General features: G+C 41.9%; 3 protein-coding genes, 1 long non-coding RNA gene and 1 pseudogene across 25 annotated transcripts; 4 read left to right on the forward strand and 1 right to left on the reverse strand.

The window, feature by feature from the left end:
• The first annotated feature begins 9102 nt into the window (after positions 1 to 9102).
• Ubash3b (ubiquitin associated and SH3 domain containing B) lies at positions 9103 to 167298 on the forward strand. 6 transcript variants are annotated; one of them, XM_087212574.1, is made up of 14 exons: positions 9103 to 9530; positions 132628 to 132681; positions 133625 to 133811; positions 135887 to 136085; positions 138692 to 138861; positions 144083 to 144291; positions 148607 to 148739; positions 150300 to 150420; positions 151639 to 151761; positions 153124 to 153216; positions 154550 to 154694; positions 159465 to 159571; positions 161041 to 161150; positions 162782 to 167298. In XM_087212574.1, exons 1-14 carry the CDS (start codon positions 9403 to 9405, stop codon positions 162785 to 162787), a joined length of 1785 nt encoding a protein of 594 aa, XP_087068700.1. In that variant the 5' UTR covers positions 9103 to 9402; the 3' UTR covers positions 162788 to 167298. The 6 variants fall into 6 exon arrangements, with proteins under 6 accessions (XP_087068700.1, XP_004870966.1, XP_087068699.1 ...); XM_004870909.3 differs by having other exon boundaries at positions 9105 to 9530; positions 162751 to 167298; XM_087212573.1 differs by having other exon boundaries at positions 9330 to 9530; positions 132628 to 132685; positions 162751 to 167298.
• On the forward strand, positions 9538 to 63500 carry LOC147827804 (mitochondrial import inner membrane translocase subunit TIM14 pseudogene; annotated as a pseudogene). Its single transcript, XR_015451777.1, has one exon. The product of XR_015451777.1 is annotated as a mitochondrial import inner membrane translocase subunit TIM14 pseudogene (transcript).
• Positions 167299 to 182824: 15526 nt separating the features above from the next.
• Positions 182825 to 218158, reverse strand: LOC106008317 (uncharacterized). Of its 3 annotated transcripts, none has more exons than XR_001182730.3 (4): positions 217996 to 218158; positions 206220 to 206296; positions 188000 to 188109; positions 182825 to 186400 (listed from the first exon to the last, which is right to left on the reverse strand). It is a non-coding gene; the product is annotated as an uncharacterized LOC106008317 (long non-coding RNA). The 3 variants fall into 3 exon arrangements; XR_015451778.1 differs by having other exon boundaries at positions 206220 to 211389; positions 217996 to 218133; XR_002391249.2 differs by lacking the exon at positions 206220 to 206296.
• Positions 196364 to 288342, forward strand: Crtam (cytotoxic and regulatory T cell molecule). 2 transcript variants are annotated; one of them, XM_087212585.1, is made up of 7 exons: positions 196461 to 196684; positions 200033 to 200113; positions 202203 to 202349; positions 204475 to 204561; positions 206116 to 218292; positions 219761 to 220052; positions 288157 to 288342. In XM_087212585.1, the coding sequence occupies exons 1-5, from the start codon at positions 196549 to 196551 to the stop codon at positions 206238 to 206240; spliced, it is 576 nt and encodes a 191-aa protein (XP_087068711.1). In that variant the 5' UTR covers positions 196461 to 196548; the 3' UTR covers positions 206241 to 218292; positions 219761 to 220052; positions 288157 to 288342. The 2 variants fall into 2 exon arrangements, with proteins under 2 accessions (XP_087068710.1, XP_087068711.1); XM_087212584.1 differs by lacking the exons at positions 219761 to 220052; positions 288157 to 288342 and having other exon boundaries at positions 196364 to 196514; positions 196604 to 196684; positions 206116 to 207139.
• Positions 218192 to 288342, forward strand: Jhy (junctional cadherin complex regulator). 13 transcript variants are annotated; one of them, XM_087212577.1, is made up of 10 exons: positions 218192 to 218292; positions 220747 to 221167; positions 234858 to 235377; positions 260775 to 260888; positions 265633 to 266279; positions 273672 to 273957; positions 282470 to 282550; positions 283325 to 283453; positions 285501 to 285708; positions 288157 to 288342. In XM_087212577.1, the coding sequence occupies exons 2-9, from the start codon at positions 220833 to 220835 to the stop codon at positions 285696 to 285698; spliced, it is 2310 nt and encodes a 769-aa protein (XP_087068703.1). In that variant the 5' UTR covers positions 218192 to 218292; positions 220747 to 220832; the 3' UTR covers positions 285699 to 285708; positions 288157 to 288342. The 13 variants fall into 13 exon arrangements, 12 of the variants coding, with proteins under 12 accessions (XP_087068703.1, XP_004870960.2, XP_087068708.1 ...); XR_002391247.2 differs by lacking the exon at positions 218192 to 218292 and adding an exon at positions 219867 to 220052 and having other exon boundaries at positions 285501 to 287296; XM_013067859.3 differs by lacking the exon at positions 218192 to 218292 and adding an exon at positions 219867 to 220052.
• Positions 288343 to 288358: the final 16 nt, after the last annotated feature.

The raw sequence follows: 288358 nt of genomic DNA on the forward strand, positions 1-288358 counted from the left end.
ATGGAACTAGCCTAGGTGCCCATCAATGGATGAATGAAGCTGAGTGGGGCAGCACGCACCTGTAATCCCAGCACTTGGGAGGCTCAGGCAGGGGGATTGCTATGAGTTCAAGGCCAGCCTGCATTATATAGTGAAATGGCGTCTCCAAAGTAAATAAATAAATAAATAAAGTAGAAGGGAGAATATTAGTAGAGAAGAGGATAGGAAGAAGGGGGAGGAAGGAGTATAAGGGTGGGTAGTGGAGGACATGAAATGACTTTAGAATGTATTAATACTTTAAAAGTTTTCCCTTAAAATATGTGATGGTAGGGGAGATGTGGGGGAATAATGACAAGGAGGACTTGACAAGGGGAATTGTAGGACTGCATAATTCTGTAATCATAAAACTCCCCTAGCCCCAACTGTGATTGAATATGAGTAAATAGATAAAGATGCTTCTTAGTTCTGGGACACTAGATAAGATCTGTATCAGCCATAATTATCCAACTCTTTGTTCCCGGCACCACTGTCTATAGAACAATCTACAAAGCATCTGCTGACTATCAGTACATGTCAGGCTAATTAACATACAAATGTAAGACCACTAAACCTTTGTAAATTTCGCCTGTTAACTCCCCTGCAAGCCCCTATGAAAAGAGCCTCGGACTCTGGACTACACCTCTCTAAGCTACTCTGCTTTGGGAGTACCGTCTGGCCAGACTAAGGTCTGTTTCACTTTCCAATTTGTCCGGTGTGTTCCTTCCTGGGTGTTCTTCCCTGCAGTCAGCTCCTTGGAGCATTTGGCAAGGCCTTGGTCTTACATTCTGGAGGCACCACTGGGAACCCCGGGTGTGCTCCACTCCAGCTCCTTGGAGCATTTGGTAAGGCCTTTGACCTTCCATTCTGGAGGCACCGCTGGGATCCCTGGGTGTGCTGCACTATAGTCAGCTCCTCGGAGCGTTTGGTAAGGACAGCCGTCTTACATTTGGAGGCCCCAGCGAGATCCCTAGGTAAGGAACCCTGGTTCAGCTGAGACTCTGTGGCGGGATCCAGCAGGAGACTCTCAGGCACAGACCTCAGAAAACCTCCGGAGGTAAGTTTTTGGCTGGTTGCAACCGTTTGTTGTCAGGAGTGAGGTGGCTGACGGGCCGGTAAGCCTCCCCTGGCCCCAGGTTTCTGACGAGGAACAAGGGAAGATTTAGTTTTGTTTTTGTTGTGGCGCCTGTTCATCTTGTCGTTTATACGTTAGTGTCCTATCCGTTGTATGTTTAATTTTGAATTTCTTTCCAAACCATCAAAGACAGAGATGGGAGGATCCTGCTCCAAGACTACCCCGTTGGACTGTTTCCTCACTAATTTTAAATTGGCTTTTTCCCCTGAGCAGGAGGACAAATATGGGGTTAAATTTTCTCATGGAAAACTTCGCTCCCTGTGTCAATTGGAATGGCTGGCCTTCGGAGTTGGATGGCCAGCCGAGGGCTCCTTTGAGCTGAGCCTCTGCTGGGCGGTATGGAAAAGGGTAACTGGGTACCCTAGCCATCCTGATCAGTTTCCATATATAAATATCTGGGTTCAGGCTTGTCAAGAGCCTCCAGCTTGGTTGCAGCGTTGTTCCTTGTGAACAAACTCTCACATTTTGGTTATGGCCCCAAGGGAACCCCGAGAGGTCAAAGCTCGGGCTCCCAAGCTGGTGCTCTCACAAGATCCTGATCCCTTAGACCCCTTTGTAAGACCTCCACCCTGTGTGGAGCCATCCTCCTCCTCTGATAAAACCAGCCCCAGATCTCGAAACCCTTTCTACCCTCCTCTTCCTGAAGAAGAAAAATCTCCAGATTCTGTAACCTTCCCCCCCCCACACGCGAACAGGGGCCCCTTATGGTCCCAGCGGGGCTCCCACTGAAGGGACTAGTTCAGTTCCTCTTCTGCCTCTTAGGGAAATAGAACAGGGTCATTATGTCTATATCCCTTTCTCTACCAGTGATTTGTATAATTGGAAACATCAAAATCCCCCTTTTTCAGAAAAACCCCAGGCTTTGATCTCCCTCCTAGAATCTTTTCTTTATACCCATGAACCAACCTGGGATGATTGTCAACAACTGCTCCAAGCCCTTTTTAACTCTGAGGAAAGAGAAAGGATCCGAGGGCAAGCCATAAAGTTGGTGTTAGGAGGAACAGAGGGCCCACTCGATGAACAACAGCGGGCCCGTATTGAGGCTCAACTTCGGTCCACCCGTCCCCCGTGGCAAACTAATTCCTCAGGCGGGAGAGAGGCTCTCCACAACTACCATCAGCATCTCCTAGCCGGCTTGAGGGGAGCCGCTTGAAAGCCTACCAATTTGAGCAAGGTAAGCAAGGTCCTTCAAGGACCTGAGGAATCCCCTTCTGCCTTTCTGGAGCGTCTGTTGGAAACATACCGTACGTATACTCCAATTGACCCAGATGCCCCTGCAAATCGACAGGCGATTAATTTGGCTTTTGTTACTCAGTCAGCCCCAGATATTAGGAAAAAATTACAACAGATGGAGGGGTTTGAGGGAGAAAACAGGGAAAAGTTGATGAGTGTGGCAATGAAGGTGTTTAACAACAGAGATCCTTATGAGGATAAAATGGCTATATTCTTGAAAAGGGAAAGAGAAGGTTGGCAGAATTGAGAGTATCTGCAATTCTCCAGATTCCAAAGCCAGGCTCAAAGAAATAGGTGGGAGAGTTCCTAGGGGCGGTTGGCTATTGCAGGATTTGGATTCCTGGCTTTGCTGAGATTGCCAAACCCCTGCTTGAGGCCACTGTGGGAGGAAATACACCCCTCAATGGACTGAGGCTCACCAGCAGGCATTTCAATTGCTTAAGACTGCACTTGCATCGGCACCAGCCCTGGCATTGCCAGACTTAAACAAGCCCTTTACCCTGTATGTGGCAGAGAAGAATGGGGTAGCTAAGGGAGTGATTACTCAGCTTTTGGGCCATGGAAGCAGCCTGTGGCATACCTCTCAAAGAAGCTCAACCCAGTGGCCTGAGGGTGGCCTACTTGTTTGAGGACAGTAGCAGCAGCAGCTGTTTTAACCCGAGAGGCTGACAAATTGACCTTTGGACAGGATTTGACTTTGAAAAATAAGACTGAGATATTGGCATTGCTACAAGCAATCTGGTTGCCTCGAGAGGTCGCCATCATCCATTGCCGCATGCACCAGAAGGGGCTTAGCCCCGAGATGATTGGTAATAATGCTGCTGACCAGGCAGCAAAACAAGCTGCCCAAAAATCAGTGGGGAAGCAAATGATTCTGCTTCCCACACCGGTACTCCCAGAAAAACCTGAATACACAGATAAAGAAGTAGCAGAAATGAACAGAAGATGCTGGACTCGAGGAAAACATGGATTGTGGACAACTAAGGATGGAAAGGTGGTGCTCCCAGCCGCTGTAGCAGATACGTTGCTGCGAGAACTACATGAGTCCACCCACCTCGTTGAGAAAAGGATGATGGCTGACCTGCAACCTCATTTCCTCAGTGAGGGATTAGCCCAAAAGGCCCAGGACATGGTGAGACGATGCCCCACCTGCCTCAAGGTAAATGCAAATCTGGTAACCGGGCCCCCTGGGGTCCGACACAGAGGACTAACTCCAGGAGGACATTGGGAATTGGACTTTACTGAAATGAAGCCTGGCATGTATGGGTACAAATACCTGCTAGTTTTTGTGGATACATTTTCAGGATGGGTAGAAGCATTCCCCACTAAGAGGGAGACAGCTGAAGTAACAGTTAAAAAGCTCCTGACAGAAATAGTTCCCCATTTTGGTTTGCCCTTAGCTCTGGGGTCCAACAATGGTCCAGCCTTTATGGCTAAGATATCTAAATTAATTAGCAATATTCTTGGAATAAAGTGGAATCTACACTGTGCCTATAGGCCTCAAAGTTCAGGACAGGTAGAAAGAACAAATCGAACTTTAAAGGAGATTCTGACTAAATTATGCTTGGAGACTGAACTAGGTTGGGTAGAGCTTCTCCCTTTTGCCCTCCTCCGAATGAGGTGCACTCCCAAGCCTCCCCTCAATTTGTCTCCCTTCCAGATTGTTTATGGGTGATCTCCCCTAATCATTCCATTAATAGATGTAGAATTAAAGAAAAGTTTTCCCACCTTCAACTCCTTAAATCCTTAAAAGCAGTTCATCAGATTCAGTCAGAGCTACATGAGACATTATGAAAGAAAATGACTAGTCCAAATGAAAAACCTCTACAACCTTTACCCTATAGGCCGGGAGATTTGGTTTTTATTCCCAGGTTTGATTCCAAGACCCTGAAACCTCATTGGAAGGGACCAGTTCCTGTTGTCCTGTCAACTCCCTTGGCAGTGAAGGTGGCTGGACATTCTCCCTGGATACATCGCAACCATCTGAAAGCAGGACCCCCCGCGGACGTCAAAAAGGACAAATGGAAGGTTATCAGCCAACCAGGTGACCAAAAGCTAAGATTGGAGCGGGTTGGAGATGTTTCGCCTTCATGATAATATTGTCTGGGACACTGGCAGTATTGTCCCCAAGAGGACTAGATCACACACACAAAAACATGTATGGATTCAATTGGCAAACTCGCTTAATTTGTCTGAATTCTATCTAAATGTTGATGTAAATTTCCATCATGTACTGGGGGCGTGCCCCATGTTGTAAACCTAAAAATGCTGTCAAATTATATACACCCAAGGTAATTATGTCAAATAATACCCAATGTCTGAGGATAAAACGGTCGGAAGGGATGTCCTGCCATATAAAACAATTGGAAGACTTGGCTCAAAGGGTACATAATGAAGATGGCTGGGACTTGAGCCAATGGCTAACTAAATGGTTGCCCAACCTACCTACAATGGTTAAAACAACTTTTTCTGGTCATTACAGTTGTGTGTATATGCTTAGTATTGTCATGCTGTTGTATACAATGGATGCCTAAGATTACTTAAGTTGTAAAATCAGTGGGGAAAGTAGGACTGCATAACTCTGTAATCATAAAACTCCCCTAGCCCCAACTGTGATTGAATGTGAGTAAATAGATAAAGATGCTTCTTAGTTCCAGGACACTAGATAAGATCTGTATCAGCCATAATTATCCGACTCTTTGTTCCCGACACCACTATCTATAGAACAATCTACAAAGCATCTGCTGACTATCAGTACATGTCAGGCTAATTAACATACAAATGTAAGACCATTACACCTTTGTAAATTTCGCCTGTTAATTCCCCTGCAAGCCCCTATAAAAAGAGCCTCGACTCTGGACTACACCTCTCTAAGCTACTCTGCTTTGGGAGTGCCGTCTGGCCAGACTAAGGTCTGTTTCACTTTCCAACTTGTCCGGTGTGTTCCTTCCCGGGTGTTCTTCCCTGCAGTCAGCTCCTTGGAGCATTTGGCAAGGCCTTGGTCTTACATTCTGGAGGCACCACTGGGATCCCCGGGTGTGCTCCACTCCAGCTCCTTGGAGCATTTGGTAAGGCCTTTGACCTTCCATTCTGGAGGCACCGCTGGGATCCCTGGGTGTGCTTCACTATAGTCAGCTCCTCGGAGCGTTTGGTAAGGACAGCGGTCTTACAGAATAATTCAAGTATTTTTTGAGGCAGGGTCTTGCTAATTCACTAAGTTGACTAGGTGGGGCTTGAACCTGTGATTGTTGGGCCTCAGCTTCCCAGAGTACTGAGATTATAGTTGTGCACTACCAAATGGGACAGTTCTGTGCTATTCAAAAATTAAAAAAAATTTTCCCCAAATCCCTTTCTCTCTCACACACACACACAGACACACACACACACAAACTTATATAGAAGTGACAACATATAAAGCTGACTGAGTACACTTGCTCTGAAAGAGGAAGAGGGGATGTCACACTTTACTCACCAGTTTAGAGGTGGATAACGCCATCCCTAGGGGCTCCTGACTTCCAAAGTTCTGGGGATCACCAGCCTGAGTGAGCCCCACATTTTCCTGGTGAAGGGACCAAGGACCAGAGCTGCAGCCTGAACTTCAAACTCTCTGGCCATGAAGAATCTGCTTGAAGTCCAGGACCTGAAGTCATTCCCAGAGGCTCAAAACCTACCCTTTCACTTGGCAAGGCAACAATCCAGCCCTCAGAACCGGAAATACTCTGCTACTTGACTTCCTGTTCTTACTGTCATCACTTGATCTTTTCTCCAGGACCTGGAGAGGGAGAAGGAAAAGACACAGAGGCCCTTCAGAAATGACAAGGCAGTTAGCTGAGCAGTCCTGAGCATCCCTGGGGCGTGGCAGAAGTGCCATATACCCAAGAAGCGTCTGGGGCCAGTGGTGGGGATCTAAATAGTGCTCACATGAACAAGAGCACGGTGTGGTCCAGGGCATAGGGAATGGCAGTTTGCCTCCCAGTCAGTGCTGATGTGGCAGCTCCTGCCTCCTCCCTCCCCACTGCTGCAAGATTCATTGCTAGATGAAGACTCCTTCTTCTCACTTTGTAATAGAACAATATGGATGTTTATAAGGCTTCTCTTGGCTTTTCAGATGCAATACAATTTAAGTACAATGCATCTTAATTACCAGCCCCCTAACCTTGTGCAGAACAAATGGCAAGCATGCCAAATAAGACAAGTAGTGGCACCAAGCAGAAGAAGGGTGAGGTGCAGTGAGGATTTCTGTTAAAGTGTCCCAGACCAAACCGTTTGCATCTAAGGTGCCTGGCTTTCCCTAGTGCTTTTCCCAGGGTACCTAAAACTATTTTTATATTCCTCACTAACTCTATCTCAAGTTTGCCTAGAGGCAGGGAGAAGAAAGACAATTAATTCTTTCCTTAGAAATGTAGCTCCCGCAATTCCAAGTCAAGGAGCATCATCGCAGGAGACCAAAAGGCAATCGCCATCAATTATCTTCCTTTTTTCTGGCCATACTAGAGATCAAATCCACAGGGGCTCTGCCACTGAACTGTGTCCCCATTTTCTTTTCTTTTGAAACAGGGTCTTGCTAAGTCACTAAGTTGCCCAAGTCCAGACTTGAAGCTTAGATCCTCCTCCATCAGCCTCCCCAAGTCCTGGGACTACAGGCATGCAATGTGTCCAGCTACCTTAAGCTATCTTAAAGGTCTACTGACCTTCCTGTCATCATAACAATGACATTAAGTGTTTGGCCAAATGTTAAAAGCTCAAATCTCAGCTCTGCCATTTACTAGTCATGTGATCTTAGACAAGAAAATTGATCTCCGATTCAATAGCTTTGTTTATAAAGTGGCTGATAATAAAATAGCAGTGCCTGCTGCATAACCTGGTTAGGAACTAGATGTGTAAGAAGAGCACCAGCGTTTGTTAAGTTCTCAGCACAGTGGTGTTACTATATGTGTAGCACTTCCACACACATTATTCTCTGTTGGCCAGGATCTCAATCATTTGGCCTTCATCCCAGATGTTTGGAAACAATTTGAATTGTGGGTAATGTCCAGCATGAGTTACTGAACACATCCCAAGGAGGCTAGTTTACCAGATACAGTTTTCTCAGCTCTGTCTTGTCTTAGTGCTCCATGCCAAGGGAACACATTCTGTGGAGTGTCCTCCGCTCTGTAAGAAGTATGAATGGTCCCACCCAGGAAGTATGATCCATCCCCATCCTTCACACTACTCCAGGTGGAAGTATGCTCAGTAGTGCTGAGGCTCCAGCTGTCTTATCTCCCCACTTCCAAAGGCCACTGGATATTTTGTAGGAAACCAACTGGGTTTATGTGGGGAGCTCAGGAAATTAAGCTGTATCATTTCCTGTGGCCAAACTCTAGATGCCTTATAAAGTAACATAAAAAAGCTACTCATGAGGGGCTATCTGTTCTGGAGAAGCCCATCTGTGTCGTGCTCCATATGAATGAGGCCAGGAGGCTGGGGATTTAGCTCAGTGATTTCGCAGCCTACTGCACAAGCTCAAGGACCTGAGTTCAATCCCCGGTACCAAAAAAACAAATAAAACAAAAAAAACCCAAAAACGAATGAGCCCAGGGGGTCATGGGGGAGAAGTAACTGGTCTCAAGGCACTGCTGTGGGGAAATGCTCTAGCTACACCTGTCCCAGCTCTGTGATCCTCCTGAGTGTCTTCTCATCTATAAAACTGAGATAATAAAGGCACACACCTCATAGGGCATTGTAAACTTCTGATGAGTTAATTTCACACATTTGCTTAACACAATGGTTGGCACAAGGCCAGTAAACATTAGGTCGTATTATTATTATCCCCCAAAAAAAGATCTGCTAGAGTTTTCTCTGTGCCTCTTTCATTACACCCAGTAGGCTCTTCCCTGCCTGAGGACAATGATGTGGCCAGATGGAAGATCTGTACTTGCTCAGCATGGTTCAAGGGATGGGCCATGGAGCATAGCAGTTATGACTTCCACCTTCTTGGAGGTGGTAGTTGTTTTGTTCAACCTGTGATGTAACTGCTCACTTATGATTGCTGTGGAGGGTGATCCAGTCTTTCTTTGAACCCACTTATTTATTTGAATTCCTTTATTTGTTTCCTAATGAAGATCAGCCCATTCCATTTAGAACCCTTATAATTAGAAAGGAGTTCTTTCTCTGTCCTTTCTCCTTTTCGCTACTAGCTTTTCTTTCCTTTCCTCCTTCCTTCCACCTCAGTTCTCTCCTCTCTCAGATCCTGCCAGTTCCAAGAATCTGAAGTCCCACTGTTTTCCAGAAGTCCCTGTCCAATTGAGGATCACAGTTACGGAGGAAAGTGGTTGGTCTTCGGTAAAAACCCTCGAACAACTCTGGCTTTTGCCAGATCTCTTGGAAGCAAAACCTCTTACCGGAGCCTTCTGCATCGCCTTCTGATCCATTAATGTCATCCATCAGTGCTTCGGATTTCCATTGTTAACCCCGTCAAGAATCAAAGGTGACTTGAAATAGGTTGATCTGGAGTCTTAAGGCCCGCCTAGGCCGATACGCATGCCAAGGAGAGGGCCGGGGCGATGGAAGTGACTCAGGAACCCAAGCACACAGGAGGCCTCCCAGCCCCCAGCCCCAGGCTCGAACCCGGCCTCAGCCGCCTGGGACAGAGCTGTGTCTTTAAGAAAGGGGCGGGGCCCGGGGACAGTCGAAGCAGGGCCAGCCCACAAGGCTCCTTTTCCTTTTTGATCCATTCAAAAATTACTCATTGCAAATTCCGGGACTGCTAGGAGAGGCGGAGGAAGGGCGGGAGGAGAGAGGACGCGGCGGGCGCGGCGCAGGGGGCTCCCGGGCCCGGCTGGTGGCGGCTGGTGGAGGCGGATCGCGCGGAAGCCGCCGGAGGGCGCCGGCTAGGGTGGCCTCACCAGGAAGCGCGGAGTCTGGACCCGGGAGGCTCGGAGCGCCCGCCGCCCCCGCCGAGCCCCGCTCTGCGCTGCGCCCCGGACCCCGGGCGATGGCCGGGCGCTGAGCCGCGGCTCAGAGGCGCCCAGCCCCTCGGCATGGCCGCGCGCGAGGAGCTGTACAGCAAAGTCACCCCGCGGAGGAGCCGCCAGCAGCGCCCCGGCACCATCAAGCATGGCTCGGCGCTGGACGTGCTGCTCTCCATGGGGTTCCCCCGGGCCCGCGCGTGAGTGACCCCCGGCTTCGCCCCGGCTCGCCTCCCGCGCCCCGCTGCCCGCGCCCTCCCGAGGGGCGCGCTCGCCGGCGGCCCCCACTCCTCTCCGGGCGCGGGCGCTGGGCCGGCGCTCGGTTTGGGATCCTTTGCTAAAATAGGGGGCAGGGGCCCGGGTTCGAGTCCCGTCTGGGAGCCCCGGGCCCTGCGGGTGGAGCTAAGCGATCCTAACCGCCGAGCCCGGGGAGGCGGGGCCCTCGGAGCCCTCTACCCGGGACTCCGGCTGGCTTGGGGTCCGCGGGCGGCTGGGAGAGGGCGAGGAACTGCAGGGCTGGAGGCCGGCGCCCCCTGGGCAGCGGCTTCCCGCTCCGGATGTCGCTCTCGGGCTCGGGCTCCCTCCGGGGTAGGAGGCGGGGGCGCGGGGGTGCCGCTGCGCGCTCTTTGATGGGGAGGATGGAACCGGAGAAGCGATTCCTCCGGCGTCCCGGCTTCTTCTCAGTGGTGACGGCAGCGCACAAATCTGTGGGTGCCTGAAAGTAAGGAGAGGGAGCTGTCGCCCTTCCTCCTCCTTACCCCGGGGGGTGGACTAGGTTAGGGCAGAGAGCGCAGGTGGCTCCCGGGCAGCCTGCTGGGAAGAGGCCTGGTGGCCCACGCCAGGCGGCGGCCGGAGTCTTCGGAGGGGCTAAGCGCCCTGCCAAGGGGAAAGCCAGGGCCAGGTGGCCGGGCCTTGGCCTCTGCTTAACCCCTGGCGTGTGTACCCAGGGACACAGGCCTGGAATTCTGGAGGTTGCCACTCCTTTAAGTAACATCGTCACCTGGACAGGAAAGCTGGGCAAACTTTTATCAGAAAGAGCCAAGTAAATGAAACTTCTTTCTTTTCTCCTCTTTTCAGGTGATAACTCTTAAGTCTTCCTTCTCCTGACTGGGTAAATCTTGCCCATTCTTTATTTCCCAAGTCGAGTAACCTCTTCATCAGAGCAGGCTTTTGTGTTTGTCATTCTGCCCAATCTGCTGGGCCCGGTTGGACCCGGATTGGCCACATTTAGGGAAAGGCCACAAGGTAGGCCAATGGGTTCTGCTTCCCGTTGACTTCCAAGCACAGGAGCTCCGGTTCTGGACGCCGGAATCCCGGGAGATGAGTGGCTTCCACAGGGGTGTGTCACCAAGGTGACAGCTGGCTGTGGAAATGGTGCACTTAGCCTCATCCCAGGGATCTGCCTCCCGAAGAGCGGCCAGCGTTAAGGACTGAGTCGCCAAAGTAAGGGAAGACATCCTACACTGAGCTCCTTAGACCTTCACATTTGTTGTCAGTGGACTTTATGGGAAGATCTTTTTCCTGCACAGAGTCCCGAGGCCTGGTCCCGGGTCCTGGCAGGTTAGCACAGTGGTCTCATTTTAGCTTGCTCAGCTCTTGTGTCTTATAATAGGCAGTCTTTTATTCCTGGCAACTTAATGAAGAAGGTACTGTTGCCTATTGTGTGAATTGGGAAACTCTGGCTTAGAGAGATTATTTAACTTGCTTAAGGTCACAGTAGTGAGCAGTGAAACTGGGATTGAAGCAGGGCCAGCCCTCCCATCTAAGGCCAGGATGTAAGGATTGAATGTGAGTAAATGCTCAGAGCAGATCCCAGTGCAAATGGGCCATCAGGAAGTGTCAGCTACTGTGTGAGTCTCCCCACGGCTGCTGTAACAAAGGATTACAGATGGGGAGTTGCTTAAATCAACAGAAGTTTATTCTCACACTTCTAGAGATCAGAAGTCTAAAATCAGTGTCTTTGGGCTGAAATGCAGATGCAGCCAGGTCTTGCTCCCTCTGGAGGATCTCGGGAGAATCCCTTTCATACTTCTAGTTTCTGGGGACTTTGCCTTGGCCACCCCATGACAGTCTCTGCCCTTAGGGTCATGTTATCTCCTCTTAGTCCCTGCCATATCTTCTTCGGCATGGCTCATAGAAGGACACTTGTATCTATCTATTTATTTATTTATTTTTGTTTTTTGAGACAGGGTCTTACTGTGTGGTTCAGGCTGCCATGAACTCACTTTGTAGTCCAGGCTGGCCTCGAACTCACCGCTATTCTCCTGCCTCAGCCTCCCAAGTGCTGGGATTACAGGTGTGCATCACCACACCAGGCTCTAGTACTTTATTTTAAAGCTTATACTTAAAATATAAAAATTGTGCATGCTTATTAATGGTTTGATATGTTTATATACTGTACAATGTTTAAATTAGGCTATATATATATATATATATCTCCCTAAAAACTTATTATTTCTTCTTTTTCTTTTTAGTGTTGGGATTGAATTTAGAGCTTTCACATTGAGCTACTTCCCCAGCATTTTTTTTTTTTTTTTTTTGAGGCAGGGTCTTGCTAAGTTGCCCAGGCTAGGCTTGAACTCAAGGCAATCCTCTTGCCTCAGCCTCCTGAGTGCTGGAATTACAAGTGTGGACCACCATACTTGGCTCACTTATCATTTCTTTATGGAGAATATTTCATAATCCTAACTTTTGGAAATATACAGTACATTATTGTTATCTGTAGCCACACTACTGTGAACTTTTTACTGTGAACACTAGAAATTTTTGCTCCTCACTATAACTCAGTACCCAATGATCAATCTTCCCTCGCCCTCTCTTCCCTATTCTCTGTAGGGAGGCTTGGATAACCACCATTCTACTCCCAACTTCTATGAGATAAAATTTTAGATTCTACAAGTGAGAGAGATCATGTGAAACTTTTCTTTTTGTACCTGGATTATTCCATTTAACACAGTGATCTCTGTTTCTATCTAGGTTGTCAAAAATGGCAGGATTTCATTTTTTTTTTTTTTTTTATGCCCAGGGACTATTCCATTGTGATAGTGAGTGAGCAATTCCAGCCACTCAGAAGGCTGAGGCAGGAGGATTCAAGTTCAAGACCAGCCAGGGCAATTTAGCCAGATCTTGTCTCAAAATAAATAAAAAGGGCTGGGGACTAGCTCAGTGGTAGAGCATTTGCCCAGAATATGTGAGGTCTTGGGTTCAATCCTCAGCACAGTAAAAAGAGAAAAAAAGAATATGTATGCTGTGATTGCACTCTTTTTGGTGTGTGTGTGGTGCTAGAGATTGAACCCAGGGGTACTCTACCACAGAGCTACAGCCCCAGCCCCTTTTTAAATTCTTATTTCGAGTCCCAGGTGAAACTTGAACTTGCGATCCTCCTCCCTCAGCCACCCTCAGTGGTGGGATTATAGGCATGGACACTGTGCCTGCCTACAAAGTCCCGTCGTTGTCTTATAGGGTAACAGTCACACGTTGTAGAGATTAAGATGTGGATATCTTTTAAGGAGTCATCATTTAGCTCATCATAGCTACTATTATTATTCCTAATGCTGACTCTTTACTGAAGAGATAACAGAGAAGGCCTGGGGAGAGGGAGTAAAGCTTTCTGTTTTTTTATTTGTGTGTGTGTGTGTGTATGTGTGTGGCTGTCTGTCTGTCTGTCCTGTGGGGATTGAACCCAGAACCTTCACACTGAGCCACATCCCCAGTCCCTTTTTATTTTTTGAAAAAGCCTCTTAAGTTGCTCAGGCTGGCTTCAATCTTGGGCTCCTACTGCCTCAGCCTCCTGCGTGGCTGACATTACTACTACGGACCGTGGTGCCTGGCTGGGTTTTCTGCTGTTTCGTAAATTCTGCCTGAAGGAGTGTGGATCTCTTGACGGTCACCTGATCCTGCTCAATTCCCTGTGAGGGCTTGAAGCTTCTCTACCTTAACACAGGAGGCTGCTGTGGTTGCCCTTCCCCTTCATAATTTAGCTTGGATCAGGAAGAAGAGAGACCATCTGAGGTTCTAGAGAGCAGACTTTCACTCTGTTTTGGGGTTTTTTCTTGAGACAAGGTCTATTATATACAGTAGTTCAGACTGGCCTTGAGCTTACTGTGTACCTCAGCCTGGGTGTGAACTTGCAAAGATCCTCCTGCCTCAGTCTCCCGAGTCCTGGGATTAAAGGTGTTGTGGAGACTTGAGAAGAAAGACCGCAAGGGCACCAGGCTGTGCTAATGAGAAACTTCTTCTGTAGCCTGGTTGGAGGAACAAGATGAGAACCCACAGCTGGAAAGAGCAGTGTCATCTCTGGGGTCTGGGAAGACGTGGCTGTGACCCTTTGGTAGGAATGAGCCTGCTGCCCCAAGCAGGAGCTTCGAGAGAATGGTGCAGCAGGAGGGACAGCCCATGTTCCCCCGGGGATGTAGCCGGGTCTGATGTGAAGCAGCAGCAAGAAAGGACACTTTGGTCGGCCTGGCTGGGCTGCAAGAGTACAGGCAGGCTGCACGGCCGGGTCCCCTTCTACCCTGTGCAGTGCGGCGCGGTGCGGTGCTGTGCCCTTGGGAAGTCACTCAGGCTGCATGCTGACTGAAGGCATGCGTGTGAAGCACTGGGCAGAGCTGAGAGCTGAGGACGGGCCGGGCACCAGCAGGGTGACCTTCAGGCTGCCCTCCCCCACTCATTATTCCCCTGGAACTGGACGGGGCTTTCTCCGTGGGAACTTCCGTCCCTCTTAGGGCCGCAGAGCACCCGCACATGGGGAAGGGTGGAGAAGCTGCGGTTTCTCGGGGTGCTTGTGTGTAGGGGTGAGGTAAGGGGGTGGTAGGGATGGAAATTTTCAAGGGGCCGAAATGGCCTGTCCTTTCCTTTTCTTTCTATGTTCCTTAGCACTTCCTTTTTCTGAAAGTTCTAAAAATAAAAGTCTAGCTTCCTCAAGGCAAGTGAGGCGGTGGGAAGGAGGAGGAAGAGCGTGGGGCGAAGGCCTGAGGAAGAGGAGGCTTTGGGCCAGGACCGGGCTGTGTGCCGGCACCCAGGAAGGTGGGGTGGGCAGGACTGACTCCTTCTCAGAGCAGCAGTGTCCCCCCTGTGGCTTCTGTGGCCTCGCCTCTGTAAATTGGGGCCAACCATGGGCCTTGAAGTAAGCTGCTGAATCACTGAACCTCGGAGTCTTTGCTGATACAACCCTGACCTGCGTTTTATTTTTATTTTTTGAAGCCGCTTGGGGCTAGAACTTCCTTTGTTGGCAGCAAATGGCTTGCATATGTTTCCTAATGGCAGAGAGATAATAATAATAGTAATAATCTTGGGGGTTGGGGGTGTAGCTCAGTGCTTGCCTAGCAGATGGGAGGCCCCGGCTTCCACCCCCAGGCCCTCACTGTAAAAATAAATACAAATGAAATAATCTTGGGAAGAGACCTGGGAGGGGTCAGATATCCAAAGTTCCAGTTCAGCTGCTGACTGTCATTTGAAGCCTTTATGCCTCCCAGTTGAGGCCTCTTCCTCTTTTCCTTGATCAGCCTCTGTGCTGGGCGGTACCTGTCCTGTTAACTCAGGAGGCTTTGCCAGGGGAGGGGAAAGATGTGGAGACATTAGAACTAGATTTTGGACACGGGGTATTGGGGGCTGCTGGGTTGGACTGGAAGAAAAGCAAGGAGCTGAGAGGTGCTGAGAGATCTGGGAGGATCTAAGTGTACTGCTGAGAATATTTGAACAATGTCTAGTTAAAGAGGAAGACAGGGCCAGAAGGAAAGAGCTGGAATGAGCATCTTGGACTTGGCTTTGGACAGGAAGCAGTGTGAGCTGTGCCCTACTGCCCCAAGATAAAGGTAGCTCAATGCTGGTGCAGAAGGAGCTGAGAAGCAACCTGCAGAGCCCATGAATTAAAGTTTCTCATTTCTTTGGCTTTTTGCATCTTACCTGTGGGTTGCCATTGGATCCTCTGAAAGCCTTGGCCAACCCAGCATCTCTTGACAGGTTGCTGGCTCTTGCCTGGTGGCCGTGACTACTTTCCCAGGAGCCTTGGATAGAAAGAGAAGACAAACACAGGGGCTTCTTGGAGCTGAAGCGCTATTGTCAGTGGGCTGACAAGGAAGTCTGATGTACCTACTGTAACTGTGCACCCCTGCAGCACTCCCACACATTTGGGGATTATTCTGTGATTTAACCTTTGCTCTCATCTGGGCTAACTATCCCTCCTGTTCAACACAACAGTCCTGTGAGGTTAAGCGCACAATGCACACATTGTTTTAAAGATGAGGAGACCTGAAGCTCAGAGGAGTTCAGGGACTTCCACACCATCACAGAGTTGGTACTTGGGGGCCCTGTTGTTGTAAATGCAAGTGCAGGCAAATTTCTCGGCTACACAGGGGTCCTGGTTTATAAACAAAGACCCTGACATGCTGAAGTTTATTGAGGTATAACTTATGTACAATGAACCAGACCTACTAAAAGACTGCTGTATTTAGAGATGGTTGTCCTGGTGCCTACCTATAATCCCAGCACTCTGGGAGGCTGAGGCAGGAGGGTTGCAAGTTCAAGCCCAAGCTGACTGCCTTAGCAAGAACCTGTCTCAAAATAAAAAAAGAACTGGAGATGTAGTTCAGTGTGAAGGCCCTAGGTTCATTCTCCAGTATTGGGGGAAAAAAATGATGTATTTGAACAAATAAATGTACCCACATGATCACCACAGTAAGACACAGCACATCTGTAGCCCCTAAACGTTTTTTTCAAATGTACCTTCAGTCAGTCCCCTCTCTTAACACCAGCCCTGGGAACCTCCTATCTGCTCTTTGTCATTATAGATAAGTATGCATTTTCTAGACTAGCGTATAAGTGGAATCATATGATACATACTCTTGCACCTGGCTGCCTTCCTTAACATAATATTTTTGTTCCATGCTCTGCATGTATCAGTAGCTTGTCTGTTTTGATTGACCTTGAGATATCTGAATGTGCTTTGCTGGTAGCATAATTATAACCCCTTGCACACGGCTTCTATGACAATTCCCCATTATGCCCTGATTTCTAATAATACCTTATGTTTTTAGACTACTCTAGAGATGACAAAGCAGATTCACATACATAATCACGATCAAGTTTTAGTGATAATTTGATGAAGAAATAGGCTCCAAGATTGGCATAGAGATTAGACATCCTGTGTACCTGCTTGCTTAGTACTGGGGATTGAAGCCAGGGGCTTTGCATTGAGCTATATCCCCAGCCCTCGTTAAGGTGCCCAGGTTGGGCTTGAACTTTCAAACTTCCTGCCTCAGCCTCCCGAACTGCTGGGAGATCAGACATGTGCCACCATGCCAACCGAATATTCTGCCTTAATGCCTCAGTCCCCTGGTTTTTATCTCCACCTTGCCCTCGTCCTCAGCCTTCTCTAGCTCCAGTTGCCTATGGATCATAATTCTCGAGCTAGAAGCTTTCCCTTTCAGAGAGGCAGCAAGCCTAGAGAGTTCTGTGTCTTCTGCCAGGCCTGCTTCAGCTGACGAGGCCCTGTCAGTATGGTCTCCAACTATGCCAACAGGTGTCTGTGCAGGAGGGGGCTGTCCTTACATGGAGTGACCCTCTTAAGCCCCTGTCCCTCCTGTCCTGATCCACAGAAGTATGAACTTGTGGAAGCTGTTCAGGCAGCCTGGTTTTGAGTCCTAACTCTGCCCCTTACCTGCTGGGTGAGCTGGGGCAAATTGCTGAACATAACAAGCTAGTTTTCCTGCCTATTGTATTGTATTGTATTGTATTGTATTGTATTGTATTGTATTTGAGACAAGGTTGCTATATTGCCCAGGCTGGTCATGAATGCTACTCAAGGGATCCTCATGGTTCAGCCTCCTATGTAACTGGACTCTGTCTTTAAAATCCTGACAGTAACAAAGTCTATCTCAAAGCACGGTTGTGAAGATTAAGGGGCCAGTTGATGCAAACAGTTGGAATGCTCAAAGTTCTACTGCCACTCAAGTGGTGAGGTTATTCTGCACAGCTCCTTGGTTGCCCTCTGTGGGGCAGATGCCAACAGATGCTTTTTCCCTCAGTGCTGTGCTCCACTCCCATGTGCCTCTTTCTCTCCAAAGGCCCTTGAGCAGGTGCCAGGCCCAAGCAAAAGCAGACCCAGAATTGCCCGAGCTGCTGACTATAATAAATAGCCAGGCTTAGGGATTCAAAGGGTACCATATGGCTGTCATCTGACTACTCTCAATGGAATCAGACGAAGGCCTGGGGAATTGAGAAAGACAGACAGAGAGACAGATAGAGAGACAGAGACAGAGGCACAGTCAAGAAAAGATCCTCTCTGCCCTGTGCCGGGCACAGCCCCAAGCAAAATGAAGACTCAGTGCCAGGAGGACGGTGCCTATGGTCCTCATCAGGCCTGAAAGCCCTGGCTTCTTGGCTGGAATATTCTCCCAGGGACACTGGGGATTTGCCCAAAGGCTTCTGGAAGAATCTCTGGTTGAGCAAATAGACTCAACAATGGCCAGAGTTCTCTGGACCCTCTCGGGCTCATGGTCCATAAGGGCGATCCCCTTTCTCCTTCCACCTCAGTCACCTCCTCTTTTCCTTGTGGCCCTAGAGTCGGGGTCTTTGCCATCTGCTGTTTATGAGGAGGAGGTGGAAGGTGTGGTGTCCCGGATGAACACTCGTGTCTGAGCTTTGACCGTGGGCTCGTCGTCCTGCTACATTCCGAGCAGACCCCAGAGGAAGAAACAATGTCAAGTGTCACCAGGCCACACTCTGAGGTCAACCGCTTGCTCCAGCTGGCTGCAGCTCTTCCCTGTGGCCTCTGAGCAGCAGGCGTATGTTTTCTGAGCTTTACAGAAAATGTCCAGAGGCTCCGGATTCCGCCACACTTATATGGGTGTGCATGATAAATGCAAGCGAGGTTTTCCTTTCTTTCAGACACTGGTGTTGTGCTCTCACTCTTCGGGCTATTTGGACTCACATCTTCTACCTTCCTAGGTCTCAGTGATTCCAACTATAAAGTGGGTTGAAGTCAACACAGTCTAAGATCCTTTGCAGTCACCATGGTGACTCCAGGTTGACCTGGCAAGTGGTTTTGAACAGTGGGAGAATATCGTCACTGCTTCATGTTTGCTTTTCTGTCCCAGACCATTGTGCTTTTATGCCTCTATTTTGCTTTCCATGGTGCTTTATTGTTAAACTCTTTTTCCTTTAAAGAAAACTCTCCAGGACTGTTGATACTCTAGAGAGTAAATAAATGGGAAGAAAAAGATATGAGGCAGTTACAACGGTGGGGCGTCTTCAAACTAGTATGCATTAGAATCATTTGCAAAGTGGTACATAATGGGTTTTCTTTCAAAACATAGCCAAAGTGCTGGTTAAATAGGAAAGAAGGTTTGAACCTTGAGCCCAGCACGTGGAATAAATAAGTTTGCTCCTGGACACCTTTTTGATTAAAGGGACATCTTCCCTTCCGCAGAGTCACCCGCCATTTGTGTAACACTTCCGGTCATGTTCTCGGGGGGAGCATAAACCCCCGTGTACATAAAGCAACCAACCATGGCAGTGAACTGCCGAAGCCCAGGGCTCTTCCCCCCAGAGTGGGAAGCTGAGGAAACACCACAGGGACAGGGAAGCTCGCAGCAGCCCGTAAAATGCCAAGGGGATGCCTGTGGCACAGATGGCAGAGGCTGCCCAGGGTTCTGATTTCTTTCAGGTTTTGTTGAAGGATCCTTCTCCGTGAACCAGGTAGCAGAGTTGTTTAGAATCCTACTTTGGTGTTGACTGTGCCCCATTCACAAATATTTACACACTGGCTCCGTAAATGTTTATTCTTTTGGTCTGGGAGGGAAGCTCTGTGAGAGTAGGCAAGGTATCTGTCTCCGGGACTACTTGTGTGCCGTCACATACACAACCACTCTGCTCCTAGAGTGCTGGCCAGGGGCACCAGTCTCAGTGCCTAACCAGCTTCTCCTGGCAGTGCCCGGAGTCCCATCCTTTCTCTTATTGACCCTTGAGATTTTACCCATCTTGGAGAACTAGTTCTGCCTTAACACGTGTGGTTTCTCTTCCTTTCTCTTTGCTTTCCCTTCCTCTCTTTTTTACTTTTCTCTCTTCTACCTCAAGCCTTATTAAACCTCCCATGTGAAGCAAGCCAGGAAGAAAGATTATCCCTGCCTTACCTCTGATGATTCTCAGTGAGCTGCCCAGAGCCCTTAGGCACCTTATTCCAGAGAGCTTCGATGAGTAATGCCATTCTTCTTTTTTAAGTGTATGGACACCACACTGCAAATTCCCAGGCAACTATTATGTGTTGATATAAAGGAAATGGGAGTACAAAACCAATTAGATATAGTCTCTGCCCTTGGGGAACTACAAATCTAGTTTGGAAGACAAAATATTATGATCAAGGGCATAGATACAATTCAAGAGATAGAAGATGATCTTTGTGAGGAGTGTAAACTAACTAGACAAAGAGCAGCAAATTAAATTTGCAGTGCACATGTGACCAGAGCAGTGCTTTTCTTGAGTTTGAGAGGGAGGTGTTTGGAAATGCCAGCTCAAATGACTTAGTACAGGCTGAGCATCCTTAATCTGAAATTCAGATTTTGGAGGACTCCTGTACTTGGAAGGTTTGTGGTTACTGTGGTGGCCATGGCCTCTGGACTGGGATGATCCACATTCCCAGTGGAGGCTAAAACATGGCCAGTATGGTCATAGAAGTTGGACTGCCCACTGCTACTGGAAGATCTGCAGTCTGTTGTTATGTTTTACAAGCCATGAAGCATATGGAGCCTCAAGAATAAGTTTCTCAAAGTCTACCCAAATCTGCCTTTGGTGGTAGCTATTACACAGGCAAACTTAAACCCAAAGTGACAAAATAGGAAGTAGCATCAATGCTAGGTGTAAGCCCTACTGCCAATAAAAGAAACATAAGAGATGCTCATTGATAAATTATGTTCTTAAATGATCCAGACAAAGAAGGATCTCCTTACATAGCCAGAATCAGTGAAGCTAAAGATATACTACTGGAAGGTCAAGCTAAAAAATGAAGTAGATGTGTCATAAATGTTAAGCTCATATTAGCTTATGTATGTGAGTACCAGCTTTTTATAATAAAATGTCCCAGAGCTACAACTTTTAAATAATGAAAAAGAAAATTCAAAATGTTCCAACTTTGAGCACTGGCATAGTGCTACAAGTGGAAAATTCCACACCTGACTTCCTGTGACAGGTAGCAGTCAAAATTTAGGCCCACTAAAAACATGGTATAATGTTATCTGCAAGCTATCACATATAAGGCATATACAAAACAGATAAATCTTGTGTTTCATTTTAGGTTGTCTCCCCAAATAAATTCATTATATATATGCAAATATTCCAAAATCCAAAAAAAATACTTCTAGTGCAAAGCATTTCTGGACTTAGGATACTTGGTCTAACCTACAAGTATAAGATACTGCTTGGAAAAGATCACTAAAGGTAGAATCCCAGAACTGTGTAGCTAGAATTGGTAGTAGAATTTAGCTAGTGTTTTTCTCCGAGTACTAGGTGTCGAACCCAGGGCATTCTACCACTGAGGTACATCCCCAGCTCCTTTTGTCTTTTTTATTTTGAGACAGGATCTCACTAAGTTTCCCCAGGTGAGCTTGAACCTGCCTCAGTCTCCCATATAGTTGGGGTCACAGGTGTGGGCCACCTGAGGCTTCCTGTTTTTTAAATGTAAGTAAAATGAGAACAGCAAATAAAATAACAGTCTTTCAAGATCCAACAGCTAGTCTGTGACAGAACCAAAGTGAGGGCCCAATGTGGACCATGATTTCTTTATTTCCATGTCACATTACCTCCCTGAGTTCAGGATCCAAGAAATAGATTTGTATCGAGGTTTGGCTCTGTTTTCTGGAGCCCAGGGCTGATTTATTTTCTATCTAGCCCTTCTCTATTTTTTCTGTCTTTTCTTTTTCTTCCTTCCTATTCTTAGTCACTCATCCACCAAGGTAAGAACCAAGTTATAGTCAGCCGTGGGAGAAAGAAAATTGACTTTCAAGATGAAAGCCCAGGTTCAAATCCTGGCTCTCTCACTTTCTGAAGATGTGGTCTGAGCAAGTTGTTTCTATAGGCTGGATGAATCAAAATGAGGCAATGGATATATGACTTAAAAAATCACAGAAAACCAAGCACATGTAAACGGAAACTACTATCAGCAGTGGGCCCTGGTACTTTGGGGCACTCCTAGGGGCCCATGAGCTGTTGGTTTTGTGTGGTGCTCAGTGGCCCACAACAAGCTCTGCAGGGCCACTTGAGAAGTCTGTTGCACTAAACTTTCTGGATGCTTAAAATTTTACTTCATCTCTTTTGGGAAGTAGGGACATGAATCATAAGGAGTTAGCAAGTGGCTTTTGTGAAAATATGAGGGGTTTTGTGAAATGCAGCAAAAATGGCCAAAGGCATGTGTAAGTCATCTATTGGTGATATAACAAACTGTTCAAATTCAGTGGCATAAAACAATTCAAACTCAGTTTGGGAGTCAGAAATCCAAAATGGGGTATGATAGGCTAAAGTCCAGGCATTGGCAGAGCTGTGTTGTCTGCAGGCGCTAGCAGAGATTGTTTCCTTGGGTTTTCCCATGTCTGGAGTCTGCCTGCATTCTTTGGCTAGTGGCCCCATCCTCCACCTTCCAAGCACATCACTCTGACCTTGCCTCTGTGATTACATCTCCTCTCTGTCTGATGCCTGCTTCACTTTTTCCCTTATTAGAACCCTTTTGACTGTATCTCCCCAGCTCAAGAGCCTGCACTTAACCACATCTGCAAAATCCCTTCTGTCACACAGGACAGTGTACTCAGGTTTGGGGATGAGCAGCACATGGACAGCCTCGGCAGGCCATTATTCTGCCAACTGCAGCAGATGTGTGTAAACACTTGGTCTGTGTTTCTCCCCAGTCTGTGACACTTCTTAAAACGAGAGTCCTACTTAAGAAGAGAGTGGCTTTGCCACCTGCTGCGCAAGGGCAAGGACCCGAGTTCGATCCCCGGTACCAAAAAAAAAAAAAAGAAGAGATTGGCATCATTTACCTTTCTTAGCACTAACTCCTTTGTTTTCTCCTGGCCCCAATCATTCACAACTCAAATACCCAACCTGTGCATTAACCTTCACTGAGAGTCTACTATGTGCTAGACAATATGTTAAATACTTGACTTGTATATTTTTTTGTTTATTCTTCATAACAATCCCACGAGATATTAACAATTACTAATCCCATTTTACAGATGTGAAAACTGAAGCACAAGAGATTTTTAACTTTTACATCACACAGCAAGCAAGTAGTGGAGCCAGCTTGCAAACCTCAGGCTGTCTTACTCCAGAATCAGAGTTCTGAACCTGTACCCACAGCATTGACATGTCGCTAGGGTTCAGTGAAGTTTGATGATAACAGAAGGAAGGAAAGTTGAGGTCCAAAGAAATGATGAGATATTCCTAGATTACACAAAACTGGGATTAAGAGGGCAACCTGATTTGCCCCTTGGACTGAGTGATGTGGTTGGCTGAGTGGCAGCAATGCTATCGCCCATTGTGGAAGCATGTTAGTATGTGACAGTGTGTCTCAGGGCGAGTGTGTGCCTCTGCGTGCACTACCCATCTCAACCCCCACCTGTGGGAAGACAGGCATGGGGTTGTACTCCGAAGTCATAAATCACTAGGTCCCTGGTTCTTACCCTAGCTTCTACCCACTGCTTCAGGAGAACCACCCCGGTGGAATCCGGAAGCTCCTATTCCTATGGCCTCAATGAGGGGCTCCATTAGCCGAGTGCATAGTTTATCTGGAACTCGAGTTTGTGGTCAGAATGATGTGTGGTCAAATTCCTTCTCCCCTTTAGGCAACACAAAACCTTTCTAAGCCTCAGTCTTCCTGTCTTTTAAATAAAGGTAGTGATATCTGCTTCGAGGAATTGTTACAAGGATTACACAACATAATGCCCATAAAAACAGCCTATGTGTAAGCACATAATAAATGGCAGAAGGTCATGATCTTTGGAATCAGCGTTCAGCGAGTGAAGAAGGGGCTCTGACTGTAAGTTAATAACCAACCCTTACATGTCTTTGGCAAGATTGTCTTTCTAAGTTCCTTGCCAACCTCTTTAAGACCTGGGGCCTGAGGATAATTAAACAGCACTCAGTTCATCTGATCATCATTCTGGGCAGGGGCCGGGAGATGAGAGGAGCTGGTTGAGGAATGTGGAATGGCTCGATTTCTCAGTGCACAATTGAAGCTACCACAGTCCTGCCCTATGCCTGGTTCCCTAAGTGCACAGAGCTGTTGCTCCCTCTGTATCAAGAAGAAGCTATGACAATGGCAAAAGGCCCTGTGGGAGCCAGCTTGTAGGTAGGTCTTAAAAATCAGCTGATCCATCAAGATGAGCTTCCTGGAGCCCTGAAGCAGCTTTGATGCATCACCATCAAAGAGAATGTGTGACATTCTTACCTCGCTCCAAAAGTAAGATCACAGGCTGAGAGACAGGTGTCCCCCTGCATTCTGACTGCTTCAGGCACCAAGCTCTTCGGCATCACTTCATCCATCAAGCCTCTGTGGGAGGCGGTGAGTGTGGCTTTTTCTGGCCAGCAGCTGCCAGCTCTGCTGTGAGTGGTGGAGCAGGAGATGGGCGTGTGCAGGAGGAGGGCTGGACAGCAGTAAAACTCCTTTCACAAGATGGCCTGTGTCAGCCCTGAGGGGTAAGGGCTTCTGAGTGGCTGACTGTCGGGGTGGGGGGTGGAGGGGGTGGGGGGCGGTTGTTGAGTAAACAGAGAAGGTTGCTTTTTTTGCTAGGCAGCTGGCTTTGAGGATATGGAGGATGAAATCTCTGTGTGAAGTTTGCCTTGTTTTTTGTTTGACTTTTATGAATTTTTCCTTTCCATCTTTTCCAGTCTGGGCAACTAGCCTCTGCTTTGGGGAGTTGTCCTGGGAAACAGTAACATGGGGCTGTATATGTCTAGCTGGGAAAGATAATGAAGATGTTGAGTCAGGGGAGAAGGAGGGTCCAAAAAATTTGCCAAGCAATGGCTGTGCCAGGTACCCAGGAATTTGCTAAGTTCTGGAGTTACAGGGAGGAGTCATACCCTGAGACTGACCACAAGCAGGTCCCAACCTTTGGGGAAGACAAAGTCAGGCACAATGAGGGGAGATCCAGAGGGATGGAGCGGGTCTCCCCTTTAATATCTGAATGGCTGTCATGAGAGAACGGGACACTTATTTTGTTAACTTCAGTGGGTGGATATAACTGCTGGGGGAAGAATCAGATTTCAGTTCATGAGGAAAAGCAACTTGGAGACCTGTGGCCCAACAACACCAGCTCTGCTGCCTCCTGTGTTCTCACTCTGGTTGTGAGTATGGCTGAGATTTGGAGCAGCCTCCCCAGAAAGAACCCAAGCTGTACTTTGGAGTCAGGAGGATGGCAAAGTCTCTGGGGAGTGGCCTGGGCCAGCCTAGGATCTGAGACCTGCAAGGAGACACAGCGTCTGATGGTGTCCACAGCGACTGATGGTGTCCTCTAAAGATATGTTTCTGGGTAGCTGCTTCTTTTTTTTTTTTTTGGTACCAGGGATGGAACTCGAATCCTTGTGCTTGTGAGGCAGGCGGCAGAACTACTGAGCTAAATCCCCCACCCTGGGTAGCTGCTTCTTTTATGTGCATGAATCCCAGTCCCAGGGCTGGTTAGGACTGGATAATCCATACACAAGGGCTGGAGCGATGTGTAGTGATGAGCCCACGGGAGCCAGTGAGGACTTCAGGAGAGGCCAGTTCTGAGCATTCACTCTCTGGACATGTCCTCACCACTGTGTCCAGACGCTGGGCACTGGGCCCAGGGAGTAAGTGAGACCAGCATTTAGGGGTGGGGTGTGGGGATGGGTAGAGAGAGAGGCTCATAGAGACAGCAGTGGAAAAGATGGCAAGCAAGTCCAGAGTAACCAAGCCAGGGCACAACAGCCACCCTAAGGAGGAAGAAAAAGAACTGTCAAGCTGGAGAAAAGGGGAATGCAGGCTCTTGAGGCTCCAAGGATGGCTTTGAATTTGTAATAAGTCAGAAGTGACATTTCCACCAATAAGAGCAATAGCTCTAGGCCAGTCTTTAGCTCTGTAAGGTAGAAATCCAGAAGGGTGACAGTCTTTCTTTTGTCACTGCAATTTCTGAGAATGTGGAAAACATATATACTGCACCAGTTTTTTGTTTTGTTTTGTTTTGCTTTGTTTTGTTTTCTGTTAAAGAGCCTGAGGCTGTGTCCTTGTTTGGTCCTCTTGGCTCTGGAATTGTTTTTCTATAGAGGGACTTTTCATCTTTCAAAAGGAAAGATTGCATTAAAGAAGGCTGCATCTGTGTCTTCAGCCATCTCAGCTTACTGCTGCCCTCCTAACTCCCAAGCGAGCAGAGTAGAGGATCATTTGAGAGCTGCATACCAAGGGTTCAGCATGCCTCTGTCCTCTTTCCACTAATTTCCCGCTAGTAGGGTTTTGTTATTCATTGCACATTTATTGGGTGTGTATTGTACACGGATTAAAAGAAACAAATACAAATAAAGAATGGCCTTTTGCTGCACTGGCACTCTCAACCTGTAAGGAAAAAGCAGAAAAAAAAGGAAAGAAAGAAAATTAAATAATTAAAAAATATATATATAGAGAGAGAGAGAGAGAGAGAAGTAAACAGAAAAGTATATTGTACTTGCAGGTGCCCAGACCGGAACGTAGTAGATAGTGCTCTAGAATCTCACAGCAGCCAGTGAACTGGAACTCCCCCAAGAGTCTTTGGTTCCTCCACAGAGCTGAAAGTGAATTTTGTATTAGGTCCCCAAAGGTGTCAGAGGTAAATGCTATTCGATCCATCTTTTTTGTGTCTGATGCTGGGCATTGAACCCAGAGCCTTCTGCATGCTAAGCACCCCAGCCACATCCCCAGCCCCACTGAAACATCTTTTATGCACAGTCACTACCCTTAGCACCTTACAAACTGCCCCACTAGCCTTCACACTGCAAACCTAGGCAATGAGTGTTAATAAATCTATTTACAAATGAAGAAAAGGAGGCTTCAAAAGGTTATTACACAGGCGTCATGAATTGGGCCCGGCGCTGGCTCCTTATCTGAGTTTTCCTGACTCCAAAGGCCTTTTCATCAGACCTAGGATGAGGGCACCTTGGTTTCTGCTTTGCTGGTTTATTTTTGTTCCTTAATCACAGCTTTAAACTCACACACTGAGCTCTAGCGCCCCAACTGCCAAATAAACGTTCCTGGTAATGCAGCCAGCTGCTGTTTCCTGTGTTTAGAAACCACACTGCAGGGAAGTGTTTTAAGAGTTGTACTGAGTGTTGTGTCTGCCCCTCTGCGAGAATGTGTGGATGCTGCTTCAGAGAAAGAGGAAGTTAACGTGAATGCTCAGTGTTTGGTGGCGGTTCCCATTTGCTGGGGATCTGTAGAGGTGCTGGTACATCGAGGGCTGAGATCAGAGTCTTTCCTCTGTTTGTTCTGAGACCACGTGGTCTGTGAAATTGATGGACTATGAGGTCAGAGTTCTAGCACCAGGTCAAGCACTGATCCACCCTTGACTAGGGCTGAGACAGTTTATGTCTGTCTTGCCCATCTGTGCCATTTACTTCTCTAAAGGTGCAAGGCGCTCCTCTGGCCAGGCAAGCGCAGTGTAGGTCCTTGAGCCCCTGAAATAAAACAGGGTGCCTCCTGGCCCACCATATCCTTGGGATGAGGAAAGGGGCAGACATTTAAGTGGTGGTCATGTACCGGGAGTTACATGCTGACAGAGGGGCATTTTCCTCCACTTTTCAAAAGACCACCTTGGGACAGCAGGGAATTTGGAATTTCTTAAAGAAGTAGAGACCGGCAACGAGAGCTTACATTTGTTGTGGACCTGTTATGAGTTATTTTACACTTCTCAATCCTGAGAAAAGTAGTAAGTAGTATTTCCATTTTACAAATGAGAAAAGCAGGTCATTGGATTTGGAAGTGACTCAGTGTGCTTGGATTTGGCTAACTTTAAAGCCCGTTGCTTTTCCCCCAACCCCAGCAGGCCTTTGAAGATTTAATTTTAGTGTTAAAATAGCAACATGCTAAATTCCTCTGCTATTGAACTGTCTTCTTTTTCTGAGGCTCCCTCCTGGTTTCTGGGGTTTCTGGGGATGGCTGCCATCAGGGATCCATCACAGCCTGCTGCCCCTTGCCTTTCCAGTTCCTTCTCCCTCTTCCCCATGCACCCTACACCTTTGGTGTAGCTTGCTACTTTTGACTTTTCCGGACCCTTCATTTTCAGCACCTCAAATTGTTAGTGAATCAATAAATATCTTCTTTGTGGTTGCATTTGTCTTTCTTAGGTGAGATCTTATCCATCCTTTTCAAATAATTTCTCTTTTGAGAAAATTTCTCAGGTTTCACTATTCATGTCTCACATCTGTACCTGCCTCTCTCTGCTCCCAGCTCCAGGAAGAAAGTTTGTGCTTGCACCCATGAGGCTGAGCACTGCCCAGCCCATTGTATGCCCCTTGGCAGAAGCACTTCTCCATCACATCATCACAGTTGGGTCACATCAGTTTCCTGCAACTCCTGAGAGCAATGTCTTAGAGTTTTTTATTTCCCTAGCATTTTGCATGGTGCCTAGTCCATAGTAAGCACTGACTACTCATTTACCCCTCTATTAACATTTTATTAATGTTTATTACTCATGCGCTGTATACCAGGGTGAGCCAAACCCAGCTTGCCTTTGTGTTCGTGAGTTTAAGAAAAGTTTTGTTCTTTTCTTTTCTTTTTACAGTGTTAGGGTTTGAACGCAGGGTATTATTCATGCTAGCCAAGAGCTCACCCACTGAGCTACACCCCCAACCCTTACCAAAATTTCATTGGAGGAAATTGAAACAAATTCACTCACCTGTGAAAGAAGGCTACTATCTTGGTCAGCTTGGACTGTTAAAACAAAATGCCACAGACCGAGGGCTTAACCAACAGACATTTTCTAACTGTTCTGTAGCCTGCCACCTTCTCACTGTGTGCTTAGGTGGAGGGGTGCAGGGCCAAGCTCTGGCCTCTTAATACTGCCATGAGGACCCCACCCTCATAACACTATAAACATAATTACGGCGCAGAGGCCCTCTCTGCAAATACCACTGCATGGAGGAGTAGGGCTTTTTAGTCTTTGAATTTTATTTTTTTTGAAACAAGATCTCACTATGTAGTTCAGGCTGGTCTTGAACTCACTGTGTAGCCCAGACTAGCCTTGAATTCGTGGCAATCCTTCTGCCTCAGCCTCCAGAGAGCTGGGATTGCAGGCATGAGCCACCACGCCCAGCTTAGTCCTTGAATTTTAAAGGGACCCAATTCAGTTCACTCCGTAGCAGCCACGGGTGACCATCTAGAGAATACTTAAGTGCACTTAGTGGTAGGAATTTGAAGTCAGGAGGGGAAGAAGTGCGGTGGTGGGAAGAAGGCCGTATTGAGCAAGGGCGTATATTTCAGGGCTGGCCGCAGCTTCCTCCACACGCGCAGCCCCAGCCTGCCCCGGCCCTCGCTAGCTGGGGGACCGCGAAGCAGACGCTTGCTCTTCTTCCCACGGTGGCTGCACTCAGCCTGCGTTTGTCTGGCTGACCTACATTCCTCTGGACCCAGGTGACCAATAAGGAAATGGAAACCACAGAAGCAAGAGGAAAATGGCACAGCTGGGGGAGTGGCTGTGGCAAAGGTGGAATCTGATTCCCAGGTCTCCTCACTGTCCACTTCTCAACGCCGGCGTGGGCACGTGACTCACAGGCTGGGTGATGGCTCAGCAGCAGCTCCGCCTCCGCTTACAGGACTTGCTGTCTGAAGGCCGACAGGTGCTTTCCAGAGGGGTCTAACCCCTCGGCTTGGGAGTGACCTCCCACCAGTAGCCGACGGTGGAGGGCGCTGCTGTTCCCAAACTGAGCGTCAGAGTATATAGGCTGAATTGTCGTATGTTTGAAGAGTAGTGTAAGGGATTCCTCCATCAGGCCGGGCAGAGTATCCATTTCTGAACGTGGCTGGGCCTGGGGAAAAGAAACCACACACCAAGACTCAAAGTGTGGTTTCTGCTCTTGGAGTTTTGTTTGATTTGCTGAGCAGTGCTGGACAATTCATTTGTTCCATTACGAAGAACATACATTATCCCCCCATGGTATCTTAAGAACTGCACTTGGTGAATGGGCGGGTGGGAATAAAGGCACCTCTGCATCTTACCCATACAATTCAGGTGGTCAAGAGGGCCTAAGAGACCTCAGGAGAGGCTGCTTAACCCACTTTAGGACTCCAGGAAGGCTCCTTTCACAGGAGGTGCCTTGTGAGCTGGGCTTGGAAGAACAGAAGTTGGAGAGTTGAACGTAGTGGATGGGTGGCCAGAAGAGGGGAGTCGGAGCAGGGAGTCAGTGTAGAAAGGCGCAGTGGGTGAGAAATCTGCACACGGGGTGTGCTTTGGGGTTTGTGCAGAGATTCATGGTGGGGAGTGAAGAGGGGAGACTGGTGCCTGTACACTGTACTCAGGAGGCATATTTATCTTGAAGGCTGTTTAAAGGTACCAAAGGATACTGAGCAAGTTCACGGTATAACCAGATCTACATGAGAGCGCCTAGACCTGCCACTAAGGCGTGGTCCTCACATCAGCAGCTTTGGTACCTCCAGGGAGCTTATTAGAAATGCAGAGTCTCACTGCACCCCAAATCTACTACATTAGAATCTGCATTTTAATAAGCTCCCTAGGTGATTGCTGTGTACAGTGAACCCTTTGTGTCTGAAGGCTCCTCATCCATGGATTCAACCAACTGTGGACCAAAAATACTTGCGGGGGGAGCTTTTTTCTTGTCATTATTCTCTACAGTACAGCAGCTACTGACACCCATTTGCATTGTATTAGGTATATAAGTGCTATAGAGATGATTTGAAGTATCTGGGAAGATGTGCATATTTTATATGAGACATGCACCTGTGGATTTTGATATCTTCAGGGCGTCCTGGAAACCATCTCTTCCAAATATGAAGGGACAACTGTACCTTAAAGTTTGAGACACCTTGGCCAAAAGCAAAAGTCAGCAAACTTTGCAAAGAATAAAGAGTAAATATTTTAGGCTCTGTGGAGCAGGTGGTCTCCGTGATGGGCAGTCAGCTCTGCTGCTATAAGTGAAAAGAAGAGGATAGGTAGTGAGCATGGCTGTGCTCCAGTGGAAGGTCATTTACAGACACTGAAGTTGGTTTGTGATTTTCTTGTTGTTTTGAGACAAGGTCTTCCTACATAACCCAGGCTAGTGAACTCAAGGTGATCCTCCCGCCTCAGCCTCCTGAGTGCTGGGATTGCAGGTGTGTACCAACAAGCCTGGGAGAAAGTTGATTTCATATACATTTCATGTATCACAAACTTTTAGGGTTCTTTTGATTTCTAAAAACCATTTAAAAGTGTGAAAACCATTCTTAGCTCCTAGGTCATTCAAAAGTGGGTGGTGGGGTGTTGGGCATGGGCTACCCTTGACCTACAGGTTCCAGATCCTCAGCTTCCACATAATACCTCTTGACCTATGTGCTTCAGAGAGTTATTGTAAAAATCACATGAGCTGGGAAGGACATTTGGGCAAGTTCATAGTTTTCAGATGAGGAAATGGAAGAACAGAATGGGAACATGAATTGCTTGAGGTAATAGAACTGTTCCAGTTAAGACTCAGAACAGGCCTGCACAGTTCCAAGCAAGTTCTGTTCTGTCCCGTTTATATCTGATTTAAAAGGAGCACTACAGCCTTACCCATCTCCTCCTGCAAAAAGAATGCTTAAAAGGTGAATTAACTTTATTTCTGATTCATTACAAATGGTTAGTTAAGGTTTTTTTTTTTTTAATGTCAAAGCTGTTTTATCAGTGTTGTAAAAAAAAAAAAAAAAAGAGTTATAAAAAATTTGGGCCAGGGATATAGCTCAGTGGTTTCGCCACCCGCTGAGCAAGCGCAAGGACCCAAGTTTGATCGCCGGTACCAAAAAAAAAAAAAAAGAATTATCAGTGCTGTGATCAGCTCGTTCTGAGAAAATATATCATGCAGCGCAGGACCTGAAATAAGATATTAAAGGTCTTTTACTTAGAAAAGTAAAAGGTAATGTATTATTCCCATAGAAAATAGTCTGGCTAGAAGCTATTTAATTTATATCTATCTATCTATTTATTTATTTATTTTTGAACCTGAGGAAATATTAAAAATTAAAAATAGTAGTAAACCTGAAGGTACAGATATGGCTCAGCAGCAAAGTGACTTCCTGACACTCAATGGCCCTGGATTTGATACTCAGTCAAAGTAATCAATGAATTATTTATTAATTTAAAAGTATAAGAAAATGAATCAAGTGTTCCACTTATTTTTTATCCAAAATTATAGAATGCCTGAGTGATTCTTCTTATAGCAAAATCGAAGACATTATTTTTAAAAATTCACCAAAAATTCCACACCCTCCATGAATATAGATTCCCCCACTACTAGCTCTTCTTTCTCTGTTCCAGCTCTGAAAGGAGGTCTTCGTGCTCACTGATAAACGGCCTTGTGGACACCCCTGGCCCCTGGGAACCCACTGTTTGGGTGTCTTGTCCCTTGTTTTCCATGAAGCACTGGGATGACATGTACCTGCTGATGCTAGAGGCACAGGTTCTTATGTATCCTGTGTGCAAGTGTGCAGACACACACACCCTCTCACTCACCTGCTTTCCCTTCTTACTTACTTGACTTCTGTAGGGTTTGAAAAAAAAATTGATTCTATTTGGAGCCTAGGAGGTGCCAGTGAGGTTAGGAGCGCCTTAGCCAGGGGGTGCAAAGGGACCGGCCATCAATTGGTGTCACAACAACCCATCCATTAGGGCATCTGCCATCCAGGATGCTCTGCCTCTCTTGTGCTGAATGTGGCAGCGGCAGGACTGGCTCATCGCTGCCACCTGGGGTGGCCCAGCTGTCAGAGGGAGATTGGCCCATCTCCTCCTCTCCATTCTCCCTGGTTGTCAAAAGAGCCACCACTTGTGAGTCATGGGCCCATACCAAGCCTCTCAGGAAGCTCAAGGCTTAGTAGGGAGAATAGTGGAGTGCAAATTCTCCTCCTGACTAGGACCTGCTGAGTCACTTTGAAGCCTTGAACAAATTGCTTTTCCTTAAATAATTAATTATAACAGTTTTCATTTATTTAGTAGTTGACTGGATGGATGGTTCAGGGAATCAAGTCTCTGTCCCTAGCACCATGCTGCTTCTCCTCTTCCTTTAAGGGTCCTCATCCTGTCCTCAAAGCAATTCTGTGATAGTGATGGTAGTTTCCATTTTATAGATGACAATACTGAGGGACAGAGTTCTCTTGTCCTAATTGAGGGGAAAGGAGTGAATCCAGACTTCCAACTCCAAATCCCATATTCTTTCCAGTCCACATTTCCTGAGCTTTATTTTTTCATATGAAAGCTTGGGAAATACTTTTCTCCATTTCCTTTGGTTCCCAGAGCTTAAGTTGTACATGTCTTTCAAACTCTCAATTTCATTAAGCAGGACCCAGGGATCTGCTCTCCTCTGGCAGATCTAGAGGAACAACCCAGCCCTGGGCTGCCTGTAGCCTCCTTGCCCCTCCAAGGGGGACCTGCATCGAGCTCAGCCCTGTCATGGTCAGCCTGCTCTGTGAAATTCACCAAAGTCACCCTGCAGTGATTAGAAATTTAATAAATTACTGCTAGGTATGATGGTGCATGCCTGTAATACCAGCTGCTCAGGAGGCTGAGGCAGGAGGATCATGAATTCCAGAGCAGTCTGGGCAACTTAGTAAGACCCTATCTCAAAATAAAATCTAAAAAGGGATAGAGATGTAGTTTAGTGTGAGGCCCTGGGCTCAATCCCTAGTATTAAAAAAAAAGATTTAATAAACTACTAATTTTATTTATTGATTTATTTTTAGTTCTTTTATTGGTACATTTTAGGTATACAATTCATTTACATTTATCATTGGGTGTTTGTACCTGTACATGATGTATCTTGGTTCTTTTTTTTTCCTCCCATTACTTGTGCACCCTTCACCCCTTCCACCCTTCCCTATTTACATAGATTTCGTTTCCATTTTTTTTTTCTTTTCTCATAGTTTTTCCTTTCCCTCTTTTCCTTTCCCCTTGCCCTCCCTTCACTCCTTCATCTTTGGACCTTTTTTCCTATTTCAAATTATCAACTATTCATTTTAATAATTTTAACCCTTGTTTACACTATCAGTTTCTCACACTAATGAAACTATTCGTATTTACACATGTGTGTCCTATTTATTTCACTTAAGAGTATGGCCTCGATATGCATCCATTTAGCTATAAATGACTCTAGTTTTTCATTCTTTATGGCTGAGTAGTACTCCGTTTTATAAAAAAAAAACCCACATTTTCTTTATCCAATCTCCAGTTGATGGGCACTTGGGCTGCTTCCAAGCTTTAGCTATTACAAACTGTGCCACTATGAACATGGGTGCACATATATCACTGTGGTATGATTCTTTTAATTCTTTTGGGAAGATACCCAGCAGGGGAATAGCTGGGTCAAATGGGACCTCTAGTCCTAGTTCTTTGAGGTATCTCCGTACTGACTTCCACAGTGGTTGCACCAGTCTGCACTCCCACCAGCAATGGAGAAGGGTACCTTTCTCCTCACACCCCCACCAGCATTTGTTATTGGTTGATTTCTTGATAGCAACCATTCTTTCTGGAGTGAGGTGGGATCTCAGTGTTGTTTTCATCTGCATCTCTAGAATGACGAGTGATGTTGAACTTTTTTTCATATATTTGTTTGCAGCTTTTACTTCCTTGTCTGAGAAATGTCTGTTCATTTCAGATGCCTATTTTTGAATTGAGTCTTTGAATTTGGGGGCCTGATTTTTTTCAGTTCTTTATATATTCTAGATAGTAGTCCTTTGTCTGAGGTACAGCTGCTAAAATTTTTTCCCCATATTGTAGGTTGTCTGTTAGCTCTGTTGGTGGTTTCTTTTGCAGTGCAGAAGCTTTTTAATACGATGAGATCCCAGTTGTTGATTCTCTCTGCTAGTTCCCATGCTGCTGAGGTTTTGTTCATGAAGTCTTTTCCTATGCCAATGTCTTCAAGAGTTCTACCTAACTTATCTTCCAGCAAGTTTAGTGTTTCTGTCAATATTTATATCTTTAATCCACTTTGATCTTAGTTTAGTGCATGGTGATAGGTATGGGTCTAGTTTCAATATTTGGCAGGTTGAAATCCAGTTTTTCTAACATCATTTATTAAATAGGCTATCTTTCCTCCAATGATGGTGGTTGGTTCCTTTGTCAAAGATGAGGTGGCTGAGCATGTCTGGAGTTGTTTCTGCATCTTCTAATCTATTCCACTGATCCTCAGGTCTGTTCCTTTGCCAGTACCATGCTGATTTTATCACAGTAGCTTTGTAGTATAGTTTCAAGTTGGGGATTGTGATACCCCCGGCCATGTCTCTGTTGCTTAGGATTGCTTTAGCTATTCTACGTCTCTTCTGGTTCCAAATGAATTTTTATATTGTTTTCTCTAGTTCTGTGAAGTATATTGTTGGAATTTCAATTGGCATTGCATTGAATCTGTATAGCAGTTTTAGAAGTATAGCCATTTTCACTATATTGGTTCTTCCTACCCAGGAGCAAGGGATGTCTTTCCATTTTCTTGTATCCTCTTTGATCTCTTTTTTCAGAGTGCTGTAGTTTTCAATGTAGAGGTCTTTTGCTTCCTTTGTTAGACTGATTCCTAGATATTTCATTTTTTGGCATGCTATTGTAAAAGGAATTGTTACCCTAATTTCTCTCTCAGTGATTCTGTTATTTGTGTACAAGAAGGCTGTTGTTTTTTGAGTGTTGATCTTGTATCCAGCTACTGTACTGAATCTGTCAATTAAGTCTAGAAGTCTTTTGGTAGAGTTTTTTGGATCTTCTATGTAAGGTATCATATCGTCAGCAAATAATGACAGTTTAACTTCTTCTTTTCCTATCTTTATTCCTTTTATTTCTTTCTCTTTTCTAATTACTGTGGCTAATGTTTCCAGAACTACATTGAACAGGAGTGGTGATAGTGGGCATCCTTGTCTTGTTCCTGATTTTAGCATGAAAGTTTTCAGTTTTTGACCATTTAGTATGATGTAGGCTGTTGGGTTTTCATAGATAGCCTTAATCAGATTAAGATAAAGACCTTCTATTCCAATTTTTTGTAGAGTATTTATTATGAATGGGTGCTGGATTTTGTTGAATGCTTTTTCTGCATCTATTGAGATGATCATATGGTTTTTGTCCTTGACTCTGGTAATATGGTGTATTACACTTATTGATTTACGAATGTTGAACCATCCTTGCATCCCTGGGATAAATCTGATTTGATCAGGGTGTATGATCTTCTTGATGACTCTCTGTATTCTGTTTGCCAGTATCTTGTTGACGATTTTTGCATCTATGTTCATTAGGGAGATTAGCCTGTATAAACTACTGATTTTTAAAAATGTATTGGAAAATTTCAAACTTCTCCAATGGTAGTAAGAATAGTTGATTCATGCTGATCTTATTTCCTCTTTACTACCTTCTTCCTATTTAAAACCTTCCTCCAGATTATTTTGAATTAAATCCTACATATCATTGCATGTATAGACATTCTAGTGTGTTTGTCTAAAAAATTAGAACTCATTTAAAAATACAACCTCAATGTCATAATCATACCTGAAAAATAATTACTCATTGGTGTCAAATATCTAGTCCATGTTCACATATCCTCAGTTGCCTTATAATTTCTAAATATTTGTGTGTATGTGAACTTCATTTTAAATGTTTATATTTGAGATGGATGATTGTGTCTCTTAGTGTAATTATCCTTCCCCTCAACCTTCTCTGATATTTTATTTATAACTTTATTGTTGATAACCAAGTCTTATTTCTATAAATATCTCATAATCTGGCATGTGCTGATTGCAGCCCCAGAGGCATGAAACATCAATTTTCTATAATTTTTATAAGTTAGTAGTTAGGTCAAGAGGAAACTAACAGCTTGCAGTGTAGATTTCATTTTGATCAAAACATCACCTAGCCAGGAACTCTCAGTAAGACATCGGACATAGCATACATCCTTGTAGGAAAAAAATAGGAAATTCACCAAAAAGCAGGCTGAGAGTGTATTTTAGAGTCTGTGTTCACATTTGACCTGTGTAGTAAATTGGCTATCAATACAAGAGAAGACAATGAGAATACAATACAATATCAATACAATGAGAAATGACCTAGTAAATAAGCATTTATTGAGCCCCTACTATGTATTATCATGATACTTGGTGTCGGGGATTCAAAAGCAAATAAGGCTTAGTTCTTGCCTAGGGATGCTTAGCCTCCAGTGAGGGATAAACCAATAAGTCAGGGATGGAGATGTATTGTAACAGTGCTGTGTGCACTGATTTACAGATGTTAAGGCTAATGAGAAGGCAGTGCACTCACTTTGACTGGGTCAGGTGAGGTTTCTTGGAGGAAGAGACTTTTTATGAAGGATAAGGTATGAACAGTTTTAGAACTAATTCTAAGTACAGCTTCCTACCTTTGGAAAAGTGGAGAGGAACTCAAAGTGGTGTAGCCTTATATTCATTTTTTAAGACGTAATTTGGGTTTTTGTTTTGGGGATTGAACTTGGGTCCTTGCGCTTGTGAGGCAGGAGGTGGAACCACTGGGCTAAGTCCCCAGCCCGAGTTTTGTTTTTGAGACAGGGTCTCACTATGTAGCCCAAGGTGGCCTTGAAGTTGCTATGTAGCCCAGGCTGCCTTTGAACTTGTGATCCTCCTGTCTGAGCCAAAGATTTTCAGTAAGATTCCAAGCAGAAGCTAGAAATCTCCACATAACTGGAAAGTCATTTGTCTAGAACTTTCATTCCTTTACTTTTCTGGCTCATCATCTGCCCCAGGTCTGAAACTACATTTCTTGGTTAAGGGGGAAGCTTACATCTTTCTTTTGCGAATTCTGGATCTTCTCATTGGACCGGCACCAAGTTCGTAGCTAACATTCTTCCAGACTCAGAATTTAAAAATAGAGGCGAAAGTGCACTGTGCCCACTGTGGAAGGACAACATACTCTGTTTTAATTCTTATTTGTTTATTTGCTTATTCTCTGTCCTCCATCCCCACCCTAAAGGTGCAGCCTCTCAAGAACAAGGACCTTGAGCATCTCCTCCATCACTCACATTTTGCTGCCCAAAGGAGAATGCCACAGAGCAAGTACTGTGTAGTTAATCAACATCTCATCTTTTTTTTTTTTTTTTTTTGGTACCGGGGATCGAACTCGGATCCTTGAGCTTATGAGGCAGGCACTGGAACCACTGAGCTAAATCCCTGGCCCTCAACATCTCATCTTTGTCCACTCCCTCTCCTTCTTAGGGTTTCCTTCTGAAAGTTTCCACATGAAAGTGTGTATGCCAGGGTGCTAGGATTTGGATGTGCCTCGTGTTTGGAACCTTTGGGCACCCAAGTGTTCATGCATTGGAAGTTTGGCCCCCAGGGTGGCATTGTTAAGAGGTAATAGGACCTTTAAGAGGTGGTGTCTCATGGGAGATCCTTAGGTCACTAGAGTTGTGCCTTGCAAGGGATTAAGGTTATTCTCATTGGACCTGAGTTCTGGAGAGAGTTGTCATAAGTACAAGTTCAGTCCCCAAACTGCTCTTTGGCTTCCTGTCTAGTGATGTGGCTTTTCATACCTGCACATGCTCCTGCCACACTGGTACCAGCTGCTGTGAGGTGATGTAAGTAAGAGGATGTGCAGCTGGTGCTCCTGCTGTTCAGGCTGACATCTCCAAATGATAAGCTAGTAAGTAAAGCACCTTTTTTTTTTTTTTTGAGACAGGGTCTCACTGTATAGCTTAGGCTTGACTTGACCTCATAATCTTCAGGCCTCAGCCACCTGAGTGCTGGGATTATAGTTGTGCACAACCATGCCCAGTGCCCTCTTTTCTAAGTAGCTTGCATCAGGTATTTTATTATAGCAATGAGAAACTGACTAATGCATCCATTTTATAGGCAGAAGTGGACTTATCACAATTATAATCAGACAGATCCCCATGGTAGTAACAGTACCCCACATGTTTCAGCACATTACAGTTGGCAAAGCCTTTCTTTCCTTATGGTCTTAGTTGACTTTGCATCAGCCTGTTAGAGTGAAACCTGACAGTGTTATCACTGTTTATCGAGCAGGAAAGCAAAGCTCACAGTGGTTGAATGAATTGCACGTGGTAAAGCTGAGGCAGGCAAAGCAGGCACTGAGACCACCAGGTCTACTTAGCACCAAGCTCTAGACCTTCCTCCTTTCTCTGTGCATGCACAATTAAGACAAAAAAGAAGGATGGTTTCATTCCAGCTCACTCCGAGAGCTCTCTGAGGAATTCCACCCCCAGCCATGTCCGTAAGTGATTTGGCCTCTCTTGGGGAATACAGTGTTTGGTGCTGCCTAAGTGCTCAGCAGAAAATCTGCCAGACAAAACCCAAGTGGGTCCTAGAGAGGCAGACTTATTCTCTGGTAAGCTGAGTCACGGCAGGGAAGATACGGACGCCATGAAGGAAAAACTTATATGTGTGGCTGAATATGGAAACAGCAGACTCGCGTCCAGTTCTTCAGTGAGGATGCCTGACACTGGGTCTCGGAGTTAGTTCTCCAACAATGCCAGGATGCTGTTGGCTGTGAAGGACGGATTTATAGGAAAGGTTGAAGTGGTGCTGAGATGGTCTCAAGTGTTAAGGAAACACCCATAAAGCTTGGGGCTGGATCTGTGCAGGGTGAGCAAGGCTGTTGGCCACAGTGCAGGGAAAGAACAGGCCCTGAGGAAAGCCCTGTGGCCCCTGCCTAGAGCTGGGTGGTAGGAATGTGAGTCTTGACTCCATCCAGCCACCAATGCCTGATTTAAGTAACAGTCCTGCCTTAGCTTCTTTTTCCCTATGTCTCCCCTTCCCCACCCCCACTCTCATGTGCCACCTGTTCTCAGACAAATCAAACAATCTCTCAGAGCCCTGCTGTTTTCTATGTAAAAGGAGGCCATTTCTATTCTTTTTAAATACCTGCAGGGAGGTGAGATGAAACAAATATAAATCATTGAAGGTTTATCATAAGCCACAATGAGGATAGATGGTTTGATACCATCACCTTTGATACCTAGAAATGTCTAATCAATACAATAAGTTCATTTTCAGATATGCAAAGGATGGGAATTTGTCACCTTTTGGGGGTCTCGCTTGATTCATATTCAGCAACAATGACTGATGCATGCCTTGCCCCTTGATCCCAACCAGCCCCTTGAGATGGTTCCTCACAGAGCTGGGCTTCCAGTGGGAGCTTTCATGCTCTTCTTCTGCAGAGGGAAAAGTTTTAGAGCAAGGAGGTTAGAGAAGAGGTGTGTTGTGTTGAAGGGATTTAATGGTTTGGATCTTTAATGTTCCCCAGTGGCCCATAGGCTAAAGGCTTGGTTGCCACTCTGTGATGCTGTTGGAGGTGGTAGAACCTTTAGGAGGTGGGCCTGGTGAAAGGAAGTTAAGTCACTGGGAGCATGGCCTTGAGGAGTGTTATTGGGACCCTGGGAGCTCTCTCTTTCTGTCTATCCTCTCTCCCCTCACCACCATGAGGTGAATAGGCCTCCTCTGCCATGCCCTCCTCCTGCTATGATGTACTGTGCCACACAAGTCCAAAGGAAGTGGGCCAAGTTACCATGGACTGAAACCTCTTAAACTATGAGCCACAATAAACCTTTCCTCCTTTCAGTTGATTTGCTTGGGTATGCTGTCACAGCCATGGAAAGCTGACACACAGAGGGTGGGTGAGAAGGAGCTATCCTATTATATTAGGTGTTTATGTGTGATTTTTTTCCCTTTTTAGCTGCTTCCTTATACTCATTTTACAGATGAGAATGTTAAGAATTTGCCCAGCATGACTCAGTTAGTAGATGGGACCAGTGTTCTACCCCAGAGGTGCTTGTGGCCCATCCGCATTCTTCCCCTGGACTCAGCATCTTACCACTTTAGCTCCTTCCCAGTGCTCCAGTGTCTCCAAACTGACAGAATTTGCCAAGTCATAAAGCCAACTCTAGCTCTCTTTTTCTCATTTAATTGCCTCATGTAAACAACTAATAATAATGATGTATATTCATGAATCTTATTTAATAGGTGGTATGTTAGCTTTCTATCACTATAACAAAATACCTGAGATAATAGACTTACAAGGAAAGAAAGGTTGTTTGGCTCATGGTTTCAGACAAATCAGTGCATGGTCCATTGGGCCTCTTCCTTTGGGCCTGTAGCAGCACAGTACACCATGTTGGGGGCCATGTAGTAGAGTAAGATGCTCACCTCATGGTGGCTGGGAAACTGAGAAGCAGGAAACGACCACAGTCCTAATATCCCCTTTAAAGGCATGCCCCCAGTGACCTAACTTCCTCCCACTAGTTCCCTGTGCCCAACACCTTGCAATACTACCCCATTTGTCACCAAGCCTTTAGCCTTTGGGGGACATTTCAGCTTCACAGTATAGCAGGTGGTCCCATTTTGGGTGCTGTACCTGGCTTCTGTAGGTCATAGAGGTCTGGGCCATGGGCATGACAGGGCCTGCCCTCACACATCTACTCATCTGGTTTTGAGAAATTCCACCCCCATCACTCATTGGCTGCTTGCTTCAGGAATAAGGGGAGCAGCTGAGGAACCTATGGTCTTGCCTGAGAAGTCAGCCATGTAGATCCCAAATTCATTAGAGCTCACCCTCTAGGATCCAGACACCAGGAGGGCCAAGGTGAGCTCTCTGTTATTTCTGATGGGCCTTTAAGTAGCTCCACAATTTAAAAGTAATATATATTTATTCTTAAAACTTTGGAAAAAATAGAAAAACACAAAGAAAAGTCAACAAATACATTGTATATAATTTCATATAAATTAAACAGAATTGGGGTTATTTTGTAGCAATTTGTTAACATGTTTTCTGTACCATGTTATTCCCCTGACATGATTTCTTATGCACTCCTACCCTGGCATTATATAATAACATTTAATCAGTGCCTTATTTTTGGAAATGTGGATCATTTTATTGAAATAAATACACTTACACATAAATTCCCATTTCCAGAACAGCACAATGGGATTAAAAGCCTTAGTATTCTTCTTTTATAAAATGGAGATATAGCCTAGGGATTTAGCTCAGTGGATCCGGTGCCTGGCTCGCAAGTGCAAGTTCCCGAGTTCGATCCCCAGTACCAAAAAAACCACACACAAAAAAATGGAGATATAATACCCATTCCAAAGGCCTATGATGAGGATTTTATAATTCATATAAAGTACTTAGCACATTGCTTTGCATACAATCAGCTCTACATGAACAATAGATACTTCTATTAGCTTCTTTTACATCTGATTTCTTTTTCTTTTCTTGGTACTGCAGATTGAATCCAGGTCTTTGCATAAGTGAAATCTTCTGCCAATGAACTATGTCCCTGGCCCCATATGTCTGTCTGTCTATCATTTATTGGCAAGGTCTTACTAAGTTGCCCAGGCTGGCCTCAAACTTGAAATCCTACCTCAGCATCCTCCTCAGCTGAGATTCTAAGCATGTGCCACCATGCTTGGCTTGTCTGATTATTTTCTCATGTGAAATACTGAGAAGTAGAATTACATTCTTATGGCTTGTGAAGGGTGTTTGGTTTAACTGTGTTAGTTGAATTGAAGGGCAGGTGAAACAGGAAGCTGCGGTGCTGTATCAGCTCGACCATTGCTTATGCCAGCTAGATAAGGCAGCTGCAGACTCAGGATGCAGGCTCTGCTGTTGTCCTGAGCATCCCCAGCTGAGACCTGGGCTCCAAGTGTGCTGCATCCCAGGTCCAGCAGCTGCTGAGGTTTACATATATATATTCTGAGAGCCAGGGAGAGACCTAAGCCTGCTCCTCCCTCTGAAACTCATGCCTGTCCCCTCAAGTCATCTCTATGCCTCCATGGTAACCATGATGGCTGAGGGTGGTGTGCTGGGTTCCACATAGTCATAGCTGCCACTGGGAGAGGATTCACCTTGGGTGTGATACTGGGCAGAGTCATCTTGCTCTCTGCTATGTGCCACTACAATGGTAGGGTTCCAGAGTGAAAGGCAGCTTGGCAATCACTGGGCATTGACCTGATCCCTCCCTTCCGTGGAAGGCTGAAGCTGAGCACATTTAAACAATTTACCCAAAACCGTGAAATAATTAAGTGGCAAAGCCAGAACCAAACCCCAGGTCTTCCAGTTTCCTCCCACTGCAGGATTTTTCCCCCTGGACCAGGCTCATTTCCAGCAGAGGAAAGGTCACAGTTAACTTGTTGTCCAGATACATTTGCCTCTCTTTCTTCAAAACAAGGTGTTTCTCCTGAGAGGTTCATCACTGGAAAAATGAAACCACATGGCTGTGTGTCCCTGGGCCTCTTCCGGGCTTTTTCTGCAGAGCATTCTGGAAACACCATCAGGAAGCAAGATGTAGGGCCTGGGGTGTGGTTCAGGGATAGAGGGCTTGCTTAGCATGCACAAGGTCCCAGGTTCAAGCCGCAGCCTCAGCAAAACACAAGAAAGAAAGAAAGGAAACAGGAAGGAAACTTTACAAGGTGGCTCTTATGTTTTTTTTCTCCTTCCAAATTTCATACTAGTGTTTAAAGCTGGTTTTTGTACAATAAAGTTGCTCTTCTAGACAGAAACTTTGCAGTCAAGGAAGCTGCGTTTCTCTTCCTTGGGTGCAGACTGGAGGAAACTGGCCTTTGTTTTCGTGCATGCTTTCAACACAGCACTTCAAGTGAAGAAAGAGCAGCTATGACCCCTTTCCCCTTGCAGGTAACGCAGCCACAAGAACTATGCCAGTTTTCCTTCTCCCTCGGGTGCTGCTGGACGCTTGCATAGCTCCTTAGTCAATTTAAGTCTTAGGATCTTTATGAAAAAGTGCTTTTACTCTGCTTTTAAAGACACCAGTTCTGCTGTTGCTGTAACCACACACCATTTCAGGAGAATCCTCAAATGTCAAATTGTGGGTATTTTACAAATGAAACCGAGAGATTCCTGAAATCCATAAAAAGCCTTCTGCTGGGTGAGTGCAGAGCTCAGAATTTTGCCAGGTGCCACATGGCTTAAGCAAGAGCCCATGATGGCCATCAGTAGCAGGGTCCCATGCTTTGGGCAGGGTTTGCTTGGAGATTTAATTGTGCTCTCAGAGGGTTCAGTTAAACCAGGTATGCTGGTGTAATCAGAAGACTGAGGTGGGAGGATTAAAGGTTCAAGCCCAGGCTGGGGAAATTTAATGACTTAGAGACCTTACCTCAAAGAAAAAAATCAAAAGGGCAGGGATTCGGTGTAAAGGCCCTGGGTTCAAACCTCAGTCACACACACACACACACACACACACACACACACACACACACACACACTACAATCAGTGCTCCTCATCTATCCAAAATTTGGTTTCTGATCCTGAAGGAGGGCAGTGGGTCAGACAGCAAAAGGTCGCAGAACAGGCCAGGGGGTGGTTAAGTGCCCAGGAGGTTTTCCAAGCCTGATCCATGTCTTGCAGTGTAACCTTGGCCTTATGCCTGAATCTCCCTAAGCCCAGCTTGCCTCACCTGCACACTGGCATCAATAATAGCACCTTTCTTACAAAGGTTGGGACAATTAAGTGAGAAAATCTTCATACAGTACCCAGCAAATAGGAAACATTCTATGAATGTTAGCAATCAATTTAATATTTTTATATTTTTACTGACCTCAATTCTACGGGTTTTTGGAGTTGATAAACTAAGAAAGATGAAAAGAAAAATATTTTCTTACTAAATATTCATTCCTTTCTTTTAGGCAATATTTATTGGTTATTCACCATGTGGCAGGCATTCTCTAGACTTTGGGGACACAAAAAGATATGTTCAGAGTGTACTGAATCATAGCAACATAGATAACAAGGACTGTGCTGATGTGGGGTGAGCCTTACAATAAAAATGATATATGGGAGGGCTGGGGATTTAGCTCAGTGGCTTCACCGCCTGCTGTGCAAGCCCAAGGACCTGAGTTTGATCCCCAGTACCAAAAAAAAAAATTTTTTTTAAATGATATATGGGGGTATAATGAGAATGGGGGGAAGAATCACACTTGGCTTGGGGAATGAACCTGAGAGACTTCTCACTGGGAACATATGGGAGTTTGCGCAACGTCAAGGACATTTCTGTAAAGGTACAGTGTGCACAAACACCAAGAAAAGGGAAATGCAGCGCAAGTAGGGAGAAGCCAGAGATGCTTTCATTTAACACACATCCCTGGAGTGTGAGCTAATGCCAGATACTGATGCAGTGATGAGAAAAACATTTCCTACCCTCAAGCTTAGGGCCTGGTAGGAAGACAAAGGACAAGTAGAGTCACGGTTGTAATATGATGAGGATTACAGTCAAGGTACTAGTGTACTAGGCACACTGGAAAAGATCATTATTCCCAACCCAAAGCAACAAGGAGAAACCAGCAAAGGTAGAAGACACAACCTGAGACTTGGAGAATTAATAACCATTTACAGGAAGGTGACTGAGAGAAAGGAAAATTTCATAGAGCGCACAAAAGCATGGAGGGATGAATGAGCAGGGGTAACATAGAGGGGGAAAACAAGCCTGTAAGTGTGGCTCACATGAATAATGATCAGGCTGAGCTACGCATCCATCATTCATGATGTCCTAGGATCTGGGGAAGCAGTGTTGGCCTAATCAGAGGGTGGAGTAGGGAGTAAATGGGATGTTGGTGGAAAACAGGTCTGACTTGGGTGATATACAGACATGATGTTAGGAAAATAGTGACTCCCACAGTGAACAATTAATCCTTTTCCAATTCTGGTTACAAAATAGGAAGAGTCTCACTTCAGAGCTAGTGCATCTGTACTTTTTTTTTTTTTTTCATCTCTTTATCAGAAGGCGGTTGGCTTTAGGCTCAGAACACTGGCAGGCATGAGGATATAACTAGGTTTTGTGTTTTTTTTTTAACCATTGCTTGATTTCCAGAGTTTAGTTGTTTTGTTTTCATAGATATAGAACTTAGTGCTTAGCCTGTACTTAATTTGGGGCAGCCTAAGGCATGCCATTCACTACTGATTTTTAAAATACAAAACCTTGCGTTTATTTCTTCCATCCACTCTTCCTTCCATCCATTCCTGTTGTCACTCAGTTCCAAGGTGCTTGGAAGGAGTTAGAAGCTCTGGCATTATCTGATTCGACCGTGTAAATGTTGAGTTTCTAGTACTGGAGCTAGTAGGCTGCTGAACATAAGCACCCCAGACCTCTGCAAACACAAAGTCCTCCCAACTTTATTTTGATACTGGTTCAGTGACTCCTGGGGATGCTCTAGATCCTATGTGGTCACTCCGTTATTCTTAAAGAGATGACAACCAGAGTCAGTGAGCACTGGCAAGTGTCAGATACTATCACCATCTCAGTATCTCTTGAGAGATTGCATGGTTTCTTTCCCACTTTTCATTTATTACTTTTATTCACTATTCACCCGCATTTATGCATGTCATGTTTTATGATCCTTAGTGCATTGGATAAGCTGTATGGACTCTCATTTACACTGTACCTCCCACCCTGGAGGTCCGATGGTGCTCAGAAAAGACAAAGATTAGAACTATGTGCAGGATTTCTGCATCAGCCCACTGGTTCCTGCATCTCAGCCATACCAAAAGAAATTTTAAGTATTTATTTAGAGATGAATGTCATGGTATAGAGCTACTGAGACTTTACTATAGAGACAAAGTGAGTCTAAGGTTCCATCCAACTAAATAATTTTTAATTTCTTAATTCTAAATGGGCAGAATTTTAATCTTTTTTTTTTCTACCAGTGATCAAACTAAGGTCCTTGCACTTTCAAAGCAGGTGCGGCGCCACTGAGCTAAATCCCAAGCTCCAGATTTTAATCTTAATGGTGATTTTTACAGGGCACAGAGTCACTAAAGATACACAAGTACTTTAACTAGAGCCCAGAGTGAGGAATTTCCTTGTGTGTCCAAACTGCTGTCCAACCTTCATGGACCATGGTTAGTACCATAGCCACATCGGAGCAGCCTTGCAGGTGACTGTGCGGCTTCAGGCTTTCCATCTGTGCAGAAAGCAGCCTAGCTTTAGGGCGGCCAGCACTGTCAACAGACATTTCTCCTTATCTTGTTTTCTCATCAGTAGCAACATGCTGTCTGTTCAGGGTATGCGTGGGTGGGGGTTCCTTGTGCCCTGCCCTATGCTAGCTGTTAAAACAGGAGGGTGGCTTATTGTTTTTCAAGTAAAGATCAGGCCACCAGGAGTTGGAACCTCCAGTGGGTCACTGGACTAATTTGTTCATACCAAAGGAAAACAAGCTCTGCTCTTTTAGGGATACAGTAACAACCCACATAATAGCCATTTGGTTTTGAAGATTAGGGTTTGGGGAATGTTCGAATTTTTTGATTGACTGAGAAAGAGCTTTAGGATAGCTCTCAAAACATTTACATCACATTTTCAAACCCAAGTAGTTGGACTTTTCAAATCAAATACCAAGAATAGTAGCCTCCTCTCCCAGTGCAGAGAAGGAGGCTTCTGGGCTGCCATACCACCGCTCCCGGTGAAGAGGAGATGAGGTGTGTGCGCCAGCTCAGTGGCACCACCCCTGCCTCGAAAGCACAGGTTCTGAGTTCCATCACTGGTACAAAAAAAATAAACAATGAAATACTAGGACTCAATCAAACCCTGGAACAAATGAACTTAACAGATATTTACAGAGTGTTCCACCCCACAAAATCAGAATACACATTCTTTTCAGCTGCACATAGGTCATTCTCGACAATAGACCACATACTTGCTTGTAGAACACATTTAAGTAAGTGCAAAGGAATTGAAGTTATCACCTGCATATTATCAGACCATAGTGTGATGAAATTGGAGATCAGTAGCAAAAGAAACCACAAAAATTTCATAAACACATGGAAATTGAACAACACATTTCTGAATAACCAATTGGTCACAGAGGAAATTCAAAAAGAAATCAGACAATTCCTACAATTAAATGACAATGACAATACAACATATTGGAATCTATGGGACATAATGAAAGCAGTTTTACAAAGGAAATTCATAGCAGTGAATACTCATATTAGGAAAACCGTGAGCCCAATTAAACAACCTGATGCTGAACCTCAAGCTTCTACAAAAAGAAGAGCAAGACAAACCCAAACCTAATACAAGGGAGGAAATTATAAAGTGCAGAGCAGAAATCAATGCAATGGATACTAAGAGAACAATATAAAAAAATCAATGAAGCCAAGAATTGGTTCTTCAAAAGAATAAACAAAACTGACAAACCCATAGCCAACCTTATCAGGAAAAGGAAAGAAAAGGCCCAAATCCATGCAATTAGGAATGAAAAGGATGAAATTACAACAGACCCAGCAGAAGTCCAGAGGATCATCAGTACATACTTTGAGAACCTATATGCCAATAAGGTGGAAAACACAGAAGAAATGGACAGATTCCTGGGTACGTATGAATTACCGAAGTTGAACAAAGAAGACCTAAAAATTCTAAACAACCCAATATCAATCAATGACATTGAAAACATAATTAAAAACTTAACCAACCAAGGAAAGCTGGGTCCTGATGGCTTCACCACTGAATTCTACAAGACATTTAGAGAGAAAGTATTGCCACTACTGTTTAAACTATTCAACGAAATTGAAAGGGAAGCAATACTCCCCAATTCATTCCTGGAAGCAAGCATCAACTTGTTCCCCAAAGCAGAGAAAGACCCAACCAAAAAAGAGAACTATAGGCCAATTGCACTAATGAACATAGATGCAAAAATCCTTAATAAGATACTGGCAAATAGAATGCAGAAGATTATCAAGAAGATCATGTACCCTGACCAAGTAGAATTCATCCCAGGGATGCAGGGATGGTTCAACATACTCAAATCAATGAAAGTAATACACTATATCAATAGAGCCAAGGACAAAAACCATATGATTATCTCCATAGATGCCGAAAAAGCATTTGACAAAATCCAACATGCATTTATGATAAAAACCCTACAGAAAATTGGAATAGATGGTCTCTATCTCAATCTGATAAAAGTCATCTATGAAAAACCAACAGCCAGTATCACACTAAATGGTCAAAAACTGAAATCCTTCACACTGAAATCAGGAACAAGTCAAGGATGTCCACTATCACCACTCCTGTTCAATGTAGTTTTGGAAACATTAGCTACGGTAATTAGACAAGAGAAAGAAATAAAAGATAAAGATAGGAAATGAAGAAGTCAAATTGTCATTATTTGCAGATGACATGATGCTCTATATAGAAGACCCCAAGAACTCCACCCAAAGTCTTCTAGACTTAATAACCAAATTCAGTCAAGCAGCTGGTTACAAGGTCAACACACAAAAATCAATAGCTTTCCTCTATACAAACAACAGACTCACTCAGAGAGAAATAAGCCAAACAATTTCTTTCACAATAACATCCAAAAAACTGAAATAACCTAGGAATCAACCTAACAAAATAAATCAAAGACCTCTTCTCTGAAATCTATAGCACTCTGAAAAGAGACATTGAAGATGATGTCAGAAAATGGAAAGACATCCCCTGCTCCTGGGTAGGAAGGATTAATATAGTGAAAATGGCCATACTTCCAAAACTGCTATATCAATTAGATGCAATCCCAATTGAAATTTCAGCAGCGTACTTCATGGACCTTGAGAAAACAATTCTAAAGCTCATTTGGAACAAAAAGAGACCTAGAATAGCAGTAGAATAGCAAAAGCAATTCTAGGCAATAGACATGGCAGAGGGTATCACAATCCCCAACCTGCAACTATACTACAAAGCTACTGTGATAAAAACAGCATGGTACTGGCAAAGAAACAGACCTCAGGACCAGTGGAACAGATTAGAAGATGCAGAAACAACACCAGACACACTCAGCCATCTCATCTTCGATAAAGGAGCACAACACTCTCACTGGAGGAAAGATAGCCTCTTTAATAAATGGTGCTGGAAAAATTGGGTTTCAACTTGCCAAAGATTAAAACTAGACCTATATCTCTCACCATCCACTAAACTAAAATCAAAATGGATTAAAGATCTAAATATTAAAATAGAAACACTGAACTGCCTGGAACAGAGGTTAGGTAGAACTCTTGAAGACATTGGTGTAGGAAAAGATTTTATGAACAAAACCTCAGTTGTCCATGAACTTGTACAATCAACAAGTGGGATTTCTTCTTATTAAAAAGCTGCACAGCAAGAGAAACCACCAACAGACTGAAGAGACAATCTACAATGTGGGAAAAAATTTTCACCTGCTGTTCCTCAGAGAAAGGTCTACTATCTCGAATCTATAAAGAAGTTAAAAAAATCAGACCTCCCAAATTTAAAGACCCAATCCAAAAATGGGCATCTGAAATGAACAGACATTTCTCAGACAAAGAAGTAGAAATAGCACATAAACATATGAAAAAATGTTCAACATCACTGGTCATTCGAGAGATCCAAATGAAAACAATGCTGAGATTCCACCTCACCCCAGAAAGAATGGCTGCTATCAAGAAATCAACCAATAGCCAATGCTGGCAGGGCTGTGGGGAAAGAGGAATCCTGCTCCACTGTTGATGGGAGTATAGACTGGTACAACCAGTGTGGAAATCAGTATGGAGATGCCTCAAAGAACTAGGACTGGAAGTCCCATTTGACCCAGCTATTCCTCTGCTGGGGATCTTCCCCAAAGAATTAAAAGAATCATACCACAGTGATATATGTGCACCCGTGTTCATAGCAGCGCAGTTTGTAATAGCTAAAACTTGGAAACAGCCCAAATGCCCATCAACTGGAGACTGGATCCAGAAAATGTTGGGGGTTTTAAATAAAATGGAGTACTGCTTAGCCATGAAAAATGAGAAATTAGAGATATTTATAGCTAAATGGATGCACATTGAAGCGATACCCAAGTGAAATAAATAGGACACACTTTGCTAAATACCGAATAGTTTTTCTAGTGTGAGAAACTAAAAGTGTAAATAAGGATTAAAAAATACAATAGATAATGTGAAATATAAAGAAAAGGGGCAAAGGGGAAGTGGGAGGGGTAGGGGAATGGAAAGAAAGGAATGTAATGGAATTAATATGAGAAAATTAAAAAATGGAAAGAAAGTCTTTGTAAATAGGGATGGAATGGTTGAAGGGAGGTCAGGCAAAGGGGGAAAAAATAAGAACATTGAGAGATTATGTAAAGGTGAAAATTTCCAATGGTGAATGTCATTATATTGTATACCTAAAATTATCAATAAAATTAAATTTTTAAAAAAAGAGTAGTAGCCTGAAATAGACTACTCATTCTAATTGCATTTTCCAATCCACAAAGTACTTTTACACAGGATTATTCCCATGCAATAGACAAGAAAACTAAAGCTCAGGAGTACTAAGAAGATTGTGACCAAAATCATTTGTTTTATGGCTAGGGACTAAGGAGGGTGGAATTTAAACTCAGGCCCACTCCCTCCTGCTTCTGGCTCCTCCACCATCTTCCTTCACCCTCGTTTCCGTCTTCTTGTCCAAAATGAGTTGTTCATTTGCCACTACCAGATATAGCACTTCCAAGTCTTGATAGTTAATGCTCAAGCAGGGCAGTGTAGCCATGAAAAACATTTTGCAACTAAGTCATTGTGTTGCTCCACAGATTCATAGACTTACAGCAACTTAGAGATAGAATGAAGGAAAAAGATAAGATTTAGTGAGTAAGCAGCTACCGTGCTGGGAGCTTCATGATATTTATATACTCATCACTTAACCCTCACACTGCCTCTGGAGACACATTTTCAAATCCCCTGCCAGATGAGGTCACCGGAGCTTGGAGACACAAGGCAGCATCCCTGAGGTTGCATATTGAGCAAGTGGTGGAGCCTAAATCTTGAGCCTGGCTTTGTCTGATTCCAGACCTAGCCCAGTCCAACCCCCACATTTTACCGATGAGCAGACCAGAAAGGCAGGATGGCTGCTGCTTCCTACATCAGGTCAAGGTCAGGGCTGGGTCTCATCAGTGTAATCAGTGCTCTTGGTAGTGTACCTGGCGGACCTCATCTCTCAGAGTTAGGCAAGAGAGAGTGGTTTATGAGACTGGAGAATAATAGGCGAGCACAATGCTAAAGTAGAGAAAAATGCTGAATGTGGTGGTGCATGCCTGTAATGCCAGCACTGTGGGTGGCTGAGGCAGGGAGATCTCAAGTTTGATCCCAGCCTGGGAAACTTAGTGACTTAGTGAGACCCTGTCTCAAAAAATAAATCATCATCATCATCATCATCAGAGGACTGAAGATGTAGCTCAGTACAAAGGCCCTGGATTTAATCCACAATACTACCCCCTCCCCCAAAAAGTAGAAAAGAATATAGATGCATCGCCCAGGGGCAACTTCGCTCACAATTTGGGAGAGCTGGGGTAAACAGCCTCAGGTCCAGAGCTGAGTGGAGTAGTTTAACACAGCGAGCTTTGTTTCCTCTTTGGTTTGGGCCCTGACCCAAGTTACAGATGGCAAGTACATTTTTTAAACAGCTCTTCGGTTTAGGATTTTGTTAAAGCTTTGTAGTTTAGTGGCTAAATTTAACATTCCTTTTCTAAACATCATTATATCTTAAACTTTTTCATCTTCTTTTTTCAACTTGAAATTCATGTAGTCATCTTACACTCAGAAGATACTTCTGATCTTGATGTTAACAGTTGGGAATATAATTTCGAGTGGAAGTGTACTGCTGAGAGGTAAGAGGACAGGTCACCTGAGCAAACAGTAAATTGCCCCAGAGAATGAATGATCTGTGGTATGGGCAAACCCAGGAAATCTGTATATGATCAGAACTCCAGGAGATCTTGGGCCACATTTACCCAGAATCATCATGTTTCATAAAAAGAACATTAGTGCCATGGGTTATGGCTTCTGTTTTATATTAAAAATTCTCAGCACCCAACATTTTAATCCCATCAAGCCCAAGGGCTGGTGCTGATTTGCATGTGTGATTCTGCTCCATCTGCTTTGACTTTTATGGCTTTGTCCAAGAGCATTCACAGATCTGGTTGTTTCTTGGGAGGGTCTGGGGATGTTACTGATTGATTTTTGGATATCAAAGAAAAAGACAATGGGAAATGTTCTAATTGGGTTTCTTTATTTTGTAGAGCCTGAAGTCCCACAGGGTAATTAACATGAAGTGCAAATAGTTAAATGTTCCAATCTATGAGGCAATGCAAGAAATTACAGTAGAATGGAAATAATAAAATAAACTTTTATTAATGAGAACAAGGCACTTGCAATGGCAAGTTCTGCTAGTCAGCCTTTGCAAGCCTTTTTTCCTGTAGTACTCACAGTTTCCGACATCTGTGGGCTTCTCAGAATGAGCCTGTTGTTCCTTCTAACATTCACCTTGAAGTCCTGAGCTCCAGCATGATGCAGAGGTCTGGTCAAGGTCACAGGGTCCTTACTTGCATGGAGACACCCATTACCATAAATAATGTCACTCACCAGCCCACTGCTGAAGGGACTGAAGGCATTCAGGGTAAAAGAGATGGGGGCCTGAGAACAGGACCAGTCTTCATTTTGCCTCTCCCTCACGATGTTCCTGCCTTGATCTGAAAACTGACAGCTTTTTTTCAGGTCGAACCTTCTTGTTCCTCCAAACTCCTAGGGCACCTCCAAACTTCTAGCCTCCTCTTTTTTGAGCTTTTGTATTGCCATATTTTAATCATGGTTCCAATGGAAACTACTATTTCCATGGAAGCAAATGTGTCCTTTACATTTCTGTGTCTATAAGTCCTAATAATATAGCATATGCTCTATAAAGAAAAATGATTATCAGCCACCCGTGAGGAAGAGTGTCATTTGTTCCTTGAAGAATAGAACTGTTTTAGTAACAAATTAAAGAAATTATGTGCAAGGAAACATTTCACCCCAAATACTAATGACATCAGCATGGAAAGCAATGTAAGAGTCTAAAATAAAGGGGTTTTTTTTGGTACCAGAGACCAAGCTCAGGACCTTGCTCTTGTGAGGCAGTCATGATGCCACTGAGCTACATCCCTGGCCTGTAAAGATCTTTTAAAAGTGCTGAAAGAAGACAAAGAATGTTATCACATAAAGTAGAATATAGGACTGTCCCCAGAACGCACAAAGACCCCCTGCCTTCATCATTCAAGGTCACATTGGAGACTTCTGAGGACCCCAGAGATTACAGAAACCAAAAATATATTGTGTTTGGGGCAATAGAGAACACATTAAGGAGGAAGAAATACCAGAATATAACTGAGGGAAGAAATGAATATTGGCCTCACTTTTTGGACTGTACTAAGGCAATTAAGTGAAGGAGTGGAATTGCTATAAAATTTACTACAATCTTGAGTTTACATTCATTGATCATTCATTTGTTCATATATTCACTTATTTTCTAAACAAATTGTATGCTTCCTGAGACAGGTACTGTGTCTGCTTCATTTCTGGAATGTTCTCTTCCCTTATTCTCCCAAACTTTGCCTATAGCAGACGCTGAGTAGATGCTTATTGGATTAGGTTGGTTGCAGGTAGGCTATCTACATCTTTGAAATTCCTTTTCTAAGCAATAGCAGCCAAATGATGCTTACTCCCTAGAAAAATATGGAAAAATCTGCCTGACCGAAAGTCAGATTGGGTTTAGGAACATAGGCAATGTTGTTTTTGATTTCAAAAACAAGTTTATATCGTGTCCAAACAGACATTTTTAGACACAGAGAATAAATAGTTTAACAAACTCAGGGATTTAACAAAAGGTTCTTGGCATAAATATAAAAGAGTGTTTTATGGTTCTTTTGAGCCCCTTGTCTTGTGAAGACAAATAGCCCACCTCCTATGACACAGGAAATGGCTGAGGTTCCAAAAGAAAGAAAATGGTGACCTGATAATGGTTTAGTGGTTGGCAGAAAAGCACATTTTTCTAGGGTAGAAAAGAGATTAATGATGACCCTGGAAATGTACTCTGGGGGCTTCACATCCTTGGAATGTGCCTCACAGGCTTTGGAACAGTTGTCCCTTCTTAGTGGACATGAGGACCTCTTGTCTCAGAGGCCACTATCCTCTCACTTGAACCTGGAAGCCAACCCAAAGTGTTCAAAGTGCCTGTGGCTGCAGATTTCATAGAGACCAAAGCAAAATTTTGCCAGTAGCAGCAAGTGCTTTGTCAGCTGTGTAAGAACTTAATGAAACCAAAGCTGATTGACCTTCATTAATGGGCTGAGTCCTTGGCTTGAAGCCCACCAGCTGAGTGGTCTAACTTGATGTCATATGGAGCATCTGAATCACAACCTCGCAGTGTCTGCCTTTGAGAAGGTGCCTGGAAGAGTACATTCCTCCACTCTGAAAACACTTTTTGCTCTTTAGGTTGATTGAAGATGTCCATGTGAAAGGTCACACAAGCCACTCAGGTATGAGAATCTTTTCCAGGGCCACTAGGCACAGGGGCTTGAAGGGCGAGAATTGTAGCACATCATGAGAGAATCACCACATCTAGGCTGTGAGACATTCAGTGTGGCAGCAGGTGGAAATAAGCAACAATCTTATGTCTTATTTTAGGTGTTAGAAAAGATAAGAGAAGGCCACCTCAAAAAAGTAAAACCAAAACTCTGTATGGTTAAAGAAGGATTTGTTTTAGGGCTTCTTTTACCCATGGAAAGGAGCAGGTACCAGCCTGGCCAAAATTATATTTGGGGCAGATCCCCTCCAGCCAGTTGTCCCTACACAGAGACAGGCTGCCCTCCTGCCTGCTGCCCAGACTCATGAATCCCAAAGGGAAGTGGCCTTGACAGTCCAAGAGCCCTTAGGACACTGACTGAGGACCAGTGCTCTCCCTTTCCTTTGCATAGTATGGAACGTCTCAAATTGTTGGAGAAGGCCTGCTTTGTAATAAGACCAATGAGAGAGACTCTTTGCCAAAGAGCTACCATAGCAAATGTGGCTGTGACTCCTAGGCTTCTTTACTAGGGACCTTGTAACCCACCTACCCCATGGGGCATTCCCCCATCATTGCCACCTCATATCATTAATAGAGCCTTGGGAGTAGGTGAATGGAGAAAGAAAATGATTACAAATGAATTCTTTTCCGAATGCCCCATCTTTACCACCCAACTTTATCCCAGGATTTTGTCTTGCCTTTGTTCTCCCTAACTCAATCCTCAGAGACTGATTTTCTTCCTTGGTGAGAAAAGCATTTGGCCAACTTTGTAGCCTTTAGTCCCAGATGTGGCAAGTCACACTGAAGCACTGGAACACACATCTGCTGGCTGACTGTGTCTAGAGCTCAGGGCATTCCTAAGGGATCAAGATATTCTTCATGAAATGAAATCCTTCTTTGTTTGCCCAAGCTTTAGTTCTTAATGCCACCCCTAGGTCTTAGGACTTTAGAAAATGTAGGTTGTTTGGAAGACTCCATCTCCTAGAAATCAGGTTTGAAAACCCTCCCCTCAGCCATACACTTTCCATGGCTTCTAGAATCTGAGTGAGTACTGAGAAGTCAGGGGTCTTATTTGTACATCTGTCTGGCTGTGGGAAAGTTCCTCTCATAAAGTTCTGGTGAAGTAGCTTTATTGCTAATGACTTGTGTTGTTAGGGTAGAGAGTGTACATTCTGCATTTTGCTTAGGTAGCTTGGATACAGGAGTTCCCTAGAGAGATACTGATGCTTGTAGCTGAGTATGCAGTGGGGAACGGGCTTGAGGACACCTTTTTGAATAGTGAGTTTCAGGCTTCTGAAGCCCCTGACATAGGAATCTAAAAGGAAGTGGAAAACTTTCAGAGGAATTATGTAGACGGTAGTTATAGAAAATCTTGCTTATAGAAAATCTTGCTTATAGGGAGCATCAAGAAGTTACTTATATGTACACAAAAATAATTTGCAGCTTGGTTCATAAACTTAAAAGGGAATAGAAGGTGGAGAATTTCAGGTGCAGATCTCTGTAGTTTATCTCATCTATATACCAAGCAGACAACCCCACCATTCTAAGTGAAAGAAAATGATTTGCTCTACCTAAATCCACCTGTACTGATGGGCTATAGGACTGAAGATGTAGTTCAGTAGTAGCTCAGTGCAATGGCCCTGAGTTCAATTCCCAGTCCAAAAAAAGAAGTATACTGGACCCAAATTCCAGATCCTCTTCCTTGGGCAAAAGTGCCTTTTATTCTGAGATTGTACCCTTCCAACCTTTTTGGTATCAAAACGTCTTTTTTTAATGGACTGATGGTGATAATCGGTACTGGAGATTTCAAATTCTTGCTAGAGAAATTTAAAAATTAACAAATCCATATGATCCACTCCCACCGTACTACCTCCTGTTTTCAAAGTGCATCAGTCCATAAAATCCAAGTAACTGGGGCCAACTGGTCCACCCACTCCTGTAAGCCATCAGACAGATGGTACTCTTCTGCTTCCTATCCCAAGAGAAGTATCTACAACCCTACTCAGCAGCCTTTTCCAAAGAAAATTGTAAACCTTTTTCTAGACTGTACATTCTCTGCTTGATGTCTTTCTTCCCTATTTCTTAGTTAAGTTTTCTGGATACCCTTTGCAAGAGAACTGATTTGCCTCTTCCCTCCTGGACTGCCTGAGTACTTTATCCATTCTTTCTTCTCACTCTCTCTTTTTTTTCTTTCTTTCTTTCTCCCTCTTTCTCTTTCTCCCTTTCTCCCTTTCTTTCTTCCTTCCTTCCTTCCCTCCTTCCCACCTTTCTTTTTCTTTCTTCCTTCCTTCCTTCCTTCCTTCCTTTCCTTTCCTTTCCTTCCTTCCTTTTTTCTTTTTCTTTCTTTCTTTCTTTCTTTCTTTCTTTCTTTCTTTCTTTCTTCTTTTCCATACTTTCTTATAGCATTCACTGTGATAAAAGAAACTTACTTGAATGAACTTCTTACTCAGTAAGCTGTGAGGTCCTGACAATTGATCTTTTCTTTTTTCTTTCTTTTGGTTATTTTGAGCATAGTGCCTGTCACATACATATAATATTTGTTGAATAAATAAGTATCTGAAATCTCAGAATGCAGTTAATGCCTATTGTCACCTTTGATTTCCTCCGTAGCAATAACCAGCTAACCTCAGAGTAACTGAGATGCATGGGTACGATGGTGCATGGGTATGATGATGGAGTTCCTCTTGCCTTCTATGGGCATCTCTTCCTTGGCCATGTTCCACTACACTAGTAAAGAAGCCCTGTGTCATTGTCTGAAAACCAGGCTCTGATTCTGACACCGTCTTAAAGATACTTACTCTGGAGAATCAGCTTTCTATCTAAAAGAAAGTGATTGAGAGTGAGAATCGCAAAAGCTCTCACCATCTTCAACATTCTGTGATGGAAGGAGGGGAGCGAGGGGACCTCAGAGGTGAGATACTGACTAGTCTCCAGGGAGTCTCAATCCTTTTGAACTTTATTTTTGTTTGGTAACTTGGGGTTGGGGAAGGGGCTGAGGATTGGACCCAGGGCCTCCCTCATGCTAAGCGTGCACTCTTCCACTGAGCTATACTCCCCATTTATTCATTCATTTTTCCAACAGAGATTATTGCCAAATAGTATCATTCATTTGGGGCAACTCTAAGTTTGATGTTAGTGTTTATGTGTTGTCTGTATCTTCTAGTAGCCATGTGATGGCAAGTTTCCATTCTTAGCTTTAGATTTTCTCATGAGCCGAATGTTTATAACAATCCTTCTGCTGTAGTTATTGAGGAAATGAGAAGAGAAGATGTATGTAATACATCAAGCCTGATGCCTGGCATATAAGTGTTCAGCATGTGGCCATTTCCCATCATCTGTCTTTATGCCAGGAACATTCTCATGACTATTCAAGACTCAGCCAACTTAAACATGATAAACTCATTCATGCTGTGACTCAAAACTCTTTTCCTTCCCTTTCTCAGCCCCATTTTTACGTCTACTTAGTAAAAAGAGGCTGAGGGAGAGAGAAGAATACCAATACCCATTGCTCAGGAAGAATTTGGCAATGTTGGTCAGCCTTCCATCACTGTAACAAAATACCTGAGAAGATCAACTTGGAAGGAAGAAAGATTTATTTTGGCTCATAAGCGCATTTAGTCCATGGTCACTTGGCTTCATTGCTTCTGGGTCCATGGTGAAAAGCAGGAAGTAGGTGGTGAAGGAAAGTGGTTTACTTCAATGCAGACAGGAAGGAGAGAAAGTGAGGCCAAGGACAAGATACAATTCCCAAGGACACGCCCCAGAAGACACGCTCCCTTCAACCAGTCCCAACCCCCTAAATTTTCATCACCTCCCAATGGCCAGTCAAATTATGATGGCATCAGTGAATTAATCCACTGATGAAGTCAGAGCCCCATGATTCAATCACTTCTGCAAAAGCCCCCATCTCTAAACACTGATGCTTTGGGGACCAAGTCTTCCACACGTGAGCCTTTGAGGAACAGTCCAGAACCAAACCATAATAGTGATGATGGGATTTCAGGAGATTTGGGAGATGGGCAGAGATGTTAGCACTTTTAGATCAGCCCCCTAGAAGCCAGCCAAGTGTATTGTGTAATAAGTGGGCTTTGACTACTAAATCAGAAGGGGCAGGAAAATGTGTGGGTGTTAGGGTGATTAGAAATTCAGTCTGTGTGTGTCCTGCTGTTTTGTCTCCCTTATTAAAAAGGATGAAACCAGCTGCTGGTTAACTCTTTTCAGGTGCAGGCTCACCATCAGCAGAAATGTCTCAAGTATCAAGTATTCCTGTATCCTATGTGGGATTATCCAGTCCAATACTTTTGCAAATGGGGAATTTCAGTCCCCATCTAGCTCTTTCTGCTAGAGATGAAAAAGAGATTATCACTAAATCTCAGAAATCAGAGCTCTGTGGTGATTTTGTTGATCTATTCATTGGTTCATTCATTCCATTACAGGGAATTGAAATAGCTGGATTTAATATAATGGATAATAAGTGACATGGCTTTGGCTTCCGGGTCCCCACAACAGGAGGAAGATAAAGCTAACAAAGGCAAAGTTTGAAGTTGTAAGGAAAAGCATTTGGGAGGAGGGGGTAGAGCAAGTGCCAGAGCACGCTGATAGTTAGGGAGATGGTGGAGCAATCATTATTTGCCTGCTTATCATATGCCAGACACTGTGCTGTCCTTTGAATATATTATCTCACTCTGCTGCAACCATACTCTAAAGCAGGTCCAGTCTCCCACTTTTCTAGAAAAGGACTAAGAGACATTAAGGACTGTACCTGAGGTTCCCCCCTCTGAAAACTAGTGGAGTCAGAAGCCAGGTCCCCATCAATCTGGTCACAATATTCCCAACCTCTGCCACCAGAAACGTGATCTTAAGCTGCAGTTAAATGGTGGGTGATCCTGACAAGGCCAAAAATGGGAAAAGTGCCAAAGCAGAAGTGATAGTGGAAGTCAAGCTGCTTGGAAGGGGCCACCTGGGGAGTACTGGGAGGATAGAATCAGTAGGCTATGGGAACACAGGAAACCTGTGTTGTACATCACTTCCTTGGTGCTTTTTCACTTATTACATGAGGAGAAAACCCCTGGGTGTATAGGCTTTGGTCTAGAGTGGGTAGTGAGGTGTGGTGAGAGCTCATGGGGATAGCAAGGGATACGATCTGGATTTTCAGGGACAGTTTTTATTTGAAAATCATGCATTTCATTGACACCCCACAGGCATAGAATTTCCTTCACTCTTGTTTCAGAAGATAGGGTCACCAGTAAAGTCATGGGCTCGGGAAGGATGGGAGCCCTGTTGCCTGAGGATTGTTGGAAGCAAGTTGCATGGAAGAAAGCATCTGTGCTCTCTCTCTCTCTCTCTCTCTCTCTCTTTGTACCAGGGATCAAACGCGAGCTTTCAGGCAGGTGTCAGAACCACTGGGATAAATCCCCAGCCCTCCTGTGCTCTCTTGACTCTGCCTGTTTCCAGCAGGATCCCCTCGGATAGTCCTCCAAAGGTAGCCCCTTTAAGCCTTCTAGCAAGGACATGTCTCGGCTTTGTAGTCCCAAAGTCTCTGCAGAGGATAGTTTTGGAGGAACCACACCCTCTATCTAAGCCCTAAAATTCTTAATCATTTTGGACATAAAGAAAAGAAAGCAGAGACAATTAGATCCCATTTAAAAATGTATCTTCTTCCTTCCTTTTATTTTTCTTCTGTCTCTAGTGAAGTGGATGTCACCATAATTCATCAATGACAAGACACTCACCCCTAAGTCCTAGGAAGCTTGGAACACTGGTCACAGTACAGCTGAATGCAGGCCAGGATGTGGAGTTGGCTAGCAGAAGGCCCAGCACTGGCAAACCCTAAGTGCCACGGAAGGGCAGATTCTGGGAACATTTATGCCTATGTCTCTTGAGTGTGCAGTCTGGGCACTTCATTTTGTCCATCCCATTACCTCCAGCCAAGTTCTCTACTTGATACCCAGTGATACCCACCCTGGACAAGAGAATGTGCCAGGGTGTACAGAACACCCAGGTATGGGAACACGCAGCTTCTTGGTTGGAAGCCAAGTTGCAAGCTATCATGCCAGTTTTTAAATTTTTTTTTTCTTCATTGCTGTTCATAGTGAAGTAATTCAGGCTTATGGAAGGGTAAAATATCTCTGAAAATAAGAGAGTGTTCCTTCCTTTTCAATTGAATCTGTTCTCAGCAGGAGCAAGTGCCAAAGTCAGCAGTGGAATCCAGCTGTGTACATTTTGAAGGAGTTGAGAGATAAATGTACGTGCATTATGCAGATGCAGATTGTACAGACACCAGATGGCTGACTTGTCCCCCGGAAGTGGAGGCCAATGGGAAGTTCTAGGATTCAGAGGTGGGAGGTCTGTTAACTTTCCTAAGGAGCCATAGGGGCAGATAGGTGTCCAGGGTAAGCTTAGATACCTTCTCCAGAGGGAAAGGGAATCACCTATGAGGGGCTTTCTCAGCAGCCTAAAAGGACCCTGAGGCTCTCGTGCTTTGTCCTTCCTGCCCCTAGGGACCCAGCTCTTTTTCTTTCATATTCTGCAGCCATGTTGAGCACCAGGAGGGCTACCAAGGCTTGGAGTTTTCTATCCTGGCCAGAAAATGCCCAGACAACCCTGGCTAGCAGCGCTGGAGAAAGGGGGAAGACTCAGTAACCTTCACAGTTGACTTCCTTCTCACTATGTTCAAGAACAAAGACAAAAAAATCTTGAAATATACCAAACTCCACTGGCTTAAATGCATCTTCTTAAAAGCAGTTACACTTCCTGGAGCAGTAAGGATTTACTCCGGGGTGAAGGAGCAGTGGCGCTTCTGAGCCGAGCCCCAGAAAGTGGCCTAGATACTCATCTTGCCACTCTGAAGGGGCCTGCCTCTAAGCATTCAGAGCCAGAACCTGGAGACAGCTACAACACTTGCCGGCCTCTAACTGTCCTTCTCATGCCCCAAGACTAGACAAAGCACTTAGTACTAGTTCCTCATTTTCAGGCAGGCGAGTTGAGGTTCCGAATGGGGACCAGACTTTGCTATGGCCCACAGATCCTCAGAGCAATGCCACACGGGAAACCCTTAGTACAGGAAGCAAAAAGTCAGGTGACTGGCTGCCACCCCTTGGAGGAGGGAAGGCACAAAGCTGTGTCAGGTGGCAATGGGTTTGTCTGTGAAAGCCCTTGGAAGGGACACCATAAGGCAGTGGAAGGAATGTCATAGATTAGCCCCTGAGCACTGTATGTTATGTGCCCAAAGAAATTAGCTTTTTGTTAGTAGCATTTTTCTGAGGGCCAGTCCAAAATTCTTAGTTTTTCAGAAAATCATAGTATTTTTAAAAATTTTAAACCTTAGACCTTATCCCAGTCACTCTCAAGTATCAGAATCATCTAGGAAGTTTTAAAAAATAAAGAGGCTCAGGGTGCAGCACTGAAGGTTCTAATCCAGTACTTCCTGGGGGAACCTGGGAATATGTCTTCCTGACCTTCACTAGTAATTCAAGTACATGGACAGCATGGTAACTGTGATGGGTCCAACCTTCCCTCAGATGCTATGTCCCATGTTGGAAACCACTTCTGGCTGAGCTAAGGAGAGAAAAATTTTAGGTAGCTCACGGAATTGACTAGAGCCTGAAGGGCCAGGCTTTGAAACAAACAGAAATGAAGGACATTGCAGACAACACTGACCACCACCTCTGCACCTTTGGTCACGTTTTTAAGATTCCAGGTCTTTAATGGGAACAGTTGATTGGCTCAGTCCAGGTCGTACGCCTAGGCAGTATCTGCCAGGAAGTGGGAAGAGAACATCTGCCCTATCAGCTGCCTCAGTGGTCACTCCTCTAACCCATATTGGGATTCTAGAACATTCTCATATTCTCCCAATCCTGGAGAGTCAAAGCAATAGTTGCTCTCTACAGTGTTGCCGCCAAGTGTTCATCAAGACTGTGCTCGAACTCCTCCATTGTTGGGTAGCTCACCGCCTTACAAGGCAGTCTGTTGTCTCTTTTTGGGCATACTGTACTCGATTATGAGGGAGTTCTTCACATGAAACCTAAATCTGCCTTCCATTGCTACTAGTTGGCCCTTAAAGCTCCAACATTTTTCAAAATCCCAAATAAATGTATTTGTGGGACATTTAAGAAAATCTTCTGATCCTTCTATTTTGTCTTTACTTTGAAATCTGAACCAATTGAGGAGAAGAGATCCCTTCTTCTGGGAATTTGGCAGAGGCAAAATGATAAAAGGGAGAGAGCCCAAATTGTGGTTCTAAATCCTGGCTGTGCTGCTAATTAGTTGTGACTTTCGACAAATTGCTTAATAACTTGTGACCGTCAGTGAAAGTAGAAGAAATGCACACAGAGATGGGAACTAAGGCTCAACACTTCACAAATGTACTTCCTCCTTCCATCTTTGCTCACCGTGAAGCAATGTCAGCTGAAGACAAGAAGGCAGGGGAGGATGCTGGCTAAGGACAGGGGTTTCAGCAAACCTGGGTCCCACATGCTGTCAGCATATCCCCTTATAACTTTTGCACCATAGCAACACCTGCACCGAGAGCCATTCTGAAGATTAGATGAGATACACATTCAAGCCTTGCACAGTGCTTGGCATATAAGTAATGCTCAAACAAGGTTATTCTTGTTTCTAACATCTGGGGCCAGACTATGCATGGCTGCCATCAAGGGAGGTGGCTGCCTTCCTGAGAGCAACTGTAGCACTGCCATTGGTGTCCATCAAGAGTAAGGCCGCTCATGTGCCGCTTTGCTGCTCATCTGCATACATCACCCAGAAAGCTCCTGACTCCTAGGACCTCAGAGGTCCGTATGGCTTCAGCAGCACACTCGTCATTCAGGACCAGTGCTGAAGCTGCGAAACAGAAAATGCTGACGAAACTAATCACGAAGTCCTTAGTAATGACTGAGTCCCTTCTCCACTCTCTTCTCTACACACCCATCTGTTTCTCCCTTCCCCCTCCAAGCACACACATAGACACACATTCCTCTTTTTCCCCTCTCAAAATGGAATAATTACAAAACCCAAATCCAAACATCCAGCAGAAGTTTATACTGGAGTCTCAGCACACAACATATGGCTTCCTAGCCACTGTCAGATTCTGCAAACCATAGAGAGAGTCTGCAGCCTCTCCCTCGGCCCCAGGCCCTGGGACCATTTGTTGACAGAGGACGCATTCCTCCCAAAAACTAGAAAGTCATGGAGATCAACCCCTTGAATCTCACTCAGAATTACATTTTCCTCTCTTGAAAGTGCTCCAGAAATAGGGAGGAGTCAAGTGCTTCCTTCCTTCTCCTCCGCATTCCAAGACTCGCCTTTTCAGCAGCGGAGGCTATGGAGAGGGAATGTGGAGGTAGAGCTTTCTGTTTATACCACATTGTTCCACTGCAGGGGCAGAAAAGCTTCGTGGTGCTGGTGGTGGTAGCAGCCGAGACTGGGGAGAACCTGACAGGAAGGAGAATTGTGGGATTTGTACAAGGCCTTTGACATCCTCCTCAGTGTCTTGGGACATCAGGATGCCCTTCCATCTTCTGAGACCAGTTGGCCTCTAGAAACCTTGCTCAGAGCTTTCAGTCTAGACTGCTTTACAAGGAGGTTTGAGTTAGTCTTGGACTCTCTCCATCCTGGACAGATACACACTGCCCACTTAGAAAAAACTGCTGTCTGAGGGGTCCAGTCAAGTCTTCCAAATCTTGAGCGTCAGAAAGCTTTGTTGGAAAACAGCAAAGAAATTCTCCCCTTCTCTCCAGGGGAAGACCTTGAGCATGGCTACCCTGGCCTTGTTAATCTATAGATCATGGAGGATCTCATCAATTATGGCCTCATATCCCCTTCTCCTTCCCACCCAAGAATCGACATAGATCAGAGCCTCAATTTCCCCAGTACAGCTGAGTTCAAAGCAGAGCAAGATGAATAGGACTGGGCCAGCAGCTGTGGGCCAGGGCTACTCTTAGAAGCACCCCCTTCTCATGGGGTTCCTCAGGGCTGCCACTGGGCCGAGGCTTGGCTGCCTTCATGTAGCAGAGACCCTGATCTCTAGCCTCCAGGAAAGTCCACAAGTGAGCCAGGCATGATAGTGCACACCTATAATCCCATCACTCTGGAGGCTGAGGCAGGAGGATCATGAGTTCAAGCCCAACCCAAGCAATTTAGCAACTTGGCAAGACCCTGTCTCAAAATTAAAAACTAAAATAGGCTGAGGATGTGTCCCAATATGAAGGCTCCAAGTTTAGTCCCTAGGACCACAGGAAAGAAAAAAGGAAAGTCCACAAGTATCTGGAGTCTCATCTAAGAAAACAAGGCCCAGGCACAGTGAGATTCTCTCTTCCTCTTCCCATTAAGGCCTGTCCCAGGAACTGCCATGTCCTGGACCGACGGATACTGAGAGTGCCAGGTCCCCCTCTCTGGCCCTAGGGAAGTGATCCTACCCTCAGTTCCATCAGTACATGTGGAGATTTCCTGGTAGTAGAGGGGGTTGTCTTTGCCGTGACCAGGCCCTCCTACCCTGTGGTCTTCACCACATGCATTAGGCAGGGCTGCGGCCACAGATCAATAGAAGGAGAAATGCTACAAGCAGCAGTTGCACATTTTTACGTGTCAGTCACCCTGGGGGGGAGGGTGGAGAGACAGCGGCTATAATTAGCTTCTTGGGTACCCTCTGTTCACCAAGGGGGAAACACCCTTGGAGAGTGTGTAGTTTCCACTGCTGTACCCCATGATGTCACCACAGGTGTTTTCTGGCTGACCAAAGCTTCTTATGTTCTTCAGGAACTGCGGTGACTGTTGGTGGCAGTTCTGCAACTCTGAGAAGTCACAGGGGGCCTGGCCAACCTCAGAAATGACTTCCTGTTCCCTTCCCCTTCTCTCCCCCACTGCCCAACCCCGATGACATGGAGCAGTGCTTGCATGGTGAGAATGGACTTGGCTGGGAGCAAATTTCTCCCCCAAGTTTTAAACACACACAAGAAAGGAGGCGTGTATGTATTTGATCTAAAGTTTAAAATGATTCAGATCAGGGCTGGGGATTTAGCTCAGTTGTTTCGCCACCTGCTGCGCAAGCTCAAGGACCCCAGTTCGATCCCTGGTACAAAAAAAAAAAAATGATTCAGATCAAGTTTTTCTTGTTCCCAGACTACCTAACATAAAGCTCTAGAGCTGCATATTCCCAGCAGATCACCGAGACAGTATGTGGCACCAGCATTTAGTGCCAGGATGGTTTGCAGTAAGCCTAGGTGTCCACAGGCCTGAGTTTGAATCCCATCTCTGCCACTTGCAGGTTTATCACCTTGGACAAGTCACTAACCTTTGAGTACCAGCCTTCTGATCTGTAAACTTGGATAGTTAACCTGCCCCACTGAGGGTCTGCCGCAGCCCTTGAGGTACTTTTTACATCAATAGCAACAATACAGAATAAAGTTTTGTGGGTTTGTTTTGCTAGTGCTGGAGATTGAACCCAGAGCCTTGTGCATGCTAGTTAAGTGTTTCACCACTGAGCCACCCCTAAAGTCCCCAAAAAGATAGTTTCTATGCCAATAAAAGAATAGTCAGAGATAAAAAGCTAACTCAGAGCACATGTGTGTTTTGTGGAGGGAGGATAATGTAGAATCAGCCCCTTTCTACCCCAATCAGACGAATCCTCTTGGTAATTTGGGCAATAGAAATAAAAAATAACACTAACCGTGTGCCACACACTGTTGTAGAATCTAAGAATGATTCTAATCAATATAACACAGATTGGTGGGTATTTTTCCAACTGCCCATTTTACAGATATATTAACTAACCCTGAAGGTAAAAGTAACCTACCTAAAATGGTACAGCTAATAATTGACAGAGCCAGAAATTTAATGACCCATATTCAAGGCCTGTGCTAAATTGACCTGGGATACTTTCTGGCTTATATGAAAATTTGGGAGTTTATGCAATTAGTGATGGAAAAGAAATAGTTTAAGAAATTTAAAATGACCTGAAACTCTAAAGTCGTACATTTTCTCTTACTGCTCTTTCCTTGATTTTCCTCTTCCTCCTCCTGAAAATAGGTCTCTGAGAGGGAAAACCTCACAGGATGCATCAGGGCCACATCAGAATCAGGCATCTATCCCATCATATGAGTCAGGGTTCCTTCAATCTAACAGTCATGCCATTTGACAGATCATTGCAGCTATTTCTCCCCTTGCAAAACCTAAAGCATTAAATTCTTTAACAATAAAACTTCGCAAAGAGTTGTCTAGAATGGCTGTTTCTACTTCTTATCCCCTTCTCTCTGGAACTTTTTCTAGTCAGGCTTCTCTCACAATTCTCACCAAAACAGCTCTTGTTGAGGTACCAGTGGCCCCAACACTGCCCTACCAAGTGGTCAACTCCATTTTCCATCATCATTAGCAATGGATTTAGATGATCAAACTTGCCTCCGGTGGCTTCGAGGAGTCTCCTCTCTTGGTCTTCCATTTCTCATCTCCTCCCCTCTAAATCTTGGAGGCCCCAGGCTTAAGCCATGGACCCCTTCTCTCTTCTGTCTGAGCTCACTCCCATGGTGGTCTCATTTATACTCTTGGCTTTAAATAGCATCCACATGTCAACAACTCCTGCACTGACATCCCAGCATGATCTTCTCTCTTTTCCTGTATTCAACATCTCCCTTTGGGAAGAAAGGAAAGGAAAAAGTATGAGAAAGAAAAAAAAAAGGAAACAAAGTCTATGTAAATAGAGAACGGTGGGGGGGGTGAAGGGCACATAGGTAATCGGGAAAAAAATAAGAACTAAGATACATCATGTTCAGGTACAAACACCCAATGATAAATGTAAATGGATTGTATGCCTAAAATGTACCAATTAATATATAAATTTGTTTTAACAAACCATCTCCCTTTGGATGTTGCACAGGCATCTCAAACATAGCTTCTCCCACAGGTTTTTGTGGGGTTTTTTTTTTTATTAAATTCTTTTATTGGTACATTGTAGGTATACAACACAATTACATTTCTCATTGGGAATTGTACCTTTACATAATGCATCTTGGTTCCTATTTTTCCCCATTCCTAGCCCTCCCTTCACCCCCTCTACCCTTCCCTATTTACAAAGACTTTATTTCCATTTCTCATCATTTTTCCTTTCCCTTCCCCTGCCCCTCCCACTACCCCTACCCCTTTGGACCTTTTCTTCCTATGTTGCATTATCATTCTAATAATTGGTACATTTTAGGTATACAATATAATGACATTCATCATTGGAAATTTGCACCTTTACATAGTCTCTCCTGGTTCTTATTTTTCACCCTTGCTCAGCCCTCCCTTCAACCCCACCAGCCCTCCCTATTTACAAAGATTTTGTTCCTATTTTTCCATTTTCTCATATTAATCCCATTCCCTTCTATCCTTTCCCTTAGCCCTCCCACTTCCTTCCCCTTTGCCCCTTTTCTTCCTATTTCACATGACCTATTATACATTTAGTCCTTATTTACACTTTCAGTTTCTCACACCAGAGAAACTATTTGGTATTTACACATGTGTGTCCTATTTATTTCACTTAAGAGTATTGCCTCAATGTGCATCCACTTAGCTATAAGTGTCTCTAATTTCTCATTTTTTATGGCTGAGTAGTACTCCATTTTATAAAAAAAACCACATTTTCTTTATCCAGTCTCCAGTTGGTGGGCATTTGGGCTGTTTCCAAGTTTTAGCTATCACAAACTGTGCTGCTATGAACATGGGCACACATATATCACTGTGGTATGATTCTTTTAATTCTTTGGGGAAGATCTCCAGCAGTGGAATAGCAGGGTCAAATGGGACTTCTAGTCCTAGTTCTTTGAGGTATTTCCATACTGATTTCCACAGTGCTTGCACCAGTCTACACTCCCACCAGCAGTGGAGCAGGGTTCCTCTTTCCCGACAGCCCCACCAGCATTTATTATTGGTTGATTTCATGATAGCAGCCATTCTTTCTGGAGTGAAGTGGAGTCTTAGCGTCGTTTTCATTTGCATCTCTCGAATGACCAGCGATGTTGAACATTCATTTTTTCATGTATTTATTTGCTATTTCTACTTCTTTGTCTGAGAAATGTCTGTTTGTTTCAGATGCCCATTTTCAGATTGGGTCTTTAAATTTGGGAGATCTGATCTTTTTAAGTTCTTTATGATTTGAGATAGTAGACCTTTGTCTGAGGAAGAGCAGGTGAAGATTTCTTCCCACATTGTGGGTTGTCTCTTCATACTGCTGGTGGTTTCTCTTGCTGTGCAGAAGCCTTTTAATAAGAAGAGATCCCACTTGTTGATTGTTTGTGCTAGTTCGTGGGCAGCTGAGGTTTTGTTCATAAAATCTTTTCTTACACTGATGTCTTCAATGGTTCTACCTAACCTCTGTTCCAACTGGTTCAGAGTTTCTATTTTAATATTTAGATCTTTGATCCAGTTTGATTTTAGTTTATTGCATGGTGAGAGATATAGGTCTAGTTTTAATCTTTGGCAAGTTGAAGCCCAATTTTTCCAGCACCATTTATTAAAGAGGCTATCTTTCCTCCAGTGAGAGTGTTTGGCTCCTTTATCGAAGATGAGATGGCTGAGTGTGTCTGGTGTTGTTTCTGCATCTTCTAATCTGTTCCACTGGTCCTGAGGTCTGTTTCTTTGCCAGTACCATGCTGTTTTTATCACAGTAGCTTTGTAGTAGAGTTGCAGGTTGGGGATTGTGATACCCCCTGCCATGTCTCTGTTACCTAGAATTGCTTTTGCTATTCTGGGACACTTTCTTGTTCCAAATGAATTTTTGGATTGTTTTCTCAAGGTCCATGAAGTATGCTGCTGGGATCTCAATTAGAATTGCATTAAATCTATATAGCAGTTTTGGAAGTATGGCCATTTTCACTATATTAATCCTTCCTACCCAGGAGCAGGGGATGTCTGTCCATTTTCTGATATTGTCTTCAATCTCTCTTTTCAGAGTGCCATAGTTTTCAGAGAAGAGGTCTTTGATTTCTTTTGTTAGGATGATTCCTAGGTATTTCAGTTTTTTGGATGCTATTGTGAAAGGAATTATTTGCCCTATTTCTCTCTCATGAGTCTGTCATTTGTGTAGAGGAAAGCTATTGATTTTTGTGTGTTGACCTTGTAACCAGCTGCTTGACTGAATTTGGTTATTAAGTCTAGAAGACTTTTGGTGGAGTTCTTGGGGTCTTCTATATAGAGTATCATGTCATCTGCAAATAATGACAATTTGACTTCTTCATTTCCTATCTTTATTCCTTTTATTTCTTTCTCTTGTCTAATTGCCATGGCTAATGTTTCCAGAACTACATTGAACAAGAGTGGTGATAGTGGACATCCTTGTCTTGTTCCTGATTTGAGTGTGAAGGATTTCAGTTTTTGACCATTTAGTATGATATTGGCTGTTGGTTTTTCATAGATGGCTTCTATCAGTTTGAGGTAGAGACCATCTATTGCAATTTTTTGTAGGGTTTTTATCATAAATGCATGTTGGATTTTGTCAAATGCTTTTTCTGCATCTATGGAGATAATCATATGGTTTTTGTCCTTGGCTCTATTGATATAGTGTATTACATTGAGTGATTTTCATGTATTGAACCATCCCTGCATCCCTGGGATGAGTCCCAGTTGATCAGGGTGTATGATCTTCTTGATGATCTTCTACATTCTGTTTGCCAGTATCTTATTAAGGATTTTTTCATCTATGTTCATTAGTGAGATTGGCCTATAGTTCTCTTTTTCAGTTGGGTCTTTCTCTGCTTTGAGGATCAAGGTGATGCTTGCTTCCAGGAATGAATTGGGGAGTATTACTTCCCTTTAAATTTCATTAAAGAGTTTAAACAGTAGTGGCAGCAGCTCCTCTCTAAATGTCTTGTAGAATTCAGCAGTGAAGCCATCAGGGTCCAGGCTTTTCTTTGTTGATAAGTTTTTAATTACATTTTCAATTTCATTGGTTGATATTGGGTTGTTCAGAATTTTTAGGTCTTCTTTGTTAAACTTAGGTAATTCATATGTATCTAGGAATCTGTCCATTTCTTCTGTGTTGTCCATCTTTTGGGCGTATAGGTGCTGGAAGTAGGTATTGATGATCCTCTGGATTTCTGCTGGGTCTGTTGTAATTTGACCCTTTTCATTCCTAATTGCATGGATTTGGTCCTTTTCTTTCCTTTTTCTGACAAGGTTGGCTAAGGGTTTGTCAATTTTGTTGATTCTTTTGAAGAACCAACTCTTGGCTTCATTGATTCTTTTGTATCATTCTCTTAGTCTCCATTGCATTGATTTCTCCTTTGATCTTTATAATTTCCTCCCTTGTATGAGCTCTGAGGTTGTCCTGTTCTTCTTTTCCTAGAAGCTTGAGGTTCAGCATCAGGTTGTTTAATTGGGCTCATTCTGTTTTCCTAATATGTGTATTCACTGCTATGAATTTCCCTCATAAGCCTGCTTTCATTGTGTCCCTTAGATTCCAATATGTCGTATTGTTATTGTCATCTATTTGAAGGAACTGTCGATTTCTTTTTTAATTTCCTCTGTGACCCATTGGTTATTCAGAAACGTGCTGTTCAATTTCCATGTGTTTATGAAATTTTTTGAGTTTCTTTTGCTATGGATCTCCAATTTCATCACACTATGGTCTGATCATATACAGGGGATAACTTCAATTCCTTTGCACTTACTTAAACATGCTCTATGTGTGGTCTATGTGGTCTATTTTGGAGAATGACCTATGTGTAGCTGAGAAGAATGTGTATTCTGATTTTGTGGGGTGGAAGACTCTGTAAACATCTGTTAAGTTCATTTGTTCAAGAGTTCGATTGAGTTCTAGTATTTCATTACTTATTTTTAGTCTAGTTGATCTATCTATTTGTGACAGTGGGGTGTTGAAGTCCCCCACCACAATTGTATTAGTGCATATATGACTTTTCATGTCTGTTAGTATTTGTTTTATATAGTTGGGTGCACTAGTGTTTGGTGCATAGATATTTATGATTGTCATCTCTTCCTCTTGGATTCTTCCCTTTGCAAGGATGTAGTGTCCTTCTTCATCTCTCTTCATCAGTGTTGGTTTGAAATCTACTTGATCTGCAAAGAGGAAAGCTACTTTTTTTCAGGTTCCTGTTGCATGCAGTATTGTTTTCCACCCTTTAACTTTCAGTCTATGAGTTTCCTTTTGAATTAAGTGTGTTTCTTGTATGCAGCATATTGTTGGATTTTGCTTCTTGACCCATTCTGCCAGTCTATTTCTTTTGACTGGTGAATTGAGACCATTAACATTGATGGTTATAACTGAAATGTATTGACTTGTCATTGCCATGACTTTTTCTTTTTGTTGGGTTCTCCCCCTTTCCATTTAATTTCTTGTCATGCCACATGGGTTCATTCTGCTTTGCTTCCTGGGGTTGTGATCCTCAATGTCTGTTCCTAGAATATTGTGTAAAATTCTTTGGAGTGCTGGTTTGTTATTCCTGAAGTTCCCAAGGTGCTCTTTGTTATGAAAGTATCTTATTTCTCCATCCATTTTGAAAGATAGTTTTTCAGGGTACATCAATCTGGGTTGGAGGCTGTTTTCTTTTAGGGCTTGGAATATGTCACTCCAAGCTCTTCTTGCCTTGATGGTGTGTGTTGAGAAGTCTGCTGTGATTCTGATGGGCTTTCCTTTGTATCTGATTTGTTTCTTTTCTCTAACTGCTTGGAGAACTTTGTTCTTCTGTTGAGTTTCTGGAATCTTAACAATTACATGCCTATGTGTAGATTTTTTTTAGCAAGGCTATTTGGAGTCCTATATGCCTCACTTATCTGTATGTGAAGCTCTTTTCCCCTGCTTTGGAAATTTTCTGCCATTCTTTCTGTGAAGACATTTTTTATGTCATCTGCACTCTCCTGTTTCTTCATTGAGCCCAATCAGTCTTATGGTATTCTTCTTTGCATCATCTAGCAGCTGCTGGATTGATTTCTCATGTTCCCTTATAATTTGGAAGCAATTTTTCTTTTCCTGGTCACTAATTGCAATCTTATCTTCTATATCTGAAATTCTGTCCTCACATTGGCTCATTCTGCTGTGTAGACTTTCAATGGAGTTTTTCATGTCCTGGAAATCTATTTGCATCCATTTTATGGATTCCATTTGTTTCCTATGTTGGGATTCCATCCTGTTCCTGAGCTCCTCTCTAGATTTATTAATCATGTCTTTCACTAGGGGCACAATTTCTCTTGTTATCTGAGAAATTATTTCTGATTTCATTTTTTCCAGATCCCCTTTTGTTGCCAGTTCAGTGGGTCCAGGTGGTTGAGTATCAGAGTGTTCCATCTCATTTCCCTTTGGGGTTGCTGTAGGTGATCTGGAAGTCTGGTTTTGAGACTTATTTACATGTTTTCTCATTTCGACTGGTGGCAGGGGGCGGGTGCTGTTGGCGCCTGCACGGATTACTTCCTGTGAGCTGGGAGAGGTGGGACAGGGGCTGAGAAGCCCTTTCCTTTGGTCTGGGAGCAGCAAGAGGGATGGTGGCCAGGAAGCCCCTTCCTCTGGTCCAGGAATGGTGGGATGGCGTCTCACAAACCCCTTCCTCTGAGCCAGGAGTGGTGGGACAGAAGGTGGACCAAAAGCCCTTTCCTCTGGGCTGGGAACAGCGGGAGAGATGTTGACCGGGAAGCCCCTTCCTCTGGACCAGGAGCAGTGGGATGGCGGCTCAGAAGCCCCTACCTCTGTGCCGGGAGCAGCAGGACTCAGTACGGTGGTCTGGTGTCCTCTGCGTCTTTGTAGTGTGTAACCAGGTGGCTGTATGGGAGGGGGGGTGTCCAGTGGATTGTTGCCTGGGCGTGGGCTGATTTGGTGTGTTCTGCCCGACTGGGGACCTCGGTAGGGCATGTGCAGACCTGCCTGTCTGCAGCGGGGTGATTCGGCGTGTTCCGCATGACTGGTCACCTCAGTAGGGCATGTGCAGACCTGCCTGTCTGCAGCGGGCTGATTTAGCATGTTCCTTTGTGGGGTTTTTTTAGTACTGAGGCTCAAACTCTGGACCTTGAGCTTGGAGGCAGGCGGTGGCACCACTGATCCAAATCCCCACCCTGCCTCCCAGTTTTGTCATCTCCAAGTAGAATAAGCCCTTTCTTCCAGATGTTCAAGTCTAACACTGGGGTCATCCTCAGCCCCTCACTTTCCCTCCTGTCGTCACAACAGCCAGTCTGTCATTCTCGCTCCTTTCACGCTGCTCTAAGTCGTTAGTGGTGCCTCAGTACATTCACTCTTGTAGTGTTTACATTGTCACAATGGCTGCCTGGTGTCCTTGCCTGTCCTCATCAAAATAGCCAGTGATCCTTTGAAAACCTGAGGCAAGTGGAACCCTTGCAGTGTTCAGAAAGCTCCAGCGTTTTCCCCACTACAAAGTGAAATCCGAAGGCTTTGCGTCCCTAGTTTGTGACTGCCTCTCTGTGGATCTCATTTCCTGCCACTCTTTTCTTTTGCAGCTGAAGCCACACAGCCTCTGCCTTGTCTCCTTGAATACCCTAAACATGCCACAGCCTCAGTCATTTGGTGCCTGTTGGTCCCTCTGCCAGGAATGGATATCCATGTAGATGCTCACTTGGCTGCTCCCTCCAGATTCATGCATTAGCTTATCTTGCTGTGTAAAATAGGAATCTTCCCATTTTCCCTGGCTTTATATTTTCCAAAACGTTTATTGTAAGATGCATTAATTTATTGTCCACCATCTCCCGTCAAGTACAAACTACAAGAAGCAAAGAGTTTCATGTGTTTTTTATCCCTCTGTAATCCCCAACACTGGAACATATCTGACACATGGTAGGTGTTCAATTAATATTTGTTAAAAAGATGAACAAGGGCCGGGGATTTAGCTCAGTGGCTCCAGCGCCTGCTGCACAAGAGCAAGGTCCTGAGTTCAATCCCTGGTACCAAAAAAAAACCCAAATCAAAAAGATGAACGACTCTAGATCAGTTTGGACTACAGCTTCCAAATGGCCAGCCAAGCTCTTGGTGGAATTTTTCTAACAGAATAAGTGAATCCTCCTCACTCTATTAAAGTTAGAAGTGGGAATGTGGTGGTTGGCATAAATTTCTTTTCCATATGATAACTTTTGCCACGTCAGGATTTCAGCACTAGCTCAAAGCCTGCCTATGGATATCTGGTAGGCTGAACTTGTCTGAAATTTCAGTGATTCCCAAGATTCCCTGAAGGATGCTTGTTGGAACACCATCCCTTTAAAAGTCTTTAATCCAGACTGCCTGTTCTGCCGACATTCTCAGATGCATTAAAGTTATTTCCAGTGGTGAGTGGGTGGAAGGTGGGAGCTACATTTGTTACTTAGTGGATTCAAAAAGTCTTCCAGGATCTTTCCTTTTCACCGCTGTTTGCTCACTTTTAACACTTCTTTTCCCAATCGCCTAACATAACCTCTTAGACTCAGTAGCTCATCAGCAGTTCTCTAAGTGCATTCAGCAGCTGCTGGGTGAAGCGTAGACACAAGCTCCTTTCTGTTTGGAGGATGTCTCTTAGGTTTCTTTCCTTTGGGGTGTCAAAGAATGATATCCATAGAGAATACTGTTTATTGGATGAACAACTGCACAGACTTTTCATTCTTGGAGAATGCTCTTTTCTTCGGTACAATGCATTAGTCATCAGACTTTTGAAGAGTGAAAAATGTTGCATTGTACTTGTGTGGCCTTTCCCAGTGCCCCGCAAACCTTCACATCTGTTATTGCCTTTTATGCTCTGAACACTTCCTGGAGTAGACAAGTTGTGTCCACATGTTACAGATGAAAACAGAGGGGCAATGAAGGTAGTAACTAGCTGAAGCCTGTCATCAGATGGTGGCCCCATGAGATCTAGAGCTCAGAACACCTGCTCTCACTCCCTGGCCTTGCAGGACTTTCACCCCAGTGTTCTGCTTCCCCTAATGATTTGTGGTTGTCCCCTGCACCCCAGAATTTCAAGGACTGGTCTCAAATGCTTGGTGATTGTCTTTTGTTGAGGAGTCCATTCCTAACTTGACATCCTTGCTTCGACCAGGATCAGAGGCAGACGGGAAATGTTAGTATGTCTCTGTGTTTTGAGATAGTTCTTTCTCTATAGTGCGCAGTGGCAGAAGGAACCATTTGTACACTCAAGGTGAACTGTCCTCCCCGACTTCATGGGCATGCAAGCTCCAAATTGGTAAGGAATTGGGCAGCTTTTCTCATCATCTGTAGTCACATCCCCCACAGATTCTCCATTTGTAACTAGGCAGTGGTAGCACCCAGGCCTAGTATTTTTTTCACCGCAGAATTATAATTATGGCATCTTTTATATCACTTTAGAATTGTGGCTATACCACTAGTCATGGTGGCATATGCCTATATTTCTAGCATTTGGGAGGCTGAATCAGGAGGACAGCAAGTTCAACGCCAGCCTGGGCTACATAACAAGACTCCATCTCAAAAAATAAAAATAAAAAAAAAGAAATTGTGGTTGTGCTTCAGGAGTGCCCAGGAAATTTCTACAAATACAAATCCCTGGATGCATCCTCTGGAGAGTCTAATTCAGTCAGCTTAAGGAGGATGCAGAAATCTATAATTGAAAAAGAAATTTTTTTTTGTCAATTGTGACAATTAACCAGGATTGGAAACCACTTTTTCAATTACAAGCCCTTTTGTACATAAAATTTTATTTGTTCCTCACAGCACATGAGGAAGCTATTAACTTGCTTTGCCGATGTGACTCACATACGGTAAATAACTTAGTCTCTAAGTAAGGGAACAGCAGAGCCAAGTCTCCAGCTTACAGCCTTTGTCTAACCCTGGTTCCTGTCCATGGCGGTTCCCCTAGAGACTCCTCCCATCTCTCAAGCTCTTGGGGGTGTTGGTCCTTTCTCATATCCAGATTCCTCACCAGCAGAAGGCCAAGTGCAAACTCTTCTTTCCTGAGAGATTCTCTGAGCAGGTGTGGAGAAGGCAGTGTCGAGGCAGACTCCAGGGAAGCATTTCAAACTGCCCATCAGTCATCTGGACCATCAGGCAACAATGAGAGACAGGCATGGCCTCACCCCAGAGGAGGTGTGGCACATCATTGGTGGGCCTGGGCAGGGACTGCAGACCAGCCTTTGTGCCGGAGCAGATGATTCAGCCCAGTTCCAAGAAAGCACTCTGAAGAGGGTAGAGCAGAAACCACTAGCCCCTGGCATGTAGAGTCAGTGGTAAATCTTCCCTCTTTCCACATGCATTGTGTTTTGGGACTGGATCATCAGAAGAAACCTCAGCATCTCATGTTTCACTGTAACAGGAAGGATGCAGGGTGGCCTTGGGGGTGGCTCTGGGAAGCGATGAGCAGATTTTCTGGGGCTTCTGGATGAGCTGATCTCAATGTGACTGTTTTGTTCTACCTGGTCCTGTGCCATGGAGAGCTTCAGGGCTTGGATGGCTTATGGAGACTGGGGGTAGGGTGGAGTGAGGGTCCTTAGCCCAGAATACGAGGGTGGCTGCTATTTGGGGTTTTAGGCATTGGTACTTGGAGGACCTTTGTCCTAGTGGTGGGAGTTTGATTTTTAGTTATTTCATTTATTTGTAGATATTATTACATTACAACATAGTGTTTAAAAGCCTGGACTCTAGAGGCAGACAGCCTGGATTCAAAGACTAGCTCTGCTACTTAATAGCTTTGGAATTTATGACCCTGTGCCTGAGCTGTAAGGTGCACCTACTTCCTTCCTAGTGGTTTGGCAAGGATTCGATGAATGGTGGGTGGAGTGCAGAGAACTGGACAGATGAAAGGTGCTACATGAGTGCTCATGGTCTCTAGCGCTCAGCAGGCATCAAGTGCTGGCTCCACCACTGTAACGCACAGGCAGCAAGCAAGACCTCACAGTTATCTGGAGCACACTGGGAAACAAGTCATCGCTGGCAAAGCTGCAGCATGCCAGTGGGAACCGCTGTAACCGAGGAGCACTGAGAGTGACAGAGCACAGACAGTAGGCTGGCCATGTGGCACTGAGGGCCAGGGCCAGCCTGAGCTGGCTCCATGAAGGAGGTCGCAACATTTGATCTCAGTAGTCAGTAGGAAAGCATCAGATGGAGGGAAAGGCATTCTAGGGAGAGGCCACAGCGAGTACAGGACCACACAGGCATGGCCACTCTGTCTTGTATAGGACATGATGTACAGTGGAGAGTGTGATGCAGGAAAAGGAGTTGAGAGGTGGGGTGGAGAAGGTAGTGTCATCATAAGAATTGTCACTGCCCAGGGACTTGGACTTAAACTGGAAGTGGATACCCAAGACTTGTTTGTTTGCAGAACTGGGGGTTGAATTCAGGGCTTTTGCATTGAAATACATCTTCAATTCTTTTTTAAATTTTTTATTTTGAGAGTGCCTCACTAAGTGGTCCAGGTTGTACTCAAACTCGCAATCCTCCTGCCTCAGGTTCCCACAGTTCTAGGATTATAAATGTGGCTCAGGTTTAATAAAAATCACTCTGGTTGCTGTCAGAAAAAGAAAAGGAATAAAAATAAAAGAGAATAAGGTAACAATTGAAGCTGATAACTAGAGTCTGTCACCCTTGTTAACTGCAAATACAGGTCATCAGCCAATTCAGAGAGAACTGAATGCCAATTGTGGCAGGAGGTGAGAGTTCAGAGGTTGATGCCAGGCTTGCCTGTGGCATTCAGGGTGATTGTGAGAGTTCCCTGGAGTGCCCAGACCCTCAGTTCTGGAGGTGCGAGGGTAATTAAATGTTGCCTCTCCACATCTCCTCTGTAGGGAGCGTAGGAGCCGCTGTACTCCATTTTTCAAATGTAGCCTTCTTAGAAGAAAAAGTGGGGATCAGAAGGATAGTTTTGCATTTGGTTTGATGATTTAATAGGTTACACTCTTATGAAAAAGTCCTTCACTGATAGACAGAAGTTCCCTCCTACCCCTATGCTCATCCACTCTGCTGTCCCCAACTCTGCCAGGAGAAACCACTCTTATTAGCTTCTTGTGTATCCTTCCAGCATTCCTCTTTGCAAATATATTCTTAACTATGGCCCCTTATATAAGCGTACGGATTTTTGGAATATGTATCAAGCATGTTAACAAGCTCTTTGAAAAATGAAAATTACACTCATAAAGGATTTCTAACTATGTAGTCCAGTTATTACTTGTAGAATGAAATAAAGGAAAGCAGAACCTTTACCATGACTTTGTCTCCCTTTTCTGTAAAAGAGGGACAATATTCTGTCTTCCTTGACTTCCACATGGAAAGCATGGGTAATTACACTTCCATACACTGCTCTGCACTTTCTGGCAGAAGGGATTTTTAGAGTGGTGCCGATTTGATGATTTCCTAGCCAAATACTTCCCGCTTGTTCACTGGTCCTAGGACTTATTTTTAAAAGAAGAATTTAGGCTGCTAATTGTTAACAAGTTGTTGGGTTGTTTTCCTCCCCTCCAGCTCTTCCTCTCCAGCCTTCTGAGCTTTAATTGGCTGCTTGGGTCCCTGCCAGGGCCATGTGTGTCTCATTCTAAACTGCATTCTGCTGGAGACTCCTGCTGCACACATGTGCCTGCTAGTATTGCTTCCCCTGATATCTGGTATTTATTTATTTATTTATTTATTTATTTATTTATTTATTTATTCCGCCACATGTACTGAGACACACGAAAGCTTCAGACTCTGGTTCATAGCAGTAAGCCAGCACTGGCTGTAATTAGCTAGCATTGCAGACTCCTTCTGATTATAGAGACATCGTGTCTTTGCTTGCTGTGGAGAATTTCCTGCATTCTCCAAGGGTCGCTGGAGAGGCTCAGAGGAAGGAAGGAAGTTGTGCACCCAATGGGGGAGGAATAGACTAGATGATCTCCAAGATTCCTTCAGTTCTACAATCACACTTTGGTAACATCTTCAGGGACTGCCTATCCCAAGGGAGGGATTGCACACCATAACTCATTATGTACCACAGGTACCCAGTAAGCTATTATGCACCGGAAGCTCTATGAGACTTCCAGGATGTGTGAGTGGAAGGAAAAGACAGTGCTGCTATTGTCTGAAAACTGCAGGACCTGGTTAATATTTTGGGAGGGATTTGGGTTCTGTTTTACTGAAAGGCTTCCTGTAAGTCTTCTCTTGAGGCAGTGTGTTTATCTTTGTTTTTAGGTAGTACAAAAGGCCATTCTCAGATGCACGGTTGGCAATGAAGAGCTTTATTCTGGGCCAGGATTCAAAGCCTGGCCGGCTTTTGTGAACGCAAACCCTTACCACACCCAAGGACCCAAAGAGACTTTGACTGGTCATTCCACCCTCTCCATACCTCCTTGTAGTTTCAGCGTGTGTTGGGCAGATCTATGCAGTTATCCTAGGAGGATGCATGCTCCATGTTCAGAAGAATCACCAGGTTAAACCAAGGAACATGTAGCAGTCTGCATCTTTCCCATAAACTTTCTCCAGAGAACATAAACCTGGAAAGGACTCTGGGAGCTCGTTAGGAGACACTCACATCCTCCCTACCTTTGCAAGGACCATTTTTTACAATGTTACTCTTGAGCAGTTGGGGAGATCAGGAATCAGGTTTGGCTGGTGACCAGAATTCACAGTGAAGAGCAGGAAGCCCATAGATTGGGACCAGCAGCCCCATGTCTTAGCTGTTGAGACCCATAACCATTTCTCTGGCTTTAGAGAACTTTCCATCTGCACTGAACAGCTCTCTATTTAAAGGTTAGCCTCTCCTGGGAGATTTTTCTGACCTCAGGACTAGCCCTGTGTCTGACTCATCATAGATTCTCTGGTTGTTGGATTTTCTGGTTGTTGTTTATCAAGCAATATTTATTGAGTACCTACTATGTGCTTCATACTATGGAAATAAAATAAAAGACAGCTTCTCCACATAAATAATTTATTATGTAGGAGAGGTATCTGTGGACTCTCAATGTCTTGCCTGATGGCAGAAAGCTATTTGATGGCTTTTGAGCTTAGGGTCATACATTGGCAGAGCTGGAAGATTTTAGGGATCACTGAGTCCCTCACTCTCACTGCAGAAATGAAGCAAGTCTCGTGAGAAACTTAAGGTCACTCTATCAGAAGAAGACAGAGAGTGTTCAGCCTGCAGTTCCTGCTCACAGCTCTTTGTGTCACCCCATGCTGCTCCTGTTTGGCCTTTAAGTAAAAGATCAAATTGTGAAAGGTAGAGTCAGTACCAGAAAGGCCAGGCGCCACTTTCATGGCAGGTCTACTGGGGCTCAGTGACCTAAATCCTTAGAGGACTGGGAAGCTCTGGAGCATGGTTCTCAGACTTGCAGTGCAGAGTGATCGACTCCCAGCAGCAGGGGCCCATCAGCTGGCACCTCCCTCTGGGACTTCATTTGCAAGAGTCAGAGCTTCCAGAAGCTGAAGCTTCATCACTTCTAACCCATGGCTCTGCTCGCATTTAGAATGAGGTGCATGGGATTGCCGAGCCACATGTGAGGCCTTTCCATCCTGCTCAGATCAGGCCAGCCTTTGTTTGACCCTCATTCAGACGCAGTGGTAAAAATTCTTGTTAAAAAGAAGTCAAGCAGGGAAAAGTGAATGTGGGCTCAATATTCGATGATACTAAGGCATGATGTTAGATAATATCATGGAAGTGATTATGTTAGAAAATAGATCCTAGTACTGGAAGTCCCATTTGACCCAGCTATTCCACTGCTGGGGATCTTCCCCAAAGAATTAAAAGAATCATACCACAGTGATATATGTGCACCCATGTTCATAGCAGCACAGTTTGCAACAGCTAAAACTTGGAAACAGCCCAAATGCCCATCAACTGGAGACTGGATAAAGAAAATGTTGTTTTTTTATAAAATGGAGTACTACTCAGCCATAAAAAATGAGAAATTAGAGACATTTATAGCTAAGTGGATGCACATTGAGGCCATACTCTTAAGTGAAATAAATAGGACACACATGTGTAAATACCAAATAGTTTCTCTGGTGTGAGAAACTGAAAGTGTAAATAAGGACTAAATGTATAATAGGTCATGTGAAATAGGAAGAAAGGGGCAAAGGGGAAGGAAGTGGGAGGGCTAGGGGAAAGGATAGAAGGGAATGGGATTAATATGAGAAAATGGAAAAATAGGAACAAAATCTTTGTAAATAGGGAGGGCTGGAGGGGTTGAAGGGAGGGCTGGGCAGGGGTGAAAAATAAGAACCAAGAGAGACTATGTAAAGGTGCAAATTTCCAATGATGAATGTCATTATATTGTATACCTAAAATGTACCATGATTAGAATGAATAATCGATAATGCAACATAGGAAGAAAAGGTCCAAAGGGGAAGGGGTAGTGGGAGGGGCAGGGGGAAGGAAAGAAGGGAAAGGAAAAATGATGAGAAATGGAAAAAATGGAAATAAAGTCTTTGTAAATAGGGAAGGGTGGAGGGCATGAAGGGAGGGCTAGGAATGGGGAAAAAATAAGAACCAAGATGCATTATGTAACGGTACAATTCCCAATGAGAAATGTAATTGTGTTGTATACCTACAATGTACCAATAAGAGAATTTAAAAAAAAAAAAAAGACCCTATCAGCTGGAGATGCATACTGTTGTCTAGGTTGTTTTAACACAGTGTAGAGGGGAAAAAAAATCATTGTAAGTGTTTTGAGATTGCTGAGATTTGCTTAAAATATTCCTGGAAAAAGTTGAAGACTATGTGAGCAATTCCATAAAATATTAATTATAATTATTGAAGCTGGGTGATGGGCACAAGGGAATTATTGTTCTGTACTCTCTATTTGTATATTTGGAAAATTCCAGAAGAAAGGGTTGAAAAGATGAGGTCTAGGTGCCTCCCCCTGCCCTCCACAGCTGCCAGAAACCCAGACAGGGTGGAGACTGGGCTGCCCGGCTGACAGGAGGACAGTGCTGCTGCTGCCCCACTGCGACAGGGTGGAGCTCAGTCATTGGAGAGTACATGTGGAAAGTGTGAAGGCTGCACCTGAGCGTGCTTGCTCCAGGACCTGTATGATGTCTCTCAGAACCCCATATCCCTTCCCTGCTGGGTCTGTGGTAGCTGCCTCCTCTGCAGCCAGATGAACTCATTGCCATCGTTAGTGTTCTCCATTCACATCGCTAGCATAGCTGTTTGCAGGCCAGTCTCTCCAGACTCACCCCAACACGCCCATCCTAAGCCAAGCCCCCTTGTGCAGCTGGTACCCAACTACTGCCCGCACCATGCACCATGGCACATCAGAGCCCATCTCTCATTGTGATACAAATATCACAGTGTACCCTCTATCCGTGTGTGTGTCACTGTGGCCTCCTCCCTCACAGTGAAGCCATCGCTGCATCTACCCCCAGCTGTTCTGCAGGAGACCCCAGTCACCCATGGCCTCTGCAATGGAGGAGGTTTACAGTGACTAGTTACTAGTTCATTTCACTCCTTTATTCCCATACTCCTCTATGAGGTTTTGGTACCCAGCCCTGCCCTTAGGCTAGTGCATTCCTTTTTGGTCTTTCTATGGTCCTGCCCTTTAGTACATAGTGTAGAGTCCGAGTTAACTTTGTTTTTCAGGCAGGGTCTTGCTATGTTGCCCAGGCTCAACTTTGAACTCCTGGGCTCAGGCAATCCTTCTGCTTCAGCCTCCCAAGTAGCTGGGACTACAAACATGTGCCTCCTGCCTGGCTTAGTGAAAAGTCCTTAGAGTCAAGGACATATGTTTATCTGAAGCCTGTCTCTACCTACTACTGCTCCCAACATGAAACATACACACACACACACACACACACACACACACACACACACACACACACACACACATCGTGCCCTGGACATTAGGAACCCAAACAACTAGGAATCTGCTTCCTGGGTCTCCCTTGCTCCCTCCTCCCTCAACAATAACCTCACCCCTGAAAATGACCAAGGAGCAGCTGTTTGTGGGAGTATAGAGAGAATTGTGACATGTTCCTGGAGTGTCCATACACACACATGTGAGGCCCCTCCTGGTACCCAAAGGAACCTGGGAAACACATAAAGCATCTAGGCAGACCACAGGCGGATCAGAAACTGCAAGCTGCTGGTTCTCTCCTCTGCTACCTCTGGCACTGAATGCCAAAGAGGCTGAGCATTCTTGCCAAGCCATTATGAGGGTGGGAGCCTAAGACATATTTCATTCACTGGGTAGTTTACTTGGTTATTGCTTTTAAGCACTTAGATATAAGGCAGTGGTGAATTTATGGCATGTGTGCCACAGCGGGCTGTTCGTATCATTGGAAGCTCTAAGAGGTTTGAAATCAATGATATAGGGTATGTGGGCCTCCCTGAACACTCTTGCTCAGGCCCTGTACATTTTAGAGATTCTGTTTGCGACTTGAGACTTAGGAATTTTGCTCTCAGCTGGACTTCATCTCTCCTTAAGGAAGGCTTGTGTTCTCCCATGGTATTTCCTGGAACTTGTAAAATACAACTTGTAAAGTCCTGTCGTAACACCACTTGTTTCCTATGTTTATAGAGGAGGTGAAATCATGATTTGTCTTTCCATCTTCCCAGTGAGCCCAATTACATAAGTTAACAAAACTAGCCTTATGTGAGGGACACTTGTGTGTACCAATAACTTTACTGTGACAGGCTTCCTCTGAAACTTTCTGTGCTCATCTGAAAGTGCTAACAGAGGTCTGGACTCTATTCAACAGATATTAGCTGTGAGAGGCAAAAAGTTGAACTGTTTTTTAAATTGTTTTCATAAAGTTGCTCTTCTTGTTCAAATAGGGGCAGAATCCCACCTTTGCACTTGTGCCCTTGGTTATGTGACTGGCCTTTGTCTCTTTAAAGACCCAAAGCTCTCATGATAAATAGAAAATGCAAAAGGACTAGGGATATGGGGAGTGAAGACAAAGGGGGGCAGGTGAACACATAGGTGGCTGCATGCTCAACAATATGTTCCCCCTTTGTTCTCAGAGACTGACCTTACAACTTCCCACTTGCTCCAACTCACACCCCAATTAAATTTTAATTCAAAGTATCACAAATGCTAAGTGCTTTCCTCAAGCTCCATTATTTCTGGAGCTCTCCCTGGTGGCTAGTTTAATAAATGCTTCGGGGAAGGATGTCTGGCAGCAACTGGATGAGGGTATTGACTTTGCAAAGAGGAGCCTTAACATCAACAAGTATGTCAGTGATAAGTCACTGGAAACAAATCCCAGCCATCCAGTTAGCTTGTTTATGTGGTTTGGGTACCTTGCACCCAAGCTCGGCCTCAGTCCAAGTTTTATATTGGCAAATCTTGCCACTCAACATGTTTGTTTGGCTTCTACTACTTAATGGATGTTGACAGACAAAAATCTTACTTCCCACAATCCTCCTCCAATCAGAACTGCACTCATTCATCCATTCATTCCACAAACATGGATTGAGTAGTCCTGGAGTCCTTGCCTTCCAGACACCCATGGAAGTGTCAATAGATTATTATAGTAATGACAAGACTATGTGGTAACAAAGGCATGAATAGGACTATGAATTCAGAATTAGTATCTTGCCGCCTAGAGGAAATGGATAAGCTATCTTAGAAAAGGCGACATGTGACATGGATCTCAAATGAATCACAGGGGAAAGGACAGCTGAATTGGGTAGTTGAGATGTAATCTCTCTCTCAAGATTTGTACTTCAAAAGCTTCAGATTTACATGAGCATGGTAAGAGGGCTGGTGGCCTAGCAGTGACTGGGGCCTTGTCAACAGATATAGGGAAGAGAGAAAATTGGGACGAGCTTGTTAGGGCTGGGCAGGAGGAAGGCAATTTTCCTGGGCAGATGGGGGTTATAAAGGGAAAGAAAAAGGCTCCATGGTTGTCCCACTGTGCTCTGACCTTTTTTGTCTTGGCAGTGATCATAGATTTACTAGTCATTGATGGCTTCCAGTGTGCCACTAGGGTAGGAATAGTTTGTCCAGAAAGGCCGGTAGGGACAGTTGTTAGCACACTGCTCATCTGGCTCAGCTCAGTATCCTTGAGATCAACATCCTGCTTCACATTCAAAGCCCCCTGCAACCACAGCTTTGATTCACATCTTGAAATAACTCATTACTGGACGAGTATTTTAAGATGCAGTTTTCATCAAGAAGCTTCCATTAAAGCAATTCCAGTAGAGGGAATAATCATTCCCTCCTCTCATCAGACATGCTTGTCTTATAGAATTAGGATGGGTTCCATTCTCACTTTTTTTAGCCCTGTCATAAATTTTAAAAAAGAAAAAACTCTGAGATAAATGATCTTACATATGTGTCAAAAAGTTATCCTCTGCATTTTCAGATCTGTCTCTTCTGGATCAGCATTGCTCTTTATGGCTTCCCTTATCACAGTTTTCTTTTTCTAACTTCCTGTTTCCTAGCAAACTTTATATAAACTCATTTTGTCTTAAGCCATTCAGGCTTGAACTTTTACCTTGTTTAGGAGGCCATAATAAGTACCTTCTTATTCACTGTGCACACAAAGGTCACAGATATTTCAAATGTTTTGACAACTGTCAATTATTTGCACTTAAGAGGTTGGGCAGAGCAGGAAAACTTCACACATTACCAGCAAAGTGGCACTAGACTAATCACATGGATAATAGACAGTAGCATATAGTCTTCATTTGTTTATTTGCCCTTGGAATGTACTTTAAAAATCTTATTTTTAGTGCACTAAACTGCTTTATTTGTAATTATGTTTCATAGATATATGCACAACAAAAGTTATAGTGGATAACTCAGCAACATGTGGATAACAGAAAATCAGTGCAGTATAACTCTTCTCTAAGGAGAACAACTTGTCACAAGGAGACAGGGTGAATGTGCAGTCTTCTAGTTAAGGAAGGAAACTAAAAGCTACACAAAGAACCTGACCCACCAACATGACTATATAGACTTAGACTTCATTGCTTTAGTTAGTCAACATTTATTGAGCCTCTAATATATGATAAATGCCGAGATTCAAAAAAGCAAAAGACATTGCCCTGTCTTCTCTGAAACTGATAAAAAAAATGAACTTGAAAATGCCCAAACAGACCTGAGAGTCCCTGGTAGGAGCAAGTAATTCTGTGTTTCCCAGAGAAGTATTTTATATGGATGCAGAAAAGGACAGACAAGAAAGGAAGTAATTGAGGAAGAGAAAGCTCAAGGTTGTGGCAGTGTAGGGGACTTAGGGTGAAATAAGGGGGTTGAGCCTCCAAAGATGGGTTTGGGCACCATCATGGAGCACATTGGATACTATGTAAAAAGGATTTCAGCCTGTAGGTAGCACGGAGTTCTTAAAGATTCAGTAGAGGCAATGTGGTAAAAACTAATTTCAAGAATAATAACTGATAGCCATGTGAATAGTAAGAGGGGAGGAAAGACAGGAACCGGAGCCGAGTTAGCAGATGAAAGATGAAGATATTTTGGTGCAAGACAGTGGAGGTGCCTGTGGAGCAAAGGAGGTGTGGTTTAATTCTCCATTTAGAATGCTTAGTACCTTACAGAGGGATGGCATGAGGCTGATGGGGAAGTCGAGAATGCTACCTAAGTTCTGGTCATTTCAACACCGTGGCCATGTTCGAAGTGCCCAGATAAAAACATCTACTACTAATTCTCAGTGTTTCTATCTATCCTCATAAGAAATGGGTGATGCATTCCTAAGGATTTTTCAGAACCCGACCTCATTCTACAATCCAGTGGTTTTTGGTCTAAGGTTTTGTCTTGTACAAGACTTGGGCTCTTTCCTCTTTAATTCAATAAGCACCATTGGTATCATGCTAGAAGAGAAGGCATGTAAAATGAATACCTGATCTTTTAAGCTTATGGAGGGGAAAGACAGATAAACATTATATACCCAGGCAGAATGAAAATACAGGGGCCAAGGACTGTGGAGAGAAGGCTGGAGAGAATCCAGGAAGGTTTCAGAGTGAAGATGGTACTTGAGTGAGGCTGTTTGTTTTTATTCAGCATCTGTTCCATGCCCCTGCCTCATTCTATACTTGGCACTGAAAATAACAGTCATGTATATACACACAATGAAGATGAAGATAAATGTTAAATAAATAATTAATTATAAGCATAATGGATGCTGGGAAAGAGACATGTGAGTATCCTAAGACAGCCTAAATGGGAAATTAGTGTGAAGACTCAGAATGCAATCGAGAAGATTTAAGCTGAGATGGGAAAGATGGGTAGAGAAATTGGCAAGAGTGTTCCTGAAGAGAGAACTGCATGTTCACTTGCTCAGTGTAAGGAAATGTGGTATGTTCAAAAAAACAGAAAGAAATCTAATGTGGCTGGAGGATACAGAGAAAGGGGAGTAGCTACGGAAATGCATGGAAGAGCCAGAAAACAGAAGATACAGGCATTTTAGTCATGTTGTCATTTAGGAGCTGTAGCCTGAGGGAAATAGGGAGCTCCTGCTGTGTTTGAAGCAGAAGAGGGTGTGATCTTTCCATAGCTGGAGAATACTTTGGAAAGCGCAAAACTGGAAGCTAGGGATCTGTTAGAAAGCATTAGGACCATCAGTGAGAGGTGACAGTGGATTAGCATAGAGAAAACAGAAATTGAAGGTGCAGCATGGACAGGGCTTGGTAGATAATCAGATGAAAAAGGCAAGAAAGGATGGACCTCAGGTTTCCACCTTGAGAAACTGGATGGATGGCATGCCATTGACCAGGAGAATCGGGAGAGAGGAAGCTTTGGAGGGGAAAAAATGAGTTTAGGTTTTTGCACCACGAGATATAGTGCAAACAAAATATTTAGGTGGAGATGTCCAGTAAGGAGCAGGTGATGAAAACCTAATGGCTGAGAGACATAAAACTCAGTAGGACCTAAATATAAAGACATTATCAGGGCATGGCTAAGGTCTCCTACAGAGAATATAATGTGAAGAGAAAGATGGGACAGATGCCTGGGAATGCCAGCAATGAAAGGGCCTGTGGAGAAGGTGGCATGTACAAAGGGAAAGTGAGAAGGAATGGCTAGAGTGGAAGAAAATCCTAAAGATACAAGGTCAGGGCAGAGTGGAGAGCAAAGGACCATCCTTACTGAGAAGTGCTGTTGAGCGGTTAGGAGAGCATTTAATGACATTCTCTACCCTTCAGATAGAGGGAATGATCTGAATTCTCACTGCTATTTTACTCAGTGACCTTAGGCTATTATTTTATGCTGAGCCATGTCTATAAGGTGGAATGATTTGGAATGATCAGCATTTAAACACTTGGTAAATATTAGCCAGTATTATTCAGTGACTATTAGGGGTTTTAGGGGAAGCTGTGTCAGTGAAGTGTCAAATTAGAGTGATTTAGCCAGAGGGAAAGTAAGAGCAAAGATTTGGGAGAGCATTTAAATGCAAAGGAGTAATTCTCAGGGAGGAAGAGAGAGCAGCAGAACAGTGACTTCGATGGGAATAAAGCAAAATATCACCAAAGGGCAGACATGAGTCCAGAGCCTGAGGTGTAGGATTATGCAGAATGCCAAGTGCACTGGTTTAGAAGAGGCAGGAAGACCTAAGGTGGGAGCTGAGTGTGGAAAGAATGCTACATTAAGTTGTGTGTGGTACAGGAGGCGCGAGTATACACTCTGGGAGGCTGAGGTGGGAGGATCACAAGTTCAAGCCCAGCTTGGGCAATTTAGCGACTAAGCAAAATCTTGCCTGAACACAAAAAATACAAAAAGGACTGGGATGTAGCTCAGTGCAAAGGCCCTGGGTTCAATCCCCAATAACACACACACAGCCATTTGGCCTTCCTGAGGTCTCTTACCTATCAAGACTCAGTCTCCCCATCATAAAATGGGAGCAATAATATTTTATCCCTGAGGTTACATTTTACATCGAGTACCCCGGATGGTGCACAGGACTTTGATCAGTACCCTTTTCATTCCCCCTCCTCACTACTCTCCTTTGATCTTCAAGTGGTGTAAATTGGTTTCCTAACTTTCCTATACTAAAGGAACACAACAATCTTTCAAAAAGTTTCCTTTCTTAAATTTTCATCTCTGCTCACTCCTTGATTTGGCAAATGGACATGATTTATCCTCTTTGTGCCGAATTGACTTAATGCAAAAGGTTTTTGTATTTGGGGCTGGCGGGTCCCCTCCCTTATGAAAGTATCACATTCTCATTGAACTTTTAATGCATTACCTGCAAGATAGATAATACATCTTTCCTGGAGAGGTGGCATAATCCTAAAGCCGTTCTCCTAATTTCTTCTCTCCTCTTGACTGCCATGATAGCTGATTGGATTAAATTCATTTCCACCCCAGAAACCACAGATTTCTGGGAGAGCTGTAGCATGAGTTGTATTCTGTAAAGCCATATGTTCCATACATCTTGACATTTCCACAGATGCCACTTGATTCCATTTTGTTTTATTCATTCAATAAATATTTATTGAGTGTCTGCTTGGTGCCTGGCATTTTTGGTGCAAATAGGAATGGTATTCATTTCTGTACTCTAAATGCTCCCACATTTTGTGACAAGGCAAGCTCTTAAAGACATAATTTTAGTAAATGGAAGCTGGATTAGATAGGCACTACCACTCGGCTTTAAAGTGGGTTGGGAGGCCAGAAGAAAATTCGGCAAATCTTTCACTTGAACTGAATCTCAAATAATGAATTGGATTTTCCCACATGCAGAAAAAGGGATGGGCTTTCCAGACGCACTTCCTGGTGAGACAACACATACTTGACAGAATGGCTGGCTCTACAGGGTGAGTTGTTCATGGACACAAGATCAGGACTCGGGCAGCTGTTTACTGAGAGCACCATGGTGTTTTCTTGGGATACCCCATGTATACCACAACCTGCAGATGCTCACGTCCTTTATATAAAGTGGTAGTGTTTGCAAAGAACCTACACGCATCCTTCCATATAGTAAAAATCATCTCTTGGTCATGTATCATACCCAATACAATGTAAAAACTATATAAGTAGTTGTGATACTCTAGGGGATACTGAGAAGACAAAAGTCTGTGGGTATTTTGTACAGATGCATTTTTTCCCAATGTTTTTCACCTACATGCAGCTGAAAGGAAGGTGCAGAGCTCATGGATACAGAGTGCCGGCTATGTGCTCCGTGTGCAATGCTAAGTGCTTTGTGTCCTACTTCACTTTGTTTCCAAAACAACCATATGAATTAGGCCAATTATTGTTCTCATCTTACACTGAATATAAGTGATGCTTAGAGAGGTGGAATATACAGTGACAAGGTCCGTTTTGACTATGTGACGTCCTTTGCTCCACAGCTTGTGCTTCTGAGCCACCCTAACACAGCAAATGTGCACTTCAGGTGACACAGAACAGAGAGGGAGGGGCAAGTTACAGCAGGTAAATTGAGGTCAGCTTCAAGTATGGAAGATGAGATGGGATTGGTGTAAACAATATCTTTGTATGTTTGTTTCTTATAAATTTTTCTTTCGGGGGGCTGTTTGTTTTTGTTTTTTCATTTTGAGGCAGGGTCTCACTATTTAGTTGAGACTGGCCTTGAACTCACTATGTAACCAGGTTGGCATCAAACACTGGTGATCCTCCTGCCTCAGCCTCATGAATGATGGGATTACAGGTGTGTGCCACCCTGCCCAGGCATATTTTTTTATAAAAAATTTAATTGGACATTTTTATTTTTTGCAGAAGTCCTACATTAGTGGGAGATAGTAATTGTATAAATGAGGGACAGTGGTTAGTAATCTAACATTTAAAAATATAATTCTTAGAAAATTTGATTCTTACTTCAAAGTGCATCCTTACATATAAATGGATTTTCAATCATCAAAATAAACCCAATAATGTAAAAATAAAGTTATTCGCTCTTTTCACATTAAAAAATGATGAACTTTATTTTCCTTTAAAAAAAATCAGGACTTAAATTCCTGGAAGGGTGACTGAGGCTGCTGGGTGTGGTAGAAGGCACTAACACACACTCCAATAGGCGCTGAGTTGGGTGACAGATACTTGGGAGCTTTTAGCGGCCCGCGGCAGGGGCTGAGGGGCTAGGAGTCCTTGGGAAGCTGCTGGTGTGGGCCCTGCTGACCCCCCAGATTGGTGGTGGGGGCTGGTGAGGAGGCCACGCCCGATGCCTGAGCCCTGCATCCTGCTGGCCTCGGGAGGAGAGGCAGTGAGGGACCCAGCAGTGGCAAGAGTCCCAGCTCAACCTGGTTACCTCACGCTTGACGTTCTCAGAGCAAGACCTGGACCCCTAAGGCTTCCGCCCCAGCACCCTCTGTTCCAGCTACACTTCCCCGCGGGAGGCCCAGGCGCCCTTCCCCGAGCCATTGCTTGCTCAAAGAGTAGGTGCATTTACAGTGCAGGCGCAGCCCTGATCGCGTCTCATGATCTGTGGTATCTTACCAATTTGATTTGATCCTGTATGTAAAGTTTTTTAACATTGCCTTAAAAAAAAAGTGAGGACTTCAGGACGGTTTTAACCTCCAGCTGGTTTAAGGATTGAAGTTGTGATGTGATTCAGACTTAGGCAGGAATTAACACAGAATAAAATATAGTCAGTTTGCATAGCACCGTTTCATGTTCTGTTTTCTCTCCAAGAGCAAATTGTAAAATTTTTCAATTTGATTCTAGTACAAACATATCCATGAAGTATTTTGGTAAAAACAAACCCAAACCAAAAAATATACAGCTGCACAACAGCACTCTTGTGTTGGGTGTGTACTAGTAAATGGACTTTGGGTGAAGGTCAGAATTCAGCTCTGGGCACATCTAGGGGTCCCATCTGCTTCATTTCACTGTAAACTCCAAGTCAGTTCATGTGGTGGTTTTCTAACTTCCCACTCTATGGGACCTGTGGAAGTCAATGAATACTCTGAATTTAAAATCTTCAAGTGGCCATGGGTTATGAAGCTGGGGATTCTTACTGGAAAAGCACAAACTCATAAGCAAGGAGTCCAGCCACTCCTCCCCTCCTCTTCTCTCCTGTAAGGCCCCATAACCTTGAATTCTTTCTTTGAATTTGGGTGGCCAGCCTGCCTCTGGGCTTCTTTTGGGGTCAGCAGCTCTGTTTCTCCCCTCCCTTCTCCCACCCACTGCCCTGCTTCCTGGATCCTTTTGCTGACAGATGGAAGCAGCCTTGAGCAGTTCCTTGGTGTTTTGCCCAATTTAAGCAGTCCTGCTCTCCTGAGATGACTCTGTTCCCTTCACTGCATCTCTCCAGGAAGCCAGGTCACCTCTACCTCACTCAAGGGGGGATTTAGTCTCGCTAGTGAAGCAGCATCCTGAGAATACTTGTCCTGGCTCCCAGCAAAAACTGCATTGACCACCAGTCATCCAGAAAACAGGCAGGGTGGATCCCAAGGTCGTCCTAGGCATCTGCTTCCTGCTGCAGACTCTTCCATGAAGAGGCTCCACAAATCTCTGATTTGGGGAGCGTTCCGTCTGTAGAAGAGACTTTTAAGGAAAGGGTGGGACTTGGAGAAAGGAGAAGCAAAACAAGACAAGGAGAAGAACAAGAATGTCCATAAGTGGAGGAGTCTCTAGTTTGGGTCCTGAAGATCTCCAGGAAAGGAAATTCCAGGGTTTCCCCTGAGGCCAGCCCATCCCTTTTCCTGTGACCTCTGCTGTCCCACTTTAGTCTTAGCTGCTCAACATGTGAGCCCTGGAAGGAAGAGGACTGTGAAGAGGTCATGTTGGGCAGTGGAAGTGTTTGCCTAGCAGAAAGTCTAGTCTGGTCTCATTTTTCTGTCCCCTCTTGTCTCCTTCCAGCCACACCCATGGCTTCATTAGATCTTCTTCTCTAGTCCTAGGACACCACCCCTCTACCCTCCCGAGACCCCTAGGACAGGAGAACAGCACTGCTTCCTAGTGTGAAGGCCAAGGTCCTTTGTGAGAGCATTGCTCGGGGAAAAGTTTTGGGTTTTTTGTTTTTGTTTTTGTGTTTGTTTGTTTGTTTCTGCAGCACTGGGGATTGAACCTGGGGCCTTCACACTGAGCTACACCTCCAGCCCTTTGAGTTGGTATCTTGCTAAGTCACTGAGTTTTCCCAGGCTATAAACTTGTGATCCTCTTGCCTCAGCCTCTTCTAGAGTGCTGGAATACACTACCATATGTGGCTTGGTCAGGGGTTTTCAATCAGAGAGAGAGACTTCCAGAACTGTCAGTCACCCCTAAAAATGTCATCATACCATGGATTCCTCAGTCACTGTCTGTAAGTTATAGAAATTAGTCCCCAGCAACCTTGGGCAGTGAAAGTACATAGAGAAGTTAAACCTCCCCCTCTCTAGCCAGGTCAGGTCTACTTTGTCTGGGTGCCTGTGCGTGTGTGTGCAGCAGTGTCCTGTGTGCACTGTGGGGTAAAGCTGGGCCTTCACCGGCTGTGCTGGTTCTGGCCTGCGGGCAGCACTGTTCTTTCTCTCTTCAGTCCTCTGTCCTTCCTGTCCTGCTGCATCGGCCTTGCTCTGGCTATGCTGACGTAGGTATCTGGCCATCTTAGGCACGTCCTGTGTTTAGAACCAGGCTAGGACACACGTTGTGGCAGTCTTGGAAGTGGAGCATTGGGTTACAGAGACAGTCTGTCTCTGGAACCCTTGAACAGGTAACTTACTCTCTCCACTCTTAGCTTCCTCATCTGTAAAATGGGTACCAGTAGCCTCACAGACAATCATGTCTCAAGAATCAAAGGAGAGGCTGATGATGAAGAAACGTTGCAAAACACAGAGATTTAACTATTAGAAAGCAGATTCCTGGTTTCCTTTGTTTTGGAGAGGGGGAGGGGCAGAGTAGGAAACAGACCCTTCCCCTGGCTGACTGGGGGGTGCTGAGGGCTTAAGCCGAGCAGCCCCCTCCAGTTAGTCCAGGAGGGCTCTTGGAGGAGCAGTTTCTAAAGGAGAGGGCTCTACAGGGCAGGTGGGAAGGCATAAGGTGTCCCCTTCTTCCTCATGGAAAAATCCCTGGCTCATCTGGGTGGCTGCAAAGGATAGGCTCTCTAGAGCCTCCCTGACCAGGCTTGATCCTCCATGGGACCTGGGCCAAATCAGGGCTGCATGGAGCCCAGCTTTTCAGCCTCCAAAGGAGACACAGTACAGTGCCAGGGAGGTGTCCCTTAGAGTCTGGCCTGTGCACCTGGCCCTTCTTAGCAGCTCTTACCTCCCCAACACCTCCCCTCTTCTCCTCTCCCCTCCCAGGCTTCCTGTTTTGAAACCACCAATAGATGGAAAATGTGAGTGCTGCTGCTTTAACAGCCCAGGCTGGGAGTGTGAGAGCTGGTGAGCTTGTGGCTTGTGAGTGACTATGTGCACGCACAGATGTGCATGTGCACGTGAGGGTTTGTAAGTGTGATAGCATGTGTATACAGATGTGCATGAGCCTGTGTTGTGTTTGTATATTGTGTGTGCACACGTGGGTGAGTGTGTGCCTGTGTGTGACTGAGTGTTGCTGTATGAGTACATAGGCTTGTGTTGTGTGCATTTAAGCATGTGCATTGGTGTTGGCTATGTGTGTAATTGTGTGTGACTGCATGAGCCTGTGTTATATATCTGAGCCTGCATGTCCAGCTGTGTGTGGTCACATATTGTGACTGTGGTCATGTGTATCTGCATAATTATGTGTGTCATTGTGTAACTGTGTGTGGCTGGGTGTGAGCGTGAGTGTGCTGCACAGCCTGGGAAGGGCAGTGGAGGCCAAGGGCTTGTTCCTGCAAGGACAGCCAGGCTGGCTGGGGAGGGGTCAGAGGAGCTTTGCCCTCCCAGGGCCCTGCAGCCTCGTGGCACACACGCAGGAGGAACTGGAGAAAGGAGTGTCTGTGAGCTGGGAGAGGCTGCTGCAGCCCTTCCTGTCAGCCCTCAGAGGTTCAGCTCTCAGCTTGGATGAAAGTCTTTCACTTCCAAGCTTTAAAAGAGAGGTAATTTCTTACAACTCCAAAAACAGCTTCCTGGGGAACTGGACGACAGAACAGAGCAGGCACTGAGCTCCCGTTTGCAGGGCCGGCTGTGCGGCTGGTGCATTTCTCTCCTCGAGTACCTAGCACAGCTCACAGGCAGCAGGGTCCAATGAGCTGATTCAGCAGCTGTCTGTGAGATCTCACTGTGTACCAGGGACTGTGAAAGCTGTTGGGATTTGACAAGGATCATAAAAGAGCCTTTGATCCCAGATAGTCTGCAGTATTCGGTGGGAGACAATCATAGTCACACACAGTCAGTAAAAATGCATCAGGTGCTGTTACTGTTAGATGAAAGAATGGATTTCTTTTAAAAATCTGTAGATTTTTAGGTGAGACTGGCTTTTTCTGGTGATCAATAGAGAGAAGGCCTTTATCAAAATATCTTTTTTTCTTTTGTAGAGGTAATATAACTGGCTCACAGGTTTGCAAACAAAAATTTCCCCTTATTGAGAAAATCTTATAGGGAGCCTTTTCTACACTCATCCCTTCTGTCCCTTGCTTTGCTCCCTTTCAAACCTTCACTTCCTCCACACATTGCACCTGCTGTTCCTTCTCCAATCCAGGCTGGGTGACAAAATTCCACTCATCCATCAAGGCCCAGCTCAAATCCTGCCTCTCGTCTTGGTGATGCACATGCACCCTCAAAAGGCCTGGAAGCATAGGGATCACAGCCTCAGCACAACTGGCACATGGTCTCAGTGGACCTCCTTGGAGACAAAGACTAAGTCAGGACTATTGTGCTAAATTTCTCAGAGCCTGGCACAAAGCCTCAGTCTTCTTTGATTCTCAGCAATAGTGGGATGGATGGATGGATGGATGGATGGATGGATGGATGGGTGGATGGATGGATGGATGGTTAGTGGAATGCCCCTTTGCTCACCTTTATGGAATAAAGGATACACATTAAAGAGTAATAGCCCAGGGTGAGAGGCACAGACTAAGGCCCAGGGGCCATGTAAGGGATGAAGTTTTAACAACGATGAATTGTGACTGCATTCGCCTCTATAAATGATCTGGAAAAGGGAACTTCAGCATCTGTGGGTGGCACAATGCTTTTTTGGTGATGAAGTTCAATACCAGCAGGGTAGGCGGGGGAGGATTTCCTAAGACACAAATGGGCAGACAAGCGGAAGGCAGCTTCTCTGAGGTGTAAGATGGTGCCTGGGGGTGATTCACATTGGCAGGAAAGAGCAAGGACCTGGGAGCCAGTGCACTGAGCACTCACTGAATGCTGGGCTTCCTGTGCAGGACTCGCTCCCCTTGAATGTCTGAGTGTCTGATGGAGAAGAATGCTTCCAACTGAGTAGGGGGAAATGAATGTTGAAGGAAATGATTGGAGAAATGGTGGGCAAGAACTTATAGAAGAATATTGTGAAGGGCCATAAGACCTCAGAAGGCGGGGATGGCAGGAGAGGGTCTGTTCATATTGCACTGGTTTCATGCATCTCTGGGGGATCTATAGTGTGCTCAGTTCTGAAGGCACAACATTAAACAGACTTAGAGCCTTTTCTCCAAGGACTTTCCAGTCCACTGGGGGATAAGCAAAATGGGGGAGGGACTAGGAGAGATCTGTGATTTTAAAAGAAAGTTCTGGAAGTTTTCTGACAAGAAGGCAAAGTCTTGGCTTAGCCTTAAAGTCATCCTTTAATTTCGTAAGACAGAAAAGGGAGTGTGGATAATCCTAGCAGAAAGAGCAAAGTAAGCCCAGCAAAGTGTGTTTGGGCAACTCCAGGGGCTTTGGTGGCTGAAGCAGATGACATGTTGGGAGTTACATCGGGTGAGGCAGCCAGGAATTTGGGAGCCTCTGGAGGACTTTAAGCAAGACAGTGGCATGATCCAGATTAATATTTTAGGAAGATTGCTTTGGTCTTGGTGAAGGATAGTATTAATGTAAAATAATTATGCTTTAAAGGAAATAAGAAAATAGCTTATTCAGAGGCAAATGTGAGAACCAATGGCCTGCAAACATGGGTCCAAGTTACCCTGCATGACATGTTCCAACATGGAATAGGTCACATGAATAGGTCACATGAAATTTGTAGTCACCAAAGGAAAGAAAGTCATGAGTCAAGGCATTATCAAATTCATTAGTGGATGAATCAGGTAATCAAGCTATAGAAAAGCAGGGAAATGTATAGGTTTTAGATGGTTGTTTTATTTGTAGAATTGGGGCTTGCCCCCAGGGCCTGTGAACTGAGCTACATCTCCAATCCTTTTATTAATTTTATTTATAGACAAGGTCTCACTAAGTTTCCCAGTTGGACATGAACTTTCTATCCTCCTTCCTCAGCCTCTCAGTGCTGGGCCAACAAGAGTGTGCCACCCACACCTGGCTCCAAGAGTTTTATCCATGAGTCATGAGGATATTAGGTCGGATACCAAGGTTGATAGTAAATGGCTATTATAAGGAGCTAAAGATAGCCCAAGATGCCTTTGGCTTTTGATCTGCAACATTCCATCTCTCCCTAGTCGTGATGTTCTGGGCAGCCAAGTTCAAACAGCCTGCAGGTTCTTGAATATAGAACTGGCTTCTTGGGGAGAACTTCAGCTCACAATAAACTGGGAATGGGAGAATGAAAGGGAGGGTAAAACCAGCAGCTGAGAGAACCCAAATTCATCCAACCCAGAGTATATGCACTGGGAATAAGATGAATGAATAAATGGGACCTGACGACATCAGCCGGTACGGGTTGGGAACCGTCCTCTCACTGTAATACTGGGCACCCTGAGTGAACCACAGTGAGCTCAGTACTGATGATCAGCACTAGACAGTATGAGAGAAGAATGCCCCAGCACTCTAGGTCCTGAGCTGAGCACCCTCCCACCCCTGCTGGGACCACTATGAGAATACAGTGAGATAACCTGGTTTTTAAAGTTCTTCACAAACAACAGGGTGAGCACCTGCAGTGATGCTGGTGGTTTAGGCTCCTGCACATTGACAGATAAAAGCCAAGGCTGGAGAAGCTCCAGAGATGGGCACTGGGGTCATGATAGGGTTGGAAAGTTTTCTCTATAGAGACACAATGAAAATACTAGAGAGGCTCCATCTGGACAGAACAAAGGGATGTTGCTTAAGTGGAGAGGAACAGGTCAGACTACATGTATTCAACTCCTACATGTGCAACTTAAGATCCATGTATTGCCCTGGGCAAACTATTTATTCTCTTCACCCCTCAGTTTCCTTGTTTGTATAATAGGGATGATGATAATGAGCTGGTTGTGGTGAGGATTCGCTGGTGTAAAGGTGATCTAATTGTTGCCAGGATTAAATGATACAATATAGGTAAAGAGCACAAAACACTTAATGACCTGTGAGATCATTCACTTGAAAGAGAGTCTGCACACTTACTTCCCTGATCTGCAAACCTGGAACTACTTTGTGCTTGGAGAAATATATGGTGGCAAATAAAAAGTAGGACAGCCTCACACAGTGATTTGAATCTGATGAAATCTACCTTTCCAGCCAGGTGGTGGCTCAAGCTTGCAATCCCAGCTACTTTCAAGGCTGAGGCAGGAAAACTGCAAGTTCAAGGCCAGTATGGGAAATTTAGTGAGACCCTGTTTCAAAAAACAAATACAGGATTCGATCCCTGATACAAAAAAAAAAAAAAAAATACAGGTAGGGGCCAGGAATTTAGCTCAGTGGTGTGCACCTGCCTTGCAAGCAAAAGGTCCTGAGTTCAATCCCCGGTAACAAAAACAAAAAATAAATACAGGTAGATAAATAAAAAGAACTAGGAGTGTAGTCAGTGCTAGAGCACTTGCCTCACCGCTAGAGAGAGGCTCTGGGTTCGATTCACATCATGGAAAAAGTAAATCATTCCCAAAAGGCTAATGTGGGCAATTCTAGGCTCTCATCCTGCAAACAAGCAGGAGGCTGGAGTTGAGTAGCAGCTGCCACTTTGTTTCGTTGTTTTAATTTTCTATTGTGGAAATAATCAAACACTCACAAAAGTAGAGAGGAGAGAATAATGAGACCCCATGTATCATTTTCAGGCTTCCATAATGATCAACACGTGGCCAATCTTGCTTCCAGCCAGCTGCCCCCTTTTGTTGGGGAATTCATTAATCCAGCTCCCTTGAGCAGCAGCCTGGTTCTCTTCCTCGTTTGCTCTTAGTGAAAACTGAGAATGGCCTGCTATATATCATTTAATCTTAGTTTAGCTTTCTTTTCACAGGGCTAAATAATTTAAGTCTATTCAACTTATTATCCCTAAGCATTTCTTGACATTTTTATCTTCTTGAGTCTTCTCTGAATACTTCCTTTTCCTCTCCACCCACAGATTTTGATCCCAGAACAAAACAAGAACCTTGTAAAATGTCAATCCAAGGATCGCAGTGACATGAGGCTAAATGCAAGGTCCAGACCCCACCCAGCTAAATGCTCTTAGCAGCCCTGAATCATGTGCTGGTCCCTGGGTCCCTTTCACACACCAGGGTGTAATAGGGGTTTGCCACTTAGCAAGTCTCTCAACTATCAGCGAGGGACGTGTAGGGAGGAGGGAAGGAGAGTCCTCAATTTTGGCTGTGTTTACATGGAGAATGTCTTCATACCTAAGACAGCTGGAGATGGCTGTGTGCTCTCCCAGTCCCAGAGTGGCCCCTGCACTTTCCTGCCATGGACTCTGCATGGCAGTGTGTTTATTATCACTGCAAGAGGAAGAGCCTTCTGCTGACATTGAAAGTGCTCAGGTGCCCTTGTGGCTTTCGATGTCGCCAGAGCCCCTCCCCTGAGATACAGCTGAATCATGTAGCGAAGGTCTTTAGCTGCTGTCTAATTTGTGAGGCTGGCAGCCTGGAATGCAGTTATTGCAGATGATACTAATCTCCAAGCTGAATTCCTGAATGGAATTGCTTCTATGGATGCCATAATTACATGTGGCAGATAATTATTATGCATTTGCTGTGTGGAAAGCACTTCACATATTGGGAATGCTTGCTGAATGCCAGGGAAATAATCACAATAGTTTGCATTTGCACTATGCTTTGCATCTTAAATCTAGAATATTAATGGGGAAGTTTTGTTTTTCTGCTTGCTACTGGGATTGAATCGAGGAAGCACTGAGCCACATCCACAGTCTACTCTTTTTTTTTTTTTTTTTTAATTTTGAGGCAGAGTCTACTAAATTACCCCAGCTGGGCTTGAATTTTGCAATCTTTCTTCCCTAGGCTCCTGGGTAGCTCACTTACAGGTATGCATCACTATGCCCAGCTAAATTTTGTTGAGTACGCATGTTTACCAGGTGCAAAACTTCTAAGCAGCACTATGTATTGTTCCACCCTCTCCTGTCAGATGAGAAACTGAGGATTAGCTGTGGTTAGTGAATTGTCCAAGAACAGCATAACTAATGAATAGTGGAACAGTACTGAGGCTAGGTCCATGGATTTGACTATTCTGCTATCTTCTAACTCTGATAGACATGTGAATTAACCATTATTTTCCTACTTCTACAGATGAGATGCCCACAGAAGTTTCCTCTAAATACCACTTAGTAAATAGCAGAGCCAAGGCTCAAAGTCAGCTCCTCTGGCCCCATAATCAATGTGTTTATTAGAGCAACCCCATCCTGCAGTGAGAGGCTACCTGGACTAAAGCAGGCTCGTCAGCACTGGAGGTCCCTTGCTGAGATTCGGCACAATTGCAGCATGCCAGCCTTCTTTCTTTCTGCATATTTCTCAGGCTAGTTGGGAGAGCAAGGTGCTTTCTACACTCACAGGTACGACGTACCTTCAGCTATACCCACAGAATGTTCTTTTGCTTTTGATCTAAATGTCCTTTTAGCCAGTGCTGTGTGTGCTGCAGGAACTTGGTTAATCATAATACCATCCATAAGGCAAAGGGCCAAACCCACCCATCTTTATCCTTTTTTGTTGTTGTTGTTGTTTTTCTTTTGAGATACATCTCACTATGTAGCCCAGGCTGGCCTTGAACTCCTGATCATCCTGCCTCAGTACCACAGAGTGCTGCAATTACAGGCATGCACCTCCACACTCAGCTTCCATCCGTGTTTTTAGAGAAAGAGAAAAAGGATTCTTCCACAAGTACTCTTATGAAATGATTCTGGAGAAAATGAGGCTCTGTACTTTGCTGAATCCACCCATGGTTGCCATCTCGGTTCTGAATTTGCAGAGTATTGGCTCTCAGCAGAGTCCTGAGATTCACCCAGTGGGCTTCAGGAGGGCTACACTAATTGCTTGCATTTTTCAGAGATTGGTCCAGATTCATTCTTTGCTGTCTTAGGGGAGCTGAGGATGACTCACTTGAACAGCTAGCACCTGTGCCCCACCAATAATATTCAGTGCTCACCCGCTTGTCATCCCCTTAGGAAGATGGGAGAAATAGACAGCTGTGTGAACTATGGTTTCATATCTTAGGGAGAAAAGGACAGAAGTCCTTTTATCAGCAGTGTCACTGATAATGATACATAAGCACAGACAGTGTGATGACCGAGGTACAGTTGAGTGCACATCAGTATTTTAGTGCCCAGCAAGGGTAATACGCACCTGCAGGTAAACAGAAGAGCTGTACAAGGATCCAGGTTTGAGTTACGTAAGAGACAGCGCTTCTTGCCTCTCATTAACTGGGGAACTGCCTCATCTGTCTCAGTGCTTGGCCAAGAGCAAAGGGCTTTTAGATTACACCTGGGAGCATTCATCTCTGCATAATCCTATGAATTAAGTATTATGTCACTCCCTAGATGAGGCAGGTGGGTCCCCAAAAAGTGGAATACCAGTTCCCTTGCAGGGAGGAGCAGCTTCCCTCTGCAGTCCTCCTGGAAGCTGCTTGGGGTGGGGTCACTTTCCACAGCCCTGGGGGCTAAGAAGCAGTGAGATGTGCCCAGCTACTTCTCTGCCCTCTGAGCCTCTAGCCTCTGTCTACACCAGCTCGTTCCGGTCTGAGGCCAGTTTCATCTGGTCTGGGAGATGCTGGCAGCTTGCTGTCTGTTGGCCTGCAGGCCACCAACAAAGCCCATCTCCTGGCTCCAGTGCGCCCTATAATTAGGTGTTTGATTGGGTGATCTGTTTACACTTGGCCAGAGCTGTTGTGCTGGCTGAGGTCTCACATGGGCAGTGCTGCTGGGCTCCAGTGCTGCCCTCTGTGGGAAGATGGTGTTCACTGGCAAGAGGGTGGAGTCTGGGCTGTACACCCAAGCCTTCTGCAGTGGATTAGAAGCCTGGGCATATCTTCCCAAATGCTCTTAGCTAATAACCTTACTCCCTGTTTCTCTGGAATGCCATTTTAAATAAAATATCACACTCACCACTGCTCTACCTCATCTTAGACCCATCAGCCTTCTCCAGCGAGCAAAGCCTTTAGATGAGGTCACCTTTATCGGTCCCATTTAAAGGGTCAATCCACAAACCAATCACCCTACTCCATCCTTAGCTTCCCCTAAGGTACTGTCTTAGTTTGTTTTCTTTTGCTGTAACAGAAAACTGGAGACTAGATAATTTATAAAGAAGAGAGATTTGTTTAATTCATAGTTCTGGAGGGTGGGACTCCCAAGAGGATGGTACAAGCATCTGCTCAGGATCTGCTCGCTATCTGGTGAGGGGCTTGTGGTGCATCATGACATGGTGGAGGGTATCACATGGTGAGACAGAGCAAGCCTGCTAGCTCCAGGGTCTCTTCTTCTTGTAAAGTCACTAATGCTATCATGGGAGCTTTATTCTCATGACCTTCTCTAGTCATGATTATCTCCCAAAGACCCTGCCTCCAAACACCATTAACATAAGGATTTGGGGATTGAATTTCCAACATGTGGACTTTTGCAGAGCATAGTCAAACCATAGCAAGCACCAAGCACTGCCTAAGAACAAGTCCTCTCTTTGAGTGTTGTCCAACATTGTTTAGGAGACAAGACACATGAAACAATCAGAGAACAAACCTAGATGGGAAAACATGTTCTAACATTCAAAGAAAAATGGGCCCGAGAATGCAAGGGTTGTTGGGGACTGGAGGTACAGACAGTAAACTCAAGGATGCAATTTGGAGAGGTGGGAGAAGGAGAGTACTGTGGAGCACATCTGTAACAGGAATAAGGTTTCTTACCTTAGGAGGACCTAGTCGATCATCATGAAAGAGGAGTTTCCTAATCAAATGGGGCATATGATAGTGTTAGATATCAAAAGGAGGTTGGTTATTATCTCAGAGGCAGGAAGGAGGCATTCACTCTTTGAAGCATAAAGGGATGGGTATTAAGGTCTTGTGGCAGAATTGTTTCCTTGGAGGTGTGCATGATGGACTGGAGTAAGATGCTGAGGCAGAGAGGGTGGTTGGAAGAAGTAGCAAAGTATTCTCAAAGATTATGGCAGTGGGACTCAAGAGCAACTTGAAGGCAAGGTCAATAATGCCAATAACCAGCCATCTATAGTTTCCAAAGTGATTTCTGTTATGCTATCTCATGATTCATACAAACACCTCCCTGAGTGGATAGTAGTATTTCCATTCTACAGCTGAAAAAACTAAGACTCAAAGAGACATAATTGATTCATTCCTGCTTCCCCTTCAGAATGGAGCCTGGTCTAGAACCTGATTCTGGGTCTTCTCTTACCCAATTCTGTATCCCTTCCTATACATTCGACTGACTCTTCTTTTATTACTTTATTTCCACATCTTCTCTATCACTCAGCCTAGGGAAGAACCAATGGATGCTCAAAACTTTTGAGAATGAATACTAGGAAAAAAACCCGAGTTTCTTAGGAGAAATCTGCTGTGTAGTTTTGAGTTCTCGTGTGTGTGTGTGTGTGTGTGTGCGCGTGTGTGTGTGTGTGTGTGTGTGTGTGTGTATTATGCGAGAAACCAGAGCCTTCACACTAAGCTACATCCTCGGCTGCCCCACCCCTTTTTTGAGACAGGATCTTGCTAAACCATTTAGTTGCACAAGCTAGGTTCCAAATTTATGATCCTCCTGCTTCAACCCCTCAGAGCCTTGAGTTACAGGCATCGACCACTATCTCTGACTAATTTTGAATTCTTAATATATCTGTTTTGATACTACAGTATTCTCTCTCCTGTCTGAGCTGCCTAGCTATGAATTCAATAAATGGTTTCAACAAATCAAGTACCAATTATATGCCATCCATTTCCTTCACTCCTTGGTGAATCCAACCTCCCTGCCCTTGTGAAACTCACATTCTAGTACACCACTGTCTGTGATGGTGGGAAAGTCCCATATCCATGCTGTCTAGCATGGCAGTTTCCATCACCTGAAATGTGGCCAGTGTGATAAGAAAATGAATTTTTAGTTTTATTTAACTTGTGGCCTGCGATTAATGTATTGTCTGGCACAGCTCTCATGGAATGGCTCTACAGATAATAGTGATGGGAACTCCAAAGGTCACTTTGCATTGCTAAACAGACAAACCATAGCTGGAAGTAAGTCTTTTCCTGGGAATAATCGAGGTGGCTTTTCAACATATCACTGTCCCTCCAGAAGTGAAGATAGGCTTTTTGGCCTTCTCTCTTCTCTTCCAGGAAATTGTCTTCTTGATGAGCTAAAACTGGCACCTTATTTTCTTGAAGAATCATTCTCCTTTGGGTGTTTACTACTGAACACAAAACAATGCAGTTGATCCTTCATATCCAAGGATCCTGTAGCCAAGGACTCAACCAATCACAGATAAAAAATATTCAGAAAAAAAAACCTATCTGTACTGATTATGTGCAGACTTCTTTTCTTGCATTACTCCTGAAACAACACAGCATAACAACTATTTACACAGAATATATGATGTAGTAGGTATCACCTAGAGGTGATCTAAAGAATGTGTAGAGGTTATATACAAATATTATGTCCTTTTCTATAAGGAACTTGAGCATCTTCAGAATTTAGTATCCTTTGGGGGTTCCTGAAACTGATCCTCCGAGGTTATTGAGGGATGACAATTGAGGTTACCCAACCTATGCTGCATCTGAGAGAGCAGCTGGTAGGGTCAGGAGGTACATGACTGACTTGGAGAGAGAGTATACGGTCCCTTCCAGCTTAAAAGAGGCAGGCTGAGGTATGAGGCTGCTACCTGTAGAGAGAGGCCTGAGTTTGAGGTGGCTGTTTTACCTAGCATTGGTATGGTAAGTATGACTCCTGGTTTGGTATCCACCATCACTTCCACTGAGAATTCTCCATAATCCACTCCCTGCAGGCTGGTTTTCATGATCAGCCCACAGCTAGCCCACACTTCTGTTTTATCCACTCCCAAGATTAAGGAAACAGCCCAACTTCCTTTCTGGTGGGTGGAATGACAGGAGAACTCACAGCACACAGAAACTCATAGGCCACCAGGACTAGAAGGGGCCCTTGAGGTTCACATAAGCCGTTTTTCATTTTCCTCAACCTCTGGAATGTTGGGGCTTGCCCAGAGTCACACAGTTAGTAACAGAGCAAAGTAGAGAAAGATGCTGGGTGTAGTGGCAACCCTGTTATCCCAGCACTCTGGAAGGCTTATGCAAGAGGATCACAAGTTCAAGCCCAGCTTAGGTAACTTAGCAAGACTCTGTCTCAGAATAAAAAAATAAAAAATGACTGGGTGGATAGCTCTGTGGAAAAGCCCTTGGTTCAATCCCCAATGCCTTCCTGCAAAAAAAGATGTGAAAATCCTGGATCCTAGGGTAAGCTCTGCGCTGATCTTGAAGACATTATTTTTCTTCTCTGGGTCTCAATTTCCCCCTCTGTGAGATGGAGAGGCAATTTACATGAGTCTCCCTCTTCTGCATTTATGTGGGCCCACAGCCCTCAAGCATATTTAATGAAAGGGTTTTTTTTAAAACAGGAAGAGAATGCCCACCGCACACTGCTGTGAAATCTGTTTGCTGTATTAACATAGGCCTGCATGGCTCCTCTTCCCTCTCTTAGCTTCTCCGCTTCCTGCCTTGTCTATAAACAAGAGTCATAACCCAGACAGCAGGTGGCCTTTTGGCTTATAGCCTTCTGTGGAAAGGACTTGAACATCTTAAGGTTTTGTTTTGTTTTTCTTTGTTTTGTGGGGATGGAACCCGGGGCCCCACACATGCTAAGGGTCCCTCTACCGAGGAGCCACATACCCAGTCCTGAACATCTGACCTGGATATTATTATACTTTTTTATACTGTTGTTGAGGTTGTTTTTGTTTTGTGTGGCCTGTCATTTGAGAGAAGGTCTCTCCATGTAGTTCAGGCTGGCCTTGGACTCACTATGTAGCCCAAGCTGGCCTCAAATTCAGTGATCCTCCTGCCTCCCAAGTGCTGGGATTACAGGTGTGTGCCACAATGCCAGGCTGTACCTTTTTTTTTTTTTTGGTACCAGGGATCAAACTCGGGACCTTGTGCTTGCAAGGCAGGCACCAGAACCACTGAGCTAAATCCCCGACCAAGGCTGTATATTTTTAAAAAAGGAAACTGGTGATCAATTGGGGGAGGGGCCACTGAGCCCAGAGAGTGTGGTATTATTAGAGTGCCATACCAGAAAAGCCTCCAGTCTGAATGAAATGGTTCTGCAGAGAAAGCCCTGCTCTCTTCTCCTGAATCATAGCAAACTGGTGCTCAGCCTTGCACTGTGTATCTCCCTCCCTCCCCACCAGGGCAGCTTCATCAGGCAAGGAGGAAAAGCAGCAGGGAAGGATCTCATTAGGATCTTCCTCTGAACTGGGGACAGAAGTCTACTCAGGCTCAGGCGCCTGCTCTTGTTAAGACTGGATTTGTATTTAGAGGAAAAAAGAGAGAAAACAAAATGCAAATCAGTTCTGTAAATTTCATGGCCAAAGGTTATCAGAGTCTGCTTTGCTTCCGGTACTCAGTGGTTAGTTGGATCATCTTGTTTCCTGGGGCTTGGAGCTCAGGACTGTAGTCCTATATCCCTGCCTTCTTCAGGGAGGGCACTGGACTCAGGTGTTCCTGGGGAGTTCATGGACTGGTTAAGGAAAAGGACCAATTAATTAGGACAGGAGTCAAGCTCGATGGAGGCAGAAGCAGCGCCACGTGCTGGCCTAGCAGAAATCAAGGCTGACCACATTCAGGAGCCAAATTTGAATGTAGCAATAAGAATGAACTGTGTGGAAAATTCTCAAGAGCTTCTGGCCTTGAAACCTACACAGAGCCACCTAGAGCTGAGTCTGGTCCTCTTAGTACTTCAGAAATGTGTGGCACTCTGACTCCATAATTACAGCCAATGGCTCGACTGCATTCTTCACCATGCACATTTGAAAGATGAAGCTCCAGTCTGCCTCTTCTCTATACCTGCTTGCTTGTCTTTGAAATGGCCTCAGAGCTCTGCCAGAATTGAATAAGATATTGTTGGGCGAACAGATGTGCCTAGCACAGGGCCACACATGCACGGTCCTTCCTTCCCTTCCTTTTCTTGGTCTCCCGGGGATGGCAGAGATGAAAAGGGCTTCACACAGATCCCAGGGCCCTTCCCACCTTCCTGCCCTAGTAGCCTGTGAGTTTCTGTCTGCTGGGGATTTTCTTTCTTCCCGCTGGGGCAGGAACCTGGGCTCTTTCCTTACCCTGATCCTCATCCCCTTGGCACCCCATTGATTTCCAGTGTCTTGTTTCTAAAGAACCCACCACTTTTGTCTACTTGGAGACTATTGTCCCTTCACATCCCAGACAGTTCTAGCTGACAGTAAAGGCTACAGTAGGGACTGGGGAGCCAGCAATGCTGAGGAAGTCTGTGGAGGAAGTTGGACCCCAGGCGAAAGGGATAAGCTCAGAAGAAGGAGCCATCCATCCCCTTTCTCTCACCACACTGTAGAGCGAAAGCAAGCCAAGGGTTTTTCTTTGCTGCTGCCTACAAAGAGGGGCCCAAGGGCCCTCAGCAAATTAGCACTTGCCCAGAATTTCAGGTTACAACTAAGATGGAGCTGGTGGCACATGCCTATAATCCCCATACTCTATGAGGCTGAAGCAGGAAGATGCAAGTTTGAGCCAGCTTGAGAACTTTACTGACTTACTGAGACTTTGCCTCAAAATAAAAAATAAAAATAGCTGGGTTGTAGCTCAGTGCAAAAGCCCTGGGTTCAGTCCCTAATATTGAGGGTGAAAAATGAGGTTACACTAGAGGAAAAGGAAATTTAGCACCACAGACTAAGCAGAAAAGGCAGAGACACCACATTGTAATGTGCAAAGCACACTGCCAGAGACCCCTACAGTTAGGTTCTAGTACTGACCTGCCCAGTGTACGACACAGGCCTAACAAAAGACACACTGAGAGGCAGAACTAAGAGAGAGAAAGCAGGGTGCCAGGATGACCAAGGCTGGTGCAACCGGCAAAGGCCCTGGCCAGACCCAAGCACTGACACTTATTGGCAGTCAATTGGGTTCAAGGCAAGCTACGTGCAGTTTCTATGCAAATTAATGTAAACAAGGCTCATAAAGGACAAGACAAAACGTTCTCAAATTAGGAACAGAATAGACAAAATATATGGTTGTAATTAGAACATTGTCCTTCTAGTCAGGAGGTTTTAGTTATGGGAATAGAATTTGGGTGAGAGTTACTCTGACCTTGGTACGTAGGCTTCAGCCAGACTCAGTTCTATAAACAAGCCAATTGTGGGGTTAACTCTTCACAGCCTGCTTTGGGCATAATCAATATTACAGTCCTCTGCAGGGCACTGTGAGGGAGTTGGGAGACCTGGCTTCCTGTCCTTGTCAAATCTTAGTTCCTCATCTGTAACATGAGAGGACTGAACTGAGGGATCTTAGTCTCCTGGCCTGAAATTCTGTGAGGATATTATCCTAAATATCATATCTTAACACATATGCTATTATCAGATTTTAGGTATCTTTGCATATGTACACACACAGAACACACTCTTGCACACGTAATCACTTTCAGGGGTGTTCATGCTATACTGGGATGTTGTTCATGTCTTGGACTGAATGCCCCCCTCCATATGTTGAAGTCCTGACCTCTAATGTGGTGGGATCAGATGGTGGAGCCTTTGGGAAATGATGAAGTGATAGGAGTAGAGTTCTCATGAATGGGATTGGTGCCTCACATAAGAGACTTGAGAGAGTTCGCTCACTCTCCACCATGCAAGAACATAAGGACAAGTCATCAGTCTGCAACCTAGAAGAGGGCCTCACCAGACCCTGCCATGCTGGCCCCTCATGTAGGACTTCCAGCCTCTTAAACTGTGAAAAATATATTTCCACTGTCCATACGCCATCTCACTATGGTACGTCATCATAGCAGCCTGAACTAAGGCAGTACATATCTGTTAAGTCTAGGTGACACTGGCTATGTCACATTTAGACAAACGGGCTGTGTTTTCTTTGTCCATACTATAAAATCAAAAACTGCCTTCTCAGCTCTGTTTCCTGCCCAAAGGATTGAAGGAGGAGGGTTCATGAGCTGGAAGAGCTCTAAGCCCTTGGAGCCCAATGGGAAGATAAGACCTTATTACAAAACTCAGGCTCTCCTCTGCTTGAAGCTTCCTTGGGCCCCAGTCAGCAAGGAGCATCAGTGTGTTGATTGCATAGGGAGCTCAAGATGCCTGAGTCCCTGCACTCTGGGAGCTGAGGCCCAGAGGGACATGACAAGGGGGTCTGCAGCTGGGCCAACAGACAAATGACTGCTTGGAGAGTTTGGGCTTTCTCTCACTTCCTGGCAAGTTTGATAAGGGCCCATTTATAAATATCAAATATTCCCATTGAAAAGGAAGTAGTACATCATTTTGGGAAATTGACCCTGATCTCTCTTAGCAGGTTAGCAGGGCTAGAAGAGTGGGTAAAATTTCCGGATTTTAGCTGCAGAAGAAATCTCCAAAGCATCCACTAAAAACTAGTTGCCAGTGGCTTCCATCCAGGAGAATCCTTAGAGTCAGGAAAGATGCAGAAGGTAGTTAGTGGTGGGGGGTAGGGGCACCCCTATAACAGGCTCTGAGCAAGTTCTTCCTTGCCACTTCCACATAAAGATGATAATAGGTATCATAAGCCTCAGTTTACCTATGCAGGGACTAAGCCTAGAAAGGGAATGTCTGTCTCACTGTGGAGTCCAAGTCCTAGGCACTCTCCAGTAACCAGGCTCTAACTCTTGGCCTAAAATGACCTATATCAAGCTTAGTTGATTAATCAGTCTATTACACTGCCAGAGATTGAACCCAGCACCTCACACATTAGACACTGAGCTACATCTCCAGCCCTACGTGAATTTTAACTGGTGGTGAGAATGGTATGAGATGCTTTCGTGATAAACAAATCAAAGTAGTAGCTTCCATTGGTTCTGGGATGGAGACCTGTCAGCCACATTAAATGCCTAATTCCCCTTAGTGTGGAGTTCGGTCACACCAGCTCACGCCAAGCAAGGATCAATCACCATTCCTTCCTGGCCTATTTTCCCTGCCTGAAATACTGTATTTATTTTCTATTATGCTGTGCTAGAAACTTAGTGGCTCAAAACACATGGATTTGATACTTCACAGTCTCTTCTGGCCAGGAATTGGGGCATGGTTTGTCTGTGATGTCTGTTCAGAGTCTCACATGATTCCCATCCCAGTATTACCTGGACTGTTCTCCCCTGGAAACTTCACTAGTACCTACTTCTAAGCCATCAGGTGTTGGCAGAGTTCATTTCCTTCTAGGTATATGATTGAAGGCCCTGCTTCTAGCTGGATGTTGGCTGGAAGTCACAGTCAGATCCTAGAAGTCAGCAAGAGCCTGCCACAGCTCTCCGTAGACAGTTCACAGCATGCAACTCCTTCAAGGCCAGCAGGTGAGTCACTTAGAGTCTGACATTCAAATCCTAATACAATCACAGCAGTGACCTTCCACCACCTTTACCATGTTCTGCTGGGCAAAAGTAAGTGATGGTCTCACCTACACTCAAGAAGATGGGATTATACAAAGGAGTGAATACCAGAAGGCAGAATTACCAGGGTGTTACCTCATCACACTTGAATACACATATTTTTATTTTTTATTAAGTTTATTGGTACATTTTAGATATACATAACGATCACATTCATCATAGGGAATTTGTTCCTGTACATGATATATCTTCTTTTTTTTTCCCACTCCCCTACCCTCCCTTCCACCCCTCTTCCTCTCCATATTTACAAAAGCTTTGTTTCCATTTTTTCCTTATTTTCTCATTTTCTTTTCCTTTCCCTTCCCTCCTTCCTGCCACTACCTTCCTAGTTCTACCCATTTGAACATTTTCTACCTATTTCACAATAAATATTATACATTTTGTCTTCATTTACACTTTCAGTTTCTCACACCAGAGAAACAATGTGGCATTTACACATGTGTGTCTGATTTATTTCACTTAAGAGTTCATACTCAAGGTGCATCCTTTTAGCTATAAATGTCTCAAGTTTATCTTTATGGCAGAGTAGTAATCCATTATATAAAAAAACCACATCTTCTTTATCCACTTGTCTGTTGATGGCATTTGGGCTGTTTCCAAGACTTAGCTATTACAAACTGTGCTGCTATAAACATAGGAGTGCATATATAACTGTGGTATGATGCTTTTAATTCTTTTGGGAAGATACCAAGAAAGGCAATAGCTGGGTCAATTAGAACTACTAGTTTTAGTTTTTTGAAGAATCTTCGCACTGATTTCCACAGTGGTTGTACCAGTCTACACTCCCACAGCAGTGGAGAAGGAGGTACATATACTTTTAACATCTTTATGAAGGTCACTTTTTTTATTTTTTTGGTATCAGGGATCAAACTCAGGACCTTGCACTTGCTAGGCAGCTGCTGTGCCACTGAGCCAAATCCCCAGCCTGTGAAGGTCATATTTTAAAAACTGTATCACCTACTATGTGGTGTATACTATGCCAGCTATTAGTTACAAAGAAAATAAGAAATGGTCTCTGTTTCAAGTACTTCACAGTCCATTGCTGAGGAGAGATCATTTGAATATAATTTGGAAGTTTCTGGGCTGCAGCCAAGTACATCATGATATGGCTGCCCAGACCAGGCAGGGGCAGCTTCTTGGAGGGAAGGAGACCCAAATGGAGTGTTTGAGGATAAAGAACCAGGCCGGGCTGGTAGCTGAGTGACCTCTGTTTGCCACAGGGCCTTCAGAAGCGGCCTCAGCAGTGTGGAGAGGACTAGATTCATGGGGTGTGAGGCAGGACAGGCTTTGAAAAGGATCCTGCCAGGATCCCCAAGCTCCTAGGGCAGAGAAGCTGAGCTGGTCCCGGCACCGGGAAGGAAGCTCCTCTGCTGCCATCCCAAGCTCCTAGGGCAGAGAAGGTGAACCGCACGGGCACCAGAAGCACCCCCCCCCACCGTGGAAATGAGAAGACACATAAACAAGCCTCAAAAACCGACTTCTGGATCACCTACAGCAACCCCAAAGGGAAACGAGATGGAACAATCTGATACTCAACCACCTGGACTCTCTCAACTGGCAACAAAAGAGGATCTGGGAAAAATGAAATCAGAAATAATTACCCAGTAACAGCAAAGATTTTGCTCATGGTGTAAGACATGATTAATAAATCTAGAGAGGACACAGATTAAAAAAATGGAGGATTTGAGGAACATGATGGAATCCCAACATAGGAAACAAATGGAATCCATAAAACAGATGCAAACAGATTTCCAAGAGATTAAAAACTCCATTGAAAGTCTGCACAGCAGAATGAACCAGTGTGAGGATAGAATTTCACATATAGAAGATAAGATTGCAGTTAGTGACCAGGAAAAGAAAAATTGCTTTAAAATTGTAAAGGAACATGAGAAATGAATCCAGCAGCTGCTAGATGATGCAAAGAAGAATAACATAACACTGATTGGAGTCAATGAAGAAAGAGGAAAGAGTGCAGATGACATTAAAAAACTAGTCACAGAAGTGATGGCAGAAAACTTCCCAAGGAGGGGAAAAGAACTTGATATACAGATAAGTGAGGCATATAGGACTCCAAATAGCCTTGATCAAAAAAAATCTACACATAGGCATATAATAGTTAGGATTCCAGAAATCCAACAGAAGAACAAAATTCTACAAGCAGTGAGAGAAAAGAAACAAATCACATACAAAGGAAAGCCCATCAGAATCACAGCAGACTTCTCAGTGCAAACCCTCAAGGCAAGAAGAGCTTGGAGTGATGTGTTTCAAGCCCTAAAGGAAAACAGCCTCCAACCCAGATTGATGTACCCTGCAAAACTATCTTTCAAAATTGATGGAGAAATAAGATACTTTGATGATAAAGAGCACCTCAGGAACTTCATGAATATCAAACCGGCACTCAAAAAAATTTTAGACAATACCTAGGAAAAGACAATGAGGATCACAACCCCAGGAAACCCAGCAGAATGAATCCATTGGGCATGACAAATTAAATACAAAGGAGGAGAATCCAACAAAAAGTCATGACAAGGCTTTGAAAACTTTTAACTTCATCTCCCTAATGAGTATATAATTCAATCTTGTTATTGTACTGATTCATATTTTTCTGATTCTAGAGTTGCACACCTTTCCTTGTGCTATACTGGCTATTTATGATCTTATGTCTACTTTTTAATTGGGTTGTCTATTAATGAGCTCTAAGAATTCTTCATATATTCTGGTCATAGATTATATGCATTGTAAATATGGTCTGTTTAAGGACTACTTTTCATTCATTCAGTCACCTTCCAAATCCCCAACTATGAGTGCACGAGGCTTTGAGGAGCCATTTAGATAGAAATCATAACAGCTAGCCTGGGTTTTGGGCTCCATGGATACCTTGCAACATAGGTGGCCAACCAAGTGGGATTTGACTATGCAGGAGTTTTTGCCAGGACAATATTTTCTCTTGTAGATGGCAGCACTGAGGTGGAAGTGGATGGCTTCCCTGCAGTGATATCTCCCTTCTCCACTCTCCTTTGAGGCCTGCCCCAAACTCTCATAATAATTACTCATCCTCCTAATAGAAAACTCTCAGCTTAATTCTCCAAATCGAACTCACTTTTGCTTGCTCAAATAATTCCCTGTTGAAATTCAGTCATTCAGTGGAGAGAGGCAGAGGGGAGTAGGTGCTGAAAACTAGGCCTTTAATCCAGATCCTTTACTGATTAACAGCATTGTCTTAGACAATGTTCTTAATCTTTTTACATATAGTCTGTATCATGTGTAAAATGTAAGCTGTGTTACCCACCCCATGAGACTGATTTAAGTATTAGATGACACCTATAAATTGCACAGCACGTAATAGGTACTTCATTAACTTTAGTTCCTCCTCTTTCCTATATCAGTTGAAGTGGTTTGTGATGACCTCCTGTAAGGTTGGGAGCCAATTTTCCCTGCCTATAATAATTCATAGTCATTAACACAGTGTCTGGCAACAGAGCCTGACTCAATGCGTGCTTGTTAAAGGAATGTTTCATTGAATTAATTAACGGATGACTAGTCGAGCATTTGGATTGACAAAGCAGAGCCATCACGTTTTGTAGAAAGACCCTATGGAAGATCAACACTCCACATTATCATGATCTAGTAACAGAGCAGCCATTGCTGGTATTGACATTCATCTGCCACCACCACCTCTAATTTCAGGAGGACACATCGCCTGGCGGTTGGGAACACACTGGAGTGCATGTGCTGTTTTTCTGAGCTGTGCAACCAGCCAAGTTACACAATCTCCCTAAGCCTCACTTTCCCTCCAATTCAGTGAGGCATGGGTCCCATAGATTGAAGAGCGAATGAATGAGATTGTATCTATTTGCAACATTGAGTAGAGAGCCCAGCCCTAGTAAACTTTATAAATGTTAGCTGTAGAAGACTTACGAGAAGACTTTAGGAGGACAGGAATGGCTCTGTCTGGTCTCTGGGCTTTTTCCTGACCCGCCAACACTGTGAGTCAGAGCCTCTTCTGCAGGTCTCCACTGAAACCATTTCAGGAGGACTAAAAATTATCTGTGTTTAAGTATTTTTAGCTGATTCTAGTGGCTTAGAGAGTGAGGAGGTGGGAATGGGAGGAGAAAAGAAATTAGTCTCTGTTGTCATCTCCAACCTGAAATGACTCCTCACTTCTTCTGTTTCTCCTGAATCTTTTAGAGGGGTGAGGTGAGGTAGGGGCTGTTCCTTCTCTGTTTTCAATCCCATTTGCCAGGTGTGGCAGTGGAGGTTAACCTCACCCGACCCGCTCTGTGCCTTATCCGCCTGACACATAGCCGCACCTCAGGCCTCTGGAGCAGAGGGAGCAGGACTCTCGTACCCCTTCACTCCACACCAGTGAGTTCCGCTGAATAAGTCCATTCACCTCTCTACTGCTCCTTTTTTCTCTTCTGTGAAATTAAAATAACCATGATGCTCTCTGCCTCACAGCTGTTAAGTAGATCCACAAGAGCAATTACATAATTACACAATTACATTACTATGGTGCTGGTGACAGGTGTTCACAAGGGACTACCCTTTTCCTGCCTGAGGGCAGCTGCTGCCTCCTCAGTCTTCTGATTCTTCCCCCTTTCCACCTTTTATGCACCCCAGAGCTCCTTCCTATGGGGCTGCCAACCTTGAACCAAGTCTGGGGGTTCACCACTGCTGTGTTAACCTCCCACTATCCACAGGACCCCTCAGGGACATGATCTATTTTATTTGATGGGCACCTTTGGCCGTAGGTGGCTGTCCACTGCGGGGTGGCAGCCATTCTGCACAGCAGAAACTGTCCTTCCGGGGGACCTGTTTTCCATGGTGTTTAATAGAATCTATCATCTGGAAACAGAATCTTTTGGACTGATAAGGAGTCAGACAGAGGACTTCAATGTGAAACTGAACCAAGGATCTAGTTAGAGGACTAATCCATATTCTACTCTCAAGGATCTTTGGGAGGAAAAGTACAGGAAGGCTTGCACAGATGGTAAGGTTTGGGAGAGAATATAGAGATAAAATATGAATTATGGCCATATTTAGTGAGTGCCTACTGTAGCCAGACCATGCTGAGTGTTAACATCCATGACCTCATTCTAGGATCTCTGTGCCTCTCCCTGGCTTGCTGGTGTCCTTGGGCAAGAGAGGCAGATTCCCTCCCAGTTTAATCGGTCATAATACTACCTCTACATGTGCAGTGGGTTGAATTTTGAAACCCATAGCCTGTTCCCTTGGGAGATATTCAGGTGGGCAGTGATGTTTCTGTCCTGCAGAATGGGGAAGAAAGCCCCCACAGGGAGTGCTAGTGACAGAACCTGAGGTCTTACAGGAAAAAGGCAGCCCTAGACCTGCAGTGCCATCACGGGGCACACACTCATGCTCTCCAATGGCAGCCTGGGTGACTGAGGGGGTGCTTTCCCTTTTGTCCCTCCCTTGCTCTCAGCTTCTCAGTGACTCCCCCACTTTCTTCCTGACTGATTCTGACCCCCTTGCCTGGTTCCTGACCATCTGTATCATCTGTCTTCCTCCCCAGTAGACTTGCTCTGCAATGGTCGTCTATCACCAGCTGGTTTCCACTGGACACCTTTGCTTGTGTTGTTGCCTTATCTGGAAATGTTTCTCCCCAAACCCTAAGTGCTCCCCAACACCGTTCCAGATGGCTGTAGATGGCTTTAGCAGAGGAAGGATCTTGCTGTTCCAGTGCCCAATCTCAAACTATTTCCATTAGCATGGAACTTAAATTTATTCTGGAACTGTAAAGACTGATTGAGTAAGGTGTGTGTGCAAATGTTATTTTTTGTTAAGTGCCTAATACATGCTAGACATTTGGGCTGGCTCTTCAAGCACATTCTCTGATACTAATCATACCCTGCAGTGTCAGTATAGTTATCCCTATTTAAGAGATTGGGAAAATGAGTCTTAGGATAATTAACTTGTCCACAGCTAGACACAGCTAGAAAGAGTTTGGCTCCCAAGAACGTGCCTTTTTCACACAGCAAACACTCCCACTCACGCCTTCTATGCAAAAGCTCATTGATCTTGTGGGGAGGGAAGGCATTGTCTAGGTCCTAGAGCGACTTAGAGCAGAGGCAGAGAGAAATGTGTTTTATTGTGTCACCACCCATGGTCTAATGGCTGGTTTCCCAATTACAAACTGCTGCCTCCCTGCAGCAGAGGCCAGAGCTCCGGCCCCTTTTTAGCAAGAACCAAACAAGGACTCTCAGATGGGCTGCTGGGCCCTGCCACATAAAAACATCAGGGAACCTAAACAGCATTTTCCCTTCTAACCACCCCTGAGGAGGGCTGCTTAATAGGTCCTTTATGATTGGAAAAAAAGAGCCTTGTTGATGAAGGGAGGGCCACAGGTCAGAGGGTCACAGGTTGGAGTCCTTCCCTCGCTTAGAAGGTCTGCTTAAGCCCCCAAATAGCTCAGTACTTTTTTTTTCCTCCTCTGACTGTCTTCATAAAGAGAGTTTTCCTTCCTGTTGGCCGGCCTAGGGGGTAGTGGCCCCATCAGGCTGCTATCCCATTGATTGTTAGATGTACCACTCACAAACAGGCCGAGGCAGCTGAAAGCAGAGGCCATTAACCCTAGCTAAATGAAAGGGTTCACCACCAGGAGACTGATTCTGAAACAAGGTCTTTAGGATCAATATATCCTTCTCCATTAGGTTCATTTCCTCTGAAGGAAATGGGTGAAGCCATTATGGTTGATGGTTATTGACAGGCCTCCCCACTGCCCTCCCAAACCCTCACAGGGAGAAGGCTGAGGGGTGGGGTGGGGGCCACGACTTTGCAGGTACAGCTTTTAAACTGAACCTCCCAGACGTCTGCTAAGGCTGTTCTCCTAGGCTTGCTGACAAAAGTAGCCAGAATTCATTGTGTGGCACTGCTAGAATAAATTATAGCATTATATAGGAAAGAGTGACCAACTCTACTGAGTACAGACAAGGGTGGCCTGAATTTAAATACAATTGGAAGGAGTCTGGACACATGGAGGACCTTTCTGGTGACCAAGAACCATTTTTGTGTCTCTTTCTCTTAACATCTGTAAGAAGAGGAAAGAGCCTTAGGCTGCCATTAGGAGGAATGGTGGGACAGTCTGAAGACCCTTTGCAGCCAAGGAACCACTGATTATCACTTAGGGTTGCTTCTTTTTTTTATTCATTAAGTTTATTGGTACATTTTAGGTATACATTATGATTCCATTCATCATTGGGAATTTGAACCTGTACATGATATATCTTGATTCTTGTTTCTTCCCATTCCCCTTCCCTCCTTTCCACCCCTCCATCTTCCCTATTTACGAAAAGCTTTGTTTCCATTTTTCCTTCTTTTCTCGTTTTCTTCTTTCCTTTCTTTTCTTTTCCCCACCCGCCCTAGTTCCCTTTCCCCTTTGAACCTTTTCTTCCTATTTCACAATATTATACATTTTGGTCCTCATTTACACTTTCAGTTTCTCACACCAGAGAAACAATTTGGTATTTACACTTGTGCCCTATTTATTTCACTTAAGAGTACAGTTTCAAGGTGCATCCATTTAGCTATAAATGTCTCTAGTTTATCATTCTTTATGGCTGAGTAGTAATCTATTTTACTTATCAACAAAGAAAAGCCCAGGCCCTGATGGATTCACTGCTGAATTCTACAAGACATTTAGAGAAGAGCTAATCCCATTACTTTTCCAACTCTTTATGAAATTGAAAGGGAAGTAATACTCCCAAATTCATTCCTGGAAGCAAGCATTACCTTGATTCCAAAAGCAGAGAAAGACTCAACCAAAAAAGAGAACTACAGGCCAATCTCCCTAATGAACATAGACACAAAAATCCTCAATAAGATGCTGGCAAACAGAATGCAGAAGAGCATCAAGAAGTTCATATATCCTGATCAAGTGGGATTCATCCCAGGGATGCAGGGTTGGTTCAATATGTGTAAATCAATAAATGTAATACACTATACTAACAGAGTCAAGGACAAAAACCATATGATCATCTCAATAGATGCAGAAAAAGCATTTGACACAATCTAACACCCATTCATGATAAAAATCCTACAGGAAATTGGAATAGATGGTCTTTATCTCAACCTGATAAAAACCATCTATGAAAAACCAACAGCCAACATCATACCAAATGATCAAAAACTGAAGTCTTTCATGCTAAAATCAGGAACAAGATAAGAATGTCCACTATTACCACTCCTGTTCAATATAGTTCTGCAAACATTAGCCACTGCAATTAGACAAGAAAGAAATAAAAGGAATAAAGACAGGAAATGCAGAAGTTAAATTGTCATTATTTCCAGATAACATGATGCTCTATATAGAAGACCCCCAAAGCTCCACCAAAAGTCTTCTAGACTTAACCAAATTCAGGGCTGGGGATTTAGCTCAGTGGTTTTGCCGCCTGCTGCACAAACACAAGGACCTGAGTTCGATCCCCAGTATAAAAAAAACCAAAAACACCAATTCAGTAGAATAGATAGATACAAGGTCAACACTCAGAAATCAGTAGCCTTGGTCTGGGGATGTAGCTCAGTGGCACTGCACCTGCCTGGCTAGCATAAGGTCCTGAGTTCAATTCCTGGTACCAAAAAAAAAAATCAATAGCCTTCTTATACACAAACAACAGATTCATTGAGAAAGGAACCGGGGAAACAACTCCTTTTATAATATCATCCCAAAAAATGAAATACCTAGGAATCAATCTAATGGAGGAAGTAAAAGACCTCTACTCTGAAAACTACAGTGCTGAAAAAAGAGATCAAAGAGGATATCAGAAAATGGAAAGACATCCCTTGTTCTTAATTAGGAAGAACCAATATAGTGAAAATGACCATACTTCCAAAACTGCTATATACATTCAATGCAATTTTGATTGAAATTCCAACAGTGTGTTTCACAGAAGTAGAGAAAACAATCCAAAAATTCACTTGGAACCAGAAGAGATCTAGAATAGAAAGAGCAATTCTAGGCCAGGGATTTAGCTCAGTGGTTCTGGTGCCTGCCTCACAAGTGCAAGGTCCCAAGGAAGGAAGGAAAGAAGGAAGGAAGGAAGGAAGGAAGAAAGAAAGAAAGAGAAAGAAAGAAAGAGCGAGCAATTCTAGGCAACAAAGACAAGGCAGGGGGTATCACAGTCTGCAACTTGAAACTATACTACAAAGCCACTGTGATGAAAACAGCATGGTACTGGCAAAGAAACAGACCCGGGGATCAATGGAACAGATAGAAGATGCAGAAACAACACCAGACACACTCAACTACCTCATCTTTGACAGAGGAGCCAAACACCCTCACTGGGTTGCTTCTTTTTTTGAAACAGGGTCTTGCTGTGTAGTTCAGGCTGGCCTTCAACTCATTATGTAGGCTAGGCTGGCCTCAAACTCATGGAGATCCTCCTGCCCCAGCCTCCAGAGTGCTGGGATGACAGGTATGCACCACCATGCCAGGCCTAGGATTGCTTCTGAGGAACTCAAAACACTTTATCCAGGTCACATCTTTCTCAGCTTCTCCACAGGATTGTTCATCACCTCTTTGATGATGAATAAACTAAAGCACAGATTTAAAAATGACAATCTTTGAATTCTGGTCTCCTGCAGGGACCTGCTAGGGGAACTGTACTTGACTAGTCCTTGCTTTTACTTCAGCAGGAAGCCTTGGCTAACTTACCACTGCTGCCTCTCCTTGGTTTGTGTGGCTCTTAGCTCATCCTCAATTCTCCACAATCACTTGGCCTCTGACCATCAATTAAAGGTGGGAATGAATTTGTATGGATCTTATTGGCCACTGATAGCTGAGAGAGTGACAATATCAGAAACTGAAGTCTCCATGAATAGGCAGGGAAAGAGGAGAGGGCTTGCAGATATGAAGTTGGGACTTATCTGTAACCATTTCCCATCTCTGGTGGCTCGAGTGTCTGCAATCATGTTGGATCTGTATTTTATACTCATCTGCCCATCCTCATATCCAGTACCATCCCTGGAAGCAACCTGAACCATGAGGAGAGAAAAAAGAAACATGCTGATCAGTTTGGGGTAGAACTGAAACTTCATCAAAGGGAAAGGTAAAATCTAAGAGGAATGGGATGGAGCAAAAGCCTAAGAAGCAAGTCAGGTCTGATGCATAGAAGAAAAAGTTGAAGGAACCTCTTTTTAGATTATCAAAGCCTTTTTCATGTCTAGACCTGCTCCTTCAGGGAATCAGTTTGGATGATGAGTGGGAAGGCCTGAGCTAATGTAGTTGAGGCAAATTCAGGCCACAGGCTCAAAAACAGACCAACACCGATGTTCTCCAGCCCCCACTCCCCTGTTGCCAAGAGTCCCCAGTCCAACACGAAAGGCAGCCCAGGACTCTGGAGCAGGTTCCATGACCAGGCCCATCAAGAGGCCTGGGCTTCCAGGGAAGGGAGAACTGAGAGTCTCTTCCAGACAATAGAATAAAAGAACATCAGCTGAGATACTTCCCTGGGCTTTACTTGGTGTTTTCACGGCAGTGGGTGGCCACTGCTTGGACTTGAGACTCAAGGATACCAGCCCATCCAAGTCCCCTTAGGAGGTGAAGGGAGGAAAAGGGATGGCTGGGCTGCTTGCTCAAGCCCTTATTCCAAGAGGAGCATCCCTAATCCTAAAATCTAAAGTCTGAAATACTCCAAAAGCAGAAACTTTTTTTTTTTTTGCAATGCTGGGAACTGAACCTAAGAAATTACACATGCTAGTCAAGCACTCTACCACTACATCCCTACTAGCTCTTTTAATTTTTTAATTTTGAGACAAGGTCTCCAAATTTCCCAGGCTGGCTTCACACTTGGAATCCTCCTACCTCAGCCTCTCCAGTAGTTGGGATCACAGATGTGCTCCACCATGGCTGGCAGAAACTTTTTAAGCTACAACATGACACTCAAAATTTTCAGGTTTTGGAACATTCTAGATTACAGATTTTCAGATTAGGGATGTGCAACCTACTGCCGAAACCAAGTCTATGTACTTGCCACTTCAAAAGGCCCCTATGAATGGAGGACAAATTGTTGAGACGCGGGAGAAGATGGGTTTGGTAAGCCAACAAGACCCAGAAGACAGACTAAGAAGTGGACTGACATCCTGAAAGCTTTGTAACTCCATACAGGTGTTAAGCATCTCTTATCTTGGGGAGGAAATGATTGATGAAACCTGGTAGCTGGTAGTCTGTAGATTTGTGTCAGTCTTGAAGAGAGAGACAATCAGAAAATCAACCTTGTGCTGCTAGTTTAAATGATTACCAAGTGCTGCATGCTCAGGGAAGCATAGGCTTTTTCTAGCAAAAGGTAACTAAGCACAGAAACAAACAACGAATGTCTATGCAACAGGGGTGATGACTTTTTCGTGGGGGGATGTGTGAGTTCTGCCTAGAAGAGAAAGTGTAGCAGACTAGAGGAGTTTGATAATTAACTGACTACTTGAACAGTTGTTGTCTGATATGGACCCTTTATTCCTAGCCCTCTGAGTCACTATTTTTCATATGTAAATTGGATAAGTTACTTGGAAGGGCTTATGCTTAGGAGCTTCCATGTTTAAGCCCTGGAACTTATAGCCAGACTGCTTCTGGGCTGGCATTAACCTCACTCCTATCCCATTACCAAATTTGACATCATCTACTCTGTTTAAAATTGTGGCAGTATGGCTTTGTCTGGGGCAAGTGGACTCCTGCATTGAGCACCCAGTGTGGCTGGTGCATTTTGGGGAAGTGACATCCTTTCCCTAAGCTGTGAGGGTTTCCTGCCTCCCGTGGTTACAAGGAGAAGGGAAAGTAGAGGGCACAGAGCTGCTGTAGGTAAGCAGGGCCCTTCTCAGCAAAGCTGGTGGACACAGGAGACTGTATCCTCACGAGTCCAAAGCCATCATGAAGTACTGGTCCTATTGTGTTGGGGATAGAACCAACTGTCAACTAGAAGAGGAAGCATGGTGACATAGATAAGATACGATGCTGGTACATTTTTAATTGCCTCTGGCATGCATTTGTATGGGTTTCTTTTACCTACCTTTAGATTTGATCATATTTTTGGTCTTTCCACCCTCAACTGGTGCCCCAGCTCCTTTCCCACAATGATCCTGACAGTTGTCTATGGTCAGAAAAAACTAAGTCTAGAGGAGCCCAGATTTCTAGCCACCTTTGACAGTACTCATTTTAAACAAATTAGGAAGTCTCCTTTCCCCTATTACTTTATTACTTGACAGATGCTATAAGCATTGTTCAAAACCCCAGCATCCTTATGCAGTCTCTGAAAGTCAAGGGAAAGCTATTGTTTAACTAAGGGGGAAACTGAAGCAAATTGACCTTCTTCAAACCACACAGCTCAGAAGGACTAAGAGTGGGATTTCAATGCTTCAGAACTCATCTGAAAGCCCCAAGGAGGAGAAAGACGAAGATGTGACCTGTGGAAGAGGAGGCCTGCCTGTGCCGTGGAGGCAGGGAAGGGGGTATGGGAACCTAACTCGAATCAGGCTTGCAATTCTAGGGGCCTCTGGTCCTCTATGCATCCCTTGAGAGCAAGGATGACTTAGGTAGACTTTAGGTGCTGAATGGGTGGCGGAGACTTGCATTACTGGTCGTGTGACCTTGAACCTCAGTTTTCACAGCTGGGCAAAGCGACAGGCTAGAAGCCTTATGAGTAGTTTTGTGTTACCTGGGACAATTTCATGCATCCCTTCAGGGAGCAATTCATCCTTCCACAAATCCTGAGCTGCCTGCAGCCCATTGGCACAGGCTTTCATAGAGAAGATTCAGGAAACAGCAGATCAGACTTCATGGCTCCAGAGGGTGGACTTGAGGTAGAACAGAGTCCTCCAGCCCACAGCCAGGGAGTTCCCAGTCACGAGGCCCCTGTGTGGGAAGCCTGTGATACAAAGCCTAAATATTGGGATTAAGATGTTGAGTCCAGTGGTTTTGGGCACTGAATTTAAAAAGCAACATTAAGCATCTGACCCACCCAAGATCAACAGCTACTCAATCCAATAGTCCCCTCTTATCCACAATCTCCTTTTCCTTGGTTGCAGTTACCCGAGGCCAATTGTGGTCCAAAATATTTAATGGAAAATTCTGAAAATAAATAATTTGTAGGTTTCAAATAGCTTTTATCACAGTACATTATAATTATTCTGTTTTATTGTTATTTGTTATTAATCTCTTTCTGTGTCTAATTTGTAAATTAAGCTTTATCATAGGTGTAGGCAAGTATGTGTAGCAAAAAATATGGTATATATAGGCTTTGGTGCTCTCTGCAGTTTTAGGCATCCTCTGGGGGTCTTGGAACATCTTCCCCATGGATCAGGGAGATGACTGTGTCCTCCTTTCACTGATTCATGGATATGAGCCAAGCTTCTGACACCCACGCCTGGTGTGGGGCAGCCCCAGAGACTGACAGGCAGTTGGTCTGTCAGGACAGAAAAGCTCCTGACATCCTTGGGCTTTGTGGTTTGTCATGAAGTCTGTTCAGTGCCTGGTACATAAAGGCCTTCCACTGTTACTGACTTCCCTGTCCTTATTTTTCTTTGCCCAGAGAAACAAATCCATGGAGGGTCACTGCTTGTCCTTGTTGGCCTCAGGCATGGCATTGAACTGCCGCATCCTATGAAGATTTTAGTGCTGAGCAGGCCATTCTTCGGCGAGCACAGTAAAAGCCTCTAATATTTCTACCCAAGACTGCTTTACAAAAAGTGTTGTTTTTAAATATACCCTAAAAGAATCTCTCAATTTTCCTACATGGCACCAGTGGCCTCTTTGTATGGTTGGATTCTCTGGCCAGGAAAATTAGGAGTTGGGTTCTGCTCAAGCCCACTCATCACCTAGTCCTGTGCAACTGCTAAATTGATTTTAGTGGAAGAGAATGAGTCATCTGACTGAGTAGGCCATTTTCAAATTAAATTAAAAATGTTAGGTGTGAAAAATTTAAAAACTGATGCCCTGGAGGTGGAGAAGATTTTCAAAACTCCTAAGATAGTATTAAATGTTTCCAAAATTTGAGATGGTCCTGGTGATAGGAAGGAATGATATAATTTAACTTTGGTGCCTACAGAGTCATAGTAAACACTTTAAGGTTTACACGCCTGGCCTTGTATCTTCTCTTTTTCATCCCATGGTCACTGAGAACCAATGCATAGGGCAGGGGGCATGGGTGAGGCCATGAGCTTCTGTCCACTGGTCATCCAGAGCCGAGGACAATCCGACTCCAAATACAGGGTCAGCACCTCTGACACAAAAGTCCAAAATCCAAACTTTTTGAGCACAATGATGCCTCTCATTTTCAAACATTTCAGATTTCAGATCTCTTCTGATTAGGGATGCTTAACTAGTAAAGTCTCCACAAATATTCTAAAATTTGAAAAACAGCAAAATCTAAAACAATATCTGGGCCCAAGAATTTTGAATGAGGGAAGTTCCACTTGAAACTGGAAGCCAGGTGCAGTGATGCACACCTGTAATCCCAGCTACTCAGGAGGCTGAGGCAGGAGGATTATGAGTTTGAGGACAGCCTAGGCAACTTAGCTAGGGCTAAAGGGCTGTGAATGAAGCTTAGTGGTAGAACACCACTGAGTTCAATGCTAGTACTAAAAAGAAAATAATTTTCTACATAAGTGAATTAAGGTTTTACAGTTGGGAATATATTTGCAGTCTCCACTGGTATACATGATGCTATTGTTTTTTACTGCAAGCTTCAGATACTTGTGGTCTGTCAAGCAGCAATAACACAACGGGAGGGCTCTTCTCTGAGGCCTGAGGTAGAACTTGGGGTCTGCGCTAACATCCCCAGTCAGGGCATCTTGAGTAGTTTTGTTGTTTGTTTTTTGATACAGGGTCTCACTATGTAGTTCATATGAGACTATCCTTGAACTTGCGGTGATCCTCCTGCCTCAGCCTCGCAAGTGCTGGAATCACAGGTGTGTGTCATCACATCCAGCATCTTGAGTATTTATTAACCTCACTGTTGAATAAACTGGGAGTGGAACATACTCCTGGGACTGGAAATTAGAAACTCAGTGGTGGCCTAAAACAAATGTATAGATTGCATAGAAAGAGACAAGGAATCCTGGTCAAGCTCAGAGGCCTAGGAACAGGTATCCAACAAGATGTGTCTGTTCATGACATTTGGTCAGCCATTAGCCTGCAGTAATAACTGAACTCATTGCACACTACACCCCCTGCCCAAACCCATTTCTGCTCCAGCCCTCTCTTTCAGGGATGTCTCCACCAGCCACGTAAAAACATTCAAGCTGCAACACCAAGTCAGCCACCAAGCTCTGCTCTGCCAGCGATACAAACATCATTCCCGACATCCCTGCCATTGCTGCTTTTGTGGTGCCCTGCTGATGTGTTGTGGAGGTTCCATGTGGCCTCCCAGCTGACAGCTGTGCCTCCTTGAGGCGTATCCCTCAGGGCACACCTGGCCCTGCCTCCCTGTCACACAACCTGCACTGCTTTCTGCCCACACAAGTCAGTGGTCAGGCCTGAGCTCTCAATCAGCATGAGATCTTTGTGCACTGAGCCCTGCCTACCTTTCCAGACTCATCTTTACCCTCCTCCAGCTTTACAGTTTGTGTGCTAGCGTCACCAAACTCCGTTTTTCCTGCACACACAGTGCTGTCCCTTTCCCTCGGTCATTCACTCATGGCACTTGGCTACTTCTGGTGCCCTTCTCTCTAGCTGCCTCTAACACAGTTCTCACCCACCCATCCACACATGCTGGGAATTGAATCTAGGGCCCTCACACTGAGCTATAGCCACCAGCCCTTTAAAAAAATATTTTTTTTAAAGAGTCTTGCTAAGTCCGATACTATCTAGAATAAATCAGATCCCCCCAAATTCAAAGACCCAATTCAAAAATGGGCATCTGAAATGAACAGACATTTCTCAGACAAAGAAGTAAAAGCAGCAAACAAATATATGAGAAAATTTTCAACATCACTGGTCATTCGAGAGATGCAGATGAAAATAACACTGAGATTCCACCTCACCCCAGAAAGAATGGCTGCTATCATGAAATCAACCAATAACAAATGCTGGCGGGGGTTCGGGGAGAAAGGAAGCCTTCTCCATTGCTGGTGGGAGTGTAGACTGGTGCAACCACTGTGGAAATCAGTATGGAGATACCTCAAAGAACTAGGACTAGAAGTCCCATTTGACCCAGGTATTTCCCTGCTGGGGATCTTCCCCAAAGAATTTAAAGAATCATACCACAGTGATATAAGTGCACCCATGTTCATAGCAGCACAGTTTGTAATAGCTAAGGATTGGAACCAACTGTCCATCAACTGGAAACTGGATAAAGAAGATGTGGGTTTTTTATAAAATGAAGTACTACTCAGCCATAAAGAACAACAAACTAGAGACATTTATAGCTAAATGGATGCATATTGAGGCCATACTCTTAAGTGAAATAAATAGGACACACATGTGTAAATACTGAATATTTTCTCTAGAGTGGGAAACTGATAGTGTAAATCAGGGTTAAAATGATTAAAATGAATAATTGATAATTTGAAATAGGAAAAAATGGTCCAAAGACGAAGGGGTGAAGGGAAGGGAAGGGGAAAGGAAATGAGGGAAAGGAAAAACTATGAGAAAAGAAAAAAAAATGGAAATGATGTCTGTGTAAATAGGGAAGGGTGGAGGGGGTGAAGGGTGCACAGGTAATGGGGAAAAAAATAAGAACCAAGATGTATCATGTACAGGTACAAGCACCCAATGATAAATGTAAACGAATTGTATACCTAAAATGTACCAATAAGAGAACTTAAGAAAAAAAAAAAAAAATCTTGCCAAGTCCTTAAGTGGCCAAGGCTGGGCTTGAACTTGGAATCCTCCTGCCTTGGCTTCCCAGTGTGCTGGGAGTACAGGTGTGCACCACCATGCCTGGCTTCTTACTCAGTTTTAAGACCCAGATCAAACATAACTTCCTCTAGGACTGATTCCAAAACTTTCTCAGGTGACAGCACCTTTAATGTCTCAATAATTTTTACATAAAGCTTGTGGGCCAACATATAGTAGCTCTGTTTACTTGGTAGTTATATCCAAAAACCTTAATAAGTGTTTATGTCTTAACAACTTAGGAGCCATTTGAAAAATAATACACATACACTGAAAGAAAAATATTATTTTTACTCCATTCTTAAATAACCATTACTACTTACTAACAAGACAAGTATGTCTGTTTGGCCCAGCACCACTGCTCAAATCATTGCCACTATCATTTCCTGTTCCACATTGATTCTTCTTGGGGACTTGTTTTTTATTACAGCAGTTGCCAAAACCCTAGCTTTAAACATATAGGACATCAAGAGAAATTGCAGCACAAATAATGAAAGTGTAACTACCTCAAAGTAGATACATGCTGTCCAATGGAAGATTAGTATTGCTATGTTTCCCTCAAAAATTTTAAAATATCCCTTGGCACCTCTTTGAGTTTGGCATGATGTTCTGGCCTAGTGTAGCTTGGAGTACAATTTGAGAGCCTCAGGCCTAGGAACTCTGCACTGAAGAGTTGTGTACCCTCTTCTGAGCTGCCTTACTTAGGACACCACACTTCTCTGTCCTGGCCCTTCCCTTACTGCATGGTAAGAAACTGTTGTGAGCATCTTTCTTTCTCTGCATGACCCTCTAGGAGCAAGGCCCATGCTTCCTCCTTTTGTACACCAGTTATGGCCCAGACCCAAGAACCTGGCCTGTGTCCCCTGGAGAGGAACTGGATAGACTAAGGGGGCAGTGTCAGAGCCACAGGGACCCCAGATAATCATGCAGCCCTAGGGAATCACCTTGTCTGACATCAACCAGGAGAATCCAGGCAGGCTCACGTCTGCTGTTCTGAGAGGGAGTGAGAATCCTGCCAGAGCTGGCAATGGTTCCACCCTGAACTAGCTAAGGGAACCTGAAGCTACTGTCCCTAGAGGGTGGCCACCAGTCTGAAAGCAACATTTCAGAGTCTTGGTTTAGTTTTTGGTTGTCATTTAGTTTCTTGGTAAGAGTTCCTTAAAAATAAAAGGGAAAGAAGAGAATGAAAGGATGGAAAAAAGGAAGGCAGAGGGAGAGAAGGAAAGAAGGGGAGAGAGAGGGAAAAAGGGAGAGTGGAGGGAAGGGATGGGAGGAACTGATGATGCTTGTCTCAGGCAAACTAGCAGGAATGGGGTGTGTCCTTTCCCAACCTTCAAAGGCATGAAAGCATCTTTGATGCCGGGGCCAGCCCAAGCTCAAGTGCAAACTTCACCAGGACTGAGGGCAGGTGTCAGAGGAATCCCAGCAGAGCATAGCAGGGCCCTCAGTGGTATGCTGGCTCCTCCCCTTGTGGCTCATTTCTACAGCTGTTCCCCTGGTTTTTTGATTTGCCATCATTTTGTCTTGTTTGTGCTGTTCTTCCCCATCCTTGGTTGGCAGGAGTTCGCGTCACTTTTTTTAATACAGTGCTGCAAACAAACTCAAGACTTATTTGGCAAAATTAGGACTGGGATCAGAGGTCAAGTTTATGTCTGCATGTGACTGAACTTTAATAATCCATGTGTCTTACCGATTCTAGCCAAGAGAGTCCTTCATCACCTTAAGTCCTTGCTGTAATCCGATGGCAAGGCCACTGGCAATTCAGCTTGGAGGTGGTCCTCCATCTGCTCAAGGTCTTAGGTGGCCTCTGAAATAAGCCCTCTGCCAACTTCTGAATCACCCAGAGAGTAGCAGATGTTGGGGCTGGGCCTGGGCTTCAAAGTTCACCGCACTCACTCCCACTTGGCCTTGGCTTTGGCCGCCGGGGGGGTGGGGTGGGCTGTGGGGGTGGCACCCTATGGCAATAGTCTTTCTTCTGGGGAGTGGAGAGCAGCCTCCTTCTCCTGCCTCCCCTGTTCAGTATGTTCTGTGGGCAGAGCTCTGGGAACTCACTCAACCACGGCCAGCTTGGCGGTGGGTAAAGAGGCTGCGGGCCCACCTGTCACGGCAACTGTAAGGAGAAAGGGATTTTACTTCTCTTACCACCTCCTGCCTAGGGAATTTCACTCTTCTGTTTCAGATTGATAACTACTTTCTAGAAACGTAAAAAAAACTTCAAACCACATTACTTCCAGAAAGTTCTTTCTGATAGCTAACTTGAGCCCTTCGTGCCGTAAACAATACTTATGTGGGCCAACCCTCTCTAGAGAGAGTGCGTGGAATACAATAACCTTCCACAAAATTAAAGGTCTCTTAGACTTGCCTTCTTTAGAAAGAAAGAATTTGGATTTCCTTACCTTTTATCACAGCCTTCATCACACCCAACCCTTTAATTATCTCCCTCAGTTTTTTTCCTTGAACCCTCTCCAAAATGTATCTTTTGAGTTACAGAAACTATAACTTAATTAAATCTTTCATTTCCAGAGGATTCTCCCAACTCCTCAGGAGAAATAAATTAAATTTCACTTAGATGTATTTCATTGGGGGAAGGGCATCGGAGAAAGAAATGAGATGCTTTATATAAATAACATGCTGGCCTTACCACAAATGAGTTTTTCCCTTTCCCAATTGTTTTTGAAACAATGGTTCCTTTTCTGGTGAATAACCTCTCACAGATCATGGTTGCTGAGCTTTTGTGGGTACATAGTTTCTCCCCTGACAAAAGCAAGGTGGCTGTCCTCTGTCAGGTAAGCAGGAAGGGAGCAGACAGGCTGTAACTCAGGGGCACCTTGCAGGGTGTGGAATGAGTGAGAGGTCTGTGCTTCTAGCCTTTCCTGAGCCAACTTCCACTCCGAGGGGACCTGAGGGATGTATCTCGCTTCCCCTTAACTTCATCTGACTGTAAAGAGGTTGTGTTTCACAGTGCTGTTCTCATTAGCTGTGCAGACTTCTTTACCCTGACCCTTGGGTATCTGTGCTTAGATTTTCACAGGGGAGACAAAGGTGTTTGACCTGACTTTCTGCTGGGGAGCAGAGGAGGCAGAGTCGGGCTTCCATGCAGCTATCACCTGAGCCAGGCTAAGGTTTCCCTTGTGTATGAAGAAGTGGGGTTACACGTCACCTCTGAGATCCCTTCCCTTCTGACTCTGAGTTTTTCACAGCACCAGTCTCTCTGATTGTTTCACAGAAAAGTAACAAGAGGAAAAAAGGGTTGGTTCTGCAGGAAAAGGAGGCTTGGATGGAGTGTAGTTTAATTTGGATTCCTTCCTTTCTCCTTATCAAAGACCCTGAATCAGTGTAGCATCAAGGAGAGAGAATGATTGCTTACTGATAGCCTAGAAAGTGTCAGGCACTGTCCAGGGCTCCTATGTACACCAGCTTATTTCATCTTTACATCTCACTGTGGAGTGGATGGCCTGAGGTCTACACAGCTACCACACAACTCCACCACCCCATTGGGACTCACTTGAAATGCCCCTTCTGCAGCCTCCCTGACCTGAACCCAGGCTAGATCTCCCTGCCCTGTGTCATCATGGCTTCCTATGCCCTTCCAATACTGATTTGCAACCAGTGTGATTAAATAATTAGCTGTAGGATGGATGTTTTCATGAGCCTGTGCAACTGAAATCTGCGTGAGGTCCATGCAAGACCGTGTAGGTCTTGTTCTTTATTGTAATCATAGGACCTGGTACAGTGCTGACAAAACAGCTGAGATCCTACATAATTACGAAGTGTCAGCATGAGTGTATGCACGAATGAAAGGATGGGTGAATAAAAAAACTGGATAAGAACCCAGAACACTGGCTCTTGGAGGCATGTCTAGAGTTTTAGAAGAGCTCTAGTTGTAAGCGTGTGTAAAGGGCCTGGCTGCTGTCACCATCCTGTGGATGCTCACCCATTGTTAGGACAGCTTCAAGATGTTTCTCTAGAAGTGGGGATGAGAGCACTGCTTGGCCATCCTCTTGTACCCACTGTGACTTGTCCTCAGACAGATCTATGAAGTGGCTGGGGATGATGTACCCATCCTGCCAAGGGGCCAAAAACAAGAATCCACTCTTCAGGGGATCTGGGTCAGTAAAAAAGAGTGGATGAGAAGGGAGGAGGAGGAACCAAGACGTGATCATTTTTAGGGAAGCAAAAATAAAATTCTAATGTGGAAAGTGCTGAAAATAGACTGCATGGGCTGCCAGGCTGCATGCAAATCCAATGCTAATTTCTCAGAAATTAATGGCAAGCCCTAACTTCCACATGCCTCGATATGACCCTTGGGGAGGACCTGCTGCAGGTCTCTCTCCACTCCATGGATGAAAGAGCCAAACATGGCCTCTGATGTCTCCTCCTGTGCACCCAACTCTTGCTGCTGCAGTAGAAAAACCTGAGAAGAGGCTAAAAATACTAACAATAGATATTTGATTTCTTCCAGACAAAAGGCCTTGGCATCCACTGGAGGGAGAAGCGTTCAGGCAGCATGTGACTGGTTGGTATGAAATAAATAAATTGAGAAAATAGCATATAATCAACTCTGAGTGCTTGCGGATGAGTGGGGCTGTACAGTCTTTCTCTAATGGACCCTTCCTGGGCGGAGATGAGCTGAAGGCCAGGTGACAATGCCATTTATCAAGTCAGTCGCCTCTCTGCCCTGGCCCCAGGGTATGCTTGTCCTCGGCACTGTTTAGAGACATTCAAGACCTTTCCAGAATACTTGCCCCCCCTCATCCCTTAAAGATTCACTTTAAGCCAGGTATGGTGGCAAAAACCTGCAAATTCAGCACTCTGGGAGGCTGAGTAGAAGGATTGCGAATTCAAGCCCAGCCGAAACAATTTAGCAAGACTCCGTCTCAAAATCTAAAAAAAGAAAAGAAAAAAAGGCTGGGATATAGTTTGGTACAAAGGCTCTGGGTTCGATTCCCAGAGCCTCCACCACTATCCCCCCCCCCCCCCCCCCCGCAATTCACTTTAGGTGCATGGATGCCGGGCAAATCCATTTAGAAAAAGATCCCACATTCCTTCCGGGTGCCTGTGCCCAGGGGGACTCCACAGCATCCCGGGAGCTTCCTTTTCTTTGGGGGTGCTTGGACCTCAGAGACTAAACTGAGGGGCGGGATGCGTTGGAACTGTGCTTCCAGATGGGGAAAGCTTTGGAGTTAATCCGAGATGCTTCCTGGAAGTAGCTACAGGGTTTTTAAAACGAGCTGTGGGATGAGGCTGCAACGGGAGACAGGAAAACAGAAGTGGGTACATGTGAGAGCTGGTTGTGAGGTGCGAGCTGCGAAGGGTAGTATTTCACAGCGCAAAGGAACCCCTTCCCCGCGTGGTGCCCGGGGTGGGGAACCCGGGGAGGGCGGGCCTGTCTCTTTCTGCTCTTTCTTCCCTTCCGTTATTCTCCAGCGGGGCCTCGCAGGCTCTCTTCTGTCTTCCAGGTTGTTCTCCCACGTGGGGGACCCCTTCCTGGATGACCCCCTGCCCCGGGAGTACGTGCTCTACCTCCGCCCCACTGGCCCCTTAGCGCAGAAGCTTTCGGACTTCTGGCAGCAGTCGAAGCAGATCTGCGGGAAGAACAAGGCTCACAACATCTTCCCCCACATCACCCTCTGCCAGTTCTTCATGGTGAGTTGGTGGCCCCTGCCCCCCGCAGCCTGGCTCCCAGCGGCCCCGCTGGCCCCCTCAGACCTGGAGGAAGCGTGAGGGCGCTGGGAAGTGGGTGGATGGTCAGGGATCGGCGTGGTCTCACCCCAGCTCCTCTTGCTCTGTATCTGAGGAGGCCGGGAGCTCCCTGTTCTGGTGCGGCTTTGTGATGACTGCTCCTCTGGCTGGGACATGCCTGACCCTCTGTGGGGATCGCACTGGTCTGAAGCTGGAAGGGTCGAGGAGGTGGCTTCACACTTGTCCACTGTCTCCCCTCTTCGCTCTTGCAAGGGAAGAGAAGAAAGAGACAGCAGGGAATGAGGTGGCAGTCTACAGAGAGGAGCAGCTATTTCAGCCTCTTGACTCTGTCCGGAGCTTTCACTAGATCTTCCTGGAGAAAGTAAAGCTTATCTTTCACACGCCACTATTCTAGTCCATAATCATAGCTATCAGAAGGTTGATTTAAGCTAGGCATGCTGGTGCACACCTGTGATCCCAGAACTCCGTGAGTCTGAGGCAGGAGGATCCCAGGCTCAAGCTCAGCCTGGGCAATTGAGTGATTGACTAAGACCCTCCCTGCTTCAAAATAAAAAATAAAAAAGAGTTGGGAGTGTAGTTCAGTGGGAAGGTCCTGGGCTCAATCCCAGTACCAGGGAAGGAAGGAAGGAAGGAAGGAAGGAAGGAAGGAAGGAAGGAAGGAAAAATTATTTAGCAACCAAATTACATCTGCTTCCTGTAATACATTAAATAAATGTATCTATATAGCTTCCCATGACAGTGAGGATAATTGACTTAGTCACATATCTTTAAGACAAGTGGAATAGTAACATTTCAAGACTTTTTTTTTTTTGGTGGTACCAGGAATTGAACCCAAGGCCTTTGCACAGAGCTACATCCTCAGTCCTTTTTTTATTTTTTATTTTGAGACAAGATCTTGCTGCATTGCCCATGCTGGCCTAAACTTGCAGTCCTCATGCCTCAGTCTAGGATTACAGGTGTGCATCACCAGCCAGATAAATTTTTTAAAAATATATTTTGCTTTGTTTTTTTCCCAGATTCTCATTCTCTCTCTCTCTCTCTCTAAAAAAAAAAAAACCAAGTTCCTAAAACCTTCTCTTTCGCCATTCACTTTGAAAATTAGAGTGATTATCACTTCCTCTTAGTCATGCAGGCTTTCTCAAAAACATTGAGTTTTTGAGACACTCATTTTCCTTCAATGCACTGAGGGTGGGAGGATGATGTCACAGCTCTCAGCCTCATTCTTCCCAGCCATCAGGGGGTGGATGTACAGCCGACTCTGATTGTCTAAAAGGAAGCAGAAAGGTACACATTATGCCAAACAGCAGAAAACAACAACAGTTTATCCTGTACTCATCATGTTCTTCTTCTTTCCTTTTCTTTTGGTTTCTGTTTTTGAGCAAAGAAAATTGCTTTATTTTTTTAAAATTACATATATTTATGATAGTTTGATATGTGTACATAGTGGAATGGCTAAATCAAGCTAATTAATATATATCCATTGCCTTGTGTACTCATTGATGTGTGATGAGAACATTTAAAATCTGCTCTTTTAATCTTTTTTTTTTTCAGTGCTGGGTATCAAACCCAAGGCCTTGTGCATGCTAGGCTAGTGCTCTACTACTGAGCTACTAGAATCTACTCTCAGCAGTGTTCAAGTATACATTACATTGTTACTAACTGTAGTGATCATGCTGTATAGCCGCTCTCTTGAATTTATTTCTTCTCTCTCACTGAAATTTGGAACCCAACCCCAACTCTAATTCTTGCTATCTGCTAAACCTGTCCTGCATTTTGGTGGGGCTCAGCAAGGAGAAAAGGGAAGAGGTAATGCCTTCCCTGTTCAGTTTGCCGGATGGAGAATCTGTGCCTGGATAGTTGGGGGCCAGCCATTCGTCTCCAGCCTCCCAGCAGGAGTAATGGTTTAGGAAATCACTGTTACCAGCCACCAGTCCCTGGGGAAAGCACGTCCAGTGCTAAGGGGCAACAGACTCCAGGTAGCCTGGTCTCTGAGTGACATCTGCTCGTCCCCCCACCAGTGCGAGGACAGCAAGGTGGACGCCCTAGGGGAGGCCCTGCAGACCACCGTCAGCCGCTGGAAGTGCAAGTTCTCAGCGCCCCTGCCCCTGGAGCTCTACACCTCCTCCAACTTCATCGGCCTCTTCGTGAAGGAGGACAGTGCAGAGGTCCTCAAGAAGTTCGCTGCAGACTTCGCTGCCGAGGCTGCGTCTAAAACCGGTAAGCACACAGAGCCCAGCCCAGGCCCTGAGAACCAGACTGGGGAAGGATGTGGATAAGAAAGGGTAGGTGGTGGCTGGGAACAAAGGTAAGAATGGCCAAAGTCCAAATATCCTCTTGGGGTCTCCACCCCAGGGACCCCACCGCCTCCACTGGGCTCCACTTCTTAAAGGCTCTGCCACCTCCCAGTTTCACAGCCGCGGGGACCAAGCCTTCACTTAATACATGGCCTCTGTGGGAACATTTCACCTCCAAGCCATGATGGTTATAGAGGAGCAGGCTGGAGGCGGAAGATAGAGGGCACTGCAGGAGCAGCGCATAGGGCAAGAAATCCGCATGTCCCTTTGATGCCTTGCTGTGCTTCTGACTTCCTGGAGAGACTGCCTACTCCCTAAGACCCCAGCTGGGATGCTCAGTGACTGTTCAGCACTGAACTATAGGTAAACCCTTTGCAGCACCCTGGTTCAGAATTCAGGAGACCACCTTGCTTCCTCCTTGCCCTCCATCCCGCACACAGAAGCGTTTATCTGCGTCTCGATGTTTACTCTGTTCTACTTCATGATAAATCATAAGAAAACCCACTGAGCTAAGACCCTCTAACTTGCTGGAGCTTGCTAGAGAGGCCCCTAATCCACAATCTTCTGTCCAAAAGTGAAATCCCATTGAGAGGTCTCCAGCTCTGCCCATGACAGCTCTTAGTTCAAGCCAACTGAGATGTCCAGTGGCAGGGGTCGCTCACACGGATGCTTGGGGTGTGAGTAGACAAGAGGGAGACGTTTCCAGTGCTCCACTGTGGGGCCGCAGCACAGACAGACAATCCAGGATCAGGGGCCTCTGTTGCTCCCTACCAGTCAGCTGGTAGTTTTTGGACACCAATTATGTGTTTATCAAAAAGGATGCTACAAAGAAGAGAATAAGAAGTAGGTGATGCACACCTGCAATCCCAGCACTCAGGGAGGCTGAGGGAAGTTCAGTCCCAGGCTGGAGAACTTAATGACTTTGGGAGACTGTGTCTCAAATCAAAAAATAAAATAGGGCTGGAGATGTAGCTCAGTGTAGAGGCCTTGGATTCAATCCCCAGTACTTGGGGGAAAAAAAAAAAGAAAAAAGAAAAGGATTTCTCCTGGCCAGAGCAGTTAGGAAGCCAGACTCAGGCACCGTGGTAGGAGCGCCAAGAAGAGTGAGGCTGGTGCAGGTGGCATCTTCAGGGTAGAGAGGAAGCTGGATCAGGATGATGGACGTTGGGCCCCTCCAGGGGAGCAGGTGGCAGGAGAGGGTGTGACGGGAGTGGGGAGGGTTCAAGCTGCACTGTCAGGCCGAGTGTTGGATGCAAAGCTGGAGGAGATACCGATCTTGCCAACTCCGCATTTTGAGGGGTCCAGGGAGGGAGGGAGCTGAGCAAAGCCATGCAGTTTGCTCCAGAGTCTGTTGACCTTCATCTGTGTCCCAGCTGCCATTGTTATCACTGCTGATTCAGTACCAATCCAGACCCTTGTGCTCTGTGTTCCTCTTTACCAGAAAAACCTCAAATAGGGCTCGGGATCCAGGACGAGTCAGATCAGAGATCACTGCAGGATACTAATGCATCTCTGCTCTCAGAAGGAGCTCTTAAAACTCTTTCTGGGAGCTCTGTATTAAAGCGTTTTGCTCACTTCCTTTGCTTTCCGTGGAAGCCCCCCTAATCTACACCCTTTTCCTTAGGGCATCCCTTTCTCCCAGGGACCAGCCTTGGAATTCTGGCATCAGTGCAGCCTGATATTTCACACAAGCTGAATATTTCAGAGAAACAGCATAACAGAGAGCCAAATTATTTCCTGTTCTTAGACCTCAAGGAAATGGCTTTTTTCCCTCTTCCACAGTAGCTATTGTCAGAACCACTAAATCCCCATAAGAACCAAAACCAATGTGGTAGCCACAAAACCCAACTCCTTCACAAATCAGAAAAGCAGGCCCCAGCTAGGTCTGTGGGAGATTTTTAGAGTGCATATGGAATGAGAGGCGGTTAGGCCCTCAATTTCCATGTGGAAATGGGGGAGAGCCAGTCCCTCTCCAAGAATCTGCTGTCACTCTCCAAGAATGCCTGGGAGTTGGGATCGCTGCCTGTGTGACACCCCCTGGTGGTAATTTAGGGAACTGCGTGGCCAGGCGGGGTGTAGCTGGAACAGGTCATGTCTTTGTCCTGGAACTTATGCCTTGGTATCCTAGTTATTGGCACATTGCACTTCCTTCTGCCAGTAGATTGTTATTCTCTATCTCAGGTAGTTTAAGGAGACTCACTCATGTGCATTCATTGATTTGACAACTACTGAAATCCTATGTGACATCTGAGTGCAAGTATGGTGTGGACAAAAAGGATTTCCCCTGGCCAGAGCAGTTAGGAAGCCAGACTCAGGCACTGTGGTAGGAGTGCCAAGAAGAGTGAGGCTGGTGAGGCTGGTGCTGTGAAAGAGAGAAACAGCTTTTGTCTAACCAAGGATCTCCCTCCTTTGTTATTTAAGGAGCAGAAATTATCAGGGAACTTTTGTGTGCTGGTGCTGGTTCTTAAGTCTCCACCATTGCTATGATTGCCACATTCTAAACACTAAATTTTTTCTCCCTTTTTCCAGAAGTACACGTGGAACCTCATAAGAAGCAGCTGCATGTTACTCTGGCTTATCACTTTCAAGCCAGCCACCTACCCACCCTGGAGAAACTAGCCCAGAACATTGATGTCAAACTAGGCTGTGACTGGGTGGCCACCATATTCTCTCGGGATATCCGATTTGCTAACCATGAGGTAATATCTTACTGCAATTCCGATGCTGTCAGGTGCAGGCAAGGATTTGATCAGAACCAGAAGTGCTTGCTTCTGGGCACTGCAGTGAGATGGGCACCAAAGGGGAGCAACAAAGCAAGCACCTGCCCAGAATTTTGTCCAAGCTCTGCCAACTCCCTGGGAACCTTTGAGCATGCATCCCTTTCTCTGGACCCCAAGTGGTTCGTTTAGGTAACATCCCCATGGTTCTGTCTGCCCTGCCAACCTTGGAGGGATGTAGAAATAAAATGAAGAACAGATAGAAAATATGGAAAGAATGAAACATTATATTAAGTATTGGTATTGATAGCAGGCATCATTCTAACCTTAGGTGAGTCAAGGAATACATAAATACAAAAAAATATAAAGACATAATGAAGACCTTTCGCTGATGTCTATCCCATGCAAGGTACCATGGAACATACTTGAATTTTTAAATGTGGTCCTGCCCTCAAGGAGAAGGTCAGACCAATAAGACATGAAAAGAAAACTCAGACCAGTCGTTTTGAGAGTGTGTGCATCCCACTGAGAAGCGTGGGTAGGAAGGCTGAATCCTGTCGCAGGCAGACAGATGGGGAAGATTCTAGCATCTTTCTTTTGAGGGAATCCACATTGCTTTGCAGTCAAGCATGAAAGAGTGATTGATACTGGAAGAATGATATTGTCCTTTTTGTCCTTAAAAACAACCTGAAACACAGAGGCTAAATTGCTGGTCCAAAGATAAAGAGCAAGTAAGGACCAGAGGTAAAGCCTGAGCCTCTCCTCTATTCACAGTTTCCCTTTCTGTGCTTTTAGCTACACAAGATAATCACAGTCTGAAGATAATAAACAAAAAATTCCAGAAATAAACTCCTAAGTTTTAAATAACTTCTAATATAGCATTTTGTTACAATTGCTCTATTTCATGATTAATTACTGTTGTTGAACTTTTACTGTTCATAAATTACAGTTCACTACTATCTGGGATTTCAGGCACCCCCAGCAGGTCTTGGAATGAGTCCCCCATGGATAATGGCGAGCTACTGTAGATGAAAAATTTGTCTTCAAATTTAACTATTTATTTGGCAGTATTTACATTTGTTTTCCCAATTTTTCAGTAGCATAAGAACTGAGATTTTGGTTAGTTTACATGGCCTTTTTTTTTTTTAAACCCTCTCTTTTAGGCTTTTTAACATGAAAAAGAGATGGAACCTCAGAGTTCAGACCAAGCAGCTCTGTTTTAAAAGTGTTAGGAGGAACCAACCCAGAAATCAATCTTCAGGGCTGGGTGTGGTGCCTTGCCAGGGAGGTGCAGCTTTTCAATTTTTTTCTGATGGCAATGTCATATTCTCCTTCTGAGTCATCTGACACAGGTTTCAGAAAAGACAGATAAGCAGACCCAGGCTGAAAATAAGAGTTCTAGAGCCCCTGGAATGAAGTGGAATAAGCCCTAAAGACCGGAGAGGTGTGGTTGGACACTTTCTGAGGGTGAAGGTCAAAAAACATCAATGGTTGATGCAGATGGCCTCTGAAAAGTCACCTTTCTGAGAGAAGAAGGTGCAGTGGAATTTTACAAGGCACATCCTCTAATCAGCACTGCCCTCCAGTTAACTCAGAGGGTGATTGCTTTCTGCCTGACCCACATTCTGCTCAATTGGCAACAAGCGCCCGCATGAATTATTTTCTAAAAATAACATGACCTCTTTTATCTCTTATTTGTAAGAGCTCACTTAGTACTGTTCTTCTGTTGCAGCACTCTTTGGCCCCTATAGACCAGAGACCCTCCCTCTGAGGTCTTGCTATCTTCCAGGAGTCTTTCTGTGTGGGGAGAGACCTTGCCTTCCTCCTCCCTCTCTCTGTCCCCAGGAGGGCGGGCTCGAAGGACTGGGCCAGGGAGGAAACAGATGTCCAGAAAAGGAGATGGACTCAGACAAGCACACTCAGCAAAGCACTGTGACTAATGCCTAGGAAAACTGCAAGAGTCTTAGTTCACAGGGACTTGCAGACGCCTGTTTGTACTTGGCACAGTCTCTTCCACATCAGGGATGACTCTGGACCATGCTGCTTCTGTGTGGTGCACCTTGTCGTGGAAATCTAGAGGAAGGACAGAGTCCTGCAAAACCACACATATAGGAGTCTGGCACCCCTGGCTTCAAATCCTGGCTCCTGGCAGTGATTAGATTCACTTTAACAACTTAAATAATTCTTTAGTCCTAATGTTCTCATCATAAAATGGTGGTAGTGTTTTGATGGACCTTGTCATAAACTAGAATAAGAGGTTGTGTGGCAAGGGCCTTGTTGTGTTAGTCAGCTTTTGGTTGCTTTGATAAAATACCTTGGAAAATTAACATAAAGGTGGAAAGGTTTGTTTTGAACTTATGGTGTCAGAAGCTCCTGTTCATGGTCAACTGGTCCCACAGCTGTGGTCGAGGTGAGGGGGACCTTGTGGCAGAAGGACATAGGGGAGCAAAGCTGCTCATCTCATGGGAAGCAGAGACACAGGGAAACAACCAAAGAGGAAAGAACTGGATATAACCCCAAGGTCATGCCCCCATGATCACTTCTTCACGTAGGCTCCACCTTCTGTTCCTGTCATCTCCTAATAATGCCATCAGATTACAGTTGCATTAATGGATTAATCCACCTGATGAAATTAGAGCCCTCATTGTCCAGTCACTTCCCAAAGCCTGTCAGCTGGCAACCAGGCCTTTAGCACCTGAGTTTTGGGGGGCAGTTCAAATCCAAACCATAACTGGTCCTAATGTAATGTCTAGCACAGTGTGGTTTTAACAAAGAAATCACTGCAGCAGCTTTTATTGTCCCAAAGAATAAAGGACTTCAAGGGTAACGTGGTTCAGTTTGTTATCACATAAGGCCCTGACTACCTATCAGTTAGCAAACTCTAAGGTGAGGGAGGAAAAGCACACCTATGATAGACAGAAATGCTTACAAGCAGATGCCAAACATAAAACAGAAGCATTAGTATAATGTAGTATGAAGTAGGCGTCGTGTCCTGATATCTGTCCCTTAGGCTGAGCCTTTGTATCTGCTTTTGAGGAGTGGGAAGGGGGCGGGGACTTGAGTCCCAGTTATTATTTTATTTCATTTTTAAATTTTTTGATGTTGGAGTCTCAAACATCCTAAGCACATACTCTTCCACTGAGCTCTACCTATAGCCCCACAGGTATCATTTTAGATTTGTCTGGATGCCTCAATTCTTACATTGTTCATTTGATAAGTCAAAGCTACTTATTGTCCAACTATTCTTAGGACAGATTGTCTCCAAATTTTGCTGTGCCTTGATTTTCCTGGGAAAATCTTAGCGTAGAATACTGACCCCTCTAGAGCTGGGCATGGTGGCATACGCTTACAATCCCAGAGTTCCAGAGGCTGAGGGAGGAGGATCGCTGTGAGTTTGAGGCCAGCCTGAACTCTGAACTACATGGTGAGACCTTGTCTCCCCCCCCGCCAAAATATATATATTATATATTATATATCCCCCTCTAAAATGAGTTCTCATGGGCTGGGTATTTAGCTCAGTGGTTCTGCCGCCTGCCTTGCAAGCACAAGGACCCAAGTTCGATCCCCGGTACCAAAAAAAAAAAAAAGAAATGAGCTCTCTGAGTTGCTTTGAACTTTTTATAGGGGAGGCACTACTAGGCCAAAGCCATTATAGGCTGAGACTACTCTGCTGAAGTATCAGAAGAGCATGAGTTTAGACTTGTTTCACTATGACTCTCGGCCTCCCTCCACCCTGTTCCAGGAAGAGGAATGTGTTTGTCACAGATCATCACATTCCCAGCTTTAAGATTTAAGAGATTTTTTTGTGTGAATTTTTTTTTCCTTTAAAAAAAAGAATTAACCCAGCAGAAACCTTCCTGATTTGTTTGGAAAAGTGACATGTGTGTACATGAGGCAGAGGAACAGGAGAACAGAGGTAATCGGAAGGGGCAGGTCCAGAGCAGAAAGATGCTGGAGAAAGAACTGGGGAAAGAAACTAGCACCCAGGAGTCCATAGCAGTCCAACTGGAGCCATAGCAGTCCAGTGGTACGCATGAGCTCTTGCATTGTTGACCTCGTTCTCCGAGATAAACCACATTTTCTAGCTCTCTTCATTGCTTCTGCAGCACCTGTTCTGGTGGGTCACTCTGACGCCAGCAAGCCAACTGGCTCCCAGGCCTCCCAAGCACAGAGCTAGGACTTGGGGTTGGCCGCAAGGATGGATATTACTTGGGAGAGAAGACATTATGCTTCCACAGGAATAAGTATGCCCTTCTGTGTACAGGGCTCTGTCTTAAGGCATCATCTTATATTGTCTCATTGAACTTTTATAGTCCAGGTATTTTTTTACAGATGAAAAAACAAAGTTAAAAATCCAAGGATGGTAACCAGGATATTTACCCTATTAACAGCTTTGGGACAGTAGAAAAGCTAGGAAAACATTCCCATCTTGGTATTCCTTATGAAACAAATAGGATAGGAAATATTTTCCTTACTATTGAGGTCTCCTGCTGCTAATTAAAAAAAAATCAGAGAATGCATCTTTTCTAAGGTACCTTTAGGCCTATGATATTTATATACATCAGGAAAGACAGGCCCCCAAAAGTAGAATAAATCAGCCAAGTGGCATGGCCTTGTGCTTGACCCTAGGGCCTTTTCTGAGCTCAAAGAAGGAAGGCATGGCCACCATCTGCTGTATGAGGAAGGCTGGTTACACTCAGACACATGCACTACTGTCTGTGAAAGATGGTTTTCTTTCAAACCTTTGTTAAAACTGCAACTTTAAAGAAACTCCCTGTTTAAATAGCTGAGGTACAAAGATGGGGACTCCTTCATTCCCAAACCCCTCCTGTAGGAGCAACCCCCACCTGGGCCATCTGTGAGCCCCATTTGAAAGATTCACTTTCCACGAGCTGCATCTGCGAGCTGCTGCCCTGCCTGCCACTGATGGGCCAGGGGAAACTCCATTTACATAGCAGTTGACTCAACTGCCTTTCAGCTTTCAGGTAAGTTTATAAAATGGGTCTCTGAATCCTGAGGGGAAGTGAAGACACAGAGGAAGGAAAATCTGGGAGAAGCGAAATACTTTCTGATAGGAATCCAGAGCTACTCAAGGCCTATCGGCCCCATCCCCATCCAACACCATGTACCATTTATACAGATTCTCACCCTCTAGGCGTTGGAAAATGAGTGTGCTCAAGCTTGGCTCCTCTCCCTTTTTCAGACATTGCAGGTGATCTACCCCTACACCCCGCAGAATGACGACGAGCTGGAGCTGGTGCCGGGGGACTTCATCTTCATGTCTCCCATGGAGCAGACCAGCACCAGTGAGGGCTGGATCTATGGTACCTCCCTGACCACTGGCTGCTCCGGGCTCCTGCCCGAGAACTACATCACCAAGGCTGATGAGTGCAGCACCTGGATCTTTCACAGGTAAGGAGACTCTGACCTTGGCCTGCTCGGTGGAAGCACATTGCTGTGGTAGACTTCAGGAGTGGTGGGGAAGTGGACTCAGTCCTGGACCACAGGGTGGCAGAGACAGGAAGTGGAGCCCCTGGAGAACAAGCTAACTCGAGGCGTGGGAAAAGAGGGTAGTGGACTGTGCCACTCACTGTCCTGCCTGTCGATGTCAGTATTTTCCTGACCGGAGACTAATCGAAAGCTGCCCAGGAATCCACCTCTTTGGCTGATGGGTGATGACTCTTCAGTGCCGGGTCTTCATTGCTTTAGGACCTCTGTCTACCTTGTCCTGGGTCATTACTCCAGCTGGACTGACTCCCACAGCAACCAGGTAGATTCTTGCTGTGACAGACCGACAAACAGCAAAAGGGGCTGCCAGGGTCAGGAGTCCTAACTGTACCCTCACTTGCTAGGTCACCTTGAGCAGGTCCTCAGAGTTGGCACATGCATGCCGAGCCAGCAGGGACTGTGTCTGATCTAACAGGCAGCTGCCAGAACTGTACAGGGGCACATTGCCCCATCCTTCTTTAGAGCCATGCTTTCCACCCATCCCTCACTACTGTTTGGTTCCTGGTCCATACTGGCCCTACCTTCAGAGTGGTCTGTGTTATTTGGCTAGCCCTGTCATGACAGATTAAAATAAGAATAAACAAAATAAATAAATAAAAATAAAATAAGAATAAAAGCACCTTCCCTTTCTTTTTTTTTTTTAGTACCTGGGATCGAACTCAGGTCTTTGCGCTTGCATAGGAAACCACTGAGCTAAATCCCCGGCCCTCACCTTCCCTTTCTTAATGCCAGCATCTCAGAGCCAGCCCTTCCCTGGCACACGTGGGCACCTAGCCAGGGTATGTGTGCTGGTTTGTTTTTCTTCCCTCTTTTTTTGTCACGTGGCAACGTGATTAAGAGGCAGAAACCCTGGGCAGCAGCTGCATGGTGGCCAATACTGTTTTCACTACCACGAAAGAGAGGCAGACAGGGGCAGTTTCTGCAAGTGTTCTGCTTGGAGATAGAAAGGAAAAGAAGTACCCTGCCCTGGTGAGCAACAAGCAGACAAACCACGAATCCAAAGATGGAAAAGAACATTTTCTTCCTTAACAACCTTCCGCCTACAGCTCCGCCCTCTGCTGGCTGTCTGCCCCTCCCCCATCCTACCCAGCCAGCGTCCCCCAGAGGGCTGGAGCCACCTGTGTCTCCAAATACGTGCTTTTTCAGAAATGGTTCTGAAAATCAAAATAAGTTGAATTTTCAATGTCACCATATTATCTGTATAAAAACTAATAAAGCAGAACACAGCCATACACCACCCCATGATGTTTGTTTGGGGCAGTGATGGGACTCACATACGCAGGATAGAGTCCAGTAAAGTTGCATTGCTTTGTGTAGAGTACACTCTATGGTGCTTCAAAACGATGAAATCACCCAGGGACACATTTCTCAGGACAAATGCACATTGTTAAGTGACCGTTGCTGAGAGTATGGATAAACTGAGAGCTGAAGGGTGATTGGTCAGAGGGAGCCCCCAGCTTTCCTGCCTCACTGTGGGCTCCAGATGGGAGCAGAGAATGCATGAGAAGTCCTGCTGACCTGAGTAGTATCCTCCCATGCGTACCCACCTGTCCCTGAGTTAGAGCTAGGGCTGAGCCCAAGTGACTTCTCTCAGCAGGTCACATGGTCTGTATATCACCCTTTACTTTGTGAGGTCGTTTCCAAGAAAACCCATTTGAAATTCACCTACCAGCATCCACAGCCAACCCTGCCAGAGTGGGGAAATCATTCCAATTAAGAATTTGAATTTTAGCCCGTTTTGGTGGTGCGTTCATGTGATCCCAGCACTTGGGAGGCTGAGGCAGGAAGATCACTGTGAGTTAGTTCAAAGCCAGCCTGAGCTACAAAGAGAGACTCTGTCTCAAAAAAAAAAGAAGTGAATTTTAACCAGCAGTCAGTCTTGGATTTAAAGCCCAACTCTCCCATTTATCAGCTGTGTGGCCTTGGCCAGATTATACTGCCTCTCTGAGCCTCTTTTTGTTCACCGTAAAATGAGATAGTTCCACTGCCTGCCTCTCAAGCACAAGGTCCTGAGTTCGATCCCTGGTACCAGAAAACTAAAAAATAAATAAAATGGAGATAATTATCCCACTTACCTAATAGGATTTAGTTTTACGTGGATCTGTCAGGTATGCAACAGCACCAAATATACAATAACCATTAGCATTGAGTGTTCTTTTTCTTCTATCTTGTGTTTACCAGTCCTCACTTCCATGCTCACCAAATTGAATGTCTTTTCCACAAAGCCATCCTGTTTGAGCCGAGGTAGAAATGCTGCACAGAGGCAGCGCCCAGCTCCACTGTGAGACCACCCTCCTCTTGTCCTAACCAGAGACAGACCAGAGCAGGTGGAGCCCAGGGCTGAGCTCTGGCCAGACTGATTGGCCTGCTGGGAACATGAGAGGGCCCTGGTTCAGTGCCCTTCACACCCCTCAGCCCTCTGGGTGCCTCCTAAGGAAATGCGTTCCCACTGGCCCCCTGGGCTGTCCCCCCTGCCTCAGAGTGTCCCGGGTATTTGACAGCTGATGGAGCCCCACTGTGTCCCCTGAAGTGGGAGGACTGCCTGGCCTTTCTAGGCCTGACAGGCCTACTGTGTTCTAGGAAGAAGCCCGCACCTCCAAGGTGCTCGAGAAGAGGTTCTGGGCGTCGGCCTGGCTTCCTTCCTACCCTGCTCTCAACATACAGCACCCACTATTGTCTTCTGGGAACACACACACACACAAACACCCACACACACATGCCGTCTCAGGGGAAGTCAGGTCCTTGGATTGCAGTGACAGGAGAAGAGGAGGCTGATGTTCTCTATGCCAAGTGAGCGGAAGGGGAAGAGAAGCGATCCTATCAGTGTCTTCCCGGCTGTAATAAAGAAATTAGAGACACATACAAGCAGGATGTCAGCCCCATTCCAGAGAACCAGACACTCCTGGGCACTGAAGCTTTGATAAACCAGACAGGAAATCTGAGTTTTCTGTAACTCTGGTATTAGGAGGGTGTCCATATGGAATAAAGGGAAAGGGCTGGCCTGTTCAAATGGCATGAGATGTCCTTGGGCTATAGTTACTGAGATCTGCTCATAACAGGTTTCATTGCCTGCACAACAGTCTTACTGATGCAGCTGCATTACACTCTTGGCTCCAGGTTGTACCCTACACCCCGAGTCAACCACTGTGAAGAGTAGTTTCCAGGCAGGAGTAGTGTTTACAGGTTCTCATAGGCACGGGGCTGAAAATCAGTTTTTCAGGCTATAAGGCCTCTGAGAACTTGGCTTGTAAGTAGAACGAGTCTATCATTTGTAGTTTAAAAGAAGAAAGATGAGGGGACACTTCTGAGAGCCAAGAGGTTGCATAAGCATTAAAATCATATAATTCCTTGAAAAGAAAATCTGCTGAAAACCAGTTAGCTTAATGTTCTTGGGCGACATAAGTTATTTTCAAAAATAAAATTTTAGCCAGCATAGTAATGCACTGCTATTGTCCCGCCACTCATGGAAGTTGAGGCAGAAGCATCATGAGTTCAAGGTTAACCTGGACTTCCACACTGAGATCCTTCCTCAAAAAAATCAAAATAAGGGGCCTGGGATTTAGCTCAGTGGTTCCACCACCTGCCTTGAAAGGGCAAGGAGCAGAGTTCAATCCCCAGTACCCCCCCTCAACCCCCCCCCCCAAAATCAAAATAAGCCGGCCAGGACAGCTTACATCTGTAAGCCCAGCATTCTGGAAGACTGAAGCAGGGGGATCACAAGTTCAAGCCCAGCTTGGGCAATTTAGCAAGCACCATAGGCAACGTGATGGAAAGAGTTAAAAAAAAAAAAATCCTCCTCATCTTATCAGATAGAAATTACCATGGAAAATGTTAAAGGCAAAGGGAGTTGTTCAAATTTCATTTGAACCATAAAAATAGCTGGAAACGGTGGTACATAATTGATACCTCATTATTCTTTAACATGCCTTTGGTGCCAGCCATGCCTGTGACATCCTAATAAGCACAAAGTCATTGGACCCCATCCCTTCCCAGGGGATAAAAGCATCTGTTCTCCATACAGAAGTCTACTTACTCGTCACTTATTAGCTGCAGGACTTCAGTATAAAACAAGATGTTCTTCCCCGGGGGTGGGTGCACCCTGCTCAGTCTGTCCAAGCACTGTGCTACCCAGGGAGTATGTGCTGCTTCTTCCCATCAGCCTGAAATGCAGGTGACTTGTGGCCAGACAGTTTAACATTTTCCTCATCTTCCTCTGCAGTTCGTACTCCATCTTAAATACAGCATCGTCCCACTCGCTTACATTTGGTGATGGTGTGTTAGAGAGGCGGCAGTATGAGGACCAGGGGCTCGGGGAGACAATGCCTCTCACTATCATCTGCCAGCCCATGCAGGTAAGACTGGTGTGTGGGGTCACAGCCTCGAGTCTAATCGTGACATGCTGAGAACCGATTTATTAAGTGTCAGCATTGTGCTTGCTGCCCCCAGAGGGTCCCTGACCTCTTGATACAGCACCCAAGATCATAGAAAAGGTTAGGAAGAGTCAAGTGAGTAGTGCTAATAATGACCACCAGCATTTGAGTCTGGGCTAGCAAGGAAGGTTGTTCCACAGAGAAAGGAGATTTTTCTCTCTAAAGTAGCAATAATCCCCACAGTTCTATCTGCTTTGTATATTGTTGTGAAAATTAAGGACAATAATAAAATAAGGCTCTTAGCACAATAGCATAGGGTGAGTGAGTGCTCCATATATGTTACCTTCTCCAAGAGAGGTCAGGGAAGAGAGTAGAGAGGAGTAGTTGTTGAGCAGTATGAACAGAGGTGAGTTGAAAGTTCAAGCATTGTGAGGATGAGAAGAGCAGAACACTTTGGATGGAACCAGGGATGTGAGTTATGGAAGGGTAGGAAAGGAGATGGAAAAGTTCCTTCTCCCAATGCACACATCACCTTTGTCAGGACAACTAGAAGCTAACAAAAGAGCTCACTGCCATGGACCTCGAAGCACCAAGAAAACTGAAAACAGCAGACTATCATTAAGAAGGAACAGAAACATCTGTAAGGTTCCACCAGCAGTCATAGAAACCAAAAGCACGTGGATCTGCCTTTGACTAGACTTGCCTATTTCGTCATTCAGGAATAGCTGTTCTCCCTAAACCATTTCTGAGAACATCAACATCTATGTAGTCAGACAGCAGAGCCCACATGGTGATTAGAATAGGCAAAACCAGGCTTCACAGCTGGAGTAGACAGCACTAAATATAAAAGAGCCATTGGCATCATGACTATTCTTTCTTTCCATAGGACCCAAAAGGTCCTTAAGTCATCACTACATTTTAGAGATGTGACAGACACATTTGTAACAATAGAAGTTCTTGGTCCCTGAAGAAGCTAATGAAGTATACCTTTAGGGGAGAAAGCTATCCCACTGGATGACTACATTAATGGCTAGTTTTATCTCTGAGCTTTAACTCAGTTGGCCTGCCTTTGTGTTTTAGTAGTGACAAAATGCTACTCCTACTGAAAGTGGCAGCCATAATACTACTTTCAGACACCCCCCTTGTTTTTCGTACTAGAAATTGAACCCAGGACTTGATGCATGCTAGATTCCCAGTCCCTTTTACTTATATTTTGAGACAGGGTCTCACTAAGTTGCCCAGGCTGTCCTCAAACTTGGAATCTTTCTGTCTCAGATTCCTAAGTAGCTGGGATTACAGGAGTACATCATTGTATCTGGATCATAACCCTTCTTATTTGACAAAACACCTGCAGTTTGTCTCATTTGAGCTTCAGAATAGCTTGTGAGGTCAGTAGCATGGGTCTTAAAAATCCTTATTTTACAAACAGCCAATCTAAATCCAAGGTTCTCAGGGGTTTTCTAAAGCTTCACCTTTGCAAAACTTCAGGTCATGTCTATGGAGCCATGTGCTCCTTTGGGATTCACTTTTCTTCCTCTGCAGCCTCTGAGAGTCAACAGCCAGCCCGGCCCTCAGAAGCGGTGCCTCTTTGTGTGTCGGCATGGAGAGAGAATGGATGTTGTTTTTGGGAAGTACTGGCTGTCTCAGTGCTTTGATGCCAAAGGTGAGTGCTGTAGACCCCCTTATCTGTGGTTTTACTCTGTGGTTCCAGTTGCCCCTAGTCAGCCACAGTCTGAAAATATTAAGCGGAAACTTTCAGAAACAAACAATTCATAAGTTTTAAATTGCACTCCATCTTGAGTAGTGTGATAAAATTTCATACCATCCCATTCCTCCCAGCCTAGGTGAATCATCTTTTTCCAGTGTATCCACACTGTGTATGCTGCCCACCTGCTAGTCACCTACAAGCCATCTTGGTTATCAACTCTACTGTCACCATATCACAGTACTTATGTCCAAGTGACCATTATACAGTAGACTAATGTCATTTGCCCCATCATACAGACATTATACTCTTCCACATCATCACAAGAAGGGTGAGCACAGTATGATAAGATATTTTATGAGGGAGAGAGACCACATTTACATAAATTTTATTGCCATATATTATTATCATTGTTGTTTTATTATTGTCCTCTCACTGTGCCTAAGTTATGAATTAAATTTTATCATAACTTTGCTTGTGTAGAAAAGAATACAGTATATACAGTGTTCAGTAGTAATATTTGGTTTCAGGCATCCATTGAGTGTCCTGGAACTCACCATCTGCATATAAGGGGAACTACTGTACTGTAGTGGGTTGACCTGGTGAACTGGCATACTGACCATGGCCTCTAGGGGGCATAGGCAAGCTACATTTGCCTACCTGGAGTCATTTATGAGTTTGAATACTATTAGAGGATGCCTGTAATCTGTTAAGTCCTTCCTGATTGTCTTGGGTCTTAAGGAAGAGCTAAGTCTTCTTGTCTCCATTGTATAAACTGAGGCACAAGAGACCGAAGAAATGTGTTGCCTATGCTCATATGACAAGGTCAATCTCAGGGACATGTCATGATTCCATGGTCAGAGACTCCTCCATTAAATCATCCTGGCTCATCTAGTTCCCCTTGCACTGTAGTGGCATTTTAAGATAGGTATCAGAAAATTCCACCTGGTTTACAGTGTCTGGTTGTTATTTTCACTTAGAAACTATCTCTTGTCACTTTCGTCAGCAGAGCAGAGGAGTAGATTCCACACCAGTCAACTGAATAAAAAGTATCAGATTCAATGTTGTAGATCGGCTGCTAAGAGCTTGATTCAGAAAGGAAGCAGTGTCAGGATCAACAAGGCAAGTCCTAAGAACAAGAAACTCACTCAGCCTTTGTCCAACCTTTCCTTCCAGGCCGCTACATACGCACCAACCTGAACATGCCTCACAGCTTACCTCAGCGGAGTGGTGGCTTCCGGGACTATGAGAAAGATGCTCCAATCACAGTATTCGGGTGCATGCAAGCAAGACTAGTGGGTAAGTGTCCCGGAGTGACTGACCAGGATTTCCTGGCTCCTTCTTCAAAAGACTAGTGCCAAGAGTGTGTCAGGATACTTCCAGGGACCTTCCATAACTTTCCAACAGTGATTGATGTATTTCTTCAGTTCAAAAGGGACCTGTTCCACAACCATTAGGTTCCCGGTGCTGGCTTGGTTTATCAAAATGAACAACCTGTGGTCCCTGTTCAGGAGCATGGTGGGGAAGGTCACACTTGGTTTACTTATAACACTGGAGTGACAGACACATCAGCTTCTGACCACAGCACCTGACAATATAACCCTAAGGAAAGAGCTAGGATGAGGAGGAAAGAGCCCAGAAATTGTAAAATTTACAGAGGCCAGTTAATGCTTTATGACACTCAGTTCTTTGTGGCCCTGCTCCATACCAGCCATGCAGAGACAATGCCTTGTGCTGTTCAGCCATTTCACAGATACTTATTGATCACTTACTTTGTGTAAGTTACTGGGCTAGGTATCGAGGGCCCAAGTGTGAGTCTGTGAGAAACAAACATATATGTGGATAAAGATCATGCAGTATGGACACTGAATAATAAGACTATGCACCGAATACTGTCGGAGTACAAATTTTAAAAATTTTTAGAAAATTTAAAAATTTTCTAAGAGGAGAAGAGAGGCGAGCTGGGATGTGAAGAGAGAGTAGCCAGGAGAATGAGCAGGAGGAAGAGAAGGGTGTTTGTAGGAGAAAAAGCATTGTAAACAAAATCACAGGAGTAAGAAATAGCATCAAGGCGACAGGGAAAACAAACTTTCTTGTTTCTAGAGCATAAATTGTGAGGCCAAGCAAGAGACAGGATGCCAAGATAAATAAAGACAAGTTCACAAAAGACCGTGGCCACCATATTAAGGTATTGATTTACCTGGTAGAGAAAATAAGTAGATTGTATGAAGCAAACATTAAAGCATCAGATGTTGAGATTTATCTCTGGCATCCAATATGACCAGTTGAGATTTTGGTTAACACAGCATGAAATTAAAGCAAGGTCTAATTTTCCCTTCCTTATAATAGAGAGATTAGAATATTGTCCTGTTTGAAGTCAGGGCATTGCTTTGTTTCTAGGTTTCCCTTAAGAGGACATTTTGCTACTTGTAGCCACTAAAGAGAAGGTATGAGAAAAATAAGAAGGGGCCTGTTGCTTGGCATCTCCTATAGGCACTCTGGTGAGGGGATTTATTGGAAACAAGGCTAACACTACTGGATCTATGTGGGCTGCACTGGATGAGAGAAGTCCACTGGGTCTGCTTGGAAACACATTACACTGAGGGTCGAGCTGAGTCCAGGTAAATCTAACAGACTGATTCTCCATGATTTTCCTTGCAGGAGAAGCCTTGTTAGAAAGCAAAACCATCATCGATCACGTCTATTGCTCACCATCCCTACGCTGTGTTCAGACCGCACACAATATCTTGAAAGGTGAGATTCTCAGGTTGACAGAAATCCATTAGTCTCTCATCTCCAGACACCTAATTATTGTAGTGTTGTGGGATACTCACCAATTGAAAGCTTTGAATCTGGAATTGTGAACAAGGATTCTTTCACAAGATGACTGATCTTGCACAAATCACAAACTCATGCACTAGCGCCATAAGCCAGACAAAAGAAAGTATACTAATAATGTTTTTCCTGAGAATTGAAAGCTTTCTTGAATGAGCTGTAGGCTTGCAAAATCTTTAGAGCTTGTAGAGCAGTGATGCTTTCTTTGTACTTAGGTAGTCAAATAGTTTTTCACTTGGCTTTGATCTGTTGTTTGCCAGTAATTTATAGCCACAGTGGTGCTGCTGGAGTCTCATATCTTGATCATCCTTGTTTCTTTAGTTAATAAGAAGAACTTTAAAAGTGCCACTGCCATAAAGATACTCAACTTTCACCCTAAAATCCATACAATTTTGTGGTACAAAGATCTCTATTCTCATTTCATTAGACAAAAAACCGGGGGGAAAAAAGATTTGTATCAGAAAACAAAAGAGGCAGAAATAGACAAGCCAGTAAAGAATTTGACACTATATGAGTCTTCAATTCTTTAACCTTAAGTAAACTTTCCCTTCCCTACAGAAGCATTTATGTGTTAAATTTGCACAGAGAAACTGGACCAAATGCAATATAAAGAAAGCTAAGCTAAGGGGCAGGGATTTAGCTCAGTGATTCTGGCACCTGCCTCACAAACACAAGGTCCCGAGTTTGATCCCTGGTACCAAAAAAAAGAAAGCTAAGCTAATATAAAGGGACAATTCATACTCTGAAGGTAATCACAGTCCAGTGAAACACAGCACTTCTGCACTGGTCCATAAAACATTAGGTTTTCTGATAGAGAAAATAAATAATTTATGTGATATTTAAATATAATTTAAGCTGCGGAACAGTTGTGGATGCTAGGAGACTAGCTAAGTTTTTTGATAAGATGGTCATAGAATTTACTTTAGAAAGAGAAATCATAATTGTCACAAAATTGAATAAACTATCAATGACTCATGGGTTTTTTTTCCTCTTAAATCAGACATGACTTAAAGCCAGCATTTATTCCAGAGGTGTAGCCTGAGTATTAAACTCGTGTGTTGGTAAAATACAAAAATTATAAGCTTTGTCCAAATCCACATGCTTCCCACTTTCTGTCAGCTATATATAGCATCTAGTAGGGAAAAGAATAACTGCCTTAGAATTTTTATAGTAGTTTGGCCTATAATTTGTTTTCCACTGAGAACATAATGGCATTTCCTTCGTCTTCATTTTATTTTATTTTACCTCTAAGGTTTGCAACAAGAGAACCACTTAAAGATTCGTGTGGAGCCTGGTTTATTTGAGTGGACAAAGTGGGTTGCCGGGAACACGTTACCTGCATGGATACCTCCATCAGAGTTAGCCGCAGCCAACCTGAGTGTTGATACAACCTACAGGTAACCCCTGAAACTGCTGCTGCCCAGAGCCAATGTGAAAACACCTTCCACATTGTCACTAGGCCAAGTTGATCAAGCAGATTAAGGGCCAGCCAGCCTGTGAACTTGTCAGTAATGGTGGAAGTGAAACTGATTTCAGAAGCCAAACAAATAAAGCCAGCATGCCATTGTATTTAGCATTAGTATGACTGATACTTCTCACTCCAACCTTCTCCTGTGTTGGCTTTTCTGATTTTATTATGTCTAGCTTAGTCTAATAACCATTTTGCATTCCAGGAACATGCATCAGCTAGGGATAATGTAGTCCAGAAACTCGGAAGACCAGGGAGGTGACGATGTCTTGCCTTGAATTTCCACTTTTAATTTTCCAAAGCATTTTTAGCTCTCTATCCTGTGCTCATTTACTATTGCTATAATCCTGTAATGTGAAAAGGCCACTTTTAAAAATTTTTTGTGTTACTGAGGATGGAAGCCAGGGCTTTGCACATACTAGGGAAGCGCTATGCCATGGAGTTACATTCCCAGCCCAGCAAGCCATTGTTAATCTATAAAGCAGTTCAAGTGACTCACCTAAAGTTATACATTTAGTGAGTACACAAAAAAGTCATAATGATGACAAACATTTATTGACCAATTTCTGCTTCTCAAGTATTATGTAATATGCTTTACAGTCATTCTCAATCCTTTTCTGTTGATTTTTTTTTCCCTTAGATTAGTAGCCTCTCTATGATGGAATTTTTTTAAAAAGTGTAGATTCTGAACAGGTTAATAACCCACATGTATACAATTAACAATTAATTGACAATATTATTGTTACATTAGCTATCCTAAACTCACTCAACATTTGTAAAATCTCTGCAAAGGGACAGTCATAGCCGTGTAGTGGGAAATGAAACTGATGTTTCTTCGAGTAGAATTTGGAACAAGTGACCAAAATAAACACAACTTTCTTCCTTGTAGTATCTGTCATTTCAAGTACCTACCCAAACCACAAATGCAGCAATATGAGTTTCTGGCTAAGGAAGGAGAGAATATCTATTTTTCCCCCCATACTCATTTTTCTGCTCTGCAGATAAGACCTCAGATAATCTGATTGCTTGATCGCGTGCTACTTCTTCTTGCCTTCAAGGAATCTGAAGTCCTCAAAAATAAAATTAAATCAGTCACTCAGGCCCCCTACTAATAGACTTCACGTTTTGTTCTCTGGCCACTGTTTGCTGTCTTTGACGGGGGTGTCCTTGAGGAATAAATTGTTGTCTGCAGCCCAGCAGGCATCCTCCCTCTGGCCAGAAAGAGGTTGAGTTGCTGCCAATATTGGTGAAGTGAGTTCATCCCTCTCCATCCAGCCCCATCCAGGCCAACACAGGCTGACTGTGGATGTGTTCAGCTCCCCATAGATGAATCTGCAGCGCTTCCCAAGCTGGACTGGAAGCTCCCCAGGGCTTGCACACCCAGGTGCACACAGACCACACACCTCACCAGCAGGGCAATCAGAAGAAGGAATCCTGGGGACTTGGGGACCAAGACATGGTTCTTATTCCATATTTCCTTTTCCTCTTCAGCAAATCAGAATTTAATTCAACCATATTTTGTTTGGGATGGGGCCAGAGAGATGAAGCCTCTAATTCTACAAATCAGTTGAGAAAGCCAAAGTTAAAAGCATGTGAGATACATGGTCCTAGACTGAAACTTTCCCTGAAGTTAATGATGCCAAATGAACAGGCCTTTTTTTTTTTCCAGATTATATTTTTCTTTGTTTATTATAAGAACAGGAATTATATTTTTTCATAGCTATGTCTCCATCACTTAGGTCACAATTAGGCACTTAACAGGTGGTCAGTATTTGTTAAATAAATTTTTTTTAAATTTATATATTAATTGGTACATTTTAGGTATACAATACATTTACATTTATCTTTGGGTGTTTGTACCTGAACACGATGTATCTTAGTTCTTATTTTTTTCCCCATTACCTATGCGCCCTTCACCCCCACCACCCTTCCCTATTTACATAGACTTTGTTTCCATTTTTTTTTTCTTTCTCATAATTTTTCCTTTCCTTTCTTCCCTTTCCCCTTCCCCTCCCACCACCCCTCCACCTTTGGACCTTTTCCTATTTCAAATTATCAATTATTCATTTTAATCATTTTAACCCTTGTTTACACTATCAGTTTCTCACTCTAGAGAAACTATTTGGTATTTACACATGTGTGTCCTATTTATTTCACTTAAGAGTATGGCCTCAATATGCATCCATTTAGCTATAAATGACTCTAGTTTCTCATTCTTTATGGCTGAATAGTACTCCATTTTATGAAAAAACCACATGTTCTTTATCCAGTTTCCAGTTGATGAGCACTTGGGCTTGAACAAGCCTTTTGAAATGAGTCAGTGATGCCCAGATGATAGAGGCACATGGTGATGGGAGGAGAAACAACCCCTGAGAGCCAGGGTAACAGGAGTCAAGTGCACTCTCTCTAAAGAGCCCTGTCACCTTTCAACAGGGCCCAGCAGAAAACAGGAGGGAGGAGGCCCTGGAAGTCAGGTTAGGGAAACTTACGAGACTGCTGACTCATATCCAATCATATCCACAGGCACAAGACCAGCCTAGGGGCTGGGGGTAGATAGCAGGCACTGTTCTGGGAAGCTAGCAGGTCAGCAAGGCAGAAAAAAATGGGCCCTGACACTTGGGGAAGACAAGGGGCTGAGGGAGGGTATCAGTCTGGAGTGCTGAAGGGCAACAAATCAAGCTTTGGGTTGGGCTCAAGCCAGAGGCCTGCACCAGAGCAAGTAGGGATTGGAGAGTGGACAAGGAAGAGGGCTTTACTACAGGTGCTGTGAACCTAGAGGACTGAGTACCAAATCTGGTGGTGGTTGGAAGACCACTTGACTCAGCGGACAGTACAGGATCCTGCAGGTGTGGCTGGCTGTCCTATGCCCATCAGGAGTGGTCAGACTAGAGCCATTCAGAGATTCAGCTTCAAGGTGCTGAGAAAGACCAAAGGCAAGAACTGATCAGTAGGATCTAGATTCCAGCATCCATCCTGTTCTTCATTTACATAAATCCCATCCATCCCAATATGGTCTCACCCTTGAAAAGACTCAGTGAACCATACATATAAAGTGCCCAGGACATTCCCAGCAATATGTAGAGGGTGGGGCAGCTCCATAGAGACCAAGGGATGTAAACAGTAATGGGACTGGATGAGAGGTTGGAACGGGGAGAGAAAGAATTTGCCTTAGAACAAAGAGGTCCAGCCCTAACTTGTGGTGATTTGTGTCTCTACCTGTCCCCAGGGTAGGGTGAGATTCAGGGGCTGTTTCCCAGGAAAAATACCAGGCTAAGAGATTAGACAAGCATAGGTTTTCTTTCACATGGAACGATATCATCCCTCCTCTACACAGTAAAGCCAACTGTACTGAAAGGCAGCCTGACGAGGGCACTGTCAAAAGCTTTCCGGCATGAAGGATCAGCTCACAGGCCAGACCTAAGACCCAGATTCAAGTCTAGACTCTTAAGAGTTGCAAACAGTGTAAGCAAGTCAACTGTTGCCTTTTGGAGCCTCAGTTTTGTCATCCTGAAACTTGGGAGTCACAAAAGTGGTGCTGGGAAGATCATACTGAAAGAATGCAGGCAGGGTGCTGGCACAGGGCCTGATGCGTGAGAATCTCTCATAAATGTTCTTCTAGTACTAATAGCAGCAGTAGTAGAAACGTACTCTGGTGCATGCCATGTAAATTTTACTTCGAGAACATACTGACCGCCTGCACCAGGCACCACACACCCAGCAGTGAAAGGTATAATGAGAAAATAGTTTAAAGGACATAAGTACTCTCAAAGAACAAGATGAACCTCTGAGGGACCAGAAACTCTAAATATACAGGGGTAAAAGCAGGCAGAGGAAGCAGGACCCCATGAGTATTGCTGACTGATCACCATGATGGGTGCTTTGATCTTCTCAAATACTTTTGTAGATTGTGTCATAATTACCTTTTACATCAATGGCCTTCCCACTCAGTCCATCCACACAGACAGTTCCTCAAGCACAGAAATTGGATTTTCTTCATCTTTATTTTCTTCATCTTTTTTCTTCCTGGGTTTCTAATACCAGATACCGTAGGTCCTTGACTTAGGAACGACCTCCATTCGGGAGAATGTTCATAAGTCTGATTCGTTCATAGTCTGACAAAGTGAGTCTTATATAGTACACTTGTGAATCTTACACAGTACACCCGTGAAAGTTCACAACATGAATGTTTCTAAGTTGGGGACTTACTGTATATGGTTTGTGTTCAAAATAAGGAAAGAGAAGGAGAAGGTATGTGGAAATTTCATAACCTCACAAATCAAATGGACTAAACACTTGCTTTTAAAACTGATCTTCATAGTTTATTGTGCATAAAGCTTCTGAAGGGAGGCCTGGGACATTTCACGTGATCAAATTAAGAGATCTAATCTCTGCCTTGCTTTCTGTTAGCTATGTGATTAGGACCATTAATGACCAATGTCCAGTAAAAGTAGTCAAACTGCTTAGTCATGCTGTGGGTGACAGGTCACCATGATACCATACACGTAGCCTTTATTTCTGTACATGTCAACTGTATCTCCATATAGTAGAAATCCTGCCCCTCTCTTCTTTCTAGGGAAATAGATAAACAGACATAGGGGGAACGTTTAAAAGGCCTTAAAGTGAAGGTTTAGAGTGACATCAATTGCTTTGTCTCAGGATCCAAATGTTTTAATACCCTTTGTTTGTTTTTATGTTACAGACCTCACATTCCAGTCAGCAAATTAGTGGTTTCAGAATCCTACGACACTTATATCAGTAGAAGTTTCCAAGTAACAAAAGAGATAATAGGTGAATGTAAAAGTAAAGGTAGGTGATACTGGGGTTTTTTTTTCCTTTTCTTTAGGTGCTATTATTTTGGACTGCATATTTAAATATGTAGTCATTTCTTCATCATGGTTAATAGCCTATTCAAGGTATTTGAACTTGTTTTGACACTTGCTTAATAGGGAAGAAATATATTTCCAAACTATCTCCTAGATATTTCACATTAAATTTATAACATCTCTGAGTACCTAAAGCACTAGGTATTCCAGGGGAAGACACTAGACTTAGTTACTGTACTAAATAATGTAGATTCTGCATTGTAGCTAGTCCTCTTGAACCTTATGGAGATCCCCTATTACAATTTCTAGAAGTGGTGTAGAATAACACTGTTTGCCTATAATTGATACAAGAGCATGGATTCCACACGCAAACTTCTCCACACAAATACACCTACTGCTCCTGTTGCCACCAACCAAGAGGAATGCTGCATAAGGCTCAAGTCTGTTTCCTATTGTGGTTGCTCAAAATTGAGCTCAAATACTTAGTGATGTGTAGGACTAATTTCAGTGTCAATTTTAGGTTATTATGTCTATGTGGATAGAGCAGAGACTGGAAGTATGTACATGAAAATGTTACCAGTGGGCAGCAGTGGACAGATGGCTCCCACCCCCGGTCATCAACCCAAGCTGCTCATTGCCGTGAAGACACTCAGCAGGGGCTCTCAGCCAGGTTTCCAGTAATCACCATTTTGCAGTGGCAACATTTAAGCCTGTAGTAGAAGGGCTGGCACAGGGAACCCTTTGGACATGGGACAGTTCTGCATCTCAATTGAACTGCCTAGAACTGTGCACTCACACACAAATTCAGTCTTGTAAGCCTAGAAGATATTTGAATAAGATGTATAGATTATACCAGTGTCCATTTCCTGGTTTTCATAGTGTACTGTAGTTACAAAAGATGTGCCCACTGGGGGAGGCTGGGTAAAAGGACATGAAATCTCTTTGGTGTGTATATGTATATATGTGTAACCCCCTGTGAATCTATACAATTATTTTTTCTTCTTTCTTTTTCCTTTTGCAATTTTTTTTTCAGTGCTAGGGATCGAACCCAGGGCATTATGCATGCTAGGCAAGCATGCTACCACTGAGCTACATTCTCTGTCCCTTTTTAAAAATGTTTTAATTGACACATACTAATTGCACATGCTAATGGAGCACAGTGTGATATTTCAGCATCTATACAGTGGTAATGCTCCAATCAGGATAATTAGCTTTTCCCTTTCCTTAAACATTTCTCATTTCTTTGTGTTGAGTATAATTATTTTAAGGTAAAATCTTTGTTTTAAATAGGCTGCCTTAATGATAAGGAAGAACTTTTATAGTATTGCTTGGACAACGTGTCTTCTTTCTGAGGATGCTTGTCCCAGAACACATAGCTTTCAGTATAGTATTTACAAAGTTTACACTTGCCTTTCTAGAAACAATCTTCCCATTCTTTGCTTCCATCTCCAGGAAATAATATTCTGATTGTGGCCCATGCATCTTCCCTCGAAGCATGTACCTGCCAGCTTCAGGGCCTATCACCTCAGAACTCCAAGGACTTTGTGCAAATGGTCCGCAAGGTAATTCATTCTCTCACTTAGGGGGCCCATGATGCCTGGTAGTTTAATAACAGTTCAGTGACTGGCCAATAAATAATTTCTTTGAAACATGCATTTACACTGAGCTAAGAGGATTCATTTTCACTTAACCAAGATGTATTGAGTGGTACTCTGTATAAGGCACTTTATTAGGCCTTGCATAAAAGGAAAAGATGTGTTAGTGCTAGTTCCAGCTTGTAAGAGCTAAAATTTAGGAAGCAGCTTAGAATTAGAAGCAATGAGGTACCTTGGAGTAGAGGAACAGAGGTGAGCTCAAAACATGGCCAAAAGCTTAGCTAGAGGAGAGGTCTTAACAGGTAAGCCAGGCAGGGGAGGCAAGGAATTACAGTGATCCTCATCCCAGTGAAAGGCAAATCTAGGAACAAGGCAGCAAGACAGAACCCTAGGGGGAGGCCCCCACTTTTTTGGGGGTGCCTGTGGAAGAGATTTTCTGGTCAGCCACCTCCTACACTACCCCTCAGGCAAGGCTGCTACTTCCTTTCTCTACCACCAGAGTACCCTGTTCAAACTCTTTTCTCCTTTCTAAAAAGCTCACTTATGCATCTGTCCTCCCCCGGTAATCTGTAAACTGCTGGAGGACAGGGATTTTTATCTTGTTTATGGATGTCTCTTTGGACACGTAACAGGAAAGTAAGTTTTGAAATTGTCAAGTTAGCAAGAACACAGCTTCTACTTTGAATGTCACAGATACTGATGTGCCATGCACTTCCAGAAAAAGGATAAAGCAAAGGTGAAACAGTTTATTTAAAAAATTGAATAATCTTCCCCATTGTGCCCAGGTGTCATTTCAGAAATATCTGAGGTGCCTTTTGAACCTGACATGCAATTGGGGATTAACTCCAGGCTCCTTAGCATTACAACGGACCTCTTTTATCTGAGGTTCTGCTTACTGAGGTTTCAGTTACCCTCTGCCAACCAAGACCCCAAAATACAGGACCTACTCTATAGTAAGATATTTTGACAGAGAAAGGGAGAGACCACATTCACATAATTTTCACTAGAATTTTCATATTTTCTTATTTATTATTGTTGTCTCTTCTCTGCCTGATTTATAAATTAAACTTTATCATAGATACGTATATATAGAAAAAAAGTGTATATATAGGGCTCAGTGCTGTCTGAAGTTTCGAGTGGGCAACTAGTACATATAATTTTGTTCTCTTTTTTCCCACCCTACTAAGCAGCAATCTATAAACAACTACGTTTAAGGGGGTATTCACTTTTTTTTTTTTTTTTGGTACCGGGGATCGAACTTAGGTCCTTGCCCTTGCGCAGCAGGCAGCAAAACCACTGAGCTAAATCCCCTGCCCCGGTAAGGGGGTATTCACTTTTAATAGATCCTTCTGATAAATCCTCTTCCAGTACAAATACTCTTTTCTCCAGTTTATCAATTCTATCCATTTCACATTATTTATTGGCTTTTGAAGGAATGCATTTCTGCAAAGCCCTTATTAATTCCTGTTATCCTCTGAACCCCCCTGAACATCCTTGTGTGTGTGGGGGGGGAGTGAAGGGATTAATACTGTGTCTGTTTTCCCTTTGCTCACTGCTCTTGCTTCAGATCCCATACCTGGGCTTTTGTTCCTGTGAAGAATTAGGAGAAACTGGAATATGGCAGCTGACAGACCCACCCATCCTTCCCCTTACCCATGGACCCACTGGAGGCTTCAACTGGAGAGAAACCCTGCTGCAAGAGTAAGCCTTCAAGGGCTGAGGAGAAAAGGTCTTTTAGAGAAGAATCTCTCGGCTGTTCCGTAACAGTGGAACCCTGCACCGCATTCCAAGTGGACAGCTCAAATTTCACGTACTGCCTTTCATGCTTAAGGTTCTGGTGACGAGACTGCATAAATGAGCAAAAGGCATGATTCTGGGGGAGAAAAATACATACTCTTGGGACTCTTGCCTGGCTAACAAAGCTTTGGAGAATTGTCTTCCTGAACCTGCAACAGCTGCAGCAGAGGACCATCCTCACCCTGATTCAGGCTGTGCATGGCTAAGGAGCTTCCCTCCTCCCCACTGGAGCTGCCACCACTCTCGGGAGAAATGCAGGAAAAAGGAGTGTGTCTGGAATGCAGTCTGGGGATGGGACATTCTGTTGAACTCCATTTTCAAGTTAGGCAAAGCCAAGCTGAGAAATCCTGCTAAGGTTCTTAGAAAACATGCCCCACAGAGAGTTGTCCTTAGGTTACACATGAAATTCTACTCCTAGTCGACTCCATACATTAGCGTCACTGGCTCCAAACACTTGCTTAAGGGGTCTAACAGTTGCCCTGGTACTTCCTAATTTGGGGGGGGGGGGGGCGGGGGCTTCCTGCTTCTGTCTCTGAAATGGGGAGAGGAAGCACTTCTGCTCTCCAAAGCACTTTCAGATCCTCAAGAGGACGATGAGATAAATGTGAGATATAGTCAATGATAGGTGCGGAGAACTTGAAAATTATAAAGTATATTGGAATTACCTGTGTTGCAGCCTAATGAGCCACAGCACTTCTAAGTCACCAAGAATTTCTTGTCTTTGCTCCTAGACTCTGACAGTGTTAACTAGTTAAGGAGGTTGACGTTTTGAAAGGATGTATGTTCAGGACATTATTTGAATCAGCAGGAAGCTCATTCTGTGCAATGTGGACATCTTGACAAACCATACCAGGGCCAGGTTGCAGTGCCCTCCCAGTACATGCCAACCAAACAGAATGTCCAGAGATGCACCAGTTGTACCAGGGATGTGTAATGAAGTCAGGGAACTAATTTAGCTGATGACAGTCATGACTGCACTGCTACTTGTGCTGTCCTCTTTCTGTTTGTCTTTCTATGATAATTTAAAAGCTATAAGAGGTAGGGCTACTTGAGGAAAGCTAGAGAGCCACATCCTGTGGTTTCTCATTACAACTACTTCCTGTATTTAGAGGAAGTTTATTTAAAAGAAAAATAAATGACAATCAAACCAAAACATCAGTTATCAATGTCTGTTAATTGTGTGAGTAGCTGACTGTTAGAGCCAGACAGTGGTCTGGTGTGATATAGTTCACTGTGTAGAATGTGTGTGCAAAGTAAAATCCCAACTATTTAAAGGGAATATTAGTGTTAGACAAATCTATATATGCTGTAGCAACATTGAATAAGTTTAAAAACCCAGACGTATAAGACATAATGGTTTATAAAAACAGACCTATACTTGTGTTTGAAATTGAAATTTGATGACTGCTAGAAAAAGGGGGAAGTGAAAGGTGGTTGGCTATATATGTTAGTCAGCAAAAGGATTATGGTTGTATTTTTTAAAGCAAAAGGATTATGGTTGTATTACCTAGAGAAATAAGTTATAAAATTTCCATTTTAAGAAACAAATAGTGGCAAGTTCTCCTAGCATTGGACAAATTGCTCCAGCTTCTGGCCATAGAAATAATTCTGTGCTGACATGTTTATATGTTTTAACTTAAAATATCTGGGAGGGAAATATTCTCACTAAAGTTCTTAAAACTCACATTTCAGCTAACTTAATGAACTTCATGTCCCTGCTACTCATTCTTCTGGTATTTGTAATGAAGTGGATCCACTGCCTAATCATATCTATAATGTTTATAGACTCACCACAAATTCTCATGGGCTTTGAGTGCTCAGAATAATGCTTGAACGCTTCATGTCAGATTTCCTTGAAACCGTAGGAGTGTGTTCTGGACAGTGTCTGTACTTTTATAAAATACAGTTCAGAATATGTTACCCTCTCCACTTCTCTTCAGGTTGTCCTGCCTGTCCTGATGATCAGCTGGACTTACTGGGCTTCATTCCATCGTCCTCAGTGCAGTATCAGTACAGCCTTAGGCAACTGTCTACCTGAGCCTAAGGAAGAATGGATCTGAAACAATTTTCTGGATAATTTAGGTGGAGAACCCTGAGTACAAGAAAAATTTTATTCCTCTGCTGTAATTAACTAGCTTGCTTATCAAAATGGCTGACATCTGAATTCACATTAAAATCTCATTTCATACTTACCTACTTAAAAAATTAAAATTGGACTCCAACTGAGAAATTCTTTAGAAATCATGTTGAACCCATGTGTAATAAAAGAGAAAATTATATTGCCCAATTTCAAATTCATACAAAAATTCTAGGTTGACATTACAACCTGAAGTTGAGGCTGGTTCTTTGTGATCTGAGGCTGATGGTGATTAAAACCTATGACATGTGAAGGAAGGACAGAAAAGAAGAGAAGGAAGGAATTGTTAGAAAAGAATCAAATGATTTCTTGTACAAAGGGCTGTTTTTAACTTAGAAAGCCATCTGAAATAAAGTAGTGGAAATGAAATTAGCTAAAGGACTTAATCTGGGATTGCAAATCTCAAAGGTTGCTGCTTCTAAAAGTATGCCACTTCAGTGAGCTGAGGACCCAGTGTTGTTCACAGGTGGGACTTTGCTTTCTGTGATTTTAAAATGCCACATCAATTCCTTGTGGACCAGAATAATTGGCACATTTAATGCTGGGCTGAGGGATTCATTTTCCCAGGCTGTTTCCCATCACCGCCTGGGCACCAGGAGCCTCCCTGATAGTTCAGATGACAGCATTTCCCACTACATTTAGATTGAAAGAATCTGAAGAGCTGATTAAATGGCCATCTGATGGCTGAAAGAGGAGGGTATTTTTCACTCTGTAGGGAAAGGCTTGGAGGAGTTTCTACTTTTTATTTTAATTATATTTTAACCAAAGAATTATTTTAAAGTATTCTTATATTTGAAAGATGATTTTGCAAAAAATATTTTTAAAATGCCTTCTGGAATATCAGTTTGATAAATGGTTGTTAATCATTTTCTTGTCGGTAGTGTTTGAGACACATATAGACTGTCCTCATGTTGTGTGTAGCATTGCCATAGATGTTTCTTTTCCACTCAACTCACTGTATTCGTATTAAAATGAAGTTTCTTATTTCAATTACCTAGTGTCTTTGAGAACTAATTGAACAGCAGCAAGAAGAGAAGTTCCTATCTCGTTGCCTTTGTAGAAAGGCTTCCCTGTGCAGTAACCTAGGCACTCCCCATGCCAGTGTTTAAATCTGAAAGCGGTGATGAATCGCTCTTTTGAATTTACTCTAAGTCATGCATGTGTTGGAATACAGATGAACCTCTGTTTAATTTTCACAGGCTTCAGCACAGTCAACTGTACCAAATCGGCACGAAGTTAAATGATGAGGTTTCGGGTGATTTGCATTTAAATTAGAATCCAAGCACACATGTGAGAAGGCAAAGGCGCTGGTCTGAGGAGGCCCCCTTATGGGAGGGATGAGACTAGTGGAGGAGGGTGGGAAAAGAGCGATTTAACAGCAATTTAGGTGAATGTTGACTTTACAAAGGTGATGGGAATATTTTGTTAGGTGATGGCAGATGCTTTTCATTTTTCAAACATAGGATTAAAATTGGATTTGCTTCTCTTTACTACTTCAACTATTGAATTTTCCTAGGAAAGTGACTAGCTGTAATGACAATTTAAGGGAAGAGGGGAAAAGATTGCTTCTAATGCAAGAGGAAATAAGTTGATTTTTAAATACGTGTAATATTAGGTTTGGTGTACAGTATGTAGGCTTACAATTATAGCGATGAGTAGTCAAACTTAATATACAATCAATTCTTACAAATATTTTACCCAGTATTACTTAGCTGCCACAACTCACACAAAAATCGGAATTTTGCAGCTGTTCAGCTATTCATGGACTCTGTACAGGACACATATGTATAATGAAAAATGTGTAGTTGTTCTTTTGTTGATTGCCAGTTAGACAGGAATACTATCCCAAAGCTTTTTGGTTATGCAAAGACCATTCTGCAAAAACCTGCTATTTGGGGAAGGGAAATTGGTTTCTCATTTATAAGACTATTGTATCATTTTTTCTATGTGATACAGGTGTATTTATTTGAAAAATAGTTTGTAATTACAAGAAAGAAAACCACGCCTATCTGTATTGCCAGATTCCTTGTATATTCCTTGTGGCGTTTGTGCTTTCCAGCTGGGAGTGGCCCCCTCCTGATACAGCTGGCACCATTGTAACCAGTCTGTTCCATTCCAGGCACATCACCATTGAAATGGCTCATAGATGATTTAATAAAGAGAAACTGCATCCTCAGTTAATCCAGAGCAATCACATATTAAATTCTGAGTGGTGTCTTTTGCTATCATGCTCCCAGAAGTCACTGTGGTCATTATGATTTTGGGAATGTCCATTAAAAGTGTGATTCTTCTCTCAGTGGGCCTGAGGGACACTTGCTGCTAACTCTCGGAAGGTAGAGGACGCAGGGCAGCTGTGTGGGTCTCTGTTCACTCTGGTCATCCAGACCAGAGGGGTGGCTAACAAAGCAGGCTCTAAAACGCTTCCACTTTTTCCCATGTGCAAACCGCTGGGAACACAAAGTAACTTTTCTTCTGTAACCAGCACTGGAAAACGCAACTTTTTAAAGTTATTTTTGTTTGTTTGTTTGTTTGTTTTTCCTTTATTGACAAATGGCTTCTCTAAACTTCTGCAGGCCCAGGCCATAAACTGCCACCCCCGCCTCTCCTCAGCCCAGTTGAACCAATAGAATGTGCAGATGGCGGCACCCCCGAGGTCCCTTTTGCTTTCATTTCCACAGCAGGGAAGGGAGGAAAGGTCTGGGTTCAGGAAGGGTTGAAACAAGCCTCATCATGTCTGTCTTATTCTATTTCCTTGGTCACTGTTCTTGCTGTCACAGACGCTACCACACCTATGCACGAGGAGGCGATGGCTGTTTGGGTGATGAGACCCCTCCATCTTCTGGGAGCTACCTTTGAATAAGTCCTTTTTCCTTTTTAACAGAATAAATGGCCTCCTTTGATTTGATCAGTGAGCACATGGACCTACGTGGCCAGTAACACTTGCACCAATCCTAGGTTCATGGCTGAGGTGCCTATAACAAATAACAAGAAAAAAAATACACATTTAAGTTTTCCATGACATGGGAAACTTCCTAAGGAAATAAAGATCTGAATAAACAGTTAAGCCTTTTTGGTGGAGGAGGTGGGGGACAGGGTCATGCTAAGTTTCCCAGACTGGCCTCAAACTTGGAATCTTCCTGCCTCACCCTCCTTAGTGCATGCCAGGATGACAGGCAGGCATCACCATGCACAGGCTAAGCCTGAATATTTTTATACTAAGTTTGATGAAGAGTAGGTAGCCACGGAGAAATAGAAAATGAAGAAGATGATCTAAAATGGGAATACGGCCAGGGATATAGCTCAGTAGCACAGCACCTGCCTGGCAAGTTCGAAGCCCTGAGTTTGATTCCTGATAGCCAAAAAATAAATAAATAAAAATAAAATGGGAATAAACCAGGGAAACAGGCCTGTTTGGATTCCACTCACTGTTCCTCTATTTTCAAGGGTGCTCCTCTTGTCCAGGTGCAGGGAGGGCTCTTCTCACACACAACTGCTTCAGGGAGAAGAGTACGGTTTGGCAGAGTCAGGGTGACCTTCTAGCTTCTATTTTCTCAAATCCCTTCAGCTTAAAATACTCAACATACATCTGGGCATGGTGATGTACACCTGTAATCCCAGCACTCGGGAAGTCTGAGGTAGAAGAACTGCAAGTTGGAGCCCAGCCTTGGCACCTTAGCAAGTCAACAAGACCCTGTCTCACAGAACAACAACAACAAAGGGCTAGCTCGAAGTGAAGGTCCTGGGATCAATCCCAAGTACCACAGTCAGTCAGTCAATCAATCAATCAGTTGGAAAAGGGCTGGGGATGCAGCTCATTGTAAAAGCCCTGGGTTCAATCTCCAGTAGCACCAAATTTTTTTTTCAATATGCCAAGGCACCATATTTTGGGGTAGGATGTCCAGAGCACCATGGGAGTCTTCATTCCTCATCAATACATACCTCAAAGAAGTGCACTAGATCTGCTCCACAAAGCAAGAATTTGGGGAAGAGGGGGCAAATCCACCTCAAACTCTATTCTACATTACTACAACCATAGAATGCATTTTCAAAGTAATTAGATGTTAGGCTAATAAGACTTAAAAATAGGCCTTGAATGCAAATTTGTGCCCAGGATGTGAATACAGATTTTCATTGACACAACCATCCACTCCCCTGGCAGGGCTGGCTTCCTGAGGATACGTAACAGCTAATGCTGGAATCTGACAAAAGGCCAGGCTATGTTTAGCCTTCTGGCTGGTTCTCAGCTGCTCTCTGCTTGACAGATTCCCAAACTCATTTTGGCCTTTTGTGATGTATGCAAAGGCTGCCTGCACATCCAGAGAAAATCAGTCAGTGTACTTTGGATTTGTTTAAGCTTAAATCAGCAAAATGTGACGGTGGTGTTTTTGAAAGTTGTTTGAGGACCAGAAAAAAAAGAAAAACCTTCCTCCTGACCACACAGAATACTTCATTTTGCCAGAAATACACATGTGAAACCCAGATGGCTTGCTCCTGGCCACGGAAAGATGCCATAGTTTATTTAGCTTGCCAGTTGCTGTTGCGTTCTTGGGGCAGTCCTAAAGGTCTGTGTGTCACCAAGAAGAATGTCATGCTGTATTAAGAACAACATTCAGTCAAACAGAGTTGGTTGGGATCCAGGCTTAGCTGCTCACAGGATGCCCTTACCTCATTTCCCTTGTCTAATAGGCATAATAATGATTTATTTTTGCCAGTATGGTTATGAGAATCAAATGGAATAATACATATAAAATATCTAATACTACATGTTAATGATAATAAAATGCTTCATGCTAATAAATAGAAAATTTCATTGCTAAGGCCAAAATGAAATCTTACATGGAGCCACCCCACTCTTCTATGGGGAATATCTGGGAAGAGAAATGAAAATGTCATCATTCGTATGGAGATTGTACCACTCTTCTCCCCGGAAGTGAGTTTCTGTAGTAAGAGGGGAAAGATAAAAGCGAGATTGTTGGTTGAATTTTGTGGTGTGCTTAAGAGCCCCCCTCTTAATGATCATCACCTTCGTTCTGTATAACTCTTAATAATTTTAAAAAGTTTTCACTTAAACCTCATAACAATTTTACAGGGTAAAAAAATCAGGTATAATTAACTCATTGTATGAAAGAAACTAAGATCTCGAGGTCATGAACTTATTCATCATTCTCCAATACTTAGTGGTTGCTATTTTCCTAGCAGGGCAATAGGCTGGAGCTACCTGATATTTCACCATTCCAGCCTAATTCCAGAATCTGGATAGTAGTTTAAAATGTTTTAAAAATATTGCAGAAGCCTGAAGTACCTGGGAGATGCTTGGGTTTTCAGAACAAGGAGGAGACACCATGACTTTCCTCTAATCCCCTCATATACAGGGAAAGACACAAGGGATAATCACCCATCCCCACAAAGTTCTATGAGCTGGGACTTGACAGTGGCCTTTGCATTAAGCTGGATTCCTTCTGAAAGCAACCCCAGAATGATGTTGTGTCTAGCATGCCCCATTTGATCAATTTAAAGAACCTATCTCTGTGAAAGCCCAGGTTCACAAGACAGATTTCTAGGCAGTCTCAAGGGACTTAGCTGTCCCTCTCATTTTCCAAGCAAACCCAAACTTATCACGTTTCCTGAGGTCCAGCCCTGGCCACCTAGGTCTGTGTGTTTAAGTAGGTTCTTTTATGTAACACACTGCAGGTGCTTTAGGTCCTGGGTTCTATTCAAACCTCCCAGTCACCTTAGCATTTAGCTATTGTCTCCATTTTACAGCTGAGGGAATTGATAAGAGGAGGCAAATGATGTGCTAAGTTTACACAGGAGCTAGAGACAAAGTCCAGGTGACAAGCCAGGGCCTGTCTGCCTCCCACACCTGTGTTCATCCCACCAAGCTCTGTGGCTCCTAGGAAACTTTTTTCTGAATCAATAACTAATTTCAAAGGTTGCTGGTATGGCTTAGAAACTCCTTGGTATATTTTACAACAGTGCTCAAAGAATCCTGCTGCAGTGGCAGGGAATTAGCAGTGGCATCTGCCAGGAAATGAGGCAAGTCCACCTTTTTCCCTGGCCTTGGGAAAGGCCACGATTCCCCCACAAGAGTGGTGAAAGATCAAGAAGAAAGTTTAGGGCTGTCTAGTAATTGCAATAAAAACCCCAATGTCTTCTACACATGGGAAACCCCCTATTTGTTTTGACCCCTAAAGTAGTCCACCACTGGCCTAGTTAGTATCCCTTTTCAATCTGCCCACACACAATCCAGGTGATGATGGGAAATAGAGAAGATGTTTATATTTCTAAAATCTATCTTTTCACTACCCATCAAATATTGTGTCCTGTTAGTAATGAAACAGAATATAAGGACCTCCTGAAATATGAAGCAAAACGGCAAATTGGTGGTCAGTTGAAGGACGGCAGAATGTGCCACCCCAAAATGTGCTGCTTTGATATAAGAATTATTTTGAACTGAAGGCAATTGGGAAAAAGAAGGTGTAAGAAGAGCTCTCTGCCCTCCCCTTGCTTGCTTAAAAGCAGGACATACATTTACTAAGATGTCCTTCTCCCCTCTCTACCAAGGATGAAGGTTGATTACTGGAGAAAACTTAAGATCCTTATCAGTCTGGAGAGGGCACCAGAGGGATGTACATTACAAACTTCAGTTTCTAACAAATTTGCCATTCCTAAAGACTCAAGATCTTTTCCTCTGTGTTACCACTTCTCTAAAACTCCATTGTTCTTTGTTTAAAATACTACATAGGGCAGAATTCTAAACCACCTCTTTGAGAACTATTCATTCTCAATGTATCTTCCATGCATATATGAAACATACATGATATTGCTTGGTTTTCTCCTTAATCTTTTCATTTATTGAGGTAGCAGCTAGGAACTCAGAAAGGTAGAAGGAAAATTAGCTTTTCCTCTCCTACTCAGTTGTGAGACCTCCTCCCTACAAAGTGGTCAGGAGACACGTTTCAATTGGAAAGTAAGCAGCTCACTCCCTGACCACTACACTCCAACCTCATCTTTTCTCTCCATTTGCCTCAAGCAGCCACAATCAGCCACCCTCCACGTTGTGCACACCATGGGCTGCAGGCTGAGCATGGGTTGATAAGAGAGTAGGAAGGACTGTGCAAACCACAAGGCACGTCACCCACCAGCCTGCCTTGCAGTGTTTCCTGTCTCTGAGTCCAGTGGGCTATGCAACTTTGGGCAAGGTTTTCAGCCAATTGAACATCATACCTGTAGGTGGATAAGGTACACTCACTGTCACCCAAAGCACAATTCAAAGTAAGATCTTCTTTACTACTTTGGAAAAATGAGAAGTCAACCATCCTTTCAGGGTTCAGAACAAAAGAGTATGTTTACCTCTTCAAATGGTCAGTCAATTAATTCTTTTGTTCACTCACTACTTGACAACCCGTTTCAAATGAAATAAAGTCTATCACTTGGCCTGCTTAATGAGAATTAAATGAATCAAACTTGTTTATTTGCACATTATCTCCCCCCACCAGATAATCTATGTAAAACAAGGAATTTATCAAAAAAAGGGCAAATGAACTGAACAGAACACTTTTCAAGAAAAGTACAAAAGGCCAATAAGTATATAAAAAATGTTTAACATCTTTAGCCATCAAAGCTAAGTTGAGATTCCATTTCACCCCTTTTGTGATTTTTATCTCACCCTAGTCAGAATAACTATCATTAAGAGTACAAAAGACAGGGGCTGGGGATTTAGCTCAGTGACCCTGTGCCTATCTTGCAGGTGCAAGGTCCTGAGTTTGATCTCCGAGTACCAAAAAAAAAGAATACAAAAGACAATAAATGCTGGTGAGGATGAGGGAAGAAGGAACATTTTGATGCTGCTGATGGGTTATGTAAATTAGTATAGCCACTGTGGAAATAAGTATGGAGGTCTTCAAAAAACTAAAAATAGAAAGACCATATGATCCATCTATGCCATTCTGTAGTACACATCCAAAGGACTTAAAGTCAGTATACTGTAGAGATACTGTACATGCATACCCATATTTCCTGAAGTACAGTTCACAGTAGCCAAGACATGGAATCAGCCTAGGCTTCCATAGACAGAAAAATGGATAAAGAAAATGTGATCTACATACATAATGAGTATTATTCAGCCATAAAGAATAGTGCAATTATCCCATTTGCAGGAATATACGTGGAACTGGAGATCATCATGCTAAACAAAATAAGACAGATTCAGAAAGACAATATTGCATGTTTTCCCTAATATGTGGAATATAAAAAATTTTTTACAAGTGATGATATGAATGTAGAAGGGAGACTTAGATAAGAGAAAGAGCCAGGCATGGTGGTGCATGCCTATAATCCTAACACTATGGGAAGCTGAGGCAGGAGAATGTTCAAGCCCCAGTCTAGGCAACAGTTGTAGTCAGGGTTTTATAAGGGAATAGATTTACAGGACAGATGACTTATAGGATTATTTTATAATAGTCACCCAAAAAAATCAAATTCAGAGGAATGCAAGAGATTAGCAGTACACTAGAGGCCCAAAGAATCCAGCCAAAGGCCTAGGTCCCACAGTAATGTCCCACACAAGTCCAGCTGAAGGCCTAGAGTCCAAGGCAATGTCCCCCACAAGTCTAGCCAGTGGCCAAAACCCACAGCAATGTCTCATGCTTGTCCATATTGAGGATCTGCACCTGGGAAGTCCAAAGGCCAGTGGTGGAAGCCAGAAAACCTGCACCAGTGAGGGTGAAGGATCTGTACCACCAGGCTGAGGGATCTATACTGGAGTCAGGAAGTGATGCTCACAGTGAGGATCAGAACGCCCCTGAACAAGAACAGTGGCCATTCCCAGCGACACCGAGGGCCAGAGCTCCTCCTCTGATGAGTACAACCAAGTTCAAGGCAGGAAAACCAACTGCAGCAAGCTTCTCCTAGAAAATCAACAGCCCATAATCTTCCCCTTCAGTTCTCTTTTTATGGTTATTGGCAACAGTCCTCAGATGGGTCTTCCACACCCAGACCAAGCTGGTTCAGTTTAGCTGGGTGTTACAAGTTGACCACCAGTCATTCTACCACAGCAATCTAGCAAGACCCTGTCTCAAGAGAGAGAAGAAAAGAAAGAAAGAAAGAAAGAAAGAAAGAAAGAAAAAAAGAAAGAGAAAGACTATGAATGTAGCTCAGTCTGAAACACCCAGGGTCAATCTTCAATATAGCATGAAAAATTTAAAAAGGAGAGGAATAAGGGGAAGATAAAAAAGGGGTATAAGAGAGCATAATGGGGGCATGGATATGATTAAATATGTCATATACATGTATGAAAATGCCTCAGTGAAACCCAAAATTTTGTAAAACTAATATACTCTAATAAAAATATATATTGAAAAAATAAAATGTTGGCATCTTAAAAAAAACCCAAGAGATTTATGTTTTACATTTAATCATGTCTTAGAAAGGTGAATGCTAGATGGAAAAATAAGTGGAGAGATGGATGGATGGATGGACAGATGGGCAGATGGATGGATGGATGAATATGCAGATTTCAAATATAAGTACATATATGAATGAATGAATTTGGCCCCTGATAACCATCAAAAGTTGTTGCCAGAGTTATAAATATAAAATATTCACAAAGGTTACATAAAATTTACCTAATTATAATTATCTAATAAGTAGAAAAGTAAAAATAGGGGTGACATCACTATACAGAAACCTCTTAGCGTTCTTCCCACTCTTTCTCCCCACACAAGACTTGCACTTAGTTGACTTAGTAGCACTACCCACGTGTGGTCACTAACACATCACTCACACTTCTCCACAATTGAGTTGACACTGTGGTCCCCAAAATGTTCCACCAGGAGATATTTTGGGGGCAGCTAAGTCAGAGGAACCTCCCAGAGTAGATGGAGGAGTTGACACACGTGAGGTCACAGAGCCCCTTCCTCCGCCTTCTTCAAAAGAAAGAACTTGGGCTAGGGATTTAGCTCAGTTGTTCTGGCTCCTGCTTCACAAGCACAAGGTCCCAAGTTCGATCCCTGAACCAAAAAAAGAAAAGAGAAGAAACGACTCTCCCACATTTGTTTCAGAGTCTAGAGGAAGTTGACAGGGTCTCAGTGGCACAGCACAACATGTGGTGGAGAGTTCTCAGCCTGCTGTCTTGGCTCCCCTTACGAGGTAAGGACTTAGATTGAATGTCTTTATCACTCAGCTGACTTAATATTTTGCCAAATGTACTCATCAGTCTGTCAGGTGCACTCATGTTGGACCTACTATGAAAGACAAGTCAGGCAATCGCTAATCAGAGAGGTTACTCTATTTATTTAAATATTTATTTAATCTCTTATTCAATTCCCAAAGGGTATAATAAGGGACATTGTGCATGTCTGTGGGATCTATGTTACAGAAAAATGTAGCCGGCTTCTGAGGCTCTGTCTTTTGATATATGACCAGCTGAAAGAGTATCGGTTTTGGATTTTAAACTTCTTGCTGTATAAGATTTAACCAAATAATTTAATTTCTCTGACACTCTGTTTCTGCAACTTGATCTACCATACTCCCTGGATTATTATAAGGATCTAATTTAAAATGTGAAAGCACTTTGAAAATGGTAAAGTGTTATATCACTCATATTTAGTTCAGACATAATGAGCCCAGTGAAAACCATGCTTATTTTACAAAAGTCAGTTAGATTTTACATTTTCCTCTAATTTCTTTTCTTGAAGTTTAATTCTAATCTACTATTATGAAAATGAAAGAAGACATATTTACCTTTAAACTCAGGTCAAGTTATTCCTACCCAAAAGTGGGGGTACGGGTAACAGGAGACGTCCTCTAGTGTCCCTGGGGCTCTGGTGGTACCCTGCTTCAGATGTGTACAAAAGAAGTCACTTATATCCATGCTTGGTAACTGTATGTTTGCTTGTTTCCAAATACTAAACCTGTAGTTCTGTTTCATGAAACAACCTCTTCTAAATGCGCAGTGATTATAGAGTGGTAACTGAAGGATGGTGTTTTAAAAAATGACATTTCCTATTTTACATAGTATTTCAATTCCCTATTTTACACACTTCAGTTAGTGCTCTCCTTTTTTGGCCCCTATGCCCAAGGCACTTAACAAGGATTCAATTTTGGTAATGAATAATACTAGTTTCTTCAATGAGTGGCTTAAAGAACCATTCAGAAAGAGTACTATTTAGATAGCTAAAATGAGAATGATTTCAATTATTCCAAAGTTTAAAACCTTTAACTGACCTTAACTTTTTCAGGCTTTGAATTTTTGCCTCACAAAACATATAGAAGTCAGTTTTTAAATAAACAGCAAAGTTTGTACTTTAAGATAAACCTAAATTGTGCTCACTGCAGCAGCACATATACTAAACCTAAAACAAGCTGGGCATGGTGGCTCACAACTGTAATCCCAGGACTCCAGAGGCTGAGGCAAGAAAATTCTCGTTTTCTGATGATCTGAATTGGAACACACTTTTGCTTACTACTTCATAATAGTTATGTAAGTAGGATTCTGGCTTAAGAATTTACTCATTGTGTGTTTTTGTTTTTAATTTAGCTCTAGCAATTATTTTTGATATAATAATTGTAAAGCAAAATTGCATTATATTAAAATATTTATCTCTGAAGATATATATTTATTCATTTTACTTATTAATTTTAAAAATATCAAATATTATTCTGCACTAGCCATTAGGAATGTAAAATAAATGAATGATGAGCAATTTTTTCCATGAAAAGTTTGTACTCTATCCACAAAAATGCACATGTAAAAGTAACGTGCTGAGTGATGTAGCAGACTTATATTCTCTAGAGCAGAGAGTAAGTCATGGTGAGGTGTTGGGGTAAGACAAAAGGCCAGTTGGGAAGTTTTGATAGAAAGGATATAATGTAAGTTGAGTCTTCACGTTGAGTCTTGGAAGAGATAAAAAAGTGTTCTAGTCTAAGAGTACACATAGCAAAGGCTAAATATCTTTAGAGCCTGGAACTTTCAGGACACAGCAAGTGACTGTTTTCATGGAGTATTTGGAAAGGTGTATCAGTAGATGATACTGGGGAGAACATAGAAGAAAACTCATTGGGAATTTTGGCCTGATTCCTATAGGAAATGGGAGCCATAGCAAATATTTTAATGAAGGGAGAGACATGATCAAATGTATACTCTTAAACTGCAGCTCTGGAAGCAGATAAAGATGATAAATTAGAGGAAGGAGAGCATAGAAGGTAGTTATTGCAATGGCCCAAGAAAGAAATGATGGAGGCCTCAACTTAAACAGAAATAGTAAGGAATAAATAAGTAATGTGTAGTAAGGAAAAAAAGGCAGAACAAGTTCATTAAAGAGATGTTTGGGAGAGAGAAGGGACTGGGATGGCTGTCAAATATCTGGTATTCAGTGGCTGGTGGTGACATTAATTTATATAAAGAAATGCTAAATGGAGGAGGTAGTGTATCTATATTGGGTCTGGGAGGGGCATAGGGTACAGGAGAAAGAATGAGTTTCAGTTGGACACATCAAGTTTGAGGTCTCTGTAGTATAGACTTGTTCTGCCTTAGTTTTAATTTTATTACATACATGGACTTGGATATTTAGACAGTAAAAAGAAAGAATACCATATTCTTTTTTTCAGTCTACCATGATGATCTCTTACAGATGTAAAGATCACACGCAATTCCAAAATCTTGGGAAAGACCAAGGATTCTTTTTTGTTGTAGGTTTTTTGAGACAAGGTCTCATTAGGTAGTTCAGACTGGCCTTGAACTCACTATGAAGCCCAGGCCTACCTTGAAGTCTCAGTGATCCTCCTGCCTCAGCCTCTCAGATGCTGAGATTAAAGGCATATGCCACCATGCCCAGCTTCAAAAGACCAAGGATTCTTCAGTGTACTAGTTTTATCTGTGTGTGCTTCAGTAGATGCCTGTGGCTGCTCCTTGATCTTTTGCTGCACATTTGGTCACTCCTGCTTTGGCATGAATAATTAATTCATGGGCTCAGGCATGGAGATGATGATGAAGGTCACATATTCTGTATTCATATGCAGTCTTTGTGACATAATGATGTTTTGATCTAGGAGGGACCACATATATGATGGTGACTCCTTATGATCATAATATAGCCTAACTATACCACCTGGAGTAGTATAGGTATACTCTGGGATGTTCACACAACAATGAGATCTCCTAGACACATTTCCTAGAATGTGTCCCTGTGTTAAGCAGTGCATGACTGCGTAAACCAGTCACAATCTGTAACTCCAGGCTCAAATAGAGGTTTTGTAAAATATGGCCATGCAGGGCTGGGCACCTCCAGCCACAGAGCTAGAAATCGAGCTCAGAAGCTGATAATCCACTTAGTCAACCTGACCTATCCACAGATGACCTCATAGGAGGGACTCCATTGTTGAGCTCTGTGTGCAGCAGTATAGGGCTAAGGTAAGACCACTGAAGGTAAGATAGGGAGAACTAGGAAGTAGGCACATGGCACTCAGGGACTACCTAAGAAAGGATGAGGGTGAAGACACATGGCTTTAGAGTTTACAGGGGAGGAAGTGGTGAGCAAAAAATACCTCACACCTCATCCCTCTAGCAACAAAGGTGAAAGTTTGACTCCAGACTTAGGTGAAAGAAAACTGAAAAGGCAAATCCAAATCCCAACTTAGTTTCCAACGGCGATGAGAGAATCCTGAGAAACTTTTTCTTTTCTTTTCTTTTTTTTTTTTTTTGGTACCGGGGATCAAACTCGGGTCCTTGCACTTGCACAGCAGGCAGCGAAACCACTAAGCTAAATCCCCAGCGAGAAACTTTTTCTTAAAAGATGAGGAATCAAGACTTGGGTACAGCATCCTGGTCTTGTACTTTTTAACAAGACCTAGGCTCACTGCACTGTACCGTATTTTTAAGCATACAGTTGAAGCAAAGGCGGGGGAGCCTGTGACTTCTCGCTGGGACTATTCTTTCTTTCTGCAATGGTTTCCTGTTGCTAAATCAAACACAGGGTCTACATGAGAAGACTGTAAGATAAATCAGTTTACAAAGAAAAAAAACAAGCCTTGCAGCCAGGAGCAGAGGAAACAACTAATATTCTATGCCTCAAACACATCCATGTCTACATGCAACTCAGGCATCTACAGATGTCACTCTGGACAGCAGCCTGAAATTATAAATTCTCAACCGCAAGAGCAAATGCTGATCTTGGGATATACAGTACATTAGTCTATGTTAAAAACCCATATCATGTTTCATAACAATTTTTAAGATGTTGTAAGAGTCAAATGATATCATTTAACTCATAAGCATGCATCCTAGGAGAAAGCAAATTACATACACACATTTTTTTTAAAATGGGAGTCATTTATTTCTAAACAGGCTACAGATAATCTTATCACTTCCATCTTTACCAAATGGAGACTTCCTTCTACACTATCATTGTACCAAAGGTAAGAACATTGAAAAATTTCTAAGTGCCAGCTTCTAACTCCAAAGGATGAAATCAGGGCGTGTTTTTATTTTATCATTCATTCAATGTGTAACTTTCTTCCAGTAACTTCTCCCCTATTTCTCAGTATTCTTATTATAACAAAAGGACAAAGATATCAGCGCTACCAGGAAACCTAGGATTAAACCATTCTTTTTCACATCCACACTGTAAAAGTTTCTGTAAGGAATTAATTTTAGAGAAATATAAAACATGGTCATAAAAATACAAGAACTACTTCATTTATAGCAAGTATCACAGACCTGAATTTTTATATATACCTTGTGTTTTCTAATCCTGCTAAATTCAAGTACAAGTTATAGGGGCTCCTAGAGATTTCTTACTATTTTCTCTGTAGATGATCATTTCATCTACATATAAAGATTTTGCTTCTGCCATGCCAATCCTATCCTAGTTGTATCATTTTATTGCCAGACTATTTTGGTTTAGACCTATGTTTCAAAGTCTAATGGACAGATAAAGAGTAGGCACATATGCCCTTATTCCCCACTTTAGGGAGAAAGCATTGTATCGTCTCCATTCATAGAAGGAGTTTTTGTTGGAAGTATGGAGTACATGTCTTTGATCTGTTGAGAAGGTTCTGTTCTACTTCTAGTCTCCTGATAGCTTTTACCATGAACAGCTGTAGAATTTAGTCCAATACTCTTTCTCCAACTAGTGACAGGATCATATGGCTTTCTCCTTTCCTCTGTTAAAATGATGACTTTTGGGGGTGGATCTTCCAGTGCTGAACCAACACTGCCATCCCTATAACAAAACCACTTTCTATATACTGCCAGATCTGACTTCTAAGAATTTGTTTTGTTAAACAAATTTCTATCTATGTTCATAGTTTTTTCTTCTATTATCTTTATCCAGTTTTAGGATTAGCACAATGTTGAGTTCCTAAAATGAGGGGAGAAGTGTTCCTTCTTTTTTCACTTTAAATGTTTGATATAATTTATCAGTTAAAATGTCTATGAGCCTGCTGTTTTCATATAGGTAGGTTTTCAAGCTAGGAATATACTTTCTTTAATAGGCGCTATTCAAATTTTATATTTCCTCCAGAGTTAGTTTCATTAATTTGTCTTCCAAGGTACTTCTTAGAAGTTGTCAAATTTATTTCAAAAAAGATTTTTGTAATATGCTTTCTTATATCCTTTTAAATTCTGTAAAATCTGTGGTAATGTCTCCTAGATCTTAATATTGTAATTTAAAAAATGTAAAACTGATATTGTGTAACAGGAAGAAAAGGTCTAAAAGAGCAGGGGAATTGGGAGGGGTAGGGGAAGGGAAAAAAGGGAAAGGCAAAAATATGAGAAGAGGAAAAAAATGGAAACAAGGTCTTTGCAAATAGGGAAGGGTGGAGGGGGTGAAGGGAGAGCAAGGGAAGGGGAAAAAATAAGAACCAAGAGACTCATGTAATGGTACAAGATCCCAATGATGAATGTAACTGTATTGTATACCTAAAATGTACCAATAAAGTTAATGGGGGGAAAAAATACAAGAACTAGAGAGAAAAGCAAGCACCACCACAATGCAATGGTAATTAGTTCCAGATCCAAACCTTGGCTTGGCAGCTGTTTAACCTCTGAACTTGAATTTCCTCATCTGTAAACTGGGAACAAGGATAGCCTCTTTACTAGTTTTGGGCCTGAATAACTAGGCTCGCTGTTTGCAATGCTTTGTGCTTGTTAGATCTGAAACATCTTTCAGCCATCCAATGGAGTGGTCAGCTAAGTAAGTTAGAGGCCAGATGGTCTGTGGTGTCCACGTAGCTAGAAGAGACCCATGGTCGGACCTCTATAGCTCAGAGGGCAGATTGATGAGGAGAAGCCTGGAATGGAGGATGAGAAGGATGATCAGCCAGTGAGTTAGGAGGAGAATAAAGAGAGACTGAGATCTAAGAAACCAAGGATAGTGTCCTGGGGAGCAAGAAGTGATCAGTTATAGCAAAAGTGCACAATAGGATGAATAAGATGAAGTGAGAATGGAACGTTGTTCTGACAATGAGAAAGTCACTAGCAAACTTGGAAAGAGCAAATTTCAATGGAGAAATGTGTTTTAAACCCAGATCAGGAAAGGAAAAGTGGAATGAACAAACACGGGTAAATCTTTTTTTTTTTTTTTTGTATTAAATTCTTTTATTGGTACATTGTAGGTATACAACACAATTACATTTCTCATTGGGAATTGTACCTTTATATAATGCATCTTGGTTCTTATTTTTTCCCCATTCCTAGTCCTCCCTTCACGCCCTCCACCCTTCCCTATTTACAAAGACTTTATTTCCATTTTTTCCATTTCTCATCATTTTTCCTTTCCCTTCTTTCCTTTCCCCTGCCCCTCCCACTACCCCTACCCCTTTGGACCTTTTCTTCCTATTTTACATTATCGATTATTCATTCTAATCATTGGTACATTTTAGGTATACAATATAATGACATTCATCATTGGAAATTTACACCTTTACATAGTCTCTCTTGGTTCTTATTTTTCACCCTTGCCCAGCCCTCCCTTCAACCCCTCCATTCCTCCCTATTTACAAAGATTTTGTTCCTATTTTTCCATTTTCTCATATTAATCCCATTCCCTTCTATCCTTTCCCCAGCCCTCCCACTTCCTTCCCCTTTGCCCCTTTTCTTCCTATTTCACATGACCTATTATACATTTAGTCCTTATTTACACTTTCAGTTTCTCACACCAGAGAAACTATTCAGTATTTACACATAACACGGGTAAATCTTTAGAATAATTTTTCAACAAAAGAGGGAAATATGGCAATAGAGAGGAATGTGATGTCTAGTTTCATTTTTGCTTCTCAGTATGGGAAAAATAGCAGTACATATATGTGTGCTGATGAGAATGATGTCAGTAAAGAGGGAAAAATAATGTGGAGGAGAGATGGGGCAACACAGGAGAGAACTCCTTGGGCAAACCACAAGGGATGGAGTTGCTGCCTAAGTGGAGAAATAGGGGTAGATACCATATTTCCTCCCAAATAAAACCCAACCAGAAAATAAGCCCTAGCATGATTTTTCAGGATACTCATAAACCCTACCCCAAAATAAGCCCCAGTCAAGATCGTCAGTCAGATGGATCCATTATGTTCATTGCAACACATGATAGACATATTGAATTATACAATAATAATATTAATATATAATTAAATATAAATAATATTAGTGACATTAACACTTAAAATAAATTATAACGTAAATTATAATTACATATTTGTAAATACCTGAGTGCCTTCAGAGGAAAGGTAAATGCCTATATAAACAGATGAACTTGAGACTTATTGCTGAATAATCAGAGCATGGACACAACCCAAGAATAACATGCACACTTGATAACAAGCAGATATGGTCATGTCTAATATGAATTTTCATAATTTAATATGTCGTGTGTTTTAACAATGCACTATGAGCAGGCTACATGAACAAGAAATGCCATTTAAGGAGAGCTCTATTGTTGGACATGAAAGATTGGGACCAACGGTTTTTCAGGAAGTGGAATCCCAAGAAATTCAGGCCAGAATTTTTTTTTTTTGCATTTAAATTTTATTTTATTGGTGCATTTTAGGTATACAATATAATGACATTCATCATTGGAAATTTGCAGCTTTACATAATCTCTCTTGGTTCAGAATTTAAGGTTTAGAGAGTTAACAACAATGTTGCAGAAGAAGATGACATGACTGTGATTGAATAAATGTATATTTTTGTACATGAATGAATGAATAAATGAAGATTATTATACATGAATAAATGTAGATTGTTGTACATGAAAAAATAAAATATCCCCTGAAAATAAGCCCTATGGTGTGTTTTGGAGCAAAAATTAATATAAGCCTAGATCTTATTTTCAGGGAAATATAGTAATCTACAGGGATGTTGTACAGGTGGACTCTGTAGTGTCTAAAAGCAAGTAGATTTGATTTGCTGGGAGAGGTTCCTTTTTGGAGTAGCTCACTTTTTAGAACAATATTGATACACATATCTCCAAGTAAGTTAATATTTTAATAGCCAACAATTTACATGATGAAGAGAAGAGAGAAGGGAAAGAGGGTTTCATTATTTTATTATTTCAGAGCTCTAATCTCTCTCTCTGTCTCTGCTCTCTCTGACTCTCTGTCTTTATCTGTCTCTCTGTCTTTCTGTCTGTCTCTCTGTTTCTCCATCTCTCTCTGTGTCTCTGTCTCCTCAGGTGACTCTGATATGTTTGCAATGTTGAGGACAACTGTTTTCCCTTCCCACTTAACGTGGATGTCACACAGACCCAAGAACAAGGACTAAATGGCCTCCAAAATTTTTATTACCAAGAAAAATCCCTTAGAAGAAATTCCATTGTCATTTCAAAGCATCTCTATTAAAATTACTCTTTTTTTTTTTTCTGGTACTGGGGATCAAAATCAGGACCTTGTACTTGTGAGGCAGGCATGGTGCCACTGAGCTAAATCCCCGGCCCATATTAAGATTATTCTTATTACTCATTATGAGTTAGTTTTGTAGATTGGACTATTTCCAAATGACCAAATCAAATCAAAGCAGAATTCTAGCCTTAGGGCTCAATTTTTAAAAATGCAGATCTCTTTCTCTTTATTTGCTTATTTATTTTCATGCTCTGGATAGAACCCAGGGCCTCTGGCATACTACACATATGCTCTACCATGAGCTCTATCCCCAGCCCCACACATCTCTTAAACCTCTATTTGACTCATTGTTCATTACAGTATTGGCTGATGATATATGGGTGCTTTCTCCATTAGAACTCAAGCAAACTGTCTTCCCATGAAAGTCAATACGAATACAACATAATAATTCTGGCTTATTACTTCTGGAGGCTAGATGGAAATTAATGACCTAGGAATGGAACACACCAAAAAAGGCTACACCAGTTAATTCCCAAGCTCTCCAAAGCACGTTCCTAATACTTAAAATTTATAAGTAAATAAACGTCTTTCTTTCTTTTTTGTCTTTTCTTTCTTTCTTTCTTTCTTTCTTCCTTTCATTTTCTTGGGGGTAGTTAAGATAATTCAGTAAAACATGTTACATTTGCAACTCATAATTTATAAACCTATAGCATTCTGCTTATGGAAATGTTTTGTTCCTTCATTGATAAGAACTATCTTGTCATCTGGGGAAAAATTGTTTTTAATTTCAAATTTGAAGAAATAATGAAAGGTATAAATGTGCCAAATCAGCAGTAAAGCCAGTTTATTTTTCCCTCATTTTCTTGTGGGCAGATAAATTTGCAGCTGAGCCAATTGCTTGTCATTCTCTGGGGATTGTGACTCAGTAATATTAGACTCTCCTGTCTGCCAGGAAAAAGTGCTGCTGTGGACTATTGAGCTAGGGATCTTAGAACATCTTCCCTCAGGTGTAGAAGCTCTCTGATAGGTGAACAGCAGCTGCATACTTCAGGGCAGTGCCGCAGATTATAACTTCGTTTTGTTGTTGGGTTGGGTTTTTTTTTGGTACTGGGGATTGAACTCGGGTCCTTCCTCTTGCGAGGCACGCAGTGGAACCACTGAGCTAAATCCCAGCCCTGATTTTGGTTTTCGTTTTCTTGAGGTACTGGGATGGAACCTGGAACCTTGGGCATACCAGGCAAGTGCTCTACCACTGAGCCACACTCCCAGCCCAACAGTTTTTCATAGACTCCTAGACACTTATACGTGAAGGGAGAAGTTACCCATTTTATAACCTGAAGTCATAAAGGGTAGGTTTTCTGGGGTCTCATCATTTACATAAGCTGATACTGAAGTTGCAGAAACAAGAATTTTGAAGTCCTGGATACAGATTCCAGCTCCATGACCTCGGTAATCTTGAGCCTCTATTCCCTCACCTGTAAAGTGAGCAAAACAATCCTTCCTGGAGGATTAGTTTGAATATTAAATTTAGGCAAAATGAGCCAGCCCAGTTCCTGCCATGTGACCAGGCAAATGGCCCAATAACAGATGTTCAACTTTTCCTTTTTTCCTAGTAAGATCCAGATCCTTTATTCAGTCCTAGCTGGAATGTGCTCTCCTTCATTAGACGACTTTGTTGTTCCTGCATGCAGTGCTCCCTCTCCTCAAATTTTTTTGGTATTTGTTTATATTTTGGTTTCTATAAGAAATATGCAAAGGGTGATTGAATGATTTAATGAGGCTATACTAATAATAAATTCCTACCCTGGACAAGTGCAGTTTAGCCCCAGCCAGCCTGACCTGTTGTTTCTCTTCCTCCACAGATGCCTTTCTGACTAACCACACGGAAACTATCACGGTGGAGGAAGGCCAGACGCTCACTCTCAAGTGTGTCACTTCTCTGGAGAAGAACACCTCCCTTCAGTGGCTGGCGCCCTCGGGCTTCACCATTTTTTTAAATAAGCATCCTGGTAAGTGAATGAAAGAAAAAAAATCACCACCAGACCTCAAGCTAAGGGATTTTCCAGTTAGGCAGGTTTGGGGGTCAGAAAGTCTGCATGAATCACCCAAGGGGTGAGCTCAGCCCACCTACTCTCCACACAAATCACACCTCTGCAGGCTGTTATTTGACACATGGCTGCTTTTCTGTGGCCAGGAAGTCTGAAATGGAAACCCCACCAGAATGGTTGTTAAAGGGGGCTCAAGTTACAAAGCACATTTCCATGTCTCCAACACACCCCCCCAATCACTTTTGGACTCTCTGTGACCATGAAACACCCACAGCAAACTGACGTGGGGCCCTGTCCTTTCATGGAGCCAACTTCATCACTCCACATCTGGAGCCAGCTGCTTTGTTTTCCATCTGATCCATCCAAAGTCCCATTCCAAAGCTCTTTCCAGATGTCTCTTCTTCCCCCTGTTGGTTTTAACACAAAATCAAGGTTTTGAAGCACTAGAAATGGACGGGGTGTATGACTTTGGAAGGACAGAAGTCATTCCTGTGTTCACAAACATACAGTAAATAAGTACTAGATACCTCAGATAGATAGAAACTCATTCAACCCCTGAACATTGGACAAGATTTTACTCAACTTTCCCCTTCATAATTAGACCATTTTTTATTTCCACTTAATACTCCTGTCAAGTACTTGAAAAAGTCTCCCAAACAACACATTCCATTCTTGTAATTTAATATCCTTTGAAAACATTATTAAATATCATTGTAAGTAAAAACCCAATACATTCTTTCTTTCTTTGTTTTTTTGGGGGGGTACTGGGGATCGAACTCTGGACCTTGCGCTTGCGAGGCAGGCGGTGGCACCACTGAGCTAAATCCCTGGCCCCTCCAAAACATTCTTTTAAGCAAAATCAACTATTAAAACTAGACTCCAATTGAATCAGTGGATACTAATTGTTAAAAGTTGTAGAGAAAAAAACTTTGAGTAGAGACCATTCTGTTAAATAATGCTTTTTGCTGTTTGTTTTGATATTCTTTTGGGGGAAACCAGGAGAAGATAGAGATTTTGGGATTTCTGCAGTCAAAAGGCTTGATCCATCTCACTGATTCTCCACCTGGAATGATCTTCCCCTGTAGAGTGTATTTGGCAATGTCTGGATAGTTTGGGTTGTTGTAAATAGGGAAAGAGAGTGGTGTTTCTGGCATCTAATGGGTAAAGGACAGGCATGCTGCAAAACATTCTACAATGCACCACACAATCCCCAAGACAAGGAATTATTGATTCAAATATTAAGAGTGGAGGTGAGAACTCCAGAAGTCTAGTTAATGTACTGTCAGTGTCCCAGGACAAACCCTCATTGTTGCAGATGAGGGACAAGTTCCTTGGCCAGCTATTCAAGGTTTAACATGTGGATATTATAAATCTTAATGTTTAAAAAACCAAACAAACAAAAATTCATTTCAGGGGTCTCTAATTGCTAAGGGATCTTTGATTTCACACAATCAAGAGAACCTTTGCTATTGGCTAGAACCTTTCAGAGCTTCTTTCTCCGCCCCACCCCCCTTTTCTCTTCTCTTCTTTTCTTTTCCCATTGGTTAGGTATCTGGAAGGAGTAAGTCATAATCTTTGAGAATCTTCAAATAATAATGAGCATTTTAAAATTGAAAATAAAAAGCACTTAGCTAACACATTTATCAACAAGTGCATTTATCTTACATTCTTGACATTGAGGCAAGATGGCCTCCAATGAATCAGATTTCAAAGAGTTAAATAGTAGTGGGGCATTTTTCATTACAAAAGTCATCTAAAATCCTCTTGTAACCTGACTCTTTCTTCAGTACAACATTCTTACTTGCCTACAACCACAAACAAAGCAATTTGTTTATTTCATAAATCTCATTATAAAAATATTTCATTTCCTAAACTATTTAGAAAGGCATTTGACTGGCTACACAAGAATTTGCAAGGCAGCTCAATGGAAGACATGGCTTGTGTTCCTCTAAAGTGTGAGCAGCAAAATGATCCCTATGAATGATTAATCTGTATTCATCTGATACCTTTCCACGTAACAGCTCTATTTCTTCTTTGTACAGCTTTTAAAAACTCCAGATACCAGCTTCTTCATCATTCGGCCACTCAGCTGTCCATCAGTGTGCCCAGTGTCACCCTACAAGATGAGGGCATGTATAAGTGTTTACATTACAGTGACTCAGTGAGCACAAAGGAAGTGAAAGTGATCGTGCTAGGTAGGTACCCCAGCAAGTAAGCCCAGCACAGGATTGATTCAGCTGTGAACCAACCCAATGTGCCATTTTAAAACTTGACATTTTAGTTGTAAAATGTTACCTGTAACAAGGCATTTCCTGGGACACTTCTGCCATTTTTTATTTAAAGAAAACAGGGGAGCATTTTGAGAGGTAAATTGTAGATTAAACTGTGAATTTATGTATTCATCTTTGGCATCAACTAAATTTTCTTTCTGGGAAATTAAAGGAAAGAGAATGAATGCTTGATGAGCTCTGACTATATACCAGGCACCAAGTCAGGTTTTAGGGAACCAAAGATGAATTAGGAACAAGCCGTGCACATATGGATTCTACACAACATTTAGGAAGGCAAAACATTTGTGAAAATAAAGGAGAGCTATGTGACAACATATCCTAAGATAGGATGAATCCAGATGTAGCTGCATTGGACCATTGGCTCATTTCCTTTGCCAGAGTGGTTCCTATCTTCTGTAGGGAGGAGGCTGGGATGTACAGCATGGATGGTGCTTGTGACAGCCCCCTGATCACCTGGTAGTGCTTGCTCGGGTCTGTGGATGGGCAGTTGTGTTCAGTATGTCTTACCGTCTTTGCTTTTTTGGTTTTGGTGGCAGAACAGATCAATTAAGAATACTGCTTTTGGGGCAGGGGGATTTAGCTCAGTGGTTCTGCCACCTGCCTCACAAGCTCAAGGTCCCAAGCTCAGTCTCTGGTGCCAAAAAAAAAAAAAGAATATTGCTTTTTATTGATCTCTAACTAACATAATCTCATATATCACACAAATAGGTCTTGCAGACTTCTCCTGTTGAATTATTGTGTGATGCCTGTCCTGAAGGAAAGCCATGATGAGGAAATAACCGAGAAGGAGTGGCTCTCTGAAGGCTTTGAGAACCAATGTGATTCATCTTCTCTCTCTTTTTTTTTTTCTTCTCAGTACCGGGGATCGAACTCAGGACTTTGCATTTGCGAGGCAGGCACTGTGCCGCTGAGCTAAATCCCCTGCTAATGTGATTCATCTTAAGGGTTGTCTTTTCCCTGCCCGAGTGGCCACCAACAGTGTCATCCTTGCTCTGACTGGCTGTGTGCCTTTCTGGGCTCTTATAACACCCTGTGAATACCTCTATCATCGCACTCAACACAGACCCTTGTTTTTCTTTTGCAATGCTGGGTATGGAATCCAGAGCCTTGTGTATGCTAAGCACATATATTCCCAATGATCTATACCCCCAGCCTGTGATCTTTCAATTAACACTAGGGTTTGAGTCTACCACCAGACTATTAGCTCCTGGAACGGCCCTCTTTTCCATCTTCATGTTGCCAGAATGTGACACATTTAGTGCATGCTTGGAGCTGAAAAGTGCCTTTACAATGTCTCCATAACATAATATAGTAGGCAAGTTAAATAAATGTGGAAAATCTCAATTCAGTGCCAAAGTGGAAGTAGGATGGGAAAGACGAGTAAGCTTGAGTATAAAGTATTTCCCAAGACAGAAACACAAAGAAAAGGACCAATGGGACCTTTTATAAGAGATACACAATTTTGACATTAGAAGAGGACAAAAGTAACTAACTGCCTTTGAGATCAGTCACAGGCTCAGGAAAGTTTATAGCTGTAAAAGCCAACTCATTGGCCAACTCCTCCATGTCACAGGTGAGGAAAAAAACCCCTGGTGTACCAAGAAGTTGAGGGATTTACCAAAGTCCTTACCACTAGCTGGTGACAGAGATAGGACTAGAATTCAGATCTCTCCCTTGCCTCATGCTCTACCAACCAATACACCCACATGTCATATTGATTGCTATTATAGAATGGTGTGTTTAAGAATTTTTAGGAAATAATCACATACTTGAGTAACAAACATTCTAACAACAGCCAAAGTAACTTTGCAAACACATAGAAGCTCTTAACATGACTGGATTTTGGGAAAAAGTCAAATGAAAAATATGGCCATTTATTAGACTATACCCTAAAGCAATTCCTACATATTTTTAGGCTCTGTACTTTGCTGATATGTGTAGATCAACTAATTAAGTGTGGGAAAAATCTATTTTATTCTAGCAACTCCTTTCAAGCCAATCCTGGAAGCTTCAGTTATCAGAAGTCTGAACGGAGAAGAACATGTTGTACTTAAATGCTCCACCAAGAGAAGCAAGCCCCCTCCACAGATAACTTGGTTCCTGGGGACCAACGTAGAGATCTATAGTAAGTGGAGAAACGGTTATTTTGTTTTCCTTAAATTTCCAAGGGATTTTTAAATGCTCTGGTGCCCTCTGGTGGCTGGAGTTGCCAAAATACAGCATGGGATAAACCAGTTCTGTTCCAGAGAAATTATCCTTATAATTAATCAGTGATTAATCAGTGTTATGCATTAATGTTGAAAGGCTGATCACTGATAATGAAAGTGTTTTTGCTTAAAACAAAGTAGAAGTGGGCCGGGATTTAGCTTAGTGGTTCCGTCACCTGCCTTGCAAGCGCAAGGACCGGAGTTCGATCCCAGGTACCAAAAAAACAAAAACAAAGTAGAAGCCTAGACTGAAATATTTATAGTGGCTTCTTAAAATTTGACAAAGTTTCTTAAAATAAGAGATGTAACATAGCTATTATCCCTGAACATAAAGTTTCTTCACAGGCATAAAATTAAAAGTTCACTTAATATAATGAATATACCAATTCTCCTAGAATTACCATAGGGTTACAACCCAACAAACTCACCGTAGGTTAAAAATATTTTAAGTAAAAAATGCATTTAGTACGCCTAACCTACCAAACATCAAAATAGCTTAATCTACCATAAATGAGCTTTTAACACTTATGTCAAAAATTGAAATTGATTATCTACTATAAAGCCTATTTTATAATAAAGTGTTAACATCTCCTGTAACTTACTGAATACTGTACTGAGAATGAATAACAATGGCTGTACACTTTCGCTCATACAAGTTGAAAAATCATTAAGTCAGAAACTGTCTGTAATTAGAACAGATAAGATCTCCCTTCCTTAATGTAGTATTGTGTCATATTGATAATCACAGGTTAAAAGTATTATGAAAGAACCTAAACTTTGAGACTTTAATTAAAGCAGGATAATGAATTTTGACATTTGGGAACTACTTATATACTAGTTTGACATTTCAACAGACATTGGCTTGTATATCTACATAATCATATGTTCTTAACAGCCCCAAGCAACCTTACACAGTTGACAAAACTGAGAGCCAAATGGAGTTCTAGAAAGAAAAGCCCTAAATAATCCAAATATGATTCTCAGGCAAGTGCCAATTCTGCTTCATCATAAGGCTTCTCTTTGAATTTGCCTTATTTACACCACCTGAATAAGCTCTGTATCTTTGTGTTTCATAGAAACATCAAACTGTCCTTGTGTAACCACTACAAGTTTTGACTTTTTTGCCAGTGGTGAAGGGTCTATAAAAACCTCTCCACTCCTGTTCACCTGCTTGACTTTGCAACTACAGTCAAAACATACAAGGGAGTTGGCTGAGGCTGGAAACCTAATACATTTGTCTTGAAGTTGAAGTATTGGTGTCTAATAGAACCATATCCATCCAATACCATTACATAGCTGTAACCTTTCATTTATATCTCTTTAAATTACTACATAGGTGGAACTCACCATAAATTTGAAACTGATGGAAAGAAGTGTAACACCACCAGCATGCTAACTGTGCACTCATTTAGCAAAAACTCAACCGTGGACTGTATCATCCGACATAAGGGCCTGCAAGGGAGAAAACTGATTGTGCCCTTCCAGTTTGAAGATTTGGGTAAGAAGAACCCATGATTATCTTCAATCATTTTAATTTACCTTAATATTGCTCTATCAAAAAAGTTAAGTGGAGTGGACAAAGTCCTTTAGAGTGAAGCTCCCCTTTTTAAAAAGACTTTTCTGAAATAACTGAAGTTTTCCCAGCTGGGAGCAGGATTGCAAGTGTTTCAGCGTTTGGAAGAACCCCATGTGGGTGTAAGGCCTAGCAGAGCACTTGGTACAAATAATGCCATGGTTTCTTTTTGATAATGACAGCTAGTATAACTTGACTGTGAATAGCTTTACTGCAGTTGTGTTTTTGGAGAAATCACATGAAACATGATGTACCCTCATACTTGACCCAAAAGGAGATATGAAGTGAAAATACCTAAACTTCCCACAGTATCAGTTTATGTTCTTATATTTTTTAAAAACTCACATACTTACATTAAAACATGATTGTACTTCAGATTTATTTTGTTATGACTATTTTGAAGATTCCCCAAAGGTCCAAGAAATAATTTAAAACCTGTAAACAGCTCTTTGAGCCAAGGGGCATTCTGTAAGTGACATGAATCATAAGGTTACAATTAGTAGAACTCTGAACTTGGGTTCTTTTATAAGGTACTTCCAGAATAGATTGCTGACTACAGGAAATCACTTTAATAAAAATTTTTAAAATGGTGGATAATGGTGCATTTACTGAAAAATCTCTTTCACTGAATGAAATAACTGACAATAGAAGAAATTTGTGAAAGGCAAGGTCTTGTTGGAGAACCTCACTAGAGAAGGCTGTCACATTGCTAGGTAGAGCTGTTGCTGGGGTTAATAGGTCCCCTCACACTGCCTTGGGCTTTCCATGCACACTTTCTCACCAATGCAGAAGCAGTTTATGGAGGAAGCTGCAATAGAAGGCTCATAACCCACAGCTGGGGCTGTACTATAATCCTTCACACACACTCCCACCCCGAGATGATTCATCCCCCAACCCCTGCCTCCACCTCCGACAGAGGAACTGGAGCACCTGACATGCAGGGGCTGAGGCCAGCCATGCAAAGGCTTCCTAAAGACATTCAGATTCCTCCGTAAAAGACCAGCACTGTTGGAGGAAAAACTATATTTTGATTTTTTAGCAATAGGTCAAGCCAGCTACAAAAATATCTTCTCCTTTAAGACCATAGTTCTATATGACTCAAAATCATATCTGTAAATATTTCTGGTCATAGGTTAAGATAGCTTTTTTTTTTTGGTACCAGGGATTGAACTTGGGACCTTGAGCTTGCAAAGCAGGCATCAGAACCCCCCGGCCCAAGATAGCTCTTATTTATGAGCTCACTATTGACTATCTAGTACCCACTGTCTGAGCGCCAGCAAGGATTCCATGAAGAGTGATGGGATCAGCTGTTGGTGGCTTCCATTTGTCTATTATCTTTTCACCTTGACAAGCTACGTGGTTGATGTGTAGATACTACAAACCTTTCTCTTCCAATCAGTTAAGAAAATGACGAGCTGGGGATGCTTTATGGCACAATCCCAAGTAAGGGTTCTGATCCTTTTCATCTCTACCCTCCCTGTGGGGTGGGAGTCGCGGAAGATGCAGCTGGTGCCAGGAGTGTGCCTAGGAAGGGACAGTGCTGGCAGTGAATGGAACAGCAGAAATAGATGAGACTCTCTTTGGAATTATTTATTGCATTTTTTAGTATTCCAAATGAATAATATTTATTTCCTATTACCTGCAGATGGGATTTTTAAAATATTGAGCAACAGTTCTCAAACTTATTGATATCAGCACCCCTCTGCACCCTAAAAACAACTGAGAACCCCTCAAATTTGCATTTGCCTGAGATATATCTGTCAAATTGTAACCATCAGAAATTGAAGCTGACACATTTTAAATATATATTTGTTCATTATTTAAAATAATCTACTATAGGTTAGTAGATATGTTTTTGTGAAAAAACATAACTATTTTGTAATACCAAAAAAATAGTGAAAAAAGTGACATCATTTTACATTCTGAAAATCTCTTTTTTGCATTCAGTTTTTTTCCAATGTGTTCTTTTGCTTGAAATATATATTATATATATATATTAAGTCAACTTCACACAAATATGTAGTTGGAAAATGGAAAAGGGTTTATATGTATGTATGTATGTGTGTATACATGTATGTATGTATGTAGTGCTGGGGATGGTATCCAGGGGCTCATGCATGCTAGGCATGTGCTCTACTACTGAGCTACCATACATCTCCAGTCCAGCAAAGTGTATTTAATAGAATTTTTTGATAATTGTGGACATTCTTCTTTGATGCTACACCAAAATTCAACAAGAGGTAGTTTTTTTTTTCTTTTCTTATTATTTTTTTCATACTGGGAATTGAACCCAGAGCCTTCACACTGAGCTACATCTCCAGCCTTTTAAAAAAATTTTACAACAGGATCTTGTAAGTCACTAAATTGCCCCTTCTGGGCTTGAACTTTCAATCCTTGTTCCTCAGCCTTCCAGAGTGCTGGGATTACAGGTGTGTACCACCATGCCTAGCAAGAGCTAGCTTTTTTAAAGGTAGGTTGATATGTAGATCCTGAAACCATAGCAATGAACTTTTCATACTCTGACATTAAAATCTATTGCACTTTGCATGGATCTTTTCAAAACATTATGGCTTGGCCATTTAGAGAATACTGAGTTATGCAGATCTTTCAAATGCTGACACATTTTAGTATCAAAATCACATTAGTTAATATCACTGATCTCATGAGAAATCTTCAGGTATTTTCAAGCTGCCATATACCAATGGTAGGTACAGATTGTCCAGAATTTTAACTTGAAATGTGATTAGTACAACTGAGGAGCTACAGTTTAATACTATTTAACTTTAATTAATTTAAATTTAAATGGACTGTGTAGTTAGTAGATATTTCACCAAATAGCAGAAGTCTATAGCATTCTGGCCAACTGGAGAGACAGATACTGTATTAATCTAGCTAGTATCCACCTAGTCAAAACATCATCCAGTCTAAATCAGTTTTTTATAGTTATTTAGCAGTTTGTTAATTAAGAGGATAAAATCAGTTTTAAATGTAAATAATTAGTTTGTAGATATATATACACCTTGTTTTGTACATAAATATAAAATTATCTGAATTTACAGTATATAAACACTATGTTAGAAGACTATGATTTTATTCTATGTGTCCCAAGAATTTCCCATATTAGGTACTTCTTATAATGTTCTTCCAATATTTCTATTTGACTAGCTTTGAAGCTCTTTTCATTGCCAATAACCCTCCTCTTTCTTCAACTTTCCTGGCGTCTTTGTGATCACAGACCTTATTTTAGCCTGTAGTCTGTCTAGTTGTCCCCTTTCATGGATGGCTTTGTTTTCCATGGTTTCAGTTAACTATTGTTCAGTAAGAAGGCTGAGCACAGTACAGGAAGCTAGAGAGACCACATTTACATAACTTTTATAACAGTACATCATTATAATTCTATTCTTAACTTGCTGTTGTTAATCTTTTACTGTGCTTAATTTATAAATTAACTTTATCATAAGTATGTGTGTATGGAAAAAAAGCACTGCATATTTGAGGTTGTGTCCACTGCAGTTTCAGGCATGCTTTGGGGTCTTGAACATCTCCCTCATGGATAAGGGGATGACTGTTATAATCTCTCTAATATTTTCTTAGTAGTTTGTCTTCCTTTCCTCAGAGCTATTTATGTATTTCTTCAGGCATTTATATATTTTTAAAAAATATTAGCATGGTATATGGATGTATGGAAATATAGTGAAACCCATTAATTTTTTAAATTAATATGAATAATTATAATAAAATGTTTTATTAATAAAATATATTTGCAAAATCATGGGAAATTTCAAAGATAAGTACTCACAGATTTTATAGATATGGCCTACCTGTTACATATTTGTAAACTGACGGGCACAGTTATTTAATATTTCTGAGATGCAGGCCAGTTCACAGGATGTTAAAATAGATCCTAACATGAACCTCTGGAAATGTCCCTAAGCATTTTGTTTATATTATAAAACAACATGTAGTAAGCATTGTGCTTAATAAATAGCCAGGGATTGTACTAAACATGTTACATGAATGAACTGATTAATGGTCACACAAAAACTTGAAGGGGTAAATGCTGTCACTGTCTCTATTTCACAGATAAGGAGAAAACAAAATGTTAGATAAATTGGACATCTTGTCCTGCTCATTGAGGAGCAAGCAAATAGCAGCACTGGGATTCAACCCAGTCTGAGGCTGACTCCAGAGTCACCTAACTGATAACAGGAAGACAGACATGTGGATGGGTGGACAGACTGGGAGATGGGAAGATAGAGGTATACAGATGGAGACAGCAAATACCCTCTGCTTACAACTGCCAAGTGCACCATCATGCAGAGTCCAGCGTGCTGCACTTTGAAGCCAGGCAGGTTAGCAGATGGGCAATCAGTGGGGTACAGATTCAAAAACCAAAGCAAGAGCCACAGAACATACAGTTCTGAGGTTTCTGTACAATCTCCACAAGCAGGTAGCAGCTAAATACATTCTGTTTACTGAACACAATGTGGGTAAAATTGCTCTCTGTAGTTGTAGAAGTTTGTTTTTCCTCTTTCCTAGTTACTGATCAGGAGACAGCTTTGGATGCTCCAGAGGAAAGCTCTCTCTCCTCTCCAGACCCTCAGCAGCCCACAAGTATTGGTAAGTATCGAAATCACCAAAACTTTAAAAGAGAAACCATGCCTGCTTGAGAAGATCCTGTTTATAATGTTAAGTTTTAAATTTTTTTAATTTTAATTTTTAATAAGACATCCATTCAGGACCCCTCTAACTGGCTCCAGCTTTGTGGTGTTCTGGAACAGGGCCACATCAGTAGAGCATGTGTAGTGGATGAGATCTAGGGTATCATAATGCCTTATCAGCTCAGTGCTGTTCTGCTTGAGATATATACATTTCCTCTGTAGCAAAGGACAAGTTTGAATTCATTTGTGAGGAAGCTCATTCTTTGTTTTCCCATTGAGAACAGAGCAAACACAAAACAAAGACTTGATATCAGTGATTCAAGAAGTAGAAGCTGTGAATTTGGTGCTATCATTAGGTAACAAAATCACCTTTGAGGGCAGGTCAGTTACTTGGTTGTCAAGAAGCTGGACCATTGTTGATGATAGAATTAAACTATACAAAGGATTCAGAAAGCCTGGATTATAATTCCAGCTTTTTAAATACTGAGTCTACTAGATGGTTAACTTGGGGCAATGATCCTATATTTAATTTAACTGTGTATTTTATCCAGCACAGTATCTGACAATGTGCTCAGAATATGCTGAATGAATGAATGAATTTGTTTTGGTGTTTTGAGCAAGATAGCCTCATTCAGGAAGGCATAAATTCCTATGTGCTTTCTTCCTATTTCATGTAGTGTCTCTATAATAATTTTATTTGGTAGGATAAGTGCTTTCAGATCATTATCATGATCACATTTTTAAAAACATGTATCCTGAATAATATTTAAAAGTAAATGTTTAGCCTTTTTGAAAACACTGATAAATACAATATGTCCATACAATTTTTGAAAGGCAATGGAAATTGAAAATATTATGAAGTGGAACAGCCACATCACTTGCTTTAATAATCCAATATTTTAAAACGTGTTTAGAATCTGGATGTCTTTAAATTGGCTTGCACCACTCCTGAGCAACTCAATTTTCTGTTCTGTGTTTTCATATACAACACAGGATTTACAAAATGTGGTTTCTAAAATTCCTTTCAGCTTTCAATTTCTGCAATTTTATTACTTTAATAACAACCGTTTTGGGGAGAAAAATGGGAGACTTCATTCCCCTCAAGATCCACACAGTGGCGCTGTGCAATGGTTTAAAAAGACAGACATTAAAAAAAAAAAAAAAAAGGAATCAGGAAAAAAAGCAATGAATCCAAAAAAGCTTTCTCTTTTTTTTGTGGTTTGTCTTATCTAGCAAAAACATTTTGTGTCCAACTTCTAAAGGAGAAGCAGTGAGGAATCTGGATGACAACTGAAGCTCCATTTAAACATGAGTCATGTCTCCGTGCACCTTGCACAACAGGCTACAGGATCCTGTTTTAAGCTTGTCACGCCGTGCCTCGGGGGAGAATGATATCTTTGGGCACCCTAAAGACCTTTTCCCCAGTAGTCCTGACTCAGGAAGAAAGTATGAAATAATGGTTTTAATTTGGAGTTCTGGTGTTAGGGAAAAACTCAGTTTCAATGTTGCTGCTGCTGCTTCTTAGCTGCAGGACTTTAGTTAATTTTTTAAATGCTCAAAACTTCTGTTTTCTCAGAGCTGTGGTAAGAAAAAACAGACACTCACTGCCCAGTTCAAGGTCCCACACCTAGTAAGTGTCCAATAAGTGTTTGCCTTTTTAAAAATAAGGCAAGGGAAAAAAATAAATAAAAATAAGGCAAAGGGAGACTGATCATTTGCAACAACTTTTGCAAAAAATCAGTAGTTCAAAGTAAAAGAAGCCAGACACAGAAAAATAAAAGCTGCAAGTTCTCTCTCATATTCAGAAGCTGAAAATCTGATCCAAAAGTAGAAGAGAATAGAATGGTAATTATTAGAGGCTAAGAAAAGCAGGGGGAGGAAGACAGAGCAGTTGGATAATAGGTACCACAATCGAGTTAGAGGAAGAATTAGTTCAGGTGTTCCACAGCACAGAAGGAACACAGTAATTGATAATAACATATTATATGTTTTAGGAAGAACTAGAGAGAGGAGCTTAGAAGTTTCAACATAAGATGCTGAAATGATACAAGATGGAAATGATAAGAACTAATTACACTGATTTGATCATTGTACTCTGTGTGTATATCACGTTGCAATCCCCATAAATATGTACATATTACTATGTGTTAATTTAAAAGAGAAAACAAGATTTAAAAAAACTTTCCCCACTCCCCCTTCAGTCAGGGTCTCACTACGTAGTTCAAGCTGGCCTTGAACTCATTACATAGTCCATGCTGCCCTCAAATTCTTAATGTTCTTCCTGTTTCAGCCTCCTGAGTGCTAAAATTACAGGCATCTGCCACCAGGCCTCGATTCATCATTCTTTTTATTTATTTTTTTAAATTCTTTTATTTTAGGTATACAATACATTTACATTTATCATTGGGTTCTTGTACCTGTACACGATGTATCTTGGTTCTTATTTTTTTCCCCATAACCTGTGTGCCCTTCACCCCCTCCACCCTTCCATATTTACATAGATTTCATTTCCATTTTTTTCTTTTCTCATAATTTTTCCTTTCCCTTCTTTCCTTTCCCCTTCCTCTCCCACCAACCCTACACCTTTGGACTTTTTCCTATTTCAAATTGTCAATTATTCGTTTTAATCATTTTAACCCTTGTTTACACTTTCAGTTTCTCACACTAGAGAAACTATTCGGTATTTACACGTGTGTCCTATTTTTTTCACTTAAGAGTATGGCCTCAATATGCATCTATTTAGCTATAAATGTCTCTAGTTTCTCGTTCTTTATGGCTGAGTAGTACTCCATTTTATAGAAAAACCCCACATCTTTATCCAGTCTCCAGTTGATGGGCACTTGGGTCATCATTCTTTTCAAATGAGAGCCAATTCACTTGATTTCCACAGCTGCTTTGGGAAGAGTATGGTATTATATGTATGGTTACGGTATTAGTCCATTTTGTGCTGCTACAACAGAATATCACAGACTAGGTTATTCATAATGAGCAGAAATTTATTGACTTACAGCTGTGGAGGCTTCGAAGTCTAGTACTGAGGGACCATACCTCCAAAGGCCTTCTTGCTCCAGCAAAGAGAGGGCAGGAGAGAGAATGAAGGGGCAAACTCTGTCCCTAAGGAGCTCACTCTGCAGTAATGGTATCAGTCCTTTCATAAAAGTGCATCCTTCATGATCCAAACACCTCTTCCCATAGCAATTAAACATCAATCTGAGTTTTGGAGGAGACATTCAAACCATATGTTATATCTATGAACCGAAAATGTATGATAAACGCATATGTTATATCTTATTTTCTTTCACCCTAGTTTCAATAAGTACACTCAGTACACCAGAGATTAAGAAAGAAGAAAAAGAACAAACTAGTCAAGACTCTGACTTGACCAGTGGTAAGTGTCACCACTGCATTTAGAATAAACAATTGACTTTTTAACCTCGTCACTGATAAATCAAATAGCTTTTTCCAGTCCTCATATGTCTTGACCTCTTTGCCCTTTGTGACATAATGAATTAATTTTTCCTTTGGCCCTTCTAGACCAGTTGCCTCATGTGTTACTTGACCCACTTTGACTGGCTCTGTTATTTTTGCTAACCACTGCTTCTCTGTCCATCAGCTAACTCCACCACTTCCTCCTCTGATGTGTGTGTGTGTGTGTGTTTGTGTGTGTGTGTGTGCGCGTGTGTGTTGCTGAGGATAGAACCCAGGGCCTTGTGCATGGTAGGCCTTGTGCACATTCCCAGCCCTGCTGTCACTCCTTGATTGCTTGTTGGTTGGATTGAGGGACATTGGCAAAGTAATATTTTATAGGAACAAAATTCTAGGTTTAGATGGCTGGAACAGAGGTTAGGTAGAACTCTTGAAGACATTGGTGTAGGATAAGATTTTATGAACTAAACCTCAGTTGCCCGTGAACTAGCACAAAAAATCAACAACTGGGATCTCTTCTTATTAAAAAGCTTCTATACAACAAGAGAAACCACCATCAGTGTAAAGAGACAACCCACAATGTGGGAAAAAATTTTCACCTGCTTTCCTCAGACAAAGGTCTACTATCTAGAATCTATAAAGAACTTAAAAAAAATCAGACCTCCCAAATTTAAAGACCCAATCAAAAAATGGGCATCTGAAATGAACAGACATTTCTCAGACAATAAAAGTAGCAAATAAAGAAGTAGAGATAGCAAATAAATATATGAAAAAATGTTCAACATCACTGGTCATTAGAGAGATGCAAATGAAAACAACACTGAGATTTCACCTCACCCCACAAAGAATGGCTGCTATCAAGAAATCAACCAATAACAAATGCTGATGGGGCTGTGGGGAAAGAGGAACCCTGCTCCACTGCTGGTGGGAGTGTAGACTGGTGCAACCACTGTGGAAATCAGTATGGAGATACCTCAAAGAACTAAGACTGGAAGTCCCATTTGACCCAGCTTTTCCCCTGCTGGGTATCTTCCCCAAAGAATTAAAAGAATCATACCACAGTTATATATGTGCACCCATGTTCATAGCAGCACAATTTGTAATAGCTAGAACTTGTAAACAGCCCAATTTCCCATCAGCTGGAGACTGGATAAAGAAAATGTGTTTTTTTAATAAAATGGAGTACTACTCAGCCATAAAAAACGAGAGATTAGAGACATTTATTGCTAAATGGATGGACATTGAGGCAATATTTTTAAGTGAAATAAACAGGACACACGTGTAAATACCAAATAGTTTCTCTGGTGTGAGAAACTGAAAGTATAAATAAGGACTAAAAGGTATAATAGATAATGTGAAATAGGAAGAAAAGGGGCAAAGGGGAGGGGGAAGTGGGAGGGGTAGGGGAAAGGAAAGAAGGGAATGGAATTAATATGAGAAAATGAAAAAATGGAAACAAAGTCTTGTAAATAGGAAGGGATAGAGGGATTGAAGGGAGGGCGGGGGAATGGGGAAAAATAAGAACCAGCAGAGATTATGTAAAGCTGCAAATTTCCAATAATGAATGTCATTGAATTGTAAACCTAAAATGTACCAATAAAATTAATTTTTAAAATTCTAGGTTTAGAAAGACTTTTAAGAGCTCATCTAGTATATTTACAAATTTCTTTATGGGACACCACACTTTTTCCTAGCCAAGATAAATGAATTTTCATATTATTTGAATAGCTTTCCAAATTCTTTAACAATCTCTCTTGCTACTTAACTTCATTTTTGCAAAAAAAAAAAAAAAATTAAGTCAGTATTTGCATGCTTCCTCTAGGAATGGGTACTATTTTAATACAATGTCAGTTAAAATACTTTTTCAGATCATTTTCTGGAATTGTTTTGGATTCAGAGAATAAGCACTATGTGCTCTTTCTCTTCAGAGTAAGCTCTGGCCCTGTCTTCATCTGAGCTATGTCTTAGCCTACAGTGTAGCACAAAAGTACTATAGGTATTCCTCAACAGGGAAAAAAAACCTGCCTAAAGTCCTTTCATTTTCCTTACAGAAGCAAATCTTCAGTATCTAGGATTGACAAGGAAGAAAAGTGGCATCCTGCTGCTCACACTTGTGTCCTTCCTCATCTTCATCCTCTTCATCATAGTCCAGCTCTTCATAATGAAGCTGCGGAAGGCACACGTGGTCTGGAAGAAGGGTGAGTGGGCAGGGCCCAAGGGAGTCTGTCAGATGCTGTGAGTATTGGCTAGACTAGGAGAGAATCCTATCCATTCAAGCTTTCTGTTAGCTGCCACCTAAGATAGTAGACAAGCGCTGTCAGGCGGGCCATTATTTCCTGGTAAACAAGAGTTGTGACTCTCCAGGGAGTATGGTCAGAGAGTGCATGACCCACAGAAACTGAAGTAGCCCTGAGAATTGGCAATAAATTATGGATGGTTCTGTTCAAAAAAGGATACAAAATGGAGAGTCAATTCATTCATTCATTCATTCTGTATTCACTGGAGTGCCTACTGTGTGCCAGACACTGTTCCAGGCCCTAGGGACACATATGTCATAAGACAAAGCAGGTCCTTGCCTCAAAAAGTTTACATTCTAGTTGTGGACAAAGGTTGAATGTAACAGACTGTTTTGGTGCCATTCCTACTTTTTAAGAATGCACTTAGCCTCACTCAAACATAACATCTTAGTAATTTTCCCTGAGCTTTCTAATTTAAAAATTATCATTAGAAACAAAAGTTATTGAGCTAGAATAGAAGATACTATTAAAGTACTATTAAAGGTACAACACAATTTGGAGCTGGAAGGGACTTTAGAATTTATTCAGAATATATCTACTCCATTCATTTTATAACCAGATGCCACAATTAAATCTGCTCTTTAACACTGAGTTGTTATCTAGCCCTATGCTGTGCAGTACAGCAGCCACATGGTAGCTATTGAGCATTTCGCATGGGACTAGTCCTTATGAGATGGGCTGTAAGCACAAAGTACACATCCAGTTTAGAAGATGCAGGACACACACACAAATGTGCATGAGAATATACCTAATAATAATATCTCAGAGTCAGGTGTGGTGGCACACACCTGTAATCCCAGCACTCTGGAGGCTGAGGCAGGAGGATAGTCATAAGTTCAAGGCCAGCCTGGGCTACATAGTGAGTTCAAGGCCAGCCTGAACTACATAGAGAGACAGACCCTGTTTCAAAAAAGAAAATCTCAGATGTACCAGTTAAATAAAATATATTATTACATTAATTTCACCTGCTTCTTTTTATTTTTTAAGTGTGACTGCTAGAATTTATTTGTGAGTGTGTGTGCGTGCATGTGTGCACTGAGGAGTGATCCCAGGACCTTGAAAAAGCTAACCAAACACTCTACCACTGAGCCACACTCCTTGCCATGGAGTATATTAAATTACACAGGTGGTCTCTAGTGTGAGGAAAAAAAGTGTAAATAAGGACTAAAATGTATAATAGATAATGTGAAATAGGAAGAAAAGGGGCAAAGGGGAAGGGGAAGTGGGAGGGGTAGGGGAAAGGAAAGAAGGGAATGGAATTAATATGAGAAAATGAAAAAATGGAAACAAAGTCTTTGTAAATAGGGAGGGATGGAGGGGTTGAAGGGAGGGCAGGGGAAAGGGGAAAAAAATAAGAACCAAGAGAGTATGTAAAGGTGAATATCTCCAACGATGACTGTCATTATACTGTACACCTAATATGTACCAATAAAAGGATATACAAAAAATAAATAAATAAATTACACAGGTGGTGCACATTATAGTGCTGCTGGACAGTGATAATGTAGCCACCTAAGGCCAAAACACCCCAGGTAACAGAGAATTCCTTACAACTTAAGGCAAAACACATCTTGAAATAGCTTTGAATAGTGTCACCCTGGGTTGTTTCATATCAGTGTCTAGATAGTCAGATGGACTAATGTTCTTATATAAATAAACCTGGAGACAGGATCTGACTTTTCAGTTGTACCCATCTGCACAATAAGCAAACAAACACCATAATATTGTTTCACAATCTCTCATTAAAGATTTACTCCCATCACTCTTTGGGGGCTATTTCAATTGTCCCTTCCTGAAGGACAATACTTGCTTCTCTTTTGGTGTCATTTCCCTTCCACAGCTCTTGTAGTGCCTTGACAGTGCCTGCAGGGATCCCAGTAATGTGTTGAATTAATACAGACAAGAAGTACTGGAGGGGCTAATCAGCTATGGTACTGTCACTGAGGTCTTATTCAAATTTACATTTCAACGTGTAAGTGATATCTGTGGCATCAGAAATCTGTAACTTAATCTTCTTTTCTTACAGAAAATGAAATGTCAGAACACACCCTAGAAAGTTACAGATCAAGGTCAAATAATGAAGAAACATCTTCCCAAGAGAAAAATGGTCAAAGTAAGTCAGCTGTGTGACCTGGGATTTGAAAAATGAGGTTCATTCATCATTTGGCTTTAAGGAGAAAAAGAAAAGATATCAAAGTTTGAGTTTTAGAACTAGAAAGTCAATCTCTTAAGTCATCTTATAAAATTCAAGGATGCTCATCTTAAAAAAAACAATCAATAATGAAGCTGATGTAGTGGAAGCCATCCCTGACTCTGCTGTCGCATGTAGGGACACTGTATTCCCTGCCTGTGCCCCAGAGTATGCTACATGCACTTTTATGAGTGAAGCATTTCTCACACCACTCTGTAATTTTTGGTGGTTTGATTTAGCTACTACAGTATTCCTTCAGGTAGAATTGGATTTACCCCATATCCCTGGATTCTAGCATTAGGCCTGGCAAAAATGTAGTGCTGAGCTGGGCATGGTGGCATATGCTTCTAATCCTAGCACTCTCAGACTGAGGCAGGAGGATTGCTGTGAGTTCGAGGCCAGCCTGGGCTACATAGTGAGTTCAAGGGCACTTTGGAATACATAGTGAGACCCTGTCTCGAAAAACATAACAACAACAACAACAACAACAACAAAAAAACCCAAACAAATGGAGTTCTTGACAAACTTGTGTTGATTAAATGAATACCAGTCTTAATGTTTCAGGTCTTTTGGATGGCTTTGTTGCAATTCCTTAAGCAAAATAAGTAAATAAAATGAAAAGAATCTAAATGATAAGGGAAGTGTGTGTGTGTGTGTGTGTGTGTGTGCATGCGCGCACGAGCTCTCAATGAAGATCCAGTAGGCAGAAGCTAGGTCTATATAAAAGTAATTCTTTTAGACCTCCCAACCATTTTATGTCCTCTGTGCAAATTATTCTACCTGCCAGGAGTTTCGAGATAAGCAGTGAGCTCTGTTGCTTGATTCTATTGCTTTGATTGAGATTTTGTAGGAAGCTGGTCTTACACCTCTGCCTTTTGCTTTGTTTAACCTCCTAGAATGTGAAATGAAAAGAGAGAATAGGTATGCTCATGAGAGAGAGAGAAAGAGAGAGAGAGAAACAGAGAGAGAGAGAGGGAGAGAGAGAGAGAGGGAGGGAGAAAACTAGCTGTCTGAATGCTGGGGAGGGAGGAGAAAATGTATGTAAACTACAGTTTGACTGGCTGCAAAGCAAAGAAGGATGTCAGTATAATGTGTCAGCTGGGTCACTTCCTGGGCTACCTTTACCCTTTGTGTACACACAATGGCATAATCTTTGAAGGGCCTGCCCCAAGCTGTTTTTCCTCATAAACCTTGTTGTTTTTAATATGTGATTTTGCTGAAGGCAACACATATGTAGCAGAAATTTCCATATATTTTATACTAGGTTTATTAGTATGTTGTTTATAGAACAAGACCTTTAGAAATTAGGGTGTAACAATACATTCAGACCATTTATTTGCATTAAAAAATTCTGGGTTAGACTTTATGACATTAATATATAGATCTAAAAACACGATGTCTAAGCAAAGTGTTTCAAATAAATGGGTACCACGTTGTTCAAGAGAAATAGTCACCTTTGATATGTTTTTCTTTCAGCTTCCCACTCTAAGCATTGCATGAACTACATTGCAAAGCTGTACTCAGAAGCAAAAACAAAGGAGAATGCACAACATTCACAATTAGAAGAAAAGTGTACTCACATCCCAGAGAGTATTGTGTAATGTTCCCTGTGATAGAAGATAGGTTTTCAGAGCAACATTGCTGTCAGTAGAGCAGCCTGTGGGAAAGAGATAATTACTGTGACATGAAAAATGTCAATTGAGTGCAATCTATGATGTTGTCCTCTGAGCCTGGGCAAAAACACAAGGACCAAACCATGGACAGAAAGCTCCTCATTAAAAAAAGAAAGAAAGAACCTATTATGCCTGATGCTACTTCAGAGCAGGAGGACTCCACTAAGCCTTGGGCATCAGGGTCAGTGTGACCAGCCAACATCTTACCTTGAAGAGAATGAAAGTTTTTATTTTTAAAATTTTTTTATTTTTGGAATGAAAGATTTTTGATACTAGGCTGTAGTGGAACTACATAAAAAAAATTTTTTGAAACAAGTCTTTCCCTCTGGTCATGAAATAAAGAACTTTAGGATGAAAAGTACCTAAAACAGATCTCCAATCCTAGGAGGTTGCTTTCTATTGGGCATTATGATGATGTAACCAATACATGGGTGTCCAAGAGGATTGGTGTGTCACAGTGACTGAGTCAGAAAGATGGACACAAAAGCCCCAAGATCTACTTCCAGGACACAAGGAGTGAGCGCAGAGGAGGCCCAAAGATCAGAATTTCTACCCAGGTGTGGTAGTGCACACCTGTAATCCTAGCGCTTAGGAAGCTGAGGCAGGAGGATCACTGTGAGTTTGAGGCCAGCCTGAACTATGTAATAAGCCCTTGTCTCAAAAAACTTTAAAAAAAAAGGATTCCTTAAGCTTTCTTGCTAAATCACATATGCTGACTTGATAGGCAAAGTGTTTAACCTGGTTACTCCATGACAAAGGCATGTACAAAAGAAATTAATAAGCTTGCCCAACAGATCATTGACTTAATAAATGGGTTTTTAAAGTTATTTAATAAAGGGTAGAGTGTGTATTTGTTTTTTCTAGCAATTGTGGTCAAAGTTGTGTTTCCTACCTTCATATGAGAAAAGCGATATGTGACATCTTTTTTTTCTATCAGTTTATTTAAATTATAGCAAACTCTGGCATTATGTGGAACATTTCTCATTGTTTGGGTCTGAATAAACTAATCCTAAAAAACCCCACATAGATATATTATGGTCTGGTAATTTGTTACAGGAGTCTTGCCCTGCTATGCTTTTTTCCTGATGATAATATTTTAAGCAATCACAAAATTATAGAAATATGTAAAGATAGTCTGCTCCACCTTCGTCTGAGAGTAAGGTGACATGATGCTTATCACCTCCCAAATACATTAGCATGTCTTTCCTACAGAATAGGACACTCTCTCCTATAACTACAATGCAACCATCACAATCAGGAAATTAACATTGTTTTATTTCTAGGAATACTCCTTAGATGCAGATGCCAGTCAAGTTTTTCCAGTTGTCCCTATTGTCCCAAAGGACCCAGTTCAGAATCACACTTGACTTTTGCCTCAGTCAGTTTGGAACAGTTCCTCAATGTTGTCCTTACTTTCATGACCCCCATATATTTGCAGAACACAGGCTAATTATTTTGTAGATCACCCTGTAGTCCCTCTCCCACCTCTGCCCCATCCCCTTCTTTTCAAGATGTCCCCCTCCTCTTGCTCAGGCTCGATTCCCCTGCCCACCCCATGCAATGTGGATGTTCTGCTCACCAAGCATAAGCTCTGGCCCCAACATGAAGTGGTCTCGCTATGCACACATGTAAACACACACACTCACATTCGTGCTGCATGGTAACACTTCTCACCCCCTCAGGTTCATACCACAGGCTGCACAGCCCACTGAGGCACACTGCCTCCTCACCAGCCCCCTGGACTTCCACAGCTTTCCTACTAACACCACCATGGATGCCCACTTTGCTGTACCTGGCTTAAGGATTTTAGGACTAAATTGTTTGGCAAAAACAGAGAACGGGACTTAGGAGACAGGGAATGAACGAGATGTCCTGTTTTCTAAGAGTTTTGATGAGCAAAGGCACCAGGATTAGGCTGTTATTTATAGTTTACTAGTGGCCCTGAGTCAGAAATCATTCTGACCCATAAGTCTTCTGCAAATACAGAGGGAAGGACATCTTCCCAGTAGATATGGTGACTAAACCTTGATGCTGTGTTGGCTGCCTTTGAGTTTACATTTGGAAATGAGGTTAACTGTGAATGCTCCCTTGTTTCCAATTCCTTCTTCCAAAAGGCCAAATGAAAGTGCCAACATTTCAGTAGCACCCAGGACTGAGGTAAGCACACTTAGCCAACTATCAGAATTGCCTCAGAGGAAATCCTAAAACAGGATCCCCAGGTCTGTCCCAGTGATCAGTCTCAGGAGACTCGAGGTAGAGTTTTGGAATCTGCAGTTTTCAAAAGCCTCCTCAGTGATGCCAATAGGTTGGGGAAGCTTAGTGGAGCCAAAACAAACATTTTCAAAGGATGGCCAAGTTATCAGTGCTATGTTCTCCTGGTGATGAATGTGTTCTTAGTGTCCTGGAGGCAGAGGACCTTAAGTGTCATCTAGCCCTACCTGGTGTGGAAATGCATCTCAATACACAGGCCAAACACATTCTGTGGATAAAGAACATCTAACTTGCACAGTGCCCAGCCCGCAGTTGTTTCATAATTTATATTTGGCAAATGGCAGAGAGAGGAAAGGAAACAGAAAAAATACATCTGTTAGAGGACCTACTATGAGTCCGACACTTTTTATGGGTATTCTAAATTAATCATAACAGTCTTGCAACATATGTCTTACAGCACATACTAGAGGCATGAGAGACAGTTGAAATGCTGCAAAATGACTTAGAAAAATGAACGACTAAGGTGGAACCCAGATACTGATCCGGGTCTGTCTAGCTTCCAGGCTCTGTCCCTTCTACTCTTATACTAAAATGGCTCCAGGGAAATATTTAAGGTGGAATAAGATGTTGAGGAGCTGTGCTCAATACTTTCAATTTGCCCTAAGAGACTGACACTTTGGGCTACATCAGTGGGCTCCTACTGACTTCCAGTTGGAAAATACAGAGCACCAGCAGGTGAGCAGGGAGCACCTGGAATACACAGGTGCTCGGACTATGTCTCCTAGCTAGAGCCACAACTCTGCTTAAGCAGTTTCCTCCATCTCTGCTTCTGCAATCTACCTGCTCCCTTCACCTCTGCAGGCATGAGAGGACACTGCACCATCTTTTGCGGCTCCCCCAAAGCTTTGAATCTAGCTTATTTATTAAATCTCCCCAACTTTCCTACATCATCTGTACTGTGCTGAGAACCTGAACGATAAAATAGCTGTATTTATGGATTTCTTTCAACTCAACAAATCTCAATCTAGTTTTATAGGTAATCATAAAATATTATAATTGGGACAGATCTTAGAGTTTGTGTTAAGCATTTCCTAAAATGCACTTTGAGGAACATTGATGTCCTAGAAATTTTTGATAGGGGGAAGAAGTTTTCTGGGGCCAAATAAGTTTAAAAATGTTGAACATTGTTGGATTTCTGGAATCCTAACTATTATATGCCTATATGTAGATTTTTTTTGATTAAGGCTAGCTGGAGACCTATATGCCTCACTTATCTGTATGTCAAGTTCTTTTCCCCTCCTTGGGAAGTTTTCTGCCATCACTTCTGTGAAGAGTTTTCTTATGTCATCTGCACTCTCTCCTCTTTCTTCATTGACTCCAATCAGTCTTATGTTATTCTTCTTTGCATCGTCTAGCAGCTGCTGGATTGATTTCTCATGTTCCCTTACAATTTTAAAGCAATTTTTCTTTTCCTCCTCATTAATTGCAATCTTATCTTCTATATGTGAAATTCTATCCTCACATTGGTTCATTCTGCTGCACAGACTTTCAATGGAGTTTTTAATCTCTTGGAAATCTGTTTGTATCTGTTTTATGGATTCCATTTGTTTCCTATGTTGGGATTCCATCATGTTCCTCAGATCCTCTATTTTTTTTTTATCTGTGTCCTCTCTAGATTTACTAATCATGTCCTGCACCATGAGCAAAATCTTTGCTGTTATCTGAGTAATTATTTCTGATTTCATTTTTCCCAGATCCTCTTTTGTTGCCAGTTGAGAGAGTCCAGGTGGTTGAGTATCAGATTGTTCCATCTCGTTTCTTCTGGAGTTGCTGTAGGTGATCTGGAACTCTGTTTTTGAGGCTTGTTTATGTGTTTTCTCATTTCCACGGTGTGTGTGGGGGGTGCTTCTGGCACCCACATGGTTCACTTTCTCTGTCCTGGGAGCCTGGGATGGCAGTGGGGGAGCTTCCTTCCAGGTGCTGGGACCAGCTCACCTTCTCTGCCCTAGGAACCTGGGATGGCAGCAGAGGAGCTTCCTTCTGGGTTCTGGGACTGGCTGAGCTTCTCTGCCCTAGGAGCCTGGGATGGCAGCGGGGGAGCTTCCTTCCGGGAAAATGTTGAACATTGTTATCTCCTCCCAGAAATACTGCATGTTAGCATAATATAGCTCTGAGAAGTCATCTCATAAAGAAATTTGTTTAGCTTTGTCTAACCCAGAACTGCTTAAACATACTTAACCATTTGCAATTGTCCCTTGGTATCTGCAATGTATTGGTTTCAGGACCTCCCCTTCCTTCTCCAGGATACCAAAATCTGTAGGTTTTCAAGTCCCTCATTTGAAATGGTATTGTGCTTGCAAATAGCCCACAAATATTCTCCTGTATACTTTAAATCACTTCCAGATTACTTATAATACAGATTACTTATAGTACAATATACAACATAAATGCTATATAAATAGTTGTTATATTTTATTGGTTAGAGAACAATGACCAGAAAAAATATGTACACAATTTTCTTCAAATATTTTCCACCTGAGGCTGGCTGAATCATGGATGTGGAAACCACGGATAAAGGGGACCAACTGTATAGCAGTTCATGATAGATGTTGCCCAATAACATTTGCCAATTTCTTCCTCCTTTCTAGGGGATCTGTGATTCTGCTCTAGTATACTCTACAGTGTTGTGTAGTCATGGGCATCAGGGAAGGGAGGCTCATCCCCAGCCCAAAGAGAAGCTTGATTGTTTGACTCAGTCATGGAAGTCCCACTCCCCCTGTAGGGGTCAGCTCAGGCATGGCACATAAATCAAGGCTGGCCATTGAGACGTGGTTCAAAGTTCTCAGTGGGCTTCTAGGAAAAATTACTGTTGGAGACAAAAAGACACATTCAGAACCAAAGCATCCTCCTTTCCCCCAAAATGATGTCATGACTATAAATAATGCCTAGAACCACTATTTCATCCCACTAGGAATCTGAGCTGCTGTGCTGAGTGTGCCGAAGGAAAAAGACAGAATGAGTTTGAGTCCTTGACAATTTTGTTAAGCTGCTGAATATTTCAGAACTTCTTCAGTAAGACAAAGATCCCATGGGTTTTTTTTAAATGAGATAAAGTAATGCAGGCCCAATAATAAATATATAGTGAGTACATAACAAATGGTAGTGTTTTTTTTCTTATATTCACTGTATCTCCTGGAATAGTCTGAGACAGTGGTCTCTAGAACACTGAGTGTACTTCCTGAGATTATCATGATCTGCGAACATGTCAAATTTTAACTCCAAAACTCCTAGCACTCAAGGAACACTGCTATTAAATATTTTCCAGATGCAGTCAGACTAAAGCCTTTTACAAACTTCATTATCTCATTTCATAATAATCTCAACATAGCATTATGTTTCAATGTTGATACTATAAAATAAAAACTTTATATATAATAAAAGTGACATCTCAAATCAGTGAGAAAAGATGAACTTTCACTAACTGAATAGCCATATATAAAAAGATAGATGTACTGTTCACATCATAAACTATAAATAAAATCCAAAAAGATACGAGACTTAAAGTTATAAAATGAAATCATAGAAATTCTATAAGAAAACAAGTTAGTAGATTTTATATTCTAGCAGTGAGATAAGCTTACCTAATAATGACTGAAAATTCAGTAGCAAAAAGGGACAAATAACTGACAAAATTTGCTACATAAATACAAATGACTTTCCATATAGCAAATATTAAAAAATAAATGATAAACTGGAAAATATTTGCAACATAAATTATAAAGTGTTAAATCTCAGGCCAGGGATTTAGCTCAGTGGTTTCACTGCCTGCCTTGCAAGCGCAAGGACCCGAGTTCGATCCCTGGTACCAAAAAGTGTTAAATCTCTAATATATGAAAAGTTCCTTAAAATAAAAAATAAAAAAAGCTGGGCGTGATAGGACACAACTGTAGTCTCAGCATTCTGGAGCCTGAGGCAGGAAGGTTGTGAGTTCAAGGCCAGCCCGGGCTACATAGTCAGATGCTGTCTCAAAACAAAGAAATTAAGAGGAAAAATCAAGTATCACTCCACAGAAAAGAACAAGGAGAGCAGTCAGGATGGCCGAGGGGTCTAAGGTGCTGCATTCAGAAAAGGAGAAGGAAAAGGTAAGGCTAATTTTTCTTTTAAAAATGAAAAGATACACATAGGAAAGCAAATACAAAATTATAACTACACCAAAATACTATTTCTTGTTGATCATATCAACAAAAGTACAATTACTTCACAGGATGCTTTTTAGGAAAAGGAGTGTTCTCATATGTTTGTATTCCTGGTAGGAATGTAAAATAGTAGGACCGCTGTGAAGAGGAATTTGTTACAGTCTAGCAAAAGCACATCAGCACTTATCTTTTGACCAGCAATCCCACTATTAAGAATTGATCCTAAAGGTAAAATATAATCTGACATATACTCAGGACTATCCATTCCAGCACCCCTTGTAATAACGTGAGTATCTATCAATAAGAGCCTGGCTGGAGTAGTAGATAGCTGTGAAAAGGGATACTCCAGTGTAGAGTATTAGACAGCTGCAAAAAGGGATTCTGAAGAAGTTCAATTATATGTCTATAGAATGATCTGTATAATATATTTAATGAGTGGGGGGGAAGCAAGGTACAGAAGAAAGTGTGTATTAGATTTCCTTTATCCTAAGAGAGGGATGAGTTATAAATAATATGTATTGAGCTATATTTTTTTAATGAAATGCTAAATAAAGGCTAACAAAAATCACTGCCCATATAAACTGAAGGGAACTGTATGGAAAGGATGGAGATGGAAGGTAGAGTTCTCTAAATATAGCTTGTGCTAAAGGCCCCAGAAACCAATCTGTGAATACCATGTGGGGACTTCCACTGGCCACAGATGAAACAATTTGAGCATCAAGAAGAGTAAAGACTTTAACATAGCAAATACACTAAAACATGAATTCGTAATAGTACAAATTCAAGCACCTGAAACATGCTAAATACATTAAAACTCATAGATTCATATATTTTTTAAATGTCTTGATCATCTTTAGAGATTCCTCAGATACCAAATCTTTAAGTAGAAATTTGAAACACATCATTAAAGCAAGCATGAAATAAAAACAGCTCTGAGCACAGAGATGTTCATCACTTGCTGGTATTCTTTGGATAAGTGTACCAAAAGGCCCAGGTGTCAGAGCTGTGTGTCCCCAGCCCATGGTACTATTGAGAGGTGATGGAACCTTTAAGAGATGGGGCCTAGTGGGAGAAAATGAGGTCACTGGGGACTGTGCTCTTGAAGGGGATGCTGGGAGCCTGGCCCCTCCTCCCTCTCACTCTTTATTTACTTCAGGGTTACCATGCGGTGAACAGGCCTCTTCTGCCATGCATTCCAGTCATAAAGTATTATGCTGACAGCCCCAAAGCAACAGGACCACCTAACTGTGAACTGCAATGTCTGAAATGTAAGAGCCAAATCAACCTTTCCTCTTTAAAAATGACTTATCTTGGATATTTGTTACAGTGACAGAAAGTCATTAGGGAATGCAAGTCAAAACCACAATGCAACTGCCACTTCCACTTTGCATTGACTAGGATGGCTATAGTAACACGTTTTGGGAAGGATGTGTAGTAACAAAAACCTTCATATTGCTAGTGAGAATGTAAAATGGTTCAACCACTTTGGAAAGCACTGTGACAGTTCTTCAAAAAGTTAAACAGACTTATCTTATGCTCACCAATTCTACTCCTAGGTATCTACCCAAAAGAAATAAAAACATACATCTACAAAAATGTATACAGGAATATTCATGGCAGCATTATTCATAATAACCCAAAGGTGAAAACCAAAAGTCCATCAAGTGATGAATAGCTAAATAAAATATGTTATATACATCTAGTGAAATGTTATTTGGTAATAAAAAGGAATGGAGGCAATACATGCCACAACTTGGATGAAGTTCAAAAACATTATGCCAAGTGAGAGAAGACATATACATACATAACACATATTATACGACTCCATTTATATGAAATGCCCAGAATAGGCATGTCAATAGTAACAAAAGTAGCTTAGTGGTTCCCAAGGGCTGAGCAAAGTCAGGAATGATGAGTAATGGAAACTGGTTTCTGTGGAGAAGAAGGTCTGGAATTAGTAGTGATGGTTGAGCAATTTGTGAATATACTAAAATCTGCTGAATTGTATATTTTAAAAGGGTAAATTATGTGACATCTGAGTCATATTTCACCAAAGCTGTTTTTTTTTTCAGTACTGGGAATCAAACCCAGGGCCTTCTGTGTGCCATACACAGTGCTAGTCATTGTTCTCTAGGAGCTTGTAACATAGTAAGACAGAAACATACAGGTAATTTCAATTCAGTGTTGTACAAGTGTATGTATAAAGATAGATGCTTGTACTTGAATGTCTTGGGGCCACAGACCAAGGGCCACTAGCATAGCACAGGGCTTGTCAGCCAGCATTGCTGGCACTTTGCATTGTGACATATTTGTTGTTGCACATAGCAGGATACTGAGCAGCATTGCAGGCCCCTGCACATTAGATGCCAGTAGTACTCCACAACGTTGTAACAATGAGAAGTGTCTCCAAAAATTGTCAAGTGTCCCTTGGAGCACAAAACTGCCTCAGGTTGAGAACTACCCTAATGCAAGCATTATGAGGACAGTTCAGGGAGGCGGTCCCAAAATTCTTTCTGGAAGAGATGATGCTGAGCTAGGTCTACTCTGCTAGCAAGCTGAATAAGAGACAGTCCAAAGGGGAACTGAGGAAGGAGTCTGCTACCAGAGTTTGAGTAACAGCATAGAAGAGGGAACTAGGGAGTAGGGAGTTGAATACACGGGTAGATTGCAGTGGGAAAGGAGAAACATGAGTTCAGTATTGCTAACCTATGTATTTTGATCATTCTTTGACTTGTTTTTCTCATTCTTTGTGTTTTAGTTAGTCCAGGGTCAGGTTGACAGCTGGATTCTGAACAGATAGTATATACAAAAGCACTCCACAAATCCTGGGAAGTGCTATTCATATGTAAATTATCTATTGCCACAACAACAGCTGAAAACAATGCACTTTCTAGCGTAATTTTGTTTGGTTGCACTCTATAATCTTCAAAAATTCTAAAGAAGAGGATATTACTGCACTGCTTATTGAACCATTGTCTCTCAGCTTAGGGAGCTGGGGTGACCAGTGCAAGCCTCGCTTCTCAGCCAGTTGGCGCCTTGGGAAATCTGCCAGTAGGGGGCAGTAGAGGGCCATAACAAGCCTGGAGAAGAGAAAGGTATTACTCTTTGCTTTACATTCTCCTCAAGGTCGCCTTGACAATATTTCTTCATCCAAGAAGCTCAGTTTGTTTTGGTAGAAGCGATTTATTCCAGTTTTCCTTATAGTTCCAGAGCCAGCTTCATAAACCTTGTCGAGAGCACAGCACTCACCAGTGTGGGAATTTACCCTACTCAGAGGCCTGGATACCAGCTCTGGGGGCCCCTTCCCCAAGCTTCTCAGTGTTAGTAATTCCAGGTTCACTGGAGATCACCATGTTAAACACAATAAGCTAGACTCAGAAAGACAAGCATTTCAAGTTTCCCCTAATATGTGGAATCTAGGAGGGGAAAAAAAGATAACATGAAAATAGAAGGGAGGCTATTAGATAAGAGGATGGGGGTCAGGGGCAGGGGGCTAAAAGAGTAATAGGAGGAATGGATACAGTCAAAATATATTATATGAAAATGCCACAATGAAATCTAATATCTTGTACAATTAATATGTACTAATAAATAATCAATCAATAAAAATAATTCCAGGTTCATGCCTGTTCCCTCCAGACATAGAGGCAGAAGCTGCTCCCTGCATTTACTTTGTCCATGGTCTCTGTGTTCTCTTTTCAGCTTTGCAATGAATATATCTTCATACAGATTTACTTTCACTAAAATAACTGGCCATTTCTGTTTCCTGATGGACTGACTGCCATCCATGCTTCTCATCCCAGCCTTTAGTCACTGCAAATAATATTCAACCATCACAGAGGAGGGAAGAGTGACAGCACACACTCCTGAATCATTTAGGGACCACTAATTTTCGGGGAAAAAATGGTTTTTTGAAAGAAACAGAAAGCATTTGATGGGTCTGGAGAACAGCTGAGAAGAAGGACAAGCACAAATAACTCTGCATGGATTCCATGGACTAACATGTTCTGGAAACTGCTATAAGGAATAAATTCTTCTGCGTAGGGTTTGTTTGCATGTTAGCAGCTACTAGAATGATAATTTATATAATATGCTGGACAGAATAACAACAATGATCAGCCACTTTGCTTTTATTTCTTCAAAGAACATTGAGGTCCTACTGTGTACACATAAGACAAAGTCCCTGCTGTCAAAAAAAATATTTTTAAATCCAACTCTAATAAAAATAAGAATAAAAAAGTGAGAGAACTGGCTAGGAAGGACATTTTCCAATGTTTCCTTCCATTAACGAGGCACGTGGTATGAAAGCATTCTTTGAAGACAGTTATTCAAATGTACTTGTGTTTTTAATGTCATTTTAATGTGAACATAATTCCTTTCTTTGTTTTTTGGTACCGCGGATCTAACTCGTGACCTTGCGCTTGCGAGGCAGGTGCGGTGCCACTGAGCTAAACCCTCGGCCCCATAATTCCTTCCTTTATTCTTCAAACCTTTTTTGGTGAAAAATTCTACACGTACATAAATGTACATTTAAAAGAATTATTATAAATATCTATGTAAGCACCATTGGGGATTAAGGTCAGAAACTACAATGTCAAAGGCACTCTTCCTTATAACCCTACCTGCCAGACCTAACCACGATCCTAATTTTATAGTAATCCCTATTTGACTTTTTTTTGTTTTTTGCCCCCATAGTGTTCTCCACTAAATGTGCATCTATAAACATAATACGGTTTGATTTAGCTTGTTTTTAATTTTTATATACAAAAGCATATCGTATGCATTTTTCTGGATTTCTGTTATTGTTCCATATTTCATTTTTGAGATGTCTCCATGTTGTTCCAGGTAGCTGAATTCCATTCCTCTTCACTGCTATGTAATACAAAGTATATAAATACTGTTTGATGATCAGTTTTCTCCAGACTGGGTGCATATAACCACACACGTCCTCGGAGTAAATATCGAGAAGTGCAATTGCTGGATCCTGCAGTATAGTATCCCAGATAGTGCCAAACCATTTCGCCACCCTATTCACACGCCCGCTAAGCCTATGTGAAAACTCTGTGCCTTCTATACGCTTTAACACGTGTCACTGCAAACTTTTAACCTAACCTACGCGTGTGTGGTGGTATCTAGTGTGGGTTTAACTTTCCCTTTTCTGATTTTTAACGAATTAAGCACTTTTCCAAGAAACTACAAATACTGGTCCCCCCCCCCCCATATCTCTGCCCCGTTTCTTTCTCTCTCTGTCACCTTTCTGAGTCTGTGAGAAGTACCTGTTTCAGCCATTTCCTCCACTCATTTTTTAACTGCTTTCCTTTTCTTCTCGAGTTGTAGGCGTTCTCCGTGTATCCAGCAGGTTCACCTCCTTCTCCTTCCACCTCAGAGCAGGCGGCCCGGCCGCATTCCCCCTCCCGGCCCCTTCCCGGCAGCCATCCGGGTCGCGTCACCGTCTCTAGGCAGCGCGGGCGGGACCCAAGCGGCCCGTAGGAGCCCGTAGGAGCCCGGCGGCGGCGCAGGCTCGAGGACCGGGGTCACGGCCGCACGGCCGCCCGCGGAGCGGCGCGGGGCAGGTGACGGGCGGTGGCCTCCCGGAGCGGGGTGGGCGGCGCGCCGGGGGAGGGAAGGGCCGGGCCGGACCGGGTGAGGACTGAGGGAAACCGCCCGAGCGAACGGGCTCGGGATGGGAGAACTCCGAGTCGGCGCGAAATAGCCTTGGTCACCCGGGCGGAAGGGTGGAGGGCCCGGGGCCAGACCGGCCACCCAGAGGCTCCCGGAGGGTCCCTGACCTCCGTCAGGCGGGCCGGCCCAGGGTCCCTCAAAGACAGGCGACGGGGGAAAACCCGATGTCTTTTGTGGCAGCTTCTGGCCTGTTCCAGTCCTCAACAACTTTTTCTTTGCCATTCATCTTGGTGAGTGCAAGCAGGCTTGCTTTTCACCGACCAAAACACATTTCGTCTGTCCCAGGACTTGTGGGCTAGAGGCAGGGCCTTGGAGGGATCCCTGTGAAGCTGGCCGTCTGTCAATCCCTAGTTACCATTGGATATGTCCTTGCCAAGCTAGTTAACTTAGAAGGAGATTGGTCAGCCTAGCCTGGTCAGAAATTTCAGTGGCACAACGGTTTTTCATTGCGTGGTATTAGGGAACCACATTCATTAAATCTACCTATTTTCAGATTGATCCAAACTGTCACCTTTTCCTTCTTGGGTCACATGCTTCTACTATAAGATCAGGCCTCCGCAGAAAACTCTGCTTTGTGGAAATGGCTATGTTCTTTTCATATGCTCCCAAATTCCATTAATTTGTTAACAAAATTATCAATTTCTATGGTCATTGTTTACTTTAGAAAAATAAGAGAAATTGAATGAACTGAATTGTTTTGTGAAAGAGCAATTCTAAATTAAGCCACAATTTTTTTTTCTTTTTTCTCTTCTCTTTTCTGGTGTTGGGGATTGAACCCAGAACCTCACAAATGCCTGACCACTGAACTACATTCCTGCTCCATACTGATTATTTTAAGCTTGTTCTTCGAGATCTCCAATACATTGACCTTAATTTTTATAGTAAAACCAGGGTTTATACAAATTTATAGTTAAAATGTTAGTATTTACTGGACTTAATGCTTTTCCAAAATTCTCTAAAGTACTAGTCAGTCTGCTTATCAGTATTAAAGTATATGGCAGAATGCAATACATACTTTTAAAATAAGAGACTTTCGATAGCAAACCAGTCTGTAAAAGTAGGCAATGATTTGTTAGTCTACCAACAGGGGGACTATGGAGTTAAATAGAAAATCATTTCATGTGTATTTCAAAATGAATGTTACCTTTGTCTGCTGTTTGCCAAGGTGCTTTCCTCCAAGGACTTGACAGGTGTTTTTGGAAACCTTAGCAACAAGATCAACATAAGCAAGCCTAAGAATAGGAATAAGGTTATATTATTTAATTAAAATTAGAATTTGTCAAAAGGATATGAGCAAGGCAATAAAACAAATTTTACAGTAATCTCTAGTGGTTAAGGTTTCTGTTATGTGGCTTACAGAAAGAAAATAAAATTGGCATAAAGGCAGCGAGATCGAAGATAAACCAAAACAGAAATGCTGGATAGAGATGAAAGGAAGTACAATCCAAAACATCATCTCCTTTCAATCCTGCATGAACTCAAAGCACCCTTTTCATAAACCACCTCATGGGTCACTGTAGCAGTCCTTTGAGACAGTGAGGGTTCACTTGGAATCATACTTTTAGGCGACTTGGGCTCCAGCTAACCCCTAGCTGTGATTCAAGCCAATCTCCTACCCACCCAACTCTCCCCAGGACAGCATCTCTTTCAGGTAGGTAAACATCCAGCCTCTGCTTTGAATTGCTCAGTGGCAGGAGCTATTGTTGAACAGTTCTGTTAATATTATGTTGTTGTTGTTGTTGTTATTTAATATTAAGCTGAGGTTGATGTCTATATAATATCCACCTAAATGATAAGTTCCTCTCTAGTAGCACCCTGGGTATCAAAATGTCTTTTCCAAATGATGTAACTGACCAAAATGGTCTGGGAACAAAATGACTTTCCTGTTTACATTTCCTACTGGGGAAACCATATTCTTCTCTCCTTCTTTTACTTTCCAAAAAGTAAGATAGATGGAAAGATAGATTAGATAGATCAATAGATAGATCTGGGCCTTTGAAATAAAGCCACTAAAGTACTGTCTGCCATTAACCATTTGACTTTGTCCCAGCTTGTATTTAACAAGCCCTTGGAAACTGGAAATAAGAATCTAATTTGAAGCAGCCATTTGATTTCCTCAGTAAAACTACATTTGATGATTTGGGCTGTTTATGAGCTCTAAATTAGATGTATTTCTATGGAATGAGAGACAATCATTTTTCCAGCAGACCTTGCTCATACACACAAAAAGATGCATACAAAAGCCTTCAGATAATAAGGTTCTCTCACTCAATTATATTTTTGATAGACATTACCATTAAGAAAATTTCAATAGTCATAGAGTAACATAAATATAATTTTTTTAGGTAATGCTGTTGTGAGCCACAACTTTAAATATCAACTGACTGTTCCCATCAACAAAAGTATCCCATTAATTTTTGAATTTTTCAAAATGAGCAATAGTAAACTAATACCCAAGCTCTCCATTCAATCTCCTGTCCATCATAGCAACTTAAATGATCAGTCCTCAGATCTACTTTTTAAGAAAGACTTAAATCTGATTTCAAAAGACTCCTTAGAGTCAGATTCAGAAAGCCTCACTCATGAGAATAAGTCCCAATCTGAACTTGAGGACCAAATCCAGGACAAAGATATGGAGCCGGACAGTTTAGAGGAGAGCCCTGCACAGGAAAGCCTGAGTGAGACAGAAGAGGAAGCCGGGAAAACAGCAGTTCATATGGCCCAGGAGGAAGACTGCTCTACTCAGGACAGTGTCGGGAATAATAGGTAAGAAACTGGCTTGTATAAGATGATAATATTCAATAACTAATGGCATCATCCCAAATGACAGTTAAGGACAGGCTTTCCATGAGTGCCATGTGTGTGAGACAGTTCTCCAAAAGGCTAAAGACAGTGACTCCTTGCTTTTTGTCACTTTCATTTCTTTTTTAATTGAAAAATGCAATAGATATTAATAATGGCATTTGCATTTCTTTCTTTCTTTTTTTTTTTTTTTTTTTTTTGGTACCAGGGAACTCAGGACCTTGTGCTTGGGAGGCAGGTGATGGAACCACTGAGCTAAATTCCTGGCACAGCATTTGCATTTCTTATACTCCTTATTTCCTATCTATATTCAAGGTTTCCACTGCTCTCACCTTGCCTTGGAGAAACCCTAGAAAGCCTGGTATCGAAAAGTACACAACTCGAAATCTATTGGTCTCAGTTTGGTCCAAGCACTGCTGTTTAGTGTAAAACTTGGACTAAATCACTTAACTTGGTGGATCATTTTTTCTCTTCTGTTAAATGACTGCTTATCTAACAGGATTGCTGTGAACGTCAGTAAAATACAATAATTGGGGGTAGGCTACTACCTGTCCCCTTCCTTTGGTGCTAGTAGAAGTCTGCCTCCCAGGGCCTATATGAGACTATGCAGATTCAATCTAATAATCAATATTTATGGAACTTAACTTTATGCTGTGAGCTACCAAAAAGTAAGGGAATATAAAATAATGTGATATAGCTCCATTTTAATGAGGCATTAGATGATATGAGAGAGTCTAGAAGAAGTTAAAAGCTATTAATGAGAAAGAAGTTTTAGTGTGGGGAAGAAAGGCATAGGGTATGAGCAGACTACTTGGGTTCAAATGCTGGTTCTGCTACTTACTAGCTGTATGACCTTGGCTCAGTTTCTTTATCAAAAAATGGTATTCTAATAGTGTTATGTTACAGAGTTATGTGTTTAGGACAGTGACTAGCTCTTTACATATTATATGTTTTCCAAAATTAGAGGTCAAATATATCAAGGAGTGTTCATTGGAGGGCCTAGAATTTGGACAAGGTTTTGAAGACAAGGAGATTGGGATAACAGAACAGAATTAGGGTGACATGTTTGTGGCATATTAAGGAGGCCAGCTAAACTGCAGAGGCATTGTTCTAAGTGTAGGGCAAATTGAGTAGGGACCTGATTAAAGGGGCCTTGAAAATGTGCTTTTGAGATGGAAGACAAATTTATAGGTCATTCACACTATACCACAGAACTCAGAGGACTTGTCCTAGGGACACAGTCACAGCAAGGACTCTTGTGGGAGCCAGCATTAAAGTCCAGTCCTGAGTCTTGTTTTCCCTTTCTTCTCTTTCTTCCTTTCACTAGGAACACAAAGTTAAATGAAAATCATGTGTTCCTTAGGGAAATCTCAAGGTACAGTAAACGTGCAAGTACTGTCACTGAGGTGCTGAGGCCAGAAGAGGGGTGCAGGATGGCTTCAACAAGATATACACCCTTAATTGGAATGGGTTGGGTCAACCAGGAAGAGAGAATACAGGTTTTTGGGGAAGGCAGTAAAATGAAGCACTGTTTAAGGAAGTTATTCTGCAAGTGGAAGCATTTTGAACTAAAGAGTAAACAGTGGGCCAAGAGACTTCCAGATGGTAATAACTGGGGCAACACAATACCACTTTCTGAAGGCCTCTCTGTAGTATTCAAGTTTTTCACTGTAATCCTGTAGGGAAGGTGCTACTTTCTCCATTTTACAGATAGATAAACTGATGAAATACAGTAACTTGTCTCAGGTCATCAGGCTCTGAGGCGATGTTTGTTGTTTTGTTATTAATGCAAGCTGTGTGTGTGTGTGTGTGTGTGTGTGTGTGTGTGTGGTGCTAGAGACAGAATCCAGGGCTTTGTGCATGCTAGGCAAGCACTACACCATGGAGTCACATCTTCAGCTCGGCTTTTTTAATTATGAAAGAAATCTGCAGAACAGTACAGGGTAAGACACAATATGACCATGATGGCTGTATTTGTTTTTGTTTTTGTTTGGTTTGGTTATTTTTGTGGTACTAAGTATTGAACCCAAGGCCTTCATATTGAGCTACAGACCCAGCCCCTTTTTATTTTTTAATCTGAAGGAGGGTCTAACTACATTGCTAAGTTGCCCAGGCTGGGCTTGAACTTGTAATCCTCCTCCCTTAGTCTCCTAGATTGTTAGAAATAACAGGCATGGCCACATGTCTGGCTGTTTCAAATTTTTAAAGTTATAAAATATTACTGAATAGTTTCCTTGTACCCCTTCTCAAATCCATTCCCCTATTTTCCTTCTTGGAATCAACCAAAACTACAGTACACTTATATTGGTTTACATCCTTGTTATCAATCTTTTATTTCTTTCTTTCATAATTAATCTATAATTAGTGGAGATAGATTCCTGTTTTATTCAGTCAACATTATGTTTTTTATATTTTACCATTGTATTTTTGAATTACATCATGAATTAAGGTCAATCATTCTTGACTTATTTGTAAGTTCCATTATGTGAACGTGTAGTATCCCGAATATTTAGATTGTTTCCAGTTCTGCTTATTTCACACAGTGCTCAGGGCACATGCTTGAATGTCTCTTTGGGTCCATGTGCAAGAGTTTCTTTAAGGTTTATGTGTCTAGAAATGGAATTGCTAGTTCAGGGGAGAGTAAACATCTTCAACTAACCTACAATGCATTTGAGTTCCCAGTCGTTACAATTACATCTCTTTAATTTTTGCCACTCTGACAGGTTATAAAATCCTATCTTTTTATAGAATAATCACTTTTCCCTAATGACTTGTGAATGTGTTTTTAGCCAAAGGAGATCTAGATAATTTAACAAAATATCATGAGTATGGAGTATTTTTCTGTATTTTGAATTGTACATTTACCTGCTATTACATAGTATCCCAGTATCTAGAAATGCCATGATGTAATTTATCTAGTCACTCCTGGATGGACACTGGGATGTTCCCAATTGTTGGCATTTTAAACAATGCTTTAGTTGAAATATATTTGAAAGAATGTCAGAGTTTATATGATGCTTATGGTGAACCCATTGCTATGCTAAAGGCTTTATGGTATAATTTCATTTAATTCTTATGACAGTTCCATAGGTGGATTCAGTTAATGATCCCATCTTGAAGGTTGCAGATAAGGGCTCTAGAGGTTGCATTATAACCATTCATTGCAACTAGTTAGTGCTGGAGCAGAAAGCTCGGGCAGTCTGACTTTATGCACTGGACCATGTTTTTGTCCTGGCTCTGAGAGATTCATAGTCTCCTTCATCATAAATGAGTACCTTTGTCTGTATTTTTCAGATGAAAATAATACAGGAATCCAATAAGTGACCTCATTTCCTCAATTTTTGAGTTTTTCTTCCTTTTGTTCAGTTTTGAGAGATCTAATTTGACCCTGTTCTTTACCAAAGGACAATTTACTACTTAATGTAGTTCAAGTAATAATACTTATAAAAATCAAAATTATAGATTGATTTTTGTTCTTCTGATTCAGAGGTCTTTAAATAATGCCATTTTCCTCAGATTTACTTGCCTTGGAAATGTTGAATAATTGATTCTAAACTGTGGGGCAGGGTTAGAATGGGCTATAACCCTAGCAATTGTTAGTGTGTTGTGCTTTACTCATTAGACGCTAAAGGATAAGGTCCACAGTGCAGAAGTGAAGATTTAGCCAAATAATGCCTAAAAATGTTATTCAAGTGTGGTTTAGTTACTGGCCCCTTTCTCTGCTTCACATAACTTTTATAAACTTTTCCCAGGTGTATTATTGCTCAGATCTGAGAAGTGATGAGTTATGATATGGATGAATAAATTGATCTCAGACTCTCAAGAACTTCAAGTAGGCTTTCACTTCTGCAAGACAGATGGCATTGTGGGAATTGTAGTTCAAAAGCTTAGTCAAAGTATTGCCTTAAATCAAGGCAAATATTTCTTCTTGCTTTTGTAAACAATCATTTTAAAAGCTGCCTGACAATTCACTTAGCTTGACTCTTGTGTTTTGATGTTACTAGAACTGCCTCAAAGCAATTACTTCCCTGTGTCTCACTAAAGTCAAGCCATAGCTCGGTGTCTATGGATTAGAGAAAAACCTTTTATTTTGCAGAAATTGGAGCAGCATTGACTGTAGTCAAGAGTAGAGAGAGGATCTTCATGTGGAAATCCTTAAACCCCACTCCCAAACAAGCCACACTCGTCTCTCTTGAAGAAAGAGATCAATGTAATGCCTAGGGCATTAGAAATAACCTCTTCAGACCTGAAGCCTCTGAAGACATTTTTTTAAACTTTTTTTTAAATCAGAAAACAGCAATTTAATGCCCTATATATCTGTTCAATAAGGTCTTATTTACAGAAATGCTTATATAATTACTACTATTTGTAGAACTCTTTGTTTTAGTAACCTATCACATTTATCCTTACAAGAGCCTCTTTGATATGTGTTTACTTACTTTCTTTTTAAAAAACAGTGGTAGGGGGCTGGGGATTTATCTCTGTGGTTCCACCTGCCACCTGCCCCCGCAAGCGCAAGGACCTAAGTTCGATCCTGGTACCAAAAAAACAAAACAAAACAAAAAACAGTGGTAGGGATTGAACCCAGGGCTTTGTGCATGCAATATACACCCTTTACCTCTGAGCATGTTACTGCCCCAGGCCCAAGGCATTGTCCCCATTTTTCAGATAAGGTTCCAAGATTTGTATAGGTGCACCTAATTGCCAAGTGTCAGAACCAGACATTAAATTGAACTCTCTCCTAACTCCAAAACCTGAGCCTCTAATAATGAGTATTTAAAAAGGTAATCATGGATTAATCCAATAAAGGAATCCATTTTAATACTTAGTAAAAACTAAAGAGAACAACTCCAGCATGGACTAAACCAAGGCCAAAATGACTATGTATAAAATTACAATTTTTAATAAAGTAATAAAAAATTTAAAGAATAAGTAGAGGATGATTGTATTTTAATCCTGGCCAGTGAGGTGAGAGTGGCCTTTATTCCTCAGTATCCCCCGAGAAGCAGGCATGCTTCCCTTTATTTAGTGAGCTTTTTGGACATTTCACTGTCTCATCAACTGGGGACAATTACCACAGAAGAGCTGTAACCTGTCTAACAAACCATCTTGTGGTAGAAATTCATAGGAGTCAGGTGGGCACAATGAGAAATTATTAGATTGAATAGCATTGTCTGAAAGTACAAAAGGGACTGGGTAATAATAATCTGCATATTTAATATGGTATATGCTTTCTTCTTCCAAATTCCTCAAAGTGTATTCTGATTCATATTAAGAATCAGGAGTATTGAATGAGGATTTCTAGGGCCTGGTAAGCCATACTGGATAACCAAAACAGATGTTGGTAGGAAAAGAAAGACTTAGTGAAGACCAAAACTCAGGATTTTCATCTTTTCCCAATTTTCTTAGGCTATTTTAAAGGCACTTTGGAAATGTTTAAGTTCAGGCTAGACTGGTGTTCCTTACAGGTATTGTAGATATTTTTTGGTACTAGTTGGGAGAGTAAAGAAGATATTTGAGGCGGGTTCTAATAGTTTAGTATTATTGGGCACATTTTGGAAGCTTGTAGGAGCCAACATTTATTTCTGTTAATTCCTAGTAACATTCATATTGTTGGCTTCTATTGTTTTTTATTAGGTATATTTTCAATTTAAGGCCATTGATTGGCCAACCTCTTCAAATACATTATACAACATACCATATTCCAGGGATTTACACACAGTATTTGGGGAAGACTATTGGTATTTCAGGCATTTATTTCATATCAGTGGAAATAGTCACACCAGAGAAGTTGCTTTTTGTTGTAATAGTTCCTTCTGTTTTATGTTCATCCATTTATTCACAAACTGTGCCTTAGTTAAACCCTGATGCTGTCCTCAGAGCAGGCATGGTGCCATCATAACAGCTGAGCAGTCATGGAGGGAGGTAAGAATGTGCATGGGCATGAATTGTGTCCATTAAAGGCAGAGTCCCCGCCAGAAGTGCACAAGCCATGGTGACTCCTGGGGTTTGTTGCCCCCAGTGATGGCCACTAGATCCTCTTCTCCTTTGTATCAAATCTGGGATGCATTATTCTGTTAAGATAAGCATATAGTCAATTTGAAACCTCACAAAGTATAATTTATATTTATGTCACCTATAGTCCTGTAAGTTTATTAGAGGATCAAAAAGATCATAAACAAGTTATTAAAAAGATAGTTTAATTTTTGTCCTTTAAGTCTTCATTTAGTTCTACTCCCTGACAAGTTTCAAAATATAGACAACTTTGATATAATTTTTTAGTGTATTGAATTTAAATGAGATTATTTCTCAGCACTTAACATTTCAGAGTTTTGCATGACAGACCCAATACAATTAATAAAATAATAGATTATTAGAGCTGCAAGGGCCCTTAATGGTCAGCCTATTCTCCATTTGTCCAAAGGAGGAAATCAAGATCTAGAGAGGTAAAGGAGACTCACTCAAGTTCTCACTACTGGCCAGTGGCAAAATCTGGACTAAACACAGGTGTCATACATTGCTTTTCCATGATGTCATAGCTAAATTCCAATGCTGTTAATCTGACATGTAAAGTACAAGAATTTCTATCTAAAGGAAGTGTAAGCACCTGGAAATTTTTGTAAATCAAGATCTTTACTGCTTAGCCATTGCTTTAAAAAATGAAAGGGATCTAACCCTCCCATGGAAAATGTCTAACACTACCATTGCAATTCTCACTGAATGAGAGGGATTATGTGTCACAATACTCTGTCCTGTTGCATTTCCCTTATGAAGATGCAGGTTTGGTTTCATATAACATAATCTTAATAGAAGAACAGAATTTTACATTGCAATTACTAATATATCCTCTTTAGGTAATTTATTTTCATTTAACTCATGGGTTGCCTTTGAATCAAGATTGGTACTGATAAGAACTTAGAACAAATTTCTGGATATTTTGCAGCCACAAATCTGTTGTTAAAGAAAAAAAGGGATTTTTTTTTTTAGAATTATTCAAATTATATAATTACTGTAAACAAAATTTACCAAATAACAATTCAGCCCCTTTACTTTAGAGTGTTTCTATAGATATCTTTGGCTTTCCATTCATAAACCATTTTTTTTCTTAAAATGTTTAGTTTTTTATTAAAATAAGTACCTTTGTTAAATAGTTAAAAGAAATATTCTGGGTTGCAAATAACCCCCATGAAGCATTTCAGTATGCTTATGGAACTGTTTTACAAGTATTTTATATTTGCAAAAGTGCGGCTGGTGATGTAGCTTCATGTAGAGAGCTTGCCTAGTATGTGAAGGCCCTGGGTTAGATCCCTGGCAAAAGGAGAAAACAACAAAAAACTTACATACAGTACTTATAAAAGTGAATTTTTAATCTTTTGGGTTTATTTCATTCTGTTTACTTAAAAGCCATTAATAAGAAGATTAAGATGTGCACAGCATTCAAAAATCCTGGGAAACAACTGTCAGCTTTATAGTTCCTTAAAGAAGCATTAAAAACTTTATACTTAAACAAAAATTAAATTTGCTGCTCATATGCATAAAAGATTTAATGGCATATAAATTGGGAATAATTGTTCTGTTTAAAAGGATTAAATTAAACCTAAATCAATAATGACATGTGCAATTTCAATTTAACTGCCTACTTAAAATAAAGTGGCAAATAAATAACAGCTAAATGATTAATAGCAATGCTTTTATTCACCTCCTCAACAGGCAAAATGGGTAGTTATTGAATATTTTATTGTGAGTGCAAAGGATGTTAATTGTACAAGAAACATGCTCTAATTTTAGTAATTTTTTTGATTGAATACAAAGCTGAATATGAGACTCTTCATTAAGTGGAAATTTAATTTTATTTTGTTTGAAGTTATCACTGTGAGCACTCAGATATGGTCCATTAAAGCCAGCAAATATCCTGGCGTGTGCATGTGAAACTGCCTCCACCCCCTTCCCCTCTGCATCCATTTCAACCCAGGCCTCTGAAGGGGAAACCTGGCATCTGTTGTCTGAACAGTAACAAAAGAGTTGTGTACTCATTGTCTGTGTAACCTTTCCATCAAATGAGGAGGAAAAGAGGTGCATGTTTTGTGTGTGGATGATTACTGATGAAAGGGTACTTCACACTCTTTGTCCTAGTGTGTTGACCTGGACCACAAAAGACAATTGAGCTTCTTAGCACACAAGCTCAATACAATGGGGTTCTTTAGTATCATGTTCTATTTCAACCATTAAATTTGTTGTCATGAAGCATTACAGGTTTCCATGCTCATGATTTTGCAAAACATAACCTCTCATTTGTTTTGACATATGTTTTTCACCTAGAAAGGGAAATGTTTTAAGATATTTGTTGCAGGTGTAAATGGTGCAGCATAATTAACACTTTGACACAAGCTACATTTTCAGACTACCCTTGTATAGACACATTTTTAGAGTTTCTCTTCAAACAATTGGTTCAGATTTTTTCTCACAGCCAAAGCAATAATTTTCTCTGGTTTGTTTCCAAATACTCAGCATTTTCTAGGTTCTCCTTAAAACATAAGTCTTCTGTAGCATATGATATTGCTTCTATAGTCAGATTTCAAGAAAGGAAATCTGTTGTTGTTAGAAGCTATGGCATTTTTAGGTCTAAAATAATTTAATTCTCCCAGCTTTATCTTCCTCATTATTTTTCAGTGATTGTTAAAATATTCCATCATGTGAAAACACTGACATTTCTCAATCCCATTTCCTGAATTATGATTCAGACATTCTCCACAGTGCCTAAGTCATGACTGAAAACTAGTTTTTAGAGATGTTAAATGTTTCAGGCCACATGGACGTCTTTCTGTGCCCTGGAAATAACTTAAGCCCTAGGGAGTGAAGACTCCCTTGACTCCAGCCGCAGGAAGCACAATACATAACAACATTATGTCGTGGTGACTGAGCGTAACACACAGCAAGTAAAGGCCAGTGACAGAGCTCAGTGACACACACTTGCATCGCTAGCTCTTACTGAGTCCTTACTCTGTGGTATGCACAGAAGTTAAGTGACTTGCCCACATTCACATAGTAGTTGGTGGCACCAGGTACTGCATGCAGGCATCCTAACTGTAGGACCTTTGTCCTTAGACACTCTGGTCAGGACCACAATACTTTGTCACAATTCAGAGAAACAGAGTACACCACAAATATTACATATGACTAAATAAAGTCTATAACCATCAGTGCAGATATTATGCCATTATCAGTCGATACTAGTTAAATTCAATGACCAGTCAGAGTGCACCAGTTTTCTTAGCATAACTGAAGATGGAAACCAGGGAATCCATTTCCTCCAGTCACTGAACACTACTTTTTATTCAGCTTTCCATCACTGTGACAAAATATTTGAGATACTAAGGAGGAAAGATATATTTTGGCCCACAGTTTCAGGGTTTCAGTTCATAGTTATTTGGCCTTCTTGCTTTGGGCCTGTGGCAGCACAGTATATCATATAGGAGCACATGGTAGAAGAAACCTGCTGCCCTATGGCAGCTGGGAAGCAAAGAGAAAGAAAAAGGGGTCAGAGTCCCAATATTCCCTTCAAGGACATGCCCCCAGCTTACTAACTTCCTTCCGCTATCTCCTGAAGGTTCTACCACCTCCCAGTAGTGCTACAGGCTGGGAATCAAGCCTTTGGGAAACATTTCACATGCAAACTATTGCCACTACCTATTTAAAAGACAGTGGGCAATACTCAATTATTGATTCTTTGTGAGTCTATCATAGGGTCATAGAACAATGGCATTGGAATACATTTTGAGATATCATCTAGCAATTGAATCTGAAAATAATAGGTTAATATATTTTCAGTAGTAAACAAAGTTATGTCCTATATATTCATTCATTCATTTATTCATTTTTGCAGTGCTGGGTTGCACTCAGGACCTCATACATGCTAAGCAAGTGCTCTACCATTGAGCCAGCCCTGTCCTACAATTTTAAATACCTATAATATCTTGTGTTTCTTTTATACATCTAATTCACTAGCTAGTCATTACATTTAGTGGATAAAGCCTGTCCACCTCACTGGAAGGAAACATCATCCATCAGTGTGATTGTTTTGCTCACTGCTGTATCTTCTATGCTTAGTCTGCCTGTATGAAAGGAGGCACCCAACACCTATCTGTTGACTGACCAAGTGAGTCACTAACTCACCTAAGGCATATGCTATAATAGGCTTTCTGCGTGACCTCCTGTGGGAACACCTGTATGGTGCAGAGCAATTTACTGGATGTTAGCCAGCTTCCAGAGCAGACTGCCAGGGCCTATATCCTGGCTCTACCACTGGTAGTTCTGTTACCTTGGAAAATTTTCCTAAGCTCTCTGAACCTCAGTTTTTTAATCTGTTAAATGGAGATAATAATAGAACAGTATTTCCCTCAAAGTTGTTCTAAGGAAAAAAGATTCACTACAAGCCTTCCTTAGATCAGTATACAGTGATACATGCCATCTTTCCACATTCCACCCAACAGAGTGGTAGAATAGTGTGTCCCAGGGTTGGCACCATAGGAGGTGGCCAGCCCAGCTCTAAGCAGTGTAAATAAAGGATTGGCTGTTCTAAACATTCCCCAGAGACTCTATAGCCTATGTAGATAAACTTTACCGGAAACTCACCACTTTGTCCAAAAATGTTTACTAAATCTTCTGTTACTAATTAAACTCTCAGGTTAATTTACATAGCACAGACTCATTTATAGAGCTTACAAAGTCACTCAAGATCTGAACTCTTATCTAGGCATACATCTGTAATCCCAGGACTCTTGAAGGCTGAGACAGGAGTACTGCAGGTTCAAGCCCAGCCTGGGCAACTTAGTGAGAAATAAAAACTAATGGGCTGGGGATTTAGCTCAGTGGTTCCGGCGCCTGCCTCGCAAGTGCAAGGTCCTGAGTTTGATCCCCAGTACCAAAAAAAAAAAAAATAATTAAAAATAAATAAATAAAAACTAATAATAAAAAGAAAAGAGCTGGAGATGAAGTTCAGTGTGAAGGCCCTGGTTCAATGCCCAGTAATGACAAAAAAGAAAACCTGACCTCTGCTTAACTTTGATCTCTGTTCCTCGGCCTTACCCTCTCTCAACTCTCCATTTTATCTATACAGAATTTGTTCTTGGAAAGTACCACATTCTGTCTCCCTTTCATTCTTTCTCCTTGCCATTCTCTTGGGGTGGCATATATTTCTTTAGCCTAAGTTTCAGAAACGCCATGTTTCTCCCCAACTTCCCAAGCCAGGAGCAGATGTCCCTCCTGCGTCTGGATGGCCCTGTGCCTTTCATCCAAGCAGGCACCACTCCAAATTGTACATTGTTTCCTTGTCTGAATTCCCACCAGGTGCGGGCCCAACATTGTGCCACTCACCCCTGTATCCCTCTGGCTCAGTGAGTGCTCAGTAAATAAACGCTTGTCAAAACAATGAGGGAACTAATGAATGAAGAATAAAGTTTGGTTTTTCCTTTTAATATACTATGGGTATGGGAAAATGTTTCTTCATTAAAATTTTTTATTTAAGATAGTAATTGGGTTTTCTTCTACACCTAAACAATTACAATTGAGCCTGTTTCACTCCATTTAAGATAAACCTGAAAATCATTCACTAATTTGGTCTAATGCAAAAAACTCCAGCATGTTTAGATTCTAATGTATTACTATTGGTTTAAAAATAAAAACATCTAATGCTTTTTTGGTTGACTATTTTTAGAGATGCACTGATTTAATCTAGAAGCATTCCTTGACCCTTTATGACCAGAATGTGGTGTGGTGTACCAGGACAGAGGTTAGGGAAGGAAGATAACACACAGTCCTTGCTACCCAGGACCTTATCTAGGAGAGGAGACAAGAGTACCATCATGAAAAGTTAAGTAAGCACAAATACAGAGCATGTTAAGATACACTGCCTCATCTTGTACCTTAGTATTGTGCAGTCATGAGAAATAAAGCAAATATAATTTATCCCTAGTTATGGATGAGAGAGACTGGCTCAAAGGTGACATTGTTTGCCAACTGACACATAGACAGAAGTTGAGCCTAGGTATGTCCAGTCCAAGCCAAGATTGTGCCCTGTTGGACAATGCCATGTCTCGTGTAGATGTCCAATGATGCTTAAGAGCCAAGTGAAAAGCCAGGCTGAAAGATGCTGTTAGTCCATGGGAAGAGGCAGCACCCAGGAGAATCCTCCCCATCAAAGCCCAGAGGGAAGCACAGGGCACAGTGGGACACAGTTTGTTGTCCCATTTCCTGATGAATGAACCATTCCACATTCAGGCATTTTCCTAGAAGAGATCACATCTCTTCTCTTGTTGGAAAAGAGAAGACTATTTTAAAAAGTTTTCCACCTTACTATGCAAACTAAAAAATTTGAAATTATGATAGTTTACCAAGGCATGGGAGTTTAGGCTTTTTCTCCAACTTTTTTGCTTTACATCAAGTCAAAGAAATCTAGATTCACATTAAGAAGAGTAAATTAGTATTAGGGGGACCATTAGTTTGTTTACCCAGCATAAAATTATATCCTCTGTAAACGGGAATATCAAATAACATAAAAAGCCTGGGTGATTTACATTTTCTTTTTGATTAGAGGATTGAATCCACTGTACTCAAGGAAGGAAAATCTCTCCCATTTAGCTTTTGAAGATCAAAGAGGCCATTAAATATGCCATATTATCAGTATTTCTTTCCTTTTTTGGTTAAGACTAGGGGGTGCTTTGCAAATTGAGATTGCCATGGGGGAAAGAAGGACTTTATTTGGGGTCATCTACATGGATTGTGGACTAGTTCACTTTCCTGAGGCAGACCCATATGCTTACATTTTATTCAAACAGGGATATCCTGCAGTGTCAAGTGCATGCTGATCTGTTTACTGAATTTTCTGTGCATAAATCTAATGACCAAAGGATTGTGAACCTTTAGTGAGCCACAGTCTCATTCTAAGCCTGGATATCTTTCCGTAGAATATTTGCTAAAATCTGCAAAGACAAAAATGTTGTTTTATTTATTTATTTATTTTTTGGTACCTGGGATCGAACTCAGGTCCTTGTGCATGCGAAGCAGGTGGCGAAACCACTGAGCTAAATCCCCCGCCCTGCAAAGACAAAAATGAAGTGCAAAGCAAAATTACTTAAAAAAAAAAAAGGATGAACTTGTATAAGTATTCAGTTGCAATAAAATTGGCTTTCCTCCCAAAAGGAACAGGCTGAGGCGAATGTTGTCTAAGCAACAAATCCATATTTCCCTTCCTAGATAAGTAGCCAAATGTGCACGGTACCAACTAAAGTGTGAATTACAATTTTATCTTTACCAGATGAAATACTGAATTATGGTTTGTGGCATAACTAATAGCATTCTTTGAACCTCTGTGATTCATTGATTTAATGTGGTAGACATTTGTTTTTGTTTGCTAGCATTTACAATGTAACTCTCTTCCATTTTTATTTCATATTTTGATCAACTTAGATAATTAAGATCTTGTTGTCTTTGTGTATAGTGTGTGGGACTAATATGAGCCTCAGATACATCTTTAACATAGATGGTAAAAGAGAAATGAAATTATAGTGAGATTGATTTTGAGTAAAATGACCAAATGAATGCAATGAGTGAATTTATTTTGATTAAGGACTTGCCATTTCATTTCTGCTTTGGGCAGCCAACAGCTTATAAAAGACAAATATTCAGACCTCCGATATGATCCGAACTGGAAAAATAAGAAAGAGGAAGTGCAGTTGTTGGTTGTGGAAACCTTGCCAGAGTCTGCAGACAGCTCTTCAGAAAATCTGCCCTTGGTGCCGCTCTACCCTTCCAAGGAGACTTCAATGGAGCTCTCAGAGGGAAAAGACAAACAGAAAAAGAGTCCTCAGAGTGCAACCTCCTTACTCGGAAGTGAATTTTTAAGCCCAGACTATGAGCCTGGCTCCCAAGACATCGACCTATTTTCAGAGCCAAGTGACAGTGACCAGGAGGAGAAATCAAGCAACCTCTCTAAGTACCTGAAGAGTTCAAGTTCACATAATGAAGTATTCCTCCCAGGATCACGTGGCCCTCGAAGAAGGAAGTCTAAGCAATATTTTGTGGAAAAAAATAAACTTACATTGGGATTACCCACTCCTAAAACAGACTCTTATCTTCAACTTCACAATAAAAAAAGGGGAGAAACTCATCTAGAACAGGTACGTAGTGGCTGCTTAAAAATCTCTTCCTAAACACTAAACTAGAATTTGTGTTTATTTGAAATGGCTCGATATCCTTTCTTTGGGGATGATAATGTTATTTTAACCACTCATCTGGGTAAAACAAGCACTTCCATACTACATTCTGTTGCCCTTTTTTGAAGGGGAATTATCCCACAAATTCTTAAGAGCAAAATAAAAGCCATTAATGGTTTATAGTACTGTAATTGCTATAATTCAATTATATCCAAATACCTCCCATTTAAGGAATTGTAGAATTTTTTAAAACTATGTGTTCCAGTAGATTAAAAAAATAAGATGTGTATTTGATTCTTGTGTTGATTGCCTTGGTTTCCATTATAGCATCGAGTGTCAACCCCATCAAATGTCCTAACACATTGGAAGTAACATTACATGTTCGTATCTAAAATTGCAGCTCATATACAGAGTTAATTCTCAACTCAGTCTGTGCACATGTTGGGTCACTTAAGAAGGGGGACAGGGAAATATATAAAGCATTTTTCTTTTTGTTTGTTTGGTTCTTTTTGGTACCGGGGATCAAACTTGGGACCTTGTGCTTTCAAGGCAGGTGGCAGAACCACTGAGCTAAATCCGTGGCCCCAAGCATTTTTCTTTTTAACTCTTCAGATGACTCTTTATCTTCCTACTCTCTACTGATAATCAACATATCATCCTTTATTGCCCCATGTAATGACATAATTGAACGTTAGTCTTTCCATCTAGTAAACCAGAAAACTAATAAATGCCATTTTTTTCTTATATGATCATTTTGAAGGTAAGTTCTATTCCAAATGATGTATTCAAAACCTGCTGAAGTAAGTAAGTAAGTAGACCTAGTTCTGTTTCACAGGCACACACAAAGGTCCTATCAGCCTACCCCCTAGTGGATGTATCATGGAAACAAAAAAAGTATGTGGCTAGATCATATAATTGACCACCCTTATTAAAAAAACAGCTTGAAAATTCACCACCTATTCATTTTCAGATATGGAAAGGGTACTGTGGTAAATGTGGATGCACTTAGATCTGCTCCATATCTCAATTGGTATTATTTAAAGTGCTTTAACCTATTCTAACCTCAGAGTATTTTCTGATGGAACAGAATAGATGAGATGGATTAACATTTGTGATTTTTCTGAATATACCCCTTTTTTTCAGTACTTAGGACTGAACCCAGAGCCTTTGTACTGAGCTACATTCCCAGTGCTATTAATTTATTTTTGAGGCAGTGTTTCACTAAATCACTAAGTTGTCCAGGCTGGGCTCAAATTTGTGGTCCTCCTGCTGGGATTGAATGTGCACTCCTCCAGATGGATGGAGTTCTGGAATTATAGGCATGAATCCATTTTGTACTCTTAAAGGACTACAGTTTTGGCCTTTGTAGCTGATAATAATACGAAGGAATGTGTGCAGTATATTTAGCTGAATTATCAAAACACTGCTAAATTTAAGCATTTTACAACATTTTAAACCCAATTTTAGTTGTTATATATTTTTTTGGTTTCATACACATGAGAAATTTGAATTTTGCTTGATTATTCATTTAAATATAAATTCAACAGTCCAGTATCTGTGAAAAATTCTATAACTAATAATTTGTCCCAGACTAGGACAATTATTTTTCATTAAAGTGTCCCTGGAAGAAGCTGATCTAGATGGAAGGGCAGATAGTCCAAGAGTTATATTTCCAATAATAAAAGGGAAAAAAGATATATTATAAACTGTTCTATTGTTGATTTCTAAATTGCTAATTTTGTTAGTAGTTGTAAGTTAATTTAACAGACATGATTGGGGTAAAGTGACTGCCAGTGATTTCATGACCTAATTGTCTCTTTACTATGCCCCAGAAGGAACTTTTTATCATTTCAGATTTGTTTGTTCAGTGTTTAAATTCTTGGATTACTATTTGAAGGAAACATTGACCTTTCCAATACTTTCTCCAAGTTCAAATGCTGATTGATAATTGCATTCAAAATTGTTTTTTCAACATATATTTCTTTCTTTTTACTCTAGAAAAGAATAGAAAGAATGGTGTAAGGATCTTGGATCTATTTAAAAGATAGTTTTGAGTGTAAGCTAAAAGTCATGAGGGCCAGGGATGTAGCTCAGTGGTGATGTGCTAGCCTGGCAAGTGCAAGGTTGTGAGTTTGATCCTCGGTGGAAAAAAAATTCATGATTTTATTCAAATATATAAAATTAGGGGGTAGGGGAAGGAAAAAAATTAAGATGTGTTATATATATATGTGCTAACTCCTCATAAAAATGTAATCATTATGTACTGAAAACATACACCAATAAATATATATATATAAAAAGAATAGAAAGGAGTTTGACCTAATAGTGATATAATGATAGGTACAACTTGTTTTAATGAATTATAGTTAGTAGCACAAAATGTGTGTTCCTTTTGAATCATTATTTATATATAAATGTGTCCAGGCCTCTTTCCTGATATAAATTATATGTTCTCTCTGGGCAGGAAATGTGGTTTGTACTTAGTTTTTAATCTTCATAGAAACTAGCCTAATACACTGCAAGGGCTGAGTAAATAGATGGGAAATGAAAATTTATTTCTTCCACCGCCCTCAAACTATATTCTCTTTAAATGACTTGTGGGGAAAATGGCATTTTTGGAACAGTGGTTTGGAATAGTAAGTGGATATTAGAATCAGCTGAGAAGCTCATGTAGAAAGTAACCCTTGGCTGTACCCAGATCAATATAAATCTCTAGGTGAGATCCTCAACATCAGTTTTTTTTTAAAGCTCCACATGTAATTCTACTGTGAAGCCAGGTTTCAGAACCATTGTTCCAGACTAGAGCAGTGGTTTTCAGCCTTGTCTTGACTTAGGGAATCACTAGAGGACTATACTGATTCCTTGGCTAAAGCACTGAAATTCTGATTTAATTCATCTAAGCATGAGTATTTGCCAACAGTCCCTACATAATTCTAATATTTAGCCAAGATTGAGAACACTGATCTAGATCATTGGCTCCCAAACATTAGTATGCATCAGATTCATCTGGAAGGCTTATTAAAACATATTGCTGCTGTAGCACAGGAGGATAACTGAGGTGGACAACAATTGAATAGATCAAAATAGCTAGTAGAGAAGATTTTAAATTTTCCTGCTGTAGTTTGGATATGAACTGTCCCTCAGAGTTCCATGTGTTAAAGGCTGATTCCCTAGGTTGACACTATTGGAAGGTCATGAAAACTTTTAAGAGGTGGGGGCCAGTGAGGAGTGTTCTGGTCATATTTTTTTTCTGGGTTTTTATTTCCTGCCTCTTCCTCTTTTTCTCCTTTGCTTCCCAGCTGCCATGAGGTGAGCAGCTTCATTCCACCATGTGCCCCCTGCCATGATGTGCTGCTTACCACAGGCCCAAAAGCAACAGGGCCTATCAGTCATGAACTGAAACTTCCACAACTGTAATCCAGCATAAATTCATCTGCTCTATAAATTGATTATGTCGGGTATTTTGTGATAGTAAAAGAAAGTTGATTAACACAGTTCCCATCACAAAGCAATGATAAATAATTTGAGATGTGCCAGTTACTCTGATCCTATCATTATACTTTTATGGAAATGTCATACTGTATCCCATATGTATGTACAACTACTACATGCCAATTAAAATTTTTAAATGTATTTAATAAAAAGATGATTGAGGCTGGGGATTTAGCTCAGTGGTGCCACTGCCTGCCTCGCAAGCGCAAGGTCCCGAGTTTGATCCCCGGTACCAAATAAATAAAAAGTTAATGAGAGTCTTTAAAAAGAAAGATTATTGGACCCAGCCTCCCAAATTTCTTATTCAGAAGGTATAGAAAGTAGTGGTGAACCTATGGCAGGTGTGCTGCAGGGGGCTGTTTGCTATCATTAAAAGCTCTAAAAGGTTCGCCATCATTGCTATAGGATGAAGCCCAAGGATTTGAATTTTCTACATGATTCCAAAGTAGTTCTGCTGCTGTTGGGCCCACACTTTGAGAACCACTAATCCTTTACTGGGAAAACTGGAAAATGCTTGTGAACCACCTCCAATCTTTTTTTTTTTTGGTACTGGGGATCGAACTCAGGACCTTGCATTTGGGAGGCAGGCGCTAGAACCACTAAATCCCCGGCCCTCCAATCTTTTTAAAAATTCAGATGGTGACCCAGGAGGTCTGGAATGAGAACCAAAGTGTGCATTTCTAAGGCTGCTCATCCATGGACTGTGCTGTGACTGGCAAGGGGCTGGAATAAAGAACGTGGAGATTTTTACCAGAAATCTAAAAGTTAGAGTGGTATAAGTCGATGCTCACAGAGCACTGATATTTTCACTGGCGGATATGCTTGTCCAGTTAAGTTTTGGTAGGAGGTGAAATGGCAGAGTTGGCATGTTTGAAGGCTGAAGTATTTTTTTTGAGTATTTTCTCCTTGTAATTTATTTGAAAGAGGTAACAAACCAGGGATCGAACTCAGGACCTTGTGCTTGCGAGGCAGCCGCAGTGCCACTGAGCTAAATCCCTCGCCCCCCTTTAATATTTCTTAATAGTAAATTCACTCAAGTTGTTCATAAAAGTTCATGGAGAGTGTCCTCATTAAAAAAAAAACAGATGTAGTATACTCTAACTGCATGGTTGTACTATAACTTAACTACTCCCCAAGTGACAGATGTGAGTGGCTTCCAATCTTGCTGTTACAAATAAGACTAAAATGGGGCTGGAGATTTAGCTCAGTGGTGCTGCACCTGCCTCACAAGTGCAAGGACCTGAGTTTGATATCCAGTACCAAAAAAGGAACAGTGTGTAGAGTATTTTAAAAGTGGAAAGAATAAAAACATATCTTATTTGCTTGCTATGCTAAAAACTCTTAGATAGTTAATTGTGAGGGGTGAGGAGAATGTGCAGGAGCAGCTTTTCAGTCTAACTTTTCATATCTTATTTTTTAACCATCCCTATATACTAACTTCTTAAAAATTAAATTGAAAATGGCAATAAAATGAGTTAGGGGCATCTGCAAAATGTATAATGTACATTTTGTAGCAGCCCAGAAAGTTTCCCATCTTCTGACTGCAAGGTGTTACCTAATTTCATTTTTTGCTTATACGGAATGGGTCAGAGGAGAACCAATGATCCTTTACATTCATTTGTTCCACAGTCTTTTTACCTTTATTTATAGAACTGCTGATTGTCCATTAAAATGCACTTTGATTGCATGGTAGGATCTTAACCACATGATGTGTGGAGCAAAGCATGGATGTGAAAACAAACTCACACTAGAGGGCACTTGAGCATCGCCATGAGGCAGAAACTTTGCTGGTGAATATTAAGTGCTAGATTTTATTCATGATTTGTTCAGTAGCCAAAAGTATTTGTCTGAAACTCATTAGTGTCTGAGTCTATTTATGATCTACCATTAAAGGAAATTGTTTTTTGAAAAATGAACTACCCTTCTATCTTGATTCTAATGTGACTTTGAAGATGAAGGTGAAATGTAGTATATGAGTTCCAAAGAGGAGTAAGTGCTTTATGCATGTTATTTGGCTCTTTCCTAGTAATTTTTTAGAAATTAGAGATGTTTTACAAATGTAAATATAGAAAGGTAATTCAATAGTCTATAGTCTTCAAGACAATATAAAGCTATAAATAGAATCCATTATTCAGATCCACTATCCACTCTGTGTATTCTGATTGAAGACATTTGTGGCTGTTACTGAGACAACAGGTCAATCAGTCAACATATATTTATTGAGCACCAACTATGTGCTAAGTTCTCTTCCAGTGCTAGTGATGTAACAGACATACAGAGCTCCTTCCACAAGCTTACATTCCAGTCCTGTGACACACATAAGAAACATAACAAAATAATTTCAGGTGCTGATCAGCACCTTCAGGGAGGATCAATAAACTTTAATGAAGTAATAAAGGGGAGTATAACTGGGCTGTTCATCTGGGTGCTTGGGGAAGGTCTTTCAATGGAGATGTCGTTTGAGTTGAGCTGTGAAAAGATAAGAAACAGACAAACATGAGTGATCCGGGGAAATGCTTCAGTTTGCCCTGCCTTAGTAGCAGCATTCTTGCCTGGGGACAACCCAATTTTGTGGGAGAAAAGACAAAACCAAAGCAGAAATACTGTTTTGGGTGTCAGACAATCGTGGGTCAGATACTGGGTCTTCAGTGTAGCACTTACTAGATGTTTGAACAGGTAACACTTTAAACTTAATCTTCCTCATCTATTATGGGATCAATTTGTCTCTTGGATGTCTACTTGAAGAATTTGTAGAAACCCCCTGACATATGACAGACCCTCAGTAAAGGGAATCTATTATTTCCACTTGGCAGCCCTTAAATCATGGGAAGGGAAAGAAATCCACACAGGGAACAGGCCCTTTTAAATAGCCTTTTTTTATTTTTTCAGGGTACAGTGCCTCAGAATAAAAGAATATAACTTCAGGTAGAATAAGGATAAAATGTAGCTATCTTCAAAGGAAGTAGAATAGGCACATCTCCCACTAATTCTATGATATCTCCTGACCCCAGATCAACCACTGTCCTGTGGATTATAAAATAGTATAATTTTATATTCACTAGTTGGCATATTTCTTTAATGATTGTTCAGATACTGTTTCAAATATCTCTACTCCATGGCAAGGAACTTATGAATAATTTTGGATCTTATATACAGTATGTAGTAATTTGGTTTTAAAGTATAATCCTTTCAAAACTTTCCCTCCTCAATTCTTATTTTCCCCACTGCCTTCATGCTGGCCTTATGGATACAAATGTGCACTTATATCAATATGCTGCTTAATATGTTACCTTCTAGACAAAAATCAAACTCCCAGAGAGATAAGGAGGCCCTGTATGGTTGGCCCTACTTGCACCTTTAGCCTTACCCTTCATCATTGTCCTCTTGTGTCCTGTGCTCCAGCCATACTCTGGGAACTCACAGTACTAAGTCCAGGATTTCTTCAGGGCCCTCCTCTGTTCATGCTCATGGCCCACTCTCTCCAGACTTGTTTGCTTGGGAAAAACTTACCCACTGCCTTATCACTTTCTTGTCTCTGGGACAAATAATCTGACACTCAAAATTTAAAGGAGGAGAGGTTTATTTTGGCTCAATTTTTAGAGTAATCAGTCCATAATCAGTTTGCTCCAAGGCAAGAAGAGTATGGTGGGGCCACGGATTTAGCTCAGTGGTTCCGCCGCCTGCCTTGCAAGTGCAAGGACACGAGTTCAATCCCCGGTACCAAAAAAAAGGAGTATGGTGGAAGGATCTGGTGGAGGAAAGCTGCTCACATCATGACAGCCAGGAAGTAGAGCGAGAGAAGAGGAGCGAGTGACCCACCTCCAATCAGGCCCCACCTCTAAGCACATGAGACTTTTGGGGGATATTTTAGATCTAAACCATAACACCCTCCTTTCAAGATTCAGCTCAAAATGTCTCTGCTTTTATGTAGATTTCTGAGCATCCTCCCTCCTACAACCTCTCTCGCACCTGAACATCCCTCATGGAAACCAGTGCCCACATTGCAGTTTTCCTTGTCTGTATGTCTTTACATGACTATGAGATCCTTAAGGTCATGAGCTGATCATGTCTGGATCCCCAGAGCCCAGTATATAGTAAGCACAATCTAAATATTTGATGAAGAACTGTAACTTTTAAATACTTTTTCTTTGGTCCAAAATCTTACTGTTTTTAAAATGAAAAAAAACCCAGATTAACATAAATTAGTACTGTTTATTTAAATACTGGAATACAAAGTCAAAAGACCTGAGTTGAATCCCATTATTTGCTTATTTGTTTGTTTGTTTTGTTTTGTTTGTGGAACCAGGGATCGAACTCAAGACCTTGTGCTTGCCAGGCAGGTGTGGTGCCACTGATCCACATCCTTACCCTGAACCCCATTATTATTACAGCCATTTGTTGTCTTTGGCACATGAAAATATTGTGCAGAGCCCTGTCTCCTCATTTAAAGTGAAGTTACAAATGTTTGCTTTATACCACAGATTCAAGATTACTGGGATGATCAAATGAGGTATAAAAGCTTTTTATAATCATATAGTCTTATATAAATATGTTCATTATTGAATGGTTGGAATTTATAGTCTTCTACTGCATAAGATTACTAAGTGTTATTTTGCTCTTCTTTTCCATTGTTTTGAACATAGTAGAACTGTAGTTTGTCCATAAAATAATGCTTTACATTGATTTAAATTACGAACATCTTTTTATAATTACATTTGGCTAGAAACAGAATTCTTTTTAATGGAAATCTTCCAGTGTGGTAGGGCTTTTTAGTTCCCTCTCTTCTCTTATACTTGTAACAAATATTCTTCTCCAAGGTAGGAAATCTGTAGATGTTCATTGATCGATAGATGTCCAATTTTGCCCTTTGCTACTGCCATAAGAGCACTTACTTATGACAGTATAATTTCAATTCAACTTTATGGTTTTTTCAATACAAGACATTTCTTAAGACAGCTTTCTTGTGTGCGCTGTTCACTTAGTTGCTTAAACTACCAATTTGTATGATCTACAGAGTGACACTTCATTAATTCCACATTATTGAGGGATCCATAAAAAGAAAACTTCCCATGTGATGAAAGCATGCCCTTTTGAAGTCAGAAATTTAACATAATTAATCACTTTTAAGGATTAATCATTTTTAAGCTTCCAAAACTGTACCTAGCATACTTGACAATTCTATTACATTTTTCTGCAGTGGAGTTAGAGGTTGTGGCAATGTGCATGATTCTTTCCCTTGGTACTAAATAAAAGAGTGCATGAATCTGCTATTAAACTTGGTCCAGTGGGAAACAGACATATAAACAATCAGGACCAAGTGAAAATTGCTATACAGGATGAGCATACCTAATCCAAAAATCCAAAATCCGAAGTGCTCCAAAATCCAAAGCTTTTTGAGCACTGACAAGATATCACAAACGCAAAATTTCACACCTGACCTCAGGTGATGGGTCACAGTGGAGGTACACCAAAAATATTGCACAAAATTATCTTCAGGCTATGTGTATAAGGTGTATGTGAAACATAAGTAAATTTTGTGTTTAGACTCAGGTCTCCTCTCCAGGATATCTCATTATGTATATGCAAATATTCCAAAATCCAAAACATGGTCCAAGCATTTTAAACAAAGAATCCCCTAGGGCCGGGGATTTAGCTCAGTGGTTCCGTCACCTGCCACACGAGCGCAAGGTCCCGAGTTCAATCCCCGGTACCAAAAAAAAAAAAAAAAAAGAATCCCCAGATCCCCAGCCAGTACTAGCAATATGTAAGATCCTAAAGGAACCCCAAATAAAAAGTGTGTAAGTTTGTCCAGGGATATCAGAAAGGGCTTCCAACAGAGGCAGTCATGGATCTGAAATTTTTGGTTTGTTGATTTGCTGGTTGGTTGGTTGGCTTATTTATTTATTTACTTACTTATTGTGCTACTGGGAATTAAACCCAGAGACTTTGCACTGAGTTATAGTCCCAGTCCTTTTAAAATTTTTTAAATTTTTGAGTTAGGATCTCTCTAAGTTGCTAAGTCGCCTAGGTTGGACTCAAACTTGCTATCTTTCTACCTCGGCCTTTTAGAGTGCTGGGATTACAGGTATGTGCCACCATGCTTGGCTGGAACTGATTCTTTAACAAGAAGTTGACAGTGGAGGTGACAGTAGAGGTACTGAAGGCAAAGACAGCCAGTGCAGTGGTCTGAAGTATGGAAGAGTACCGCTTAAATAGAAGTCTGCAAGTAAGGCAGGAAACTCTCCCACTAATTAGGAATTAGAAGCTGGCCAACTGAATCAAATATACGTGCTGAAGCAAATACAAAAAGTGGTTACCATGTACCTTAACTATTTGGTTTTCACTTTCAAAAAATAAATATACATTGATTTGTCAGGTTTTTGCTGAAGGGCCAAGATCCTTTCTACTAGCACTGATTCTGTTGATTAGAGTTTCACATTGTATTTCTTGAATCAATTTAAGATCATCTATGATTTCCAGTTTTGATTTTTCAAAAGGAAAATACAAATTTAAGAAGGCTTTAGAAACAATTTAAGAATATAACTTCTCTGGCTTTTGTTTTTTATAAATGTTTCCCCTAATCTTTTCTTTTCTTAACTGTATATCCTTTTATTGGTACATTTTAGGTATACAATATAATGACATTCATCATTGGAAATTTGCACCTTTACATACTCTCTTGGTATTTCTCCCCCTTCCCCTGCCCTCCCTTCAACCCCTCCATCCCTCCCTGTTTACAGAGACTTTGTTTCCTTTTTTTCATTTTCCCATATTAATTCCATTCCCTTCTTTCCTTTCCCCTAGCCCTTCCCCTTTGCCCCTTTTCTTCCTATTTCACATTATCTATTATATCATTTAGTCCTTATTTACACTTTCAGTTTCTCACACTAAAGAAACTATTTGATATTTACACGTGTGTCCTATTTATTTCACTTAAGAGTATCACCTCAATGTGCATTCATTTAGCTATAAATGTCTCTATCATTTTTATGCCATTTTATAAATAAAAAAAAACCCTACATTTTCTTTATCCAGTCTCCAGTTGATGGGCATTTGGGCTGTTTCCAAGTTTTAGCTATTACAAACTGTGCTGCTATGAACATGGGTGAAGATATATCACTGTGGTATGATTCTTTTAATTCTTTGGGGAAGATACCCAGCAGGGGAATAGCTGGGTCAAATGGGACTTCCAGTCCTAGTTCTTTGAGGTATCTCCATACAGATTTCCACAATGATTCCACCAGTCTACATTCCCACCAGCAGTGGAGCAGGGTTCCTCTTTCCCCACAGCCCCACCAGCATTTGTTATATGTGCTGCTGAAGCGAGCACCCCGCCAGCATTTGTTATTGGTTGATTTCTTGATAGCAGCCATTCTTACTTGGGTGAGGTGGAATCTCAGCATTGTTTCCATCTGCATCTCTCAAATGACCAGTGATGTTGAACATTTTTTCATACGTTTATTTGCTGTTTTTACTTCTTTGTCTGAGAAATGTCTGTTCATTTCAGATGCCCATTGGGTCTTTATATTTGGGGGGGGGGGTCTGATTTTTCTTAGTTCTTTATACATTCTAGATAGTAGACCTTTGTCTGAAGAACAGCTGGTAAAACTTTTTCCCACATTGTAGGCTGTCTCTTAGCTCTGTTGGTGGTTTCTCTTGCAGTGCAGAAGCTTTTTAATAAGATGAGATCCCATTTGTTGATTCTTTGTGCTAGTTCCCATGCTATTGAGGATTTGTTCATAAAGATTTTTTCCTATGCCAGTGTCTTCAAGAGTTCTACCTAACTTATCTTCCAGCAAGTTTAGTGTTTCTGTTTTAATATTTAAATCTTTAATCCACTTTGATTTTAGGTTAGTGCATGGTGAAAGATAGGGGTCTAGTTTTAATCTTTGGCAAATTGAAATCCAGTTTTTCCAACATCATTTATTAAAGAGGCTATCTTTCCTCCAGTGAGGATGGATAGCTCCTTTGTCAAAGATGAGGTAGCTGAGTATGTCTGGAGTTGTTTCTGTATCTTGTAGTCTATTTCACTGATCCTTGGGTCTGTTTCTTTGCCAGTATCATGCTGTTTTTTTCACAGTGGCTTTGTATTATAGTTTCAAGTTTGGGATTGTGATACTCCCTGCCATGTCTCTGTTGCCTAGAATTGCTTTTGTTATTCTAAGTCTCTTCTTGTTCCAAATGAATTTTTGGATTGTTTTCTCTAGCTCTATGAAATATATTGTTGGGATTTCAATTAGGATTGCATTGAATCTGTATAGTAGTTTTGGAAGTATGGCCATTTTCACTATATTGGTTCTTCCTACCCAGGAACAAGAGATGTCTTTCCATTTTCTTATATCCTCTTCGATCTCTTTTTTCAGAGTGTTGTAGTTCTCAAGGTAGAGGTCTTTTGCTTCCTTCGTTAGATTGATTCCTAGATATTTCATTTTGGGGGGATGCTATTGTGAAAGGGATTGTTTCCCTAATTTCTCTCTCAGTGAGTCTGTTATTTGTGTACAAGAAGGCTATTGATTTTTGAGTATTTACTTTGTATCCAGCTACTCTACTGTATCTGTCAATAAGTCTAGAAGTCTTTTGGCAGAGTTTTTTGGGTCTTCAATATAGAGTATCATATCATCATTAAATAATGACAGTTTAACTTCTTCCTTTCCTATCTTTATTTCTTTCTCTTTTCTAATTGTTGTGGCTAATGTTTCCAAAACTATATTGAACAGGAGTGGTGATAGTGGACATCCTTGTCTTGTTCCTGATTTTAGCATGAAGATTTTCAGTTTTTGACCATTTAGTATGATGTCGGCTATCGGTTTTTCATAGCCTTTATCAAGTTGAGATAAAGACCCTCTATTCCAATTTTCTACAGGGTTTTTTAAAATCATGAATAGGTGTTGAATTTTATCAAATGCTTTTTCTGCATCTATTGAGATGATCATATGGTTTTTGTCCTTGACTCTGTTAATATAGTATATTACATTTATTGATTTACATATGTTGAACCATCCTTGCATCCCTGGGATAAATCTGACTTGGTCATGGTGTATGATCTTCTTGATGACACTCTGTATTCTGTTTGCCAGTATCTTATTGAGGATTTTTGTGTCTATGTTCATTAGGGAGATTGGCCTGTAGTTCTCTTTTTTGGTTGGGTCTTTCCCTGGTTTTGGAATCAAAGTAACACTTGCTCCCAGGAATGAATTTGGAAGCCTTGCTTCCTTTTCAATTTCATTGAAAAGTTTAAAGAGTAGTGGCCGTAGTTCTTCTCTAAATGTCTTTTAGAATTCAGCAGTGAAGCCATTCAGGACCTACACTTTTCTTTGTTGGTAAATTTTTAATCATGTTTTCAATTTCACTGATTGTAATTGGGATGTTTAGGATTTTTATATCTTCTTCGTTCATCTCCTACATAGTTTAAATCATCTCTACATTACTTCTCTAATATAATCCAAATTCTATGTATGTAGTTATCATACTGTATTGTTAGGGAATAATGATAAGGAAGTCTGTACATGTTCACCACAGACAAAGTTTTTTCCAAATATTTTCAATCCATGGTTTGAATCCTTGGCTGCAGAACTTGTTTTTACAAAGAATAAAGTGTATGTATTCTGTTGGAAATTGAAAGTTCAATAAACAGTGTGGGTTGAACTTGTTATTCAGTCATATTAAGCATCCGGATATCAGATACCAGGCACATTCAGAACCACCAGGGAATGCAGGTAAGTCGCACTCCAGAACTGTAGAATGCATAAGCCCTGAACATTGTACCCCATTCTGTGCTGCCTTCATGGAACTTGCAGTTCAGAAGGGAAGTCAAACATAAGTACCTGGGTGATACTTGTTACAAAAGGGAAAGGGCATTGCCCAAGGGCTTGCTCACAAGCACATCTATCTGTCCTGGCCTCCTCTTGAGAGAGAGAGCAGGAAGACTTCCTAGAGGAAGTTACATTTTAGCCAAGGCTGGAACTGTGAATAGTATGGTTCAGAATATTGCAGTGGTGGGGAACTTCCAGGCCAAAGAATGGCCTGTGCACAGTCCCAGCGATAAAACTACATGTGGCCTATCCACTAAAAGGTACCAGAGAAAGAAAATAGTGAGGAGCTGAGGCTGATGAAGTAAATGGGAACCCAGGGCCAAGTGTCTGTAAGCCTTAAAGGTGAAGGACAATTAAAAAGTAAACTGGTGTTTTTAAGTAAACTGATGATTCATTTGGGGAGTTTTAGAAGTATCTTATACTTCTTATACTTAAGTATCTTATACAGAAAATAAGTTTGTTTTGTTTTGTTTTGGTACCGGGGATCAAACTCAGGACCTTGTACTTGCGAGGCAGGTGGCAGCCTTGCCGGGGATTTAGCTCAGTAGTGCCACCACCTGCCTCGCAAGTGCAAGGTTTTGAGTTTGATCCCTGGTACAAAAAAAAAAAGAGAAAGAAAGAAAGAAAATAAGTTTTTAAAAATAATATATCCAAAGGATATATTCAAATTTCATCAAATTTTCATTGAGCACACACCTGCTAAATATATTCTGAAATGTTCTTGTTCTATAGAAATAGAGAAAGTATCCAAGACAGCCAAAATAGTTCATGTGTGTTTTTTTTCTAAATGTTCTTCAATAATTAAAATAGATGTGCTAAATATTAGGGAGGCAGCTGATGACAGAGTATGTCATCCTCTCGCTGGCCTTGTGTAAACCGGGCAACAGCAATGCTGACGTTTGCAGGCATAAACTGACACATAGCAAAATACGTCAAAAACAGGACAGAGGAAAAATTACTTCATATCACTCATCAGCCAGGTGAGTAAAGACAGCCCTTCTGAATCCAGCAATTCGGCCCAAAGGGATTAATTGATGAATGTGTTGGAATGACAGTAAACAAATACTACATTAAAAAATAAGGCACTTCGGCTTATTTAATTTGGACATGTGCTAGCTGTCAATACAACAGCATCAAGGAATGAGTGTAGCAAAGGCCTTCATAAATTAATATGGGGCTCCCCACAACATAAAACACAAGGTCAGAAGGGAAAAAAAATAAAGAAAAAAGGGGCAAAACCTCCAGGGATTGTAGAATTTAATAGGGCTGCTGACACATGTTTCAGTGTGTGTCTCTGCAGGTCCACTAGTTCACATACAGCACTGAATAAAACATCAACTTTGCTTTCTGCAGTGCTGTCTGATTCTGTAAGAACCTGATGAGTTTCTTTGAGAGAGAAGTAGCAGCCCAGTCTAGCTCAGCTGTACTCAATCTGAGTTGCTTTCCTACCTACAAACCCTCACTTCAAAGCAAGGAACATAATGTACAATTTTTTAATGGCTCTAGACCCAGGCACTCAGACTCTCTGCTCTGCGCCTTACCTCAGTGTAAACACCTAATCAAGATTGCCCGTGCTTCAACAATAGCAGCCAAATGCAATTCGAGAACCACAAGCCTTTGAAGTCCTCCCTGCAAAGGCCGGTTTTCTACTCTGGGATAATGACATGCCGTGATTGCTGTCTTTGTTGTATCTTTTCAGTAGAGAAGCAATTATAGGCCCCAATTTAACAGAATAGACATTACACAGCTTATGATGCTCAAAATGCAATTTCATTTGATCATTTTCTCGATTTGATTGGTATTAATAGAATGGTTCACCAAAAAAAAAAAATAGCTGGCAGAGGTTGTGTCCCATTCCACTTTCAAAGAGATAATGTAGAAGTATGCTTTGCTTGCCCAGCAAGCCTCTCCAGGGTGATCCAGCCCCGAGTTCTGCCCAAACAGCCTGTGGGTGAAATATTGTACATCCTTCATTCTCTGGGAATGGAAGCATCAGACACTGAATTTTCAATTTGTAAACTTTTTGTCAGAACTATTTAAGACATCCCTTCATTGTCAGTGGAAAAATTAATATTACCGGTGATACACTGAATTAACTAAACCAAGTACCCTTTATTTCTTAGGCATAAAAAATAATAAGGATAGAAACCTTTGCAATAATACTGGCAAATGTGGTAAAACGTAAGACATTCATAATCTTCAGGTGTTTCTGGAACCAGTGCTATGAGAGGGGCCAAAATGGAAAGCTGAGAATGGTTCCATGCCTTGAGCAGCAGCATTTAAAGGTTAGATGTTTCATGTGGTGAAGCTTTCCCTTTGTAGAGGAGGTTAATCCTTCAAAACGTGGAGATTACCTCCATTTAGAATTCCATGACCAAATAGTACATTGTTTCTCCTTACTTTAGCAGTGAGAATTCAAGTAGAAACATTTTCATTTTTTGCATTTGCAGATCAACATTTAGGTATTTAATCTTCCACACCATCTACCTGTTTATTTACAGTATGTGTGTACACAGCAAGTATGATAGTAATTTAAAGAAGTTAGTAGAGATAGTTAGGGCCAGGTAAAGTTACACTCAAATAGGAGAAACACAGTGTTGTCTCTTTCGCCGTGAAAACCACATTGAATGATGAAGAATGAAGTTATCTTCACTGTCAGGTATTTACCTATCACTATTTAGCACATTTTTTTTTAACCTCTTTCAAAATTGAATATAAGGTTGCATTAAAAAAAATAAGCAGCAGAGGGAGAATTTGAACACAAACATGACAGGTTCCAAACCCCATGTTTGTTACAAGCTTGTACCTGGCCACTTCTCACACTGTGGAGTCCTGAAGAGGAAATTTTATAAAACAACTGTAAAGTCCTAAAACTAAATTTAAAAATGAATTCCATTCAGAAAGAGAGTTAACAGGTGTGGAACCAGAGAGTGGCCCCAGAGCCCAGCCTTAGTGCCATGTAGCAGGAGGAATGGCAGGAAAGTCCTCTGTGCAAGAGAAGACATAAGAGGGACCCCTGATTCAGCTGCTACCAGTGTGGGGCTGTTGTCTGAAAAAGGATGTGACTTTTCTGTGTTACTCCATAGAGGGAAGGAAAGAAAATATGGGGAGATGCATTTCTATTCATACAAAAATAGCTTTCTGGCACCTGGGTGCACAGTGGTGGAGCACTGTGTTTACCTCGAATGAAGCAGGGATTCTTTTTCTTTTCCTCAAGTCATGGCAGGCACGTACCCTAGTACTGACGAGTGGGTAGTGACCCAGGAAGCAGGCATGTGTCTGGCAGAGGGTGGATGAGCACCCACCAAGCCTGTGTAGATGTCCAGGATCTCTTCCAACATCAAGACTGTAAGTTTGTTCCTGCAGTGCATCCTGATAGCTAGAATTTCACATAGCACAGAGACTAGCCTGATTTAAAACAAGCAATGAATGCCATCCATTGAATAGTTTGGAGTCCTAAATCCTGCCTGCCTTCACTGGTGGTCCTTAAACCTGGCTTGCAGATTAGACTCACCTGGAGAACATCTCCCCCCGCAAAAAAAATAATAGATGGGGGGTTTTAAAAAATACTAACATTTAAAAAAAATTTTTGTATTAAATTCTTTTATTGGTACATTGTAGGTATACAACACAATTACATTTCTCATTGGGAATTGTACCTTTACATAATGCATCTTGGTTCTTATTTTTTCCCCATTCCTAGCACTCCCTTCACGCCCTCCACCCTTTCCTATTTACAAAGACTTTATTTCCATTTTTTCCATTTCTCATCATTTTTTCCTTTCCCTTCTTTCCTTTCCCCTGTGCCTCCCACTACCCCTACCCCTTTGGACCTTTTCTTCCTATTTTACATTATCAATTATTCATTCTAATCATTGGTACATTTTAGGTATACAATATAATGACATTCATCATTGGAAATTTGCACCTTTACATAGTCTCTCTTGGTTCTTGTTTTTCACCTTTGCCCAGCCCTCCCTTCAACCCCTCCAGCCCTCCCTATTTACAAAGATTTTGTTCCTATTTTTCCATTTTCTCATATTAATCCCATTCCCTTCTATCCTTTCCCTTAGCCGTCCCACTTCCTTCCCCTTTGCCCCTTTTCTTCCTATTTCACATGACCTATTATACATTTAGTCCTTATTTACACTTTCAGTTTCTCACACCAGAGAAACTATTCGGTATTTACACATCTGTGTCCTATTTATTTCACTTAAGAGTATTGCCTCAATGTGCATCCACTTAGCTATAAATGTCTCTAATTTCTCATTTTTTATGGCTGAGTAGTACTCCATTTTATAAAAAGATCACATTTTCTTTATCCAGTCTCTAGTTGATGGGCATTTGGGCTGTTTCCAAGTTTTAGCTATTACAAACTGCACTGCTATGAACATGGGTGCACATATATCACTGTGGTATGATTCTTTTAATTCTTTGGGGAAGATCCCCAGCAGTGGAATACCAGGGTCAAATGGGATTTCCAGTCCTAGTTCTTTGAGGTATCTCCATACTGATTTCCACAGTGCTTGCACCAGTCTACACTCCCACCAGCAGTGCAGCAGGGTTCCTCTTTCCCCACAGCCCCACCAGCATTTGTTATTGGTTGATTTCATGATAGGAGCCATTCTTTCTGGAGTCAAGTGGAATCTCAGTGTTGTTTCCATTTGCATCTCTCGAATGACCAGTGACATTGAACATTTTTTCATGTATTTATTTGCTATTTCTACTTCTTTGTCTGAGAAATGTCTGTTCATTTCAGATGCCCATTTTGGGATTGGGTCTTTAAATTTGGGAGGTCTGATCTTTTTAAGTTCTTTATAAATTCGAGATAGTAGACCTTTGTCTGAGGAAGAGCAGGTGAAGATTTTTTCCCACATTGTGGATTGTCTCTTCACACTGCTGGTGGTTTCTCTTGCTGTGCAGAAGCTTTTTAATAAGAAGAGATCCCATTTGTTGATTGTTTGTGCTAGTTCACGGGCAACTGAGGTTTTGTTCATAAAATCTTTTCCTACACCGATGTCTTCAAGGGTTCTACCTAACCTCTGTTCCAACTGGTTCAGAGTTTCTATTTTAATATTTAGATCTTTAATCCATTTTGATTTCAGTTTAGTGCATGGTGAGAGATACAGATCTAGTTTTAATCTTTGGCAAGTTGAAGCCCAATTGTTCCAGCACCATTTATTAAAGAGGCTATCTTTCCTCCAGTGAGAGTGTTTGGCTCCTTTGTCGAAGATGAGATGGCTGAGTGTGTCTGGTGTTGTTTCTGCATCTTCTAATCTGTTCCACTGGTCCTGAGGTCTGTTTCTTTGCCAGTACCATGCTGTTTTTATCACAGTAGCTTTGTAGTATAGTTGCAGGTTGGGGATTGTGATAGCCCCTGCCATGTCTCTGTTACCTAGAATTGCTTTTGCTATTCTGGGTCTCTTCTTGTTCCAAATGAATTTTTGGATTGTTTTCTCGAGGTCTATGAAGTATGCTGCTGGGATCTCAATTGGAATTGCATTAAATCTATATAGCAGTTTTGGAAGTATGGCCATTTTCACTATATTAATCCTTCCTACCCAGGAGCAGGGGATGTCTGTCCATTTTCTGATATCATCTTCAATCTCTCTTTTCAGAGTGCCATAGTTTTCAGAGAAGAGGTCTTTGATTTCTTTTGTTAGGATGATTCCTAGGTATTTCAGTTTTTTGGATGCTATTGTGAAAGGGATTATTTGCCCTATTTCTCTCTCAGTGAGTCTGTCATTCTTGTAGAGGAAAGCTATTGATTTTTGTGTGTTGATCTTGTAACCAGCTACTTGACTGAATTTGATTATTAAGTCTAGAAGACTTTTGGTGGAGTTCTTGGGGTCTTCTATATAGAGTATCATGTCATCTGCAAATAATGACAATTTGACTTCTTCATTTCCTATCTTTATTCCTTTTCTTTGTTTCTCTTGTCTGATTGCCATGGCTAATGTTTCCAGAACTATATTGAACAAGAGTGGTGATAGTGGACATCCTTGTCTTGTTCCTGATTTGAGTGTGAAGGATTTCAGTTTTTGACCATTTAGTATGATATTGGCTGTTGGTTTTTCATAGATGACTTTTATCAGTTTGAGGTAGAGACCATCTATTTCAATTTTTTGTAGGGTTTTTATCATAAATGCATGTTGGATTTTGTCAAATGCTTTTTCTGCATCTATGGAGATAATCATATGGTTTTTGTCCTTGTCTCTATTGGTATAGTGTATTACATTAATTGATTTTCGTATATTGAACCATCCCTGCATCCCTGGGATGAATCCCACTTGATCAGGGTGTATGATCTTCTTGATGATCTTCTGCATTCTGTTTGCCAGTATCTTACTAAGGATTTTTGCATCTATGTTCATTAGTGAGATTGGCCTATAGTTCTCTTTTTCAGTTGGGTCTTTCTCTGCTTTGGGGATCAAGGTGATGCTTGCTTCCAGGAATGAATTTGGGAGTACTGCTTCCCTTTCAATTTCATTGAAGAGTTTAAACAGTAGTGGCAGCAGTTCCTCTCTAAATGTCTTGTAGAATTCAGCAGTGAAGCCATCAGGGCCCAGGCTCTTCTTAGTTGATAAGTTTTTAATTACGTTTTCAATTTCATTGGTTGATATTGGGTTGTTCAGAATTTTTAGGTCTTCTTCATTCAACTTTGGTAATTCATATGTATCTAGGAATCTGTCCATTTCTTCTGTGTTGTCCATCTTATTGGTGTATAGGTTCTGGAAGTAGGTATTGATGATCCTCTGGATTTCTGCTGGGTCTGTTGTAGTTTCACCCTTTTCATTCCTAATTGCATGGATTTGGGCCTTTTCTTTCCTTTTTCTGACAAGGTTGACTAAAGGTTTATCAATTTTGTTGATTCTTTCAAAGAACCAACTCTTGGCTTCATTGATTTTTTGTATCGTTCTCTTAGTCTCCATTGCATTGATTTCTCCTCTGATCTTTATAATTTCTTCCCTTGTATGAGCTTTGGGGTTGTCCTGTTCTTCTTTTCCTAGAAGCTTGAGGTTCAGCATCGGGTTGTTTAATTGGGTTCGTTCTGTTTTCCTAATATGCGTATTCACTGCTATGAATTTCCCTCGTAAGACTGCTTTCATTGTGTCCCATAGATTCCGATATGTTGTATTGTCATTGTCATTTAATTGAAGGAACTGTCTGATTTCTTCTTGAATTTCCTCTGTGACCCATTGGTTATTCAGAAGTGTGTTGTTCAATTTCCACGTGCTTATGAAATTTTTTGAGTTTCTTTTGCTATGGATCTCCAATTTCATTGCACTATGGTCTGATAATATACAGGGGATAACTTCAATTCCTTTGCACTTACTGAAACATGTTCTATGTGTGAGTATGTGGTCTATTTTGGAGAATAACCCATGTGCAGCTGAGAAGAATGTGTATTCTGATTTTGTGGGTTGGAAGACTCTGTAAACATCTGTTAAGTTCATTTGTTCAAGAGTTCGATTGAGTTCTAGTATTTCAGTACTTATTTTTTGCCTAGTTGATCTATCTATTTGTGACAGTGGGGTGTTGAGGTCCCCCACTACAATTGTATTAGTGCCTATATGGCTTTTCAAGTCTGTTAGTATTTGTTTTATATAGTTGGATGCACTAGTGTTTGGTGCATAGATATTTATGATTGTCATCTCTTCCTCTTGGATTTTTCCCTTTACAAGGATGTAGTGTCCTTCTTCATCTCTCTTAATTAGTGTTGGTTTCAAATCTACTTGATCTGCCAAGAGGATAGCTACTCCTGCTTTTTTTCAGGTTCCTGTCGCGTGGAGTATTGTTTTCCACCCTTTAACTTTCAGTCTATGAGTTTCCTTTTGAATTAAGTTTGCTTCTTGTATGCAGCATATTGTTGGATTTTGCTTCTTGACCCATTCTGCCAGTCTATTTCTTTTCATTGGTGAATTGAGACCATTAACGTTGATGGTTATAACTGAAACATATTGACTTGTCATTGCCATGACTTTTTCTTTTTGTTGGGTTCTCCCCCTTTCCACTTAATTTCTTGTCATGCCAGATGGGTTCATTCTGCTTTGCTTCCTGGGGTTGTGATCCTCAATGTCTGTTCCTAGGATATTGTGTAAAATTCTTTGGAGTGCTGGTTTGGTATTCACGAAGTTCCTAAGGTGCTCTTTGTCATGAAAGTATCTTATTTCTCCATCCATTTTGAAAGATAGTTTTTCAGGGTACATCAATCTGGGTTGGAGGCTGTTTTCTTTGAGGGCTTGGAATATGTCACTCCAAGCTCTTCTTGCCTTGATGGTTTGTGTTGAGAAGTCTGCTGTGATTCTGATGGGCTTTCCTTTGTATGTGATTTGTTTCTTTTCTCTGACTGCTTGGAGAACTTTGTTCTTCTGTTGTGTTTCTGGAATCTTAACAATTATATGCCTATGTGTAGATTTTTTTTGATCAAGGCTATTTGGAGTCCTATGTGCCTCACTTATCTGTATGTCAAGTTCTTTTCCCCTGCTTGGGAAGTTTTCTGCCATTATTTCTGTGAAGAGATTTTTTATGTCATCTGTACTCTCTCCTGTTTCTTCATTGAGCCCAATCAGTCTTACGTTATTCTTTTTTGCATCATCTAGCAGCTGCTGGATTGATTTCTCATGTTCCCTTATAATTTTGAAGCAATTTTTCTTTTCCTGGTCACTAATTGCAATCTTATCTTCTATATGTGAAATTCTGTTCTCACACTGGCTCATTCTGCTGTGTAGACTTTCAATGGAGTTTTTCATGTCCTGGAAATCTATTTGCATGTTTTATGGATTCCATTTGTTTCTTCTGTTGGGATTCCATCATGTTCCTGAGCTCCTCTCTAGATTTATTAATCATGTCTTGCACTAGGGGCACAATTTCTCCTGTTATCTGAGAAATTATTTCTGATTTCATTTTTTCCAGATCCCCTTTTGTTGCCAGTTCAGTGGGTCCAGGTGGTTGAGTATCAGAGGGTTCCATCTCATTTCCCTTTGGGGTTGCTGTAGGTGATCTGGAAGTCTGGTTTTGAGACATATTTATGTGTTTTCTCATTTCGACTGGGGCAGGGGGCTGTTAGTGCCTGCACGGATTACCTCCTCTGAGCTGGGTGAGGTGGGACAGGGGCCAGGAGCAGCGGTAGGGATGGTGACCCAAAAGCCCTTTCCTGTGGGCTGGGCGCAGCCGGAGGGATGGTGGCCGGGAAACCCCTTCCTCTGGGCCAGGAGCAGTGGGACAGAAGGTGGCCCAAAAGCCCTTTCCTCTGGTCTGGGAGCAGCCGGAGGGATGGTGACCGGGAAGTCCCTTCCTCTGGACCAGGAGCAGTGGGACGAAGGCTCAGAAGCCCCTACCTCTGGGCCAGGAACAGTGGGACTCAGTACCTTGGTCTGGTGGTCTGGTGTCCTCTGCACCTTGGTAATGTGGAATCAGGTGGCTGCATGTCTGCAGTGGGGTGATTCGGTGTCTTCCGCGTGACTCAGGACCTCGGTAAGGCGTGCACAGACCTGCCTGTCTGCAGCAGGCTGATTCGGCATCTTCCGCGTCAACATTTCAAAATTTTAAAAGTCACTTCTAGAGCTTCTGATTTAATGGGCTCAGGGTGAGATCAAAGAATTAGTATTTTTTTTTAAATTTCCTAAATTTTTCCTAATATCAGAGGTTCAGTGTCACTGATTTATATCTTCAAATTCACTGAGTATTAGATGCAGGTTTAGGCTGTTCCTAATAAATGAGTTACAGTAGCAAAATAGTTAAACCTGCAGGCTCTGGAGTTAAGACTGCTTGGGCCTTCACCTTACTTGCTCTTCTCCTAACTTGTTGATCCTAAGCAAGTTACTTAACCTCTTTGTACCTTAGTTTGATTTGTTTGTTTGTTTGTTTGTTTTTCAGATTTGCAAGGACGGGATAATAATAGTACAAATGTGGCAAAGTTGTGAGGATTAACACATGTTGTGGGTTGTATGCTAAGAGCTTAGGACAGCTATTGTTATTCCATGAGCATTCCATGTATATAGATACTGTTACTTCTGTGCTGTCCTCATCCTGGAGTGTAGATATCTTGACTTACAATTAACAGTAATGCAAAAGTGCAACCACCCATACATTCAGTGTGGTATTTTAAAAGTGATATGAGCTATTCAACACTTTATTATAAAATGGCCTTGGGGCCGGGCATTTAGCTCAGTGGTTCCACCGCCTGCTGTGCAAGCGCAAGGACCTGAGTTCAATCCCTGGTACCAAAAAAAAAAAAAAAAAACAAAACCACACACACATAAAAATTTAATTTTATTGGTACACTTTTGATATATATAATGATCACATTCATCATAGGGAATTTGTACCTGTACATAATATATCTTGATTATTCTTTTTTCCCATTCCCCTCCCCTCCTTTCAACCCTTCTTTCCCTCCTTATTTACAAAGCTTTGTTTCCATTTTCTTCCTTCTATTCTTTTTTTTCCTTTTCCCTTCTCCCTCCCCCTTCCCTTGTCCTCCTTCCCATTTGAACATTTTCTTCCTACTTCCCAGTATCTGTCATCCATTTTGGCCCTTATTTACATTTTTGGTTTCTCACATAAGAGAAACAACGCAATAACTAAACACATGTGTCCAACTTATTTTACTTAAAAGTATTTAAAAAAAAGTATGGTCTCAAGGTGCGTCTATTTACCTAAAACTATCTCAAGTCTTTAAGATGGGTTTTTCAGGCCATAACCCCATCATCATAAGTCAAGTAGCATCTGTGTAATTTTGTCATATTTTTGTGGACATTATCAAATTTTGTTTGCAGTATCTACCAGCAGGTAACTTTTTTTGTTTGTTTGTTTGTTTGTTTTGAGATAGGGTCTTGCTATGTAGTTCAGGCTGGCTTTGAACTTACTGTGTAGCCTAGGCTGCCCTTGAACTCGAAGAGATCCTCCTGCCTTAGCTTCCCAAGTGCTAGGATTACAAGCGTGCACCACCACGCCTGGCTAGCAGGTAACTTTTTTTGTTGTTTTTTTTGTGGGGGAGATTGAACTTGGGACCTTGCACTTGAGAGGCAGGCGACGGAACCACTGAGCTAAATCCCTAGCCCTAGCAGTTAACTTTTAAAATTGAGTCCCCTACAAAATTTAGGTCCCCTGAGTATGTATGGAGTCTTTAAAGCAGGTATGTCCAATATACAGGCCTGGACAGCTGGTAATGTGGCCCCACATGATTGTAAACTTTTAACATCATTATGTGATTTTTAGCAATATTTTTTCACGACTTGATTGCATGGAGCTTGAGCGCATACTATGTAGGTGACAATGGAATGCTGTGTAGGGGAGGTCACAGGGAAATACTGACTCTGGCTGCTGTGCCTGCCACACCCAGTCACCCCAATCGAAATGGGATACACAGTAAGTATATCAGATGTTGTGTGCACTTGTGTGATTTGGTGAGCATAATGCAGTGATTACCGGTAATAGTATTTCAACCTATCTATGTATGTGCCTGTGAAGACTGGTATTTATTGTTATTAAGCAGGCATGTAAGTTTTCTTATTATTAAACTTGGACTTATTGTGTTATTTCATTAAACATTTTAATAAGGGCCAGGGATTTAGCTCAGCAGCACCTCACCTGCCTTGCAGGCACAAGGTCCTCAGTTCGATCCCTGGTACCAAGAAAAATCAAAATAAACAAATGAAACAAAACATTTTAATAAATTAAAATGTAAAAATAAAGTTTTGTTACTTATATACATTAACTTTGTATTTTGTATGCAGCCCAAGACAATTCTTCTTCACTCATTGTGGCCTAGGCAAGCCAAAAGGTTAGACACTCTTGATTTAAAGTGACAAGAGTTTGACCTCACAGCACCATTTCTCCCATCATACCTCCAAGGGGAAATATTGTTTATTCTCATTTTCCTTTGGAACAGTCCAGGTCCCTGAGGACTGAAGAGACAAACTCTTAAAATTAACTGAAAATAAAACCTAGCCCTGCAGGACCTCTTTCAAGTAGCGTACACAGCCTTGAGCCACATGATGCTGAGACTAAAATGAATCCAGTTAACATGGTATACATGTTTTACCCTCTTAGATCTCCTACCCCATCAGAGTAACTGGCAAGACTTCTGTTCAGAGTGCCAAAGAGATTGAAAATGCTCCCATCGGTCCCGAGGACAAATGGCTTCAAAGAGCACAACAGCTAAAGGTTACTTGCTCGAATGCATGTTAAGTGTGCTTCAAGTGATACTGCTAAATATAAGTAATGTTTGTCACTGAGTTCTTGTCACTTGAGCTTATTTTGATGTCTGAAAATAGTTCACCACCATCCTATGAGGAAGACTGGCCATTTCTTGCTCAGCCTGCCAACCCTACCTGTTTTTCCCAAGGGTTCTGTTTCCTAGAAGAACATCTTCATATTGCAGTGTGGGTGGATTTGACCACTGGGCTAAACTTCTGGCAGGTCAGGACAGCACCTGGTCCCTCAGCCTCTGAGCAGAAATGGTTAGGAAATGGAAGTTTAGTACCTGCTTAGATAGAAAGTAAGAGGTGGGTCTAAGTGTTGGATTAGTAACACCAGTGACACTGAGGGAGAAAAAGGAAGCTTTTGTCCCCGGGGAAGAAAGAAGAGTCTGAGGACAGGACGGGGCCTGATTTTGAGTTTGGAGGAGGAGGAATATGATCTGATCGTAGAACTCAGGACAGATGTCAAAGTTAGCCATGTCCACTTGCACCATGAAGTCTTCCTTGTGGATTGAAGCTCTGGGCATTGCTGAGATGGCCCAGTGATTATGAGGAGTGGGAGAAGGGACAAGAACCAAGAACCCTGCCCTGCATGCAGAGGCCCAGTGAGAGGTAGGAAGAGGAGGCCAGTGCAGCCTACCCAGGGAAGAAGCTTGTCTCTGAGTTGAGAGACAGGTAGAGTTGAAACAGAGAGCAGATGGAATAAGAGTAGCTTTTGCTTTTTTCAGAGGAGAATTAAGCACATTTACACGCTAGAAACAATGAGAAACCCGAGATAGAGTGAGGCAAGAAAATAAATACCAGGTATGGGGCTGTGGATATAGCTCAGTGATAGAACACTTGCCTGGCATGTCCAGGGTTCTGCGCCACAAAAAAAAATCTGAAAATTGATGATCACTACTTTTTATATGAGAGTCTTGTAGATGAATAAAAACTTTACTTTGAGCCATGTATTCTCCCTTCATTGAACTTTTCCACGTAGGTCTAATTGTCCAGAATTGTCCTGTGCTCTCCTGGGATCCTCACAAGCTTTGAAGTCCCATTCAATGGAACACCCACACTGAGCGAAGTACTTAGCCCAGCACCCGTGCCAGGCAATGGCAAGGAGAACACTCCACCCACAGAAGATCCTTCCCTGCTGTCTTAGTCTGTTTGAGCTGCTGTAACAAAAACCAGAGTCTGTGGGGGGAGTGCTTATAAATGTCAAAAATTTATTTCTCACAACTCTGGGGGCTGAGGAATCCCAAGTCAAGAACCACCAGGTTCAGTGTCCAGTGAAGGGCATCGATGGCACCTTTTCAGTGGGTCCTCCTGAGGTGAAAAAGAATGACAGAGCTACCGTGGGCCTCTTTTATAAGAGCACTGGCCCTGTCTTTCCAGAAGGCTCTACCCCTGTGACCCAATCGTCTCCCAAAGGCCCATCTTTTAAAACCAGCACCGGGAAGGTTAGGATTTTGCATATGGATTGGGGAGAAGTCATTGAACCAAGTGAGATGTATATTGTCAGGAGAAAAGATAGAAAGTTCCCCAACTAAGTACATGTTTAAAAAGATAAAATAAGATGCCCCTTATTGCCACTTTAAAATAATTCTTGACTTCCTAGACAAGGAAAAGGAAATGACACTATGAAAGGAATGAAGGATCTTTTTAAGTAATGTCATGGTCCTTGAAATCACCCCCTAAACAATCTTCCCAAAGAGCTGTGAATTTGATTTTGCTTCAAACACTATCATTAGATTCTACGCCTCTTCTATTCATCTGAACTGAGTCCTTCCTTTCCAACAGTGAAAATTAAAGCCAATTAGTATCTGCTCGAATTTTTTTTTATTATCAGATGGGATTTGTAACTGAAACTCAAAGAACTTGTACCTTATTATTAATGAATGCAGCAGAAAAACAGATCACAACAGAAGCTCCTCTACCTCAGAGCTGATCCTAGAGGCCAGATACAAATCTCAAGACTTGAGGGTTGAGTCAGGCAGCCAAGATTGGCCTTTGTGTTAGGGCAGATGAGCTTTCCAGTTAGAATCGGAGCTTGCATTCTTCCTTCTGCCTATCACATGTAAGCAGGAGATCTGTAAGACAGAAACAGCCAGACAATGCTGTTCACAAGAGTTGGAGGCCTCCGCTGGGTGGCACAGTAATGAGTGCACATTAATGACTAAGGACCAGTCTTACTAAGAAATTATCATCCCAGCATTTGGCATCAAGATTTTCAGTACTAACATTTCATATGTGACACGAAAACCTACTGCCATTAAGCAGTTATTCTGAGTGCATGCAGGATGTACCGATTGCAGTTGTTGGTAACAAAAGGAGCCCAGTGAGAGAGCAGGATGAAATAGAGGATTTCAGCATTGATGGAGATTAAATAGCCTGAGAATGGCTTTGTATATTAACTTCAGGGGGCTCAGGTCTTGCCACCTAAAGAGTGACACCTGATGCCTCCATTGTAGGGTAATAAATCTTCAGTAAACCACAGATCTCAAGTAGGCTGCTTGGAAGGTGAGAGAAATCACATCAAACCATAAATGTCTTCCTTTCTGGGGACTGAAATACCATCTCTGGCACTTACATTTGTGTGAATAGCAGATTTAACACTTGAGACAATTGAAGTTTGTAAAATGATGAGTCCTTGGCCTTGTTGATAAAGCACCCTGTGAAGAGGACTATTGTGATGTGAGTTGTCAGCAGCAAAGGAAACAACATGACTAAAATCAAGTGCTAACCCACGATTTCAGATCTGGTACCCGAGAAGGGAAATCTGATAAGTTTTTTTGTTCTTTTTTGTTTTTGCTTTTGTTTTTGTTTTTTTGATAGGACTGAGGAGAGAAAACAGAAAGTTATAGTCAGCAGCAGAAAGAGTTCCGAATCATTTATTTCTCTAGAGAGTTAAGGGCTGAACAAATATTGAAAAGAAAAATATTGGCAGGGGAATGGGGAAAAAATAAGAACTAAGATACATGTAAAGGTATAAGATCCCAATGATGAATGTAACTATATTGTATACCTAAAATGTACCAATAAACTTTATGGAGAGGTGCGGATTTAGCTCAGTAGTTTCGCCGCCTGCTGCACAGGCGCAAGGACACGAGTTCAATCCCCGGTACCAAAAAAAACCCAAAAAACAAAACTTTATGGAGAAAAAAAAGAAAAAAATATTATCAACATTAACATTTGTAGATCATAGCAAAGGGGGGCTCTTTTGACTTTCATAAGCAGTGATGACAGCCATGAAAAGAGCCTTTGTGTTTCACGCACATACCTTTAAGATTGTGAAATAGCAATTTCTTTGGGATCCACTGCAAGGAAGGATTCTCTTGGATTTATCTATTTGCAGTCTTCTTGCCTGCATTTCTGCCGTGCAGCTCATTATACTGCATGGAAGAAAAAAACTTTATCTAGATACAGAAAAAAAGTTTCCCTTTATTTGGAGCCCTACAGGTAAAAGTTGAGTCTATAGAAATTAATTAGAGCATGGTCAATCCCTCAGAAAGTTCCAATTCCAAAAAGAACATACTGTACACTAATCTCAATCTATCACTGTAATGTGGTTTCACTAGGAATAGAACACTACTTAATAGTCATAGGGATTGCATCAGAAAGGTAGAGTAAAAGCTGAACTCAAATCACAGTAATATAATCATTCTTCCTAGCAAGCTGAAATAGTTTGAGTGAAAACATGTTTTACTCACTTTAAGATTTTTTTTTCACCAATCATCTAATTGTTCTGTTTTTTTATCAATATTGCATAGATACAGGCCACAAATTTTTTTTAAGATATAGATGTTCAAAAAGAGAGAAATATGCTGTAGTTATAGAATACATTGGTACATATGCTCATCTTACTGTTTACAATAAACGTTTAATCATTCTTTCCAGAGACCTCTTAACTCAGCTAGTTTTTCACAGAGTAATCAGTACTCTATTGCTTAAGAAAGATTCCTAAATGACTATAGCACAATACAGTTACACAGTGTATCTTTTATATCGGGAGTACATTTTGTTGTTACTAGTCTTTATAAAGCATAAAGATGGTTCTGAAATTGAAATCTTTTCTCCCAGATGTTTGCTTGCCTAAGTACAAGCTATATTAAGAGACAGAAGCAAAACAACCGTTGTGGTTTCACAGATGTCCTGTCACAGCTCAGACTTGTAGAATCCCCTGAATAAAATCTAATTTGTTTCATCTGAGAGGTCATTTCTACCTTCTGACCTGCATGAGTAAGAAGAGCCAATAATCTGAGCTGTATTTCATATTGAACTTGTACTTGGGTGGTAAAGCAAAGCACTGATGTTTTCTGGTTAGGATATTTGAAATATTCAGTTCAAATAAGCTTGCATAGTTTGATGTAGATTTATACTGTCTTTCTGTGCATCTCGTTGGACATAAAGCATCTCTGCCATGCCAATTTGATAACATTCCCCTTTATAACTTTTAAATCAAAGATGTGTCCTTAATACAAAGCCCATTCTAAGCTCTCAGTTTCTTTCTAGGCTTGCAATCTAAAATTGCTTGGAGAAATCACTCAACTGTTCATCCTCTAACTATCTGAAATATAGAAAGGGCTCTCTGTGCTCTTTCCTTATCTGCTTGCAGTTCCATGCTCCCCTTCCTAGAAGTCTCAGCCCCCAGTTCAAAAAATACTACAATTTTTGAAAAAAGTACCTGTCTCCTAATTTTACATTAACCAAAAATATCTTTTTAGAATTACCAGGAACACTGCTCTCAATATGAAGGTAAAAAGTCAAGCAATGTCCCAAGAGGTCAATCCTCTGAGTCAATAAATGGCCAGCAACCTTCCAGAAGACCAGCGAAGCCCAAAGTTCGGAGACTGCACAAACACCAGAATGGCATGAAGTCCTTCGTGACTAAAGAGCTCACTGACATTCAAGGGAACCAGAATAAAACTCCCGGACAGCAACAAAACCAAAATCAGCATGGGTCAATTGTGCTTTTGAATGCTTCTAATAATGATTTACAAGACATGAGTGCCCTTAGGAACCAGAATCCCAAAAAAATCCCAATCTCCAATGTATTTGCTCTACGGAAACAGACTTTTGGCAAGGTATTATACAAAAACTCTACTGGGCATCACTCAGTGCTGAATGTTAATAAAGAAAGACGATGCAGAGATGAAGAAAAGAAAAGATTTTCATATCAGCAATTACCCATCTACACTCTTTCTAACATGGATTTGAACAATTTTAATGAACTTTCTAAGAGACATGTGCTCTTGAGCCAGAAAGGCTCTCAATCTGCTTATGACATGGATGTTCATGAAGCCACTGAAAATAAGAAGCAACCCAAACAACCTTATGAAGAGACAAAATATAAGAACATAGAAATGCTATGGTAAGAATTTCTTATTCTTGAGTGGTTTTTCAGAGGAGAAATAAGAAGCTTCTGGAGAAAGATGAGAGTGGGAGAAGGGAATGGGGGAGCCCCTGGGAAGGGCCAGGTGAGAGGGAAATTCACATACTCTCTGATTCCTGCCCAACACAGTACACTTTAGATGAATTTTCTTTCCTCTCCCTTATCTCTTTTACTTTTTCCACTGTAGTTAAGTGAAAATTTGAGAGGAGAAGGACACAGGGACTCAGTCAAAACAGTTTGGAGAGAAGCAAGTACTGTGTAGAGGAAACCAATTATTATCTCCAACACTATAATGACCTATCCTAGGAAAATAATCTATAATACAAAAGATTCTGTCTGCATAGAAATATCATTTATAAAAATATAATTTATAAAAATAACCTAGAAATAAAAAAATGGGGAGATGCTTGGGTAAATTATGATATTTAATATCATGCAAATGCCAGGCACAGTGGTACACACCTGTAAACCCAAAGACTGAGACAGAAGGATTGCAAGTTTAAGACCAGCCTAAGCTATGTAGTGAGACCCCATCTCAAAAAAAAAAGGTCTAAGGATGTAGGTCAATAGTAGAGTGCTTGCCTAGCAAGCATGAGGCCCTGAGTCAAATCCCTTGTACCACTAAAAATATTATGTGACCATTAGAAATTATAGTTATAAAGAAATGCTTTTATAAAAATAAACTAGAAAGGTACAAAATTATACCCAAGGAGTATGAACTGTACTATGTTAACATGTGCACAGAAGAAAAAAATAGAAAAAGAGATGATTGAGGTTATTTTTGGTTTCTCCTTTATATTTTCTGAATTGTTCAAGTTCTGTACAGTGTAAGTGTATTACTTCTGCAGACAAGAAAAAGTTCTTTTTTAAATCACTTCAGGAAAAGTTACCTGATCCTCTTTAATGAAGCATGTTTTCTGTACACCTGATGTGTCCTGAATCTAATGCAAACATGCTGTAGAAGATGCATCAGGCACCGTGAAGTAACTTGCTTTCAGAACAGGTGGACAATTTCAGACATAGGAATTGATCTGAAGGCATTTAAGTATGATACTTAATGGTACAGAATGTACATTTAATAAGATTCACAGTTTGCTTCCTAGAACAGGTGTGCTCTTTTTCCCTCTCGCTTTAGAGGGACTGCTTCTAACATTTCTATCATTAAAAATAATGTTTAGTTTTTGGTAGATACAGAGATAGAAAATTCCTTTCTTTCCTATTCCTAGTTTTCTTTGCAAAGAACTTCTGCTGTAAATAGGTATGAAATTTTATCAATGCTTTTTCTGCATCAATTGAAAAATAGTCTCTATTAACCCTTTAACAATGATGAAATGTATTAACAGATTTTCTTTTGATCCTAGGTTAACACAACTTGTCATACTGTATTTTTATACATTGCTTGATTTGATTTGTTAACATTTTGTTTAGGATTGCATGAAGTGAGATTGACTTGTAATTTTCTAATCTGCCACTGGCCTTGTCTGGATGTGTTGTCAAGATTACAGCAGCCTTATGAAATAAGCTGAGACTGTGCCCTTTTTTTACATCCTCTGGGACACTTTATATACAATTGGAATTATCTGTTACTGAAAGGTTTGATAGAATCTTCCTGCAAAATTATTTGGGCCATGAATGTTTTTGTTTGTTTGGTTGGTTTGTCTTTGTTTTCGTCATTGTTATTTGTGGACAGATTTTAAACTTCTGATTTATTACAATGGTTATATGTCTTTGCAATCTTTCTGTTTCTTCTTTAATCAGCCTGATAAATTAAATGTCCATTTTTGCTGTTTTCAAATGTAAAGAATTTTTGGGGGGTACCAGGTATTGAACTCAGGACCTTGCACTTGTGAGGCAGGCAGCGGAACCACTGAGCTAAATCCCCAGCCCTCAAATATAGTAATAAAACTTTTCATGATATTTACATAAAATTTTATTTTTCAGTCTCTTATTCTATATGTAATCATGTTCTTTTTCATTTCTAATATTACTTTTTCTCTTTATTTTTAAATTTTTCATCCAAGTCCAATAGCACTTAGGCTAGTGACAGTATACTGCTCACTCTCAGTGGTCCATGCCACAGTGCTTGGTTGTGAATCATATTTACACTGGTATAATAATGAAAGTACTGAATATCATTCACAACTTTGATTTTTTCATCTTTTTCCTCTGGAATTTTTAATAATTCTCAGTTGTATTTATTTATTGGCATATTTTGCTGCATCCACTGTAGGTATATTTTTGGCTTCCTGTTCTGGTAGGTGAAGATTTATTTCCTTACATCTGCTTCACTTGACTCACTCATCTTTCACAAACGGCAGTTACATTATAACTTTTGGTTAGACCAATATTTGGCATTTTCATTATTGTGCCAATGTATCTATGATTCATGGTCTACCATTGTAAACACTATGATCATGCTTTTTGTTTTGTTTCATTTTTTCCAAAATGTCATGTTTTTTGTTTTGTTTCATTTTTCACTTGGCGCTTTTTTTTTTTTTTTTTCATTTGCTTCTTTTGTGTATGTGGCCAATGGTTCCCCCACTTTCCGGTAGCTTCTCCTTACACATTTTCTCAGGGACAAACACACCAGGTTCTTTCTCCTATCTTGGAGACAGCCTTTTTGCAGACCTTTAATTTCTTTATCTTTCTATACCTGCTATACTGCTATTCCCTGGGCCGTTCTTCTCATGGGATTCCCCTTTTCAGGATCTCACATCCTCCTTGTTTTGTTGGACCCATTATCTGGTATTTTTTGAGATTAGAAACATGAGCAGTCTTCATCATGCCCATGTCTCCGTGCACTCCCTGTTCACCTCCTTCCTCTGGGGTGGTGCCTAGTCACCCTGCAGAGCCTCCCTTCACATCACCATGGAGATGCCCTTCACTTCTCTCCATCACTGGCCTTCCTGCTTTCTCCTTACCTGCTCTTTCTCCATTTCCTCTCTTATTTCAGAAGACAACCTTCTCCATTGCTGAGGAGGGAAATGTTTTGAGACCTCATCTTTATTTTGCCCTCATCCCCCGATGGATAGCTGGCAGGGTCTTACAGAATTCCAGTTTGAAAATCATTTTTCCCCACAACTGTCTTCTTGCTTCTAGTGTTGTGGTTGAGAAACAGAAAGCTACCTTATTCCAGGTCCTTTTACATGACCTGTGTGTTTTATTCTCTGGAAGCTGTCAGATCTCTCTTTTTTGCCAATAAAATGCGAATTGGCAATAATATGTCTTGGTACAGTTCTATTTCATAGATATGCTGGGCCCTTTTAATCCGGAAACTTGTGTCTTTTAGTTCTAGGAAGATATCTCAAATCATCTCAGGGGTCATTTCCAGCCATCTTCTCTGCTTGCTCTTCCTAGAAACCCTTGCTACTCAGATGTGTTCTTCCAAGACTCTGTGTGGGTTTTTTTCTGTGTTTGTTTGCTTGTTTGTTTGTTTTGTGGTACTAGGGACTGAACTCAGGAAACACTGAACTATATCCCAGGTCTTTTTACTTTTTATTTTGAAATGGGTCTAAGTTGCCCCGGCTGGGCTTGGAAAATAACACCCAATGTGTGTGTGTGTGTGTGTGTGTGTGTGTGTGTGTGTGTTACTGGGGACTGAATCTAGGGCCCTTGCCCTAGCTATATCCCCACCCCTTTTCTTTCATTTTTCCTTTTTTTCTTTTTTTTGAGACAGGGTCCTGCTAAGCATCTTAAGTTACCCAGGCTGGACTCGAACTTGTGACCTTTCTGCCTCAGCCTCCCAGAGTGCTACAGGATAGTTATTATATCTTTTCTCTCTTGTTTCTTATTTCTTTGTGATTTTGCTATACTTTCTACATTTCTCAGTTCTAGCTTTCATCCTTTCTATTGCTCTCGTGTTTTGTTTGGTTTGGTTTGGTTTGGTTTCATTTTTGCGACAGAGTCTCACTATGTTGCCCAGGCTGGCCCTGAACTCCTGGGCTCAAGGGATCTTCCTGCTTCAGCCACCTGAGTAGCTGGTGCTATAGGTGCACAGCATTGCATCTGGCTCTAAAAATGTCTTTTATAGATGAGAGGTTTTTTTTTCTCCAATCCAGGATTCTGTCAACATTCATGTATGACATTTGCTTTTTTGTGTCTTTAATTTTTCTAAAAATTTAGAACAAATTCTTCAACCCCTAAGTTTCATTGTTTTTAGTCTTTATAAAATCTGTTTTCTCATGGTTATTTTTAATTTAAACATTTTTGGCAAGAATACTGTATAGGTGATCGGGTGTGTGTGTGTGTGTGTGTGTGTGTGTGTGTGTGTTGTTGATGATGTTTTAGTTTATGTATTTATTATTCCAGTACTGAGTTATACCCCCAGTCTTTTTTATTTTATGTTGAGACAAGGGCTTGCTCAGTTGCCCAGGTTGGCCTCAAACTTGTGATCCTTCTGCCCAGCTTCCTGAACAAATGGGATTCTAGGTGTGCGCCACTATGGCTGGTTTGGTGTGGTTTGTATTGCATTGTAACAAAGGCACAGACTGACAAAATGTCATACTGTTGTTGATACTAAATAAGATCTTCTGGTTAAGGTAGAGTCTACTCAATCTCTCACTATTGTAAAGGTGGGTTTCTTTTTGTAATTAATACTTAAGACAGTTTAAATATTTGATTTCCCAACAACTTTCATGCAGTTCTTTTAGCATCCACTGACAGTTCTTCCCTAAATCATTCATTAGAGATTGCAAAAGGTTGATTTTATAATTCTACCAATATTTCAACATTTATTACATGGCATTCTGTTGAAATAGATTTTTTTTCCCTCCTCCTTCTCCTCTCTGTCTTTTTTAGTATCACTATGGATTCATGGATTTTTTTTTTGAGACAGGTTCTTGATATGTAATCTAGGCTGACCTCAAACTCATGTGGATCTCTTTTTTTAATAAATTTTATTTGATTTTATCCCATTCCCCCCTCAAGCCCCTCCCCTCCAAATTTACAAAAGCTTTGTTTCCATTTTTTCCTGCTATTTTCGCTTTTTTTCTTGTCCCTTCCTTCCTTTCTCCCTCTCTCCTCCCTTGTTCCCCTTCCCATCTGAACCCTTTCTTCTCATTTCCCAACATCCATTTTACATCTCAGTCCTTATTTCCACATTTAGTTTCTCATACCAAAGAAACAATGCAGTATTATACATATGTGTGTCCAATTTATTTCACTTAAAAGAATGGTCTCAAGGTCCATCCATTTAGCTATAAACGTCTGAAGCTCATCCTTCTTTATGGCAGAGTAGTACTCCATTGTATTAAAAAACCACATCTTCTTTATCAGTAGATGGGCATTTGGGCTATTTTCAAGATTTAGTTATTACAAACTGTGCTGCTATAAACATGGGTGTGCATATACCACTGTAGTACAATGCTTTTAATTCTTTCCAGAAGATACCAAGAAGAGGTATAGCTGGGTCAAATGGAACCTTTAGTTTTAGTTTTTTGAGAAATCTCCACACTGATTTCCACAGTGGTTGCACCAGTCTACACTCTCACCAGCAGCAGAGAAGGGTTTCTTTTTCCCCATACCCACTCTAGCATTTGCTATTGGTTGATTTCTTGATAGCAGCCATTCTTTCTGGAGTGAGATAGAATCTCACTGTTGTTTTAATTTGCATCTCTTGAATAACCAGTGATATTGAACATTTTTTCATATATTTATTTGCCATTTCGAATTCATTATCTGAGAAGTGTCTTTTTATTTCAGATGCCCATTTTTGCAATGGCTCTTTATTTATTTATTCATTTATTATTATTATTTTTTTGGTATCGGGGATCAAACTCAGGTCCTTATGCTTGTGCAGCAGGTGGTGAAACCACTGAGCTAAATCCCCAGGCTTGCAATGGCTCCTTAAATTTGAGGGGTCGGATTTTTTTTTTTTGAGTTCTTTATATATTCTAGATAACAGTCTTTTATCTGAATAGCTGGTAAAAAATTTTTCCACTCTGTGGGTTGTCTCTTCACTCTGTTGGTGGTTTCTCTTGCTATGCAAAAGCCTTTTAATGAGATGAGGTCCCAGTTGTTGATTCTTTGTAGTGTTTCCCGTGTGGTCTGGGTTTTGTTCATGAAGTCTTTGCCTACTCCTATGTCCTCAAGCGTTCTACCTATTCTCTCTTCCAGTAGATTTAGTGTTTCTGTTTTAATATTAGATCTTTGATCCATTTAAATTTTAGGTTAGTGAATGGTGAAAGATATGAGTCTAGTTTCAATCTTCAGCATGTGGAAAGCCAGTTTTTCTAGCACCATTTATTAAAGAGACTATCTTTCTTCCAGTGAAGGTGTTTGGCTTCTTTGTCAAAGATAAGGTGGCTGAGTGTGTTTGAAGTTGTTTCTGCATCTTCTAGTCTGTTTCATTTATCCTCAGGTCTGTTCTTTTGCCAGTACCATGCTGTTTTTATCACCATAGCTTTGTAGTATAATTTCAGGTCAGGGATTGTAATCTCCTCTGCCTTGCCTTTGTTGCCCAGAATTGCCTTTGCTATTCTAGGTCTCTTCTGGTTTTAGGGTTGTTTTTTCTAATTCTGTGAGATAGTCTGTTGGGATTTTGATTGGGATTGCATTGAATCTGTTTAACAATTTTGGAAGTATGGCCATTTTCACTATATTGGTTTTTCCTAGGGCTAGGGATTTAGCTTAGTGGTTCTGTCGACTGCCTCACATGCACAAGGTCCTGAGTTCAATCCCTGGTACCAAAAAAAATAAATAAATAAAATATATTGGTTCTTCCTAAATATAGATCTCTTTTTAAAAATATGTTAAAGTCTATTATTTTCAGTACACTGTATGTTCTAATTGTCTTGATTTTGAGCAATGGGGGCCCCTTCTTGCCAGCTCCTGTGTCCTTTAGACTTACACCTTTTGCCATTGAGCACTTCTTGGCTTCTGGCATAAAAGTATATTCTGGGTTCACTTTTGACATACCTTGTACAAACATTAGGTACTAAAACTCAATACCTTAGATTCAAAAATCCCAGAAAGAAAGCCATAGCTTTAACTCATCCAAAATCTGCTTTGGTTTTAATTTCATTTTGTTTTTCATTGCTAGAAATTCCTTGCCTCTTTTATAAATTCAGCTATGCATTTAAAAGATATCCATTTAATTTAATCTAACATTTCGAGGAATTTAGTACTGGGAATGTCTCTGACTTTTCAAAATGGTGGAGCTTTTTTTCTATTCTAAGTGCCAAAGAAGATTTGAATGTCTTACAGAGAGAAATTTCAACATAAGAAATTAATATATTCATGAAAAGATTAAGCTAAAGTTCATTACTTTGATTCAGAAAGTGATAAATATACAAGGTAATAGTTTGTGAAGACTTTTATGCTGGTCTTATGTATTCAAGTTTAACAAATTTTGGGTTTTTTTTTTTCCCAAAGGAAATTCCACTCTTCCTCATACAACCAACCTACTAGAGCTTCTCCAGATTCACGGCTCACCCAAATCATGGAACAACATCAGCAAGCTTTGGTGCAGCTGGCCGAGGTGCAGCCCAGGGAGGGGTCCTTTTCCAGCATCACACTTCCGCCCATCTTGTCCAGTGTGGAAAGTGAATCCCAACTCAGTTCAGAGAGAAATCAAATGAAAATTATTCGTAGCAATTCCGAAGGCTATCTGTTTCAACCAGAAAAGGGGAAAAAGAACAGGAAAAGAAGCAGCGTTAAGGTAATAAAAGCATCATTTTCTGCCACGTAACTTTTTAATTTTGACAATGCAGATGGACCTTGATTTTTGTTTCCCTGAACTGGAGCCCTGAATTAGGGTCATTACCGAGGATGCCCATTTCCACATCCTTTCAGTTCATCTCAAAGAAGGGTCTAATTTGCAGACAGGCTGTAATCCTCCTTTTATCCCCAGCTTAAATATCACTCCCTCAGAGAAGATTCCCCGCCCACCCTCTATCCTACACAGAGGCTCCATGTACATTCTCATTTCTGAAAAGAAGAGCAAATAAGTGGAGTTACTGAAAGTGCCTATGGCCACTGTATTCCCCCACATCCTCCTTTGGCTCCTCCACACCTGAGGACTTTTCTGGTCCTCACCTCACCCGCTGCTGCAGTAAAATCCCAAGGCTAGCCAATGAATGAACTTTCCTCTGAAATGGTACTGATAAGATTGACCATTATAGCTCCTTTACACACTTAAATCCTTTTATATCCTGTGCATTTCTCCACTGTCAAAACCAATAAAAACCCCTCAGAAAAGAGCACTTGCTTCTAGTGTCAAATAGCATATTACTTTGAATTTCATTGCTGTCGTGGAACACCTGAGGCAAGGTAGGCTTCAGTGTAGCTGTAGTGTTAGTGTGTGTGAGAGGAAAAGATTGCATCACCAGACAGGAAGACAGGGAGCAACTCCCAAGTCATATTCACTTTTATAAAAACTCACTCTCCCAAGAAATAACCCAGGTTCCACCAGAACTACCTTAATTCCTTCCAAGAGTTGTGCCACAAAGATGTAATAACCTCCCACATCAGAAAGGTCCAAAGTCTTTGTAAACAGGGAAGGGTGGAGGGGGAAAAAAAAAGAAAGGTCCATGTTACCTCCCATCATCACCACCCCAAAGATTGAGACTTCAGCGCATTAGCCTTTGAGGAACATACTTCAACCATTTCCAAAACACAGCAAATACTAAGAAGAAGGCTGGGGGATACATTCTATTACAGGTCAGCTTGGAAGCAGCAGGCCTGTGATGGGCTGGGTTCCCTGAGAATAGACTCTGCATGGAGCTTGGAGTGCAGGAGCTTCCTGAGGGTTTCCCTCGGAAACAAAGTCTGTGAGGGAGTCAGGAGGCCAGGTGGGCAGAGGGAGGAGCCAAGCTGTGTGCAGATGCAGCAGAAGCCTCACCAGGGTTCAGAGGGTTCCTAGTTAGGTTGGCAGTTTTTAGGTGGTGAACCCTGGCTTTTGTTCCAACATTTTGACCAGCTACTAGAGAATGACTGCCCTGGTGGAGATTGTGGCTGAGTAGAGCTGCAGTGCTACTCAGCCACAGGCAGTTCTTAGGTAAGGACCCAGTTGCCAAGCATCAGCATAAGGCTCCCAGCAGCTGGGCCAGTGAGCACCTCAGCCTGGAGGGCACCCACTCTAGGTCAGTCTGGGGCAAGTCAAGTGGATCACTGTTGCTTCAGTTCATCCTGTATGTTCTGAATTCCTACTAGAAATTGTGGTGGGTGTTGAGATGTACAGATAAATGAGCCATGACCCTCCCCTAGAGAAAGCTTGGCATTATGTGGATCTGGAAGACAGACTTGTAGGTGGCTTCAGTATACTGTTTCAAGCAAAATAAGATGTATCACAGGGAGCACAGAGGAGCATGGAGGGGTATACAGATCCTAACCTGGGGATCAAGCAAAGCTTCAGGAAATAATCCCAAGCTGAGTCTTAGAGAATGGTGGAGAGCTGCCAAAGAAGAAAGACAAGAGCATTTCAGGTAGGGCAGCAGCTAAAGCCAGGCTTCAGGAGCTATGACAGTATGGTGCATGCTCGGAATTGGCAGGCACTCACATTGTTGTAACTGAAGGTGAGAAGCACAAGATGTGGAGTGATGTGGGTGGAGAGATAGGTTGGGGCAAGATTTAGATGATCCTGTTCTTCATTTGAAGCAGAAAGTCTTGGTTGGGTGTGATGGCACATACCTCCTTCATGGCTGAGGCAGGGGAATCCCAAGTTTGAGCTCAACCTGGAAAAATTAGGGACTTAACAAAACCCTACATCAAAAAATAAAGAACGGGGCAGGGATTTAGCTCAGTGGTTCCACCGCCTGCCTCACAAGCGCAAGGACCTGAGTTCGATCCCAGGTACCAAAAAAAACCCAAAAACAAAAGAAGAAAGAAAGAAAGAAGAGTTGGGGTTGTATCTCAGTGTGAAAGCCCTGGGTTCAAATCCCCAAAACAGGAGGGGGGTGGGTAGAAGATCTTTATTCTGTAGGCCAGAAGCAGATCATTGAGAAATTTTCAACATGGTCATGTTTATATTTTTAGAAAGTGGCTCTGGCAGAGGTGTACAGTGCAGTGCACATATGTGCCAGCATGTAGAGGCTAAGGCAAGACCTTGTCTCCAAAAGAAAAAAGTCCCAGGAACTTATAGGATCATGAAGTCAGTAGACCTTCATCTGGGCCTCGGAGAAGAAGAAAAGAAAAAGGATGCCCTCAAAGAGAAAAACGAGGATCCAGGCAAAAGTGGTCTGAGCTCATGCTACAGACAGGAAAGAAGCCTGCCTGCTCCTGGAGGGCTCATCTCTGGGGCCTTCTGTGTGCCCCAGGTCTTCAGCTCATTCCCACCATGCACCCCAATCCCCAGCTCTTTGACCTCCTCATCCTAACTGTCCTCCCTCATATCCTCTATCTTGCTGGGACTCCCCACCCCCATACCTGTCCTGGCTTGGAGTCTGGGACCCCAGTTCCACTGTAAATAAGGAGGCATACATTTCTGGAAGCACAGGTCACTTTTCTTTTGCCACAGAAACATCAGTACACAGCAGGGAGGTTCTACAATACTGTTGGTACTATTTTCAAGTATTCTGTAAATAGGTTGTGTAGACAAAAGCAAGAAGCTGGACATCATATATAGTATTATTGTTTCTACCAGAAAATGTATTCACAGCTTTGGACCAACATATTTTCAATGTGAAGACAACTTGCTCACTCCAGAACTTCAGACTGCCAGGGCCTAAAATACAACTCAAACATAGAACCTCAGAAGAGAACCATCCCTGTTAGTTCTTGCCAACTTTAGGCTGTTGTTAAAAGTACACACTTTTAAACTTAGTTCTTGGCCAGCAGGATTTACTGGAAGTCATGGACTAGGTCATCCCTAAACCCTCAGCTCTGTCATCTAATATCGCTGTGACTTGGGCAAGTGATTCATGGGAGATTAAATGAAATAATGTATTATTAGCTTATTCCCTAATAAAAAGAGACATACTATATGTTAATTTTCTTTTCCTTCTTCCTTCTTTTAGTAATTTGAATTCATGTTTTACTGAGAAAAAAAAATAGAGGAAAGTGCCCTGGAGATAATGTGTCACCATAAGTCTAAGAGCATGAGAGGGAAGAGAAGAGGAAAGAGAATTTCCACTTACTGCCTCTCAAGCCCTCTTTCCAACTGGGAAAATCCCTCTCTTCCTGCTTTCCGCCAGGAATGTCACAATCCATATGTATCCATTTTCTCAGCCCAGTGCCTTCAACCTACATCTGACAAATGCACAGAAGCACTCTGTCCTTTAAGCTATTCCAGAAGCTAAAACGTCTTAGAACCAAGCTATTTATGTAAGACAGCAGGTAGCCGGAGCACCAGACAGAGGGAATCATTATCCAGGTCATGCCCATTTGCTAGTCACATCAAATCTGGTAGTTTCCAGGGGAATCACCCTGAATCACATTAAAAATTTGAGGATTTGTAAAGGTAATAGGCCCAACTCCCTTTCCTCTTCGGGCAGTTCTGTTATGACTGATTTCTGAATACCAGGCATTGTCCATGCCATTAAACCCAGACATCAGGCAGTAAGAGATTAACATAGTGCAAGGTGACGAGCAGTATAAAAATATATTTGTGTCACAGCCCACCACAAAGTAGCTGATTAGGGAGCTTTGTGGTAGCTGACTGTCAAGCGGCAGTAATTAACTTGGGTGTTTGTTATCACAGACAATCTGGGTATTGCTGCTTGACTCCTTGGAAGAAGAGGTTTATTTGGATTAAGTTTAGCAACCACAGAACAAATTTCCTTCACTTGCTGTTCCTGAGAATTTGAGGCATTGTTTTTTGTCCTGCTTTTCAGTAACTTTCTCACACTTACACATCCAAGGAATTTTTTCAATAGCTCTGCACTATGCCCCAAGCAGGGTACAACATTTCAGAGTAAAACAGGTCCTCACTGAAGAGTTAATGTCATATTCAATTCAGGCATGCTCTGCCCCAAGTTTGTAATAAAAAATCACTCATCTGGCTTGAGAAGAGTTGTGATTAGTTACTGGTAGAAACCATCCATCAGGAAAGTCCTTTGCCATCGTTTGCTGAAGCCAACTGTGAGCACTGGATCAGAGGGGCTGGTTGGGTCCTAACAGCCTACAGACAGTGCCAGGGTCAGTGGATGTCAGCTCGTGTGTGTTTATGCAAAGTCAAGCAAGGGACCCCATCAGGGACTTGTTGAGAGTGTGCCTCTATTTTCCAACTTGTTCCCCCGTGTTCAGAGACTTAACAGTACTGCCAATGTTGATTATTTCTATTATTGCTATTACTTTGGCATTGTACTACTCTGACCTTTTAGTCTTAGGAAAGCTGATGAGAGGTAAATCAAAGTAAATTCTGGGGATTATTTTACAATAAAGGACTATTGGAGAGACAGAAAGTAGATTAGTGGTTGCCTAGGGCTGGAAGGGGAGGAGGGAGGGGTTTTTTTGAGGGGGGTGATGAAAATGTTCTAAAATTGGATTGTGATGTTCACATAACGTGGTGAGTATACTAAAAGTTACTGAACTGTACAACTTCAAATGACTGAATTTTGTGGTATGTGAATTCTTTCTGAATAAAGCTGTTTAAAAGACTTTAGATGGAGCGAGATCAAACAGAACTACACTGCTAAGAACCAGTTCAAGATTACTTGTGCCAAACGTCAGCAAATCCAGGATTTTCATTTCCAGTCACCCAGAACAAACTCTGTTAGGAGCCACCACTGTCCCTTGAGAAACGTCACTTTGCTGTAGTCACCTCTCCCGTAAAGGGATCAGCAGCACTTGGGGATGGCCCTATTGGGCCACATGCTCTCCCTTCATTTTGATGTGCAGTGCCAGACCCTTGACTATGTTTTTCCGTGCTAAGCTAGATGTTTATTCAAGGTGATAGTAAGAACTGTGGCTGGAGATCAATGAGCAATTATTCATGCTTCACAATGTGTCTTTTGTGATTCAGTGGAATGATTAAAAGTTAAGCTGCTTCAGACTAGGGATGAGATTTCTTGGCACTGATCATTTCTTTCTCATCATCTTTGGACAAATTGAATTTATGGCTTGGATATGAGTAGGGTTTTATTTCCTTCCTTTTCATTATTGGTTTACTCTACCAAATAAATAGTAATTTAGTGATTGCAAAACAGTGTCACAGATGCATATGTATGAAAAACAGCAAATTTGCAACTGCAAGTGTAAGTTATGAGTTCACTCACCTATTAAAAATTACTAAAGGTTTTAAAATGTGACAGTACATTGTAATCAAAGTTTAGACAAAAGAGTAATCTTATTGCTCCATTGCTAGTAGAAGTGTAATTGATAAACATGTTCATTTGATCTCAATAATTACATTTCTGTTAACATCTTAAAGAAATAATCACAGTAGCCCACAAACAATGCTTATTCAGGTGCCTTAAATGGTGAACATTTAGAGAAAGACCTAAACAATTTAACTATGATTAGACAATAGGACATTATGCCTAAAAATCACATTTTTTAAAACTTCAGCAAAATAGATTGTAATGATAAATGCTTAGTGAAAAAAAAATAATTTTCAGTGTGTGTAAGTGATGTTTTGTTTTGTTTTGTTTTTTGTTTTTTGAGACAGGGTCTTGCTGTGAAGTCCAGGCTGGCCTCAAACTCACAATCCTCTTGCCTCAGCCTCCCAAGTGTATGCACCACCATACCCAGCTAAATTCTATTTTCTTACAGGAGAGTTATTATTTGTAATGATTTTAATCCAAAGGATTCCTTAAACTACAATTCTTTCTTCTCTCACTCTGTAGAATTAGATGCACTGAAAGACTTTTGACCATGAGTGTTTAACACTGAACGGGGCAAATTCTGTTTACAGAACTTTTAATCCTTATAGTAGAGAACTATGGCCTCTGTGGCATATCATTTTCACCTTCTGAATTGTGACATTGAAACAATGAAATATTAGGAATAATGTGTTAGCAGCAAGTAACAGAATTACCAGGAGTTTCAAAAATATGAGTTGTTTTCTTTCACACAGCTAATGTACAGTTCGGTGGCTGTTAGCACTGGTGTTTCTATAGCTCAAAACATCAGAACCAAAATTTGTGTGCTTCCCCTATGGTTTCTTTCCTGTCTGCAGGATTCCCCCTTCAGCTCTGTGAATCACATCCACTCTCATGGAAAGGAAGAAAGGACAGGAGAGGGACCGTCCCAGCCTGATAAGAGTTTTCCAAAACTAATTGTGTACCATGAGGATGTTCACTCACTGTGGAGAGGACAGGGCGAGGAATGCAGTCAGACCTCCTTACCCATGGGTTCTGCATCTGTGGATTCAACCAACTGCTGACTGAAATTTTTTTTTTTTTAAAAAAAAGAAATGTGTCTGCATTGAACATGTAAAGACAGTTTTCTTGTCATTATTTACTAAATAACAATACAAAACTCTTTCCATAGCATTTATATTGTGTTAGACATTATAAGTAGTTGAGAGATGATTCAAAGTATACAGGACAGTGTGTGTAGGATATATGCAAATATTACACCATTGTATATAAGAGACTTGAGCATCCTTAAATTTCAGTACCTGTGAGGTGTCCTGGAACCAGACTCTTACTATCCAAGGGATGACTACGTTTGGCTTTTGAGCCTCACATTCAGAGAAGCTAATTGGCATGATGTGTTGGTAGTCAATACACCACTGTGAGTAGGACACGTTCTTGTAATGGCTGGCACAATGTGTATACATCAATTCATTCTTGAGATTATGGAGATACATGTAATTCTGTCAAACATGAAATGTTTTCTTTTAACTGGACTATCTATCAAATTCTATCTTAAAGGCTCACTAGATATACTGTCTCTATCTGAACTTAACAAAATAATTAAGAGGAGCTTTCTAAACCTAAGAAAATGCTGTGCCTTGACCTTCACATCCAGACCGGCAGCATCATAGAGTTAGTACAGAACAGCTGCTTCTTCAGCATGGTACTTTTTCTCCACTCTACTCAGCTTCTATGTGCCCTAAGATAATCACTGTCATACAGATCATCTCTTTCCTACCCCTTCCCTCCCAGAAAAAGAAACCAAGTTAATTAATGAAGTGAAAAACAAAAATATTTAGTTTCCTAAGGAGCAATGAAGTAGCAAGCCTAAACTTCAGTTTTGATGTCAAAAGCTACAGTTTGGGTGTTGTCTTTTTCCTATTGCCAGGAGAACATTAGGGTTTTTCCTAGCTACTCTTGTGCTCAAGTGGCATAATCTGATAATTAAATTGCCTCACTCTGTTGCTCTGGCCTTTTATTTGTGCAATACTAATACGAGTTTAAATGTAAAATTTTGTGTGCCCTTCCAAATATCAAAAAATCACACCAACCAAACAAAATGAATTTTTCAGTGGGTCTTGCCAAGATTCTTAAATAGTTACTTTCCTTTGAGTTTTAGGAATGAATTATAGTTGTTTTTACCTTACAATTATCTTTTTTTTCCCAACAATCAATAGCAGAATTCTAAGATTGCTACCTATGTGCCTCTCATGGACAACAGTGTAAGTTCATTGGACAAGGGCTGTCTTTTTGAAGCCATGTGCTTATTTGATGGACTTGCATTGCCTCTTCCAGGGAAATCATATGATTTAGAAAACTACTCAAGACTAGATATCATAGGAATAGCAGCGGTGGTAAAGTGGCAATGTATATGTTCTGTTAAAAATAGTAATAACAGCCAGCCAGGGTGGTGCACGTCTGTAATTCCAGCACTCGGGAGGCTGAGGTAGAAGGATGGTTGTGAGCTCAAGGCCAGCCTATGCTAGTGAGTTCAAGGCCAACCTGAACTTTATAGTGAGACTGTCAAAAAAAAAAAAATGGGGGCCAGGCATTTAGCTCAGTGATGCAGCCACCTGCCTCTAAAGTGCAAGGTCCTGAGTTCGATCCCTGGTACCAAAAAAAAAAATAAAAGGAATAACAAGACAGCACGTTACTAGCTTGAAATTTTTATTTCCAATTTTCAGAATTTCAGTTTCCTTTATTGCAGAAATGGAAAGTCAAAACATGTTAGCTAATCAGATACACATTATCAAAGAGACTATCACCAGTAACTACCATCAGAATGGAAGAACTGTCAGGATATGCTCCCATTCTCTGACCATCCACACAGGCTTCTGTTCATCATCTTCCTTCTCCCTTTATCCAACTATGACTGTTTGAGGGAGGAGGGACACGAGTCTTTAAAAGAAACTGTTTCTGTGGTTGTATTTTCAGAGTTCTAAGCTGAAAGGCTATCAAAAAAGAGACGTGAGGCTTGGAGGCCTGGGACCTGACTTTGAGTCCATCAGAGACAAAGTGAGTGAGATATGCAGAAACAGTTCTTTCAGGCTTGACCTCGCCCATCTGTCCTTCAGCAAAACTATACAGAGGTGCTCCCCAAACCAAGCCCAATTCAGATATCTCACACTGAACAGAAATCCTTGGACATAGCCCTGGAAATAGAGCAGAGGCCCAGCCACTCTTTTTACTACAAAATAAAAATATTAGCCAGTGTTGTTTTAGCCACCACCCTTCAGTTATTTTTGAAGGCCTGCATGGAAAAGTGGGACACATGCACCTGAAAAGGGATGCATGTATTATGTGGCCATTGGTCTTTCCTGACAGAGTAGTCTTGATAATTTTGAAGAGTGGCTGCAGAGAAGACATTTAGGTCTGAGTTCCCCAACCCCTGAGAAGTGCATCCACTTTATTCTCTTTTCTCCTGTGAAAGGAGATCTTCATTTAATGTGTTTTAACTGCAGTTGCACTCAGGCGTAAAAAGAGTATAGTTTAAAGTTGGAAGCAAAAATGAAAATAAATTGGGTAAATGCAACAAAGAAGGGGGTGAAGTGATTTGCCACTGTTAAGAGAGTACTGGGTGTGCTGTTTGCAGTGATGTCCTCATCACAGTGCAACTCAAGGAGAAACACTAACTTAACCAGTTCACTGCTGTCACCTTACACATGGTGATCCACTTTTCCTGTGGTGCTGATGCAATGCCTGGCTCCCTGAAACTAGTGTCATTCTAAACAGAGAGCAGAGAGAGCTAGCAGGACCTGTGATTTATCATAACTTTGCTTCTCCAAACAGATGCAAAAATTAAAACAGCAAAAGGAATATGCAAAACAAGTTAAGGAGTACAACATGAAGACACTCTCTATTCTATCCAAACCACAAACAGCAAAAACTGAAAATAAATTGGTCATTCCTCGGCAGAAGGTAAGAAATTCTCATGAAGGCATTTTTAAAATCAGAATTAAAAGAAAATTTTTGTTACTTCTTAATTTTAAAAATATTGAGGGCCAGGGATTTAGCTCAGTGGCACCACGTCTGCCTTGCAAGTGCAAGGTCCTGAGTTCGATCCCTGGTACCAAAAAAAAATTGCCCATGTGTTTGGAACCTAGGAAATGTTTTAGTAACTGTCAGTCCTCCAACTACCTGTCACCCACAGATATCCATATTACCACAGCAAGCATACACAATGCCTTAAGATTAGACTTTTTATTTTCCTGAAGTTCATTATTTCCACATAGTTTCTTCCAAGTACACTGTTTTAGGTTTGCTACACGTGAAAAGTAACTAGGGAGGTGATTTCTTAGAAGAAAACAGCAATCCTGATTGACTATCAATTTATTCTCAATCATGAAGTAGGTTTCAAGCAGATTAGTGTCTTGCTGTTTAATGTCAAAGAAAAGCCTTCCTTGCTTCTTTCAAGTTCATTCCCCTATGGTTTTCCATAGGGGCTGTAATATATGTTTTCCTCTAGCAAAGAAAAATGATTCCAAGAAATACAGAACGCTCTCTCACTCAGATGTCATCCACCCAAGGGTTGCGATGGAATGAAGTGTGTACTCTAGAGACCCAGAGCTTTGCTGTGCAAGTCTCTGCCTCCATTGATCTAGACAACCCCAGTAAGGATATGGGATCCTTTGCATGAGGGATAAATGATCCTTTGATGCCTTCAGGGATGGGTACTTCATGTTCTCTTTCAGAGACCATCATATTTTCTATTTATTGCCTTTTTCCTCAGACCTTGAAGGCCTCAATCCTCTTGATTGAGTTTCCATGGTGCCACTTTTTCTTTTTTTCTCCAATCCATTATATTTCCACGAAGAGCTTCAAGGCCACAAATCTATAATTAGAAGTTCCTATAGATTTCACCTGTACACAGTGAAATAATCGGGACATTTTTTCCTATGTTTTAGAATTTTTCCCCTTCTAGGACCTAAATATGCTATCCATTCCCATCTCAGCTATAAGCAAACTCTTTCTTTTTTTTCTGGTACCAGGAATTGAACTTGGCCTCAGGCTTGCCAGGCAGGTGCTGTGCCACTGAGCTAAATCCCTAGACTAAGTAAACTCTTTTTAAAATACAAAACTGACATAAAAAAAGATTTAGAACTAATACTAGGTGATCTCTCTCCTTCTCTCTCTCTCTCTCTCTGTTTCTCTGTCTCTGTCTCTCCCTGTCTCTTCTCTCTGTCTCTTTTTCTCTCTCTCTCCCTCCTTCCCTCCCTCCCTCTCTCTCTCCTTACCTCTATCCCTCTCTTCCCTCGTGTGTGTGTGTGTGTGTGTGTGTGTGTGTGTGTTATGCTACGGATCAAACCTAGGGCCTTGCACATGCTAAGCAACCACTCTGTACTGAGCTACACCTCCAGCTCTAGTGATTTCATTTTTATCATGCCTTTAAGAACTGATATCACTGGGAAAAGTCTCTAGGTTTCTACTGATATGCTAAACAAAGAAAATAATTCAACCTTTAATACTTTCTAGAGTTCTAAGAGTCTACAAACCAGAACAGTTAGTATAACAAAGGAGGCTCAATTTTACATCACCACAGTGATACCTTTGGTCTCAAACTATAACATCCTCTTTGGGTAGCAAGTTCTATTAATAACTCCCTAATGGAAGTTTGATCTTAATAAGGCTGCAAAAAAGTAAGTATATCAGACACATAAAAAAATCTATTTTTAAATATGTGGTAAAATTTCAGTTTTATGAAGAAAATATCCAAGGAACACAATAGCTGTATGCATCATTCTCCAAGTCTTTTCCTCCCTGCAACATAGTGTTTTGTGGCTAATTTATTTTGCTTAAACTGGGTATTTTGTTGCATTTGCACTTTCTATTTGATCTCCATTTCTACTCATATTGTAGCAATCAATGTCTCCATTTGTATTATGAATAAACATACAGACTAGCTTTAATTTAAGAAATCTAGGGCTTGCTTCCTATTTTAAATAAAATTTTATCTTTATGTTTTCAGGCTTTGGAATATGCAAAAACCATCCCCAAACCAAAACAATCAAATCTGACTGACCAAACAACAAAGGAGAAAAAAAATCCAACCTATGATGGGAAAGAAGAAAGTTTACCTGAAATCTCCCTACTAGAGATACTACAGAGCAGACACGAGAGGGAAAAACAGGCTGTGGCTGCTTTCAAAGTTCTTCATATTGTCTAGATAGCACTTGGTAGGAGATCAAAAACACTCCAAGAACAGACACACAGAAAAAACTCCAACCAACTCATCTGCATTGTGAATGATAACCCAGTACCATCATTCAAACACTGCACAGGATTTAATAGGGGCTGTCATGTTATGGTCCCATTCTTCACCTTCTAGCAAGAAAATATTTTTAATTATTTATTTTCAAATCAGTTAGAATTTTGGGCTGATAAATAACTAGAGAATAAAACCTTTAGTTTCTTATCGGATCTTTTGATTTCTTAAACTATCTGTGCCCTTCTTTAGCAAATGAAAACCTTGAAATTACCCAGAATTAAATATAAACACTTCAGATTCTCTTAAAATGAACTCATCAGTACTCATCAGTAAATTCTGAGATAACATTTCAAAAATATTACTCAAATATGCAAGTTTACCCAAGGATTTGTATGTAAAATTTAAAAAGAATGAAGGTAGATGTAGATGTATCTATTAGAATAGAACAAATTCCAGTATCGTTCACAGTGTCAAAATATTAGTTATAAATCCCCAACAAGTTCAGAAATGCCCAACTTAGGCAACTCTGAGAAATACACTTTATCAAAACCAAGTATATAAATTTGCTAGGCATCTTGCCACCACAAATATCTTAAAATATTGTCAAATGTAAGCTTCCACATAAAAAGTAATATTAGATAAAAGAGAAATATTCTACACTTTACTACTGAATTTGATATTAATAAATATTTCAATTTATTTATATATTTTGATGTATTATAAAAATTGCCAGTCTTTTTTTTTAAGAGTAGGAAATATTTATTGGGAGAAAGAAAGCTTCTGCCTAAGAGAGACAGAAGGGGGACCGGAAAGTGGGTTGCCTGCCCACCCCACTTTTCAAAGATATTTTATACAGCAAACCCATGTGGTGAGGCGGGTAAAAATTTTCCAGTCTTAAAACTACTAAATATATTTAATTTTTTACTTCCTTCACTGTATTTGGTGGGCATTGCATTCTCAGGTGAACATATCCAAAAATGTATAATTTTAACACCAGTTTAGGGCAGATCTGTTTACTCATGGGGCGTAAAGACTAGCTTTGGAAATTCAAAATTCTGTGTTATATATATTTTACATATATAATGATATGATATAAAGGCTGTCTATAGTAACTTTTTTTTTGAAACTGGAAGCAGTTTAGAGTTGAGAGTCTGGAAAAATAAATATCTGAAGAGTACAAGAAAACTGGTAAATCATGGTTCAGTGGTTTTTGGAAAATAATATATGAGGAGTTAGTGCCACAAAATCACAGCCCAAACTACTTTAAAATGTATTTTTGTCAAACTACTTTAAAATGTATTTTGTATCCTTCAGGATACATGGTGAAGACATTTCTAGAAACATTAATTTTTTTCCTAAATGGCTTTAAATTTAAACTAACTGTGGGATGTCAAAAGAATGCATATAGAGACAGTCCCATACTTTCATACTTAAAGGAACAGAGTGAAATTTTTAAATTGTCTATTTCAACTAGAGTAAAAGAATTTAGCGCTTGAAAAGAATTTATCTTGTTCACCTGCCAACTTTTCAATAGAGGAAATAGGGGCCAAGGAAAGGTAAGTGACACTCAAGTCCTTCTGCTCTGTTCAGGAGAATGGGAGAGCAGCCAGGTCTCAGTCCCCGGTCTCTGCACACCAAGAACAGTGCTATTGGGTTCCTTGTCAGTAGAAAGAGGATGTTCTTGTTTCTCGGTGTGGGCAAGGAGCACATAATTGCTATGAATTTCAAGCTGGGCCTGAATTTCCTTAAGTTCAGTTTTTAGAAATATACCTTACTATGTACCTGATGATTTTTAAAACATGTACAATCTGGCAGATTTTCTAACCAACACTGGTAAAGTTCTAATACACATAGAAAGCAACTCAAACTTTGATGCTGACTGATAAAAGACATTCTCCCCTACCCCATCGAAACACTTCTAAACTTGCCATCACCATTTTTCTGATAGCTTGCCTTTGGTCCTGTGGTTAAATCCTTCCAACACTTTTACATATCCTGTCAAAACCAAGCAGGTTAAGTGGCTTAGTTGATGTCAAACCACACTTTTGCAAGCTCCTTGTCCCCAAAGCCAGTTTTCACCATCCAACACAGAAGACTATGTACATCAGAATTCTTTATACAATGCCAACTGGCATCTAAAATGACTTTGGCTAAAGAAATAAAATCTGCTTGCTGAAAGTTTGAAGTTGAAGTCTAAGAATGGATTAGAATGGCCCGTGAGCCCCAAGTCCACTCACAATAGTAATTTCAGTGGAATGTCACAAAGCTACCACCACCCTAGGACAGGAGAGAGACTGCAAACAATAAATGACAAATACTTTTTTGTTCTTTCTTTAAACTATGCTAACAACAACAATATTGATCTTTTTTAAACCTAGGTGGATCAGTGACCAATTTTATAACATTTCTGTTTCAGATACTCAAGAAAATAGAAACAACCTGGCTGATAGAAAACAAGGAACTTTAAACTTCAGTGATGTAATAAGAGAAGCCCTGTATTTGACCAGATGTTATATATGGCATTGAAAGACATGGTATAATTCTGCCTAATCTCTGTGAGCTGGTACAAATAAAGGCCTTTTGAGCCATCTATTCGCTCTTATTACAGCCTCCTTTCT

The sequence above is a fragment of the Heterocephalus glaber genome, unplaced genomic scaffold (assembly GCF_053883595.1).
Source record: "Heterocephalus glaber isolate CG9 unplaced genomic scaffold, H.glaber_assembly_v1.0 deba00001431, whole genome shotgun sequence".
Classification (NCBI taxonomy): domain Eukaryota; kingdom Metazoa; phylum Chordata; class Mammalia; order Rodentia; family Bathyergidae; genus Heterocephalus; species Heterocephalus glaber.

Bases quoted from the DNA above. Each gene is read 5' to 3' on its own strand.
- Ubash3b (XM_004870908.4), top strand. From the start codon at position 133,359: ATGCTTCCTGGAAGTAGCTACAGGGTTTTTAAAACGAGCTGTGGGATG. The intron at 150,421-151,638 runs GTGAGTGCTGTA...CTTTCCTTCCAG, and splicing joins TCAGTGCTTTGATGCCAAAG to GCCGCTACATACGCACCAAC. The intron at 161,151-162,750 runs GTAATTCATTCT...CTCTTGCTTCAG, and splicing joins TTGTGCAAATGGTCCGCAAG to ATCCCATACCTGGGCTTTTG.
- Crtam (XM_087212584.1), top strand. From the start codon at position 196,379: ATGCAGAGTCCAGCGTGCTGCACTTTGAAGCCAGGCAGGTTAGCAGAT. The intron at 196,685-200,032 runs GTAAGTATCGAA...CTTTCACCCTAG, and splicing joins TCAGCAGCCCACAAGTATTG to TTTCAATAAGTACACTCAGT. The intron at 202,350-204,474 runs GTGAGTGGGCAG...CTTTTCTTACAG, and splicing joins ACACGTGGTCTGGAAGAAGG to AAAATGAAATGTCAGAACAC.
- Jhy (XM_004870903.4), top strand. From the start codon at position 220,833: ATGAGCAATAGTAAACTAATACCCAAGCTCTCCATTCAATCTCCTGTC. The intron at 221,168-234,857 runs GTAAGAAACTGG...TGCTTTGGGCAG, and splicing joins GACAGTGTCGGGAATAATAG to CCAACAGCTTATAAAAGACA. The intron at 260,889-265,632 runs GTTACTTGCTCG...ATATCTTTTTAG, and splicing joins AAAGAGCACAACAGCTAAAG to AATTACCAGGAACACTGCTC.